At 39.1% G+C, this 261,162-nt stretch overlaps 2 protein-coding genes across 2 annotated transcripts; one reads left to right on the top strand and one right to left on the bottom strand.

Moving 5' to 3' along the window:
* The first annotated feature begins 22,322 nt into the window (after positions 1-22,322).
* SMARCA5 (SNF2 related chromatin remodeling ATPase 5) lies at positions 22,323-70,042 on the top strand. The gene is made up of 24 exons (XM_020989839.2): positions 22,323-22,769; positions 27,281-27,355; positions 33,966-34,132; positions 36,536-36,636; positions 37,105-37,205; positions 39,297-39,476; positions 41,119-41,274; positions 41,354-41,485; positions 45,324-45,392; positions 51,136-51,245; positions 52,529-52,755; positions 54,100-54,218; positions 54,302-54,454; positions 55,090-55,222; positions 58,437-58,585; positions 58,781-58,900; positions 59,124-59,234; positions 61,657-61,770; positions 62,063-62,185; positions 63,180-63,312; positions 64,636-64,754; positions 65,235-65,447; positions 67,899-68,006; positions 68,763-70,042. The coding sequence occupies exons 1-24, from the start codon at positions 22,605-22,607 to the stop codon at positions 68,826-68,828; spliced, it is 3,144 nt and encodes a 1,047-aa protein (XP_020845498.1). The 5' UTR covers positions 22,323-22,604; the 3' UTR covers positions 68,829-70,042.
* A 1,158-nt stretch (positions 70,043-71,200) lies between these two features.
* Positions 71,201-197,526, bottom strand: FREM3 (FRAS1 related extracellular matrix 3). The gene is made up of 24 exons (XM_020989941.2): positions 192,242-197,526; positions 190,315-190,404; positions 141,093-141,239; positions 137,117-137,347; positions 135,038-135,163; positions 130,961-131,212; positions 111,525-111,674; positions 108,818-109,027; positions 106,235-106,432; positions 102,259-102,423; positions 101,246-101,428; positions 99,531-99,661; positions 95,444-95,602; positions 93,401-93,704; positions 90,720-90,851; positions 90,050-90,381; positions 83,249-83,444; positions 81,014-81,118; positions 79,585-79,712; positions 77,663-77,797; positions 75,615-75,741; positions 74,631-74,818; positions 73,998-74,144; positions 71,201-73,889 (listed from the first exon to the last, which is right to left on the bottom strand). Exons 1-24 carry the CDS (start codon positions 197,451-197,453, stop codon positions 73,377-73,379), a joined length of 9,561 nt encoding a protein of 3,186 aa, XP_020845600.1. The 5' UTR covers positions 197,454-197,526; the 3' UTR covers positions 71,201-73,376.
* Positions 197,527-261,162: the final 63,636 nt, after the last annotated feature.

The following is a 261,162-nucleotide window of genomic DNA, read 5'->3' as shown; positions in this document are numbered from 1 at the left end:
CATTTCCCCTTCATATTCAGGCCAGCTCAGGGTGACTGAGGCCTGATGCCTCCCCTATGAGGGCTAGTGGGGGAGAAGTACATAGCAGCTCTTCCTCTTTCTCCAATACCAGCCTGTCCACTAAGAGCCAGAGCCAAGAGACTTGCCTTGACTGACTCCATTCAACAGTCTGCTTCTTCATCACATGGTTAGTGGGTGCAAACCAGCTACCCCCTGTCTACTCATGCTCCCGATTGGGAAGCAGGTCGCTTTTATTACATGTCATTGTAGCTTCCCAGCCTCTTCCGCATGAGGGATTGAATCCATGACTCGGCACCCTCTCTACGTTACGCTTATTTCCAAATCCCCATTGTTTTGTTGCTTTACACTTAGTTGGTTGCTTATTAAACATTTCTTTGTCATTCAATGGTATCACAATAATCAATCTGTGGATATTTCATAATGTCCTGGAATCATAGATTTAGAGCAAGGTAGTGCTAGACTGGGAGTCAGGAATATGTGAGTTCCAGTCCAGCCTCAGAGACTTTCCAGCTATGGGACCCTGGGCAAGCTGCTTACCCTTTTCTCCCTTAGTTTCCTCATCTGTAATGTGATAATAATGGCACCTGTCCTTCGGGGTCGTGAGGATCAAATGAGAGCACATACATAAAGTGCTTTGCAAACCTTAAAGCTATAAATATAAGCTATTAAGTAACTTAACCAGGACCACCCAGACAGAGTCAGGATCCAAACCTAGTTCTTCTGATGTCAAGGCTTGTGCTCTGTTCATTGTATTGTACTTAAGTACCTCCTTCATTCCAGACAACGAAATTCTGGGGATCTGAGTTTCAAAACCTCTAATATTCTAATTATGCCTCTCCTAGCTCCACTTTCTTTCAATCAGCTGTACTAAGTGCTAAGGATACAAAGAAAAAGTGAGACGATATCTGTACTCAAGGGACCTACATTCTATCATGGGAGTGTGAGAGTGTGTGTGTGTGTGTGTGTGTTTATGTATGTGTAATCACTAAAGGGAGAAGTCCTTTTCCCCAGCTTGCTTACACTAGAGACTTCAGGGAACTTCAGGGAATTTCCCTTGGGTGAGATCTAGCTCTCTCTCTTTCTCTTTCTCTCTCTCTCTCTCTCTCTCTCTCTCTCTCTCTCTCTCTCTCTCTCTCTCTCTCTGTCTGTCTCTGTCTGTCTGTCTGTCTGTCTGTCTGTCTCTCTCTCTCTCTCTCTCTCTCTCTCTCTCTCTCTTTCTCTCTCTCTCTCTGTCTCTCTCTGTCTCTCTCTCTCTCTCACTGAGTTACCTTGCTCCCAAAGGGAGAGATCCTTCATTATGTATTGTCTGATATATACATATATATGTTTTTTTCTGTATATTCTTTCTGTGATATCTATTTTTCTATTGCCTTGAATATATGAATTTATTTTCTTTTTTCTATTGTTTTATTGTGGAACTGGCATCTTGCATAAAAAGGGCTCAAGCTTTGGATATAGAGCTTGGGATCTTCCTTTCCCCATTATGTCATAATGATCAGGAGTTTAGTTTGAACCTAAAATGTATATTCCCTAGACTAATAATATTTAAGGGAACAGATATATACAATCTAGCCTGGTACTCCCTCTCTCTTAGGAGAACAGAATAGCCAGCATCTGCTTCCAACTTCTGGCAGCAATCAAAGTCTCCCTTGGAGAAGGGGGAAGAAATGTAAGATATACCTATTCTTGCCTCTCTACAAGCTAAATGCGTCAAAATAGTCACAGCTTTGTACAATGGGTACTCTTCTATAAGGTACTCTATTGATCCCTTTTGAGATACACTAGTCTCAAGCCAAATTTAAGCTTTAAATTATTTTCCTCTGGACTCTCTGGTGGGAATAAAAAGAGTCAGAGGCAATATGAAAAACAGCCTCATGTCCCTCTTTCGAGGCCAGCCTCCTCCATGGCGAAACCTGGGGCATCTTGGTGAGAGAGTTCTCCTGGGCCTGCAGGTCCTTCTGCATTCCTTCTTTTTTGGTTGGCTTTTTCACTATCCTGATGTCATAGTAGGTACTTTGAATAGGATGGTAACATAAAGGTAACAGAAGGTGCTAATAGCTAAAAGAACTTTTAAGTAATTGTGGTAATACTAAATTCTGACTATACCAAGAGTTAAAAACAAAGAATTTGCATTAAAATAAATATTTGCAAGATGATCTGGTCATAATCTGTGCATACTTACATCTTTTTATGTTTTTTAAGTAATTTTTCTTTTGCAAATGAATAAAATTGAATCATATATTTTTGATGGCAAAACTTTAAAAATGAACTAGTTATGATTTGTTAAAAGAGGAAAAAAAGATCAAGTTATGTACTGAATTTCTGGAATGTAGCACCTCAAATTTACAATTACCCTATACATCTGAGATGATAAAATGATCATCACATCACGATGATCAAATAGTAGTTGAGAGCTGTTCCATTTCTACAGCTAGAGAGTAGGAAGAAACCTCAGAGGCTGTAGTCCAACCCCTTCATTTCACAGATGGGGAAACTGAGGCCTCTGGAAGTCCAGTGACTTGCCCACAGGCATGCAGGTGGAATTTGGTCCCGTGTCCTCTAGCTCCAGAGTTCATGCTCTTTCCATTCATACCACACTGGTTCCCCCATGCCTGCCTTTGTAGAAGGAAGTATCTTGGTAAAGGCTTTCTTTTTCTCCTTAGGGTTGATCTTTCACTCCTGATGGAGATAGCCAAGGACCTTGGACACATGAGCTTTAGGAATAGCAATGCTTCCATCCCAGGGTCCTCAATAAACATCCTGGAAGGAAACCAGGAGATGCAGCCTGGGAACTGCTCCTTCGAGCTCTATGTCCACAACTACAGAAGACCCAGAAAAGAAAATTTGTGCCACCAAAGTTCGTGACACTATAAATCATTCAACATCAATAATTGGTATGATTTTATCAGTGGAAATGACACTAAAGAAATGGCATTACCATCAGCTTGTTGTTGTACACTAAGGAACATGTGGGACCTTTCCAACTGACCTGCAGCTGAAACTTCTCCTCTATGTTGTTTCTCACATTAGAATGTGAGCTATGAGAGCAAGGATTGTTTTACTTTTTTATTTATGTCACCAGCACTTAGCACAGTGCTTTGCTTAATCATTCATCCATCCATCCTTTCATTCATTCACTCTTTCATCATATGTTTATTTTCTTGTTTTCCTTCATGTTTTTCACATACACTCTTTTGAAATGCTTCTGTCTCGTTGCCCCTATTTATTCCAGATATTTAATGAACAGTTTTTGAATTGATGCAGCCAGGGGGACTTAAGCCTGGCATTTGCATAAGACTCTTGTCCCTGGTGGAGAGAATGGTAATTCCTCCAGAAGTCAGCTTCTACGAAGTCTTTCTCTCCCTCCAGGGTCCTCTCCCTGAAGAATCTAGAAGCCCCTGTGTCCTCTCTCCAAGCTGGAAGCCAAAAGGATAGGATCTTTCTTCCCCAAGCTTCAGCAACTCTTCCCTTCATGCAGGCTATTAAAAATGAATCATGGATAGATCCACTAATGAGAACAGTTTATACAAATACAAGGCTTGGGTCTGGGATTATGTTAAAATGGAATTGAAAAGTATTTACAACCTAGTAGAATTGAGATCTTCAAAAACCAAGGTCCCCTTTTTGCTGCTATAATATTAATTCTCCTGAGGAACAGTAGATGTTTGGGTTATCATTCCCCCCAGACCCTTCATTGTTTTGTTACAGAGCAAACCTTAGTGTTACAACAGGAAGTATACAGTGCATAAGACTTTTCAGTGAATGATTATTTTAATTGTTCATGATTGTTAAGTAAAGGTATTGGACTAAATGATCTCTAAGTCTGGCTCTAACCTTTGTGAATTTACGAACTTCATTATAATGATATAGTAACATCTCAAAGAAATATATAGTAAACTTAATTTCACCATATATCCTGTATTGCCTGCCTTCTGTAACCTGATTGTTGAATCCATTGTTATAAGTGAAACTGTGCTTCCTCAGTGACAGGCCAGTTTTTTGGATAGGAGATCTTGAACTGGATATAGATAGGAAAAATTTATCCTATTGCTGCTGATTCCAAGAGACTAGAGTGGAGTGGGGTAGGTGGGTGGGAGAGGAGTAGAAAGAAAAATAAGGTTAGAATCAAATAGTATGAAAGGAATGGAAAGAAAAAATTTTGAAAATGGATACATTAAAAAGAGTTTAAATCTAGTATTAGGTGACTTTTTTTTCAAACCAGCTTAAAAAAACCCAACTAAATGGAATTGGGATTTTTGTTTTGTATTTTGTCTTCCTAGCTGATAACGTGTTTGCTTGGCTATTCTTTATAATACAGTTCAGCATAATGTTTCTAGACACTGAACACATTCTAATCTCACTTAGTTTATCTAATCTCATATCTAATCTCACTCACTGATTAAATTTACAAATATTTACCAAAATATATGCCCATTTCTAAAGTTTTAAGTTATCTCTAATCAAAGTCCTTCCTACTTTGTCCTTGTATCTGTCCTCCTCTTCATATTCTAGTTCCCCTTTCACAAATTTCATTATAATCTAATATTTGTGAACACTATTTCTGCTATTTTGACATAACCAAAGTTTTAAATTATACAGGGGGTAGATTCTTGAATCTAAATTTAGTCTTCTTATGGGACCTGAATTAGTGATGCCACCAATCCAGATCCTTTCTCTGCTTTTCTATCAGAGTCTTTTCTTGAGTTAGAAAAGAATTAACTTAGCTGAGAAGAAAATTGAGGCTACATTTTGAAATAATTTTTTATATTGAGGATATAACTATTTTATAATATGTGTATATGTGCTTTAAACTAACAACATATGTTTTGTACCACATAGAAGCTGAAATCCTGAATAAGTATCTTAGCCCCTAAGAGGAGATGAAACACCTCTCTCCTATCTGTTGAGAGGTTAGCAACCACAGGTACAGAATGTCACACACTGTGAGGTGTAATCACAATGAGATTTAATTTTACTTTACTGTTTTTCTTTGTTATGAGAAAGGTTCATTGAGATAGAGGATATGGAGAAGAGGTACAGAGGTACAAAGGTATCAATAAAAATTTTTAAAAGTCATATATTCTTATAGCTTAGATTTATAGCCCCCCTGGGCAGTCCTGGGGTGAGGAGGAGCGCTGGCATGGTAGAGCTTGTAGTGGTGGTGGAGAGAAAACCCTCCTCACAGTTCCAAGAGAGAAAAGACTGCTTGTGTCCGGTCACTCAAAGACCAGAGCACAGTCCAGGAAAAGAGTAAACACCTCGACCCTTATCATACCACCTTGGAAGAACTGAAAATTTACAGGTACCTAGAAGTACCTCTGAAAACAGCTGTATAAACCCCTGAAGCTTGGGACAGTACATTCTCCACACTGGAAGCAGAATCTTACCTTAACAAAGAGTTTAAGACTCAAGTAGTTGGCTGGGATCGTGAGCAAACCTCACACAAAGAGTCAGACTATATTATCTTACTTTGGTAACAAAGAAGATCAAAACATGCAACCAGAAGAAGACAACAAAGTCAAAGCTCCCACATCCAAAGCCTCTAAGAAAAACATGAATCTGTCCCAGGCCTTGGAAGAGCTCAAAAGGGATTTTGAGCAGAAAGTAAGAGAAGTAGAGGAAAAACTGGGAAGAGAATTGAAAGTGATGCAAGAAAATCATGAAAAACAACTCAACAGCTTGCTAAAGGAGAACTCAAAAAAATACTGAAGAAAATAACACCTTAAAAAATAGCCTAACCCAAATAGCAAAAGAGGCCCAAAAAGCCAATGAGGAGAAGAATGCCCTAAAAAGAAAAATTGGCCAAATGGAAAAGGAAGTCCAAAAGCTTACTGAAGAAAATGCTTCCTTAAAAATTAGAATAGAGCAATTGGAAGATAGTGACTTTATGAGAAATCATGACACAGTAGAACAAATCCAAAAGAATGAAAAATTAGAAAACAATGTGAAATATCTCATTGGAAAAACAACTGACCTGGAAAATAGATCCAGGAGAGAGAATTTAAAAATTATTGGACTATCTGAAAGCCATGATCAAAAAAAGAGCCTAGACATCATCTTTCAAGAAGTTATCAAGGAAAACTGCCTTGATATTTTAGAGCCAGAGGGCAAAATAGAAATGGAAAGAATCCACCGATCTCCCCCTGAAAGAGATCCCCAAAGGAAAACTCCTAGGAATATTGTAGCCAAATTCCAGAGTTCCCAGGTCAAGGAAAAAATATTATAAGCTGCCAGAAAGAAACAATTCAAGTATGGTGGAAACACAATCAGGATAACACAAGATTTAGCAGCTTCTACATTAAAGGACCGCAAGGCATGGAATATAATATTCTGGAGGGCAAAGGAGATAGAATTACAACCAAGAATTACCTACCCAGCAAAACTGAGTATAATCCTTCAGGGGAAAAAATGGTCATTCAGTGAAATAGAGGACTTTCAAGCATTCCTGATGAAAAGACCAGAGCTGAATAGAAAATTTGACTTTCAAATACAAGACTCAAGTGGAACATGAAGAGGTAAACAGGAAAGAGAAATCATAAGAGACTTATTAAGGCTGAACTGTTTACATTCCTGCATGGAAAGATGATATTTATAACTCATGAGACCTTTGTCAGTATTAGGGTAGTGGGAGGGGAAAAATTATATGTATAGATAGATAGATAAATAGAGAGAGAGAGAGAAGAGAGAGAGAGAGAGAGAGAGAGAGAGAGAGAGAGAGAGAAGAGAGAGAGAGAGAGAGAGAGAGGGCACAGGGTGAGTTGAAGATGAAAGAATGATATCTGGAGAATAAAATTAAGGGGTGAGAGAGGATTATACTAGGAGAAAGAAAAGGGAGAGGTAGAACAGGATACATTATCTTGCACAAAACAGACAAGAAAAGGTTCTTACAGTGGAGGGGAAACAGGGGAAGGTGAGAGGAAATGAGGGAATCTTATTCTCACAGGATTTGGCTTAAGGAGGAAATAACATACACACTGAATTGGTTATGGAAATCTGTCTTATCCTACAGGAAAATAGGGGAGGAAGGGGACAAGAGAGCAGGGGGATGATAGAGAGAAGGGCAGATTGGGAAAGGGGTTATCAGAAGGAAGTACTTCTGAGGAGGGACAGGGTCAAAAGAAAGAATAGAATAAATGGGGGGGCAGGATAGGATTAAGGGAACTAGAGTTAGTTTTTTACAACATGTCTACTATGGAAGTGTTTTGCATAACTGCACATGTATGGCCTGTATTGACTTGCTTGCCTTTTCAATGAGGGTGGGTAGGGTGGGAGGAAGGGAGAAAATTTGGAACCCAAAGTTTTAAAAATACGTGTTTAAAAAAAAAGTTTCCACATGCAACTGGGAAATAAGAAATACAGGAAATGAGGTACAGAAATCTATCCTGCTCTACAGAAAAAATAGAAGGGAAAGGAGATAAGAGAAGAGGGGAAGAGATAGAAGGGAGGGCAGACTAGGGGAAGGGGTATTCAGAATGCATGCCATCTTGGGGTGGGGGGAGGGGCAAGATGGGGTGAAAATATGGAATTTAAAATCTTGTGGAAGTAAATGTTGAAAACTAAAAATAAATAAATTCATTTATTAAAAAAAGATTTATAGCCACCCTGGATGACAGCATGTTCTTTGCATCCAAAACTGTGCTCTGGGAGACAATGTAGAATTCATCAAATCCAATGCCTGCCAAAAGTCAGTCCATGAAAGCTGCAGGGGAGATACTCAACATTAAATTAAACAGATATTTATTAAGTGCCTTCTCTGTTCAAGGAATTTTACAAGGGTTTATAGTTATAAAGTGAGAAAATATTCTCTTCCTTAAGGAGCTTGCAATCTATGTTCATAGAGCTTGGTACAGGCACTCAAATGTTGGATGAGTGAATGATTAAATTAATCTAATAGGAGATAGTATTTAATGAATAATCTTGAGTTATTTAAAGAACCAAGCTCTTCACAAAACAGGATGCTGCTTCATTCAATTAGCTTCAAGTTTCTTGCTACAGCAAAGCAGTTTTGAAGTCAGACTCTTCTGCTCTGCTTTCTCCTCTTCACTCAGAGGGCAATGGACAGCAACCAGACGCTTCAGGGAGATTTCACTGTTCTGAAGCTCCAGATGGCGCTGTGGGGCAAGAGCTGAAACCCCAGCAGAGTTCAGCTGTTTTTCAAGCAGCAGGCTCCTGGCCTTTTCTTCGTACAGTTTGCAAAGCAAGTCAGCAAGCATCACTCTGTCCACAAGAATTTATTAGGACCCTACTCTGTGATAGGCACTGTGCTAGTGCTAGAAATACAAAGAAAGAGCAGAGTCCATCCCAGCTGTCAAGGAACCCACAGCCAAACGGGGAAGGCAACTGGAAAATAACCATGTACAAACAAGATACACTGGAGATAATTGGAGATAATCAGCAGAGGGAAGGTATTAGCATTAAAGAGGATCAGGGAAGGCTTCTTGTAGAAGATGAGGTTTTGGCTAAGAGCCAAAGGAAGGAAGCCAGGGAAGCCAGAGGTGGAAATGAGGAGGGAGAGAACTCCAGACATGGAGGACAACCAAAGAAAGCACCCAGAGCTGATAGATGGAGTGTCTTGTTCACGGGAAAGCAAGGAGGGCAGTATCACTTTAATGCAGAACATATAGAATGGAGTAAGGTGTGAGAAAGCTGGAAAGGTGTGAGAAGGGGGCCAAGTTATGAAAGGCTTTGAGTTCCAAGCAGAACATTTTGTATTTGCTCCCGGAGGTGATGGGGAGACACTAGAGTATATTGAAAGGGGAGAAAGTGACATGGTTACCTCTATACTTTATGAAGATTATTTTGGCAGCTGAATGGAGGATGGACAGAAATGTGGGGAGATTTGAGGCAGGCAGACCCACTATCAGGCTATTGCAGAAGCCCAGGGATGAGGTGATGAGGACCTGGTGGCAGAGTCAGAGGAAAGAAGAGGGCCTATTGGAGAGATGCCAAGGTGAAATTGACAAGCCTTGGCAACAGATTGCATTTGGGGATTGACAGTGAGGGGTAAAAGTTGGGAGCCTGAGTGACTGGGAGGATAGCTGTGTCCTTGACAGTAATAGAGAAGTATGGAAAAGGGGGAGGTTTTTTTGGGGGGGAAGATAATAAGTTCTGGATATATTTTTGATATATTGTTTAAGATGTCTATAGGACATCCAGTTCAAAATGTCTACCAGGTAGTTGGAGATGTGAGACTAGAGGTCAGCAGAGAGGTTAGGGAAGTATAAGTAGATTTTGATAATCATCAGTATTAAAATGATAATTGAACCCATGGGAGTTGAGATCACAAAGCTCTGAGCCATTGGTGGTCGATTTCCTGGTGCTGGATTAAGGCCCCATCTAGTAGGGGCAGGCCTAGGAATAGAATAATGTTAACTACTGATCACTAGGGAGTGAGAAAGATAGAAACAGAGATAGAGAAAGAGAGGGTGTTGGGGCCTAGTGTTGACATAAACCTTATCGATGTTTCTTAACTCTGCCTGACTTCCTATTTTCCTCTCTTCTGACAGCCGTCCACAGATTGGCTTCCCATTCCACAGATGCAAACTCTTGCTTCCGAGCACAATTTCTCTCTTTTCTTGACAAACTAAAGAATGAAACACTCAGTCACAAATTCTCCCTTACCTTCTTGTCCTGAAAACAAGTATATAGCACCTTTAAATTTTTCTGAAGCCTTTTACTGCTAGTAGCACAGAGAACAGGTGGTTTAAAAAAAAAGCTCTTTGCTCTGTAGGTAAAAGAAAAGGTGCTCATAGAATGCTTATTATGGTGTTAGTGAATTAGAAAATATCAAAGTACAAGTCATCGTCTTTTTAAAATACCCAGAACAGTAAGTTTCTCGGGTATTTATCACAGGAACATTAAGAAGTTGATAGACGCACAAAATATTAGAAATAGAAGGAACATTAGGGATAATATAATCAATTCCTTCATTTTAAAGATGAGGAATCTGAGACCCAAGGATTTGAAATGATTTACCCAAGATCACAAAACAAGGTAGTGACAGGGCAAAATTTGACTATAGCTGACATGTATAGCTTACAAAACATTCCCCTCAAAATTCTGTGAAGTAGCATCAGATTAGCAAAACTGACAAAGAAAAAGTGAATATGCCAAATGTTGGAGGGGCTGTTGGCAAATAGGCATATTAATGCACAGTTGACAGATTTGTGATTTGGCGTACCAATTGTTATTCTGCAAAGCAATTTGGAATTATGCCCATGGTTGCTAAACCATGCATGCACTTTGACCTACTGATACTACTTCTAGGCCTATACCCCAAAGAGACCAAAGGAAGAGGGTAAAGACATAGAAATATTGATCATGGCTCTTTTTGTGGTGGCAAAAGACATAGAGATTAAGGGGGAATGACTGAATAAATGGAAGGTACATGAATATAATAGAATACCGCTGTGCTGCAAGAAATGACAAATAAGACCACTTCAGAAAAATTGAGGGGCACATATAGGTTGAGCTAGGAGAACAATTTATAGAATACCAACAACACTAAAGACAAACAACTTTAAAAGGCTTGATAACTGATAAATGCAATAACTCTCCCTTCTTCCAGAGGACTCATGATGAATTACACAGAACTCTGTACCATGCCCCAGCTCAAGTACCTTCATTTTCCTCTTCTTTTCCCTGCTCTTTAAAAGAACTCCCTGGGGTGGGCTGTCCTCTTTCCCTGTTAGAATGTGGAAGCTCCCTGAGGGTAGAGATCGTATTTGCATCCCATGATGCCTGGCACATAGTACTTAATTAATAAATGCTTGTTGCTCATTTTACCTCCTGACAAGAACTCAAGGTGCAGAATGGGACATACATTTTTTGCATATAGCCAATATGGGATTTTTTGGGGGTTGCTGTTGCTTGACTATCCATCTTTGTTTTGTGTCTTTTGTTTTGGTGTTTTTGTTTTGTTTTGTTTTGCTTTATTTTTCCCCCACACTGGTGGGAGGGTGTGTGTGAAGAGAAAATAAACAAACAAAAAAAATTTTAAGTTAAAGGGAAAAACCCCACAAGTATCTAGACACAAATAAGGGAGTTTATTTACAAATGAAAGAGTCCTGAAAAGACGAAGTTCAAGGCTTTCAAGAGTTAAGACTCTCCAGCATACCACTGTCCCCCAAAGTCCTCTTCAGATCTGGCCCCAAGTAGGGCAACAGCAAGGGAGCCAGTCAGTGCTCCTTTCCTTTGTTTGCTTTTCAATTTTAGATTTTCAAAAGTATCTGTTTTGTCTTTTGTGATCCTTTCTAACAGTTATTTGACATATAAAATAGAAAAGGATTTGTATTATGGCGTAACTCTTTATCTCCAGGGCCACTGATCTGTGAACATTGCCATGGAGACATCAGACTTAGGAAGTAACTAAGGAAACTGTCCCAGAATTCACCAGTTTGATGAAGTGGAACTTTTTGTTGTGAGAGAGATTTCTGGGAAAGAGAAGCAGCATGAGAATTCACTTGTGCACCATGCCAGAGGTCAGCTGCGGTCCTGGGCTTTGGTCCCATGGGTACTTCTCTACTCTACCCCCACCCCACGCCCCTAAACAATAACAAAAACCACTTTGAGTTTCTGATACAGATGCTAGTGAAAGGAAGGTAGAAATCAAACCCCCTTGCCAGGATTGCTGGAGAGTAGAAAGAATAGCAGACAAATAGGAAAACTTTGAAAATTACGTATTGACCTGAGATTTCACTTCACACCCTGTAACTGTGTGTGATAAATACTGAGAAACGTGGAAAAATCTACATGAACTGATGCAGAGTGACGTGAGCAGAGCCAAGAAAACAGTACACACAGTAACTACAACCGTGTGAATGGAAAGAATGACCACATACAAAAAATCTAAATTAAACATAACAAAATTATGAAGATCAAGTGGGACTCAAATGAAAAGATAGAAGATATCTCCAACCTACCTCTTCATGGAGGTGAGAGGTCAAAGGTATTATACATGTTTTCAGGATTTTTTGATGTATCAATCAGTTGTGCTGGTTTTTTTCCCCCTCCCTATAAAAAAAATACTATTTGCCATATGGGATAGCGCTTAAGGAGGTAGTGGGGGAGGGAGAGAAATACATGGAAAATTATGGTCATGTAAATATCAATAAAATATCAATTAAAACATCAATAAAAACTTATTTTTTAAGAAAGTTACGTGTTGCATTTATATTATTGGAACAGCTAGGCGGTACAATGGATAGAGTATCAGGCCTGGAGTCAGGCCTGAGTTCAAATGTGTCCTCAGACACTTACTAACTGTATGACCCTGGGCCAGTCACTTAATTTGTTTGTCTCAGTCTCCTCATTTGTAAAATGGGAATAACAGCCCCTACTGTACAGGGTTGTCGTGAGGCTCAAATGAGATAATTTTAAAGTGCTTAGCACAGTGCCTGGCACATGGTAAGTGCCACAGAGATGTTAGTTATTATTCTATACTTATAATTTTTTAAAAGGCAAGGTATACCTAAGAGAGACCCATAGTCTAATGTACAATCTATATGGAAATACTTATTTTCTTTGGTGTTTAAGTTCAGAATTTTATAACATATTTTAAATTAGATTGGCCAAGAATGGGGATAAAAAGGCTGGTGGGTAAGACTATTGCACCACAGATGGCAGCCTGTTCTTTTGGCCCTGCTTCCTTCTCAGTTTGGAACAAAGAGGCTGAGGTAGAGAGGATCTGTCGCTCTGGCTGGTGAGCCAAAAGCAGTCAGGGTTTATGTCTTTTATTTCTTGCCTGTACTTGTTTGTACTCCTTTGTCTGTTCGTGTGTTTGATAACAAATGTATGGTACCTGGCAAACAGTAGGCTCTTAATAAATGCTAGTCGACTAACAAAAGAAAAGTTAGTGACCACCTACAGCCTTGTTTGTGTAATTTATGCCTGGAGCAAATAGAGGTTTGGAAAGACTTTTTCTTGTTTTAAGGAGATGGGAGACATACACTGTCCCTTTTTCAGCACTAATTATTCAGCCCATTTGGATTTCCACAAGCAAGACAGCATATAAATCTAAACAATTGCATCTTGGACCAAGAATTTTTAATCTTTTCATGTGTGTGTCATGGCCCCATTTGGCAGTCTTGTGATACATAAGGATCCCTTCTCAGAATAACTTTTTTTATGCTTAAAATCAAATACGTAGGGTTACAAAGGAAAATCAATTATATTGAAATGAAGATGTAAATTTTTTTCCCATCCACATTTGCAGATTCCCTGGTCCCAGGTTCTTGACTCCTGTCCTAACTATGCCCAAAGGGCAATCAAACTTTGACCCAGCAATACCACTTCTAGGGCTGTATCCCGAAGAGATCATAAAAAAGAAAAAAAGACCCACATGTACAAAAATATTTATAGTAGCTCTTTTTGTGGTGACAAAGAATTGGAAGTCAAGAGGATGCCCATCAACTGGGGAATAGCTGAGCAAATTGTGGTATATGAATGTAATGGAATACTATTGTGCTATAAGAAATGATGAACAGGTGGCTTTCAGAAAAACCTGGAAAGACTTAAACATGAACTAATGCAAAGTGAAGTCAGCAGAACCAGGAGAACATTGTACACAGTAACAGTAACACTGTGCAATGGTCAACTATCATTGACTTAGCTCTTCTCAGCAACACAGTGAATGATCCAAGACAATTCCAAAAGAATCATGACAAAAAATTCTATCCACATCCAGAGAAAGAAGTATGGATTCTGAATGCAGATTGAAGCATATTATTTTAACTTGTTTTGTTTCTTGTTTTTTGTGGCTTTTCTCTTTTGCTCTGTTTCTTCTTTCACAACATGACTGATGAGGAAATATATTTCCATGGTTGCACATGTATAACCTATATCAGATTGCTTGTCATCTTGGAGGGGGGGAGGGAAGGCAGGGAGGGAGAAAAATTTGGAACTCAAAATTTTATAAAAATGAGTGTTAAAAACTATCTTTACATGTAATTGGAAAAAAACCCCCAAAATACTCTTTGCAAAAAAAAAAAAAGAAAGAAAGAAAAGAAAAAAGAAAATCCTTTGAGATGCAGGTCGATTTTTTATTGATATACTGCACTAAGCAAAATCCAAGACATTCAGGCAGAAAATTGATTCTCCTGTAATGCTTTTTATCGAGCTTTGTTTCTTTTCATCACTGTGACTTACAATATTCCATCTGTGAAGGTAAACATGTACTCAGCTACTTTTCTCTTAATAAAAGCTACCCCAAATACCGCCCTCCCCCTCCCCAAAAAGAACTCTGTCCTAGACTAATGCAAGTTGTCAAGGAAATAAAAGTCTCAGGCAGGGAGAGGACTGGGGAACAGGTGTTGTATGTTGCTGAGGCAGAGAGCTGCTTTAAGCTGGAAGGATTTCTAGTATCTAAATAAACCCAGTTCCCCATAAGACGTCTCCTGTGAGGCTATATCCATATTATTATTAGTCCTCAGGACCCCTTACTCATGTTACAAGTGGGAATTCATGATAATGTTACACTTAGGGATTCTCTTCCTGCCTCAAGTTACCTGTGGGGAACAACTTACCATTATTATTGTTATAACAGTTCATACTATAGGGAGGCAGCAAGGTACAGTGAAAAAAAACCCCATTGTCTCAGGATGCAGAGGACCTGGCTTTAAATCCCACCCCTGATCTTCCTATCCTGTGACCTTGGACAAATTACTTAAGCTCCCTGGGTCTCAGTTTCATGTGTAAAATGAAGGGGTTGGACTACACAGTCTCTGAGGTCTCTTCCCAGTTTTAAATCTCCAAGCCTATGAGATTCACCCTAGATTAGAGCAATATAGAACATGTAAAGGCCTATTTATGAGGCTTTTGAAAACCATATCATTTCACAACCCCAATTCAAAGGAAACTTTCAACAAAGTAGTTGAAAAATTTATAAACAGACATGTGGTTTCATTGCATTCTTTTGAAAGTTAGATTTTTGTTTATTCTGGCTTTTATAAGGAGAACATCTAGAAATAGAAGCTTGCTCCCCAGTTATCAGTTAGCCAGCTTTGTAGTATTTATTTGAGATTTGGATGATGCAAATTTATTTTGGGATTATGATATACTGAATTCTAAGAATATCTTTCTTGCAGCAAATAGCAGCAAAAAACATCAATGATTTTATTTAAAAGCAAAAGAAAACACCCCAGGGAAATCTTTCATATTATTATAAACAGCATAGTAAGATGATTTAAAATACATCCAAATCAAAAATGGATAAAGAAATATAGAAGAGAAAATATTTAAACTACATTTTATTAAAAGTTACATCGAAGGGCATAAGCTGTTAATTCTTCTTGTTAACTGAAAATCCTTTTACAGTTGCTGTTCAATTTTCCTTTCAAGAGAAAAAGAATGAAAATTAATTGCAAAAATTGCTGCCTGGTGCAGAAAGCTTTTAACAGTACACAATATTTTTAGAGCCCACAATGTTTTCAGATACTGTACTGCATTTTCCTATCCAAATCCCATAATGTATTACAATATTAATCAGGTTGAACCATAATCTCTAAGGTCCTTTCTAGCTCTAAAATTCTACGCATCTATGAATGTTTCTAATCTTCCACAGGGTTAGCTGAGCACATGTTAAGTGGGGCATGGAACCTTCATCCTTTCCCAGTAATTCTCAGGTTTATTCTTTTTTAAAAAGAAATTTTTATTGTTATCTTTTATTTTTCATTGCCGTTATTTCTCCCTCTAGTCCTCTCCTTTCTCCTCCCAGAGAGCCATCTCTTATTCACTCTTTTTAAAAAAATAATTAATTTATTACTTTTAATTTTCAGCATTCACTTCTATAAGATTTTGAGTTTTAAATTTTCTCATCCTTCCTCTCCTCCCCTCACCCCAGGATGGTGTGCAATCTGATACAGGCTGTACTTATGCATTCATATTAAACACATTTTCACAATAGTCATGATGTAAAGAAGAATTAGAAATAATGGGAAGAACCACAAGAAAGAAGAAACAAAACAATAAAAGAAAAGGAGAACAAATAGTATGCTTCCATCTGCATTCAGATTCCAAAGTTCTTTCTCTGGATATGTATAGTCTTATTCACTCTTGATTACCACCCACTAAGGGAAATTTTTTTCTGTGAAAAATCAGGCTCCTGGTATCAAGGCTTTCTCAACCTTTTTTTATGTTCTCCATTTGTAGTACTTTCTCTCACTTGGATCACTTCAGTCTAGAATATAGTTAAAGGGAGCAGCCAGGCTGTATTATAAAGTGAGAGAATGAGTCTTACAAACTATATACAGCTGAGATAGAGCATACTTCTTAGTACCTTGGCACAAGTTTAAAGCACTAAACCAAGGTTTCTCAAACTAATGTAGCCATGGAAGACTTTGGATGTTCTGAAAAGCATTGAGAAAACACATAACGATTAGTTGGGAAGGGTTTAAAATACTCCTAAGAAAACATAAGTTGGGAAAATTTTAATTCAAAACAGAAGAAAAGATGTTGTCATAACAAAAACTTGCCAGACATGAGTATTTCTGATACGTACTTTGATATTTATTTTCTTAAAGGCATGATATTGCTAACGTCAACTTTTTGTTATAGAATATATATTCACATTGTATGGAACATAGTTTGGGAAGTAGAGCACTATAGGATTGACCTCAGTCTTGTCCCAAGCCCTAGGCCCACCTCCAGTCCTTTTCTCTTGCTTCTTTGAGACTATAGGTCTTGACCTTTCTGATATGATTGTTCGGGATAGTCCTTTCTTCAAAAGCACACTGTCCAGGAAATATACTTTCTCTAGGACAGAGGTTTGTAATCTTGGGTATATGAACTTAAAACTTTTTTTTATAACTGTATTTCAATATAATTGGTTTCCTTTGTAATCTTATTATTCTAAGGAGTCCATAGGCATTACCAGATTGCCAAAGTGGGTCTATAGCACAAAAAAGTTAAGAACCTCTGCTCTGGAAGGTCTGATCCTGAAACTTTCAAACTTGGAGCCACTGCCCTAAAGGCTAGCACTGCCCAGCAAATCTCTCTTCTCTGGCTAGAAGGTTAGACTCTCATTTTACACACAAGAAAATAAAAAATTTTGTCTCCTCTACATAAAAAATTTGTGGTTCAGAAACATTGCCCATGAACTCCCCTTTCAAGTTGAGTAGGCAAGCGTGTCTACTTTCGTGGAAACTGAATCTTTGATCCCCTTGCTGCCACCTTTTGGGTTGGGAAAGCCTTTTTGTCTTCTGACCTGTGCAGAGAAAGTTATAGGCAAACATATAAGTAACACCCAAGCCAACTTCCAAACACTCTTCCATGTAGCCACTCTGCTAGGCTTTGTTCTGTATCCTAAATAAGGAAAAGACCAAAAAAAAAAAAAAAAAGGAAAAGAGTGGCTTGTCTTCTTTGTTTTACAGGCTTCATTTCTATGTGCATATCTTGGGCAGTTTTCTAACTCATTTTTTAGGAAGAATGTTTCACGTTCTGAAGTTGTCAGCTAATTGAACATTAACGCTCTTGGTTTAGCTATAAGAATACAGATATGTAACACCAGCTTATACGAATAAGAGCTGGCTTATCATGTCCTTGGCTCCAAGAACTACTCTATCCAAAAGTCAATCTTTTTCTCTGTCTTTCTCACTCTCTCTCCCTCCCTCTGCACCCACCCCACCCATTTTCTCCCTGTCTCCTTCTTGGACTTTCTCTAAGTGAACCTGAAGTAAGTCCCGTACGTAGGTATTCAGTACTTATTTAGAACAGAAATGGCAAACACAGCCAGCAAGCTGCATTGTGGTTAGAACACTCCTGAGCTGGGTCTGAACCAGATTAAAATATAATTGGGAAATATTTAGCAAAGTAAATAAAAACACAACAGAATATAGATAAGGTTAATATGTGTTTTTCTAAGTCAATATGCAGGCTGCCGGGATCCTTATGTATGGCTTACTGGTCTTGTTTCTATTTGAGTTTGACATCTCTGGTTTAGATCTCTCTTAGACACTCTCAGGAGTGACAGCTCTTTCCTATACAGCAAGAAGGAAGCAGCACAAAGCTGTCTTTTAGGGCACTGTCCACGAGGGTGTTGGATTCTCTAAAATCTAGATCCTTGGATGGAACTATTTTTGTTCATTCCAAACTGGAGGATATACCCAGGTAAGTTTCAAGGGGGGAAAAAGAAATCTAATGCGATGGCAGAAATACTTTCTGTAATGGCAGATGCAAATACTGACTTCAGTTATTATCCTAAAAAAACAAACCAATACAGACAAGACAATATTATATAGTAATATATTAGAACATTTATTTACTCTTTTTTTTTTCAGTGTAGGAAGAATTATACAATGTTAGAGCTTGAAGGCATATTTGATATAATCTAGGTCAATAGCATCAAACTCCAATAGAAACAGGGGCCACTAAACCATACATAAGGCTCCCTGCTGGCTACATATTGACTTAGAGAATCACATATTAACATTATCCATGTTCTATCCTATTTTTACTTATTTTGTTAAATATTTCCCAATTACATTTTCATCTGATGCCTATAGAACTTGGGAGTGTGGCAGGTGGGGGAGGGGCAAAACTACTTGTTTGATATTTCTGGTCTAGCTCAGTCACTTCATTTTATGAATGAGGCCCAAAGATTTGGTGGGTGACTTGCTCAGGGTCACACCTAGTTAATGGTAGAGCTAAAGGGCTGGGGGTTGGGGTCCTGAAGAAGAAAAGAAGCATTTATTTAGTGCCTACTATGTGCTGGCTGCTTTGCTAAGCACTTCACAAATATCTCATTTGATCTTCACAACCACCCTGCTATTCTGTTACCCCGCTATTACAGCCAAGGAAACTGAGGCAGACAGAGGCTAAGTGATTTGCCCAAGCTCACACAGCTAGTGTTTGAGGTCAAATTGGAACTCCGATCTTCCTGTACTGAGCCTGCACTCTAACCACTGTGCCTCTCGCTGCCTCAACTAGCTAACCCTAGAACCCGGATATTCCTAATCCAGTGCCCTTTCTACTGCATCATCTTACTTCCCCTTGACTCCACTTCCTCTCACACCTCCTTATGGATACTGCTGCCAAGTTTTGTTGATTTTATACCCCTAACCTCTCTATTATCTTTGTCTTTCTCCAACTTACATGGTGGCCACCTAAGTTTGGCTCTCATTGAGTCTCACTGGTACCAAGACAATAGATTCCTACTTGTCCTCCCTGCCTTGAGGCTCTCACCTTTCCTCTTCATTGTCTACTCAATTGATATACCTGACACATCGGTAAAAAGGTGTCACTCCTGGGCTAAAGAGGATCCAATGGTTCCCTGTTACCGCTAGAATGAATAAAAACTCCTCTGATCAGCTTTACTGAAACCTACCAACCTGTCTCCCCCCTATCTTCCCAGGCTTATTACATACTATTATTTCCATTCTTGTACTCTACAAGCCAATTAAGTGGATCTATTCACTGTCTCTCATATACAACATTTGATTTCCTGTTGGTCTTTGAACAGGCTTGCCTTCATTCCTGGAATGCATTTCTTCCTCAACTCCACCTTTAGAGCCCCTTGCTTCCTTCAAGGCTCAGCTAAGTGCTGACTTGTGGCCTTTCCTGATCCCTCTACCCACAATTACCTCTTTCCCCTCCCAAATTACCTTGTGTTTACTTTGAATATATTCTGTTGTCTACTTACTCATGCACATATTTGTTATTTTCCTAATTAGCTGCAGTGTGAAATAGTGGAAAGAACACAGAACTCAGAATCAGACACTCAAGTTTGAATCCTCACTCTGCCTTTTACTGCCTGTGTGACCTTTGGCATAGAACCTCTTAGGTAATACAGTGGGGTAGAGTGAGGAGTTTGGAGTCAGGAAGACCTGGGTTCAAACAAGGCCACAGGCAAGTCTCTTAATCTCTCTTTGCCTCAGTTTCTTCAACTGTAAAATGGGAATATTAAAAGTACCTACTTCCCAGGGTTATTGTGAGGATCAAATGAGACAATATTTATAAAGCACTTAGCACAGTATCTGGCACTTGGTAAATGCTATATAAATGTTGGCTATTATTATTGTTTGGGGCAGTTAAATGATACAATGGATAGAGCACCAGGCCTCAGGTTAGGAAGACCTGAGTTCAAATGTAGCCTCAGACATTTAGTAGCTGTGTGACCCTGGGCAAGTTATTTAACCCTGTTTGCCTCAGTTCCTCATCTGTAAAATAAGCTGGAGACAGAAAAGGCAAACCATTCCAGTATTTTTGCCAAGGAAATCCCAAAAATAGGGTCACGAAGTCAGACTGAAATGACTGAACAAAAACAATTATTTAACATGCAGTACCTGGAGTTGTGGGTTACCTTTGTCATACCTGTATCCTAGGGGAGGCAGTGTGATGTAGTATGAGAGTGCTAGACTGTGTCAAGAAGACCTGGGCTTGAATCTTGCCTCAGATACTTCCTACCTGTGTTACTTTAGGTATCTCATTTAATGTCTCTGCCCCTCAGTTTCTTCATCTGTAAAATAAAGTCAGACTTGATGGCATTTAGGGTCCTTTCTAGCTCTAAAAAATTTATGATCCTTGAAGGGCTGTGTATATTATGGAGTTGATGCTTCTTTGAATTCACATTATCTTATCTCATAGTAATATTGCATTCAGATACTATAATTTAACTTTACCCCTAGTGAAGGGTAAATTTGTAAAAGTCTTTGCCACTATAAAAAGTGATACTATGAATATTTGCATAGGATTATTATGTTTTTTAATCTCCTTGGGGTACATGCAGAGAAATGGCATCTTTAAGTCAAAGAGAGTGCTCATTTTACTCAATAATTCCAAGTTGCTTTCCAGACTAGTTGGATCAGTTCAGTCTCTATCAGAATGCCTGTCCTCCTACTGCCCCTTGTTGTCTGTTTACTATAAGCTTTTTGATAGAAGATCCTGTTTGTCTGCACCAGCACCTACGCTCTTTTTCTACATGCAATAATGGTTGCATTTTATTTGGGGGTCTCAGCTGAGGCTACAGGGAGGAGAGGAAGAAGGTAGTAGGGTTAGTCTAGGATAAGCATTCCAGGGAGCCAGCCAGCCCAAACAAAGGGCTTTAGGGATATGGAGGATGCCAGATGTTCTTCATCTTTGGAAGTGATACTAGCCCAGTGCCGGAGGTGAGGTCAGGTGAGAAGCAGCAGTGAAGTACAGTGGAAAGGATGCTGGATTTGGACTCCTAAGGCCCTGGATTCAGATTTGAGGTCTGTTAAATTTGTAATCCTGAGCCACATCTGCAAAATGAAGCAAATGTTTGTACAGCTGAAAGTGCCCTGGCTCTGAAGTCTAAGGATCTGGGTTAAAATCCAGCCTGTGCCACTTAGTACCTGCGCAGCCTTGGGTCCATCTAGGAACTTTAGGTTGGACTAGATAACATTTAAGGTCCCTTGAAACTATGCTTCTAAGAACTGTGAGAAACCTATCTGCTAACTTTGTTTAGATATTCAAACAGAAGGGTGATTTTCAAGCCCTGCAGTACCAGGAGTTGCTAGTTACTTTGGTCACACTTGTTTTCCTAGGAGAGAGGGAGTGTGATATATAGTAATTCTTGAAAAGTGTGGTATAATGAATAGAGAGCTTGGAACAAGAGAGTGTTGGGTTCGAATTCCATTTCTTGTCCTACAGGGTCCCTGGCCAAGTCACTTAATCTCATGGCTCCAGACTCTTGTTAAGTTGCAGAGAAGGGTCTTGCCTCCTTGCACTGGGAGACAGTTTCCCAATCCGTTTAAATCATCAGCTTCAATCGCCACCTCTCCCCGTGTCATGAAAAGGTCGCGGGAAGGCCACAGGGACAGCTCTCGAGGTCCCCCGGGAGGAGAGGGGCAGGTGGCATTGCCTCGGACGACGTCTCAAGCTCACGACGGCAGGAGGCTGCCCCGAGTGACCCGGGCCTAACTCCTCCAGGATCTGGCATTAGGGATTCTCGTTCAGCGCCATGGGCCGGCAGAGGAATGGGCCGCTCCGATCCCCCGGGCCAGCTAAAAGCGACCTGGGGAAAGAAGTGCCAGAGGGTGACCAGTAGCAGGAGGCCGTTACGGGGGTCGTTGTCGGGACCGCGCGAGTGCGCTCCTCGCGCCGACGGGCGGGCGCCCATTGGCTCGCCCCGTCTCCACGCGCAGCTCAGGCCCCGCCCCCTTCGCCCCTCTAGCGCCCCGCATGCCGCGGAGGGAGGGGGTGGGGAAAGTGCCATCGCGCGCGCGCGCTAGGAAGCGAGTTGGCCCAGCCAGCCAATCAGCAGACCAGCCGGCGAGCCCGCATTCTCGCGAGAACTGGAAGCCGGCGGTGGCAGCGTCTGTGTTGGGGACGGCATTGGTTCCTGGTTGGTGGCGAGGAGGGTGAGAAGCGGCTGCAAAGAAGAGAGGACGCAGAGGGAAAGCAGCCAGTTATCCCTCGCGCGCGCTCTCTTCTCCCTCCCCTCCCAGGCTTTCTTCCCCTTCCCTTCCCCCGATTCCTCAGCCCGGCCGTCCGCTCTTGACGACAGGCATCCATCCGAGAGGTGAGCGGCCGGCCCGGCGGGCCCCGTGAGGAGAAGGAGGAAGAGAAGGAGGAAGAGAGCTTAGTCCCGGCGTCTTCTCGCCCCGACTGTGCCGGGCCGCGCCGCAGGCATGTCGTCCGCGGCCGAGCCGCCGCCGCCACCCCCGCCGCCGCTGCCGACAGCGGAGACCGTGCCCCTCGCCCCGGCCGTGCCCGCCACCGGCGGCGGCAACCACAACAAAAGCGGCGTGGAGAGCGCCCCGGCCGCCCCCCCTGCGGGCGACGCGGAGATGGAGGTGAGCGGGGCAGCCCGGGGAGGGAGGGAAGGCGCCCGAGCGCCCGCGGGGACGCCGGGCCAACGCACCCCAGCAGGTTCCGCGGCCGCTCCACGCGCCGCCCGGAACACGCGCGCCCCTTTCCCAACTTTGGAGCCCGGCGCGTTCCCTGCTCGGAGGTTATTTGGAGCCAAGTTCTGGCTTTTTCGAAACCGGGGCGAGCGGCCGCCGCGCGCGGGTCCGGCCGGGCCGAGACAATGGAGAGCAAGCCGGCCAGGCCCCGGGGCCCCCGCCGCGGGGAGCAGCTGCGCGGGGCGGCCCCTCCGGGAGGAGCAGCCGCGCCTGCCCCCCCCCCAGCCTCGGGGGCACGGACGCGCAGGGCCCGGGCCCCCCGCCTCCTCCGCCCTCCTATTGTGCGCTGCGCCAGCGCCGGGCCGGCTGCCGAGCCCGCGGGCGGGTAGGCCCGGCCCGAAGCCCCGAGCCGCGGCGGGCGGGGGCGGAGCAGCTGCGGGGAGAGAGAACAAAGTGAGCCGGCCGGGGCGGGCGGGCTGGCCGGCTCTCCTGGACCGTGGGAGGGCCGGTGGGTTCCCAGGGTCGACTCCTTGGGAGTTGTCAGCGCGTTCGCCCGAACGAATCGTGGCGTTGGGAGCGGCCGGAGCGCCGGGGAAATGGCAGCGGCGCTTCTCTTCCCGGGCTGGGGTCGTCCGCTTCACCCCTGACTGTTAGAGAGTCGGAGCGGGTCCTCTGTGCGGAGGGGGGCTGCCCGGGGTCGGTCAGGCGTCGGTGACAGCTCCGGGCCGGAACCCGCATCCCCGGACTGACAGTGCATTCCTCCTCCTCCTGGCGCCCCGCGTGTGCCCGGCACCGTGCTAAGTGAGCACTGTATGGGGATTATCGTCTCCTTTGAGCCTCACGACCACCCTGGAAAGTGTCATTTTACAGACGAGGAAACTGAGGCAAGCGGCTGCCGAGACTGGTCCAGGGTCACACAGCTAAATGTCTGAGGTTAGGTTTGAACTCGGGTCGCAGTACAGCGTTTCTATTTTGGTCAGCAAGTGACCTAAGGTGAAGGGAAGGAAGACCAGTTGTCAGAACGGTGGTTTTTGAGAAATTAGTGAGATAGGTGGAATAGAATGAAATCTGGACCGATTTTGAAAGGATTGCTTTCCTGTGTCATATTTATAGATACTGCCCTTGGGTTATTGGCCGTCATCTATTTTCGAACTAACTTTAATGCTAACTTTTAAAAGTTTTAAATGGTATTTCACATTAGACTTTTTTGATTTTTAAAAACTTAAATTCGTACAAATTTCAGGCTGAAGCAGATTACAGACCCTCTACATGTACTTCTCATTTTTTTTTTGTGATTCTTGTTCATAAATTCTTCGAACTGCTTCCTGGTGGAAGCTTTCCTCTGGTTCTTGAACTAACTGGGCAGTGGGGGTAGGAAAGTATTACTCAAATTGTCCATTTATTGTTTCTCTTGGAACATGACCAGCCTATCCTCCTCTTCTGATTATGGATGTCCTTGATGTTGATACCTTTTATTTCTCTTCTCACTCAAGTTTTTCTTTGTAGTTATCTTGAAGTTGTTTTGTTCTGCATTTTTTCTATTACTTGGGTTACTTAACATTTTATTCAAAAGTTTATTCCTTTGAGATTGTAGTTGGTATTTGATAATTAATTTCCCAAATCCATCCAGTCCAGTCTCCTTACAACTTAATAATAATAGCTCAGATTTATATAGTGCTTTAAAGCTTGCAAAGTGCTTTTGCCCTATCTTATTTAGACATATGCTTCTGAATTTCACATGATCTCATCTTGCATCTTTTCCTTAGTTGAAAACATGAGAAGGGAACAGGCATGCTACTACATCTTTACAGTTATATTAGTGATTGAGAGGTATAGAAGGTATAAAAAGACTTGCATTTGGCTTACTGGTTTTTAAAAATCATGTTTGACTGTGGAGACAAAATTGATATTCCAATTATTGACGTTCTGAAACAGACATCAGTTTTAATGTGTTTGCTTTTATCATAGAATGTGAAGTCTAGAGAATACAGCCCAAACAAAGTAAGATTTCTTGACCGAAGAAAAGGTTTTCTAAATTTTCATATTCACTGATGGATTAATCACTTCAAATCCAGAACTAACAAAGATCCTTTTATTGGAATCTACAGGATAGGAAAGCGATCTATTGAACATTCATACTGGAAATCAAAGCGGATGACAAATGCATAATACCCAGACTGCATCAGTGGTGGACTGTGAGCCAATAAGTTTTTGAGACTGGGTAGTTGTAATGATTATTAGGGCAGACCGGAAGGTTTCTTTAAATCCCAACAAAGAAATGTAATGAAAACTGCAGGGCAGAAATAATTAAATTAAAATTAAGTTTGGTTTAAGTGTATGAATAAAAATTTAAATAGTTCATGTTAATATAATGATATTTTTGTAAAAAGGTCTGTTTCATAATTTCACGAGCTCAAGAATTATTTTGTCTTATATCCATAGACATTATTAATTTTGACATTTCTTACAAGACTTGTGGTATACATTTTCCTTTGAAAGTCATTGTTTTTCTTTACTTCCAGATGGTATTTTAAAGGGTCACAGGGGCAGTTGTCCCTAGTTTAAACTGGTTCTTTTTCTCCAGCTTTATACTTGTGTATTATTTTCTCCTTTAGACTGGAAAGTGTTGTGCTTGAGCAGCAGTACTGTCCTTTGTGAGGCACATGCTGTGTAATAACCTAAATCTGCAGAATTGAATCTATTTCAGTCGGTTAAAAGAAAGAATGCTCTTTCTTATTCCTTTTGAAGGACTTAATGTGACTTTTTCTGAACCCTGGAATTTCCTGAAACAACCTTAACAGATTTTTTGGACAAACTTTCCTGTGTCTCCTGCCATAGTTCCTGTACTAGCTCACTGATGTGCACTGGAATTTGTAGTCCAGTGGATCGGTATTATTTTTGTTCAGCAGTTGCTTTTACCAGTGTGAATAGTGTAATGTGTTGCCATTCTTTACAGCAGGTATTGTTCTGCCCTTGTCTTTCCAGTATACCTTAGCATCCTTTTTGTTTTCCTGTATCGGCTAATACTGATTTTACTACAAAGGGTATGTAGACTTTAACCCAGTTTTAGTTTAATTACAATCATGATGATTATTGAAACAGTACATTTTATTTTCATAGGACTTTTATTGTGAGCATACTCAAAGGCATATTCTCTCCTATGGTAAAAACTGAAGCACAGATGTTAATGTTAACGTGTGTAGGATTATACAGGTAGTGAAATTGAAATTCGGACCTGGTTTCTTTGATCCACCTAATCTAGTGTTCTTTCTGCTTACATCATGTTGCCCTTTTTTTCATAGCTGTATACTGAGTGTAAAAGGAGAGACATTGTATATGTTTAATGACAGGTGTTATTTTTTGCTATTTATTTTAAGAGGGAAATTTTGCATGGGAGATTTAGGGTTTTAAATGGTGATGCAGAAAAGTTAAAACTACATTTTATTGTTTAGATTTTCAAAGTCAAGATTGTTACGTTGGCAAGTGGAAAGTGTCATTGTTGCCACTGAAATGAAAGTTTCTAGTTCAGGTATTGGAAATGTGAATTTTAACTGCTTACAGATATTTTGTAGATGAAGTTTCAGTTTTGTACAGTGGAAAAAGTACTTGGATTTGGAGTCAAAAGACCTGGGATCAATTATTTTTTTCTAAAGCATAATAGCTGTGTGACCTTGGACAAGTCATTTAACATCATTAGGCTTAAGTTCTCTCATCTGTTAAGAGAGGGAGTGTTGGATAAGACAGCCTCTAAGGTCCTGTCCAAATCTAAACCTGTGCTCTTGTAAATAAAAATTTTGTTTTAATTGAGGGGTTTTATGTTGATGAGTAAACTCTTCTTACACAAGAAAAATCATAATGGCTTTAAAATTTTATGAAGAAAATGATATAATAAACTACTTTTTCAGTGACCAGTTGATTTTGCTTTTTGTTTCAAAATGTTTAACATTGAGAAGAGAAACGAATTTCATTGCCTATAATAGTGCTATCACTTCAATGAATAGCAATTTTCTTTTAGCTAATAGCTTTGTACTGCTAAAAAGATAACATTACTGTTTTAAAGGAGATTTTTCTAGATATTTTCTAATGAAGTATATTGGTAACTTAACATTTCCTCATTTTTAAACTAAAGGGCCACAAAATTTTGAACCTTTTTCAAGTATGAGGGCATGAGCGCATACCAACAAAAGTTAGCAAATATTTAAAGGAAATTTGCTCTAGAGAGATAAAAGTGCTTTCTACTTTTATGCTAGCAACTATGCAGGTTTCAAGTTTTGGTCAGGTAGATTGAGGTTTCTGAGGTACATTGTATTTCATCTGATTATGTGACAGCCATTTTAAATTCTGTCTTTGTAATTAGAATGTGTAATTTAGATTATTGAAACATTATATAGGTATGTCAGTTGAAGTAGTAGGTCTAATTACTCTTAAAGAACAATTATTTCACTTTTTTTTCCTTCTAGGATGTATTTGATGATGCATCACCAGGGAAACAAAAAGAAATCCAAGAACCAGATCCTACCTATGAAGAAAAAATGGTATGTTGTTGTAGGCCTATGAGTATTGTCAGTATATGTTATGAAAACTCTTTAAGTGGTTTGTTGTAGTTTAAACATTTTACCAGGAGGGCCTGCCTGAAAGCCCTGGTGGTTGAGCTTTAAAATAGGAGTAGATGGTATATTTTCTAAATCACGTTACACTCGAATAAAATTCCCCTGTAATGTGTACCTTTTACTAGTTATCTCACCAGTATGTTAATGTAGTTTGTATGAAAGTAAATGTGAACAGATGTTTGATTTTAGGAAATTTAGAGTAGTGCCAGAAACCACCAGTTATAGGATGCAACTGAACATGCGTCCTGGCCCTGACACTGTTCTGTGACCTTGGGCCAATCACTTAACATCTGAGCCTTGGTTTCTTTATCTGTGAAATGAGGATGATTTTAATATTTATTCCAAGTACTTTGTAGGATTGTTATGAGGAAAAGACTTTATAAACCTTAAAGCAGTGTATAAATATTGAGTGATTCTTGGTTCCCTTAGGACCTATGGGAGATAAGAGTATAAGACTTGATTCTTTCCTACAAGGAGCTCAGCCTTGTTGGGAGACAAAAGACAGTAAAATAACTGTAATAGAGGTGAACTGTAAGACTGCCCACCCTTTGCTGCCCATTGCAAATCCTGCTTCTGTCTGTAGTACTCTTCTTTCCTTCCTCTGAATTCCTGAAAAATTTGTTGTTTGTACCGAATTTATTATGCTGATATTATCTCCCACCCTTGAGCCCACTCCCAGTTTTGCTTATAGAAGACTTCTCCAATTTAAATGCTCTCGGGATGGCAGTGATACAGTGGAAATGAGCATTTGATCTGGAGTCAGATGATATGACTTTGAATCTTGCCCCTGCTACTTAATAACTTTCTTACCTTGAGCACCTCGTTTAATTACTTTGGGCATCATTTTCTTCATCTGTACAATTCGAGATGGGAGTTTGGACTAGATAGCTTAGTTCACTTCTATTTCTAACTATAATCCTATGACAATTTGACACCTCAGTTCCCTAAGCTCAAAGTGATCTTTGTATCCCTACATTTTTTTCTTAGCACTTTGCTTTGATCTGTCCCATGTGCTTATTATATTCTCCCTTGTACCAATTATTTTTGTACAGATCTTTTTCTGCTTTTAAATGGTAAGCTTCCCAAGTGCAGAGACTTCGTCTAGCACAGCATCTTATTCAGTTTTTTTTTAATTTGTATGTTGTGTCCCCATTTTGTGTGTGTGTATATAGTACTTGCAAAATAGTAAGTACATAATAGATTTTTATTGCTAGATTAAATTGATCAGGTGCCAAGCAAATTATACAATATGTGCCATAAGAAATTAGAAGAGAAAAGGTCATTGTGAGCTGGAACAATAGAAGAAACTTCTTGGAAGAGAACCTAACTGTAGAACTTGAGGGTACCTTTGCGATCATCTATTTAGTCCTTGTCACCTGGCTTCTGGGGCATAGAAGGATTTAGATCTGTGTAGTGGTGGGAAGAAGCTTACTAGAAGCGGGCCACCAAGCAAAGTCACAAGTGGAAATTTTCTTCATTGATCTATGCCTTGTTCCCCATTCCCCATAGGAACTGTTCCAAACCTTCTCTTCATTTCTCCAGCCTCCTATGCTTCATTGCTCCACTTTTTTGGCTAATGACCTGGTCTCTATTAAGAAAATTGAGATTTTTTTGTCATGGGGTTTCCTCTTTCTTCTCTCCATCTCCCACTCTTACCTCCCTTCTGACAGAATTTGATTATGGAGGCTATCCTTTTCTTTTCCAGGTCAAATCCCCTAACATGTCCCCTGGATTCCATTCTCTTCCTTTGCTGGCAGATAGCCCCCTCAAAAAAATTTTCCTTTCCCCCTTTAATCTTCACTCTCTTCTGTCTCCTATTTCCTTCCTTCTTGCCTTTCATCATGCATATTTCCCTTGTTCTTAACAAACCTTCCTAGATCATGCCGTCCCTTCAAGCTGTTGTCTTATAGCAATCCTCCTTTTTCTCAGTCAAATTCCTGGAAAAACTTGTCTATATTTATCCTTTTCTCAGTCAAATTCCTGGAAAAACTTGTCTATACTTAATACCTTCAGTTCTCTCACTCCTCAACATTGTTCAGTTTGGCTTTTGATCTCATTGCTTAACTCAAACTGCTCTCTCCAAAGTTGCTAGTGATCTCTTAATTGCTAAGCCTCTTCTCAGTCCTCATGCTTCTTGACCTTTTTGCTGCATTTGATATTGTTACCCACGCTCTGTTACTTGATACTCTCCCCTCTACAGGTTTTCATAACGCTATTCACTCCTTGTTTTCCTCCTACTTGTCTCACTTTTCTTTCTCAGTCTTTGTTGGCTTGTCATACTGATGCCTGTAAACTGTGGGTGTTCCCCCTGCCTCTCTCCAGGGCCCTCTTCCCTACCCTCTTTTTCTTGGTCAGCTTCCATGGGTTCAATTATCTCTTTGCAGATGATTTACAGGTTTATATAATCTAGCCCAAGTCTTTTTCTTGAGCTCCAGTTCCATATTACCAACTGCTTATGGGACATATCATACTGGATAACATATCCTTAACAGAACTTTTCCTTCCCCCTGAACCCTCCCCTCTACCATGCTTCTCTGATTCTCTCTGGGCTATTACAATTCTTCTGATCTCCAAAGTTTTGTAACCTTGGCATTATCCTTGACTCCTCACTCTTCCTCACTTCACATGTTCAGTCAGTTTTCAAATCTTGTGTCTAACTTCGCAACAGGTCTGTCTTCTATCTATCGACATCTTTTCAATTGTACAACTGCCACCTTGGTTCATTCTCTCATTACTGGCCCCTCTCCTGTACTCAAGCAGTAGCATCTAAGTTGATCTCCCTGACTTAAGTCATTGCCCCCTCGATTCTCCCAACCATCCTGCACACTGCCAGAGTGATTTTTCTTAAGTGTGTCTGTGCATGTCACTCCTCACTAAGTTTCATGGCTTCCTGTAATGCAAATCCCTCTGTTTAGCTTTTAAAGTCCCTTACAGCTTGGCCCCAACCTGTCTTTCTAGCTTCATTCTATATGACTCTCCTTCCCCTAATCTGTATAATAGAGTGGAACTGGTATTGCCTTTTCTTCTAATGCATGGCACTCCATTTCACATCTGGGTGCCTTTGCACTGGCCATTCTCTGCTTCAGCAGGCCCCTCACTTCTTTCAAGATGTGGCTCAGTTACCACCTTCTCTATGTGAGGAGGCCTTTCCTGATTCCCCACTGCTAATGCCCTTCTTCCCTTCTTAACTACCATATATTCTTGCTCTAATGTGTATTTTCATGTACTCATTTGATCAAATGTTAGCTCCTTGAGAGTAGGGATTTTTTCCATTTCTTTGTGTATCCCCAGTATCTGGCATACAGTAAGCACTTAATAAATGCTTGTTGATTGATGGGAAATAGTGAGGAAATAGTCCTTAGAGCCTTTGATAATTGCAGTGAGCCTTTATAGAGTTGTTTTTTGTGTTGAATATACAGCTAGAATTGACCTTGACTATGGTTGTCTCTGAAAGTTAGAATTTCTGTTAGGGAATGTATATATCTGAATTCATTGATAAATAAGACTTTTCTCTGCACAGTGTTTTTAGTCATTTATTTGAGATTTTATATATTTATATCTTTGAAAAGTTTATCCAATAGTAAATATTGATGTTTTTGTATACCTTCACTACATTTTTAAGAAGACCAAAACTCTAGAACCAATACAGAATTTATCGTCTAGATTTAGAATATAGCCATATTTAGAGAAGGCATGATCCTTATCTTTTGGGTGCTTTCGAAGTATTTAGCAATGAGAGTAAGACTATTATATTTATATAAACGTGCTATGCTTAATTTCAATAGGAATTTTTTTACTTGAGAAATGGTCTGTTGGAGGATTAAGGGAAGGAAGATTTGAGCAAGTTGGGAAGGAAGGGGTTCTAAAGTAAACTAAAAAAGGGTGCAGGACAAAAGAAAAGGGAGGGCAAATTAATCAAAATGGAGAAGTGAGTAAATAAAAAGAAGCAGTTGAAGAAAAAGACTAATGACATTCTTTGTTCCATTGGGTTTCCTTTGGTGGAGCTATATTTCTCTCTTTTTTAAAAAAAAATTAAAAAATTAAAATTTTTTTTATTTTTTAATTTTATGAATTTATTTTGATTTCTCCATAATCATTTCCATATGCTTTTGAGTTGAAAATTTTTCTCTCCCTTCCTCCCCCCCACCCTTCCCAAGACAGTGTACAATCTGATGTAGGCTTTACATTTACATTCCTATTAAACATATTTTCATATTAGTGAAGTTGTAAGTAAAAATTAAAACCAATAGGAGGAACCATCAGAAAGATGAAACAAAACTCAACAGAAGGTAAAAATAAGTGATAGCGATTCGACTTCCATAGTTCTTTCTTTGTATGTGGACAGCATTTTCCATCCCGAGGCCTCTGGAGATGTCTTAGATCCTCGTAATGCTGAGAAGGGTTCAGTTTAACAACATTAGTCATCACATAATGTGGCTGTTATTGTGTACAAAGTTCTCTTGGTTCTGCTCACTTCACTCAGCATCAGACCATCTAAGTCTTTCCAGGTTTTTCTGAAGTCAGCCTGTTCATCATTTCTTATAGCACAATAGTATTCCATTACATTCATATACCACAACTTGCTCAGCCATTCTCCAATTGATGGGCATCCTCTCAATTTCTAATTCTTTGCCACTACAGAAAGAGCTGCTATGAATATTTTTGTACATGTGGGTCCTTTTCCCATTTGTTTGATCTCTTTGGGTATATTTCTCCATTAACTGGTGCTGTACTTGATGTTCTGTGTGTCAGAAGCAGTGAATAATACGTTGAATTCCATAGTTTTTCAGCTCATGCCTTTAAAAATCCGTTTCTATGTTTAGCATGCAACTAATACTGGGCTTCAATGGCAATGTATTCAACGTCTACAAGATGGGCATATTTCTTAAGGAGAACTGGCGCTTTTTTCGAAGAACCATATTCTCTAGTCTGAAGATAAATTAATATTTTTCCATGGAAAAATAATGGGTAAAATAAGTTTTCAGTCTGTACTTAAAACTATTTTGAGACATGAAAATACCTTTTAAAATTATGACATTTGTTTACCCATCTTTTATCAAATGTTGTAATTTGTATCTTTTTTCTAAAAGGAGCAGAATTAGTTCTTTGTTCTCAGGTTTCTGAAAGTATAGGAAGAAAAAAATAACTGTCTAAACCATACACCCATCTCCCCAATGTGTGGTATGATTTGCTTAAAGTGAAATGGTAAATTTGCCTGTGGCCCTTTAAGAATAAATTGTGCAAAGTATGGTTTGCAGAAATCTGGTTTTTACACTTATAATGAAGATTGCATTTAAGGATGCTGTTTTCCCTTTTGGTAGGTATTATGTTCTAAGCTTATACCTAATTCCTGTTAGTAGTGTATCAAAAACCTTCCAAATCCTTTTGCAGCTTTTTTTCATTTCTTTGTATGAGGGTTTTGTATAAGTTGCAGAGATTTGAGTGTATAGCCAGGGGTGGGGAACCTGCGGCCTCAAGGTCAGAAGGGGGCCCGCTAGGTCCTGAAATGCGGCCCTTTGACTGAATCCAAACTTCACAGAACAAATCCCCTTAATAAAGGGATTTGTATGTAAAACTTGGGACTGAGGGCCACATGTGGCCTCGAGGCTGCAGATTCCCCACCCCTGATATAGGCAGTTTCAAGTGTGACCTTTTCTTGCTATGATTGAAATGTGGGGACTAGTAGTCAAGGGGAGCCTGTCAGCCTCAGGATAATTATGTAGGGTTAGCTCCAACATGGAATTAAACAAGTATGTATGTAAAAGTGCTTGGAATCATTCAGCAAATATTTATTAATTTATTGAACTTCTATGATGTGAGGCACATGTTGAGGCTTATGAGGCCTACAAAAAATTATCAGGCAGCTCCCGTGTCTCTATGTGGTTTGGGGAGAAAAATATATAAAAATGGGAAAAATCAAATAATAATACAAGAGTGAAATAATATTAGAGAACAATATGAAAAGGCACAGAGTAGTATATAATTATTTCCTAAGTAAGTTGTTAAGAAGATCTGAGTTCAAATTCTACCTCTAATATAAACAAGCAACCCTGGGCAAGTCACTTAACACTCCACTGCTCTAGACAACTTTCTAAGACTAAGATACAGAAAAGTTACAAATCTAGATCTTCATCAGTAGAGGAAGTTTTCACACTAGGAGTTCAGTACATCATTGAAATCATACGTTTGGGACAAAAATAAAATGTAATACATGACTTCAGAAAAAAGTAAGATTTTCTCTGATCTTGATGTAGTTTTGGCCTGAATCAGTGAAGGAGGGTTTTGTAGAGGAAGGGAGGTAAGACTTCACCTGGGTATTGAAGGGTGTTAGTTTTCTAAAATCATTCATCTTATAAATCTGTGGGTGGTATGCTTAGCCTTTTATTTGTGGACATAGGAATGTACATGTTCTGATTATATGGTATAGTGTTCTTCCTGAAAAAGCTAATGTTGTTGTGGTTGGTGTGTTAAAACAGTTTTCAGAGCTTTTGGTATTGACTATTTGGGTTAAACATTTAAAAAATTCTGTCTACAGCAAACTGACCGAGCAAACAGATTTGAGTATTTGTTAAAGCAGACAGAGCTGTTTGCACATTTCATCCAGCCTGCTGCTCAGAAGACTCCAACTTCACCACTGAAGATGAAACCAGGACGTCCAAGAATAAAGAAAGATGAAAAGCAGAATTTGCTGTCAGTTGGCGAGTAAGTAATGACTGTTATATCCCTTGGTAAAGATTACAATGAATACTATTTCATTTTCTTAATTCTTTCTGGAAAGCTAAGAACAGCTAACCTTTTAAGTGTTGTCTACTGGTCTGCATATTAAATTTGAAGTTTTACTCCCTGTTAACAAGGTACATTTTTTAAAAGTATGTATATAATTGCCAAGTATAATGATTAAGAGGAAGGAAAGTCTTATTGGCTGTTTATAGAAGTTGTGGAAGTTGGAGAGACAAAAGGCACACAGAAAGGGGAAAAGGCAGTATAGATTAGAATTGCTTGTCAGGGCAGCTTGGAAATAGAAGAAACACAAACTAAAACAGCACAGGCATTGATTAAAAGGGTGAGTGGCTCTGTAAACATCAGTATCCCCTATAGGTATAAGTTCATACAGTGTGTATTTTGGAGGTGCTAAAACAAAATGATCCTTACCCCTCAAGGAAATTATGTACATAAGTAAGTTAAATTGAGGACTGGAAATTCAGAGAGCATCAGGACATGTTTCTGTTCTGAGCCTACAAAGAAGGGAGGATAAGTATTCTGAGAGTCACAGAGAAGAAGAGGCAATGCTGCCCTTCTCTGGATTATTAGCTTTAGTTGAGTTTGGGACACTATTCTTGGAGGGAATGATTAGTATCAAATAAGGCCAGAAACATAGATTTTGGTGGGTGTAAAATGCCAAATTGGAGAGTTTTCCTTGCCCTAAAAAAATCAAGAAAAGATTAAATTGTATTGTCTGTGCTCTTATTTATTTAGGAAGATACATAAGCATTTTTTTTATTAATTTATTTTGATTTGACAGCAATCACTTCCGCAGACTTTTGAGTTTTAAATTTTTCTTCCCTTCCCTCCTCACTTCCCTCCCCAAGATGGCGCACAATCTGACACAGGCTATACATATACATTCCTGTTAAAACATATTTTCACACTAGTGGTATAAGGAAGAATTAGAACCAATAGGAAGAACCACAAGAAAGAGAACAAAACAGAAGGAAAAAAATAGCAAATAGTATGCTTCGATCTGCATTCAAATTCCATAGTTCTTTGGATGTGGATAGCATTTTCCATCATGAGACCTTTGGAGATGTTTTAGATGCTTGTACTGCTGAGAAGGGCTAAGTCTGTCAATGTTAGTTATCACCCAACATCATGGCTATTACTGTGTACAACATTCTCCTGGTTCTGCTCACTTCACTCAGCATCAGACCATATGAGTCTTTCCAGGTTTTTCTGAAGTCAGCCTGTTCATCATTTCTTACAGCACAATAGTATTCCATTACATTCATATACCACAACTTGTTCAACCATTCCCCAATTGATGGGCATCCTCTCAATTTCCAATTCTTTGCCACCACAAAAAGCTGCTGTAAATATTTTTGTACGTGTGAGTCCTTTTCCCATTTGTGTGATCTCTTTGCATAAACATTTTTTTAAATGTTAGAATGAAGTCATCGCCTTGGTGAACCTGAGTTATTTAAAAAAAGCCCGAGTCATTTAGAACTTTTCATTTCCTGTAAAATAATTGCCACTACATTACTATTTAGGCACTATCTTAAAAGCTAGAGCATTCTGATACAATATAGATATACTTAAATTGTTTCAAGGTTATAAAGTATTTTCCACTTAAATATCTTTATAAAGTACAGTAAGTGCAGTATACTGAGTCATGTAGGGGAGATCAGTAAGATGTACTACGCCTGAATGCTCAGATGTTAGCTTGTCTTAAGACCAATGAGGAGAAGGCTAATGGATACTGTTACGTGGCATTAAATTTGTGATGAATGTAAAGCTTTTTTTTTTAACTTAAATTTTGTTTGGACATTGCATAGCTTACATTCTGATTCCTTGTTTTATGGTTTTGGTGGTTGTGATTTTAGCATGGAAAGGCCAAGTGGTGACCTCTTTTTCTTTTATCTGAAAGATGACTGATATTCTTCTGGGCTTGAGTTGCCTAGGTATTGGTTAACTCTGAGGCATTATTACACATTAAGTATTACTGTATAACATTTCTCACTTTAATAAACTTTTTGGAAATGAAAAGCAAACGTCTTTAGTCAGTGACAGATTGTTACTTTAATTCTGATTTTTAAAAAGTCTTAATTGGATTGATATATATAATATATATATATATCAATATATTTTTAGATTGGGCTTCAGTGACACATTTTTGGGGGTGGAGGGGGGAGGAATTGGTGAGATATTGAGTAATAGTTACATGTAGAAGTCTAACCAATCTTTGGTATTCAGATTTCTGGTTCATCTGTTTTGAATACCTAAAATGTGCATGTTATAAGAGTAGCTTTTCTGTTGGAATAAACAAATAAAATACAAAGTTTTTCTTATGAGTTAGTTTTACTTTAAAACTTACATTTTTTTCTTTTGTAGCTATAGACATCGTCGAACAGAACAGGAGGAAGATGAGGAGTTGTTAACCGAAAGCTCCAAGGCCACCAACGTGTGCACTCGGTTTGAGGACTCCCCATCATGTGCGTGGGGATGGAGGAGGGACCAACATCTCAGGAAACATGTTTTAGTTCTAAATTTTTATCTGTAGAAAAATGACTCTTAGTCCCTATATGTTCTTGGAAGCATCGCTTAGTTTTTAGGAAGTATGTGAACTCTTTGACTTTCGGTTTTAGGTTAAGTGGCAATGTCTTTACCTCAGTTTTGGTGTATTTAGTTTTATTTGGGACTGCTAAATTTCAGCATATTTAGTGTTAGTTGTGTTTATATACAGTCGGAAACAATCTTGCCTTTTACATCAAGATAAAAGAATACTCTGCATGAAAGCCAGCCCAGGTGGGCCTTTGATTAATTAATCTCAGGGTGCTGTTTTCAATGTAGATATTTTCCCACCTGGAATTAATTTGTTATAATTAGTACCTCTCCAGACTAGAATAGCTTTTTTTTCCTTTAAGCTTTATAATTTCTTTCCTTTTGTGTGTCCCTCTTAGATGTAAAGTGGGGTAAACTAAGAGATTATCAGGTCCGAGGATTAAATTGGTTAATATCTTTGTATGAAAATGGAATCAATGGAATCCTTGCAGATGAAATGGTATGTTTTTTGATAATTTTAAAAGAAAGCCTTAATTTGATGTAAATGTTTCTAAAAATTTAAGATTGTCATAAAGTTTTTATTATTCATTGTAATCCAAAATGATAGCAAACAAACTTTAATCAATTTGGAATGTGGTTCAAAATTGAATGTATTTTAAGTTATATAGGTTCTGTGTCTGAATAAGCTGACTATGAAGCAATTATTTGATAATAACTTTGTGATCCTTTGAGGAAATTCAGATGAAAAAAAATTCATTTTTTTCCAATAAACTTAGGATGTTCTGATACTGAATTTGTACCATTTCTTACCTGTTATAGACTGAGCTAGGATGTAGCTCATTTAATTTGTTAATTATAAATCATGGCTTATCTAATTCTGCCTTATTGGTAGGGTGCCACCTTTATGCTTTTAAGCTACTTTTTGATTCTTCTGTTAAGCCAATCATATTGTGATAAGAAATGCATTTTTGAGATATACTAAGTAAAGTTGACCCAAGTACTTCAACATTATTGAAGATTACTTTGATGTGATCAGATTACCGTGATCAATAGTGTTGTTACATCTAATTTTAAGAAAGATTTGGAGTGTTGGCTTTTGTTGAAAATACTGTGAAGAGGAATTTCAAAATTAACTAACCTGGTACTATCTTAAACTTTCTGAGGGACAAGCTCTGGACAGGTGTCTGATTCTGAGAGGTACAGGAACTTATGCAGATTTTGAAGATGCATAGGAGTAAGATATGATGGCCAAGTATGTGCTAGACTAATGAATGTGCCATAGTTGGTGTGTCACCTTATTTATGGATATTGGAATTCTGTGGTATTGTGTCTTTTTGCCCTAGGATTAAAATATGATGTACCAGGTTTTACAGCAGGATAAAGAAAACCTGCTTTTAAATCCTAATTACGTGCACTTAATATTTGGAATTTTGGGTTATGCAAGTATTTGCTAACTATAAAAGTAAAGTTACTACTCTTCAAATTTCTTTAAAAATGATAGTTTTTGGGGAGAAAAGTTAAGGTCACTAATGTTTTGAACATTGTGAGTGGCTAGATGAGTTTTTTAGAAGAAATTTTAAAAATTACAAACTTTGAGTTAGGGACATTTATCTGCATTTTTCCGTATCCACTTAATGTACCTTCTATTAGAGATTACTTTATTTAAAAATATGTGTTTCTGATTATGGGAAGTAACTAGACAAGAGAAGGTGGTAGAACAATTACCGAAATTTGATAGACCTCTCAGAAAAATAACTTAGAGCCTTGTTGATAGTAGCTCAATAGTACATGTGAAAGATAACATTTTTCATTGGATGTAAATTTATTTTATTTCATGATTTTCCCTTTTGCCTACTCCTTTTAATGTTCTTTATCATTTCAGTTCCCTGTTAAAACATGGTCTTAATTATATAGTTTTGAAAAAAAAGTTGTTTCTGACTTGCCTTAAAAACAAGTAAATTAAAAATATTTATATATTCAAGTCATTGGGGCCTTTGATAATTGGAATGATTGCTTAATTTAAACTAAATGAAGAGGTTGGTACTGTGAGCCACAGTTTAATGATTCTTTTGGGAAGTAAATTTATCTCAGGTTACTGAATAAACTCTAATTAGGAATTACTTCACTAGGAAGTCATGGTTGCATGGTAGTCAAGGTCTAAAACCAGTTTTTGAGGTTTGAGTATCAGGATGTATTTGGTATAAGTAAATTTAGCTGTATTAAAGTTTTAGGTTTGAGGAACTTGGGGAATTCTAGGGGAATACAAAGGGCAGTACAGCCAAATATCAGTTATTCTTTCTAAGCAGGAAAGAGAATATATAAGAACAAATTATATGAATATTTACTAAATTTCCCTTTAATCCTTAGTTTTCATCTCTACATCTAATGATTATGTTTAACAAAGAATAAAGTTGAGATGAGTTTCATTTTTTTCTTTATTATCTGTGGAGCTTATAACTTATTGGCTTAGTTACATTTCATTTGTAAGATACCAAAGAGGAAACCAGGGTTCTAGATAGTCAGGTATGTACTGGTGAGTAGTACTATTTATGGTTTTAGATGTTTTGTGCTTAATCGTGGATATTTTCAGGGCCTGGGAAAGACACTTCAAACAATTTCTCTTCTTGGATATATGAAACACTATAGAAATATTCCTGGTCCTCATATGGTATTGGTTCCAAAGTCTACTTTACATAACTGGATGAATGAATTCAAGAGATGGGTACCAACGCTTAGATCAGTTTGTTTGATAGGTGATAAAGAACAAAGAGTAAGTATCGAGCATTGTATTTAATTTTTGTTATCAGACAACTGTATAATTCTATTTCTAGCAAGAGAAAAAAATTCAAACTTTTAATCTAAGAGCATTAGTGGGCCTAAAAGCGATAATCCAACTCTGGAAAAGGTGGTGTTGGAGATTGTAGAGCAGTAGTCTTGGGTAATAACTGCATGGGGACAGCATTAGCCTGGTTCCAGAATTGAGCATGCATAGTCACTAGAAACTTCTGTGACACAATGTAGTCTTTTCTTCCCCGTATGTTTACAAGAAGAAGTTTCAGATGATCAAGATTTATTGCATGATGTCTATATTCTTCACAGAATCAAAATCTTTACTGTGACTGCTGAAGTTATTTCCTCCTAAATAGGCCTTTGTCTTCTGAAAAATGAAAGACTGATGTAGATCTGTTTTAGACCTGGTAGCTCAGGATATGGTCTAGTAGTGGATAGGCTGCTGGAGTCGGGAAGATCTGGGCTCAGTTTTGTTTCGGGCACTGAGATGTTTGACCCTGAGAAAGTCACAACTGCAGCAGTGTGCCATAGTGTTTAGAGTGCTGACACAGTCAGGAAGATCTGGATTTGAATGCTGCCTCAGATGTTTAATAGATGTAAGACTCTTGGCAGGTCATGTGATCTCTGTCTAATTCTACTTTCCTCATCTATAAAGGGAGAGAACTGTACTTAATGTACTTTAGCTCCTTTCCAAGTTCCAAATCTATGATCTCATCCATCGTCCTATGGTTTCCTTTCTGTGCATTTCATTTAAAATTTATACAGTTCATGTTTAACTTAGAACTTTTTTATTGGAAAGTCTATATGTACATTATCCTCTCCTGATGAGTAAATAACATTATAATATTTTAACTTCTTATTCCAAAAGTTTTTTCTCTTGCATATATAATGTCAATTTAATTTTTCTTTTTCTCTCTCCTTTATTTATTGCTGTGATTTGGAGAAGAAAATAAAGAGAAAGTTTTGTGCTGAATTGCACCTGTCCTATTTTTTTTTTCTTTGAAAACATAACTTCATTTCTAGCAGGGGCTTCTGTTGAGTGAAATGTGCCAGACCAGAGCATACAGAGGGTGAAGAAAAGAGCAGCGTTTTGTCACTTACAGGGAGGAGTAGAAAGTAACACTCATTTATCCATCCCACCTTCTTCCTTATATGAGACTCTTCTTTTTTTCCTGAATAAAGGACATGGGGTTTATGTTTTCAATATTGTATAGTAAGGCTTAGAAGTTGTTTTTTCTTTAGATTACAGGTGCCTTAATTCTAAAGATAAAATTTGAAAGAAAAAGAAATATTAATTATGAAATTACAATTTGCAAATTCAGTTTTCCTATCTTTTTCTCAAGTACATGACATCCCTCACAGCCTTGCTTAGAGATTGCTGTAGTACTTTTTAGGAATAGGAAGTTTTTCTGTAGGGGGTGGAGCCTTAGATATGGTTCTTTAGTAAATTGAATGAGAATCTCAAAAGATTAGTAAAGATACTTAAAGTAACAGAGGCATAGGACCTAAATAATTCTCTTCTGTTATCCAAGCAATACCCAAACTTCGTTTTAGAAATGAAAATAATGGAGAAAATGTGGCTGTAAATATAGTGTTTAACTTTCATCTCTCTTGTTGCATAGGCTGCCTTTGTCAGAGATGTGTTATTACCAGGAGAATGGGATGTATGTGTAACGTCTTATGAGATGCTCATTAAAGAGAAGTCTGTTTTCAAAAAGTTTAATTGGAGGTACTTAGTCATTGATGAAGCTCACAGAATCAAAAACGAAAAATCCAAGGTAATTTAGTCTTTAGAAAATCATTTGTTTTAATAAAGGAGTTTGTGTGTACAAAATAATATTTTTTTTTCTTTTCTAGTTGTCAGAAATAGTAAGAGAATTCAAGACTACAAATCGACTACTGCTAACAGGAACACCTCTTCAGAATAACTTGCATGAACTCTGGGCGCTTCTCAACTTTTTGTTGCCGGATGTTTTCAACTCAGCTGATGTAAATATTTCTAGTAATTAACATTTGGGATGAGAGGCAGCATTGTATAGTGGTTAGAGGACGAGCCTTGTGTCAGGAAGATCTGGGTTCAAGTCCTTCCTCTGACACATACTGTGAGATCATGAGCAAATCACTTTTGGTAATTCTCTTAAGATTAAAAGATATAGGAGTTGCTTCTTTGCAGAGAGTTTCCACAGTGGGAATTCCCTCCTCACACCAATACACACATAAGTCCAGACTGGACCACAAACATTTTGGTATCTCTAGAGTCAGAAGGTACTTCGGTGTCCTTTAATCCAAACCATGCCTGGCCCCTTCATAGCATATAGATGTGTTAACCCTTCAGTTAAAAGGAAACGTTACGTCATGTATAGTCCATTCCACGTCTGGATGGCTGCTATGAGTAGGAAGTTTTTCCTTGCACGAAGCCTAAATCTGCTTGCTTTGCAACTTGTGAGCATTGTTCTTTGAGGCCAAGCAGACAAGTCTAATTCTTACTCTTCTGCTTGACAGTACTTGAGTTCTTGAAGACAGCTATATCTTCTATTCTAATTTTCAAGCTCAGTAGCCCCAGTTTTTTCAGTAGATTCTCATGTAGGTTGATCTTAAGACCTTTCACAATCTTGTTCACCTTTCTCTGGATACTCTAGAGCTTATAATAGTTTTCCTAAAATATGACACCTAGGACTGACCTGTGAGCGGTTTGGATCCTAGAATTTTGTTAGGAGTCAAAATTCAAACTTCCTGGCCTACAATTTATATGTTCCATTTTCTTCCCTTTTCTGACATTGGGGCATTTGCCTTAGTGAGTGCAGTGGTAATCTACCTTTTCTTTTAGCACCTGAAGATATAGTTCATCTGGGCATAGTGACCTGAACTTGTTGGAGTAGCTGTTACTATCTCCCTACTGATTTAGGTCTCAACTCACCATTAGCTGTTTTTCTTTTGTCATTTCTAGTCTAAAAATCATTCTTTTTGACAGATAATACAAGCAAAATAGGAATTGACTATTTCTGCCTTTAGTATATTTTCATTAATTCCATCTATTTCTGGTACCCACTGAATGTATAAAGAGGCCTAGAGGTAGCCTTTCAGCATTTGAGAGGATCTTTAGGGGAACAAAGGCAAGACTCAATATAGGATAAGAGGGCATGGATGGGCTTTAGTCTTAAGTGAAGGAATACTGATTTCGGTGCACAAATACTTTGAAATACTTTTTATTAATTATTGTTTTAGAGGTTTATCTAATTTTTATTCTTGAAGAATTTTATATTTTTTCTTCTTTGGGTCATCAGAACTTCATTCTTGACTGCTTCCTGTCTGATTAGGTGACTGACTTACTCTCTTTGGGCCTTTGGAAACCTGCTTTTCTAAAACTTAGGGTGTACTGTTTCTATGTTTCTTCTTTCTATCACAGATTATTAGTTGAAAGATGGACTGGGCACTTCTTGCTAAGTACAGAAATTATTAGTTGCTGTGCTTTGGGAAGAAAGAGCTCCAGTAGGTGTTCAGATAAGCAAAATCTTTCATTATTATATTTCTGTTCCAGGAAGTGATCTGTTTGTGAAATGCTTTATCTTTTTTCCCTTTTCTGTCCAGGTGAAATACAGTGTAGTTTGATGAGAATATCATGTAAGTTTCTACTTATATCAATCTTCTCAGATGCTGTCTCCTATATTTCTTCTTATGAATATTGTAAATCCTCATGTGGTATATCTTCTTTCTTAGCGTACAGTTCTCTCTGCCTTTATTTAATCCATACCTTTCCAGAGTTAAATCTAGTCATACTATCAAATTTCAAGTAATACCTCTGTGCCTGTGTTTGCTTCCTTGCTTTAGAATTTCTAATTTACATGTAAACCTTGTTTATTGTTCATACTTTGTATTTGTTTATAAATATCTGAGGTTATTTATAGTTTTGTCTCCTTGAATTTCTGGGCAGCTGTGCTGCTATTCTCCTTGCATTGTAGCTTCTTTCTGTTGGCAGTTGTCTTGTTTTCCTTTTCAGTTTAATGCCTTTTTGATTCTATTTGTAAAAAGGTAGATACATTCTTTCCAGCAGTTGTTAGGTATATTGCAGTCTTTCCAAGGGTCTATCATGTCTGTATTTTAACCTGTAAACAATTAATCCAAAAACCATTCTAACATACCACTTTCTTAACTGGTTGTCTGCTTTCCATAGTTGTCTTTTAGATAGCCTTTGACTTTCATTTACAGTGAGGATGGAAAATAACAACTGTTCCCCTTAAAGTCTTCAGGCACTTGCCCCAGGACATCGTAATTTGCTCAGTCTTTTCTTAGAGCCCTTTTGGCTTTATCATTTGGCTCTAATGCGAGGCATCAGAAATGAGTAGTAGCCCTCTGGTTTGACAGATCTTAGGAAGTTCTCTCTGTGTCATGTCTTAGGTAATTGCCTGAGGAGACAGCAGATATTATTATCAAGTTGGTTTAAAAAACTACCTCAGTACCCTAGTTAGGGGAGTTGCCAAATACCACTGCTCATTTTCCTCTGACAAGTATTGGATGCCATTTTTCTTGATGGCACTTGTTGGATCCACATCATTATTCTTTGGAGGATAAGCTGCTATTTCCTTCTTGGAAAGTTCAACTCTCTCCTCTTCAGGAAGAGCCTCAACATTGGTCTCCTTTGCTCTGATAGAATGTAAGCTCTTTTAGAGAGGGGATTGTTTCATTTTTGTCTTTGTTTCCCCAGTTAATGGTATTGCAATTTTTGCTAGGGCAGCAGTTTGAGACTTTGTTACCATGACCAGGCATGTAATCAGTCTTTTTTTAAAAAAAACTATTATTTTGTGCATGGGTTTATTGCATATTCTAAGTTTCTTTTTCTTTTTTCCCATGAATCTCGGATTACTAATTTTATTGTGGTTTGGCTTAGTGATGAACTTTAAAAGAATATAGTAGCTGGATGTGAAATAATATTTTCTTAGTAACTATGATGTTTAGTTTTTTACTTGGATTTTGTTTTTTATTATGTTTTTCCTTTGCACATTGAAGTTTTTGTCAGGAGTTTACATAGCGTTTAATGAGACATTTATTTTGTTGCTATATTCAGGGCTTTTGCTTAGATCTTTGCTTTAAAACATATATTACTTGAAAAGTTCTTTTTATTGTTCAAATCCAGCAGAAGTACTGATCTTAAAAACCGTGCTTATGATGTGAGATAAAAATTGGTAGTCTTAATTTCACTTTTAATGACTTGGTTTAAATCTGACTAGCAGTCTTCTGCCTAAGGTAGACTAGGTTGGTTTTAAGAATGAGATAGAGAGGGACATCTAGGTGGCACAGTGGATAGAGTACCGGCCCTGTCAGGAGTCAGGAGGACCTGAATTCAAATCCTGCTACAGATACATAACACTTACTAGCTATGTGACTCTGGGCAAGTCACTTAACCCCAATGCCTCACCAGAAAAAAATTTAAAAAAAAAAGGGATATGTTTTCCCTTGCCCCCTCTTGTGAAGCTGAGGAAGAAATTAGAGTATTGCTTTTCTAATACTGTTTAGTTTTGATTTACAGTGTTTCTTGAAATATTCATTGGGGAACTTGTCACCAACACATTTGTGACAGAATATTTGATAGGGTAGTAGCGTATCTCCTATTGAACTTACAAATGTTCTTTTAGTATAGGTGTTTTTTAAGAATTAGATATTACTGTATAAAATGAGAGGTTTGGATTAAATGATTTCTGAGTTGCTTTCTAACCCTAACATTCCATGAGTCTAAATTATTGGGCTATCCATTTTGGGGGAGAGGTCAAGAAGCTACTTTTTTTTGGTTTCCTGTTTATGTTGTTTTTCTGACTTTGTTTTGTCAAAATAGGACTTTGATTCGTGGTTTGATACAAATAATTGCCTTGGGGATCAAAAGCTAGTTGAACGACTCCATATGGTAAGTAGAGGATTATTGTTTTATAATAGTTCTGTAAATATTTAACTGAAATAAAAAATGAAACAGAGAAGGCCTGATGTAATGGATGATGTGCTGGGCTTGAAGTCCTAGGTTCAAATTCTACCTCTGATGCTGAGTGATCCTGGGCAGTTTACTTAATGTTTGTGTGCTTTTCAGCACTGTGAAGCTGTTGTAGAGTTCACAATCAAAGCTAATCTAGTCAGCTAGGTTGTATCCTCCCAAAAGGAGTGAATGACAGGCTCATGAGAATGTAATTCCCACTTGCAGGAAAATGCCAAGCTACCATCATCAGTGTGTGCGCTCTCATCACGACAAACACTAATGAGGTCAAAGAAAAATTTTATGAAAACCTGGAGATCCTCATTGTCAGTGTGTCAAAAGAGGACAAGCTGGTAATTCTGGTTTGCTTTAATGCCAGAGTAGGCATAGACTGTCAGATGTGGCAGGGAGTCCTTGGGAGGAATGGAGTTGGAAACAGCAACAGTAGCAGTCACTTAACTATGGAATACTTGTGCAACTCATGACCTCATCACCTACACTGTCTTCCGTTTACCTAAATGTAATAAAACTTTGTGGGTACACCCTTGTAGCAAATGCTGGCATTTAGTAGTCTATATCATTGTAAGGAGAACAGACAAACAGGATGTAACAAAGGCAATGTGTGGCACAGAGTGCTGGACTGATCATAGACTTATCCTTTCCAAGCTAAATATTCACATTCAACAAAAGCAGCGGCCTCATGCTAAGACAACTAACAGAAGACTTAATTGTCAACAGAATAGAGTACTTCTCCTTGCATGAACCAACTCACCAAGTTAGGAGAGAAAGCTGGGCCAACATGTGGTTGGCAAGAATAGAGTGAAAAAGGAGTGGGCAGCTTTCAGAGATTTGGTGTCTAGCACTGCATTTGCTTATCTGGGTCAGAACACATTCAAGATTGGTTTGTGAAAATGATAGGGAAGTTCAGAAACTGCTAAATGGAAAAACTAGAACTCCACAGTGTTTACCAGCAGGATAGTTTGGCTACCTCTAAGAAGGCAGTGTTTAATTACATCAAAAGTAAAGTGCAAGTGAAGTTGCAAGTGAACCCTGAGAGATGCAGGGTTCTTGCATCAATAAGAAGGCAGATGAAATTCGACTTTACTCTCATAGTAACAATCCAAAATGCTTTTATAATGCCCAGAAGGCTATTTATGGGCCAGACACCTATGGTATATCTCAGTTACTCAGCACTGATGGAGCCACACTGATTAGTGATAAGGACATAATCCCGGAGAAATGGACTGAATGCTTTCATGGTGTTCTCAACAGATCTTCATCAACCAATGCTGAAGTCATTGACTGTATACCTCAGGTTTTAAGTCAGTCTGTCGGTAGATGAACTTCCAACTGAAGAAGAGGTTTTAGAATATATTAGGCTCCTCTTATGTGGCAAAGCACCTGGTGCTGGTTCTATTCCAGCTGTGATTTAGAAGGCAGGAGGTCCATTGCTCGTACAAAAGTTGAATGAAATCTTCCTGGTTATATGGCAAGAAGAGATTTTCCCTCAGGAGTTCAAGAATGTCTCCATTGTCCATCTCTATAAAAGAAAAGGAAATAGGTTGTCCTGTGACAATCATTTGGGGGGGGGGGGCGTGTTTTTTCTGTCTGTCTCTCTCTGTCATTGTGATCATGGCAAAATTTGGTTACCTGGAGAAGTTCATCAGTATTTTTCATCAGTTTCTTTCTTTTTTTGTTTTATCTTTATTATAGCTACTTTTCTATATAAGAATGGCTAATTTTCTTTATATACTTTTTTTTGCTATAAAATAAAAGGTTATGTTCTAGTGTTGGGAAGGTCATGGTTTCTTCCTTTTCTTTTTTTAAAATTTATTTCTTTTTAGTTTTCAACATTCACTTCCGTAAAATTTTGAATTCCAAAATTTCTCCCCATTTCTCCCCTCCTCCCACCCTAAGATGGCATGCAGTTTGATATAGGCTCTACATATACATTCATATTAAACCTATTTTCACTTTAGTCGTGTTGTAAAGAAGAATTAGAGCCAATGGGAGAAACCATGAGAAAGAAGAAACAAACCAAAAAAAAGAAAAAAAAGAGCACAAATAATATGCTTTGATCTATATTCAGACTCCATTGTTGTTTTTTTTTTCTGGATATGGGCAGCATTTTACATCATGAGTCTTTTGGTGTTGTCTTAGATCCTTGCATTGCTGAAAAGAGATGATTCTATCAAAGTTAGTCATTGCACAATGCGACTGTTAACTGTGTTCAGTGTTCTCCTGGTTCATCTTTCCAGGTTTTTCTGAAATCTGTCTGCTCATTATGTCTTATAGCACAATAATATTCCTTTGCATTCATATACCACAACTTGTTCAGCCATTCCCCAGCTGATGGGCTCAGTTTCCAATTCTTAGCCACCACAGAAAGAGCTGCTATAAATATTTTTGTACATATAGGTCCTTTTTCTGTTTTGATGATCTCTTTGGGATACAGACCTAGAAGTGCTATTGCTGGGATATGCACATTTTTATAGTTCTTTGGGCACAGTTCCAAATTGCTTTCCAGAATGGTTGGATCAGTTGACAACTCCACCAACAATGTATTGATATTCCAATTTCCCACATCTTCCCTAGCATTTATCATTTTCCTGTTTTGTCATGTTGGTGAATCTGATAAGTGTGATGTGGTACCTTGGAGTTGTTTTGATTTGCATTTCTCTAATCAATAGTAATTTAGAGCATATTTTCATATGACTATAGATAGCTTTAATTTCTTCATCTGAAAACTGCCTGTTCATATCCTTTGACCATTTATCAATTGGGGGTTGTACATCAGTTTCTTCACAGTATGCTTTCCTGGGTTCTGGTTAATGAGCTCTCAAGCTTTTCAGTCATCATTGGAGTGAAGCAGGGCTGTGTTTGCTTCCATGCTTTTTAGCATTTTTTTTTTTAGTGATATCATATGCCTTCAATGAGAATGAAAATAGCATCAAGGCCAGCTTTCCCACTGATGCTAAATTATTTAACTTGAAAAGGCTACCAGCCAAGACTAAAATGGAGGGAGAGTTGGTATGTGACTTTTGTTGCCAGATGATTGTGTACTTTGTATATTCTGAAGCTCAGATGCAAGAGAGTATGAATAGATTCTCTGCCACTTTTGTGATAATTTTTGCCTAATGATTAACACCAAGAAAACAGATTTTCCACCAGCTAGTACCACACCATCCATATGTGGAGCCATGGGTTACAGAGATTTTGAATGCCGTGGATAAATTCACTTACGTTGGCAGTATACTTTCCAGGGATATATGCATAGATGAGATTGATGCATGCATTGCCAGAGTGGGAGGCTCTGAAGTAAAGAGTGAGAGAAGATTTATAGAATCATTGTGATGACCTTATTGTATGCATATGAAACCTGGATAGTTTAACACCACCATGCCAGGAAACTGAAATGCTTCCGTTTGAATTGTCTTAGGAAGATTCTGAAGATCACCTGACAAAATAAGGTACTGGACACAGTTCCTTTCCTGGGCTGAACCGCCAAGCATTCAAACTCTGCGTCGGAGAGCGCAACTCTGATGGGTGGCCACATTGTTTGAATGCCAAGTGTATGTTTGCTTAAAAGACTGTTTTATGGAGACCTCACACAAGGCAAACGTTCTTAGGGAGGTCAGCAGAAGCAATACAAGGGCACTCTCAAAGTCTCTCTGAAGAACTTTGGAATTGATTGTGTGACATGGGAGATATTGGCACGGGACTGCCCAGCATGGCATAGCTGCATCAAAGAAGGCACCGTACTCTGTGAGCGAAGCAGAATTGTGAGCAGCCACTCAAAAGAAACTGAGGTGTACAAATTTAGAGACATCTCACCTCCAAATGTTCATGTTGGACTTGTTATACCCAACCTGTGGTAGAGCTTTCTGAGCTTGTTTGGTCTGATCAGTCACAGTCAGACACATTGTACCTTGACCTCAACATTGGTCTTCAGACATGAAGGACAGCAACCGATTAACATCAAGCAATTCCCTAAGGCTTAGGAAAGCCATAGTTTAGTTCTGGGTATCACTCCCATGTTGATAAACTCCCAGGTCTTTTGTATATTTGCATGCGGAGAATGAAAAGAAGTATATGGTAGCTGGTGTGTTGATTTAGAAATCAGGAAGAGACTAAGTGCTTCTTTTTAATCTTAAAACTTCAAGGTAATTGTGTATCCTATAGTTTCTTTATCTTGAGAAAGGAAAGGGAACAGTACTATGAGGTAGTCTTCCTAAAAGACTTGACCATAAGCTAGATGTGACTGATCATCAAGAGTGTTTATTGTGGCATGGCTACCAGAAAAGCTGATGTGATGTTAGATGGCATTAGGAGCACTAACCAATGTGACCTTTTGGCAGCAGGTTTGTTTGACTTTATACTGGTCAAGCCATGCTTGAAGTTTTGGGTACGGTTCTGAACGTCACACTAGGAAGACATCTAGGAGCTAGCTCTATGGTGTGTTTAAAGGACTGGGAATCAGTATGGAGAAGTCTGCTTCACTCTCTGAGGCCTGCGGTATGAGGCGTCTTAGAATTCATGATTACCTTAAAAGCCTAGTTCCACCTCCTCTGACATAAATTGTTTGTGGATTCCCTCAGTGCTTGTTTTTCCCTCTTATGAAATTATCTGGTATTTGCTTTGTGTATGGTTGTGTGTTCACTTAAAGTGTTGAGGTTGTTTCCACAGAGAACATATAAATTTCTTGAGGGCAGCAGAAATGATTTTGTTTTTTTCTGTGTCCCCAGAGCCTAGCTCAGTGTCTGGCGCATTGGAGGGGCTAGAGACATGTTTGTTGAATTGATGATTGCGGGCATTTGAAGTTACTGTGGAAGTTGGGTGAAAGAGTTACCAATGTATAACCTGGAGAAAAAAGCACTTGTGGGGGAGATGTACTTTTTGGGGAATATTTGAAATTCTGTCATGTGAAAGAGGAATTAGTTTATTAGAAAATTAGGAGGTTAGAAAATAAATTAGGAAAAATAAAAGGGTTAGAAGAGTGAATGGGTTACCTTAATGAAGTAGTGGTTTACAAATGAAATTTTTGAAACATGATTTCTAAGTTAGTCTACTTATTCTGTGGGTAGCTAGGTGGTACAGGGATAGAGCTCCGGGCCTGAGTTCAAATCCGGCCTCAGACACTTACTAGCTATGTGACCCTGGGTTAGTCACTTAAACCCTGTTTGCTTCAGTTTCCTTATCTGTCAAATGAGCTGGAGAAGGAAATGGCAAAACACTTCAGAATCTCTGCCAAGAAAACCCCAGATGGGGTCATGGAGAGTCGGATGCAACTGAAAATATTGAGTAACAGTTTATCCTGTATAGTTGGTTGTGTGTATAAAAACATTTTAAATGAAACTTGTTAAGAGATTTTTGTGTAGTACCTTTCACAGAGTGGGTGCTACTTTTCATTACTAAAATTTGTGTCAGATTATTCTAAAATCATTTCTCCTCACCTTTTTTCTTTGTTGTTTCATTAGGGTTCTTAGGAGAATTTTACCAAATACTTCCTCATATTTAGATGATATTCATCACTTCACGTAAGACAAAAAATGACTAAAGCCTAAATAGAAACCCCCCTCCCCAATGATTTTTTTCCAGTTCAAAATTAATGTCTCGAATAGGCTTGTATTTGGACAAACAAATTGTCAGGAAGACATTTTATTATTAATTTTTTTTTCTCTAGGTTTTGCGCCCATTCCTCCTTCGTCGAATTAAGGCTGATGTTGAGAAAAGTTTACCTCCTAAAAAAGAAGTTAAAATTTATGTAGGTCTCAGCAAAATGCAAAGGGAATGGTAAGTGATTTGAGATAATGTTGTTATTACATAAGGTCCTTCACAGATTTCTATTTGTGTTTTTCTTCCTAAGTAGTGTTGTGTTGGTTTATTGTAGCAGGTACTGTGTATATTTTTAGAAAAGGAGGAGCCTAATCTGTTTGCAAAGCAGTCATTCTATTAGTGTTATTAAATAGAAAACGGATATAACTGTCACCTAAATACAATTTCTGTTATGTCTTATTCATTTGATGACCATGTATCTATATATACCTAAATGTTTTTGCAGTAATCTTTGAAAGGTCACATATGAGAGATTCATTTGATTAACAGATAAAGCAAGTTTTAGATTAGTAAATTTAAATGAAAAAATTACTTTTAATTATCTTTTCCACATTACTTTCATTACTGTTGTATAGATCTTCTTACCCTGTATACTCAGAGAGCTGTCTCTTGTAATAATAATGGGGGGGGGGAGAAAGCATTTCAGCAAAAACCTAATCAATCAGCTGGGTTTAACAGTTAATTATGGTGAATTCCATACTCAAAATATTTCTTTTTGCCATCACATGGGAGGATGGAATGTGTATTTTCTAATTTCCTAGGGCATGAACTTGGTCATAATTTCACAGCATTTAGCATCATATGGTTTTTTTGAGTTGTTTTCATTTACATTGTGGTCATTATGTTATCTTTTCTTGATTCTACTTAAACTTTGCATTAGTATGTATTTCTAACTGTGATTTTCCTAATTCTTAATATTTGTGTTGGATTAATTTCCAAAAACAAAAACTGCTTGCTTTGTTAATTTTTTTATGTTTCTATAATGTTCCATCTCAACTTATTTTGCCTTTTTTTTCCCCAAAATTATTTAGAAAGTATTTATTGATCATGAGCATTTAATGAGTATCTGTTGTGTGTCAGGCACTTGATGCATAATGTGAAAATTAAGTTTAAATAATATAGTTGGTATATGTTTAAGTTGGTATAAGTTTAAAGAATATAGTTGGTATATGAAGGAACAAGGAGATAAAAATTAGATTGATATTAATGGTTTAGTTAAATTATCATGAAGATGTTTGAGATTCTGGCAGTCAAATGTTCATTGTGCCAGCATATTTTGGTAGAATATAATTTAACTGATTTCATTCCACTGGTAATAAATTACTAAGTTTGGCCCTGACAATGGCTAATAATAATGGCTAGAAATAAAAGATTAATCATGAATAATTGTAATGGAAATAGATGATTAACATTGAAGTATTAGGGAGAACTGAACTTACTGAAAAGTATTTTTTCCTTAGGTATACAAGGATACTAATGAAGGATATAGACATATTGAACTCTGCAGGAAAAATGGACAAAATGAGATTGTTGAATATCCTAATGCAATTGAGGAAATGTTGCAATCATCCATATCTCTTTGATGGAGCTGAACCTGGACCACCTTACACAACAGATATGCATCTGGTTACCAATAGTGGCAAAATGGTTGTACTAGACAAACTTCTCCCTAAGTTAAAAGAGCAAGGTATAAACACTGTGGACAATTGTTTTAAAGTTCAAAAGTTAAAATAAAAACTGTGTGAAGTTTTCTGAATAGTATAATAGTAGATAGATATTTGAACTGGTATCTCCATTTAAGTGAGTCTTTTGGTCATCTGTATAGTTATCATATCACTCAGTTACCTAGTACACTTTATAGAATTATGGTAAATTATTAAATGTATATGTTCTGAAAGTACTTCTTTGAAGGTGTGTAGCATTTAGTGAATGATTATTACTGGGAAAATTGGAGTGAGGTCGGAGTTTCTCCAATGCTAGTCCTATGATTTTTGTCCTCCCAGGCTCTTTTTTTGATGGCAAATGAAACTTCATAATGACTTTATAAGATTCATTTTGTAGAGACATCTCTGGATAGGTTTTCTTTTTGGCTTCTGTTCAGCTTTCATTTTTCTTTGGCAAGTGTCTTTAGAAGTATTTCACATCACATGTTACCTCTATATTGTACCGTCTGTAATGCTTGGAAGTTGGTATGCATATGACTCCATTTAAATCTTGGAAGAAAATGTTATAAGTATGTAGGGATCTGTTTTCTTTTTATGATAATCAGCTTTTCAGTCTCTTTGTCCTTACCTTTGGGACTGACTCCAGTCATTCACACATACAACTTGAGATTGCTTTTCCCTGCTACCTGTACTGCTTGAATGTGGATGAGCTGTCCATATGTGAGAAACACTGGAATAGGGTATTTCCTATATTGTATAGTTGGGTCAGCCATTAACCTTGGGAAGAAGTATATGGCCTTTTTGATATTTGGCATTAAATAGGTGAGTGTGAGATAGGCTGAATACAAGTTTGGATGTGAAATACTTGCTGGACTCATGAATCAACCCAACGAAACATTGAGGGCACCTGAGCTTTTATGTGTTGAGTAAAAGCTATTCAATGGATGAGAAAAGGTCTCACATGTCTAGCAAGAGACATTCAAGTTGTATGGATTTAAAAAAAACAACATTCTTTTTTTGGGTGGGGAGGAGGGGGGATCCAGACCTGTAATTTACTCCCTTTAGTATTGGAGATCAGCAAAAGCTCTCTAACATAAAATTTTAGAGTTGCCTGGTGCACTTAGCAGTTAAGTGACTTGCCAGAGTCACACAGATAGTGTGTGTCAGAGGCAGGGTTTACTAATTTGTAATATGAATTCATAGTTAAGGATGTAATGGATTTTATGCATTTGTTTAGTTGCTACATGGTTATTATTAGTCTTATATTTTGAATAGTATGTTATATATTGTATATTACTGCATATATTATATTTGAACATTTTGCCGCTTTTAAGAGGTCTTGATTGAAATATTGTAATCCTCAACAGATTCGAGAGTACTAATCTTCAGTCAAATGACAAGAGTATTAGACATTTTGGAAGATTACTGCATGTGGAGAAATTATGAATACTGCAGATTGGATCAAACCCCTCATGATGAGAGACAAGTGAGTTAAATTTGATGGGGAAAAGGACGGAGAGTATATTACATGCCACAATTATTATTTGACATTTATTCTATTTTACACAGGATTCCATCAATGCATACAATGAACCAAACAGCTCCAAGTTTGTTTTTATGTTAAGTACACGTGCTGGTGGTCTTGGAATAAATCTTGCTACTGCTGATGTCGTGATCTTATATGATTCAGACTGGAATCCACAAGTTGATCTTCAGGCTATGGTAAAGACTCAAGCATATCCACTTCCCCAAAACTAAGTGTGAAAATACTCTTCACAATATTATATACTTACAAGTGCTTAAATTCTGTTTTGGTTGGGAAGTGCCTGGTTATAATGGAGACACTTATTTGATAGGTCTCCCTGGCATCATTTAAATTTGTGAATAAAAGTATTGGGAGCTTGTGTGTTTCTGGTTACCTTTGAATTTTTAACTTCTCTTTAGTAGTAGAGATAATTTAGTATTTGTTAAATAGGGGTAACATGGGATGGAGCTTATATTTAAAGCAGTTTTTTGTTAGAGTTTTAAAAAATAAGGGAGTCTGATTCTTAATTGATCTGTAATAAAATTATTGTAAATAATTTTGGGGAGTCAGAATTTTTATAGTATGTTATCTCAAGATTTATTCTTTCCAGTGAAGACTCTTGGAACATTTATTTTAAGGAATCAGCTAGTAATGAGCTAGCTTTTTCTTTTTTTCTTTTTTTTTTTGAGAGAAAGAAATATGAAAATATCCTTTACAGATTTTATAAAGGAAATTTTTATCACATAAGAAGAGGCTTATAACTACTCATTTAAACATTAACTACATATATCACGGTATGCTGTATGACATGTATATTCATTTATTTGTTTAGGATCGAGCACATAGAATTGGACAAACCAAGACTGTTCGAGTATTCAGGTTTATCACCGACAATACCGTGGAGGAAAGAATAGTGGAACGTGCAGAGATGAAACTCAGGTTGGATTCAATAGTCATTCAGCAAGGTGTGTATTATAAAATTAATTCTAGGACTGCTTATTTGATGGTTTAGCAAGAAAGAAAGATATGTGTTTTCCTGAATTTATTAGGATTGTTTCATTTTAACCATTCATTTAACTTGTTAAGCTACCTTGCCATTATTAGTTAATGTTTTAAGTATTCCCTGTCTGCTGATTATTAGAGACAGATAATAACAAAACAAACTAGGATGTGGTCTGTGCTCTCATGGAACGTAAGCATACAGTGGGGGAGATGGAAGTACATGTTGTGTTGATATCTTTCCTGTCCCAACTCCTTTTGTCTTTATCTCTGTGTCTTACAACATCAGCTCCCAGCACATGATGCTGTGCTGTGATGCTGTCCTGCACGTCCAGTTAGAGTGAAAGCTCCATACAGACAGAGCCAGACCTTGAAGTCCAGTGCTAGGCTTCAGGACATTCAATAAGACAGTGAATGCAAAATGAAGGAGTTTATAAGTGCTGAGGTGATGGAGAGGGGAGTGGGGTCAGTCAAGCACTAATTAATTACCTGCTGTGTGCTAGGTACTGGAGATACAAATAAAAAAGGCAAGTTGCTGCTTTCCAGGAGCTTACATTCTGGTGGGCTGATAGATGTTCATAGATAAATATGGAATGGATAAAACCTACACTGGTGGTGGACTTAGGGGCCGTGATACCAACTGGTGCAGAAGAGCATGTCCAAGGACAGGATGAAAAAGTGTTTTGTATGAGGAGTAGAGTGGAGGCCAATTTGGTTAGCTCATAGAGTAAGAAGGGGAAGTGAGGTTGGAAAGGTTAAGTTGGGACCAGATTTTATGGAGCTTAAATAAAAGCTAAATGGGCAGGTTTTTATTTTATCCTAGAAGCATTAGGAAGCTTGGTTGAATCAGGCAGTGATATGGTCTTTGGCATCATTGTGTTCAATGGACTGGAGCAGTGACAATTTGGAGACTCTTGGAGGAGTCTAGATAAGAGGTGGCGGGGGCTGGCACTAAGGTGGTGGCTATGAGTGGAGAGAAGGAGGTCAGATTTGACAGGTGAATGTAGAAATAAGATTTGGTAACCAATTGTATGTTTGTAGTGAGGGAGAGTAAGGATTCAAGTATAATGAATTTGGGGATTGGATGAATGATGATTCTTTTGACAGAAATGGGGAAGTATAGAAGAGGGGAGCATTTGGACTACAAAGATAAAGAGTTTAGTTTTGAACATGTTGAGGTGGAAATGTCTCTTAGACTCTATTTTGAAATGTCTAATAGGCAGTTGGTAATAGGAGATTAAAGCTCAGGGAGAAGACAGTGGGACTGGATCCTAATGCAGGAGATGGTGAGGAGGTGGAATTGACAAGAATTTGCATCAGATTGAATATGTGGATGGGGCCTAGTCAGAGTGAGGGATTTGGGATAAATCCCAGATTGTAAATGGGTAACTTGAATGATGCCCTTGATTAAAATCTGAAATTAGGAGGAAGAGTGGGCTCTTAGGAGAAAAGATAATGGAGTTCTGTTTTAGACATGTTGATAGTATAGGCATGGATGTGTTGAGAGGAATGGGAAAGTTTTCCTCAAAGTTTCCGAAGTGGTTATATGCAAGCTTTTTTCTTGTAGAAGACATACTTTGTGAATGAATTGTGCTCAGTGGGTGGACAGAGCTAATAAAAATGTGGTGGGCTGTCAGATCCTGTTGTTGAGGGGTTTCTTGAGGCAGGGAAGATGTTGGGGCATTTGCACATGCCTTGAAAAAAAGCATGTATGCCATATGACTCTTTAAAAAAACCCTTTTGGAATTAAGGACTGTGTTTGTACATATGTGTGTGGAGTGGGGAAAGGTAATAAGGGAGTTTGGGGGCTCCATGAGGCAAGAAGTTTTGTGGGGTAGGGTTGAGGTAGATTTCTTTTCCTTTATTATTACCTAGAATGAAGTCTGACCTTGGCTTCCTCTGCTATAGGTAGAGGAGAGGTAAGACCTCCCATTCCTGAGGTCAGAGAAAGACTTAGCTTAGAGTCCCTTTTAACTAAGCATCCTCAGAGGCTCTGGATTGAAATCCTAGCTCTGACACTTAGTAGATCTGTGACATTGGTCAAGGCACTTAATATTTCAGGTGTCAGATTCTTCTTTTAGGACAGGGGTTCTCAATCTTTAGCAGTCTGGTGAAGCCTATATATCCTTAGAATGTTTTTTAGGTTCATAAAATAAAATGCATAGGATTGCAAAGGAAATGATGAGATACAAAATATCAAAATATTAAAAACCGTTTCACTGCCTTAAGAACCTCTGATCTAGAAAATGAGAGGGTTAGACTAGGTGACTTTTTAAGTACTGAGTTGAAGAAAAGTGGGGAATTAGATTCAGTAGGGCCAAGATTATTAAAGAACAGACTTTAGACTATATGTGGTAGACAACTGGCAATTATTGTAGATTCTTGGGCAAGGGAATGGCACAATGAACCTGCTGTTTTAAGAGGAATGGCATGGTTGCAGGAAATTGGAGCAAGGAAGGAGGAATGGTGAAACTGATTGTTTTTGGTGCCTTTTGAACCTGTACTTCACATTGAGTTTTTGGTTTGAAATACTCATTTAATCAGTCAAATATTAAGCCACCTATTTTTGTTAAAGGCAGTATGCCAGGTATTCTGTGAGATAAAAGGAAGTGCAAGATAGCAACCCAGAGGAGAGCTTTCAAATCTGATTGGGTGATAAGGCATCAATAATTGGAGTGTTTAATTGTATTGTAAAATGACAGAAGCTTTGTCAAATTAGTGGTATAGACAGTAGGTTCTGTGAATTCAGAGGAAGGAGAGGTCAGTGGACTATGAAAGTTGCTCTCTTAAGGAAAAGATTTGGACTGGACTGGGATGGGTAAGATTAGAGCTTTGTAGGTGAGGTGAGCAAAGACACTTAGAGGGGGGAAGGCAGGTATATAGGAAGCCAGGCCTTTGAATATTAGATTTGCTTATATTTAAAAACATTTTTTAAGGCTTTATTTCCTTTTTATCTTCAAGTCATATTTAAAATAAAGTTTAGATTTGGTTATTTGGAAAATAATTTGATTTGGTACTGAAATGTGTATGACTTTTCAGTCAGAAGGTAGTTAAATATCTTTATAAGATAAGGTGGCCCCTGTGCTTCGTGAAAATAATAGAATGCTAATTTTTGTTTAACTTCTTAGTTTTTTTTCTTTTCTGTTTTCTTAAAACCATACCACATGCTGTTTTCTTTAGGAAGGCTTGTAGATCAAAATCTGAACAAAATTGGGAAAGATGAAATGCTACAGATGATTCGGCATGGTGCAACACATGTATTCGCCTCAAAGGAGAGTGAAATTACTGATGAAGATATTGATGGTATTTTGGAAAGAGGTGCAAAGAAGGTGAGTCATGGGTTGAATAATGTGCTTTCAGTATCAAATGAATGCTAAAAATTTCAGAATGAAATATTTAATACTGGAATATTTGTTGTAAATGTATTTTATAAGTAGACTTTTCATATAAGAGACACTCAGATCTTAAGATTTGATGTTTTCATGTTCTCAATCTGTTGTGAAGTTGGTTTTGTTTCCCCACAGACTGCAGAAATGAATGAAAAGCTCTCCAAGATGGGTGAAAGTTCACTGAGAAATTTCACAATGGATACAGAGTCTAGTGTGTATAACTTTGAAGGTGAAGACTACAGAGAAAAACAAAAGGTAACTTGAATTATATTTAACTAAATGAAGAACATGACTCATTTTATAGACATTTTAGGATGCTTACTGTCACGTGTTGTGTTAATATGTAATCCATAATATGTACTTACATGTATTTTTATTAGAAGTTAAAGATCAGCTTAATAGAATTTGTTATAATTTAGAAAAAGTTATAAAACTTCATGTTTAAAATGTGCCATTAAACTTTTCTTTTCTCTGTTAGATGGCATTCACAGAGTGGATTGAACCTCCCAAGCGAGAAAGAAAAGCCAACTATGCTGTTGATGCGTACTTCAGGGAAGCCCTCCGAGTCAGTGAGCCCAAAGCGCCCAAGGTGAGCCTGCTGAATTGGGACATACCTGAATCCGGACAGAATACTAGTGGAGTACACCAAGGAACTACACTTGGCCATGTGCTGTTGTAACATTTTTAATGAGTGAATTAGATAAAAATGTAGATGAGATGCTTATCAAATTTTCAGATGACACAAAGCTGAGAGGGGTAGCTAACACATGGGATGACAAAAATTAAGATCCAGAAGGATCTTGATAGGTTATCCTAGAGTATTGGGTTGAAACTAATAAGCTAAAATTCAGTATGGATAAAATTATAACATAGATAGCTGTATAGACATAGTCCTTTTAAAAAGGGTCTGATGGTGGGCTACATCAGGAATGGCCTAGCTTCTAGGAAAAGAAAGTGTTCATCTCAATGTACAGTACCCTGGTCAGGCCCCATTTGGAGTATTGTGTTCATTTCTGGCTATCATGGTTTAAAAAGGACTTAGATAGCCTGGTTAGTGCCCAGAGGAGGACAGCTAGCTTGGTGAAGGCCTTTGTGCTCATGACATAAGAGGAACTTGGGCCTGGAAAAACAGAACACACAGGACCTGATGGTTGTGTTCATGTCTCTGAAGTGGTGGTATGTAGAAGAAATGGTGTAGTGGTGGTGATTCCTCTGTATATGAGTTAGACCAGATGGCCGGTGAAGTCCCTTCCAACTCTCACATCTTAGGATCTTTCCATGTATGTGCACATATATGCACATAATTTTAAGTAATTATTTTTATTCTTTTTAATTATACAGCTGACAAATCCAGGTTTCATAGAAGCATATTTCTAGGTTTTTAATTAAAAATCTTATATCTTGCTTTTTATATTGCCTTAATTTCCAGTATATTCTCCCTGCCTCCACCACCGTAACAAAGTGTAAACAAGAAAAAAGTTCAGAAAAACTGATCAAAACTTTAGAAAAACTGATCAGAACTTCAACCATGTATGACAGTACATGGGCTGTCTCCTTTGCAAAGAAGGGAAGAAGACACATTTATCTCTTATTTGGGGCCAAGCTTTGTCAACAGAATTGCTAGTCTTAGTTTCCTTTTTGTTGTTTTCTTTTCATTTACATTGATATTGTGTATACTTTCCTAGTTCTCCTTCCTTCACTTAACATCAGTTCATGTGAGTCTTCCCAAGCTTCTTTCTATTCATATTTGTCTTATGGTGCAGCATGACAGTCTATTAAATTCATTTATTATTATTATTATTTTTAGCTATTTCTCCAGTAAATGAGCATTGACTTTATTTCTAGTTCATTTCTTAAAAAATATACATGGAATAAACCTCAGCCTATCAATATAGAATTTTTTGGGAAGACGATTGGTATTATTTTAGAGAATCTAAAGTCCTCCAGTCCTCTCATTTTACATGTAAAGAAATGGAGGCCCTGGGAGTTGAAGTAACCTACCCAAGGTCATATATCAATCATCAAGTATTTATTAAGCACCTACTATGTGCCAGGTGCTGGGGATGTACATATAATAAATGAAACAGTTTCCCTTTACAAGAAGCTTACATGCTAATGGGGGAGACAAGTACACATAAAAATGTGTGTTTTTGTGTGTGTGTGTGTACACACACACACACACACACACACACACACATAATGACTTTCAGCAATGAATGGGATGTACTAGAGTGATGAGAGACTTGAGTCAGGCAAACCAGTTAGGAGACTCTTAGAATAATCTAAGCAGGAGGTATTTGGACACCAAAGAAGTGGTCTGAACTAAGTGGAGAGAAGGGTTGGAGTGATGAAACTGTGATAGCAGGAGGACAGTAATTCCTCTGACAGGAAGAAGGGGAGGGTTTGAGGAGGAAAGGAGTTTCCAATTCAAGTTGTCTCTGGGATTTTGAGTTTGAAATGTCTAGAAGACAGCTAGTGACATAGGACTAAAATACAGGGGAGACACTGGCTAAATATACATCTGAGTTATTTGCATAGGACCTGATGAAGTCCCAAGAGAGGGTGTAGATGAGGGCTTAGGGGACCTTGGGGAAGACCCACTTTTAGGGAGGCGTGATGGAGACGGTAAGACAGCAAAGAAGACTGAGAAGGAGAGGAGAAGACTGAGAAGGAGAGGTTATACCAGGAGAGAAGAGTGTCAGGAAGACACAGGTAAAAGTTGTGACTCAGCCCCTGCAGGTCTTAACTATGAGGGCATTTCTTTTGTTTTAAACAATGAAGACAATAAATATGAATTTGCCATTCTCCCCAATTCTGTCCCCTAATTTATAGGACATGTCAGATATTTAGGTTAATGACTACTTACTTAATTTTGCTGAAGGGAGGTATTATTTGGAGGGAGAAAGGTGCATGTATTTTTAATCTTAGTCAATTTAAGAGTGAAGTAAGACCATAAAATAGGCTTTGGGAGTAAAATTTTTAAATGGTTCTGATTTTTTTCCCCATCTTAGGCTCCTCGACCTCCAAAACAACCCAATGTTCAGGATTTCCAATTCTTTCCTCCACGTTTATTTGAATTATTGGAAAAAGAAATTTTGTATTACAGAAAAACAATTGGGTATAAGGTAAATAGACATTTACAGTTATTTTTGATTCTGTGTTCTATTTACATTCAGAAAACGTCTTGCAAATAATTACTCATTCAGTGTAAGACATTGTGTAAAGAAAAATACAAATTTTGTAGCTAACTCTTTTTTAGCTTGGTACTTTTTTTTAACTTTTTGTTTAAGTTGGATAGATTTTATATTGAATAAGCAAACTCAGTACAATGTTATCTTCTCAAACTTAAGAAGTTAATTCATCACATGAAAACTAAAATATCACCTGATGGACTAGCAAAACCTGGACCTTTTTTAGGTGCCCCGTAATCCTGACCTACCGAATGCAGCTCAGGCACAAAAAGAAGAACAGCTAAAAATTGATGAAGCAGAACCCCTCAATGACGAAGAGCTGGAAGAAAAAGAGAAGCTTCTGACCCAGGTGGGTGTGTGAGTTGGAGGTCACCTCTGGGTATTACAAGGCATGGATGACAATCTCAAATCATGGTCCACTGGGAGCCTTCTTTGATTGGGCATGGTTTGGGGAGAGGAGAGACAAAAACACAGACAAATGAAATAGTATTTATTGATTTAAAAAAAAACCCAAGTGCTTGCCAGCATATGATAACAAGTACTCAAAGAACTTGGAGGGAGGGGAGGGCACATTATGCTGGGTGACCCAGTAAAGCTCAGGAATATGCAGGATTTGAGTTGATGTTTGGTAGGATTGAGAGAGGTCAAGCACATTCTAGGCAGAGTATGTGAAGATGCTCAGTCTTTAGGAAAGGCCAGTATGGGAATTTGTTTGGTTTGGTTATGTATGTTTGTTACAAGTTTTTTTTGGGGGGGCGGGGAGGGCAAAATGGGAAAGCAAATGAAAAGCTTGTTAATTAAGAACACAAAATAAACCACCGTAAGGAATTGACTTGAAAGCGCATATTATTTTTTATATTATAATGCATGACATTGTCAGTGACATTAAACAAGAATATATCTGTATATGTATATAGCTTTAAATGTGATGTTTTATCTATAAATATAAAAATGAAGGTATTGCAGCACTGTGAAGTGCTATTAAGTTCTGCTCTTTAGCTTACACTAAACAGCCAATGAATGATGCATACTTTGTGCTTTTCCTTACAAATAGTTTGCACAGGTATTTCATGGTCTGCAAATTTATTTTAATACTGCAATTAATATCTTAATTTCAGTAGTGTTAAGTATACGATCATTTGAAAAATGGCTCTTCTGAAACTCGTTGGCTAAAGATAAGAATACACTGACAAAAAGATACTTTCTGCAGTGATTATTCTAATATACTTTGTACTTAAGCAAGTATAACAGAAATTCTTTACCTATAAGATAATATTGTAAATTCCATGTGGAAGTTACATTTAGTTAATATTAAAAATTATGTTTCTTGAATTGAATTTAAGGGGTTTACCAACTGGAACAAGAGAGACTTTAACCAGTTCATCAAAGCTAATGAGAAGTGGGGCCGTGATGATATTGAGAACATAGCTAGAGAAGTAGAAGGGAAAACGCCAGAAGAAGTTATTGAGTATTCAGGTAATTGTGTATAGGTGTTTCAGTTGAATCTGTTGTGATGCTTTCACATTTTCCTGTCCCCACAGTTGGGGCATTTTGTTTATCATCTGAGTGATTGTAGTTATAATTAACATTCAAAAACATAACGGAATAAGGTTTGCTCCTATTTATAGATTACAACATTCAAAGCATTTTTCTCAAAAGCCTGTATGTTCGTTAGTGCGGTTGTTTGCCTATTTTACAGGTGACATTAGTGAGGGTTAGTTTTTAAACCCTAAGATTTAAAGCAACTCATTCACGGTCTCAGAGTGATGTGTTGGAGGAAGGCCTCCATCTCAGGTGTAGCTGAACAAAGATGGGAAGTAGTGGCTTCGGTTACTGGCTGAACCTACTGCAAGTATAACTTCGGGCAAGTTACTGGATGGACCCCTCTGGGCCTTAGTTTCCTTCTTTATGAAATGAGAAGGCTGACCTGAGTGGAACACTAAAATGCTTTCCAATTTTAGAACTCCATGATTTTATCATCTCATATTTCCACATTCACCACTAAATTGACCCTTGGAGAAATGTTCCCTCTTTGTAACCACCTACTCAGTTGTATGTAAAAAAGTAAAATCTTTTCATTTGCCACATAAGTATTATGGATCGGAGTTACGGTGAATCTGCCTAGAATCATGGACTCAAAGAATTTTACAGTTGTAAGAGCCACCTCTTGTTTTTATCTAGATGAAGAAATTGAGGTCTGTAGGTTATGATTTGCCAGTGCTGACTGAGACTACAACCTAGATCTTCTGATTTCCCACTGTAGTGCTCTTTACACCAGTGGTGTCAGGGGCCACTGACTATTACAAGAAGATCTCTGCAGGCTGCATGCTGACTTTGCTTTAAAATGTATTATTGTCTTATGTTTTATTTATTTACCTGTTTTGCTAAATATTTCCCAATTACATTTTAATCCGGTTTGTGTTGCACTTGGAACTGTGGTCTGGCCACATGTTTGACAGATCTGTTTTATGCCAGACTGGTTAATTACAGCATATTTGGGAAGGCAGCTAGCTGTTCCTTTCTCGAAATTTAAATGTTTACATAATTAAAATGTTTACACTTGACCTGTCAGAATGAAGGGTAAAGGCAGAATTTGAATGAAATAATATTGTGGAACACTTGTAGCTATAATTAATTAGGGGTTGTTAATAGTGTTGTATCCAGTTCTGGTATTGGGCAAAAGAAAAAAAGGAAACAACATTAATTAAGAAATATCAACAGTGAATAAAACTTTTGTGAGCAAAAGTTTTAATTAAGCTTATAATTTCACACCTGCAGTTTCTTTTTTTCCTCTTTAAGCTGTATTCTGGGAACGATGCAATGAACTTCAGGACATAGAAAAGATCATGGCCCAGATTGAAAGGGGAGAAGCAAGAATACAGAGAAGAATTAGTATCAAAAAAGCACTTGATACAAAGGTACTACCTAACAATTATTTAAGCAAGAATAGCGTTTGATATGAGTAAGTAATGTTATGCATGAACAGGAAATGTCTATTGTAGCTGAATTTTAGGAATCTGATAACCTGTAATGAATACATGTATATCATCTTGATTATAGACTATAATTCTAGCTGAATTCAGCTTGGACTTATTTATTTATTTATTTAGGTTGGTTATCTAAGGGAATTAGTTTCAAAGATTTGAAGCAGGATTTTCTATTGAAAATTTATTGCTTCAAATACCTGGTCAGCAAGTTTGCAGAGTAAAGCTTCCGCTGTTATTTGGAATCAGAATTTTATAGCAAGTTCTAAATGCTGTTGAGAAGACTTGGGACAGAAAGTTCCCATTTGACGTGCAAGGACATCATTGATTTGACGAACATTGAGGTTTTGAAATTGTTATTTTGTGTCTTGGCTTTTATTTAATGAAAATACTTGTGAAATCTCCCTGGAATAGATTGGGCGATACAAAGCTCCTTTTCACCAACTGAGAATATCGTATGGTACTAACAAAGGAAAGAACTACACTGAGGAAGAGGATCGATTTCTCATTTGTATGCTTCACAAACTCGGATTTGACAAGGAAAATGTATATGATGAATTGCGACAGTGTATTCGAAACTCTCCTCAGTTCCGATTTGACTGGTTCCTCAAGTCTAGGACAGCTATGGTGAGTGTTTGGGACCTTTCTCAGCTAAACAGCTCATCATCAGGTAGCACATGTTTATTGAGCACTTGTGTGCCAGGAACTGTCCATAAATAATGGGAATGATTTTACTCGTAGGTGCTCCTGACAGGTAGGCATAAAGGATATAATTTTATTTAAACTCTTTAAGAGAAGATAATGTGTCTTTTGAGAACAATCTTTTCAACAGAGCCTTGTGATGGTTTTTGCTTATACAGTAAATAATAGTCCTAGAATGTAATAACTGGTATGAGAGAGGTGTCACCTGTGTTACCATATCCCGCGTTACTGAGTTCTAAAATAATCTGCATGCTTCTTTTACAGTCTTTGTTTCTGAGGCTTTGGTCTTTAGAGAGATAGTGCAGCAGGCTGGGCTTGGTGTAAGGAAAATTGGTTTCAAATCTTTACTGTGACACTTATTTCATATGGGCAAATTATTTAGGCATTTTAAGCCTCAATCAACTCTCTTAAGATTTTAATACTAAGTCTAGATGGTTCTGTAACCAAATAAATCAAGTATCTTTGGTGTCTTGAATCAGGACAAGAGAGGAAAATGCTTTAAGTTTCCATTTTAAATGTTGTTGTCAATGATAATAATTGTAGTTAGCTGTTATATAGTACTTTATACTGTTTTCTCTTCTTATCCTCACAACAACACTGATAGGTAGGTATTATTATCATCCTCATTTTATAGATGAACTTGAGACAAATAGGTTAAGTGACTTGGCTCAGGATTACACAGCTACTAAATGTCCGACTCCAAGCCCGGGGCCCTGAGCGCTACGGTGCCCGCTAGATGCCTCTAAAAGTAACATGCTTTGTGGAAGGAGGGCTCACCAAAGTTCAAGCATATCCCTGTGGGCCAGAATTCTGCAGCAGGTCCCAGGCTCAGAGGGGTTCTTAACAATGCCTTATTCATAACCTAAATTTAAAAATAGGTTTTTTGTTGTTGTTGTTCTTTTTATCAAAGATCAGTGACTGTGGATGTTGTTCTTGATCATTGATAGGCTTTCTTCTGCCTTTAATTGCCTGAAATTGAAATTAGGGAAGGGAGAGCCACAGTTGAATGCCCCTCCCTTTGTGTGTCCTCCTTCACACTGCAATCTTTAAAATAACCTATGCCCAGGCTACATAGGACTGACAGGCAGTGCATGAGGAAGCTGAAAAGGCTCTGCAAGACAAATAGGGGGTTTCTGTAGCTCTTTTAAGTTGTGGTGAGCTTTATCATGTGTCAGCATGGTGTAATGGAAGGACTTACAACAACCTGTGATATTGGACAAGTTCCTTCACCTCCTAAAACCTCAGTTTCCTCATCTGTAAAATGAAGGGGTTGTATTGGGTAGCCTCTGAGGTCTTTTCTAGATCTAGTTCAATGATCCTGTGTCTCTGAAATGGATTAATTTTAGTGAGTAAATAGACAAGGTACTGGGGCTGAGGCATAAGCAGTGTTGCTTATGAGACATGAGGGAGAGGAACTTAATAACTTAAGGCCCAAATTGAAAAGGAATCTGCCAGAATTTGGGTACTTCCCTTTAATTTTTTAATACATGTTTATTCTCAATATTTCTCATCTTATATAGATGAGAGGTTTTTCTGTTCCTTTCAGAACTGTTTTTATCACCATACATTATCAGTAAGACAACCACAGTTGTTGTATAGTACAAACAAATTTTGAAGCCTTGGTTGTTGTCTATGGTCAAATAATACAATATAATATAGCAGAGGGTTTTTTCCAGTCTTTGTTCACATAACAGTTCTATGTTAAAAGAAAACTACAGAAGTGAATATGTAGCATAGTTCATGCACAAGGACATTAGTAATGAAAATAGCCTTCTTAAAGTTTATTTTTCAGTCTGTCCTGATAGTGTTCATTTTTCTCTCTAGTGTGTGAAAGGGGCAGAACTGAGTGCTCTGGCCGAAGGGAGCTCTCACATGCCTTAGCTGCTGTTCCCCATATCCAGATTGGAAAAGTTACTTTATTAATAAGTGTCCACAAGTCCCCTGCCACTAATGACATTTGTAATATAAAAGTGAAATTGGGCATACTTTTAAATTTGTTGCGTGGGATCTTGTCCCCAGTCTGTTCAGACTCCTGGCACCTATTATGTTCTTGGTGAGGTAACGATTAGCATAGGTGACATATTCCTTACATAGGGCCACTGTGTGGCACTATTGTATCAAAAACGTCTTTGAATGGCCTCCAGTGGGGCAGTTATTGTTGATAATAATGAAATACTTTTTGCTTTTATTTTTAACAAATCATCTCCTAGGGTTATGTTAAACATAGTTTAATCTACAGAATTTTGGAAGCAAATAATTGAACCTATGTAAGCTGAATTGTTGAACGGTTTTCTAAAATAAAAAAAGTTAGGAATTTTTTTTTTGATATATTGGAAACTGTGAAATTTACCAGATGAATATTTATCTATAACTCAGGAGCTTCAGAGGAGGTGTAACACATTAATTACCCTGATTGAAAGAGAAAACATGGAGTTAGAAGAAAAAGAAAAGGCAGAGAAAAAGAAACGAGGACCAAAGCCTTCGGTACGTGTGTGTGAATAGTTTGTCCCTCCCCATCTTCCCTCACTCCCCTTGTATTTAAGGAATAGAGTAGGAGAAAATTATTGAGTATGGCTGACTAGCTGCAGCTAATGGCAGCACTGTATTTTTCAAGAATACAGTGTTTGGCATTATAAGTTATTATTTGAGTAGATGGTTGATTAAATAATAAATGAGTAAACCTGTGTTATACCTGGCATTTATATATAGATAGCATTTTTGTTTTTTTAATTCCCAAAGCATAGCAGTTTTGCAAGGATAATAATGAAAATTTTAAGTAAATTGTTCTATTAGTAAGTGTCAGGCTCTTTCCATCACCATCAAGTCTTTAAATTCTACTAATTAACTCTCCATAGTAGGAACTTTATGTGTATCTGATTTTTTTTTCTTTTCTTGGCCTGTTTTTGAGTGCTCTGTATTGTTTGGCATAGTAGTTAAATTCAGAAAATTATCAGTGTTAGATATTCTTTGAAATAGTAATATTATCACTAAAATAGAATTTTGTTGTGTAAGTTTAAAGAATGAGCACAACTTTCTCTAGAGAATTCACAACTTCTGGAAGTAGGAAATGTGATCTAGAATTTTTTGTTATTTGAGATAATTTCTTCTATATATCTCATTTTATAAAAGTACTATAGTACTGGTTTTAAGTGCTAGATTTAAAATTGTCTTAGTATGCTGGTAATTGTAAAAATAAGCTTTTCATGGTAAAAAAAAATAAATTCTTCTACTTGTTTTTAGGCACAGAAGCGTAAAATGGATGGAGCGCCTGATGGTCGAGGAAGAAAAAAGAAGCTAAAGCTATGAATGCTTAATTGTTTTGTAATCACTAAATTTTAAAAAGTAGTTCTTTAATTTACGGGTCTTCATAAGATGTACTGTACAATGCTCAACTATTATGTCATTAAGGACATCGGGTTCATCTGTTTACTGAACTAGACACATAGTATGTAGCTACACTTTTTTAAATGCAACAGCTGTGCTGAAATTTTTTTTACCATTAACACTTGAAGTAATAAAATAGGCTTCATTTATTAATAAATGCTTCATTCGATTTATTTTTCTACTTTAGCTTTAGTTGAGAAGATTGTGAATGTTTTGTTTTTCAGCTATAGGTTTCTAAACTAAGACTTTTTTATAAAACTAGACTTGCTAAGCTAGAAGAGACTATTACAAAGAATATAATTTGTATCTTCAGTCTCTACTTAGTTGTCAAGTTATTTTAATTGACCTTGAAATTTGGTATCTTCCTACACTGAGTCTTATTTCGGGACTAATACATAATACATTATCCTTACTCACCATGTGGGTAGGATGAAACAAAACTTTAGACATGCTAGTTAATTCTATGCACATTTTATATGTTGTGTGTCTGCTTCCCAGAGTTGCTTATTTCTAAAAACTGAAATGTGCCCTGCTGTTGGAAAGATGACCTATTTTTAGTTCTGTAGCCAAAGACAGGTTTTGTCTGGTTCACCTTAAACTGTTGTAGCATTTTGTAAAAGAAAATTTCAATTAAAAACAGACTTGTATTGGGTAAACGTTTTAAAAATGACATGCTATGACTACCATGATTGGAAGGTTGATGTCTTGGTGCCCAGTATTAGAAATTTATTAGAACCAATCAGAATAGGGCACAGACTAGTCATTCAGGCTGTCAAACTTTGGTAAATTTAGTAGTACAAAATAATGCAGACTTTCCAAATTTCTAGTACTTCATTCCCAGAGTAATTGAGAAATGTTTCATTGACACATAATATTCCCCATTTTAAAATATCCAGAAGAAAATGTGTGAGAAACAAGATTGAATACAAGTCTATCTCCTGTTTTTTCATAGACTAGAAAAAGCTAAAGCAGGAGTACCCACAATATGGTGTTAGGATATTAGGCCCAGAAGCTTTTGTGCTATATATAATTTGTATGTTTTATATGTGCAAATTGGGTACATACACAGTTCTCCATTTTTCTAGGAGAATGCAATAAATGTAGCAACATGAATAAATATAATTTTTATAATCTTAGAGTTGTCTTTTCTTTCCACTTCTTTAGTTACTTCTTGGTTTAATTTTTATTCCTGTTTTCTCAAATGTTTCTTGCTTCCCTTTGGCTCACTGCTTTTTGTTCCCTTTCTTCCCCGCTTCCCCCCCCCCCCCGTTTTCTCGACCTCATGCCTTCCTTATCCCCAAGGTTTTAAGACTTATGTTCCAAGTGATGTGGATGTTCCTCTCCAGTGCTGATTGCAACTTCTCCCTACCATGGGTCCCGACCATGACTGCCCATAGATCCTCACAGAGGTGGATAGGATATAGATTTAGAGTTGGAAGGGTTTTAGAAGCCATTGAGTGGCACCTCCTCGTTTTGTAATTGAAGATTTTGAAGTAATGCCCCCAGATCACACAGCTAGTATCTAAGGCTGGATTTGAACCCAGGTCTTATTCCAGTACCAGTTCCCTACCCATTATATCATACTGCCTCTGAATGGAGGCCTTCTCTTTAGCTCTTACTATAATCTTTTGGGTATTGCTGTATCACTCGGGCTACATCTGTTTTCCCTCACTCTACATGACTTAACACTAGCTTTTTTTCAAATCATATTTTTCCTTTTACATTTAGTGTCTTGCGATCGTTGGAAATATGCTACATTTTTCCGGCGCTTAGCACAATGTGCCTGTCACGTGCTTGTTGACTTGACCTTTGATGAATATTTAAAGTTTTAAGACTACTCATAAAAGCAAGCACTTTAATATTTTTATGTTTGGGAAGCTCAATTCTAATTCAACTAAGTGACTATTGAATCTTATAATGAGCATTTTCCATGCTTTGTAAAATATGATGTGTTGGATTCAGTTACCACTATTTCCTTTTGAAAGTTTGACGTGATCATCTTTTAAAAGAGTGTTTTCACTCTTGGAAAACAAAATACTTGCATTCCTTGATTTTAGGAAATTAAGTCTGTCTACCTAAGTCCTGATGTGTGTGTGTGTGTATACCCACACATACACACATATATATAAACAGATACATGTATCTGTATGTATATATCAATGAATAAAAGCTATTCTACCATTTGGAAGAAAATTCTAGAGATCCTTCCAATTTTTCAAATCTGTCCTAAATTCTGCTACCATGTACTTGCAGATAAGTACTTTTTCTTCCCATAAAAAGACCTCCTTTGTAGGTTTCAGGTACTATGATTCTTTATTTCTTTTTTAGAAAAATCCAAATTGTAAAGAGAGTTGTTCAGCTCTCTTTTTCCCATCTCTTTCCCTCCCTCCCATAACATGATTGTACCTCAGGATCACTGACAACACCGATCAAATAAATGCAAAGGGATCACATTCTTAATATTTTATAATACCTACTTATGAGTTGCTTACACAAACAGTTATTTTAAACACTTCTGTTCCAAATTTGTAGATATATAAATGAAATTCGTTGTGCAAGGCTATAAAAAAATGACAAAAGCCAGGGATAGTAGAAGCTAGATGTTTTAACTCCTAGACCTATTTCAAAGTATGGAGAAGGCTTCTGAAGTTTGAATGAATGTAGTGAATATGTGGTAATCGAATCCAGGGACAGACCAACTAACCAGTGTAACAGGGACATTCAAGGCAATTGTTGGTGGCACTCATCTTTTTATTCCCTTTCCCTTTTGCCTTCTTACCTGCCCAAACTTTAGGCTTGCTAGGCGATGCTCAAACCTCATGTCGCTTTTTAGGACAAAAAAAGATCTTTGGCTTCCATACATCGAATATATATTTCTAAGGTATATCCCACTAATCTCTCTGCAGTCAGGTTTTGGAGAACTGTAGCCTATGTACACTGGTGAGGTCACATGAATGAATGTCCTTTAAAACAATAGAATTTTACTTGCCCATAACAGTTGGTTGTCTATGTAAAACTAAGGAAATCCTGGTGGTAGATCATAACCCTGCTCTCCAGATTAGCACAAGGGAACGTTTTGCACTGGTGCATCCCTGCTTCCAAAAGAGGGATTTCTTTTTGCATAGGAGAATGAAATGTTAGAGTGTATTGAACCGATTTAATAACCAGTTTCTCTAATACTAAAATAATGGAGGCTGATGAAAACAGGCTGCTCTGGATTTTCAAGTCTCTGTAGTATTATTGGGCAGTTCCTTGCTGTTGATTAGTTTTCCTTTTTCTTTCCTACCACATGAAACCAACAGATTGCCAGTTTCACCCTTAATCTGGTATTTAAAGCCTGTTTCCAGCCTGTCTTTCCAACCATATGTTTCTCTTCCTCAGGCACCCTGCATCCCAGCCTAACTGGCCTACTTAACTACTTTGCCCATGATGATATTCAGTCTACTATCTCCATGTCTTTGCACATGCCATCCCTCCATCTCTGAGGTGATGTCTTTCCTCACCTCTCTGCCTTGTAGAATTCCTGGCTTCCTTCATAGCATAGCTCCGATGCCAGTCCCTACGTGAGTGAGGGCTTCCTTAATTAATGTCCTCTCTTCCACCTGTTTAGTGACCCTCTCCTGCCTTGATTTTGCTGCAGATTTACTCACTACTTTTTGTGTGTACTTATCTACTCATCAGTGTCTCTCCCTCCCCAAACCCCTCCCAGCAGAAGGGACGTGAGCTCCTTTTCAAGGAAGTTGCTTGAAGGCTACCACTGTTTGGTTTTTGTCTTTTAAGCACCTAGAATTTAAGAGGCACTCAATGAATGCTTCTTGAATTCCTCCCAAACGTATAAAATGCCTACCTATATAACCAGGCAAGTTGAACAGCCACCCCCAAGTAATTTTTTTTTTATATCAGCACCTTGTAATAATAATCACTAGCACTTACACAGGACTTAGAAGTTTGCAAAGGCTTTTATGTGTTATTGAATATTTCATATTCATCTTCACAACTGCCCTATGAAGTAGGTGCTACTATCTCTATTACAGATGAGGGGACTAAGGCTGAGAAAGATTAACTTGTTAGTTACTGAGGCAAGATTTGAAGTCAGGTCTTGGGGACCCCAAGTCCAGCACTGTCCCCTGCCACCTACCTACTTACCCTAGGACAGCAGTTTTTAGCAGTGTAAAATTTCATAGGCAATCTAGCACACCTTGTCCTCTGGCTATATACACATGTACATGCACATGTATGTATACACGTGCACTCACATGTATAGGTAGGCAATGTGTACATGTGCATATACACATGTATGTGTAGGTGTACATACATGCATATATATGCATATTTTGTGGGATGTGGGGAGTAATGACTAATCTGGCATTGAGCCGGGAGCCCAGAATTGTGTGTTTATACTAGTTGCTGCTGCTAGGCACGAACAGCCACTAAAGAGAAGGAAAACCTGTTTGGATGCTGAAGCCGACGCTAGACCTCTGAGAAGTCGTCACTGCTGCGCTGTGTGGTTCTAGTTTTTCTGCTGCCTGGGATGGCCTTGCCTGAAGCCTGTCTCCTGAGTCTCAAGAGAAATGTAGTTACTAACACAGCGCAGCTCAGCAGCAACAGGCTGATGGCTCCCCCTAAAACAGGTCCGGTGCTCCTTGGCGTCTTCATGCCCGCCATTTCTAACCCTGGCTGCTGGTCCTGTGTTCCTGTTGGCAAAAATCCCTTGTGGCTGAAGACAACCTTGGTAGAATGGACCAGGGCCACACGCTGAATGTTGGTGCCCCTGTTTGGATCTGCACTGATGTCTTGAATCAGGGTAGGGGCATCTGAGTTAGCTCTTCTACTGCGTTTTAAGGAAAGGGCTCCTGCCAGGCTATTGGCAGGGATAGGCATGTGTTGGTACTCTACGCTCCTCTTCCCGATGCCTTTGTTTGCATTTTCTCTTGAGCGGACAGTATAAACTGCATGGACATACCACTCTCTCCCAGCAGCCACCTTTGAGGATAAAAAGAAATTGGTTTCAAGCAGTATAAAACATGAGTGAATGTACTGAAAGAGGAAGTTAACTGAATCTGGGGGGACATCTGGCAGGACTGTTCCTACCTGGAAGAGGGCTGCCGAGGACAGGCTGAAACCATCAGATCCTGGCTGTTTCGCTAAAGGAAGTGCTTCTACATGGTCAGTGGCTAAATGAGCATTGAATGACACATTTTGAAATCTCCTGGCCTGTGTCTCTGGCTGAGCTCTATCCTAGGAAGGCAGGAAGAATTTTATGCTTTACTTATCAATCAAGGAAAGGTCAGCCTATCAGTTTATTTCTCATATTAAATTACTTTTGGAACACAGAGTTTTTCAGGAGGCCCTGGTAGGGTAATAGAACCCTTGATTTTAAGTCAGGAGCCTTAGGTTGTAATCCTGACTACTCCCTTTACTAGTTATGGGATCAAGGCAAGTTGCAACATTTCTGGGGCTCAGTTTCTTCAGTAGCAAAATGAAGATAATCATAGTTTATTACTTACCTAATAATCTTAGCAGCTAACAATTATATAGAGCTTTAAGGCTGCAAAGTGCTTCACATGTTATCTCTTTTCCTAATAGTAACTCTGGAAAGTAGGTGCTATTATCTCCATTTAACAATCATCATTATTTATTTTGTGTCTCACCCATTTTTACCTTATGTTGTTATGAGCACACAGCAGATGGTCTTGTTGGATAAAGAGGTGAATGATTACATACCAGTATCTTGAATCTGTACAGGAGAGAGGGTGAATCAGCCAGGCATCCATAATCTTTACTTTCTGGGTTGTACTTGGGTACATACCCATCAACACCTGCGCAGAGGAAGACTTTTTCAATGGTACAAGTGAAAGTGTCACCAAGATTCTGGACAGGGTCCACCATAACCCGGCCATAGATCATGGAACCTAAGGGAGAGAAAACAAGACCAGTTTTATAACATAGCAAATAGCTTATCATCTCATTCTGATGGCATGCTGTTGGTTCTGAATGTGACATTTATTTTAGAAGACACATTCAAAAAGAGACAGCTTCTCTTTGTTACATGAAAACTTGTTTGTGCTTTGGATGTTACAAACAGAATTTCCTGGGACTTTCTGAGGGCTGCTGCAAGAATGGGTTTCTGAGATTGGGGTAGAATCTTTATTCCAGGTATTAAAAGTAGAATAAATTCTCATTTACTTAACTTGAAATAAATTAGGATCCTGTCAGAAGGAAAAGTAGACTAAGTGGCCTTTGAAAGGTCATTCTAGTTCTTGGTTAGGATTTTTCATCATTAAAGGCTTCAATTTCCTTTAGCTTGCAGTGATCTTATCTGAGATGGATGATCTTTGAGACTAGTGATACCTTATTTCTTATTAACAAGCTAGGCAGCACAGGGGATAGAGTGTGTACTTAAACCCCCAAGTTAAATCCACGCTTATTAGCTGTGTGAGCCTGGGCAAGTCACTTAGCCTCTGTTTGCCTCAGTTTCCTGAACTATAAAATAGGCATAACAATATCACCTACCTGTCAGGATTGTTATGAGGATTAAGTGAGAGAGTATTGTAAAAAGTGCGTATAGCACAATGCTTAGCACATAGTAGGTGCTTTAAAAAAAAAAGGCTTATTTCCTTCCTTCCCTCATTCCTTGATAAATAATGGCATTAAAATATCCAAACACAATAATACAATGCTTAATTATAGCCCTGGAAGAGTCTTTACCTTCAGAAAAGGCTACATCAGATCCTTCCCCAAAGCCCATGGAGTCATCAGATATCCAGAGCTCCTTTTTGGAGAAGAGAAACATTCGAGTGTTTAGACTGAACTCAGCTGCTACTGGGTCACTGACCTTGAGAGTGGGTGGGAAAAAAAAATGTGTTTACTGAAAATTAGAGAATTATTTCCAAAATGAAAGTATAATCTTCTACACAAAAAGAGCCAGAAAACAGTACAGAAGAGATTGTTTATGTCTAAATGACCCAAGTCATTCTACGGCAGTATGGTGAACAAGATTCCATCCAATTACACAATGGTAGAACTCGTGCTTAATTTCCACCATGCAGTGGCCTGATTATGTCTTTTGCATCTTTGTATTCCCCACAGTGCCTGCAGATCACGTAATATGTGATCAGTGAATGTTTATTGAATGAATATCCTTCATATTCTTATCACTGCCAATATAACTTGGTTAGTAGAGATTAGGAATGCATAATGATTGTCTTCCTTGGAGAGCAAAATGTGGTTTTATAGAGAAATATGAATTCTACTTCCCCTAGAGTGAATAAGCAATAGATCAACACTGGGGACTTGTGATGTGCAAAGCATCGCAGGGAATATAGAAATATGTGAAATAAGGAACAACCCAGTGGAAAGGGCATTGGATGAGAAGGAAGGAGATGAGGGTTGTAATCCTGGCTTTGCCAACTTTCTAGTTTGTGTGACCTTGGAAAAATAATGTAAATGCTCTAAGACCACTTCTTGTCAAACACTATACAAATATAGTGCACTGAGCAATATAATACAATTTCTGTCCTGAAGGGGCTTAGATTCTACTTGTTGAAATAAGATATAAAAGTACAAAATGTTAAATAGCAATGAAGGGTATTAACTTCAAGACAAAATGATAGAAGAGGTGTTAAAAGAAAAAAGTAAAGAACAAAAAAAAATTTGTGTAATCTTGGCAGTTTCGTGTATTTGTAAGTGAGGCAGTATGGTATAGTCTTTTCAGACCCATGTTCAAATATTTCCTCTGACACATACTGCCAATGTAACTGTGGACCCATCACTTCTGACCTCATCAGAAACTGCTCTTCCCAGAGTTACCAATGATCTCTTAACTGTGAAATCCAATGGTCTTTTCTCAGTCCTTATTTTGTCATCTCTGTAGCATTTAACACTGTTGACCACTATCTCTTTCTCGTATTCTCTCCTGTCTGGGTTTTTGTGTCACTGCTCTCTCATTTCTTTTGACTTGACTGGACACACCTCAGTCTTCTTTGCCAGACCATCCTCCCACTCACTCACTGTAGGTGTACCCTTGGTCTCTGTCCTGGACTCTCCTCTCTATTGATGATCTCATCACATTGATGATGACCGCAGCAGCCTAATTGGTCTCTATGCCTCAAATCTCTTCCTATTCCAATCCATTGTCCACATAACTGATACCTTCTTAATACACCAGCTTCTAGTGTCTTCTCATTCCTCAAGTTACCTTATATTTTCTCTCTCTCTCCTTCTTTCTCACTCTCTTCCTTTCTCTTTTTCTCTCTCTCATCCCCTTCTCTCCATCTTTCTTTCCCTCTTTCCATGTGTATGTATATTTGTACTTACTGAAGTGTGTATGTATTATTTTTTCCTGATACAACATAAACCCTTTGAGGGGGTAAGGACTATGTCATTTTTGTATTTCTTTATATTCCCATTGCCTAGCATAGTGCTTGGCACGCAGTAAGTGATTAATATAGTCTTGTTGATTGATTTGATCTCAGTGCTCCTGGACAATTCTCTAAGGCTAAGTTACAGGTGAGGTGCCATTCTGCATTGGTGAAGGGAGTTTTCACATTGGGTGTCCCCACTTTTATGAAATTACAGTTCTAGACATAAAACATATCTTCTCCTGCATCTGATGGCACATTTTTTTTTTTAATGAGGCAGAGTTGCAGAGTAAAGACAAGGCTTGGATAAATCTCAGTAAATGTGGCGCCCCGAGGATTGCAGTAGCCAAATGGAAAACTTGAAAGATCAGTCCTCTCCCAAGGCATATTTCTTACCTGTTGGAACCTGATGTCAAGGTCAAAAGTGATCAGCTCCCGGGGGTGACATATCATAGGAAGAAGATACTCCTGTTGTGGGGCAGCCACACATGGGATAAGCTTGATGATGTAGGTCCCAGAGTAGTCCCGAATCTGTCCAAACACACTGAATTAGAATGAGGAGGCAAACAGGCCTTCCTTCTACTGTAGCTGAGACCGAAGCCTGTGAAAACCGTGTTGGCAATGAGAGAAAGGAAGTGAGGTGGTTTCTCCATTGGCACAGAGAAAATGGGCAAGCCTAATGTTGATGATGATAAATATTTAGGGTTTTTAAAGCACTTTATGTATGTTATTTTATTTGATCTTTACAACAGTCGAATGGGGTGTGCAGTCTCAGACACTAGCTGTGTGGTCCTGGGCAAGTCACTTAGCCTCTATTTGCCTTATTTGTAATGTAAGGACAAGAATACCATTTACCTATTGGGTTGTTGTGAGGTTAAATGAGATATTTGTAAAGTGCTTTGCAAACCAGAATCTTGCCTCGTTCCAGTCAACTACTCAAGCCTCTTGTATGCATGCATATCTGGGCATCCTCATGGTTAAGGATAGATACCACTTGTGACGACCATATCCTATTTTTGGAAATCAGGATTATAAGAGGAACTGAGCAGTGCTCCCACTTTGCAAATGCTCCTTCCTTTCTGAGATCAGAGATTCTGCCTGCTTATATCGCTAGTATCTATGATATATAGGGAGACAGCGAGGTGGTTCAGTGGATAGAGTGCTGGGCCTGGAGACAGGAAGACCTGAGTATGTGACCCTGGGCAAATCACTTAACCTCTGATTGTCTTAATCCACTGGAGAAGAAAATGGCAAACCACTCCAGTGTCTTTGCTGAGAAAACTCCATGGACAGTGTAGTCCACGGGATCACAAAGAGTTGGACATGACTGAACAACATCTATGATAATTGTGTCCTATACTTCTATACTTAAAGGACCCACAATTTTCTTCTTGTGGATTCTCCTTTTTATTAATGAAAATTGCAACCTATTAAAGTCTTATTATTCATGAGTTGCCTTGGCTGAAGAAAAACCATTACCTTTTGGCAGTGAGCCTCTCTGAATTAAGCATTGGTTGTTCTCCAGATGAAAGCTATATAATCCTTCATGGGCTACTGTTCAAAGCCTTTGCAGCTTGAGACCTCCCAGAGCATGCATCTGGATGGCACTGCCTTTTGAAAACCCACGAGCACATCCATGTCATAATAAGGACTGTCTTAGAGGAATGTGTTCAATATTTTCTATTTAATAATAAAGAGTATGGGACCACAAAGGCCACAAAGGCTACTCCCTACATTTTACATGAGGAAACAGGCACAGAGAGTGACTTGTCCAAGGTCATGATGAAGAAAGTGTCTGAGGCAGGATTTGAACTTAGGTCTTTCTGACTCCAAGTTCAGTAGTCTATCCCTTGTGCTACCTGGTGTTTTCCATCTCATGAATGTCTAAAGTTGATTTGGTTAATTTTGCGGGAGGTTTTAACAGTGCTCGTAAGAAATAAAGGGATAAATGAACAACTGACAATCAAGCTGTGTCCCTGAATTTTGAGCAATTATATCAACTTTGTATATATTTTTCATTTACAGAGTCCTGTAATGGCCTCTCTTATCAGATGCACATGTTCTGCAGTTTTTCTCTATAATTTTGACGCTACAAATAATCAGAGGGAAAACTAATGTTATCTCCATTACCTGACACGTTCTGATCTCTCTTCCTCCAATCTACCCAAGTAGAATCTGACCCATTGTATAAGCTCTTCTTTCCCACCATTTTTAAGTGACCAAAGCAGAAGTCTGAACACAAAACTGGAGGATTAATAACAGACATTCCTTTCTTTTTAGATCTCCACTCATACCCTGATTTTTAAATGTAAACTCACAGCAAAGTCAGAGACAAAACTCCACTGCTGCCTTGGCTGGGGGAAGGCTGGCTCGCTCCTCAGGAGGCTTAGGGTGAAGGTGAGACCAGGATGATCCATAGACATCACCGCTGATGTCAGAGACATTCCTGGGCAGAGAGAATGAGGGCTGGGTCACAGGCAATAGCGATGCTATTAGGTAATAACAACTCATGCATGGTACCAACAAAAGAATGGAGACCTGTGGGTAGTGGCTACTAAAAATAGCCATAGCTTCATAGGATTTGGAGATAGAGGAGAACTCAGGGATCAAGTAGTCTAGCCGTCTTGTTTTATAATGAAGTCACTGAGACTCACAAGGATGAAGTACTCTCTCCAAGGTTACAATGAGTGAGCAACAGAACTGGGATTCAAACCCAGCAGCTTTGTCTCCAAATCCAGTGTTGTTTCTACAACACCACAGGGGAGGAGCCATATTCCAAGTTCTTCCGTTTTCTCTTCTTCAAAAAGGTCTAGGAAAGTAGAAGACTTTATCTATCCAGATTGCTGTGATCCTTCCACTCATGTCTGGAGTCCTACCCAGGTCTTTTATCATTTCATTACCAGTTGGCACTCCTTTGTATGGTGTATCATAACTCAAACTGGATGGCCCTCTTACCATAACTGGACCTGGATGGCCCTCTTACCATAACGAACTGGATGGCTCTCTTACCGTAACTGGAACTGGATGGCCCTCTTACCGTAACTGGAACTGGATGGCCCTCTTACCGTAACTCAAACTGGATGGCCCTCTTACCATAGCTGGAACTGGATGGCCCTCTTACCATAACGAACTGGATGGCCCTCTTACCATAACTGGAACTGGATGGCCCTCTTACCATAACTGGAACTGGATGGCCTTCTTACCGTAATGAACTGGATGGCCCTCTTACCATAGCTGGAACTGGATGGCCCTCTTACCATAACGAACTGGATGGCCCTTTTACCATAACTGGGACTGGATGGCCCTCTTACCGTAACTGGAACTGGATGGCCCTCTTACCGTAACTCAAACTGGATGGCCCTCTTACCATAGCTGGAACTGGATGGCCCTCTTACCATAACGAACTGGATGGCCCTCTTACCATAACTGGAACTGGATGGCCCTCTTACCGTAACTGGAACTGGATGGCCTTCTTACCGTAATGAACTGGATGGCCCTCTTACCATAGCTGGAACTGGATGGCCCTCTTACCATAACGAACTGGATGGCCCTTTTACCATAACTGGGACTGGATGGCCCTCTTACCGTAACTGGAACTGGATGGCCTTCTTACCGTAACGAACTGGATGGCCCTCTTACCATAACTGGAACTGGATGGCCCTCTTACCATAACGAACTGGATGGCCCTCTTACCATAACGAATTGGATGGCCCTCTTACCATAGCTGGAACTAGATGGCCCTCTTACCTGGGTGAGACATTACAAATTGTCCTTGGAACCGGATCTCTGTCTGGAAGTTAACCACCAGCCGTCCTTCTTCATTGATTCGCATACTGGTTGGGTGAAGAGTTCCTAAGCAGAGGAAGAAGTCAAAACAACAAACATTTATTAAGCATCTACTATGTATCAGGCACTGTGCTGTGTTTGGGATACAAAGAAAGGCAAAAACAGTCCTTGCCCTTGATCTGACATTTTAATGGGGGAGAAAACATGCAAACAATTATGTACACTACACTATACTACATATTATATGTATATGTATAGTATACGTATATACAAATTTGTTGTCGTTTAGTTGTTTTTCAGTCACGTCTGACTCTTTGTGGCCTCATTTGGGGTTTTCTTGGCAAAGATACTGGAGTGGTTTGCCATTTCCTTCTCCAGCTCATTTGACAGATGAGAAAACTGAGGCCAACAGAGTTAAGTGACTTGCCCAGGGTCACATAGTTAGTAAGTATCTGAGGCCAGATTTGAACTCACAAAGAAAAATCTTTCTGACTCCAGGCCTGACATTCTCTCCACTGCACTACCTAGCTGCCCATACACATCTATAAACACATATACACATCTGCATACAAGCATGTATATGTGTGCCTGTAACACACACATATATATGTGCCTATACACACATACATATACACAAATATACATACACATTAGGATTGAAATCAGGTCTTCCTGACTCCAGGCCCAGTGCTTTATCTTCTGGGTTCACCAGCTACCTCAAACTGGATTTTATATTTTATCCTGGAGGTAATGATAGGGAACTAACAGAATTTGTGGAGTAGGGGGTTGTGTGGTTGGACTGCACCACCAGAAGGTCATTCATGGCTGGGTGAAGGAGAACTAGAATGAAGGGAGACTTGAGGCAGGGAGGGAAACCAGAAAGCTATTGCCATTGTCCAGAGATGAGGTGATGAGAAATCCTCCACTTAGCACTAGGATGGGGAAGAGGAAATCCTGATGAATATTTGTTTATTATGAAAAGGTAAGTTCCTGCTGATTTTTCTTTAGAAGCAGATTATCTACTCGTGTCTCAGTGCATTCGTTATTCTCCTGGCTTTGCATGGAACAGCTTTAGCTGGATTGGGCCCACTGATCTTGGGTTCTTTCTATTCTTGGAAATTCTATTTCTTTTCTATTGGTTTTCCTGCATACTTTCTTAGAACTGGATATAGCTTAGTTCTATATGCCTCTATTCTTTGTAGTGTTTTTTTTTTGTAATGCTATTGGGGTTAAGTGACTTGCCTAGGGTCACACAGCTATTAAGTGTCTGAGATCAGATTTGAACTCAGGTCCTCCTGACTCCAGGGCTGGTACTCTATCCACTGAGCTACCAGCTGTGCCTTTGTAGTGTTTCATGATGTCACTCTTGGCTGTCTTTGCTCAGTTATGGCATCAGTTAATGTCTAAAACATGTTGTCCCTCTCCACCACCGACTCTGCTTACCAGAGGAATAACCTAGACAACGTAGCCAGGACTTTGCCCTAGGGTCCAAGATTAAGAGGGTCATGACAACATTGGAAGACCTTAAACAACTGGGCTTAGCATTTACTGAGCCTGAATCGGGGTTTAGTGACTAGATTTGTGATTTTGCAGGCCTATAGGGAGCTCCTTTACCAATGCAGGCTGGGATCTTCTCCTCAACCTGAGTCCCAGAGAGTAGTCTAGAGCATGAAGATCTTACAGTCCCCGGCCAGGGTCACCTGGAACAGTGATACAGTGTCCAACACAGGGTCAGAGGTAGGACTTGAACCCAGATTTCCCTGGCTCCAAAGCCAACTCTCTATCCATGAAGTCACACAACCTCAGTCAGCAAGAATAATTAACTAAATTAGTCCATTAATTAAATCAATCAGTTAACTAAAGTAAGATTTGACTCCAAATCCAGCATTTGAATTTCCATTGTACCACACTCTCTCCCAAAAGTGAAGTTACTGGGGCAGCTAGGTGGCGCAGTGGATAGAGCATTGGCCTTGGATTCAGGAGGACCTGAGTTCATATCTGGCCTTAGACACATAACACTTATTAGCTGTGTGACCCTGGGCAAGTCACTTAACCCCATTGCCTAGCCAAAAAAAAACCCCAAACAAGCCCCAAACCGAAAAACAAAAGTGAAGTTACAGTTTCCCATAGGAGAAGCACTATATAAATATGGTTTTTTTCCTTCTTCTTCCCTGGAGTAGTCCTATACACACTTACCCTGAAGCTCTGATCCTGGGGGACTGCCAATGCCTTCCTTCCACAGTATGGCGGTGTCATACACAAAGGTAAGCCTCAGCTCAGATTGCAAGTCGAAATGCATCCAGTGCCCCCCAACTGCTGCTGGGGAATGAAAGACATAGGAGACAAAGAGGGGCACACGCAGGGTGACATAGGACTGCACCAGGTTTAATACCTGAAAAAATGAAGAATGGAGCAGGTTAAGACCCGTACACATGGGGATGTGGGAAACCCCACAGACCTCACCTCCAGAGCTTTAAGTGTCAAGTGAAAACCATCAAACATCACTTGTTTTTTTCAGATCCTCCTATTCTGATGAATAAGATATAAGCCTCTTGAGGTGAGGCACTATTCATTTTTGTCTTTGCCAGGTAGTGCAGTGGATAGAGCACTGGGCCCAAAGTCAGGAAGAGTCATCTCCCTGAGTTCAAATCTGGCCTCGGATACTTACTAGCTAGGTGACCCTGGGTAAGTCATTTAACCCCATTTACTTCAATTTCCTCCTCTGTAAAATGAGTTGGAGGAGGAAATGGCAAACCACTCCAGTATCTCTGCCAGGAAAACTCCAAATGGGGTCATGAAGAGTCCTACACAACTGAAATGACTGAACAACAACAACATTTCCAGCACCTAGTACATTGAGTCAGGCATAGTAGCTCCCTAGTAGATGCATGTTGAATGAATGAGCATTAGTTGTTTTCATTTTCCTTTTGGGTGTGTCTGTCATTTATTATATTTATAGGGAAATGTTGGGATAACAGACACACACATATACTTTTCCCCTGGAATGCCAATTCTCTAGTTGGGTCTGATTTTTAATAGATTCTCTCTACCCTGGATATTCTACTACCGAGACACTTTAAAGGTCTACCCAAAAAGGTATCATTCTCCCAGTTGGTGACTTTCTTCTCGGGTTTCAAACAACACTTAATTTTAAAACTCTCTACTGCACTTTTCATGTAATGTTATGGAGATCCAGTGTCCTCTCCTATAGAAGAGGGTAAGCCCCTTAGGGGTGTTTATAAAGAAGCAGCATGGCATTGTGGGTAGACTGCTGGACCTGGAGATAGGCAGATGATGTTTGGAATCCACCTATGCACTTACTTGACTTACTCTGTGACCATGAGCAAGTCACATAATTATTGTTATAGCTTATGTTTATATAGTGGTGTAAGGTTTGCAAAATGCTTTACATATGCCACTTCTCACTTGACCCTCATAACAATCCTGTGAGGTAGGTGTTATTATTATCATCTCCATTTTACACATGAGGAAACTGAGGTGACTTTCTCAATGTCACATAGCTAGTAAGCGTCTGAGGCAGGATTTGATCCAGTTCTTCATGACTCCAAACCTAACATTATCCGCTTTTCTACCTCGCTGACATTAGCTGACCGTTCCAATCCTCAGTTTCTTCACCTATAAAATGGGGGAATCTCTTCTTGATAGAGCCAGAATGGCATAATCGGTAGTGTGCCAGACCTGTGGGCAGGAAAACCCATTGGTATCAATCTTGCCTGCAGCCTCTGTTAACCGTGCATCTGAAAGCAAATCACTTTATCTTTCTAGACCTCAGTTTTCTCACCTATCAAAGTGTGAAAATATCTGTTAACCCATCAGAGTTGTTACAAAACCCAAACCCGCTCAACATTTGCAAAGCCCTTTGCAAACTTGAAAGTAATAGATACAAATCAGCTATTATAATTTTAACTTTGTAACTCCCTCAGTACCTTGCATGCAGTAAGCACTTAATAAATGCTTCCTGTATTACAATGTGCTGTACTGTATCATACTGAGACACTAAGTCCCAGAAGCAGTTTGTTTTAAGGTAGAGAACAGGATTGGGAGCTCCAAACCTCCCACTGGATTCTTTATTTTTCTTTTACAATGTCCAAACATGTGATTGCTCATCTGGGATATTCAACATCTCTGGGGAACAGAATGAAATATCCCTTGCTTTTCTAGTCTTCCAACACCTTCTTCTGCTCCTTTAGCCTACTTGAAATTCCTCAAACATAAGATTCCATCTCCCAGCTTTGTAGTATACTCTGTCTTTTCACTCCATTTGTTGGTTTCCCTGACTCTCTTATTTTTTTTTTAAATTTTAAAAATTAATTTATTTTGAGTTATCAACAATAGCTTCCATAAGCTTTTGAGTTTTAAATTTTTCTCCACCTCCCTCCCCAAGATGGCACACAATCTGATATAGGCTAAACATATACATTCCTATTAAATATATTTTCACATTAGTGATGTTGTAAGAATTAGAACCAATAGGAGGAACTACCAGAAAGAGGAAACAAAACACAACAGAAGAAAAAAAATTGCAAATAATATGCTTCGATCTGCATTCAAACTCCGTAAGTTCTTTCTTTGGATGTGGAGAGCATTTTCCAACATGAGGCCTTTGGATTGCTGAGAAGGGTTAAGCCTGACTCTCTTATTACTCAGCTCAAATCCTTTCCTCTTCCTTCCAGTTGCTAATAGGGTGCTATTAGTAGGAAGTGAGGAAGACCCTGAGTTCAAATCTGACCTCAGACCCTCAGTTCCCTCAGCTGTACTGACCTCAGACACACACTAGCTGTGTGACCCTGGGCAAGTCACTTAACTTCTGTCTGCCTCAGTTCTCTTAGCTGTACTGACCACAGACACTTACTAGCTGTGTGACCCTGGGCAAGTCATTTAATTTCTGTCTGCCTCAATTGTAAAATAGGGATAACAGCAGCACCTACCTCTCAGGGTTGTTACAAGGATTGAATGAGATCATTGTAAAGTGCTTAGCAGATAGCCTGGAACATAATAAGTGCTTAAGAGATACTTGTTTTCTTCCCCCACCCCATCTGCACTGTATATATCTTGTATGATCGAGATTTTGCATGTTGTCTATCCCATCAAAATATAAGCTCCTTGAGGGCTGGGCGATAATTTTGCTTTTCTTTGTATCCTGAGTACCTGGCCCATAGTAAATGTTTAATAAATGCTTGTTCATTGAAATCAGGATAATGCCACAGTCAAGACAGAGGCTCTAAATATTAAATATGAAAGCCTGTGTTAAGAGAAAATGTGAGTATAGAGAACACATAGAGGTGCAGATGTAGAGGCCAGCCATGCCCTCCATTTTCTTTCCATCAGTCTGAGAGCAGGCATAATGATAATAACATACATTATTGTACACCATTCCCTGGCTGCTTCTGCTTTGAGATGGCATTTAGAATTCAAAGAACTTTCCAAAGAAAGTGTTGACCAGAGGTCAGGAGAGGGAGATCTCTGTCTTGTAGCTGGGGAACTGAATGCATGTGGACACCACAGGCACGTGTGCAGATATGCAACTTCCCAGCAACTTATCCCTTCAATTTCCTAAAAAATTAGTTTCCTGCCTTAGGTCCAGGCTGATTTTTATTTTTAATCATTTCTCAGCTTCTAAAAATAATTCTACTTCTATTTTAAATTTACATAGTATTGTGAAGTTGGTCAAGCACTTTTCTATACATTGCTTCTTCCCTTTTTTTTTTTTTTTTGGTGAGGCAATGTCACTTGCCCAGGGTCACATAGATAGTAAATGTCAAGCGTCTTCTTTTGAGTCCTCACCAGGCTCACAGAATTTTACTGTTCCAGCAGCCATCTAATCCAGTCTATCCCTGAAAAGAATCCCTTTGACCACTTCCTCAACAAGGAGTTATCTTCACAACCCTGTGAGACAGGTCCTATAGGTGTTATCAGTCCCATTTTACAGATGAGAAAACTGAGGCTCAAAGGTTTCAGCTGTGTGTCACAGAGAGAGTCACGCATAAAATGCAGAAATGGAACCAGACTCCAGGTCCAGCATCCTATCTGTCTCCCCATGTTATGCTGCCTGTCTGGCTTGGTTATTCTTGCCCATTTACAGATCCTTTGAAAGTTCAAAGTTCCCTAAAAAGAGCGGCTAAAGAAGCCTGATTTGCTTTTTTGTCACCCAAAAAGTATAGAACAGACTAAGTGTGTAGGGCACTTTTTCCCTGGGCGCTATGCTCTATACTATATATAGTATATGTATTTGTATACACACACACACACACACACACACACACACACACACACACGCACACACTTTATGCTACATATACACTATATATATAGTGAGAGATGGCGTCTCATGACTGAACTTCTAGAAAGAAGCAAGCCAGCCAGCCTAGTCTCATCAGCAGAGACTTCTCCCATTCATCTGAATGAAGGAAGCTGGTTTCCTCTAGCCACACACAGAGGGAGACAGACAAACAGGGCCTAGGTTTCAAACCCTGACTCTCTTGGGAAACACAAAGATGAGAGAGATACTGCCCTCCAGACCCAGATCTGAATGGACAGGTCTTAGGGATGATACATGACTGACTCAGATGAGCAGACAGCAGGCAAAGGACCCCCAACGCTGTGGGTGTGGAGGTCCTTGGTTTAACCAATTTTGCAAGCCTTCTTGCTGAGGAACCCCTACGTTTCTTGGTGATCACTTGCTTAACATGAGATAAGGAGAGACAAGGTTAGATGGCCCATGCCAGACCTTAACTGCTGTGTATCTTTATAACCTATTCTGGTGCTTGAGGAGGAGGGAGCTGGCAAATGACGAGGGCCTTTCTCAGCAGCATCTCTCCCACTGGTGCCTGAGCATCCACAATTTCTCTGTTTTCATAGCTCCCTCCCACTTGCATGATGGAGAGATTTTTTTTTTCCTTTTGTGGGGGATGGAAGTCTTGCTTCTGCCAACATCCACCAGCTGTCAACTTCTCAGGTATCTCTACGGGGGTGTAAAAGTAAGGGCAGGGAATCTGGGATGCAGGGTTGACAGTGGAAAGTTAAAAAACCTTTCAAGAGAAATCTTTTTGTTTATTTTTTTTTATTAGTCCACCTTTACGTAGCCCCCTTTAAAGGGTTTGTTAAAAGATGCTTGTAAATCATTTTACATTATCTCATTTGATGTTTACAACAGTGCTATGAGGTAGGCACCATTATTATCCTTTTTTAATTTATTTCAGATGAAGAAGCTGAAGATCTGAGACATGGGGTGATTTTATCCACAGTCACATAGCTAATGAGTGTCTGCAATGATATTTGAATCTAGATCTTCCTAAATCAAGTCCAGCACTCTATTCACCGCACCATATTGCCTCCCTGAAATCCTTTTATTTCTAAGAATTCTAATTTTTCAGGAGAGGTAGTGGGACGTAATGAAAAGAACATTGAGCTAGGAATTAAAACATGTGAGTTCTAGCTCTAGCTGCATGGCCTTGGACTTCCCCAAGGAAGCCCAACCTCTTGGGACCTCACTTTCTTCATTGACCAAGCAATCGACATCCATTTACCAAATACCTCCAATGTCCCAGACATTGTGGTAGGTGACAAAAGAGGAAACAGGCCTTGCTGTCAAGTAGGGCTCACCTATGAGGGAAACAGCATGTACATATGTAAGCATGTACAGAAAAAAGTACAAATAAACACAAGGGAGATAAAAGCAAGGTAATTAAAGAGGGAGGGAGGTCACTCTGAGCTGGGGAGATGAGGAAAGGCTTCATATAGAAGCTGGCACTCGAGCACGGTCCTGAAGAAAGTGAGGAAGTATCTTCCAAGTCTGGGGGATGGCTGCTACAAAGGGATGGAGATGGGAGATGAGGTGTTATGTGTGAAGAACAGAGAGAAGTCCAATTTGGCTGGATTGTAGGATGTGGGAAGAGGGGCAAGGAGAGAAATGTACGATGAAGCTAGATTAGAAGATCAGGGCTGGGTTGTTAAGGGCATTAAATGCCAGATACAATAGACAGCCATGGAATTTATTGAGTAGGCAAGTGACACAGTCAGACCTACACTTAAGGCAAATACTTTGGTAGATGTGCGGTGAACTCGAGCTGAGAGAGATTTAAGGCTGTGACACCATTTAGGAGGTCACTGTAATAGTTCAGGTGGGAAGTGATGAGAATGTGTGCTGGAGGGATGACTGGGTAAGTCATAAGAAGGGATGGATGTGGGATTCTGTAAAGGTAACAGTTACAAAATTTCATAGCTGATTAGATGCAGTGAGTAAAGGAGAAGGCTTAATGGTATGTAATATTCTGTTTGATTATCATTATATTTATGTTTCTTGATATAATACCAGACTTTTGAAGATTAAAAAAAACTTTTCTAACTGATTAACTAGGGAGGTTGGAGATTATCTACACTTAGAACCTCATAAAGTCAATTCTACATATTAGATGAAATACCTCTGTATGTAAATTACTGTGCTTATGTTGGCATCTCAGATCCTCAGTGCTTGTGTGACTCATGGATAGAGCATTGGGCTAAGAGTTGGGAAGACCTGAGTTTGAATCCTTCTCTGATACCTGCATGTTATATTAACCTATCTGAGATTCGGTTTCCGTATCTAAACAACAGGGATGAAAGGCAATATGGGATGGAGGCTGTGATATTAACCTTGGAGTCAGGAAGACCTAGGTTAAGTCTCTACCTCTGACACATACTGTCAAGTGAACACAGGAAAGAAGTCATGTTGCCTCTCAGTTCCTCTGCATAACTCTCTGAGACTATAAACTATAGACAAGTGGCCTAACTTGTACCAGTGAAGGGAGTTTCCACTCTTGGAGTTCCCTATATTGATGAATTATAGGTCTAAAAAAAATGTGTATTATAATAATAGCAAGTGTAGTGCTTACCCTATATAACTCTTTGTAGCATGAGGGATGTGAGATGTTATTATGATGCTGCTTCTGTGGTTCTCCCACCCCAGGGTTCAACAAATACCTTCTCTATGAAACATACCTGGCCATCAGTGCTAACAGAGCCACCGCAGGCTGTTAGGAGTTCTGACATGTCATAGTAGTTGTTGAATTCCCAGAGGCAAGCATCAAGATTAAGGTTGTGGTAAAAGCGGAGGGTCTGGGCAGACCTCAAAGAAGTGTTATACTGGTAGGGTAATGTCTCGCCGATTATATCTGTGCTCCTTGTATATTCTGTGATGAAACCATGCCTGGTCTGGATCTCACTGTAATCTAGGAGGTTGGAACACTTGTGGTTGCCCACCCGAGTCCCATCAGGGCTCAGCGTCAGCTCAAAGTTGGACAGAGGTCGGGTGGAGATGACTGGCAGCATTCCTGAAACATGATACAACGTGGTAAGCTTGGCAGCATCAAATGGGAAAGCAGACGGAGAGGGGGAGGGAGAATCAGGGTTTTAGGAGAGAGATGTCTTAAGTAGGAAGGAATTAGGTAACCTGAGTTTGTGACTTCCTGTTTTGCCACTGAGTTGGTATTTTTGGTCATTTTCTCTTTGTGACCCCATTTGGGGTTTTCTTGGCAAAGATACTGGAGTGGTTTGCCATTTCCTTCTACTGACTTGGTACATGACTCCTAATAATTCATTTGTCCTCCTGGTGAATAGAAATTCTTGCCTGTAAAGTGGGTGCTCTGTTGCACACTAGTATGGACCTTACCATCCAGGTGAGGCATCCTCACAGTGAGCTTGATCAAGTTGGCATAATCAGGTTCATCTGGCCCAGTATAGCAGATCCTGGCTGAGAAGGGTTCGGCTCCTACTGCTCCAGGTATACGTGGCTGACAGAGGCCTAGGGAAACATAAACTCATGAGAATGTAAAGGGGATTGGGAATTCTGGGAAGATGAAGACAGAAAATAATGCATGCAGATTTATGCAACCCAGTGACTTCTATCTACATTCGACTCTTGAGGATTCCTGGTTTAGTTTGGGAATTATCTAGGCCTTCTACTTCTACTTCTATTTGCTTCTTGTCCAAGCTATCATTCATTAGCACCTCTGCCAGAACAGAAATGCAGGTAAAGGAGAAATATTGTCCCTGTAGTTCCACTTCCAGCTGTGATGAAAGGTTGAGAGAGGGAAGAGTTGGAAGCTTTGTTTAAAATGAAAACTGGAGCTAATAATGGTGGTGCTAATTCTTCAATACAGAATTGGCTCAATCAGTCCTTTAAGAGGAAATGGAAAGATGAATTTAAATCAATTTGCTCTCTTTCATTAGTTGTTTGGTGCTTTGTGCATGGTAGATATTCAAAGCAAGTTTGTTGGATAGAATTGGTGTCTTTGGACCACTTTGCCAGCTTCTCCTTTACCTTCTGAAGTTCTCCTATTGACTACAAAGGAATCTGTTAATACAAAGGGAAAAATCATGATGGGAGACCATAGACAAATACAATTACCCATGCTCTGAAGTTCAGGCCAGAACATCAGAGTAGCTCTAATAAGATGAAATTCAATAGGGATAAATGTAAAGTTAGGTTGAAAAAAATCACCTTCACATGTATAAGATGAAGGCAGTATGGCTAGATAGCAGCTTGTCTGAAAAAAGATTGGAGGGTGGGGTAGGTTTAGTGCACTTTTGAGCTCAATATCAGCCAACAGTGTGATATGGCAGCTAAGAATATTGGTGACTCCAAGTTCAGCACAAAAGGTCATCCCTGGACATGTTACTCAATAATATCCTGAAGTTCCTTTCAATCCTGCGACTTCATGAAATCACATATATATATATATATGTATACACACACACACACATATATATATATTCATACCTATACACACACACACACACACACACACACACACACACACATATATATATATATATATGTAGGTACCTATCTATCTATATCTATCTACCTACATATATATATATATATATATATATATATATATGTATACACACACACACACATATATATATATTCATACCTATACACACACACACACACACACACACACACACACACACATATATATATATATGTAGGTAGATAGATATAGATAGATAGGTATTCAAATGATTGACTAGGTTGTTCATTTATCTAAAGTGATTGGAGAACAGGGGTGTTCTATTCAATCAACAATTCTGGTAAAAAATGAGTGTGTATACCACACCTATGCTACCCATTTTCAAAGAAATGAAACAGGCACAAGGTCATCTTTGACAATTTCAAGGGTATTTCAGGGTCTTGAAGATCTTATGGCCACCATTACGAAAATGAGTTATTGTACATCAGAAGGCATAGGTGAATTGATACAGAGTGAAATATAGAGAACTAGAAGAATCTGCACTAGCACTACAACAATATAAACAAATGAACAAAAAACTGAAAGGAAGTTGAACTCTGAGTAACTGTAATGACCAATGATGGTCCCAGAGAAGAGATGATGAAACATGTTTTTCACTTCAGTAGAGAAGTGTGGGAATAAGAATGTAGAATGCTGTCTACACTGCCAAATGTAGCCACTCTATCAGCTGGGTTTGCTTAACTGGTTGTGTGTATTTTTTTCCTTTTCTTTTTGTATAAGCGAAGGTTCAGTGGTGGTGATAGAGAGGTATCCAGAAATGATTGTGATGTAAAAATAAAAAAATTAAAGTTATGGAGTGGTACTGTAGATACAGAAGATGCAAGATTGGTTTGGACCTGTGTCTATCCACTATTGCTTTGATGAGTAAATGCCTGACATCTTGTTTATTAGTCATTTGTTTCTTTTTCAGCATAGAGGAGGCAAAATGGACAAATGCACAAAAACAAAAATCTGAGTTATTGGACCTTTTTCTGGATGCTTGAAGTTTAGATAAATGGCAGGTTACAATTATCTTCTACATGTAGAATCCATTTGACACATACAAGCTCTCAGAGAGTTCAAGGATTATAATTTCCATAATTCCCTCTTCTTAACAGGGAGTCCTGGGATCTCCTATTGTACTACGGATTACTTATTATTATTATTATTATTATTATCATAATCATCATCATCATCATCATCATCATCATTAGTTTTGGTGAGGCAATGGGGTAAAGTGACTTGCCCATGGTCACACAGCTAGTAAGTGTCAAGTGTCTGAGGCCAGATTTGAACTCAGGAATTCCTGAATCCAGGACTGGTGCTCTATCCATTGCACCATCTAGGTGCCCCATAAAATGATATGCACTTTTTTTTTTGGCTTTTTGGTGAGGCAGTAGGGGTTAAGTGGCTTGCCCAAGGTCACACACCTAGTCAGTGTCAAGCGTCTGAGTCTGGATTTGAACTCAGGTCCTCCTGACTCCAAGGCCAGTGCTCTATCTACTGCACCACCTAGCTGCTCTGGATTACTCTTTAGGAGCTTACCACTCACCATCTTCTTTGCTGACAGTGACGACTGAACTCAGAAGTTCCAGCCCCACATCGCCACTCGTACTAACCGCCTGTGCGGCACACTGTACCCTCGACCCAGCTCGGAAGTAGATGGAGTCAAGGGTAATAGATTTGGTGTTGGTGAAGAAAGTGCTGGCATCTATTTCTTGCATGGGACTGGTGACTCCATTGCTGCTGGCTGGAGCACCGACCATCCATCGATACAGAGTCAGGGTGTCATTAATGTTTTCCACTGTGCAAATGGACCCTGTCTTGTCATAGTCTGAATATTTGGAGTTGCATGCCTAGAATGACAAAGAGAAAAAGTGGAGAGAGAGAGATGCAGTATATCTTGAATTTATAAACTGTTGTGTATGATTTGTATACTCATTTATTTATAAACTAGAACTTATTGCCAAGTTCGGAGCATACAAAGAAAAAAAAACCACACACAGTCCCTATTTTCTAGGAGGGGCAACTAGGTGATGCAGTGGATAGAGTGCCAGGTCTGGAGTCAGGAAGAACCCTCTTGCTGAGTTCAAATCCAGCCTCAAACACTTACTAGGTATGTGACCCTGGGAAAGTCACATAACCCTGTTTGCCTCAGTTTCCTCATCTGTAAAATGAGCTGGAGAGGGAAATAGAAAACCACTTCAGTATCTTTACCAAGAAAACCCCAAATGGGGTCATAAACAGTCAGACATGAATGAAATGAGATTATGAGATTATGTTCTATTGGAGGAAAATAAATAAAAAAATATATAATGTTAATACAAAGTAATTGGGGTGGAGAAGGCATTAGGGAGGGCCTCATGGGTAATAACATTTGAGATTAGCATGTATGTGCGTATAACATAAGCTAGTCTACATTGCAGACATTCAAAAATATCAAGTCACTTAAGCAACATAGAACTCAGGCATTAGAGTAATCATACAAATTAGCACGTGCCAATAAACTGAAGGCTGAAATTAACTAGGACGGGCCTAATGGAAATCAGGTTATGGGTGAGTAGGAGTTTTAATAAAACAGAAAATTCAACTGAGAACTTTTTCTTTAAGCAACTGATGCTTAGCCTATTGCAATGGCATCCTAATTAGTCCCTTCCCCTTCCAATCCATCTCTGGCAGCAGCTGCCAAAATTCTGTCTTTTTAAGTGCAGGTCTGACCATGTCACTTCCCTATCCAATAAACTCCAGTGGTTCTGTACCGCCTCAGGGATAAAACAAACACTCCTCTGTTTGGTTCTTAAAGCCCTTTACAACTTGGCCCCATCCGAGGTTTCTAGCCTCATTAGACATTCCTCACTCAAGGCCCAGCCAAACTGTCCTTTTCTCTGTTTCTCCTGGGGGCACTGTATCCCTGTTTTCATGCCTTTACATTACCCGTTTCCCAGGTGTGGAACGTTCTCCTTCTTCACCCCCACCTCAGATTCTCTGTCTTCCTTCAAAGTACAGCTTAAACAAGTCAAGTCAACAAGCAATTCTAAAGTGCCTGTCATTTGCCAGGCACTGTGCTAAGCACTGCAGGTACAAAGGCAAAACCAACAACAACATACCAATCTCTGCTTTCATAGACCCTAATATGAAGCCTTTCCTGATCCCCTCAACCGCCCTCTCTCCTTTATTACCTTCACATTTAACCTTCTTGTATTTACTGCATATACTTATGCATGTACATGTCATCTTCCCAACAGGATGTAAGCCTTGAGAGAGGGATTTTTTTCATACTTTGTATTTGTATCTCAAGTGCCCAATACAGGGCCTGGCACATAGTAGGTGCTTAATAAATGCTGGCCTGTTTAACTGATTGACGCTTCTTACTTTCAGGTACATCATACCTCTGGCACTGATCAGTATGGGAAGCAAAATAAATAATAATAATAATAAGTAATAGTAACAATTATGATAGCTGACATTTATATAGTGCTATAAAGTTTGCAAAGCACTACATATTAATGACCGCATTTGATTATTTCAAAAGACCCTTTGGGTGGACCAATAGATTTTTCTAGCACAGGGCAGGGCTCAGGGTAACAGGTCGTACCGTCACACACACAACAGGGTAGCCAGCTGGGGGGCTGGGTTTCTCTTTTGTTGAAGATGTGTCATCGTACAAGAGGAGTGAGACCACTTGGGGAATGGCTGGAAAGGTGACATCTGCAGCACTGTCCATTTCTTCGATGTACACAATGGCTTTATTCATCTGAAATATAGGATAAGAAGGACTGTTAAAGGAAAGACTTTTCCAGAAGAGCAGAGTTGGCAAAACTAGAATCACAGGAATGATTCTCCTTAGTTTTTCATTCTAATTTTCCATTGCTCGTCTGCCTGTTTTGTTTGCTCACATTCTGATTTGAGTGGGCTACATGGGGCCACACTTGGTGGCTCCAAGTGTTAAGAGCCTGGATGCCCAGAATTTCACTGGAGTCATCAGTATATACAATTTATTTCTTCTTGCTTATCAGGGACAGGTGCAAGAAAACCACCCAAAGATGACCATAACTGGGACTTTCATTTTTGTGTCCTCTAGTCAGGAAAGAACCATAGGACTGTGAAATTTCTCCTAGGAATTACCTTTATTACTTCTCTCCAGAAAAAGATCATACCTAAAGCACCTATATAGTAAATAAGCTCTCTTCCTTATTCTACTGATCTTCATGGATATTAATTCTTCAAGCTCCCTCAGTCACCTGTCTGAGTGATTAATAATACTCTTGGTAAAGAATTCTGGTTATGATGTGGAGTTGTCCTGTGGAACAGTGATGGGCACATAGTAAACACTGAATAAATGCTTGTTGTTTAATTGATTGATGGTTGAGAGATTAGACTTGTTCTGCTTGGCCCCAGTGGGCAGAAATGAGAGGAAAGAGTGAAAGTGACAAGGAGGCTAATTTAGATTTGACAGCAGAAGAAAGTTTCTAAGAATGAGAAATAACCAAAAGTGGATTGGGCCATCTTAGGAGGAAGTAGGTTTCTCTATTCTAATGTGTAGAATGAGTTTATTTTTGGAAATGACTAGTATAAGATTATATTTTCCTTTTCCTTTCTTTCTGTATCTCTGCCTCTTTATCTCTCCCTCTGTCTCTTTCTTTCTTTTTCTCTCTTTCTTTCCTTCTTCCTTTCTTTGTTCCTTTGTTCCTTCCTTCATTCATTTGTTCATTCTTTTTCCTCCCTCCCTCCCTCCCTCCCTTCCTTCTTTCCTTCCTCCCTCCCTCCCTTCCTTCCTCCCTCCCTTCCTTCCTTCCTTCCTTCCTTCCTTCCTTCCTTCCTTCCTTCCTTCCTTCCTTCCTTCCTTCCTTCCTTCCTTCCTTCCTTCCTCCCTTCCTTCCTTCCTTCCTTCCTTCCTTCCTTCCTTCCTTCCTTCCTTCCTTCCTTCTTTCCTTCCTCCCTTCCTCTCTTCCTTCCTTCTTCCCTCCCTTCCTTCCTTCCTTCTTTCCTTCCTCCCTTCCTCTCTTCCTTCCTTCTTCCCTCCCTTCCTTCCTTCCTTCCTTCCTTCCTTCCTTCCTTCCTTCCTTCCTTCCTTCCTTCCTTCCTTCCTTCCTTCCTCTCTTCCTCTCTTCCTTCTTTCCTTCCTTCTCCTCTTCTTTCCTTCTAGGGATGTGGGAAGAAAATACAATTGATTCAATATTAATTCAATTTATAATTTAAAAAAAATAACACTTTAAAAAAGAATAAAAAAGAAAAAATTCAATAGAAGTCTTTAAACAAATGTTAGATAACCAGCTATCAGGGAAGTTCAGGAGAGGTAAGCCATCTTGTTTTGGAGGGGGAAGTTTGGAGATAGATATAATATACAGATTGAAGCAGCAAAAGGTATCTGTCAGTCAATCTAGCTGGATCTATGGGGCAGCTAGGTGGCATAATGGATGGAGAGCCTGTCCTGTAGTCCTAGAAGACTCATCTTTCTGAATTCAAATCTGGTCTCATACACTTATTAGCTGAGTGATCCTGAACAAGTCACATAACCATTTCCCTCAGTTTGCTTGTCTGTAAAATGAGCCAGAGAAGGAAATGGCAAATCACTCCAGTATCTTTGTCAAGAAAACCCTGAATGGGTTAGGCATGTCTGAACAACAACAGCTGGATTCATATTAATTTCCTTTCCCCTAGTCTGGATCAAAGGGCCTGATCCAGCTGGCCTGCACCTCTTGTAGAAGGGCTCTTGTTCAGGTGTGCTGAGGTCTCTTATGTTCTGTGATTCTCTGAAGAACATAGAGAATAAACTGTTACATTCACAGTTTTTATTTCTCATATGACTAAAACTATTCTCCTTTTATATATACCTCCAGAGCATGCTGACGTTCAGTATAAAAGTAAGCTTCATGTTACCCCAAACTACTGGTGAATGAGATTTCCTCATTACCTGGACATTCAGGTTAACAGATTGGTCAATCAACCAACCCACTGAGCAATCAATCAGAAATATTTGGATAAATGTGCCAGGCACTGTGCTAAATGCTGGGGTTACAAGGGAAGGCAAAAATAGTTTTCTGCCTTCAAGGAGGTTATATTCTAATGGGAGAGACAAGATGTATAGAAATAGGTGCATGAGGAAGCCAAGATGGCGGAATAAAAGCAGCCACTTGCTTGAGCTCTCCCCCAAACCCCTCCAAATACCTGTAAAAACTGGCTCTAAACAAATTCTAAAACAGCAGAACCCACAAAAAACAGAGTGAAACAGAAATAGGCACGTAAAGATATGGAGAAGATAGAAGGTCATCTTTTTTTGGGGTCCCTGAAGAAAGATAATCTTAAAGGGGAAGACTGTAGCAGCCAGAAGTATCAGCAAATGTTTCCTATAGAAGGTGGCATTTGGATTGAGTTTGGAAGGAAGCTAGGGAAGCTAAGGTGTAGAAGTGAGGAGAGAGAACATTCCAGGGATGGGAGACAGCCAGAGTGCAAAGGTATGGAAATGCAAGATAGACCATCATATGTGAGGAACAGTATGTAGGCCAGCATGGCTAGACCACAGAGTGTGTGGGAGTAAAATAGTAGACTAGAATGAAAGGCAGGGATGAGGTTGTCAAGAGAGTTTTAAATGATTTTAAAAAATTTTTAAAATTAAAAAATTAAAAAATTAAAAAAATGTTTTGTAAATGACTTTTTTTAGAGGCTTTTATTGACTAGAGGTAATAGGGAGCCATTGCTTTCTCTATACCAAGCTATCCATCATCTCTATCTCCTTCAACACCTAAAACTTGGACTTTACCCGTGGAACCACCATAGGCTCTGACTGGTGAGCTTTCATTTTATTCTGCCCAGGTTAGTCCTCCAATTCACTTTCAGGTCATTACCCTCCCCATTCCCAGCTCCCCTTTATGTGCTGGTTTTTTTTTCTCTGAACATAAGCTTCATGAGGGCAGGAACTATTTTACTCACTTGTAGTTCTATCCTCAGCATTAAAAACATAGTAAGAACTTAAAAAATGCTGTCTACATAGAGTACAGGTGGTAGTGATATGATCAGACCTATGCTTTAGGAAAATCACTTTGGCAGCTGAATGGACTGTGAATTGGCATGGGGACAGACCACCAATTAGAAGGCTGTTGCAATTGTCTAGTTGAGAGATGATGAGGGCCTGAACTAGCGTGGTGGCTCTGAGCTTTGAGAGAAGGAATTTCTAGAAGGGATTTTGTGGTGGCAGAAATGATAACATTTAGTAACTGATTGGATGTCTGGGATGAGTGAGAGTGAGGAGTTTAGGGTGACATCAAAGCTGTGAACCTCAGTGACCATATATACCATGTAGGGATCCCATCTTATCAAAGAATTAAAAGATGTCTCTCTCTCCCAGTCTCTCTCTCTCTCTCTCTCTCTCTCTCTCTCTCTCTCTCTCTCTCTCTCTCTCTCTCTCTCTCTCTCTCTCTCCATATATAGTCAACAGTAAAATTTTGCTAGTCACAACACACTCATTTTTTCTTTCATATAATCATTCTCTCACAATCTTAATTACATTATAATGACAGTAATTAAGGCATGAGCTGCTGTTTCTCTTGTAGGATGCAGAGATGAATGGATCAATTTGATTGGTATTGGGGAAGCCAGATTCAGTATTTTAATGACTAAAGGGTTAGTGTGATTTGCCAAACTAGGGTTTTAGAAGGTGTCTTTGGGCAGCAAATGGCAGTGACCTGTATCTCCGCCACCATATTTTCATCTGGTTTCAGGTGCACTGTCAATGCTTCTCTCATTTCTCTTATGCCATCATGTAAGACTTCAATTTCTACAAAGTGTTCAGTTTCTCCTTCCTTGAACTCGATATCTGAAGAGAACAAAAAGAAAACAAAATTAATCTTTATTCCAAGCTCCCTCTCTTTCGATAAGCCTGGTCTATTCATAACATATATGAATTTATTTAAAACATTTGGGAAACTGAGGCCCAGAAAGATGAAGCAGTCTGTTGAGTTCATACAGCTCGGCAGTGGTAGACTTGGGACTAAAACTTAGATCTTTAAACTCCCAGACCAGACCCAGTACCGATCCTCATTCCATTTAAGGTCCATTATTTCCTCCTCCTTTTTTTCTTGTTGCCCAACTCCTTTTGGAAATTCATTGCTCCTTAGCAATGGTGGAGAAACTAAGGTCAGTGACAGGAATCAGGCATGAAGGGCATGCATAAGTTATCTGCCTGATGTCTTAGAAAGAGCAGTGAACTGTAAGTCAGAACATCTCACTGGCTGTGAAATTGTGGGCAAGTCACTTAACAGCTCTCAATTTACCATCTGTCAAAAGGGGGACAGAAGGGCAGCATGGTGTAAAGGATAGAGACCCGACCTCTGAATGAGGAAGATTTGCATTTAAATCCAGCCTCACAAACTTCCTAGCTTGTGTGACCCTGCGCCAGTCACTTAACTGCCACCTGCCTCAGTTTCCTCATCTGTAAAATAGGGATAACAGCACATACCTAAGGGCCCTTCTGAGGATAAAATGAAACAATATTTGTAATCTGCTTTGCAAACCTTAAAGTACTATATAAATATTGTTGTTACTATTATTATTAATATCATTATCAGCTATGTAACCTTGGGCAAATCACTCAATCTCTCAGAGCCTCAGATGCCTCTATAATTACTAAAAGAGATTCTGAGCAGGTGCTAATTTGTATTTGGAGAGGGAGGGAGCATCCTATGCCATTGAAAGCGTACATAGAATTAAAAAAAACAAAAATGGGATGATACCTGTGTTACCTATTTCATAGTGTTGTTGTAAGCCTGAAAGTATTCTAGAATTTGCGTTATTATTAATTGTTGCCAGCTCTAGGGCCAAAACTCACTGTATAAAATGGAATCTTGGCATGACTTGTGGATTTGATTTAATTAACCACCTCTTTTTGAAAACTTGCTTGACCTCTCTGGGTTCAGTTTCCTCATTGATAAAACAGAGGTTGACCTAGATGACCTTTAAGGTCCTTATGTTCTAAATTTTTGAGCCAATGATCTTATTATGATCGTTATTATATTATATCATTAATAATAAATTAATTAGTATTATTATATCATTACATATATGATTAGATATAATATTCTATATTCATTATTGTATTATTACATACCATTTATCATTAATGACAAATCAATATCATTATATTACTGTATATTTATATATCATTATGATGATATCATTCTTCTTGAAGGAAGTCAAGGAATCGAAGGGGCAGAGAAGTGAGGAGGAAGAGTATGCCAGTTGTGAGGAGAGCCAGTGTAAAGGCATGGCGATGGAGGGGGAGTGCCCTTATGTGGGGAATCACAAGGCAGGCCAGTGTAGCTGAACTTTTGAGGAGGGGCATCCTTGCGTTATTAATGATGCAAGCATGCATGTTTGGCTTGCTCACGACTTGTTTTCTCACCTTTAGACACAGGGTTATAGTCTTCCCCAGAGGTTGCTGAGCCATCCCTCGTGTGGGTCCTCACCACAGACACTTTGGAAGTGTCCCCCAGGCGCACCACTGGGATTCTGAGCACAGCCGTGTCCCCAGGGTGCTGAGGCTCCTGGACACTGTACTTGGCTTTGGAGAGCTTGATCACTGGCTCTGCAAAGGCAATGAAAAGACAATACCACTTGTAGAGTCTCGCCTTAGGACATGAGGTTGATCCAAAAGCTAGGCACCAGAAATGGAAAGAGGATATAAAAATAGAAGCATAGCCTATCTGTCTTTAAATTCCCATCATAGTTTTCAGGCCTAGGGATTTTGCAAAGTACTTGCAGATATTTTCCATTAGATTCAAGGCTTCCAATTTCTAACCCTTGAACTGACTTCTGGGTGAAGTTAAGGGCCATTATTTTCTTGACTAATGCAGCACATTTAGAAAATGCTACCATGATGACTCTGCTCTCCTCCTGGTTGTAAGTGATAGCCTAGCTAAGTTACCCATTTATTACTAGATCATTCTACCACTTATGCAGTGGTGGTGTGTTGATTCCAGGAATTAGGTGTCTAATACCCAGGCCAGCCCATTTCAAGCAGCCTCACTGAGGCTGTTTGCGATTACAAACAGATCATTCTGTGGTAACTGTGACAAAATCATTTGGATTGTCACTGGTAAATGTATTTGTGTATATATTTGGTTCCACTTGGTTCACCCAGCTTCAAACATCATTGGGGTCCTCTTCTACACAAATGAGCTTGCTAGGTACAATTGGGAGAAATTTCAGGGGGAAAATCTATAGAAATCCTGGCTCCTTTGAATGAACTGAAATAATTTCCCCAACAAAAATGGAAATAATGTCCATTTTGGATTATATTTTTGGATTTAGGAAAGCCTCTGACCAAATACTTATCACTTGGCAGTACCCTAATGCCCAGGGCTGATAAAGATTTAGTTCATGATCCACAAAAATTGTAAGAGGCTAAAAACTCACTGTCTTCTTCATCCTTGACCATGATCAGCATTTCTTTTTGCTCTCCAACTAAGGCACCAAAGGCAGAGCTGCTTTTTGGGGTGCCAAGTATGAGCCTGAACTCTTCCTCTTCTTCATAAATGGAATCATCTTCTAAGGTCACCACACAGGCCTTCTCTGTCTCTCCTGCACAAAGCCAGAACAGAAACAGCTGCATAAAATGCCATGGAAGGTATCCAATAGAAGTAATTGAGAGCTACCCATGATAACACGCAAATAAATTTGGAGCACAAGAATAGACCTTTGAAAGTCATGGATGTGAGTCCTACTACCTTAGCTATCTCATCAGCTTGTGGGTACATTTTTAAACTATTGCTCAAGTAATTTCTTAATGATAATGATAATAATAATAATAGAATTTTACTGATAGGGAAACTGAGGCAGAGATTTTTTTTTTATAAGTGACTTGCTCAGGGTCACACAACTAGCAAGTATCTTAGGCAGGATTTGAACTCAGTTTCTTCCATACTCCAGGTCCAGCTGTACCACCTAGTAGCCTCTGTTATAAGAATTAGATTACTGGACTCAGACATAGGGTTCAAACCCAGGTCCTCTTTCTCCAGATGCAATGCCTTTCTGTTCTTTCCATTAGACTCTGCCATTTGGCTTTCTCTTTTATGCTGACTTTTGCCATAATTGAACATAAAATGTCCAAGCTGGAAGGGACTATAACAATCATTCAACCTCTTTATTTTATACATGAGGAAACCGAGGCCCAGAGGAGAGAGGTAACTTTATAGGATCATAGACTTTGAGCTGGAAGCATCCTTATTTCTATTTAATTCAACTCTGTAATTCTACAGATGAGGAAACTGAGGCCCCTTAGGTGAAGTGATTTGCCCAAGGTCACACAGGAAGTTAGGTAACAGGGCTGAGATTCAAACCTAGGTAATCTGATTCCAAGACTGGCACTGTTTCTGTTGTGCTGTGTTTTTTTGTTCCTCTCTCCCTTAGTCTCCTTTTTCTTTTTAATTCCTTGTACTCACCCCTATTTCCTTTAAACCCAAGAGAGGGGTGCCTACATTCTCCTCAGTAGTTCCTCCATCCTTTTCTATTGTGCCTGCTCAAGGTCCTCCACCTTCTATCACTGTCTTCTCAATACCACTTAGCACCCCAGGAGGATCCCAACTCCCATCCTTTCAGAATGCCCCATATTCACCTTCCCTCATCTTCTCAACATTTTACCATGGTTCTACTTGTACCTATTAGAATGCCTCAGAATCCCTGTCTCCCAACCCCTTAGCATTTTCCATTTTACTTTCCTACTCTTCCCCTCCCTTGATCTGAATGAGAACATTTTTATCGAGTTATATGCATCATATAACACTTTAATTATCCACATGTCCATGGGGCAATTGGGTGGCTTTAGGTTACCTCCCACTTTTAACATGGAAAAATTATCCCAACATGGAAATAAAATGTTGACCAAAAAATGCCGCTCTCCCAACCCAGAATTATATGGGTATATCTTCACTGGAGCCGAAAGCCCTTTTAAATACATTTTTTTTTGTTCATTCTCATTGTATCCCTATAAGATAAGAAGCAGCTGGTTTGGTGAGTTTTTCTTCCTTGAATTCCAGTTCCATGCAACTACATTATATGGTCCTGGGATAAGCTGCAATGTTGAGAAACTAGAAACAAGTCCTATAATTTATTCTTGATGAGAGTTATGAGGAGAAAAGAAATCAAAGAAGCAATAGCCTTGTTCAGCTTTAGCTGCCCTGGAACCTCATCACATACATGACGTCTGCCCCACTTCAAAGATATCCTTAAGATTGGCTGGTTTGTGTTTGCCTTTGATTAGCATATGTGCCTCCGCAAACTCTTTTCTGGCTAAAGTAATTACTTTTTCTACTATTCTCTCTCCAATATCATTTTTGCTAACTGGGGCAGTAAATATAGCATGTAATTCTCTAGATCAGAGGTCTCCAAAGTAGGGGCCCCTACTGTCTGAGGGGCATGGCATGGACCCTAGTGGGGCACTTGATTAACTAACTGGAAGGTGGAAAGATGGGTCACGTCCCATTCTTCCTGCAGTAAATCATGACTGTCTTGTTTCTAGCCACACCTCCTCTTTACCCTTTATTTATTGACATGACTTGTGATGTCACTGATCCTCTTCAAGAATGAAGGATGAACACCAATTGACATCACTCTACTCTTCTTCCCAGGGCTACGCAATCTATCAACTTCTCCTTTTTTTGCTCTGGAATGGTCCCTTCGGGCATTTATAACTTAACCATAGTGTAAGCATTCACATCATTAGCTATGCGATATCAACCTTCTCTTTGACCCCTCATTTTTTCCTCACTTCATCTCACCAGCTGCCGAAATCCATGTCCACAACATCTTGGATACGATCCCTTCTCTCTACTCATATGACCACCACTTCAGTTCAGGCCCTCATTTCAATCCAGCCCTTTTCTGAACTATTGCAATACGTTTTTGGTCTCCATTTTTCAAGTCTCTCCCATCTCAAATCCATCCTTCACACAGATGCCAAAGTGATATCCTTAAATATCAGGTCTGACTGTTACCCTTCCTACTCCATAAACTTCAGTGACTCTCTGTTACCTCTGGGGTAACATTTCAAGTTCTCTGTTTGGAATTTAGAACTTCTGGAACTAGCCCCTTCCTACCTTTCCAATCTTCTTTCTTTCTACTCCCCTCTATGCATTCTGGGATTCAGACATATTAGCCTACTTGCTTTTTTGGTCACACAACACTCCCATCTCTATGCCTTTGCACCAGCCATTTCCTAGGTATGGAATGCTCTCCCTCTCAACCTCTGACTCTTAGAATCCGTGGTTTCCTTTAAGACTCAGCTTAAGCAATACCTCTGCTGGGAGATTTTTCTTGGTACTCCCAGATGCTAGTGTCATTGCCTCTCAGGTTACTTTCCATCTACTCTGTATTTATCTTGCATATTATAATCTATATATGTTCTCTCTTCTATTAGAATGTAAGCTCCTTGAGGTCAGGGGCTGTTTTTGCTTTTTCTTTGTGGTTCCAATACATAGCACAGTGCCTGATACATAGTAACTGCTTAATAAATGTTTTTGAATGATTGATCTTTATCTCATCTTTTTAAATTTCCATTTTTTTGTTTTGTAATACAAAATTGTGTTTTATTTATTTATATTGCAAATAAGCATAAGTACAGTGGTATGTGTATATAACATAAATAAATAAACATGTATTTACTGGTGGTGAATACTCAAAAATTTTTTTACTGAAAGAGGTACACAATTTAAAAAGTTTGGAGACCACCTTTATAACCTTCCAACAACATTTATATGTATGTACATGAAAGATATTAAACCTGCATTTATGTATAATTTATTTGATTATACAGAATATTTATTATGTTGATGATTTTATTTATTATCCATATTTATTATGTATATTATATATATGCATTTGGACAGCTAGGTGGCGAAGTGAATAGAGTGCCAGACTTGGATTCATGAAGACTCTGTGAACTTTGTGAGTTCAAATCTGGCCTTAGACACTTAGTAGCTATGTGACCCTGAGCAAGTCACTTAACTCTGTTTGCCTCAGTTTCCTCATCTGTAAAATGAGGTAGAGAAGGAAATGGCAGACTGCACTAATATCTTTGCCAAGAAAACCCCAAACAAGTTCATGAAGAGTTGGACATGACTGAAACAATCGAACAACAACAATATATATGTTTATTTGCATATGTATATACACACAAACACATATACACACATATAAATATGTATATGTGTATATATTTATATATACACATAAGTACACACACACACACACACACATATATATATATATATATATATGTAAATATGTATTTCTCTCCTCTCTCTTCCCTTTACTTTGGTATTCAATATTCAATACTTTAGTATTGAGCAGCTACTCTGTGCTCCCTCTCGGATCAAAGTGAACCCAGAGTTCTTACGTGGAAGAAAAATGACAGTGGAGTCATCTGTGTTGGGCCTTTCCTTGTAGTCCTCTGTCACCTGCGCAGAGCCCTGGCGAGTATAGCAGCGTACTGTGGAGCTGTGGCTAATGTCTCCATTGCGGTAGATGATGGCTCTGACCTGCCCATCTCTTTCATTTCCCCTGTAGAAGGACTTCTTGAATTGGACTTTGGGTACTGGAAGAGAATAGCCCAAATATTTTCATTCGGAGGCTACATAGTAAAATGGTTGATCTCCTGCCACCAATCTTTTCAAGTCACTAAGAAAACCTCAATGTTTCATAAGCTTTTTATGCCTTAAAAATATAAGAATGCCAGTACAGTGTAAGCCCTTGGAAGGAAGGCATATTTTATTTTTGGCTTTATATTTCTAGTACCTAACATTATGTCTGGCACACAACACAGACTTAATAAATGTTTGCTGAATTGAAACAATTTTATGAAATGACATTTAAAAAAATGAATTCAGTCATCTCCCTGCCATCCCTGGTACAGGGGGAAAGGGTTGAATTTGGAGTCAGAGTACCTGGGTTCAAATCTAGCTCGGCTGTCACTCAGCCTCTCTGGGCCTCATCTATTCTACACATGACATTCCCTCTTTCCTTTCTGTGTCTCTGATAATAATCATATAATATAATATTTATATTATATAATCATATATAATATAATATAATATAATATAATATAATATAATATAATATAATATAATATAATATAATATAATATAATATAATATGATATAATATGATATAATATGATATAATATGATATAATATGATATAATATAATATAAAAAATCCCCTTCATCTGGAATGTACTCCCTCCATCCCCCCCCCCCAAACTCTTAGGTTCTTTTAGGTTCCAGCTCAAATGCTGCCTCATTTCCTCACAGCCCCTCCCTCAGAATCAAATTACCTTGGGTTTAGTTTGTTTATATATTGCATTTATCTATCCATGAACACGTTGTTTCCTCCAAATAGAATGTAAATTCATTGAAGGCTAGGACTCCATCATTTTTGTTTTTGTATCTAGTACCTAGGACAGTGCTTGGCACTCAGTCAATGCTTGTTGATTAATTTATTGATCTATAAAATGAAGGAGTTGGACCAGATTTTCTAAAGTCTCTTCCAGATCTAGATCTATCATCCTCTGGCCATGGTTTCCCAGCAGGAGATAAGGCACATTTTGGAGAACTATCTTTTATCTCACCTTTTATAGGAAACCTTTCCCAGCCCCTCTTAATTCTGGTGTCTTCCCTTTTTAAATTTTTTTCCTGTGTATAGATTGTTTGTGTATATTTGTTTGAATGTTCTCTCCCTCTTAGATTGTGAACTTCTTGAGGATAGGGGATATCTTTTGCCTCCTTTTGTAACCCCAGTGCTTAGCACAGTGCCTGGCAGATAGTTAGATGCTTAATAAATATCAACTGATTGATTGGAGAGGCATTTTTCCTCCTCCAGACCATGATAAATATGATAAATAATAACAACAAAATAGAAATAGCTGAATTTTTGAAATTATATATTTATGCTTTCTAGTTTCCTAAGCATTCCACATAATTTTGTAAACTGTGACTTCTTTGAGGATGGAAATGTCCACCAGTATGGTCTCTCTATATAAGTGAATATGTGTGGAGTCTGTGATATTATCAGCATTGGGTAACTTTGGGAAAGGGAATGTCCATTACCATGGAAGACCCCAGACTGTACAGTATGATCCCATACTGTAGCCTATGATTTAAAGTGCTTGGGGAATTATCTGAGTCCCATAGAGGTGAATTGATTTGCTCAGGGTCAAATGGCTAGTCAATGTCAGAGGACAAGTCTTCTGACCACCAGTGTAGCACTAGACACCTTCAAGGATCTGCAATTTTATCAGTGTGAGTGCTTCCTCCAATGAGGCAGATTAGAAGCCTTATGAGACAAAAAGGATTCAGCATAAAGTTAAAGTAACTGATTCAAAGTCAGGAAGACCCGGGTTCAAATCCCACCTCAGACCCTTTCCAGCTGTGTGACCACAGATGGGCCACTTAATGTCTCTGTGTCTCAGTTTCTTCCTCTGTAAAATGGGAGGGCAGGACTCAATGGCCTCTAAGGTCCTTCTGACTCTAAAACTATGCTCCTACAATCCCATGGTTTTTGAGAGCTGTGGTCAAAAAGTTTGCTATCCTGGGCTGCCCTGCTGATGAGCTTCTCCAGATTTTGGAAGTAAGATTCTCAGATGGAATATGTATTCTATCATTGGGCCCATGCCCAAAGTTAGCATGGTAGGACCTGCCAGAGCTTGTGATATGCCAACATAGCTTTTCAGAACCTAGGGTTACCTCCATGCCACAATGAGGTATGGAGGTACAACTTCTGTGGAACATACCTATAGATACACACATACTCACTCGTACATATACATACCCACATTAGCATATTGTAACATATATGCATAATACAAAAAAATCCATCCGTTAGCCAGAAATATCTTATTTTAACTCCAGGTGATATCTCTGTTACTTTTGGATGAATTGTTAAAAAAACAAAATAAACCACAATGACAATGTTTTCTGCTTACAGTCTGTGATGGTGTCATTGATGATAATGGTAGTTTTGCTAGGTTCCCCAAGCACTGAGTCCGTGGGCATGCGCAGAACCAATTCAAACTTCTCTGGACCCTCCAAGACAGGTCGCCCCAGATCGTCCAGAATAGTCACGCGGAAAGCCTTCACGTCCGCTCCAGGAGCAAAGTTGAGGTTTTGGCTCACACCAACATAATCCAAGCCAGCTACCAGTAAAGCAAAAATCATGAGTGAGGTTGCAAGTATTTATTGAAATTAATGTTCTTTTTGAGCCTCCCAATGCCTACCATTCTTTTCTGCATCCAGATCTCTTGGAATAATATTTCATTGGCCTGATCTTCTGGGGGAGGTGACTCACCAGGCTCTGTGAGATTCTCAAAGATTGCACAATGACATTTTCATCATCAGTGTGGTTAAGTCCTATCATGTTACACGTATCACTACAAAACTCTTGTTGATGGGAGCAGAAGCTCTGCAGGCAACTTTCGCTTGAAATTAAAAGCTTTTCCTTTGATATATTGTAGCCCTTCGATGACCTGTTCTGTATTTTATTTGATAGAATTTGAATCACTCACCTTTATCAGGATTCTGGCTTAATATTTCAAAATTCAACTCATTTTGATTCCACCTCTGAAGTCTGGACTATCCCTCAGCCAAGTTCTCATTAACCATTATGTAATTTGATCCACCTGATCTAGGGAGCTTTTCTACTAGTAATTAAAATAGGTACCAAATCATTACATCAAGGAAAAAACAGATAATAACAAAACAAAACCAAAAGCTAGTGATGGGGCAATCAGCTACAGAAACATCATTCATCAAAGTATTTCCAAACTCAAACCCATAGGAGCCCAGCTGTTCACCTAAGGCTGTGTGGACAGAATATCAGACTTGGAGTCTCAAGGTGTGGGTTCAAGTCTTGGCTCTACTACTTACTAGCTTTGTGACTGTAAATCGTTTGACCCCTTCTAGACTTAGTTTCCTCATCTGTAGAATGGAGATACTAATACTAGGATAGCTGACCTTTCAGTGTTGCTGTGAGTCTCAATGAATAGTTGAGAACTATTAATCTCCGCTACTTCTCTTAATTCACACAGCTTTAGAGCCAGAAGGGATCTTAGAGGCCATCAAATCTAGCCCTCTCATTTTACAGAGGAGGAAACTGAGGCACACAGACATTACGTGGTCCATCTGTGGTCACACAGCTAGAAAGTGTCTGAGGTGGGATTGGAATTCAGGTCTTCCTGACTTTAAATCAGTTACTTTAACTTTATCCATGGAAGCTCTTGCTATGGGACAACCAATACTAACAGACTTTCTCCTCTCCTATCTCATTATTTGTATTCAGGTTTTCAAGCGAACTACCAATTGAAATTCATCCCTAGAGGAGCCAACAGGGTTGCTGATTAATTATAGGATTCAGGAACTGAAGGTTTTATTTGAATGACTGTGGATCCTGCTTAAATTCAATCACATTCACAACAGTCCTATGGGGTACTTTTCCTTAATTCACATTTTGTGTTTCCCCCTGTAATAGGTTAACTTCCTCCCACCACCAAAAAAAACCTAGAACGCTTATCCCCCTTAGCTTCACCTTCCGACTTTCCTGTCTGTCTTCAAAATTCAGGTAAAATCTCATCTTCTCTAAGAAGCCTTTTCCAGTTTTCCTTAATCTTAGTTCCTTCTTTCTGAAATAACTTCCAGTATATCCTGAATATATCAAAGCTCAGCCCAGGGACCATCTTTAATCCTAGGTCTTTCCTGATCTTCCCTGTGTTAGTGTGCTTTCCCTCCTGCTCTTACATGATAAGTACTTGGTATTTACTTTGGCTGTGTCTTGTATTTACTAATCTGTGTAAATGTTGTGTACCACCCCCTCTCCCCTAGTAGGATTTAGCCTTAAGTTAAGGAGCTCTTCTATTTTTTTGTCTTTGCATTCCTAGGACTTACCATAGTGGTTTACATATTTTAGGTGCTCAATAAATGCTCATTGAATTAATGAATCCTCACTGTGGAACAAGCAGTTGATAAGCCCTGGAAAGGGTATTCCTGTACAAGTTGGCAGGTGTAGCTGATTCAGGACCATTTCATGACCATTACCAGCATGTTGGTATAGGGATAGGGAGAGTGGAGAATGCTAGTAGCCATCACAAAAAAGACAAATACTTTGGGAAAATAAGTTGAGTCAAACAAATGGTCAATTCCAAAGCACTCACTGGATTTGCTTTTTGCTTTCTCTTTGCTGGTCTGGTCTGAATATTTGGTCCTGTGCTTGATTTTCATACTTGTTTTAGCTCCATAGATGCTTTGTTACCAATCTGACTTCATTCATTCATCCATTTATTCATTCATTCATTTACTTATTTATTCATTCATTTATTTGGTTTATGCTGGTTTATCTCCCAATTTGACCTTCCCTTCTATACCACAAACCAGAACTTACCCTTTCTTGCCCAGTGTTTGCCTTATCCCTATATGAAGCTCAGAGGATAGGTACACTTACCCATACCCGTACAGCTGGTAAGTGTCAGAGGCTGGGAGTCCTTAGTTCTTTCCACTTTACTTTGCCCTGTCCATGAAGATTGGGAATGCTATCTCTGGCCAAGTTGTTGAACCCATGCAAAAGGCTAGATCTTTAATTATTTTTCCACTTTCTTTTCTTTTCGCACTAGACCCTTGTTCTGTTTTGACTCTTTCTCTCACCTTCTGCTGACACTGGCTCCGTCTTCCTCGACTGAATGGTGACTGTGGCTGGTTTGGAAAGGTCTGTACCCTTTCTCCATATATAAACTTCCACAAAACCAGCACTTTCATCAACATGATATTCAGCATTCCCAAAATACAGGGCAGGTTCTGGAGAGACAGGGGAGGAAAAAAGGACAGGTTTCAATCCTGCAAATTTACTCTGAACTAGATCTTTCAGTTGGTGATTCTGAGTGTTCATCCCAACAGCAGGCTTACAGTAGGTGTCCCAGGTTCTGTTTTATATACTGTGATTATTAGATGGAATTTAAAAAAATGGATAAAATATCACTTGCTATTGTTGTATTTCTATAAGACACCAGGTGATGAAACCAAGATAACATGTCGTTTCTGTTTGGTTTTAATGAGCTTGTCCTTTTAAGGAAAAAAAATAGTTTTCTCTGTACTAGAAAGGTCCCTGTGGGAAATTGCTAAAATGGCTATAAATCTGTAAACCTAGCAATTCTTTGTAGAATAATAGGAGGGAGAATATATAGAGATATCTAAGAGGAAAATCTCTCCTCCTTATTGGGAAAATCCATATATGGGGTTGAAATGTAGTTCTTTGAAGTAAAGGGTCTTCCTACATGCTTTATTTTTCAAAGAAGGAAGAAGCAGAATTGTATTATTTAATCTGATTAAACAAATTTTTGTTAAGTAGAGCTTTGTGTTGCTCATTATCAGATACTGGGGAAGTGGAGGAAGGGGAATAGAGGCTCTATGTTTGGAGCTTTGCAGTTAAGTGGGCCGTAGTTAAACCAACAGTTCCTTTATTGGAGATACATGTAAGAGTAAGAAAGGAAGAGAAGAGAACAATGTCAAATGGCTTCCTTTGTGATCTATCCATTGTACCTAGCTGCCCCAGTCAGGAAGACTTGAGTTCAAATACTGCCTCACATATTTACTGGGTGTTTGACCCAGGGCAAGTCACAGCCAGTATATATATCAGAGTCAGAACTTTGAACACAGGTCTTTCTGACTATTCACTACAACAGGGTATCTCTCATACAGAGATCCTAGTTTGGCAAGCAAATACTCTGTTCTGAGCTTCTCAATGGCCAGTCCTCTCTCCCCACCCCCTAAGCCTCAGCTTCCTCATCTGTGAAAAGGATACTTAGAGCACCAATTTCACAGTATTGTTATGAGCTCAACTGAGGAAATGAATGTAAATCACTTTGCAAACTTTAAAGCACGATGGAAAGGTCAATTAGTTATTTAATAATCAAGTCTGAGAAGTGAAAGTGATTGTAATGCCACAAATGTCCACACCAGTAAATGTCTTCTGTCTGAGCCCTCTAATGTTGATAGAAGCCTTTAGTCCATAGGCTGTGAAACGGCTTGTGAGCAACAGCACAAGATAGGCCTTGGTTATATCCCCAAATGCTTATCTGAAGCCTAATTCATTTTTTAAGGTGCAAACTAGAGAAATACGGCTGGGCCACATGGTAGAGCCAAGCTTGTGAGGAACAGAAGACTAATATCCCTGTTCTGGACTCTCTTGTTGATGAGCAGTCAATACACCGGAAGCTAAGTTCTTGGGAGAAGCAAGACACTCTAAGACACAAAGACGTTCTTACAGGCAATTTGGTGTAATGGAAAGAGCATTGGAATTATAATCTGGGAGCCTGTGTTCAAATCTCACTTCTTCCGTTTGCTATTTATGTGATCTTGGGAAAATAATTTCTCTTCTATAGCTCTATAAAATGGGGTAGCTAGGTGGTGCTATCCACTGATAGAGTGCTGGGCCTGAAGTTAGGAAGACCTGAGTTCAAATCTAGCTTCAGACATTTACTAGCTGTGTGACCCTGGGCAAGTCACTTAACCTTGTTCGCCTCAGTTTCCTCAGCTGTGAAACGAGCTGGAGAAGGAAATGGCAAACCACTCCAATATCTTTGCCAAAAAAACTCCAATTGGGGTCACGAAAAGTCAGACATAACTGAACAACAATAACAGCTCTATAAAATAAGGGAATTGGACCAGGTGACCTTTAAGATCCCTTCCAGCTCCATCTTTATGATCATTTGTTCTGGGTGATATTATTAGCTTCCTGGGCATGGACAAGTACTCCAGTTTAGAGATTTTTCTTACTTTTGGGCCCAAACTGTGATTTCTTTGGTATAGCTCCAGTGAGGAAATTCCTTCCATGGATGCAGTTTGGCACCTGTTTTGCAATTTGCAGTCTTTCACATTTATCTGGAGGACTGAGAGATTAAGAACCTCTTGCCCAGAGTCTCACAGCCAATATATGTCTTAGGACTTGAACCCAGGTCTTTTTGACTATCCACTGTATAACATGGTACTCCTCATACAGAGATCATAGAATTTTGGCAAACAAATGCTCTCACCTCTGGGCTCCTCATTGGCCAGTCCTTCCCCTATGTTCTTCCTTCTTCCTTCTTCCCCCTCCTTCCCCCCTGTTACTAATGATCACGAAACATCTAGTTCAACCTCTTCTTTATCAATGTATCAATGAAGAAACTAAGGGAAGTAACTTGCCTGAAGTATCACAAGTAGCAACAGTAGAGTTGAAATTTTGACTCAATGTCTTCTGACTCCAGGGTCAATGTCTGTTTTACTCCACCATAATGAAAGTAGGACTAATGCTTTATCATCAGAATTGCACTGTCTGTGAATTTTCTATTCTGCCACATTCACAACCCTGAAGTCATTAGTGCCCCAAGAAAATCAAAAATAAGAGTGATCAAGAAAGGCCAAGTAGTTTAGGTGTCAACATGCATGAAGCCCGACATACTCCTGAATGTTGCCCGAACTAGATGAAAATATAACTGGGAAATACTTAACAAAATAAATAGAAATACAATAAAACATAGATAATATTAATATGTGGTTTTCTAAGTCACTACATGGCCTAAAGGGATCCATATATGTAGTTTGGTGACCTCATTTCTGTTTGAGTTTGACACCCCAGATCTAGTTTGTACTAAACTCTTTCAGCACTGCATAAAACCTCTTAGCAGGACAGAAATCTGTCTTTTTCTTAAAAATTTCCAGAATATACATAGCTAGCAGAAGAGATCCTTTGGTTTTTTGTCATTCAGTGGTTATAGTCATGTCCAACTCTTAATGACCCTGTTTGGGTTTTTCTTGGCAAAGATACTGGAGTGGTTTGCCATTTCCTTCTCCAGCTCATTTTACAGATGAGAAAACTGAGGCCTACAGAGTTAAGTGACTTGCCCTGGGTCACACAGCTAGGAAGTGCCTGAGGCCAGATTTGAACTCAAGAAGCTGAGTCTTCCTGACTCCAGGCCCAGCACTGTCCCCACTGTGCTATCTAGCTGCCCCCACGAAACTTAAACTTCTGTAATTCCCTTCTTTTGCTACCTAGGTTTCTATATTTGACATTTTTGAATATTTTTTCCCTCTTGACACTCTTCTTCCTACCTCACATGAAACTTCATCCCTTCTCCCACCTCCTCCATCCTTATCATTCTGATTCACCTTTTTGGGTGCAAACCTTGTGATTTTATTTGTATGAGGAACTCTCCTTGTCTAAACTCTCTCCACTCATGAAGATCAGACCTGAGATTAAGTCTTATCTTTGAGACACACTAACTATGTGAACATGGACAAATCACTTAACTTTCCAGTACCCTGGACACTCGACTCTCTCTGATAGCTTCAACAGATTAATTCCAACTCATTTCCCCAAAGCCCAGACCATCATACTTCTTTGGACAGAGGCCTAGGATAAGATTATAATTTCCTGATTTATACCTGGTCCCTGGGCCAAAGCAAACCATTTTCTGTCAGGCCCTGAAAGCTCATCTCTTATATCCCTCTCCTCCATTAATGGGATGTGGTAAATGTCATGATTGAAATTTGCCCCGTAATGACTATCTTAGTAGCCATCACGATCTACTGAGGTAACGTTATTATTTGGAATCTATACGTGGAGCCAAAGTAGGGATAGGGTCGGGGGAGAAATGCAATGGAAGTAGTCTGTCTGGAAATGCACCAGATTAATAAAGAGAACAGTGATCACAGAGGAAGCCATTTGACATTGTTCTCTTCCTTCCTTAGCCTTTCATGTATTGCCAATAAAGGAACTATCGGTTTAATTACGGCCCACTGAACTACAAAGCTCCAAACACAGAGCCTCTGTTCCCCTTCCTCCACTTCCCCAGCATCTGATAATCTTTACTGAAGGACTTGGTATTCTATCAACACCTCACTAAATTAAATCCTGCTCAATTTTTTTGTTGGGTAGGCTTTTCCTATTTGAGAGTGTTTACTTAGATTCCTTATGCCCTTTTGCTTTTTGGGCTTCTTATTTATTTATTTATAAATAAAAATAGAATAAAATAAATATCATGCTTATTTATTTTATTTTATTAGTTATTGTTTGGGACTCTGTCATGGCACAGACAGTGATCTCCTTTCTTTGAGAATTTAGCTAGACAGTGAAGCAGCAGGATGCTTGCATCTCCATCTTCAAAGTTCACTCATGAACAACCAGATTCTTTGTTCTATCCCATACACCCAGAGACCATGCTCCCACGAAGAACAGGACAATGATACGGAACCCACAGTCCTTCAAAGAGGATTGAGGATCCATTTTACAAAACCTTCATTGTTTGAATGTCTAGAAAGAGCCTATATCAAAGGCTTGGCACTTTCTTCAGCCTTTTAGCTTATGTGCATAAACACGTATTCTGCAAGAGATTTTCTTGCTTAAATAGTATTACTACTTTGTGGAATTACAGTGTTGCCTTAAAAATTCTTGAAAAGACTTTCGCTTCTTTAATAGTAACTAAAAATAATAATAGCTAACAGTTATACAGTGTTTACTGTGTACTCAAAACTCAACGTTGGTGGGGTTGTGGAGAAACAGGTACACTCAATCATTAGTCATGGAATTGTAATTCTAGAATGGTTTTTGACAATAGTCACACGGTATGCAGTAAAAGTCACAAAAACAATCATGGCCTTTGGCCCAGTAATTATATTTTTGGAAATTATACTCTGATAGTTTAATAAAAACAAACAAACAAAAAGAACTCCCTATTCAAAGATTTTGTAGTAGCATCAAATGTAACTACAAAAAACTCGAAGAAGCCCAAATGTCAAATAGTGAAACTGAACTATGGCATAGTTGCATAATGGAATACTATGGCAGCTAGGTGGTATAGTGGATAGAGTGCTGGGCTTGGAGTCAGGAAGACCCATCTTGCTGAGTTCAGATCTGGCCTCAGACACTTCCTAGCTGTGCGAACCTGGGTAAGTCACTTAACCCTGTTTGCCTCAGTTTCCTCATCTGTAAAATGAGCTGGAGAAGTAAATGGCAAACCACTCCAGTATCTTTGCAAAGAAAACCCCAAATGGGGTCACAAATAATTGGATACGAACAAGTTGTGGTATATGAATGTAATGCAAATGTGCTATAAGAAATGATGAGCAGTCAGACATCAGAAATAACCTGGAAAGATTTGTATGGACTGATGCTGAGTGAAGTGAGCAGAACCAGGAGAACGTTGTACACAGCAACAGCCACATTGCACGATGACTAATTTTGATTCTTCTCAGCAATGTAAGGATCCAAGACAACTCCAAAATTCTCATGATGGAAAATGCTATCCCCATCCAGAAAAAGAACCATGGAATCTAAATGCAGATTGAAGCACATTATTTGCTATCTTTCTTTCTTTTTTTTTGTTTGTTCTTTCTTGTGGTTTCTCCCATTTGTTCTAATTCTTCTTTACAACATGACTAATGTGAAAATAGTTTCGATATGAATGTATATGTAGAGACCATATCAGATTGTGTGCCATCTTCAAGTGGAAGGAAGGGAGAGATGGAAGAAAATTTGGAACTCAAAATCTTATGCAAGTGAATGTTGAAAACTAAAAATAAATAAATAAATTTAAAAAACCAAATAGTTGGATGTGGCTGGAAAGACTGAACAAGAACAAATGTACAAATAAGATAGACAAATGGGATGAATGGAAAGAAATCTATAAAAAAAAACCTTTATGAAATGATGAAAAGTGAAAAAAGAGAAGGACCAGAATGAAGTACACACTCACGGTATCCGTAAGAGAGGCCCCAAATCCCAATGATAGAAAAGAGAATGGTCAAAGTGTGGCATATGAACGGAATGGAATATGATGGATGCTAAAGAATGATGAGTGTGATAAATTCAAAGAAACATGGGAAGATTTATATGAACACAGGATTAAATAGGAACAGAAGGACAACATGCACAATGACTAAAGTAATGTAAATGAAAATCTTTCTGAAAGGAAGCTGAACTCTGAGTACCTGAAATAACAGTAATGATTCTGGAGAACAGATAATGGGTTACTCCTTTCTCATCTCAATAGAAAAGTAGTGTATTGCTAGGGCAGAATGCTATAAAGACTGTGAATCAGGTATTTTCTTTTCTTTTTTTTCATTCTTTCTTTCTTTCTCTTTTTCTTTCTTTCTTTCTTTCTTTCTTTCTTTCTTTTTTCTTGCTTTCTCTCTTTCTCTCTTTCTCTCTTTCCTTCTTTCTTCTTTCTTCTTTCTTTTTCTTTCTTTCTTTCTTTCTTTCTTTCTTTCTTTCTTCTTCTTTCTTCTTTCTTTCTTTCTTTCTTTCTTTCTTCTTCTCTCTTTCTTTTTTTTTGGCAATTGGGGTTAAGTAACTTGCCCAGGGTCACACAGCTAGTAAGTGTCAAGTGTTTGGTCTGAGGTCACATTTGAACTCAGGTCCTCCTGATTTCAGGGCCAGTGCTCTATCTACTGTGCCACCTAGCTGCCCCCAAATTGGGTATTTTTTGATGAACTCTTTTCTTCTTTTCTAAGAGATAAGGGCCATGGTGGCAAGAAGGGAAGGGTATTTTCAGAAATTATTGTGATGTAAAAACAAAAGGTACCAATAAAGCTAATTTAAAAAAACCCCAGCAACTCTTGTAGGAACTTAGAGGGAATAAATGAAACATTGTTATAATATTTGTGCTGAAATGAATCTAAATGTAAATAGCTGAAAAGCAGTTTTAGTTTTCGCATTTAAGTTTTTAATAAAATATTTAATTAACAAGACTTACAGCCCTTTTACCTAAGGATGAGGTCAAACACAAGTGGATGGTAGCTTCTTTTGAATTCTGAGAAGGAAAAGTTTATCCAGTTATGAGAAACGGACAGTTTTTGTATGTCAGAGCCTAGAGCTATTTTAAAAGAAGAACTAAAGTCCTCGCTGATATTAAATACATTCCAGAAACATATTAGCTCTATCACCAACTGTGTGACCTTTGTGAAAAAGTATAAGCTTTTTGGACCTCAGTTTCCATAATTATAGAAATGAAAAAGCTTAAATAGAATGTAATTAAATTACCCCAGAGATATCTATTTTTTGTACACTATTCTTAAAAATCTTCTGAGATTATAACCTTCTTTAGCAATGCATTCAAACATAGCAAAATTCTGCCCACTAGCAAGTTCTTATTGTCCCATCTAGATTATTTCAGCTACAATATAATTCAAGTCCTGCCTTTGCACACACATCAATAAGCCACTTAACCTCTCGGCAGCTCTCTGAGACTCCAAGTGGCAGAGAAGATATCTGCATTAACAGAGGGAGCTTCTTCAGCTGGGAGTTCCCTATACCAGTGAAATTTCAGGTCCAGTTCTTATTCCTATCTCTCTCCTGTTATTTTGCACATAAAGGATATCAAACTTGAATGGATCTTAGAAATAATTAAATATAAGCCCCTCATTTTATGGATGAGAAAACCAGAGAGTATCCAAGGTAGTAAGAAGTATGTGGCTGGAGAACCATGTCTGACACATAGGGCTAAAAGAAAACGAAACTGTCCTTGAGGCTTAATTGGTCTAAAGCTTGGATGATGAATTCTAACTAGGAATTTTTTATACTTGAGTTAAATGTTGTAAACCAAGGCCAAGGCAAATGTGTCCTCAGTTTGGGGGAGAGGTGAGCCAGGACAAAAACCCTGGAACACAGGAATGAGGCTGCTGCTGGTGAGGTCACTTCTAAGAGAAGGGAAAAAAATTCATCCTAGCTTACCATCTGGTAGCTATTTCATTTTAGGGATAGGAGTAGGTACTGGACTTGTGATTTCATAGGTGTAGAGAACTGCTGGTTGGGTAAAACCCCCTATCAATGCAAGTCAGCACCTTCTCCATAATCTATAGCATGACAGCATGAAACAGTTGAGTAATAGGGTTACATAGTTAGTATCTGTTAGAAGCAAGATTTGAACTCAGCTTTTCCTGGCTCCAAGGTCAGCTTTCTATCTGCTATACCATTGCTGGCTCTCTTTTTTGTATTTTATTTTATTTTTATTTATACCCTCTACTTGTGTGACCATGGTCAAGTGATTTAATTGCTCTAAACCTCAATTACTGTATATGCAAAATGGGGATGACAATAATCCCATTAGATTGTAAGCTCTTTGAGGATAGGGACTGTCTTTTGTTTCTTTCATATCTCCAAGGCTTTAGCACATTGCATGGCATGTAGTAGGCACTGGATAAATGCTTATTGATTAATTCATTGATCCCTGTTGGATGATTCCTATTTGAAATAATTATTCGGTCTAGCTAGATAGTAAGCTCTGTTGTTTCCATGTTTCTGGAGGATTACAGTTGCTGTTAACACCTTCTAAATTTGGCATCCTCAAAATTCAGCATCTAGAGACCAAGTTCCAGGTGCTCAGGCCTAGTTATGGCTCCCATGGGGGGTGAATGCCTGATAAACTGTTCTTGTGGTCCTGTTGTGCTTCTATGAGCCTCTAGCAGAACAGCTTCTCACTACTGGCTTTGCATGGAGGGATGGAGAGGCTGTGTTCCAGGGAAGCAAGCCTGATTTGAAAGTAAGCTCAGTCAAAAAAGGATTTAGAAAGAATCTTGAGGGTTGTTGTATTGTTCATTCTTCATTTTTGAAGACGACCCATCACGGGTGATGTCTTGACTCATGCATGAACTGGATATAATTGAGGTACAGTTGCACAAAGTTGTCTGCCTCCCTGTCCTTGTCATCGAAGTCCAGTGCCTGGGCAAAAGTCAAGATGACTGGTGATGGCCTGGGATTCAGTGGTGACCTTGGCATCTTTGATGTCTGACCAAGCCCTAAGCCATCCTCATAACTATTGGAACTAATTGTTCTCATCTCCTCATTCTATCAGGGAAAGGCTTCACATGCTTGGGGTAAACACCCACCTAACTCACCAGTGGGCTTGAGGTCTTTTGGTTACCCTCAATTTGGTTTAGCCCTTCTGCCAAGATGGTATTATGGGGGTATGGCTGCTGCGTATGCTGTAGCTTCTTGGAGTTTCAGGTGAGAGTTAGGGGACAGGTGGATGCCAAAGGTGGATTTCAGCCCTGAAAAGGGCAAGTCCTCACACGAGAGGTTCTAGTCGTCCTGAATGACCTATTAACCCCCTCCCCCAGTTTTTTAAGACCGGGTCTCTATATCTCACTTTGGCTGTAAGTGTAGTGCTGCTTATGGGGCTGATCACAGATGATGGACAGAAAATCTCTGGCCCACACTATTTCCAGCCAAAGCTGGTTTGTGTCTCCTTTGGCAGCCCAGCTGTGCCCGCTGGGCAGAGGTAGAGAACTTTGTGCGAACACTTGATCGGCTTCAGCCCCACGGCGGCTCAGAGCTCCCAAACTCAAGCAGTCCGCCAGCCTCACTCTCTTTCAGTAGCAGGGGTCGCAGGCGTGCGCTACCAGGCCTGGCTTTGTCCTACTAACCCTCTCTTTTCAGATTCCGCGCTATCTACTTGCCCCCCGCCCCAATCTGCCTCCGAGCCAGACCTCCTGATGTTCCCCATGCATGACAGGCCATCCTCTGTCCCAACACCTTTGCGCGCTGTCACCCCCCTGTCCCTGGATTTTTCCCCTTCTTCACGCCCCCCTTTTGGAATCCTTATCTTTTTTCACAGCTCAGCTCAAACACCAACTCTTGTACTACACCTTACCTGATAGCGCTGGCCCTGGAGCCATGAGAACCTGAGTTCAAGTCTGGCCTCAGACACTTACTGTGTGACCCTGTACAAGTCACTTAACTCTGCTTGCCTCAGTTTCCTCATCTGTAAAATGATCTGGAGAAGGAAATGGCAAACCACTCTGGTATCTCTTTGCCAATAAGACCCCATACGGGGTCATGAAGAGTTGGACATGGCTGAAAAAACACAACCATAGCCCCTAGCTGTTAGTGTTCTCCAACCCCCCAACTACTTATACTTTATTTTATATATATTTCAGTTTACGTAACTCTGTACCTCCCTACCCACACCTCCATTTCAGCAACATGAATACTCTTTGATGGTAGGGGCTGTGTGGTTTTTATTTTTGTGTCCCAGAAATTAGCACGTTGCCTGGGACACAGCAAGGATGTAAAATTTACTTGCATAGTACATAAACCAGCATGACAAATGCTGATTGATTGATTGATTGAGACTTTCGTTTAACCCTTTTATTTTATAGATGAGAAAACTGAGGTCCAGGGAAGGAAGTGACTTGTCCAAGGTCACATATGAGTTAAGTTTCAGAGGCAGATTTTGATTTCAGGTTTGCTGACTCCAGAGTATTTTTTGCTCTTTACCACATACTGCTTCTCTCTATATTAAGGGGGGACAGAGATTAATGCTTTTGAATTGAACCACAAAAGGAAGACTGGAAAACATGGATCCTGATTACAGAGGCTCCTTCAGACTTCTTTTCTCCAGTATAAATCAAGGCTGTTCTAACCCGGCTAAGATCTTGACTCTGTCCCCTGAAGTGTTGATGTGTGAATTTCTGTTAGTCAAACCTTTTTTTTCCTTTCTGCTCAGTAATGTTTCAAAACCACAATATAGTTGAGACTCTCTCCCAGGGGGCAGGAACTTTTTTGGTCCCAAGGACAACCAGAGGGATTAGACAAGACAACCTGGTAGACCTATGACACAAAGCAATACAAAAGGGAATAGGCCAGGAGCAAAGGGGAGACAGAGGCACGCAGACAGCTAAGAGACAGGGAGATGGAGATGGAGAGAGACAGAGAGACAGAAACAGGCAGGGGGGAGGGAAAAGAGGAGGAGAAAGAGGAAGAGAGAAGGGGTAAAGAGAAAGGGGGGGGAAAGAGAGAGGATGAAGAAAGAGGAGGGGGAAGAAAGAGGAGAGAGAGGAAGAGAGAGGAGAGAGGAAGAGAGGAGAGAAATAGAGATAGATAGAGACAGAGTGGGGAGGAAAATGAAGGAAGAAAGAGGGAGAGAGAAAGGGAAAGGAGAGAGAGGAGAGAGGAAAAGGGGAGAAAGAGAGGAGGGAAGAGAGGGGGGAAAGAGAGAAAAGAGGGAAGAAAGAGAGAGGGGAAAGAGAAGGAGAGAGGGAGAGAGAAGCCCAGAGAAGTAGGTGTGTGTGTGTGTGTGTGTGTGTGTGTGTGTGTGTGTGTGTGTGCGCGTGTGTGTGTGTGTGTGTTGAGAATAAGAAAAAAACAAGAGAGACAGAGAAAAGTGAAAGGTCTATAAGCTGCTGTGGAATTCCACCAGAAACTGTCTTTAGTACCACTTGCCTCCCCTTGCGTACTCCACTCAGCCTTTGTTCTGTGCCTCTCTCAAATCATAACTGACATTTACACGACATTTTGAGGTGAGCAAGAAGCCCTCTACATGCATTATCTCATTTGATCCCTGCAACAACCCTGTGAGTTGAGTGCTGCAGTGATTTTTATCCCCATTTTATAGATGAGGACCTTGAGGCTGAGAGACTTGTCCAAGGCATCTTTCTGCACCTCAGTTCCCTCATTTGAAAAATAAGAAGGTTGCACTTGATGTTTTTTGGTCTCTAAATCTAAATCCTCTGGTTCTCATCTTTGACTTGTGATATTGGACTTGCAGCCAGGTTCCTTGGAATCCCCACCCGTTTCTGTCCTTACAGGAGGAAAGCATTCCCAGTGCAGGTATTGAGAGTATTAAATTGCTACCCACTGCTGTAAACTATTCATAAAACACTGGGCTTAGTTATCCCAAAGTTAATCTTGTCTGCAATTTTTGGATTGGCCCAAGAATTGTCTTTCATTTGTCATTGTCAAGCTCCCCACTTCCCGTCTCCCTCCTTGTTTAATCTTCCTGGATTACCTTGGTCTTCTAGATATATTATGGCCTGGATGATTAATGAGCCCTTGGCACAGTATTTAATCAATACTGTCTTGTCTGTTACAATCTATGACAGTTGGAAGTGGATGCCCATTCTTTGAGGAAAGGTCTTTCCCAGGCTAATAATCCCCATTAGAGCCCCTGGAGTTACCTACTTGCCTTTGCTCTGTGTCCACGGGACAGCTTGTGGCTGCTTCTGTAATTTTCTGGGAATCTTTTGGCTCCTGAATCAACTCTGCATTTGGGCTGCATTGAATCAAAGAATGTCGAGAAAAGTCTTGGAAAGACTTCACTGGGGAAGACGCTCAGGACTCTTTGCAACCCAGAAAAATTTAACTTCTTGCTTTGGTTGCTCTTTTCAATACTTTTGTGAGGCAGTCTTGAGAACTGCTTCCTCCAGTTATCTTAAGGTTTATGGCAGGATATATTATAATGTGGTTTAATTAAAAAAAAAGGTTTAGGAAGGCATCTCATTAGCAGCACACAATGCTTGGCCCTGGGGACAAACAAAGATGGATATGGTACAGTCCTTTGTCTCAGGAAGCTTTGATTTAATCAGGGGTAGGGAGAGGAGGGATAAACGTACACAAATAACAATGATTCAGGGGAAATTAGGACTCACGTAAGAGAGCAATCTAGACATAGCTAAGCAGTTCAGTGGACTGAGTGCTAAGTTGAAATCAGGAAGACCTGAGTTCAAATCTGGTCTCAGACAATTACTAGCTGTGTGACCGTGGGTAAGTCACTTAATCTCTGTTTGCCTCAGTTTTTTCAACTGTAAAATGGGGTTAATAAGAACACTTCTTTCCCAGAGGTTGTTATGAGGCCCACATGAGATAATATTTGTAAAGTGCTTCTCACAGTACTTGGCGCTTTGTAAGTGTCAGCTGTGATGTTGAAGATGATGATGATGGCAAAGTGCTATGAGAAATGAGAAGAGATCGCTTTCAATTGGGGTGGAAAGTGTAGAGCAGACCTTTCCTCAAAGCATGGCCAGGGAAGGAAGGAGTTGACCCATGTTAATTAGTCATGAAGGGAGGGAGAGGGGAGGAATAAAGGGCGACAAAGTTAGTTTGTACTGATTGGGAGGTGGCTAAACAAATTGTGGTACATAAATATAATGGAAAATGACTGAGACTGTAGGAAATGGGCACTATGAAGAATTCAGAGGAGCATGGAAAGGCTTCCGGCGTGGGGAATCTGCAGCCTTGAGGCCACATGTGGCCTTCTAGGTCCTCAGGTGCAGCCTTTTGACTGAGTCCAAGTTTTATCAACAAATCCCTTTATTAAGGGGATTTGTTCTGTGAAGTTTGCAGTCAGTCAAAGGACTGCACTTGAGGACCTAGAAGGCCACATGAGGCCTTGAGGCTGCAGGTTCCCCACCCTGGCTTATATGAACCGATGCCAGATGGAGTAAGTAGAATCAGGAAGACCATGACGATAAGAAAACAAAGAATAAACTGGACATTGTGTCGTTGCAATCACCAAGCGTGGCCCCAGGGAAGCATTGAGAAAATGCAACTCTTCCCTCTCTTCAGTGCAGAAGTGGGAGTCTATAGGTAAGGCGTATCAACTGGCAGACATGGTAGATGGGTTGGTTTTGCTGAAGCGCTATTTCTGGTTTTGTTTTCTTTTTCTATTTATTTTTATTTTCTATTCTCCCTTGCTACAAGGGAGGCTGCCCTGGTTTTCCAGCAACATCACAATGGTAATGATAAAGTATGTTATCTGTGTATGTGTTTCTACTCCCCCTCCCCCGCCCATTAGATGGACAGGTCTCTGAGAGAAAGGACTGTGCCGTATCTATCTTTGGGCCCCTAGCACCAAGCATGGTGTCCTGCTAATGAGATGTTTCCTAAACCTTTTAAAAATTAAACCATATTATAATAGCTCTACCATAACCTTAGGATATTTGGAGGAAGGGTGGGTGGTGGCAGTGATCAGACAGGACCCCTCCCCGACAGGTTCAGGGGTTCTAGGGTCCCTCACATTTTGTCCTGAGACACCAGAAAGGGTGTTGAAAGTCCAGTACTCTTAACCTCCTAATTTTTTTTTTTTTGGTGAGGCAGTCGGGGTTAAGTGACTTGCCCAGGATCACAGAGCTTGTAAGTGTCTGGATTTTGAACTCAGGTCCTCCTGACTTCAAGGCTGGAGCTCCATCCATTATGCCACCTAGCTGTCCCTGAACCTCCTCATTTTACAGATGAGGAAATGGAAGCCCAGAAAAATGAAGTGATTGTCCAAAGTCCCACAGGAAGAAGCAGCAGAGCAAGGATCTGAGCAAGGACTCCAAATCCACTGCTATTTTTGGTATACCACATTGTTTTTCTGCCTAGATGAATGAGACAGAGTTTGAAATGAGACAAGTACAGAAGGATAAATAATTTGAAAGAGGATGGAAGTATATGAGGGATACACACAAAGCACTATTAGGAGTTACTAGAAGGAGAGACCATTCCTGGGTAGGCGGATCTGGGAAGTTCTATACTGGACAAGTATAGCATGTGCTATTAGCAAAGCTGAAACTAGGGTGGTGTGACTGGGGCTCTTAGCCAGAAGGAAAAAATTTAGAGGGTCCTAGGGACACTATTCCAGTGTATTCTTCCTTTCTTTTCCCCCCAACTTGGATCCCAGGTGAGCTCCTTCCTTTGACTTGTCCTGTCTGGGTCTTTTACGAGCATAGCAACCTGGGGGATGCTTCTTCCTTCAGCATCTATGCCTTTCCCTTTGAATTCCTCTGCTTGTCCCAGACACAAAAGTAGCTAGTTACAGCTCTAATCATTAGTGATGTCCTTTTGCTTTGATGCTATTAGGATTAGGGCAAGCCTTGAGCATTCAAAGCAGTTAATGTCTAGTTGAGTCTATCTTAATACAAGGATTTTTTCCCTTCTTATGGCAAAGTGCTTAACTTTACAATACGATAACATTACAACACCCTTCTTCCATTCTGGCTTTCCCAAAGGTAGATGTAGCTAGGTGGTGCAGTGGAAAAAAGTGCTGGGACAAAAGTTAAGAAGGGATGAGTTCAAATCTGGTCACTGACACTTATTAGCTATGTGACCCTGGACGAGTCATTTACTCTTTGCCTCAGTTTCCTCATCTATAAAATGTGGATAATAATAGCACTTACTGCCCATGAGCATGAAATGATATAGTAATGTAAAGAGCTTGGTGTAGAGCTTGGCACAAGTAACTGCTATATAAACGTTAGCTATTATTATTATTATGAAGGCTTGAGTTCAAATCTGCTTCCAGTCACGTACTAGCTGTGTGACTTTAGGCAAGTCACTTAACTTCTGTTTGCCTCAGTTTCTTCAACTGTAAAATGCAGATTATAACAGCACCTTCTTCCCAGAGTTTTTCAGAGGATAAAATGGAATAATAATTGTAAAGAGCTTAGCGCAGTGCCTGGTGCACAGTAGGTGCTTAATGATACTTATTTCTTTCCTTTGAAAATTCTTCTGTTAGTCCCCTTTCTACTGAGCAAAGAAGGAAGGCCTTGGAGGTAACCACAGAATGACATCCCTACAACTCTCCGCGAGCTAATCGTCAATACATTTCAGTGTATTCCATTCAGATTCCCCTTTTAGACTCTAGAGGAAACAAAACATAATTTTAATAGATTACCTTGAAAAGCAGTGTGAGCAGTGTTTCTAATCACGGGCAAGTAACCCATAAATTCAGCGAATGTTAGATTTTTCAGTCACCTTAAAGATCTCCCAGTTCTAACCTCATTCACTTCACAGAGGTGAAAATAGAGCCCTAGACTGGTCAAGTGAATTGCCCAAGAGCACAAAAGCAGCAAATGATAGAGTGGCCACTGAGCCAACTCCACATCCTCTTGACAAGACAAAATTCTTTTTCCTTTTATATGATTTTTTTTGCTCTAAAGCAGGAGATTTTTAACCCGGCGTCAGTGAACCTATTCTAAAAACATTTTGATAACTCTATATAGGTGGTTTCACTGCCATTCTATACTATTTTTTGCAGTTATAAATATTATTCTAAGAAGGGATCTATAGGCTTCACCAGATGGGTGAAAAAAGGGTTCATGTAAGGATGTGCTGGAGCCAGCTTGGACTGGCTCTTGTGATAGGTGATTGTTAAATTTTCAGTGTGAGCATTTACAACTTGGAAATCACAACTGCCACGAATCAGGGCTTGACTCTGTTTTTTTTTATTGTCTAGACTTAAGAAAATGGTGGAGAAAATGTTAATGATTTAGGTTAAAATTAAATGTGTGCTGTGCATTTTCTTTTGAGGGCTGGGGGTTAAACATTTTCCAGCACACCACTGAGTTCAGGACACACAAAAAATGCTTTAGTGGGCATGGAAACTCAAAGCAAAATGCTTAATAAAGACTGTCTAGGTCTTTGTTTGATATGATGAGGGATAATAAATTCCAACCATGTCACATCTGTGGGCCTTAGTTTTCTCATCCATAAAATGAAAGGGTTGGACTGAGTGTCCTCTCATGTGCCTTTCAGCGCTTACATTCTACCATCCTATTACCTCATTGATATTCATAGTAAGTATGCTTCAAGGGTAAGGGGAATCTCACCAAAAACTGATATGAGCTTTCTTTCAGCAGAAAATCCATCTCTGTTTTAATTATGAAGGAAGGCATTTGAGAGACTCCACTTTGTGAATATTTTGGATGGATGTTTTCCATGAAGCGAAACTGCTCTAACCAATTTTGTAAAATGATGGCTTTATATCATGAAGGTTATAGTTCTCTATTACCAAGGGCAATGAAGTCAAGATAAGTCAGCAGCCTAGAAGGTCAAGCTTGGATATATGGCTGATTTACACAAGACCCTGGAAAGGGAGGAAGGGAGAGAGAAAAAGAGGGAAATAGAGGGGGGTAATGATGAAGAGAAAGAAAGGGGAGAAGGAGAAGGAAGAGAAAGGGAAAGAATGAGAGGAGGAGGGCAGGAAGTAGAATAAGGGGGGGAAGGAGAAAGAGAGAAAGTGAGAGAGAGAGAGAGAGAGAGAGAGAAGAGAGAGAGAGAGAGAGAGAGAGAGAGAGAGAAATGGAAACATTTAATCTGCCGCTTTCCCTTCAGCCATTACAATAATTTTTCCAGAGACAGGATATTATATAGAACAGCCTAGCTTGTGATAAATTAGCCAAGCCCAGCTGGGGAATGTCACCTTCTCAACTTCTACTTGATTTACTAATATGGCAAAGTCACAGCATGGCTTCATACTTTATTGGTATGATGCTTAGCTTAATTAAAGTTAGGTGTTACATTCTACTCCAGTGCCTCACAGGAAAGTGAGAGATGACTGTAGGTTCTTGAAGGCTTATGCCAGAAAGGGCCAAGCTCTGGTAGGTCTTACCAAGCTGGAAAGACTTGGTACAAGCCTGGGAATAGACTATGTGTCTGTCATCTCAGGACCTACCTAGATAAACTTAGAGAGGTTCAACACTAGGTTTTGTGTGTGTGTGTGTGTGTGTGTGTGTGTGTGTGTGTGTGTGTGTGTGTGCATATGAGCTCTTAAAGACCATCCACTAAATCAGAGGGTTTACACTCTGCATTGGTAGAAGGAGTATCCGCTCTCACAAATTTAAGGGTCTCCAAAGCTGTGAAGCACCACAATCATATTCATTGTAGACCCCAACTAATTGGAAATCTTTGCCCACATAACAGAATGACCCTTCTAGTTCTGGGAGGGACTACAAGTTACCCACTTTAGCCTCAGTTTCCTCATCTGTAAAATGAGGACAATACCAGCCCCTACCTTGTAGAGTTGTTGTGAAGATAAAATGAAATAATGAATTTAAATTGCCATGTGCATGTCAATTACCATCATTATCACATGGAATGGTGGATAGAGTGCTGGATTTGGAGTCAGGAAGACCTGGGTTGAAATCCTGTCATCTTGTTATTTAATCATTTTCAGTCACGTCTAATTCTTTGTGACCCCGTTTGGGGTTTTCTTGATAAAGATATGGGAATGAGTTGCCATTTCCTTCTCCAGTTCATTTTTTTCCAAAAAAATTATTTATTTATTTGCTAAGGCAATTGGGGTTAAATGACTTGCCCAGAGTCACACAGTTAGTGAGTGCTACGGGTGTGAGGCTGTATTTGAACTCAGGACCTCCTGACTCCAGAGCCAGTGCTCTATCCACTGCACCACCTAGCTGCCCCATCTCCAGCTCATTTTACAGATGAGAAAACTAAAGCAAACAGGGTTAGGTGACTTACCCAGGGTCACATAGCTAGGAAGTGTCTGAGGCTGGATTTGAACTCAGGTCTTCCTGACTTCAGGCACAGTTCTCTGTCACCTTGGACACTTGTTAATTGTTTGACCTTGGGCAAATCATGGAATCTCTTAGGGCCTCAGTTTTGTCTTCTGAATGAGTTGGATTTCATGGCTTCTAAGACTCCTTTCACCTCTCAATTTTGAATCCTGTGATTTCCGTGACCTTATGATCTGTGTAGGTGACTCTTTCCATGAGTTCAATCCAAAGACCTTTCTGCCTTGGAGAATTCAGTGAGTTCCTAGCCCTTCCTGAGCCCAATTCATTTGCTCAGGGCTAATCTCCTGGTAATAATCCTCCCATATTCATCCAGGCTGGTTCCTGAATGGCAGAGATACACAGCCCATTGCTAGACCCCTACTCAAGATCTCGCCAGCTTGGCAGGACCTGCCAGACCTTCTAACATGTTGGCATAGCCTCTGAGAGTCTGGCATCGCCCTCACATCCTGATGAGGCATAGAAGTGTGGCCTCAGTGGAGATACAAAATAGTATCTCAACATAAGAAGCAGGCTAGATGGTGCAGTGCTCATAGAGACCTGGCCTGGAGTCAGGAAGACTCAACTTCATGTGTTCAAATCTGGCCTCAGACACCTTCTATCTGTGTGACCCTGGGCAAGTCACTTAACCCTGTTTGCCTTAGTTTCCTCATGTGGAAAATGAGCTGGAGAAGGAAATGACACACCACTCCAGTATCTTCGCCAAGAAAACCATAAATGAGGTCATGAAGAGTTGGGCATGACTGAAAAATTACTGAACAATGATAAAGAGCTGGATTTGGAGTCAGAAAGACCTGAATTCAAATCCTGCCTCAGATACTTACTTGCTGTGTAATTCCGAACAAGTAAGTCATTTAACTTCTGTTTGCCCCACTTTTCCTCGTTGTACTATAAATGGGATGACCTCTAATGTCCCTTCTAGTTCTATATCTAGGCTGAAAACCCAAGCTCAGTTTTCCTTTAACCAATTGGGTTAATATAACAGGGAAGCCAGTCAATGCAAGGGAATTTGATAAAGTGACACACACCAATAAACCTACCATCATCAGCATCCTTCAGGATAACAACTTTGGTGCTGGGATATCTGTTACCAACTTGCCCTCCCATTGGCATGCTCAGTGTGACATTGAAGGTCTCCTCCTCTTCATAAAGGGAGTCGTCAATGATGAGAACTCGGCATCTTTTCTCAGTTTCATCCTTATCAAAATGGAGGATGCTGGTGTGGTCTTCTGGGCGGGAGATGTAGTCAGAGTAAGATAAGACAGAGGAAGGAATTGTACCTGAAGCAGCTCCTTTATGAGGAAGAAAGACCTCAGGTAAGCATGGGTAAGATGTGGAATTCCAAACTGTTGACTTTTTGTATATTATGTTTTCCAGCAGTGGCAGTTCTGGAGAGAGCAAACACACCTGAAGGTTGTTTGTTTGTGACCTGAAAGTCTATGTACTCCAGGTAAGAGGGTTCTAGAACTAATCCTGATGGATGGCGCGAGTCTTCAAAGCTAGGTTTCCACCAACATCATGATGGTAATGATAAAAGTACATATTCACCTAGCACCTTACAGTTTACACTGTGTTTTCCTTAAAACAACTCTCTAACTATACAGGATGGACTCTGATTCAGTTGGGAGCCCACATTTAACATAACTTTATAAAGAAGGAAAAAAAGAAGGAAATAAAACTTTATTAAGCACATACTATATGGCAGGTGGGGCACCTCAGTTGTGCAGTGGATAAAGTGCTGGGCCTGGAGTCAGAAGGACCTGAGTTCAAATCCAGTCTCAGATACTTATTAGCTGTGTGACCTGGGGCAAGTCACTTAACCTTATTTTCCCTCAATTTCTTCAACTGTAAAATGGGAGCCCCGGACAAGGAAATAGCAAACGCCACTAGTATCTTTGCCAAGAAAACCTCTTAAGTGGTGTCATGAAGAGTTGGGCACGAGTAGACAACTTAACAACATGTGCCAGGCACTGTGCCAAGTACTTTCCAAATATTATCTCATTTGATCCTTATAATACCCCTGGAAGGGAGGTGGTAGTGTTATACCAATTTTACAGTTGAGGAAACCGAGATAGAAGTTAAATGACTTGTCCAGGGTCACACAGCTAGTAAGTAACTGAGGATGAATTTGAACTCATGTCTTCCTGACTCTAGGCCCAGTTTCTTGCTGCCCCCATTTGCTATTTTTGTTGAAGAGCAAATAGTGGTTTTTACTTTAGAGTCGATACGTATTTCAGGCATTGAATGGGGTCTGTTCAAACATAAGAGTCAACAAAAATGAAGTCCTTCTGATTGAAGTGTTTGCCCCTTAAGAGACTGAGATAATCATAGGATCATAGTTTCAGCATTGGTGTAATAGGTATAATAGCTATTACACCACTCCTATAAGAGACCAGATGAGACCAAAGAAGAAAATGTAGTGTACAATGTACTAGTTTCAGAGTCAGAAGACCTGGGTTCAAATCCCAGCTCTGCCATTTATAAGCTGTGTGCCTTTGGGCAACTCCCTTTACCTCTCTGGGTCTCAGGTTCTTCTGTATCAATCAATCAATCAATCAATCAGCAAACATTTATTAAGTGCCTACTATGTGTCAAACACTATACCAGTGACTGGGAATACAAAAAGAAAAGTGAAATTGTCCCTGTCCTCAAGAAACATATTCTAACAGGGGAAATGACTTGTACTTTTACAGAGATGTTTATATCTATCTCTACCTATGTTTACATCTATATTTATAGACATACCTATATACACATGCATAAATGTATTTTTAAATCTGCTTGCCTGTATTCAGAGATGACATTGCTTATGGTAGTCCTGGCATTCATGTATGTCAGTAAGATGGCAAAGGTCTTTATCAGATCAGAAAATGCCAGAGTAAGACTTGGTGATTAAGGATGTGTCATCAACTTAGTCTAGTCTGGCCCACAAATATGCTTTTTTTTTTATAACAGAATCATGGAATGTTAAAGCTGGAAGTGACCCCAGGAATTACTGGCTAATAGGCTTTCAAACTGGAGAAGACCTTAAAAATAATCTCAGCAAACCCCCCTCATTTTAGAAATTATCTTTTCCCTCAAACCTACTCCTTTTCTAAACTTCCCTTCACCAAACTTGAGAAATTCCCCTGGGTCGGTCTATTCTTTGAAACCCTCTTCTATCATGGCATTCCCTTTCCAAAAGAACTCTCTCTATAGGGAAGTTTTCTGGGCTGAAGGTAGTAGTGAAAGTCTGGTCGTTGGGATTGAAGTAACAGGACTGATCATTTTATTGGTACCCTTGGACACAGACACAACCAGGCTAAGTTGCTGAAAGGGTAGGTAACTGGCTAGAGAGAAAATGTCCAGAGAGGGTGACTAAGTGACATGCTCCAGAGAGGCAAAGCTGGGTTACTCTGTAAGATTTTCCATGTCTCAGTATACAAGAAAAGAAAGAAGAGGGGAGAAGGAGCTTTAAGCTTTGACAGCCTCCTGATTAAGGAACAAAGGATCTCTGCAACCCTGAGCTTTAAATTATTCCTGCCAGGCACTCAGGTTTTTTGATGGCACCATAAAGAACCTGAGAGCAATAGAAGACTTGAAAGGACTTTCAGAACTGGGGGTGGGGGCGGGATATGGGGAGGAAGGCTATAAAATGGAGAATAAACTTTCCTATTTTCCTTGCTCACAGAGCATGTAGAATATTGGAATCAAAGGCTCTGATTAGCTGATAGAGGGCTTCCACACACAAAAAAAGATCCCCATCAAACATGATACTGCTCCAGGCCAAGTGCCAAAGCAAATTCCAAATTAGGTTCCCTTTATAGTAACTAATAGCTATCTTCAGTAAATCTATTTCTCAGTACATTTAACCCATGATTATCATCCAATCAGTCTTTAATATGTTTGTTCATGTAATAGGAATTAAAATTTCCCCTCTTCTCTGTTATCTTCTTTGTTTATTTTTTAAAATAATAACAACTAGCACCAGTTAGGTGATGCAGTGGATAGAGTGCCAGGAAGACCCATATTCCTGAGCTCAAATCCAGCCTCAGACACTTACTAGCTGATTCTGGGCAAGTCACTTAACCTTGTTTGCTTCACTTTCCCCATCTGTAAAATGAGTTGGAGAAGGAAATGGTAAACCACTCCATTATCTTTGCTAAGAAAACCTCAAATGGGGCCACAAAGAGTAGAACACTACTGAAAATGACTGAACAGCTACAAGAACAGCACCAGTATGTTAATTAACTGTTGGAGAATGGCTGAAGCTAGCTGGTGTAGCCTGCATAATGGAATCTTTATTTCAGAAGCAGGGAGTCTCAGAATTGAAAGGTAATCAGAATAATGTATACCTGAAAAAAGAACCTTTTTTTACAATATGGCCAACAGGTGACCTTTGCCTGAAGACCTCTACTGAGTGAATGCTCTTGACATGCAAAGGAAGTCTCCTCCATTTTAGGATAGCTCTAATTATTGGAAAGCTTCTCCTTCTATTAGTCCTAAATTTACAGTAATACTTATACAACTAACCCCACAGTGTTGTAAGAAAATACTATGTAAGTTTTAAAGTGGGGTACACATGTGGACCACAAAAAAAGAGAATGGTAAAATACATAATCTGGAAAAATAAGGAGAGCTAAATTTCTCTCACTGACACATTAACATTTATTAACACTCATTTAGTCAAATTAGTAGCATGGTATAATTGAAAGACTTTTCAACCTGAAGTCTCAAGATCTAAGTCACAGGATCTGGTTCTTCTACTTACCATGAGTGTAACCTTAGTCAGGCCTCTTCCCCTCTCTATGACTTGGTTTCCTCAGCTATAAAATAAGGGATTAGACTAATAACTCCTAAACGTATCTCAAACTTTAGATCTATGATCCTATGATTACTTGTCAGCTTGGTGGCAGAGCGCTAAAGGGACAACACACAGAAAAAATACATTTGGACTATAATTATGAGGACAGGTTGGGAGTAGGAGGCATAGCCCAGAAAAGAGAGACCCACAGTGTGGAGAGCGGGGTCACTGAAGATAAATTATTTTCCAATTTTATTCAGGGCTAGTATTGATTAAAAATTGCAAAATCTCTCTATGAAGACAATAACAAGCCTGAACAACACAAGTAGCCTACCTTGGTGTGTAGAGCAAAGTACCATCAGTTCTTGGCTTACATCTCCAGATCGCTTGATAGGAATCAAGAGTTCACCAATGTCTTCCTCTATTCTGTATTCTGACTCTGGAATGTAAACTGTTGACTCTAAAAAAAGAGGAGAATTTTTAACAGATTATTTCAGTTTGATAGGCTATTTTCGAGTGTGGAAGGTTATATAAACCCATTAGTGATCATACTGTTCAAAGTGATTACACTTAACACGATACTTTACAGATCCATGATTTTGTCAGTATGAAACATTTCTCTATGGAATCAAATAAAGCTCTCCTATACCTCTTGTGTAGCTATAGACAAAAAACTTCATCACCTGGTAGCCACCTGGATGAGGAATCTCAACTTAGCGAGGCTGGTCCTTGGCATATTAAATATAGCTTAATATAACACACCCACACCACATAGCCACACCCACGCACCCACACCCACACCAAACACTATCTGAATGTCCCACCATTGAAATCAAACTTTGGAAAGTTAATCAAGTGCAAACCCTGGCAGATCATACTAAGCTGGAAAGGCTTTGGATATTGACTCCCCAACAGACTCTCTTAACATCAACTTTGACTCTATGATCATTTAAAAGAAGTCAATGTAGCAATCCACACACGAAAATTCAGGAGGATGAGGAAGAAGTATTGCCCAGATTATGACATGCAGTTGTTGGAAAGGCAGCCTACTGAGTTAGTCCATTAACACATATATCTTGGACAAACACTGCAGATGGACAATGAGGTGGATCCAGAATTAAACAGGAGGAAGAGACCAGAGTGGATCATGTATGGCACATGTAACACTTTCACTGACCTGGATCTGCTCAATGCCACAAATGCTCGCCTTATTAACATCAATATTCTTGACTCTGAAGAGAGGCACGGTGGATAGAATGCTGGACTTAGAGTCAAGAAGACTAACCATGTGATTTAGGGCAGCCAAGTCACTTAGCAACCCCAAGTCCCAGGAGAGTCTGAGACTAAAACTCTCTAAGACCCTAATTTATAGATGGATTATGATGTGCATGGATAGAAGGGGCTCTCATCCTGAGGAAGTCATAGGTTTTAAGTTGCTGTTTTCTTGACGACATTATATGGGCCATGAATCATGGCACACCATGATTTCTGAAGAATCAAAGTTGCAGATGACCCAGTGGCAATGTCAATGTTAACGGTGATGGCAATAGCAATGGCAATGGAGAGATGCATAGTGGGAATGCATATTACCTTCCGTACAATGATTTTTGAGTGAGAAGTGACATAAAAAGAATCACCAAAAGACAGGCATGACCAAGAAAATTACAAGGGCTAGACATTTTGTTAGAGTGAGGCTCATCTATGTAGAACATGGAAAAAAAGTTATGCAGGTTAAGAGGACCTGGATGAATGGAGCTCTGAACTAGTGGATGGACTAAGCACACTGATGAGCTCAAAGATCCTTTGAAGCACATCCCTTACCCCCAAATACCACAATGATCATACAAAATAGAAGCCTGGAAATGTCTACTTGAATTAGAGACTGGAAGCATGATATAGTGGATAAAGTGCTGGACTCAGTCAGGATGACTTAAGTTTGAATCTTGATTTAGGCACTTGCTTCTTGTTGTGAAGTCATTTTTCAGTCATGTCTGATTCTCCTTGGCCCCATTTTGGGGTTTTCTTAGAAAAGGTACTACAGCACTTTGCCATTTCCTTCTCCAGCTCATTTTATAGATGAGGAACTGAGGCAAACAGGGTTTAGTGACTTTCCCAAGGTCACACAGCTAGTATGTGTCTGAGATCACAATTGAATTCAGGAAGATGTGTCTTCCTGACTTACTCAATGCTCTCTAGACACTTGCTAGCTGCATGACACCGTATAAGTCACTTAGGCTCTCTTAGCCCCTGGCTTCTCATCTGTAAAAAAAGGATGTTAGACTAGATGACTGCTGACATCCTTTTCAGCTCTAAATCTGTGATTCTTGGACAGTCACAGAGCTACATGGGAATTACAGATGCTGGAGGTAGACACAGTAAAGACTATTACAACCCATTGGTTAACATTACATACCATCACTGGGATCAACAATTTCAACAGTTGCCGTCTTTGGGAACTCCAGGGCAGCCATGACAGGGTCAGAAAGAATGATCTGGAAGGTCTCTGAGGCTTCATATTTGCCATCAGATACAATCCTCACTCTCCACGCGGCTGTAGACTGGCCAGGATTGAACTGAACCTGCTTTTGGGGCTTTCCTTTGAAATCTTTGTCCTTTTGTGCTGTCCCATCTTTGGTTCCAATGCCTGAATAAAAAATGGAAGCATAAGCCAATGTTAAATGAGAGTGTTGTACTAACTGGCTTCTAAGGTCCCTTCTAGGTCTAGAAATAGGATTCTATGAACACCTGATTGAGGGGTAAAGGATTTTTTCTTTCAACATGGTCTCCATTACTGGAGAGTTAACTTTTCTGCTAATTGGATAAAATAGAAGTGGCCATAGAAAGGCTGATTCCTTCAAGAGATGCATCTCATTCTCCCTTTTTTTAATCAGCTAGGCAATGGGGTTAAATGGCTTGTCCAGGGTCACACAGCTAGTATGTGTCAAGTGTCTGAGGCCGCATTTGAACTCAGGTCCTCCTGATGCCAGCGCTGGTGCTCTATCCACTGTGCCACATAGCTGCCCTGATGCATCTCATTCTAACAGATTTATTTTTTGTAACATTTATAGAGTGCTTTCTGTATGACAATCCTATGTTATTCACATTTCCCAGATGAGGAAACTGAGCCTCTAAGACATTAGGTGACCTGCCCAAGATCACCGAGCTAGTCAATGTCCACGCTGGTACTCGAACCTGGCTCTTCTGACATTAAGGCCATGATGTCTCCCCGTTCTAACTTCATTGGCTGAGGAATACAGGTAAGTGAAGGGGTTTAATTTGCTGATCTGTAAGGCCCCTTCCAGTTCTAGTTTCTGCAAGGCTATGACCCTGAAAAGGAAGTGGCAATGACAGTAATGACTCATTTTTACATAGCACTTTTGGGCTTTCAGATTTCTTTCCTCCTGTTTCTCCCTTCTCCATCATCATCATCATCATCATCATCATCATCATCATCAATAGCAACAACAACATTTATATAGTGCTTTAAATTTTGCAAAACACTTTGCAAATATTATTTAACTTTATCCTCATAACAGCCCTGGGATGTATGTGTTCTTATTATCTCTGTTTTATAGATGAGGAATCTGAGACAATCAAGGTTAAGTGATACCCGGGTCATGGGGCTAGTATCTGAAGCAGGCTTTGAACTCAGGTTTTTCTTTCTCCAGGTCCAGCACTGTATCCATTGTGCTGCCTGCCTGCCTATGGTATTAGTAATCTCATTTTAAAGGTGAGGAAACTGAGGTTCCAAAAGATAAGGCAAACTCCCCAAGGTCTCCAGGTTAATAAGCAGCAAGTACAGGATTTGAACTCAGGTCTCCTAACTCCAAGGAAGAGTTGGGGAAGACCTGAGTTCAAATTCAGACACAGACACCTATTCTCTGTGTGATCTTGGAGAAGACATCTGTCTCTATCAGCCTCAGTTTTCTCATCTGTAAAATGAGGATAATAGCATCTAACTCCCAGGGTTATTGTGAAGATAAATTGAGAAAATGTTTGTAAAACATTTTGCAAACATTGAAGAGATATATAAATTCTAGCTGTTAAAAAAGAGAAAGACTGAGGAGAGGAAAAGATGGCTTTTTTTGGCCTCACTTTTTTCCTAACCTTCAGAGAAGAGGACTCCGGAGATGTGGATAAGAATCACTGGGTAGTCCACAATTTTTAGAACAATTGGTACAAGAAAAGGACTAAGACAATGGGTTTTATTCTCCTTTCAGTGCAAGAAAGTGCTGAAGAGGACGTTCTGTGAGGTCCTAAGTGGGGAAGGGGGGACCAGAGCTTAGTGCAATTTGCTCCATGTGCTCAAATCAGGTTCCTTAGGCATTTTCCACTGATTGTTTTTCCTTTTAACTTCTCGCTGTGGGATTAATGAAGCAAAGAATCCCACCTCACCATTTCATACTTCATTACTGCCTGACACCAGCTATTATCAGATGCTTTGCTGGAATGAGATTAATGGACGCTTGTCATGTCAAATCCTTTGCCTTCTAGAGAATTTGATACCCTGGAAAAAGGCTCCTGAGAGCCATGCAGTGTGAAATGATTTCCAAGTTGATTGTTTTTCAAAACTGTATTTGAATACTTGGGTTGTGGCCTGGTGTGGAATGAGCAGGCTTTTGTCCCATGTGGCAGTTAGAGGGCACAGTGGATGGAGAGTGTGGGGCTTGGAGCAAGGTAGATCTCAGTTCAAAACCTTCCTTATACATGGGTTGTGCAACCCTGGAGAAGTCACTTAATCTCTCTCAGACTTAGTTTCCTCATCTGTAAAATGATGAGGTTGGATTCGATAGCTCCAAATTCAGCGCTCTTTCCATCGTACTAATGGAAAATGCTCAAATAAGGGAGATCAAGCACCAAGGTGTTCATTAAGTTGGTAGATGAGAGCATACACATGATATTGAGCTGTGGTGAAGAGGGGGAGTGATTTGCAGAACATGGTATACAGGAGGTAAATGGTCTATGTTGCTAGAAAATATGGCATTGAGCTGTGGTTTAACAGGAGAGGAGTAGAGTCTCCCAGAAAGAGGAGAAAAAGGGCATAACTAGATGATATAAACACTATTTGGCACATGTGAGCCAGTCATTGTCAAGGAGGAAAAAACCCATCATGAGTCTGTGAACAACTCACATATTCCTAAAGCAAAGACTAGCCGTGTCACTCCTCTGCTCAAGTAGCTTCTGTGGTTCCCTATCACCTCTAGAATCAAATACGTACTCCTCTGTTTGATATCTGAAACCCATTATAATCTGACTACAAGCTATCCTTGGATAGCTTTTATATTACTGCTTTTATGTTACTCTCATTACTATTGTATATTACTGCCTTTATATTACTCTTTCTCATGTATTCAATAGTCTAATCAAAACTGCTGGTGACCTTCATACATGACATTCCATCTATGTCTTCGTGTAGGCTCTCTTTCATGTTTGGGTGGTTAGCTGGTGCAATGGACACAGTGCCGAGCCTGCAGTCAGGAAGACGCATCTTCCTGAGTTCAAATCTGGCCTCAGACACGTCCTAGCTGTGTGACCCTGGGCAAGTCACTTAACCTGTTTGCCTCAGTTTCCTCATCTGTAAAATGAGCTGGAGAAGGAAATGGCAAGCCACTCCAGTATCTCTGCCAAGAGAACCCCAAACAGGGTCACAAAGAGCTGGACATGACTGAAACAATTGAACAACAACAAAATCTTTCATGGCTGGAAGGCTCTCCCTCCTTACCTCTTCCTTTGGGGACCCAAGTTCTTTTCAAAGCCCAGTTCAAGTGTTATCTCCTACAAGAGACCTTTCCCGATTCATTCTAATTGTTACTATTCTTGTGCAAGTTATCTTGTATTTATTTTGCACGTGTATTTTGCACATTGTATATCTTTGTACATAGTTTATACATAGTTTCCCCTTCTTTTCTCCGCTAGGCCTTTTCAGTAGGAAGTAAAAAAATACACACCTGAGTTTAGTTCCAACTGCAGACACTTCCTACCTGCGAGAGCCTGGGCAAGTCACTTAATCTTTGTCTTCCTCAACAATAAAGTGGGGATAATAAAAACACCTACCTCACGGGATGGTTACAAGGGTCACATGAGATAATATTCGTAAAAAGTGCTTAGCACAGTGCCTGGCATATAGTGGGCATTCTATAAATGCTTATTCCCTTCCCTTTACCTTTACTACCTGAAACATAATAGGTGCATAATAAATGTTCACTAAAGGGGATTGAATTAATTTGGGAACTTCAGCTTTTTCCCCCACTCTTTAAGACTGTGTGGTCAATGGTAATCCAAACCAGCCATTAGTCAACTTTAAAAGCAAGACTTTTTTCTTGTAACTTTGGAAGTGAGGATTTCCAGGTTCCTACCACATCACAATCAAGCAATCAGAAGTCACATACTGACGAAGGACGTCTCTCTCAGGTATCCTCTGCGCTTGAGGGTTACTTCTAAGAACTGGGAGTCTTCATCGATGACGTAGCACTCTTTCTCTAAGGAAATCCAAGCCCAGTTTAGATGGAAGGATTGACTCGTTAGCTTATTTCCTCCTGTAATTAAAAACAATAAAAAACCTAAATTCCTAATTAAAAAGAGGAAAATAGTGAGATCATTTCAGATTTTTGAAAGGAAGGTTTTAAAGAGCTGGACTTGCTTCACTCTTTTGAGACAGTAAGACAAGGGACTGATAATACCACTAAACCTAGCCCCTCGACACACCCCAATAGGCAACAGTCTCACATGCAGCAGTCACTAAATAACTGTTCATTGAACTGAACTGAACTGTCAAACTTGTGGCTTTGCAAAATCTACAATTTCTACATTAAGACACTATGCTACAGTCGACATCATAGGACATATCGCAATCATAAGGATATTTTGATTAATGGCAAATAGAAGTGGGGCTTCAGTGTTATGTGACTGCTAGTATCACTGGGGTACTGCATATATAGAGCTCATAATCAGAAAAAAAAATAGTTTTTCCCCTACCTTGGGCTACATAAATCCTTTTTCAAGAAGAAAGATGTCTGTTCCAGTACTACATAAACTGTTTGAAAAAAATAGGTAAAACAGGAATCCTACCAAATTCTTCCTATGACACAAATACGGTATTGATACTTAAACCAGAGAGAGCTAAAATGTAGAAAGAAACCTATAGACCAATTTCCCTAATAAATATTCATGCAAAATTTTTAAATAAAATATTAGTAAGAAAATTTTGACAATATATCACATAGACCATTCACTATGACCAAACTGGATTTCTAATAGGAATGCAAGGCTGGCTCAATATTAAGAAAAGTATAAGCATAATTGAGTGTATTAATAACAAAAATTAAAAAGTCATGTGTCTGTTCTCAATAGAGGCAGAAAAAGCTTTCTGACAGGACGCAACATCCATTCCTGTTAAAAACACAAGAAAGCATAGGAGCAAATGAAGCTTTCCTTAAATGATAATAAGTATCTATCTAAAATCAATAGCAAGTATAATCTGTAACGGGGATAAGCTACAAGTCTTTTCAATAAAATGAAAGGTGAAGCAAGGATGTCCATTACCATTACTATTCAATACTGTACTAGAAAATGCTAGCTATAGCAATAAGATAAGAAAAAAAAATGGAAGAAATAAGTATAGGCAATGAGGAAACAATACTACTATTTTTTTTTTTTGCAGATGATAGAATAGTTTTGCAGATGATAGGATGGTCAACTAAATAATCAAAATAATTAACAACTTTAGCAAAGCTGTGGAATATAAAATAAACCTGCACAATGAGCATTTGTATGTATTTCTAACAAAATCTAGCAGGAAGAAATGGAAAGAGAAATTCCATTTGAAATTACTGTGGACGGTATGAAATATTTGGGAGTCTACTGGCCAAGACACACATTGGAATTATATGAATGCAATTACAAAACACTTTCATAGAAATAAAGACAGATCTAAATAATAGGAGAAATATTAATTGCTCATGGATAGGCCAACCAATATAATAAAACTGACAATTCTACCTAAATTAATTTACTTATTCATTATCATACCAAATCAAACTACCAAAGCATTACTTTATAGAGCTAGAAAAAAATTCATCTGGAGAAATGTCAAGGGATTTAATGAAGGTGGGAAGGAAAAGGGCCTAGCAGTACCAGATCTCAAAGTACACTATGAAGTTGTAATCATCAGAACAATTTTGGTACTGGCTAAGAAACAGAGAGGCTGATCAGTGGAACAGATTAGCTACACGATATACAGAAGCATATGAGCATGATAACACAGTGTTTGAAAAACTCCCCAAACCTAGTTATGGGGGCAAGACCTCACAATTTGAGAAAAACTTTTGGGGAAACTGGAAAGTGGTATGGCAGAAACTAGGCACCCACCAACACCTCACACCATATGCCAAGATAAGAACACAGTAAGTACATGATTTAGACACAAAGGGTGATATAATAAGCAAATTAGAGGAGAGAGAAGAAATTGCCTGTCTGACTTATAGATAGAGGAAGAGTTTTTGACCAAACAGAAGATAGGAAGGATCACAGGAGGTAAAAATGAATAATGTTGATTACATAACATTAAAAAAACCCTTTTTATACAAACAAAAACAATGCAGTTAAAATTAGAAGAAAATTCAAAAAACTGGGAAAATTGGTTGTCCCAAATTTCTCTGAAAAAAATCTTGTTTCTAGAATATATAGGAAATTGAATCAAATTTATAAGATTGAGATATTCTGTAATGGATAAATGGTCAAAGGTTATGAATAGTCAGATGAAGAAATCAAAGCTATCAGTAGTCATATTAAAATGCTCTAAATCATTAATAATTAGAGAAAAATGTGAATAAAAACAACCTTGAGGTTCCACCTCACATTGATCAGATTGCCTAGGTTGTCCAAAAAGGAAAATGACAAGTGCTGGAGGGGATGTGGGAAAACAGGTACATTAATAGTACATTGGTGTACTATAGTTGGTAGAGCTGCGAATTAGTCCAAATAATCTGGAAAGCAATGTGGAACTATGCCGCCAAAACTATTAAACTGTGTATACCCTTTGCCCCAGCAATATTACTACCATGTTTATTTCCCAAAGAGATTAAAGAAAGAGAAAAAAGACCCATGAATAAAAATATTTATAACAGCTCTGTGTGTGTGTGTGTGTGTGTGTGGTGACAAAGAATTGGAAACTGAATGGAGAATGGCTGAAAAAGTTATAGTATATGAATGTGATGGAATACAATTGTGCTATAAGAAATGATGAGGGGGATGGTTTCAGAAAAACTTGGGAAGACTTATGTGAACTGATGCAAAGTGAAGTGAGCAAAACTAGGAGAACTATTTATATGGTAAGAACAACATTACAATTATCACTATATCATTACAATTAATAATAATGAACTTTGAAGACTTAGTAACTCTAATTATCGCAATGACCAACCAAAATTCCAAAGGACTCAAGATGAAAGATTCTGTCCCCTTCCAGATAGAGAGGTGATGGATTCAGAGTGCAGATTGAAACATTTCTTCTTCTTTCTTTGTTTCTTCCTTCCTTCCTTCCTTCCTTCCTTCCTTCCTCCTTCCTTCCTTCCTTCCTTCCTTCCTCCCTCCCTCCCTCCCTCCCTCCCTCTCTCTCTCTCTCTTCTCTCTTCTTTCTTTCTTCTTTCTTCTTTCTTCTTTCTTTCTTTCTTTCTTTCTCTCTCTCTTTCTTTCTCTCTTTCTTTCTTTTCTCTCTCTCTCTCTTTCTTTCTTTCTTTCTTTCTTTCTTTCTTTCTTTCTTTCTTTCTTTTCTCTCTCTCTTTCTTTCTTTCTTTTCTTCTTTCTTTCTTTCTTTCTTTCTTTCTTTCTTCTCTCTCTCTCTCTCTCTTTCTTTCTTTCTTTCATACCTTGGCATACATAATGGGGAAATGTGTTTTATATGACTATATATGTTTGAAATGGGTTTTGTTTTCTTGCCTTTTCAGTTGGGGATGGGGAATGACAAGGGGAAGGGAGAGATTTGGAACTGAAAATAGCATAAAATTGAATTCACACACATAGACAAAGAAGGCAGTCCTTGACAACTCTTCTCATAGTTCCACCAGGTTTTGCAGCCACTATTTGGCCAGAAAAATACAATGAAGGGAGAGGCACAGCTGATGAACCTCATGATCCTCCTCTGATTTACAGATGAGAAAAATAAAAATCCATTCTTTCGTTTATCCAACAAATATTTGCTTGATGTTTACTGCCAGTGCTGTGCTATGGGATATACAAAGATGAAGAAGGCAATGAAGTTTATAATCTAGTAGTTTGAATCTCTCCCCAGTATATTTTCTTTTAATTAATACATTTTTCTATAAGCTGTCTTATGAGTCTACTGCCAACTTCCTTTATGAAAATGTCTGTTTCATTATATAGATAAGAGTGCATATCAAGAACTCCCAAAGTACATTTATGACACAAGAGAACATTTTAAGTATAGCTGAAGCATCTATTGGATCCAGAAGATCAAATAAAAAACCTACATACTGAACTCTAATTCATGATCTATTCATCCCAGTATTATGGCTTAGGCACAGTAGAAAAATTAAAATGGGAATTCTGAAATTGGCCTCTTTGTGCTTTCTAATCTTCTACAAAGAAAGCAAAAAGAAATTAAAAAAAGAAAACAGGCATTCTTTGGTTTGTATAGTTTTATAACTTGGAGACACTTCACATGACTACATACTCCTTTACTTGGACTTAATTTAATGCGGTAGAAGTGAGTTGCTCTGATACTGGGCCAGAGGACCTTGTACTTATTGAAGACTGCAACCATGGATCATAAAGCTGATTGAAATGCCAACTCAAACCACTCATTGGTTGTTGATAGATGGGTAATTGTTTATGTATTGTTCCCTGATAATGTCTATGTTTTGGTGCAGTAGCATAGGTAGCGTAGGAGATGGTGGAGGAAAAAGGAGAGAGAGGGAGAGAGGGAGGAAGAAAGGAGAAAGGAAGAGAATAAGGGGGGGAAAAGGGAGAGGGGAAGAAAGGAAGAGGAGAGAGGTAGGTAGAGAGGGGAAGAGGGGATGGAGGGAAGAAGAGAAGGTGAAAGGGAAAAGAAGAGAGAGGGAGAAAGAGAAGAGAAGGATGGAGGGAGACAGTGAGGGAGAAAGAAAGAAGATGAGAAGAAGGAAGGGAGGAAGAGAAAGATGGAGAAAGGAAGAGTTGGGAGAAAAAGAGAGAAGGAGGGAAGAGAAGATGGAGTGAGAGAGTGAAGGGTGAATATAAAGACGGAGATAGGGAAAGGGCCATAGAGATGAGAAGAATGCGTATGTTGTAAAGATACAGTGCTAGAAGACATATCCTTCTGATCTCAGCATCTTTTGGGTTATTTTGACATTTCACAAACATTCAATTCTATTTTATTCTCTCAATATAAGCACCCAAGAGCTTCTGGCTTGTAGTGTTTTTAGGCCAAAACTTTGGAGAATGGCTTCTCAAAGGCTATTTGTCCTTCTTGATTCAGGAGGCTAATTTTATTTTGCAGCATGACTCTTTCAAGTCTAAAATGACACACAGGTTGACATGTTTCATGTTCTTGGGTACCTCCAGAACTAAAAACACAACTCCCCTATTTCCCCCTACCCTGTGGTATCTCTGGTTCTATCTGCTACATGAGTTTAAGTTTAGATTTCAGCTTAGGGGTTTTAGTTCTGCCCATAAGGGCAGCTAGATGGCATAGTGAATAGAGCACTGGGCCTGGAGTCAGAAAGACTCATCTTTCTCAGTTCAAATCTGGTCTCAGACACTTCCTAGCTGTGTGACCCTGGGAAAGTCACTTCACCCTGTGGGCCTCAGTTTCTTCATCTGTCAAATGAGCCAGAGAAGGAAATGGCCAACCCCTCCAGTATCTTTGCCAAGAAAACACCAAATGGGGGTCATGAAGAGTCGCACACGACTGAAAATGACTGCATAAGTTCTGCCCATACATCATGACTCTAAAAGAGAGCTTCAAGTTTCCTAGATTTGCTACACAATAAAAAAACATGGTGATTGTCGATCATTCAAAATAAATTAATTAAAAATTAAAAAAAACCTATGGATTTACTATAAAGCATGGAGTTATCCAAATACAACAGAACTCTCATCTGCCTCGGACACAGCAATAGATGAAGTGATCTCAGAAACACACACTATTCACATTCCCTGATTCTTCTACTTGACCACAGGATTTGGAGTTGGTTTTAAGCACCCAAGTTTAAATCCTAGCTCTGCTATTTATTACCTGATGTGAACTAAGGCAAGACGTTGAATTCCCCTGGTCCTTAGTTTTTTACTTCTATAAGAGGAATGGCTAGTCTAGGTTACCTCTCAGGTCTTTCCCAGGGCTAAATCTATGACCCTTTGATCCTACTTTCATTCTATTCTTCCCTGTTCACATACAAGAGATGTGAACATGGTGGTACAACAAAAAGCTAGCTGAAACACAGTGGCAAGTAAGGGCCCAATGGGGCAAGGGTTTGCACACAAATGAGAAACTGCTTTGAAAGTCACAGTATCACAGAAGATAAGTTGGAAGGGACCTTCGAGGCTATCTAGTTCCACCTGTTACAGCTGATGGAAAATTCTCTTTATAGCATCTTCACCAACATCTTTTCTCCACTTAATGAATTCCAGCCAAATGTTATCACAGTTCTGAGATTCCCAACAAAACCTGTGTTTATATGGTGTTAAGGGCAAAGGCGAAGAAAAAAAAGTCATTCAGATGTTCATATTATGAAGACAAAGTCATAGAAATGAATGGTTATAACCTGCATGTGAGTTGAGTTGTGATTAGTACCACCGATTAAAATGATATAAAAAGCACAGGTCATTTAAATTAGCGCTTTCCAAGCCCTGATCTATGCGAAAATTTTACTGGTACATAAAATGTTTATTACCTAAGATCCTTACTTTTTAAGACCTACATACTTAAAAAACAGACCCTTCCTGTATACATTATTCTGTTCTTTCCACTCCTACCTCCTTTGGGAAAGGCTGATTGACCATGTGAACAACATCACTTCTCTCTGGGTGTTTGTACGTCTGATTTCACTCTCTTTAGTCTTCAAGTGACATTGAATTTTCATTTGAATTCTTTGGTTAAAAGAACCCATAACTTTCATGAGATGCAGTGCTATCTTGTGGAAAGATACCTAAAAGACTAGGGGGTGGTAAGATCTGGCTTCTTCTTGTGCGACTTTGGGCAGGTCACCTAGCTACTCTCTGCTGCATTATGTCATCCATCCAATGAGGGGTAATGACTCTTTCCCTGCTAATGAAGCAAGGATGTTGTTATGGACGAGACAACATATGTGAGTAAGAGAATGTGTGCCGTGTCTTTTTCAGAGAGGAACACCATAACAATTATTAGTATGGCTTTGTAATGGACCAAATGCCATGAGTACTTCATAGATATGAACCATAAATCTGCTGATGAAGCAAATGCTTCCACACTTCAAAGATCTATTATAGCACCAGTCTGGTTAGTCTTTCCATTAATAAATACAGACCAAAACTTTGCTAAGAATATGCCTTAGCCAATGGCCTTTGTGAGCTTTAGATGTGTGATTAGAAACAAAACAAAACTGTTTTTGTGTGTTTGGGGGGAGTTTTGTTTTATTTTGGCTGGATCTATGATTTTTTCTGTGTAGGGAGCTCCCAGTGAGAGACTGGGTGCCTTCCCCCCATATTTATTCAGAGCAACACCTTGCTTGGTAAGTTATTGTCATAGAGATTTGCCTAGGGCACTGAAAGGTTATGGAACTCACCCAGGATCATATAGCCAGGATATTTCAGAGACAAGACCTGAATAGAGGCTTTCCTGACTCTGAAGTCAGATCTCTATCCAATAGGTTGCACTGCATCTTGTTTTTAAAAAAATCTCAAGGGGCAGCTAGGTGGCGCAGTGGATAGAGCACCGGCCCTGAAGTCAGGAGGACCTAAGATCAAGTCTGGCCTCAGACCAAACACTTGACACTTACTAGCTGTGTGACCCTGGGCAAGTCACTTAACCCCAATTGCTCCCCCCCAAAAAAAAATCTCAAGCAAAAATCCTAATTACCTGGTGGCCCCCCTCATGGTAATGAGCCTCTTTAAACTTAGCTAGACTGGTCCATGAATGACAGACACAGAAAATTTGTCATCTGTCTATACTCAAAGCTTTTTCAACTTGACCGGATCTACCAGAACTTGTACTGGCTTCAATGTCACCGCAGTCAGGAAAGTTGGTAAAGGGAGAGGCACATTGGATCCTTGGGGAAGGAAGGAAGTAGAAATTACTAATAACACTAGTGAGAGCATCAGCCTTTCTCCCATATTGTAGGTAACTAAAAACTTGGGACAGCTCAATCCTCTGGGTTGGAATGTCTTAAGCTTGTTTTAAACTGTATTGAAGAGTACCTGACGAGGACAATATGGGAGAGGTAGGTGAGAGCTCCTTGGGACGGAGCAGAGTGGCTCTGGGGAATCTGATTACCTGGGTAGTTTTCCCTGTTTGTCAGCATTGGTGTTATGTGGATCTGTCTGTGTCCTTGAGGAAAGTCTCATTATTTGGGCTGTGCTATAAACTGTCAGTGGTCTCAGGTATAAAGGTATGGTAGAGGTACAAAGGACTGGGCAAGCTGGATCCCCAGTTAAGTGACAATTGTAGCCTTGAGAACACCTTCCAAGGTTTTCCATGTTCCCTCGGGTGTGTCTGTTTCAGAAGTCATGGGATCATGACTCCTAGGATGTTTAGTATACTACCTGGCACATAATAGGCGCTTAATAAATGTTGATTAATTGATCGGATGTTGACAGGAGATCAGAGTAGGACTTACTGGAAGCAAAGAGTATAGGAAAAAATCAAATTCTTATTACTTTATGTTTCCTTTGTCAAGCAGTTTTCAATACTTTCTGCCTAGAATAATTCAATTATAATCTTGGTATCTACAAGTCACTCTAGAGGCCACTAGGTGGTGCATCACCACAGCTGTTCTATGATGAAAGAACTTGGTGCACAGCTGCAGGTTAAGGGCATGATCTATGAGGAGAAATGACAAAAGGAGTTTGCAAACAATGGGAAAACTGCTTTGAAAGTCACGCATAGGAATAACGCAGTCATCTCTGGTGTCAGGCAGACCTGAGTTCAAATCCAGCCTCAGACACTGATTTGCCTCTGGGCAAATCACTTAGCCTCTGCCTGCCTCAGTTTCTATACCTGTAAAATGGGGATAATAGTAGCATCAACCTCCCAAGGTTGTTGTGAGGATCAAATAAGATAATGTTTATAAAGGGCTTAGCTCAGTACCTAGCACACAGTAAGTGCTTAATAAATGTTTATTCTCTTACCTTCTCCACCCTCAAGTTATCCTAGAACATGGTCATTTGCTTTATTAATGTGAGTGTTGTAGAAAATTATGGCAATTACAACTCAACAAATACAAAATAGAACTCATGATTCCCCCCTCCTCCCACCCTCAACCCATCCTTTTCCCAACTTTTCCATTCAGGGCACCACTATCAGGTTCACAACCTAAGATTCCACTCTTTCCCCCCTCCACCCCCATCCTAACTCTGGCCAAGGTCCCATTGGTTCTGGCTTGACAGCATCCTTTGCATCCATTTCCTTCTCTCCATTCACATAGTCCCTTCTATAGTACAATCCCCCTTTACTTCTCATCTCAACCACCAGTACAGCCGCCTAATAGGTCTCCCTGTATCTAGTCTCTCCAACCCATCCTCTGCCCAGCTGCCAAATGGAGAATCCCAAAGTGCAGCTCTGGCCATGCCACTTTCCTGCTCAAGGAGCTTCCCTGGCTTCCTATCGCCTTTAGGCTAAAACACAAACTCCTCTGTCCGGTATTAAAGCCTTTTTCATGTTTGGCTCCATCCTAGATGATTTCCCTCTCAAACATTCAACATCCTAGCCACACTGGCCTCCTTGTTTCCTGTTTCCAAAATCTTATTTCCTGCTACTTTGCCTTTGCCTTAGCTGTTCCCTCTGCCAAGAAAGCCATCCCTCCAAAACCTCTGGCTCTTGAAGTCTCTTCCTTTCTTTAAGACTTGGTTCCAGTCCCACTTCCTACAAGAAGCCTTTCTTGATGTGGTCAGTCTACAGATCCCTCCACAAGCCCAACCCTGAAAATTACGTGATAGCATAGAATTCACATTCATTTCCTTGCCTCTACGTTGACCACCTGGACCCCATCCTTCCCATAGAAAGTAAGCTCCTTGAGGTCAGGGGCTCCTTCCTTTCTCTTTGTATCCTCAGTGCCTGGCACACAGCAAGTGCTTAACAAATGCTCCCTGAAATGAATTATTAAACCGCTTCAAGATAAAGTCCACAAACCTACAACGACCATCCAAGACTGACAGATGTAAATCCTTGTTCACAGACCTGCATCAATCGTTACAGAAAAAGTTGCCACTTTTTTTTTCTCCCCAGAGCTTCCCCCCCCCCATGAATAACAATCTATATTCCTCAATGATACTGTTGACATTTCACATGCAGATTATTCCCTTCTCTTCTAATTTATGAGCAGATGGGAATCTTAGACTTGGTGCATCTCACACAGTAGCCTGTGAAACCACTCATCATGCCTCATCACTGATTGGCTGGCATCCCTAATGAGATAAATAGGTTGAGCCTTTCCTTCCTTACCACTAACAAGCAAGACTTTTACTTTGGAACTCTGTTCCCTCAGAAACACTGATGAGATAACCCATTCAGACCAGTGACTGATGTCCCTATGCCCAGGTGTGACACCCGCATTCATAAGCTAGTGGTATGACAGAATACTAGGAAGTGTCCAGATATGGGCATTCATAGTTAAGTCTTGTTCTAGGCAGGCTCAATTTCAATGTAGGTAAGTAGTTGACATTAAGTTTGCAGCTGAATTTTAAAGGGCTATTATACCTATTTATTTATGTAGTTGACTTGCCTCCATGACACTTGGTATCAGGTAGAGGATGTGCCACATAAAGCAGTTTAATTTAATAATTTATTTTTTCCCAATTATATGTAAAAACAGTTTTTACCATTTTTTTAATTTTGAGTTTCAAATTCTCTCTCTTTCCCCCCTCTCTCCCTCATTGAGAAGGCAAGCAATACATAGAGCAGTTTAGAGAATTGGTTCCTAGTAAGAAATGTTGAAGGGGTTGTGGGAAAAATGAAACATTAATGATGGAGTTGTGAACTAATTCAATCATTCTGCAGAGCAATTTTGAACTATGCCCAAAGGTCTATAAAACCATGCATACCCTTCAACCTAGTAATACCACTATTAGGTTTGTAACCCAAAAGAGATAAAAAATAAAAAGGAAAAGGACCTATATGTAGAAAAATATTTATAACAGCTCTTTGCTGGTGGCAAAGAATTGGAAATTGAGGGGTTGCCCATCAATTAGGGAATGGCTGAACAAATTGTGATATGTGATTGTGTTGGAATACTATTGTGCTATAAGGAATGATGAGCAGGATGCTCTCAGAAAAATCTGGAAAGACTTACATGAGCTGATGCAAAGTGAAATGTACTGTGCATAAAGTGACAGCAATACTGTAAGATAATCAGCTGTGAATGACTTAGCTCTTCTCAGCAATACAATGATCCAAGACAACTCTGAAGGACTTATGATGAAAAATGCTCTCCACCCCCAGAGAAAGAACTGATGGTGTCTGAATACAGATTGAAGCATACTTTTTCACTTTATTTATCCTGAGGTTTTTTTTGGGGGGGGGTCTATGTTTTCTTTCACAACATGACTAATATGGAAATATGTTTTGCATGACTGCACATGTATAACCTATATCAAAATGTTTGCCTTCTCAATGGGTGGGGGGAGAGGGAGGAAGGGAGAGAATTCGCAACTCAAAGTTTTAATAATGCATGTTGGAAATTGTTTTTACATGTAACTGGGGAAAAATAAAATGCTAAATAAAATTGAATAAAAATTCTCTTCTTCCTTTAAAAAAAAGAAAATTATTTCCTATGGCTATTAACATATGATTTCCTTAAACTCCACAGGAATTCCCTATGCTGGTTATAACTCAGAAAGTGAAACAATGAACAGACACTGAAATGTGACATTTCTTGCACCTGGGGAAAGAAAGTGAGTTCCTCAGGTGTGGCCTTTAGGGAAGTTTCCCAGAAGAGGAAGGAAGCACTCCCAGGCTGAGGATGTTGCCTCCACTGTGGCGACAGGCAATCCCTACCACAACGCTATTCACTCTCCCTTGCTGCCCTGGAATAAAGCTCTGACTACCTCGCCCTAGTTACACCTCTTGGTATAACTAGAAGTTTACCCAGTCATCTTGGAAAATACAGAGGTACTCTTTTCATTGACATAAAATACGATATGCTAATCTGTCACCTGGGGTGAACAGGTACCTGTAAACTTCCCCAGTGTCGTGCTGTAGTTGTAATTTTTTCCAATAAGGCCATAAATTCACTAAAAGAAATGTGCCTTGAGACCAAAGAACTGGCATGTACAGAGTAAGGCAGAAAGCCAAAATGTCCATCAGGCCATCTCCCCTTGTTGTTCCCTGGGGCGTCTCTTCTGTTATTCAGGTTCCGGATTACAAAAGCTGCAAACTCCTTCAACAACTTACTTAACTGATGGAAATGCACCATACTTCCTTCCTGCCCAAGGATACAATTTCATTCAAGACTACACTCCCATTACTCAGGCTTTTTGCTTTATTCTCTTGGCCTGAACACTTTCTGGGGTTAACTACATGACATACATGCACACACACACACACATATATGTGATATAAAATATATAAATACATATATGTAATAAAAATATATAATGTACGCATATAACATTGTGTGTGTATATGTACACATACATTATTTGGTAGTTAGGATCATTTTGACAGAACCTTTATTAGGAACACTGACTTTGCTTCTACTTAGTGACAGAAATTGAAGAAGAATTCAGGTCTCCTGTGTCATATTCCAGTGCTTTTCCCACTAAATTATGTTTTCTTTCCCGTATGTTGTAGGACCAGAGGCTTAGAGCTGAAGAGGTTTTTGGGGTTATCTAGTCAAAGCCTCTCATTTCAAAGGACCTGGGGCCCATAGCAGGGAAGTATTTGCATAACTTTTTTTTCCTTTTTTTGGGGCAATCAGGGTTAAGTGACTTGCCCAGGGTCACACAGCTAGTAAAGATATGAGTTTGAATTTGAGCTCAGGTCCTCCTGACTCTAGCACAGGTGATCTATCCACTGGGTCACCTTCCTGCCCCGTTTGCATAACTTTGTAAATGTAATGCTATCTAATATTTAGTTTCTACAAATTTTCTAATGGATCTGACATACGATGCAACCGCATGCCCCTTCAATGTTATCACTAAGAGTTTTCAACAGACTGCTTGGGGATCGAAAGGCAATGCTCCAGAGTCAACTCATTCATTCTCCCAGAAGGAAAGAGTTAAATGTCACATGTCCCTTCCTATCTCAGCATATGATCTTTTTTTTGAGGCAATAGGGGTTAAGTGACTTGCCTAGGGTCACACAGCTAATAAGTGTCTGAGGCAGGATTTGAAATCAGGTCCTCTTGACTCAGGGCCTGTGCTCTATCCACAGTGCCCCCTAGCTGCCGCCTAGCATATGGTATTCTTAATGGAGACAATAGATAAACTCTAAGAGAAATAATGCATAGACCTTCGCAACTAGAGAAGAATCACATGAAATCCAGTAGGAGAAGAAAGTATAAAAGTGGGACCTTGTGAAGGACTATTTTATAAACCAACCACTGTCATTGTTTAGACTAACTGCATATGGAATTAGGCAGCCCTGTCCATGCCTCTGACCTTTAGAATAATCTCTATTTGTCTTAATAAATGCTTTTCCTCTGGGTGCTGTAGCTTAGGATTTGAAAGTAATAAAAGTTAGAAGGAAAAAGTTTGGAAACTGAAGTGAGCCACAGCCTAGCTCCTCAGTTAATAACAATCCTTATGATTACTCTTATTATTACTAAAAGGGCAAGCCAAAGATTAGACAGATTGTCATTCCTGAAAACCTTGGCGAGCACTTATCAGGCTGAGTTATTGGAAGGAAAAGTAGGATTGTCCTTTTTCCTGTGGGCCTTTTTCATCATCTAGGAATTCTTTCCTGCCAGACAGCAAATTTGTATGAGATAATTACTAGCTAAATGAAATGGCTACACAGAACATCCTGGCTTTCAGGAAGAACATGTATATGTATATGTATATGTATATGTATATGTATATGTATATGTATATGTATATGTATATGTATATGTATATGTATATGTATATGTATATGTATATGTATATGTATATGTATATGTATATGTTATGTGTATGTGTATATGTATATGTATGTGTATATGTATATGTATATGTATATGTATATGTATATGTATATGTATATGTATATGTATATGTATATGTATATGTATATGTATATGTATATGTATATGTATGTGTATATGTATGTGCATGTGTATGTGTATATGTATGTGTATATGTATATGTATGTGTACATGTATATGTATATGTACATGTATATGTATATGTATATGAATTTGTATGTTTGCATAAACGTATACCTATATGCACATACATATATACACAAATATATATGTATATCTGTATATATATAAAAAATAATAAATATAGGTGACCCAAAAGGCAATGGAAAGATGCATTGTGGGTGGATGCTATAAAAATATCATAGAGGACTTGGGTTCAAGATGTGACTCAGAAGAAACAGACTCATAGGATTTCAAATGATACTTAAGACATTACCTAGAGCAGTTGTGTCAAAGTCAAGTAGAAAGGGGCGTATATATGGATCCCTGCTGGAAGCAAGTTGACTTAGAAAACCACATATTAACATTATCTATGTTTTATTGTATTTTTATCTATTTTGTTAAATATTTCTTGATCACATTTTAATCTGGTTTAAGCTGGTACACTTCATAATGTATGTCATACTAGTCTTGTGGGAAAGATGGAGAGATGTGGATTAGACCATAGTACGGTTAGAGGGATGCAGAACTGATTGAGAAGTTATTCCTATGGTAATGTCAGCTTGAACTTTCTGATCTAATCTAAGCTCCTCATTGGTGAGTGTAATGACATTCAGAGAAGTTAAGTGACTAGTTCGTGGTCACAGAGATGGTGAGACCAGGAATCAAACCCAAGTTCTGTGACTCAAAATCTAGTGTTCTTTCTGCCATACCATGTCATACTATACCTCACCACACCAGACCACACCACACCACACCATACCACACCACATCATACCATACCATACCATACCTTACCATACCATACCTTACCATACCATGCCATATCACACCTTACCATACCATACCACACCATACCACACCATGCCTCACCACAACATACCATACCATACCATACCATACCATACCATACCACACCATACCATACCATATCATACCATACCATACCATGCCAAGCCATGCCACACCATGCCATGTCATACCATACCATACCATACCATACCATACCATACCATACCATACCATACCATACCATACCATACCATACCATACCATACCATACCATACCACTTCTTAGAGTACATATGTCAGCAAACGGAGGTAGGCTGCTTGTGTACCAAGAGCTCACATTGATGCTTTTGTCCGTATCATTGATAAACATCCTCAGAATACCAGGGTCATGCATGCATGCCTGGAGCATTCCACTGGAGACCTCCTGCCAAGCTGACATTACCACAGGAACAACGTCTCAATCAGTTCTGCATCCCTCTAACTGTACTATGGTCTAATCCACATCTTTCCATCTTTTCCACAAGATTAGCATGACATACGCTATCAAACGCTTTGCTAAAATCAAGATAAACTCTATCGGCCACATTCTCCTCTGATAGTTTAGTAACTTTGTGAAAAAGTGCCATCAAGTTATCTTGGCATGACTTGATGTTGATAAAGCTATGTAATCATTTTGGATTTTTCCAGAGGTCCACTGACAGTGTCTTTAGTGGTCTGTTTTGAAGTTAAGATGGCTGGCCTATAGTTTACACACTATGTAGCTTAGTGTATAAGTCCTAGGTTGTTTTTTGAGGCTCACAGAGGACAGAACCATCTGGAGCCCATCATCTGTCTGCTGAGAGATGGGAAATATTCACGAGTACTTTCCCTTATTTCATCTCACTTCTAAATGAAGCCTGACATATAAGAACAATGTCTCATTGGTAACCTACACAGGCAACAGCTGAAGCCGGAAAGATAGAAATTTATTCAGGAAAAACCTGGACAGCTGGTGGCTCAGTGGATAGAGTTCTGGGCCTGGAGTCAGAAAGACTCACCTTCCTGAGCTCAAATCTGGCCTCAGACACTTACTAGCTGTGTGACCCTGAGTGAGTCACTTAACCCTGTTTGCCTTAGTTTCCTCATCTGCAAAATGAGCCAGAAAAGCAAATGGAAACCACTCTAGTATCTTTGTCAAGAAAACCCCAAGTGGGGTCACGAAGAGTCGGACACGATTGAGTAATGACTAAACACGAAAAACTTCTGAACAATTAGAACTATTCTAAAGTACAGTGGACTGTCTGGAGAGGTGATAGGTGCAATCATTCAAACATAGAGTTAGGAAGGGGAGAAAAAACAGAAGAACAAAATTCATCAAAGTCTGGGGCCATTCAGGGTAGGATTCTCCAATCTTCCATAGCCTAGCAGCTCCTAAAGGCGTCACTATTTCACAACCCAGAAGCATAACATCAACCACAGCTGACATTTTTATAGCATTTTATGGCTACAAGGCACTTTGAAAACACTACTACTGTGGATCATCTCCCCAGTCCTAATGATGAAGTGGAGGGATTACAGAAAAACTAAATTTTGTTTAGTATACTCTGTTTAAGGAGGCAGGGAAGGGTGTAATACATTTTGTTTTATTTTTATTCTGTGAAAGTTTTATTGATGCTTTTTGCTTTTTATATCACAATCATTTCCAGATATAACACCCATAGTTCACCGCCTCTCCAAGGAAAGGAGGAAGATGATATTTCTTCAGTTCTTCTCTGGCGCCAAGAATTACAACATTACATCCAACAGCTCATCTTGTAAGAATGCTGGATAAAGTTTCCTCATTTATAAAATTGGGGTATTGAGTTACATGACTTCTGGGGTCCCTCAAGCTCTAAACCCCGAAGAGCCTATAAATGAATTTCCACTCCCTAACACTATAACTATTTGAAATTAGTTCATATTTTCTCATTTATTGTCTTCAAATTATCCTCAAATTTCTTCATGAATTTCTCATTGACTTTAATGAACTAAAAAGAGAGGTGAGCTGGTAAATGTTCTCTGAAAAAAAAGTACACAGGACACACTTTTAAGTTCCATCTGTTATTATTAGCATTTTCTCCATCGCCTTAGTCTACCAGGGGTGGGGAATCTGCTACCTTAAGGCCACATGTGGCCCTCTAGGTCACAGGTTCCTTACCCCTGAAACAATCAAGAAAATCATAAATCCAGCCCTGAGTTTTAGCATTTGCCAGTTTCCCAGGTATGAATGCTCACACTGAAAATTTAACAAGTGGTTCCAGAGCCAGTCCAGGCTAGCTCTAGGATAGCCCTGACTACAAGCTGTCTCTCTTTAACATCTTTTACAGGAGGCACTAAATATATGTTTATTGAATGAATGAATACTTGTGTGAATGAATAGTACATCCATTAACGTTCGAGGCCTGGAAATAATGGGCACTTTGCTGCCTATATGTGTGTGCACATTGTTTGGGATTGACCCTGTGATTTTGTTTTCAATGATGTATGTGCCATGCTGCTTTTGTTTTTTTTTCTCCCTTTCCATCTCCGCTTTTTAAAAATATCGTAATAATTTCTTGATACACCCCACTCTTTTTTTAAATGCCCTTTTGTAACAAAAAATTCATTAAACAAAACTAACCCACAAAATGAGAGGAATATCCTGGATCTGTATTCCCTCACTGCTCTTTCAAGAAGAGGGAAGTGTGTTTAATTGGTTCTTTCTGAGAACCAAGATGAATTAAATGCAGTGAATTTGAGTTTGATTGCCTTCTGGTAGTGTTGTTTTCATTTATATCACTCTAGTCACTTCCTACATTATTCTCCTGGTTTTGCTTCCTTGACTCGGAATCATCAATTCATACAAATCTTTCCATGTTTCTCTGAATTCCTCATATTGATCATTTCTTATGGCACACTGAATAAATGAATGAATGAATGAATAAAGCATTTACTAAATGCTTACTGTGTGCAAAGAAGCACTGTCTTTAGATTGTTCTTACTGTCTTATGGATTGCCTGCTACTCAGTAAAAACTTCTCAAAAAAAAGTCTTGCTGGTATTCTTTAAAAAAAAATGCTGCTGTCCCTTTCCAGTGATTCCTCCTTAGAAAAGGAATCTTCTGTTTCAAAAAAAGGAGTGAAATTAAGCAAAACAAAGCATCATGGTGGAATGGTGGCCTTGAAACCAGGAATACCTAAGGTCAAGTCCTAATACACTAGCCTGGGCAAGTCATTTAATGTCTTGGTTTTTTCTAAGCAGGGCTTTGAGACTCTCTGTTTCAGAGGAGGTGCTGACTTGCATTCTGATGGTCACTCTACCAATGAAGCCCCAGGTCTGATCCCTAGCCCTGTCCTAAAGTAAACTAACATGGCTCCTGTGTAGGATGCTGGTTAAATTTTTTTTGCCCTTCTGTTCTGCCCCCTTTCCTCTTGCTTCTCCTCACTTCTACATGAAACAGGGCATAAAAGCGTAGACGGCCCTCACATAGTGCAGATGATACAGAATTTGGGAACAGCAGTATCCCCTTGTCCCCTGAAAAAGGTAGTTTCCTTCTCCTTTGGTGGCTGTTAGGAGTGAATTGTAATGATGCTCTTGTGAGGATGCTCTGGAGGACGAACATTGTAGAGATGACAGAGCTGCCACGGAAGGAGAGGACGTGTGACTTGCTCAAGGTCACACATTCCTGCTGGAGGAACTGGTTTTTTTTAGAGATTTTCTTACTCTTCAGGTCCCAGTTTTTAATCTCTTGGGCTCAGGGTCAGGATATTTTTTTTCAAGTGGAAAGTTTTGTCTCTGGAGCAATATTTCCAATTGATTCTTACATTTTCCTAATTTTTCAGGGCATGATAGAACTATTCACTCATTTAACAGGAGTTTGTTGTCTGTCAATCAATCAGCCAACAAATATTTGAATGCCTTCAACCGATCAGCAAGCATTTAATAATTGCTTAAAATATTCCTAGTGCTATACTAAGTTACATAAATTCAAAGACAAAAGCAAGTCTGTCTCTGTCCTTCTGGGGCTTATGTTCTGCTTCCATGCCATATTTGTTATCACATATATGGCACTTGACTCCATCACCTGGTTCATGTTATTAATAACTTGGCATTGGGCTAGGCACTGGCGATAACAAAAGCAAAAATGAAGTGGGCTGTGCCCTCAGGAGCTTTTATTCTATTGTGAGGGGAGGGGAGTGAAGGGAAGGGAAGGGAAGGGAAGAGCAATATATTTGTAGATGAGTCAGTCCAAAATAGATATTCTATACTATTCTTTGGCTTGGAACTGGGATGGGGAGAGAGAAGGAGAGAGAGAGAGAGACAGAGAGAGAGAGAGAGAGACAGAGAGAGAGAGAGAGAGAGAGAGAGAGAGAGAGAGAGAGAGACAGAGACAGAGACAGAGAGACAGAGAAGTGTGAAGTGGTTGCCCCGAGGCCTCCTTTATTATATGACCTCTCCCACCTCAGAGGCAGCACAGTTGCTCAGTGGTGTATCCACTGGAGTTCAAATCCAACCTCAGACACATACCATTTCCCTAATCAAGAAGCTCTAGGAGATCCCTATTGCCCATCAGAATAAATTATAAACTTGGACATTTAAGCTCTTCACAATCTTTCCAGACACATTTCTCATGGCCCTTCCTCCCACACTCTATGTTTTAGCCAAACCGACCTGTTTAATGCCCACTGCATCCCTGTCTCCTTGTACTTTTTTGCACAGGTTGCTACTCTACATGCCTGGCTCTCTCTCCTCCCTTCTGGCACTTAAAAATCCTCAGCAATCAGGAAAGGCTCTCTGGAGGGGGTGATTTGAAATGAGTTTTGAAACTACGTAGGACTGAAGTATTAAGAGAGGAAAGGCAAAGGAGGCAGTGTAGTACAGTGGGAAGAGAATAGATCTGGTGTGAGAGGATCTGGGTTCAAATTTCAACTCTAACACCAAAGTGATGTCAGGGAAGTCATTTTTCACTTCTGTGGGCCTCAGTTTCCTTATCTGTAAAATGAAGAGTCAGACTAGATGACCTCTAAGGTCCCTTCCAACTCTAGGTCTCTGATGCTGGGCTTGCTTTCTCCTTTGGCATTCCAGGCAGAACGGGTCATGAGACATTGTGAATATAAAAGTAGGTAAAGAGGAAAGTAATGAAAGGAAAAGTGGGAAACTTAGGGTGGAGAGGGAGACTGGAGAAAGACTGTGAGATCTTTGAATGCTAGGCTAAGAAGTGGGATTCTTACTGGAAGAATTTGTCTTTTTCTTTTTCAGGCATGAGTAATTTCTGTAAGAAAGTCATATCTTGAATGATAACACTAAACATGGCCATATAAAAAAAGGTATTTATTAAATGTGTGGTGGACATTTTTATGATCATCAATTTGCGTACATGTTTGAAAAGGTTTTGTGGCAATATGTGTGTTTTAACTAAACCAGATGGATTTCCCTGATGTTAATCAGTCAGTCAGCAAACATTTATTAAGCACCTACTGTGTGCTACAGTTGCCAGGGGGCGGCTAGCTGACACAGTAGAGCTCGGAGTTGGGAAATTGTTGTCGTTTAATCATTTCAGTCACGTCTGACTCTTTGCGACTCCATTTGCGGTCTTCTTGGCAGAGATACTGGAGTGGTTTGCCGTTTCCTCTGTAGCTCATTTTACAGATTAGGAAATTGAGGCAAACAGGGTTAAGTGACTTGCCCAGGGTCACACAGCTAGTATCTGAGACTGGGTTTGAATTCCAGTCCTTCTGACTTCAGGGCTGGTGCTATATCCGCTGTACCACCTAGCTGCCCCAGTCAGCACCCTTTCTCAAAGATCTCACAGTCTAATAAGGGAGACAATATGCAAATAACTAAGTACAAATGAACTATTTACAGGATAAATTGGAAATAATCTACAGAGGGAAGGTGCTAGAATTAAGAAGGAGAAGGCCTCCTGTAGAAGGTAGGACTGTAGTTGGGACTTGAAGGAAGCCAGGAAGCAGAAATGAAGAGGAATAGCATTCCAGGCAGGCAGACAGTCAGAGAAAATGCCCACAGCCAAAAGATGGAGTATCTTGTTCATGGCACAGCCAAGAGGACAGCATTTCTAGATTGAAGAGCATGTGGTAGTGAATAAGGTATAAGAAGTCTGGAAAGAGGAGGACCTGAATTCAAATCAAGCCTCAGACACTTAATAGCTGTGTAACCTTGATTACCTCACCAAAAAAAAAAAAAGAAAAAGAAAAAGAAGGCATCTGGAAAGGTAGTAGGTGGCTAGGTTATGAAGGACTTTGAATACCAGAGGATTTTGTATTTGATGTGGAGGTAATAGGGAGCCATGGGAGTTTATTGAGTGTGTGTGTGTGTGTGTGTGTGTGTGTGTGTGTGTCGGGGGTGACAAGGGAAGACTGGTGCTTCAAGAAAATCACTTTGGTGGCTGAATGGAGGATGGATTGGAGTGGCAGACCCACCAAAAAGGCCTTGAGGGCTCTTTCTACTGTAAAATTCTGCCACTCAGCTTGATTTTTCACATGCATCTTTGTACCTTTCTTGACTGGGTATCAGTGAAACAATTCTCTTCTGAAACCTGAAGTTCTAATAGGTCTTCATGTTGTTCTTTGCCTATCCTATCTAGAACTACAAACCTGCTTCTGGAATAAAAGTGGCTTGTTTGCTGCAGAGGGTTAACTAGGAGATTCTGGCTGCATCATTAACCAAGCCTGAGAGGACCTCACCAGCCGAACTAGTTAGTCAATAACCAAAAAAACCCCCCTCCAAAACCCAGCTCCCCAAAAACAAACAAAACAAAACAAAACAAAAACAACAAATGAGGACCATGTGGTCATCACATTGCACACACCCAACAGTTATACACGTATTTCCCTTCCTAACATCTTACTGTTGGCTGTTTGTTTTCATGAACCATGAGGTCATGGATCTAGAGACAGAAGAGATCTTTGAGGCTGTTCTGTGGAACAGCCAAGACTACAACCCGTGATCTCTTGATATCCAGTCCAGGGCCTTTTCTAGCATTCCTCTTTCCTTTCCTTCAAGGATCTGTGATTTTTGTCAGTATGGAGACTCCTCTCATGATGCAGACTTCCACCCTTAACAACTTACCCAATGGTTTGTCCATGAGAGCTCCTGTGGCTGGAAAAATCCATAGCTCAAATCCTCCCTTCCATTTTACAAGTGAGGAAACTGAGGCAGCAAACAAGCAGCATGTATCTGAGCTGGGATTGGCACCTAGATCTTTTAATTAAAAACCTAGATCTCTTTCCAGTATGCCACAGTGCTCTTGCTCCTGCAAGCTGTAAAATTTGATTCAGCAAGGCAATTTATACGGTCACTTATGATATGCCTGTGAACACGATGGAACAGTGTTGGCTAGATGCTAGTACAATTAGCTTAATTTACAGCTGATAGAACAAGCATCTCAAAGGGTATTGATTCGTGTATCTAAGTCAACTTGGTGGGTGACACCTAGGACTGTGGTAAAGAACACTGTCCTTGGCTCTGTCCTATTGTATATTTTGATCAAGGACTTGGATGACATCATAGATGGCTTGTACATCAAATCTGCTGATGACACAAGGTCAGTACCAATAGCCAGCACACTGGATGACAGGACCGGAACATGAAAAAAAGTTTTGGAAGGCTAGAGTGTCGGATCAAAGCTAACAATGAGTAATTGAATTGGGATAAAGGTAAAGTCCTGCCTCTAAGTTAAAAATACTGCAAGGATACAGAATGTGGGAGGAGCAGCCAGGGAGGTGTTTATATGAATAAGACTGTCCAGGGGTGGTTAATGAACTGCAATTCCTTATGAATTAAAAATATGACATAGCTGCTATTAATAAAGCTAATACAATCTTGGACTGTATGAATAAAAGTATAATGCCCAGATCAAGACAAATAATAGTCCTTTTACATTCTGTGCTGATCAGATCATATCTAGTGAGTTGTATTCAACTCTCAATGACTGTCATATTTTAGGAGGGACATGGGTAAGTGAGAGTACATCCAGAGTTTTAGAATTTGGGAACATTAACTTCAAAAAGAGGGTACTTGGGGTGAGATGAGAGTGAGGGAGGGAACACGATAGCAATCTTCAAACATTTTATAGGGCTAGCATAGATTTGTAGAAGGAACATGAGTCTGGAAGGGACTTAAGAGATCATTTTATATATAAGATGAATATTCTGATACTGTAGTGATGAAGTAACTGATTTAAGGTCATATCAGTAGTAAGTAAATGATAGAGTTAAGACTAGAATTTGGAATTTCTAACTCCCAGACCTGTCCTCTTTCCCATACATTACACTATAGATTTGGCTCAACAATATTCTGACAATTAGAACTTGAACAGACTACCTTGTGAAGTGACGAGCCCACAATTAGTGGAAATATTCAAGGAGAGGCTGGAGATGTCTGAGGGGATTGGTTAGGAGTGTAACTGACCTCTAAGGTCACATCTAACTTTATGATTCTTTGTTTTGTGGAATACCCAGAATGTTCCTTAGTTTTGTAGAATATTAGAGTTAGAAGAAATCTTAGAGGTCATTTGATCCAAACTTCTCATCTGAAACTGAGACTTAGAAAGATGAAACTGAGACTCAGATCATACAGAGAATTCTGTGGAACAGCCAAGACTACAACCTGTGATCTCTTGATATCCAGTTCAGGACCTTTTCTAGCATTCCTCTCCCCTTTCCTTCAAGGATCTGTGATTTTTGTCAGTATGGAGACTCCTCTCATGATGCAGACTTCCACCCTTAACAACTTACCCAGTGGTTTGTCCATGAGAGCTCCTGTGGCTGGAAAAATCCATTGTTTCACAGCCAACTTGGTACGAGCCTTTTCCGTGGTACGAAATGAAATATAAAAGCCTATGGCAAAGTTAACTTCTTTTAGTTTTAATGAACAAGTATTTATTAAATGTTTACTGTGTGTCAGGGCCCATACTAGGAACTGGGAATGCAAAAACAAAAAATAAAACTACCTCACTCTAAAAGGAGTATATATTCTGCTGAGGTCCTACATTGGGAAGTCCTTATTACAGTCATGAAATCCCACATCTAAATAAAAAAAAAAGTTGCACCCCCTAAAGTGATGATGACCTTTATTTGGAGAGTAAATAAGGGCTCTTGTAACAAAGCTGCATTAAAAAAATCTTTTAATTAACAAGTTTTTATTTTCTCTCTCTCCACCTCTCTTGCCTTTCCACTGGGGAAAAAAAAAAGAAAAACAAAACACTTGGGATAAATTGTATGCTATACTTTTGCCACAAACTTAGAAAAGCAATATACTGATACATTTGAAGATGAAGAGTTTGGGACAAAGTTTTCCTTTGCGTAGGACATGTTACAAAACAAAACAAAATGAAAATCCCTTTTAACAGCTTCCTAAAGGTTAGGAGTCCAATGACTACAGACACTTAGGGGTCCATAATCTTTATCTATTAAGTGAATATTCTTCATTTGTTTTCTCTAAGGAAGTGCTATCTAATGTGGATGGGTATAAGGCCCTGAAGAAGGGCCTGCCAATAGTTCTTGACCTAAAATCTGTGGATTAAAATTTATTTTTGATAATTACATGAATATAATTGGTTTTCTTTGTAATCTGATGTATTTTATTTTTTGCATTTAAAAACATGATTCTGAAAGGTATCCGTAGGCCTCACCAGACTGCTAAATGGATCCATGACACGAAAAAGATTAGAGATCCCTGCCCTAGACATTTAAAAGGAGGTTAGAGGGATGGAGAAAGAGGCATTACAGGTGAGCTGAACACCTTACTTCCAAAGAGAAAATGTCATTAGGTGACTAGAGAAGGACAAGTCCTTCTTCTTCCCCCTCCATGACACAACCCTCTTGCCTCTCTGACCACAAGGGACAAAAGTACAAAGACACAGAATTTAAGAGCTATGAGCGACCTCAGTAGACAGGTCTTTTTATAGTTTTTTTCCCCACAGAATAATTTTCCCATTGGCCCTCAGATATTTGTTAGTACAACAAGGCAGCTACAGAGCTGTTTCTTTTCCTAATTAATTCTTATTCTCAAGAGAAAAAATTTCTACTTTTAAAGACCCATTTAAGCCTCATTTATATTTACATTTTTATCTTATTGGTCCTGTCCTTAAATGGGCTCTTAGATAATACTCTTCCACATTAATAAGAGTTGTATATGCACAGCAAGGGCATTAGAAAGCTCTTTGAGAACAAGATGAAAGATAAGTGCACAAGAGAAAAGAAAAAGAAACTAGGGAGAACTTGCAAATGATAGAGTATTTTTTTTTTACAATTTTGTTGAATTTAATATCTGTTTTTTGTTGTTCTTCAGTCATTTTTTTCAGTCATGCCTGACTCTTCATGACCCCATTTGGAGTTTTCTTGGCAAAGATATGGGAGTGATTCGGCATTTCCTTCTCCAGCTCATTTTACAGATGAGGAAACAGAGGCAAACAGGGTTAAGTGACTTGTCCAGGGCCACACAGTTAATATCTCTTGAAGATGAGTCTTCTTGACTCCAGGCCCCACATTCTATCCACTGCAGCTGTCCTTGAATTAATACATATTTAAATAAATCTATTTACATAACAAAACCCCAATTTCACATCTTGCCTGAGACTAGCTGTATGACCTTGGGCAAGGCAATTAAATGTTGCCTGTCTCAGTTTCCTCATCTGTACAATGAGGAAATGGTTTAAATCTGATGACCTCTTCCCTTCCAACTCTAAATCTATGATCTTATAAGTTCCCAGTTTCATATATCATCTGTCCTTTGTATATTGGAATGTGTTTATTGATTATTAAGTTCATGTTAAAAAAAATGAAGAAAACTGTTGGACTGTAGGAAAGTGATACAAAGCAAATAATTATCAGATTCCAGCCTCATCATGGTTCCTGTCCCCTCTTCTTGATCGTCTAACTACTTGAAACAAAAATAGTATTCTTATTAGAACAAAATAGAGTTATAACTTGTACTTTGTTTTTTTGTTTTGCTTTGTTTTGTTTTTGCACCTGGGGCAGCAAAAATGTACCTGAGTGTAAGGAGCAAAAGCTGGCCAATACATTTTTAATTCAAGAAGGATCCCAGCATGCTCCTTGAGCATGGTCTTTTCTGAGGAGGCTCAAGGGTAGGTGAAGTAGGCCAGGGTAGGCCAAGGTAGAGAGGGAGTGAGAGAAAAGAAGAGAGGGAAATGAGAAAGAAGCTGGTAATCTGATAAATTCCTAATTTAATTTTTCTTGTCAACTAGGTGTTAAAAGCTCTGTTGTTTCTAGTTACTGAAAGACTTTAAGAGCCCTGGGACAAAGACCTGCTCACTCTATCCTAGTTACAGCTCTCACATAAAAGGTAGCATTTTAACGTAAGGGAAAATATGATTTAGCTAGCCTTTATGCTTATCTGAAGTTAGTTCAATTGAATACTATTATTAATTAGTTTCAATGGCCAAGCTCTTTGAAATACTTTCCCAAGAGTTAACATATTTCTGGTGTTTTGTCTTTTGAATTTCTGGTCTAGTACCCATTTGGGCAGAGAGAGCCATCCATGATGGTGGTAGTGGGAAGATTAGATTACATTCTGTTGACCTCTGGCCTATTGGTTGTTTGGCTTCCACAGTTATTTTTCCATAAGACATAATTTTTAAATGAGTGAGGCTTTGCATTCAGATGGAGTTCCCTCTGTCTTTGAAAGTTTGGTCACTGACAGCACAGTAATAAATATGATGCTTTTAAAACTATTGAGCCTTAAAATGAAACTGACAAGTGAAATGGAACAGAGGAGCATGATTCACTCAATCTCTGTGACACTGGACATTGGTCTGGAATCAGGTGCAGAGCAGTGAGGTCAAAGCAAGCTTACTGTCAATGGAAAACTGGGGGCAAACTGAACCAGGGGCTTAATACCACCTTCTTATAAATGCTATAAGCCCTCTAAAAAGGAGGAAGGTGTATGTTGTTGTTCTTTAAAGATCCTGATGTACAAATAAGCCTGTAATAACCATTAGTTGGGCAACAACTACTGTGAAAAGCAGCAGGATACAGTATGCAGTTTTGTAGGCAAAGTTCTTTTAATAACTAGAATGGTTGGGACTTGAAATATTAAAAAAAATTGTATTTCATCAGATCAGATGCTCAGAATTTAAAATGGGAATTCTTACATAAAGAAAAAAAATCTCGTATGGTAGCAGGTGAACAAATATAGGAGAGGCAGCTTAGAATAGTATAAAGAGCATTGGATTGGATTCAGAAGAGCTGGGTTTGAATCTTGGGCTCTGACACGACCTACAGGGCTGTGGACAAAACTTCATTAGGCCTCAGTTGCCTTACTGGTAAAAAAAAATACACACACACATATGGAATTGGATTAAATCATTTCAAATGTCCCTTCTGGCTTGAAGAAATTCTATAATCTAGGAAGGCCATTTTGGAGATTTAACTCAAGACAAGCTGATTTATTGAGGAACTTGGGAGAAAGACACTATGAAGGAAGGACACAGATTTTTTTAAAAGGACAAAATACTAAGAGGGAGAGAAGCAAGAATATTACTTCAGTGCCTATAAGGATGGACGATCTCCCCCTTGCCCATCCCATTGAACTCTAGTGCCTCCCTATTACTTCCAGGATCAAATATAAAAAGTTCCCTTTTGTGTTTTTAAAGCCCTTCTTACCTTTCCAGTCTTATACTTTACTCCCTTACACAAACTCTGTGATTGTTATAATGGCCTTTTTGCTGTTCCTTGAACACAATGCTCTATCTGCCCCGATTCTGTTCCTTCATATTGGCTGCCCCCCACACCTGGAAAGCTCTCCCTTTTAAGCTCCAGCTCCTGGCTTTTTTGGATTCCTCCAAGACTCAGCCTAAATTCCACCTTCTGTAGGAGGCCTTCCCCAGTTGTTCCCTCTTCTATGATTTCTCTGTTTCTCTCTGTCTCTGTGTCTCTATCTCTGTACCTCTGTCTCTGTCTCTGTTTCTCTGTCTTTCCATCTCTCTGTCTCTCTCTCCCCTGCCAGTGGATAGAACACAGGACTTGGAGTCAGGAAGATCTGAGTTCAAATGTGGCCTCAGACACTTACTAGCTGTGTGACCATGGGCAAGTCACTTAATCCCTATTTACCTCAGTTCCTCATCTGCAAAATGTGGACACATTGGAGAAGGAAATGGCAAACCACTCTAGTATCTTGGCTAAGAAAACCCCATGGACAAATCTGTGGCAACATGTAAACTCAGATGTGACTGAGTGGCTGAACAACAAATATATGAGTGTGTGTGTGTGTGTGTGTGTGTGCACGTGCACTCATGCAATTTAATGTGTGTATACATATATATATATATATATAATTATATAAAATATTATTTGTATATTGCCTCACCACTTTAGAATGTACATTCCTTAAGGGCAGGGACCCTGTTTTTGCCATTCTTTCTATCCCTAGGGCTTAACACATAGTGAGTGCTTAATAAATGCTTTTTAACTGACTTTCTGAGTAAGTAGATAGAGATAGCCTACACACATACACATACATACATACATATGTATATATATATATATGTATATATATATATATATATATATATATACACACATCCATACACACACACACACACACACACACACACATACATACATATAAAATGGCAGAAAAAAGGACAAAGATTGCGAGGCAGATAGGAGAGATACTAGGACAAAGCAAATTTCTTTGGGTTTTATTTTTCATTAATAAGAAAAAACAGGGTTGTCCTAAATATGTTTGAGGGAGCAAAGGAACAAGCTAATGAAGAAGAAGCTATTCAAGACAGTAAAGAGGGCAGGGGATGATCATGAGAATTAGTTCCTTGAAGACAAGTATATTTCATGCTGGGTTGGATACAATCTCTTTGAGTAGAAACACAGAACCTCTCCATTCTTTTCTTGAAGGACCTCTAGAAAGTCATTCTGAATTTAGAAGTGCAAAATGATTATAGAGGTTATCTATTCCAAACCCTCATTTGACAGATGACAATAACGGAACCTAAGCTCAAGTTAAGTTAACCTTGTCGAAGGTCACACAGGCAAGAAGTGATAGTAAGTAAGTGGTAAAGCTGGAATATAAACATGATTCCTCTGACTTATTTCTTTTGAATACATTTTCTTCATTTTCCTCTTTTTTTTTCAGAAAGAACAATACTTTTAGTTTTTAATAGATCGGCACGGTGTAGGAGAAAACAATACAGGACGGTCCAGAACACCGGGTTTAGGGGCAAGAGAACATAAGCTTATGAGAATTCAAAGGGACATTGAGGTTCCCCACCCCTGAGCCAACCCCCTCATTTTATATAGGAGTAAACTGATGCTCAGAAATGTGAAAGTGGCATCTGTCATCACCCAGGAGACGTGGCTTCATTCAGCTCCTGGCTAATACCGTGTAACCTCGAACAAGTCAGTTTCCCATCCTTGAATCTCACTTTGGTCATCTGCAAATTGGGAGATTACCCTTCTTGTCCTACCTTCCACACAAGGTAAAGAGGAAAAAGTATTGTAAGCCTTAAACCCTTCTAGAGGTGAGTTATTATCATGGCCGATAAGTTGCTGACATTAATAATGCCCTGACATAATTTGAATGCACACTTTAACCCCAGTAGAATCTAAGTTAGTTGAAGGCAGGGACAGTTTAATTTTTGTCTGTTTCCTTCTTGCCTTAATGCTATGCCTGTCTGTGGTAGAAGCTTAAGAAACACCTATTGAATTGCATTGTACATAACAAATCCAATACAGTGTGAAATGAAATAATCAGTGTTACCTAGAATAACAGATACTGAGCTTATTTTTTTTTTAAAAGAAAGCCTAGATCACCTTCATGGAACTAAGCCTCTTTGGTAGACTGTACTAAAGTTTCTCCTGCCTGGAAGCAACTGTATACTTGAAAAGAAGCAATAAATGCAGGCTTTGGAGAAAGGCTACCGCTCTTTTTTTCCCCTGGTGGCTGACAGTCATTATTCTTTCTGCTGCAGTAAAGAGCCTCCTGGGCAGCTGAGAGAGCAAGATGTCAAAAGGCCAAGAGCTCTACAAACTGAGAGAGGAGGTGAAGCCACCAGGGGTGGGGAGTTATTTCTATCTAACCCCAGAGAACACCAGTAATGCGTCGGGGCATTGCTTTGGGCTCAGCAGCTCTACTTCTGTTCTCACTTAAGAGGGCCAGGAAAGATAATGACTTCCTCATGTAGCTACGTAAACAGAACGCAGTTCAACAATGGAACCTTCTAGGAGGCTTTCCAATCACTCCTGAGTCTTCATTCCAACACATGGAGTCCATTACTCCACTCCTTAATCACACTTAAGAGTCTGTCTCTCTCAAACACTCACATTTATTAAGTGGAGGATTGATTGCTCCTAATAAGATCACACAAAGATGTATCCCTGCCTCTCTAATCATCAGTTCACAGGAAATTACCCATAAAGAAGGCTTTCTAATGCTTCAAGAATTATTTCTTTATACCTAAGGGAAGATATTTAATATTAAAATTTGTCATCAGAATTGTTTTTTTTCCTTTTTCACTGTGTGCCATAGCGGATAGTGCTGGGGCTGGTGTCAGGAGGACCTGGATTCAAATCTCCCATTTGGCACTTATTAACTGTAGAATCCTAGGCAAGTCATGCACCTCAGGCACCTAACTGAGACTTTTTCGAGGGAGAAAGTTGGGTACGGTAGAAAGAGCTCTGGAGTCAGAAAACATGGGCTTAAATTCTGTCTCTGTGTGATCACAGGCAAGTCACTCCCTGGGTCTCTGTTCCTGGCTCTTCAGGATTTTCTGGTTCTCTGTTCCTTCATCTGTAAAAGGAAGGGGTTGGACCACATGGCCTCTGAGGCCTCTTCCATCTCCAGGGCTATAAACCTGTGATCTTACACTAAGTCCTTCATCTGTGTTGATGGAGGGGTTCCCATGGTGGAGAAGTTCTCCCTGATGAAATCAAACCTTTTCTATTTGCACATCTCCTTAATCAGACTGAGGTGGACTCAGGTACTCTGCAAATGGGTCTCTTTCTGTTCCCTACTATTTTCCTTTAATGTTTGCCCATTTAAGCAGCTCTCTACCCCCGCCCCCCTCCCCCGGCAACACCTAAAATTTCTGACACTATGATATTTCTTTTTCCCCCCGGCCTTATGGGACCTCTCACTCCTGGCCACCTCTAGCAAGTTTTATACTTCACATACCCTATTGAGAATTGGCATCAATATCTCAATCAACAAGCACTTATGAAATGCCTGTGCACCCACTGAGCTTTCGAGATGACATGAATGAAAATTGCATAGGATATAGCCAATTATGGCTGGGTGATTGACTGATGATAGAAGGAGCTCCTGACTGATGATAGAAGGAGCTCCTGACTGATGATAGAAGGAGCTCCTGACTGATGATAGAAGGAGCTCCTGACTGATTGATGATAGAAGGAGCTCCTGAACTGATGAAATCATAGATCCATTTGAATATTTGGATTTATGCCAGGCAGGAGGCATGCAAAGTGAATAATAATAGCTAATAATAAGAATAAGTTCATAACAATAGCTAGCATTTATGTAGTATCTTCAACCTTGCAAAGTGCTTTACAGATGTTATTGTATCCTTAAAGCAACTTGGTAATGTAGGTGCTTAAATGAAACACATATCTCCTGCCCTTAGGGAGCTCTAATTATTGCAATACTTACAGCACCTGTGATTTCATCAAATACACCATTATTGATTGTTAAGCATCTACACACTAATGGATGCTTCCCCATAGTAAAAAGTCACTAAGAATAAAACATTCAAAAGGTCACCAGCCTTTGGGGCTTTTCTACACTGATGGGTGGTGTTGTTCATCCTTTGTTTTTGAAGAGGACCAATGACCTCATAAGCGGTGTCCTGACTTGCCCATGAATTGGATTTAAGTGAGACAGAGTTGTATGAAGTTGTCTGCCTCACTCTCTCTTCCTGAGTCTAGACTGGAAAGGTTGTTGAGTGATGCTAGAGGAGCAAAGGTATGGAAATGGCATTGGCGAATGGGGTAGATGCCTACTCTACCTCAAAGCCCTATGAAGCTAGAGAGTGAAAAAAAGAAGGGGTGAGCACTGAAGGGGACTACTCCAGTGATGCGGAGTATTCAGGGGAAAGTTAAATTTCAAATGTTAGGAGGACTCAGTGATATAAGAAGAGATGGAGAATAAGAGAGAATTTGTTAACTGGGTTTATCAAAGGGGAACGATAGGGGAGGTACCAAGGAAGGAAAATGACTAAGGGGATGGTCCAGCTGGGCTAAATAGGTATAACAGTATGGGAGGAGGTTGCAGTGGAATGCAATCTCTGCCTAGTATGGCACATTGGAATGACTGGGGGTAGGGTAATAATGATAACAACAAACATCATAACAATAATGACACATCAATATAATGCTTTAAGTTTTGTGAATAACTTTCCTCATGACAACTCTGTGAGTTAGGTAGGATCGACATGATCCCCCTTGTTACAGAAAAGGAAAGTGAAACTCAGAGCTTCAATGACTTCCCCTCAGTCACACATTCACTAAGTGATGAGGGTGGGATTTCATCTTAGTCCTCCTGACTCTGAGTTTAGCACTTTTCCCCCCTTGGTCACCCATCAGGAACTTGGAGAGAAGCCAGAGGAGTATGTTAGCCATAAGGAAGTAGGACTATTGAGCAGGCAGAGGTGATTTGTGGAAAATCTTGTAATCCCATTAGGAATATTGCTGTGATAGCTTCTCCTCTGTCTAGGTCCCCCCAGCACTTTCATTTCCTGAGTTATCTCCACAGGTTAAAATCATGGACAGACTAAGATATTTCAAAAACATATACCACTTCCTGCACCCCCTTAACAGCAAGATGGAACTTGTATTATGATCCTGACCAATTTATAGATTAGAAATCAACCAAGTTATTGAAGATCAAACCCATTCCCAAGTCTTACAGATGACTTGGACAGGCATAACTTCCCTTTTGTTTTTTTAAAACCAAGAGTTAGAGAATTAACAGAATGTTGTGTCATAAGATAGTCTTCTCTTCCTCTGAATGGAAACTGTATGCTACAATTATTGTCTAAGTCAGTCAATAAACATCTACTGTGTTAGACATCGCTAAGTGCTGGTTTGAACAAAGCATGAAGGCAGTTATAAGACCGTTAAAGGCTCTAGATAGACATTTCCCAGGGGGCAAATGACCTGCATATTTGGAATCTCTGAGCATGGAAAAGTGAAGATGTGCAGCTGGAGTAAGGTTGGTGTGCAAGGTTTAAATGTGCCCCAAAGGCACAAGTCTACCTGGCTTTCTGTGCTTGGAGGGACTAGCTACATAGAAAATAATTACAGATCTTTGCAGTATTATTATCATTTTTGTTCTCTGTCCATCTTCTCACCCCATTCAATCTTACGTGTATTTATTAAATGTTGACTATTTATAAAGCACTTATGTGAGATAAAGATAGAAATAAAACAGCCCCTGCCTTCAAAAAGCTTACATTTGAATATGTTCTTAGAGCTTCGCTGCTGGTTCCTAAAGATCCAGAACCTTTGTGGACACTTCTTTTTTGAACACCTCTTTACAAATCAGTGTCTTGCACATGGAGTGAATATTCCAGAAATGTTTGTTGTTGTTATTGAGGATGATGACAGAGGAAAACTTGGGCCTGAGATAATCTCCCAGTTATTATTTTAGAGATAATAGTAGTTAAGTTGTAATTTCCTGGTTTAATGTGAAATTATGACTCGTCCCTTTCCCCAATATCTGGCCTTTGCTAGAATATCAGTGTTTTCACTTTGTCTTTTCTTAGGCAAATGAAGACCTAGAGAGTTGTAGACTAGTGAAAACAAATTCAGTATCTGGGAGAAGTGTCTGTTGGCAACAGATTGTTCGCTATTTGAGGACCACTCTGACTAAATAGGAGGAGGATCATCACAGGAAGGCTGATCACCTGGTGAATGAATTCTTTGAGAGTAGAGATGAGTGAAAAAGATAAACATTAAAAAAACCCTCTGACTCTGAGTCTTGGGTAGCTTCCTTCCAATTTCACAGTGACAGCTATAAAATAGGGGAAAAGAAGTAGGGGGTACAAAGTATCACACTTTTAAAATTGCTTGCAAACATTAGTTTAACTGCAGGCAATCAACAAGCAATTTTTGTCTGAGATACTCTACTAGTATAACTGTATGTCCATGCTCAGCATGGACCCTCACAGTGTAATCCCTTGCATGAGGCATGGGTCACTAAATCTCTTGCTCTGGTTTGATCACTTCAACCTATCCTCCCATCAGGAGGTCTGAGTTCCCAAAGAAGGACCACCACATTACACAGTTACAACTCAAACTCCCTCAAGATCCTAAGGGTAACACAAGATACATTTGCCACTGTAGCTCATGAGCCCCCACCAGCATGCTTCCTATTTACATGAAATTAATCATCACAACACTATTAATTTTAAAACACAAAACATTTACTTAACAATAGGGCAAATCAAGAATAATAACTATATTACAGTTAACCCATGAATCTAGGCCACATTCTTCTACTAATGTACACAGGTATAGTACTTTATATATTTCACAAGTTGATTTAATTCTTTTTCGTCATATAATAGCTCATTTTCTACCCTAACCAAACTGCTCAAATGTGAAAGAATAGTACCTTATTCTACGAAGAGATTCAGAATAGGAAGGGACATTATGACTGATCTAGTCCAATACTCCCACTACACAGTTGCAGAAAGTGAGCCTCAAAGAGATGCAGTGATTTGTTAACATTACATGAGTAATAAATAGCAGAACCAGAATTTGAACCCATGACCTCTAACTTCAAACCCTCTGCTCTTATACCATGCTATCAGGGGTTGAAGTGAACCACAGCTACATGAATATTTATTTTACTCCCATATAAGTGAAACCAGACAACAGAGTTCTACAGATATGTGAATTATCATTAACTTGGGAAAAAAAGGAAATGTTTACTATGTACAATATGTGGGGTAAGTGAGATTCAGGACATATATGTGTTCCAAAAGTCTTAGTTCAGTTTTATGTTATTAAAGTTTACTGCACTGAGGCTTTTGGGACATCCTGAATTACCTATCTCCCCTCACATAAATGCAGTAGTCATTTAACATGTAACTGAATCAGTTGCATCAATTTACAAAAAAAAAAGAAAGCCTGAAAATATTTATCTCCAGAAATCTCTTCTCTTCTCCATCTATTCCTTGCCATCTGGCTCATATTCAATTTCCCTTTCATCACAGGAAGCCTGGACCAAAGGCCATTTGCAGTCTGTCATAACTTTTCCAATGGATAACTCTATTGGCTCTGAAGAGGGAGCATGCTTCCAGCTGTAATATGGCCCTGAAATTCAAAGTGCCTGTTCTGAGATGTAGCTTAACACATTCTTTGATTATTAAACAGTGGACCTTTCCATTTCTTGAAACTTAATGTGAACTAGAGCTGAAGGAGACAATTTACTCAGCCAATCTGGCAAGGAAATTGGTCTGCTATGTTCAGTGGATGCTTAAGTATTCTAAAGCAGCTGCCGGCATTCTTGTTTGGCTTGTAAACATGACAAGAAGTCATTCTGCTGTAAAGGAGTTTTATTTCCAAAAATAATAAATGATGCAATACCCTTCCACCCTCTCCACATTTATCTAAGGTGTCTAAGCTCCAAATTAACCCAGGCTGTCCATGACAAAGCTTTTAGAGACTATACAACAATAATTTCCTTGAACATTGATAAAACTCTTCTTTGCATAGCTCAAAAGACTTCACGTGCTCTCATTATATATTTTTAAATGTTTGAATATCTGTATTTCAAGCGCAAATAGTTTCCGTATCTATTAAAAGGAGTATGCAGTGCTTTCAGGTCCTGTCTGGCTCTAAATTTATGATCCTAACAAATGTTATAATTATGTGTGATTAATATATTCTATTAGAAGGCCAATATGTTACTTGAATAATTTGGTGATTTGTTAGACTTTAATAAGAGGAAGTTCCTAATATTTCTTCTTACCCTTTAAGTCTATATTTATAGACCCTCCCTCCCTGCCCTCCCCTCAGGTTGTACATTTGACTCTACTGAACAACTGGTAAGTTACAGAAATACTTTCATCTAAATGACAGTTGTAAGACAGGGAATGATTGACTTGTAATCCTCTTTCCCCTTCATTGCTGGTTGTTGTTCAATAATTTTTCAGTTGTGTTTGACTCTTTGTGACCCCATTTGGGGTTTTCTTGGCAAAGATAATTGGAGTAGTTTGCCGTTTCCTTTTCTAGCTCATTTTTACAGATGAGGAAACTGAGGCAAACAGGGTTAAATGACTCGCCAGGGTCACATAGCTAGTAAGTGTCTGGGGCCAGATTTGAGCTTGGGAAGATGAATCTTCCTTGACTCCAGGCCTGGCACTCTATCCACTGTGCCACTTGAAGGTAAATACTAGAAGGACATAAGTGTGGTCAATGGAAAGATCCCAGGATGAGGAATTTGAGGATCTGGATTCAAATATTGCATTTCTGCCTGCTTGCTGCTCACCTATGTGACTGTACAAATTACTCTACTCTCTGAACCTCAATCTCCTGTACTGTAAAATGTTCAACTAGGTGACCCCTAAGGCCATTTCCAGTCTCAAATCTGTGAATTTATGATCCTAGAGCTCTTCCATTCTTCACCTCTATCTGCTGTATTTTAGGGAAAATTCTCCTCCTGTGTGTATGAATCAATTTGTTTGGAAGTGTTTTTGTCTTGGATCAAAGTTTTCTTAGACTGTTATATGCTTCTGGCTGCTTTCAGTTTTTAGATTACGTAAACATTTTCATTCAGAATTCATACTGCATTCAGAAGCACATGGACTTTTTTGAATGACAGTGAGACAATGACAGGCACTTGTTCATAGGGAAGATGCCAAACAGAAATGCTTTCATGCAAATGCCAGATAACAAAGCATTCGGTGAAGCTGATTTTTCTTTAAGGATCAACATCATGGTACAGATGAGAAAATCCTGGGTTTGGAGCTAGGGGCTGGAGGAGCCTCTTTTGGTTGTGTCAGTTACTATCTGCATCACCTTAGACAAGCCACTTCGTCACTATGGGCCTCAGTTTCCCCATTTATAAAATGAGGGGTTTGGACTGTATGACCTCTAATATTCTTCTCAGATCTAAATCTATGCTTCTATGATATTTAAGCAGGAACACAAGCTCCACAATGAATTTGTTTCCACTTAAAAGAAATCAGTATCTAAATCTTCTACATACAACCATAACTATGTTTATACAATCAATAAACAAATAAATAAATAACACTAGTGTCAGAGCCCTCATATTACTTCTATGTAGCCCAAGGTGAAGGTCTGGGCATTTGTTTGGTTAATCTGGATCAATGCTTTTCAGGGCCCAATGAACATTGTGAATGGAATATTGATTAAATTGATTATTCATTAAATAGGGCAGTATGGAGATTCACTCTTCAAAATCTTCAAAAGCTTTTCCCTCAGAGCAAAAACCACAACCCACAAAAATTTTGTGATTTAAACCTCAAACATAAAGAGGGGACTACTAGGGATTGAATTCAATTCAACAAATACTTATTAATTACCTGCAAAGTATAAGGCATGTGTTGGATGCTAGGGATACAAAGAAAAATGTGAAAACAACTCCTGCCTTGAGGAGCTTACATTCTAATGGGGGGGGGGCGCAACGTGCAATTATGTACATACAAGATACATATACACACTGTATTTCTATATATATACATATACATATACATACATACATACATACATACATACACACACACACACATATACATATAGACAGACACAGAGAGACAGACAGAGAGAGGGAAGGAGGCCAGAGAGAGATAGAGAAACTAGAAGGTGATCTCAGAGTAAGGGTACTAGCTGTTGGGGAGAGGGGCCAGACAAGGCCTTCTGTATAGAATAGGAGATCTCTCGATGTTGAAATGCCCTCCAATGATGCAGACATAATTTACAGATTTAGAGAGCTGCTTAGGGACATTGAAAGGTTAAGCAACTTACCCGCCATCACACAATTAAAATGTATCATTGGGAGGATCTGAACTTCCATTCTTCCCGACTCTAACACTTGCCTTCTGTCCAGGTTGTCTCTCCCAAGACACAAGGGTCAGAATTTGTATGTCAAATGTCTTGACTTTTTTTTTGTCTTCTAGAACCCAGAAGAACTGGCCCCGAAAAATTACTGGCAGATCATTCTCCTCTCTAACATTCTGCCCTGGGAACTCTCCCCTATTCTGTGTGCCCCCAGCCATCCCTTTCAACCCCATAGACCTGACACACACAGTTCTTCTCATCCCATGGTATCACAGAAGTTAAATCTTGACCTTTTTCTCAAACTTTGTGTGTCTGTAAGAATATTTACAAACCATCTTGATTTTCTGTGAAAGGGACTTGTAATTCCCGAGAGTTAAAGCTTCTGTAAAGGAAGCACATAGCAAAATGCAAACCAATCAGCAAGCCAATAGTATTTGATAATGGTTCATAAAGAGCATGGCATTGTCTAAGGTGCCTGCTGGGCATGGGCACAGCTGGCAGACAGTGCTCCATGGTACAAAAAGAGAGAAAAGGCTCTGGATGCCAAGGACTCCATTCAAATCTACCCTCTGATTCTTGCTTCCTGTGTGACTTTGGGAAAGTCACAACTTCCCTGGGTCTCAGTTTTTTCATCTGTAATGAAAATGTAATTTTCATTGTAATGAGTGGATTGGACTAGATCATCTCTGAGGTCCCATCTGGCTCTAAATCTATAATGTTTTTTGTGAAAAGACTAAATATGTGATTTTATCAGTATAGGGAGTTCCTAGAGAGAAATTTCCTCAATCAATGCAGAATGATATCTTTTTTGCCAAATTAAAAAAAAACTTGCTGATTGCTTAATTGACATGTATATGTATGTATGTATACATGCATATATCTGTGTGTATGTGTATCTATATCTATATCTATATCTATATCTATATCTATATCTATATCTATATCTATATCTATATCTATATCTATATCTATATCTATATCTATATCTATATAGACACATATATTTTAAAGTGAGATAGAAACAGGCAAACATGTCCAGTACAGTTTTTATAACAAAAATTTCTGTTTGACATTTAGGCCCTTCACAACTTGGCTCCAACCTGTGGGAAAGTTCAGCCTTACTGCCCATTACTTCCTTCTATATGCACTGAGGTCCAGCCAAACTGACTTTCTTGCTGTTCCTTGCACATGGCACTCTCTCTTCTGCCCTTGCTTTTCCCCCCATGCTTAGAATGCACTCCCTCTGAATCTCCAATCTCAGAATCCCTAGTTTTCTATAAGGCACAACTCCATCAGTCACCTTTTACTTGAAACCTTTCCTGAACTTCCCAGCAGCTAGTGCCTTCCTCCCCACAAATCACCTAGTATCTATTTTGTATATATCCATCTACTACGTAGATGTTGTTTCTTAGCTATCTGGCTAGGCTAGACTATAAGCTCCTTGAAGGCAGCGACTGTTTTCATATTTATTTTCATATTGACAGTGCTCAGTATAGTGCCAAAACACATAACAGGTACTTAGTAAATGCTTATTGAATGAGTGATGATTTCCCACTCCATTCTACAAAATAGCTAAGATAAGCTACCCTTCTCTTATTTCACCCTTTGTTTTCCTGGGGAAATCCTGTGCCCTTCACACTCTCCTGATTTTGGGGTAGGCTCTGGCCAGATCTGTTCTGACATGTAAGCACAAAAGTCTTTCAGTTAATTAATTAAGAAGAGAACTTCTGAGGGTATCCCCTGTAATTACAGAACATGTTACAAAGGGAGTTCTCTAGAAGTTTTGCAAGACACACACACACGCACACACACACACACACACACACACACACACACACACACACACACACACATACACAAAGGTAGTGATGGATGGGGGAAACTCAGCCACCTGCTAAGTAAACCATATTAACATGAACTCCCATCACACGTGGTCCCAGACTACAGGAATTCTCTGGAACAACTGATGACCAGAGCAGTTAGGCTTCATTTTTAGGGTTTTCTTTCTTCCTCCATCCCTCCCTCTGTCCCTCCTTCCTTCCTTCCTTTTCTTTCCTCCTTCCTTCCTTCCTTTTCTTTCCTCCTTCCTTCCTTCCTTTTCTTCCTTCCTTCCTTCCTTCCTTCCTTCCTTCCTTCCTTCCTTCCTTCCTTCCTTCCTTCCTTCCTTCCTTCCTTCCTTCCTTCCTTCTTCCCTCCTTTCTTTCTTTCTTTCTTTCTTTCTTTCTTTCTTTCTTTCTTTCTTTCTTTCTTTCTTTCTTTCTTTCTTTCTTTCTTTCTTTCTTTCTTTCTTTCTTTCTTTCTTTCTTTCTTTCTTTCTCTCTTTTCTTCCTTCCTTCTTATTGAGCTATGGAACAAACTGCTTGACTTGAGGGTAATATTTTCTTCCTAATAAACCAGAGAAGTAGTTGATTTTCTAAAGCATCTGCCTCCATTCTACTTGCCTCCATTCTACTTGCTACTTTTGGAATTCTAATATGTATAAATATGTCTGAAGATACAATATTGGGAAAATGTTATGCACAATAAAATCCTACTTGTTTTAGTATGAATCTAGACTACAAACTAAGTTTAAAGTTATTCATAATCCCATCCCATTTGAGAATCAGCTAAAGGAGTTGGGGCTATTTAGTCTGGAGAATAGAAGACTCAGGGGGTGCTGGATAGATGTCGCCAAGCTAAGAGTCAGCGAGGCAGAGGAATGCACCAGGAGTCCAGAAGACTTGAGTTCAAACTTGGTTCAAACACTTACAAGCTGTGTGACTCTGAGCAAGTCATTTACCTTCTGTCTGCCTTAGTTTCCTCAACTGTAAAATGGAGATTAATAATAGCATTTACCTCCCTGGGTTGTTGTGAGGATAAAAGGAGATACTTGTAAAATACTTTGCAAACCTTAAAGTGCTATATAAATGCCAGCTGTTATTATTTGAAGGGTTGTTTTTTGGAAGAGGGAGAAGACTTCTGCCTGGTCCCAGAGGGCAGAATTAGGAACATGGGGTGGAAATTGCAGAGGAAAAACTTCCTAAAATTTTAAGTAGAGATTCTTAACCTGGAATCCAGGAACTTGGTTTAAAAAAAATTTAATTATTATTTCATTAGAATTGATTCCCTTGCAATCCTAGCATTTTCTTTTACATAGTTAAAAACATTATTCTGAGTAGGGGTCCATAGCCTTCATTTGGCTGTCATGGGGTCCATGACAAAAAAATTAAGAAGCCTTGACTTAAAGCTATCTCAGAGTGGAACTGGGCTGCTCCAGGAGGTAATGGTTTCCTCCTTATTGGGTGTCTTTAAGAGAATACAATTATACAGAGAAACGAATCAAGCCTGGGACTTGTGCAATCCCATGTGACTCTAGCCCTCACTAAAAGTCATCTTCTTGGTAAGAAATATCTGCACTAAAATCAACACTCAAATTTAAGTCTTCCTAGAACAAGTAAGTAAAAGGCTCTTTTCCTGATAATTAGAGAAACAGGATCATTTGGAAACCCAAGGAAGTAATTAAGCCTAAATTACTTGGGTTTCTCTGAATGATCTTATTTTTTCCCCCCACATCTATTCCTATTTCCAAGTTTCATTTTTATATCCTGGTGATTAGACACCTTGGCTCCTGGAACCCCTTCCTCTGATCTGTGTGTCTATATACTCTTTCTACTCTAAAATGTTATTTACCCTGAAGTGAGTTATTCTTTTTCTATCCTGTATTTTGACCATTGATGACATCCATGGAAGCCCATCTTCTTCTGGACCACATATAGACTTCTTACCATGACATTTAAAATTCACCACTGTCTACCTTACCCTATGCATCTGCTGGGTCCCTCCCTTACCCCATCACTTAGCAGTCTGCACCTTCCATTCTAATCAGGCTGCTATTTCCTCCTTTAAGTATTTTGTGATTTTTCCACCTCTAGTTCTTAACAACAATTTAAACTGACACACATACTAGGATTTCTTAGCTTTTTTGATTCCATTTCCCTAGCAGAAAAAAATTTTTGAGCATGAACACTTAATACGTGTATGTCTAATAAATAACACAATATACTATTGAAATTATGTAACATGCCATTGAACCAACCTGTACATGTATCATAAAATTAAAACATAGATTAAAAAGCATAAGATAAAGATGAAGCAAACAGTAATTTTATTTGTCAATGGTGCAAAATCCCATCTGATTTCAGATTGAGAGCAATGTGATTAAATCTGCTTCACTATTTTAAAAGCCTTGGCTTAATACTTTGTGGTTCAGAGATTTGAAGGTTAGGTTCTAAGTTCTGTTTATTTTGGTGTTTCATTTTCATAGCTGTCCTAGCTGAAAAAGATGCCTGATAAAGACAGCTTCAAAAGCATTATGAGGCTCTCCTCCTGATAATAATTTTCTAATTCTGTCCAACAAATATGTAAATATAAAACATTTTGGCTAATAAAGTTTTCTCTTCCCCGAGGTCTATCAGTTGCTTTTTCAAACTAATCTAATAAGGTGTTGCATTTCTCTATTGTTAACAAATGGATTCAAAACTCACTGAAAAATCTTATTTGCAAGATTTTTAAGCATGTTAGAAAATTCTGTTTCCAAGTCTTTAATATGCCCAGGTATGAATTTTTACAGGTGATACATATTATTTTTGGCAACAAAAGCTTAGTTTGTAAACATCTTAATAATAATGACAATGGTTTCATACTGTCATGAGCTAATATCTCAAGGCACAACAATATGTATAAAGAGAGGTTTATTGTTAACAACAGTGGATGTATATGCAAATTTCAAGTAATCTTCTTGATAATCAAAAACTTTTTTGGGGGCTAACTTCTCAGATCTGATTAGGTTCTCATTGTTTTCACCTCATAATATGGCTGATGAAGAACTCAGATAAGAAGTCTATAAGGATACAAGAAGACACTTCTGACATTTTCCATTTTGCAGGAGCTTTGTTAAAACTCCATAATGTAATCTGTAAGCTTACTTAACTGGTCACAGGCAATAATAAGTTGCAATTTGTTAAAAATGAATGAGGAAGCCCCTATCAATGCTCCATGTTGTATAAATCACACTCTTCTTTCAGAATATTTTGTGTATTGTGAATGACACATGGTCATTCTGACATAGAGATTGAATGAGGGCCTCAGTGCCTATCCACATATTAAATATTAGCAAAACTTAATTGCTGTTTTAAGATTATAAATAGTCTTAATATTTTCTTCTTGTACCCTAATAGACTATCTTATGTTCTGGGGAAGGTTCCCTCTTATTCACATTACCTCCTCAGTAAATCTCCCTCACATAAAGGTCTCTTGAGGAATTTACCAAGTATCCCCAAGTAACCATACCTATTCTCCATCATCAAAATCCTTTTATCTTCAATACTTTTTGTAACTGCAAAGGCATGTGGTTGGCTGCAACACATTACAGGCAAGGCATTAACAAGGAGAAGCAGAGAAAAGGGTGTCAAGAAATGTGCAAGTCAGAACGAAGATGGTTTGGTTCAATAACGAGATCGAGGTGTAATGAGAGGATGGCACAGGTGCAGACCTTAGCAGTTTGCTAAGACATGTCTCATATGTGTATATATATATACACGCATACATACACACACACATATATACACACATATGCACATACACACATATATATACACATATATATGTGTATATATATACATATATATGTATGTGTGTGTGTATATATATACATATATATGTATGTGTGTGTGTATATATATGTGTATATATGTATGTATATATATATATGTGTATATATATATATATATATATATGGACAAGCTCTTTTCTGTTCTAGGTTCAGGGAGTAGAATCATCAGACTGGGCCAGGAGCTCTAGCTGCAGAGATCCAGATGTTGAGGAGTCCAGGCTGGATGTTGAGGTCAGCCTAGCACTGAGGCCTGGAAACATAGCCTGGAAGAATCTGTCAGGAGCTGTTTTTGAATGTGAACTTGGTGTGACAAAGGCTAGGTAGGAACAGAGCTAAATTGAGACCAAGATGGTGTAAGGAAGATTATGTCTTCGAGGTTTTGTTTAACTAATTTATTTAGAAATTAATCTTTACCAAAATTTAATGTATGGGTAGGCACTGAGGCTCTCATTCATTCTAAATGTTAGATGTTTGTTGTTTCTATATCTGTAATATAGAAAAATACTTATCCCTTTGTAAAAGCCAATTGATGTTTAGTGGTTAAACGGAACTGAAATACTAGTCACTGGCCCCCTAAATTGTTGGGGGAACACAGCCAGTGGGTACTTATGCTGATGGCAGAAGAAAGACATCCCACTTCTTTCAGGGTACCCTGGAATCCTGAAAGGCCATGTATGAGGCCCGGCCCTAGGAGACTGGGACCAGAGCATACATTTTACAGAGGAATAACCATTGTATGGAGATTAATATCCTTATGATGTTAAGAGAAAGTCAGAAAGCCTCCCTATTGTGTTAAGTGGATTATAGGTGGAGATGTTGACCACGAGTCACTTAGGATAGGCGGGCATGGATAAGTGGGGACCTGCCTCATTGGAGGAAACATGCTTACTGGTGAGAGATCACAGACAATTGGTGCAGTGGACAGAGTGCTGGACCTGGAGTCAGAAGAATCCGAGTTTGGATCCTAACTCAGACACTAGCTTGTGTGATCCTGGGGAAGTCATAGCCCCAGCATTTTCTCATCTGTGCAACAGGGTTAACTAGAGCACCTACACCATTGGGTTGTTGTGAAGATCAAAGATGGTAACACGTAAAGTACTTTGCAAACTTAGCATTATTATATTTATAAATTTCAGTTGCTTTAATCTCTATTGTGTATTGATTTCATTTCTGTTGTTATTGGATGGCCCCTCAAGAACTGGGTCTATAGGTCTTACTGGAAAGAAGTGGCTGGGGTGGAGAGGGAAACATCAACCAACCAGAGCAACTAGTTTATTAGTTTGGGCAGTTTTTAAGATGATAATGTCTGAAAAGATCAAAGCTGTGTATTTTCAAATACTCTGTCATAGTTTTGATAAGATGTTCCCAAGTGTTCCATGTATTTTTTCCAATTATGCATCTTAGCTACTATTTTCTTCTATACCTGCTCCTTTTTAATAGGGTTCTAGGTATTGTGTTACATCTATAAGTAGTTAGTAATATGTGGACTAAACTGTCATATATATGTGTGTGTGTATATACCAGCTACCATATATATACACATATACACACATCATATATATACACGTACATGCATATATGTGTACACACACACACACACACACACACACACACACACACAACCACTCTAGTATCTTTGCCAAGAAAACCCTATGGACATTATTGGCATTCTATGGTCTATGGGATCAGAAAGAATAGCACATGACTGAATGACTGAACAAACACACACACACACACACACACATACACCATATATACCATTAATATCTCTATTACTAGCATCTCCTTCTATCTGCTCATGATGAGCTTTGGCCAAATATTTCTTGTTAATCAACATGGGTTGATTAACAACCCTTCATTTATATTTAGAGCTCTAAGGTTTAGACTATGCTTTCCTCATAGCAACCTTTGGAAGTAGGGATACCAATATTGTGATCCTCATTTTATAGACGAGGAAACTGTTTCAGAGACGTTAAAATGACTTCAACGTTATCACAAAGGTAGTAATGGGGCAGAGTCTAGATTTGAACTCAGATTCTCTAACCCTCAGTTTCTTCATCTGTAAAATAGAGATTAATAAAACCTGTCTACTTTACAGGGTTGGTGTAAAAATTAAAGGAAGTAGTTAAATTAATTTAAATTAATTAAAGCAGGTATATTGAAGGGAAATATTGCTCTGGAAATTAAAGCTCTACATAGCTATAAAGAATTATTGTAGATGGTCACATTTAAGTGAAAGTTCTTGCTCTTAAGATGAAGAGAACATATTATTTCCTTTTATAGAATGGAAGAAATGTCCTCTACTTAAAGTCTACCATTAAATTAAATTACAAACCAGGGGCAAGAAAATTTCCTGCAAGCTTGGGCTGCTTTTTTAAAAATTTCTTCACATAGAATGCTCAGGGAGCCTCCATTTTTAAGGCCATTGATCCTCAGCACAGCCAAATATACCAGGCTCAAGCTGTCTCTTGCATAACCTGAGAACAAAAAAAATTCTCATCTGTCAGGACTTTAATTTAAAAAAAAAGATATTCGATCTGTTCTCTCCAGCACCAAAGAGAGGGCATATTTCCTGTTCTAAGTCAATATGCAACCTTTAGAGATCCTTATGAACAGTTTGGTGATGTCCATTTCTATTAGAGTTTGACATCAATGAGCCTCTTGAGTGCTTGATAAACAGTCATTGAATTGAATTGGATTATAGGGTGCTAGATCGAGAACCAAGAGGAAATTCATAGGCTGTTTAGTGCAAGTTTTTCATTTATCGATAAGAAAACTGAAGCTGAGAAGCTCTTAAGTGACTCCTAGATAGAATCAGAAATGGGATTTGAATTCAAGTCCTCTGAACCATCATCCATCCCCTAAAGCAGTGCTGATTTTGTAAAAGACAATGGAGGGGAAACTGGAGGAAACTGGAAAAAAATTTTTATAGCCAATTTCTCTGATAAAGGCCTTATTTCTTGAATATATAGAGAATGGAGTCAAATTTAGAAGAATATGAGTCATTCTCCAATTGCTAAATGGTCAAAGAATATAAACAGTCAATTTTCAGAGGAAGTCAAAGCTATCTATAGTCATATGAAGAAATTTTCTATTGATTAGAGAAATGCAAATTACAACAGCTCTGAGGTAGCACCTCATACCTATCAGATTGGCTAATATGACAGAAAAGGAAAATGATACATGTTGGAGGGGATGTGGGAAAATTGGGACTCTAATTCTCTTCACATAGTGCTTCCCTTTTAAAAATTCAATTTGGTTGTATTTTTAGAGTACCTGTTAGAGACAAAGGAATGCTTAAGGTGCAAGCGCTGTGCTAAGCACTTTACAAATATTATCTCATTTGATCCTCATAACAACCCTGTGAGGTAGGCATTGCTATCCCCATTTTACAGTTGCAGAAATTGAGGCAAATGGAGGTTCAGGGACTTGCTCAGGGTCATGCAGCTTGTAGGTATCTGAGGCCATATTTGAACCCAGGTCTTCCTGACTCTAGGACCAATTCTTTATCTATCGTGCAGCCTACCTGTCTCCAGCAGCTAAAGCAGCAAGACTTGGCAGCAGATTGAATGTGTGTGTGTGTGTGTGTGGGAGGTGGGCGTTGATGGAGAAGAAAGAGACAAGGATGATACTGAAGCTGTGAACCTGCAGAAGAGGAAGGATAATAGGGCCCTTGACAGAAAAAGAAGAATTTGGAGGAGCAGCGAGTTTGGGAGGAAATATAAGAAATTTTTGCAAGGGAGAAAATGATAAATTTTATTTTGGACATGTTGAATTTTAGATACCAGTGGATATCTAAATGCATCTGTCTAGTGGGCAGTTGGTAATGTGGGATGGGAATTAAGGAGAGATGTTAGAGCTAGACATATAGATTTGAGAGCTATTTGCACAAAAATGATGATGGAACTCATAGTGGCTGCTGATATTCCTAAGAGACGGTGGAAAGAAGAAGAGCTGTCAGAGGAGACAGGAGGAGAAGTCAGAGAAATAGGATGGAAACCATGAGCATGCCATGTGACCGAGTTCAAGGAAGGAGAGCAGATCAAGACAAGTTTGAGTTCACAATGCCCTTGTACCCTACAAATTGTACGTGCTTTGTATATACTTATTTATGTACATGGTGTTTTTCCCAACTGAATGTAAGCTCTCTGCTTCATTTTTGTCTTTGCATCTCCATTGCTGAGCACAGTGCCTGGCACATGGGAGATGCTTAATAAATGCTTGGTGAGTAACTGAACTATCTACAAGATGGTAGAGAGTCCAAGGAGAATGAAGATAGAAAAGGGGCCATGAAGTTTACCAGTTAGGAAGTCATTAATGATGTCCAGGAGAGCTGTTTCAGCAGACAGGGTTGAAAAGTAGATTATGCAGGATTTGAGGAATTATGAGGCTGTTAGGAAGTGGAAGCCGTGAATGTAAAATAATTTTTTTTTTAGAAATTTGTTAGTGAAAATGAAGAGAATGAATGAATGAAGCATATAAGTGATATCACATTTCTTGCCTTTACAGTGGATGGGGGAGGAGTGGGAGGGAGGGAATTGGAAACCCAAAATTAAAAAAAAAATTCCCCAAATAAATAAATAATAATAATTTAAAAATGAAGGGTAATTGACATACGAGAACATCAAGTTCAAAGGAAAAGGGGATGCTTGTAAGAGGTGGGAAAGGGTGCAGTAGAAGAGTGATTGCCAAAGCATGATGGAAGGGATGACTAATTGAAAAAGGCCATAGGAGGGAAGGAAGAGAATGTCAGCTCTTTGAAGACAGGCACTGCTTTGTTGTCACATTTGTGTCTCTAGCACCTAACACATTGCTTGGCACGTGCTTGGTGCTTAATAAATGCCTGTCAATCAATAGAAGAGAGTAGTCAGGGAAATTTTAGGGTTCAGTAGACATTTAGCAAACGTTTGTTGAGCTGGAATGAATGACTTGAACAAAAAGTTTATAGAAAGATGCCATTGAAATGTCATAAAGAAAATGGACAACAGACATTTATCACTGAATTGTGATTTTCTTATAGTCCCATGAAATGATCATTACTATTGTTTAAACAATGACACTTCACTCAGCATGTTAGCTTATAACATGATGCATCTAGAATTTAGAAGAGCTTGGATGAGTGGAAGTTCTCGGACTGACTCATGGGAACAAGGGGTACTGCATAGGATGAACAATGTTCCTGTGAGTGGGTCTCCCTCCCCAGCCTCTTTGATATATTTTCAGATACGACTGGAAGGATTATAGCCCTTAGATTTCAAGATTCACTTCAATTCAATTCTTGATCTTATGATAAGGACTACCAACTATTATATCAAGACCCCATGGTGGCTTTCTTGATTTGCGTCAAAGGGACAGAAATTTCCAACTAATTTCTCAAAAGGTTCATTTGTCTATAGACTGTAGGCAAGATGAAAAATGAGTGAAATACTCCATGTGAAGACTGATAAAATCTTTGAACACTAGTTCTCATTCCCAATAAAGTGGGCATCCACTATCATCAATGATTAGAACACATTAATTCCATACAGAACTCTAATGAATGCCAATAAAGTCAGGTATTATTGTGGTGACATAATTGAAAGTGATCACTGTAGAAAACATTTTAGAAACTGATATGGTGATTTTGTTTATCAGTGGCATTTTTGTAAAGGCTGATACTGACTTACCAGTGTCTTCAACAGAGAAGTAAAAAATATCACTGGTTGCATTGCTACCCTCTTTCAAGACATAGCAGAGCTTCATTTCATCAATATCAGCTGAAAACAAAAGAATATCTCTTGGTCATTTTTGTCCAATGAAACATTGTGATAATATAAACTTTGAAATACTTTAATATAACAATTGTTTCATAAAATTAATACTCATTTGTTAACTAAAGCAATAGCTATATATTTTTTTTAAGTATTCCAAAATAGCCCAATTCAAACATTATTGCACAGTGCATGCAAATTGCACACTACATGCAATGTATTAAACATATAGTGACACCTAGTAAGTAACTATAAATTCCACAATGTTTTGGTACTCCTCAAAGGGCCAGATCTATTCAGTTTTTATTCTTCTTCACAAAGTTTAACACAAGCCTTTCAAGGTCAAATTAAAGTAACGATGCTTGTTGAAAGAAGGAAGAACAAAAAGGGAATGAAAGAAAAAAGTGAAAGAGAAGAAAGAACGAAAGGAAAGAAAAGAGAGAAATAGAGAGAAGTAAAATAAATCGTTTTTTTTCTGAATGTCTATTCTATTAGAATTTTAAGAATTTATCACGTAGGTTGGGAATTCTGATTTTTTTATATGTTGCTTCTTGAGTAGTTAGAAAAAGAGTGATTTGGTTAAAGGAGCTATACTGCTTACTGCTTTACATATTTATTTATACTCACACGAATTTTACAAAGAGAATCATGAATATGCATGGGTGTTTTCCTTTACTGCAGTTATAAAAAATGCATCTGAACATGCTTGGGAAAACAGTCATGAAGGGTTACTATTTTCCCTTTTATTAAATCAACCTTTTTGTTATTCAGCTTTACCCATGATGTCTCCTGCCTACCCCCAACACAATACATACACACCTGCACATGCATACCTGAATATACATACAAATGCACATATGGAGTTACAGATAGAACTAAAATACAAAGCATATCCTTGAGAGACATGGAAAATGGAAAGGAATATTACATATCCCCCTCATCTCTGGGTCATCATCCATATGAGATACAGATGTAACACACACAGCATGTTCTTAGTTCATTCTCTGTGTATTTTTTTTTCATGTTTGCAGAAACTACATTTAGACCAAGAATCCAACAGATTGAAAAAATCCAGAACATATATACAGATAACAAAACACTATTTCTATAGGCACCTGTTTAAGTTACTAGCAGACCAGCTAACTGGCATGCCATTTTTTTTTTTGGAAAGGAAAATAATAAAGGGAGTCAGATTTGGATTGGTCCAAACACTGCCGCTGTTTGGTGTGAACAGAACAATGTGTTTCCATTAGAGTGTTCAGACTGGAAAGGATTTCTTGTGTGTGTGGGGGTTGTATAGCAAAGAATTGTACAGAGTGCCTTTCATCAGCAACACAAAGCATGGGTAAGAAGCTCCCAATTTAGGGAGCTGTCCACTCTACCTGGCAATTACTAATAACTTGCGCTTAATACATTGTGGTAGTTATATTGGTTTCCTCCCTGCCTGAGCATTGTATATTCTTATTAAATGATCATTTTATTGAAATAGGATTGTTGCCTTTAATATGAGCCAAAGGAATTTTACATTACAACATATGAAAGAAGGTTAGATTTATGTAGATCAGAGCACCTGAATTCAAATCCTGACTCTACTACTTATACACCAAGGTCTATGTGACCTTGGGCAAGCTATTTAACCTCTCTGTGTGTCAATTTCCTCACCTGTAAAATGAGATAATTGGATTAGATGATCCCTAGAGTTTCTTTTAGTTCTAAAGCTATGATCTTATGATTCTACAATCCTCTCTTAGGGCAACTTTCCTTGGAGCTAAGGAAGCTAAGCAACCGAAGAGGAGAAATGAAGGGTGTGTAGTTGAGGCCAATAGACACAATCTATACTAACCTTGTGAAAACATCCTAATGTTGCCATTTCCAAGGCCAAGATGAGTGAGGTTGCCATATTCTGGTCCACTGGTGATTGCATACTTTAGATGTTTATGTGGACTGTCTTGATCCTTTGCTTTAAGAGATTTGCTGGTGATCAGGAAGCCCAAGTGGCCCGTCCGAAGAATACTCAAAGCTGGGGCCCCTTTGTTGACCACAATCTGGGGCACTCCATTATCTAAGGAGCTGATCCGGATCTTCATCGTCTGGGGCTTGTGTGTCGCCAGGACAGTGTCTGGGAAGATGTAGAAATTTGTATGTGTGCCATCTGTCACAATGAAAGAGAAACTGTCCTCAGTGTTATCCGTGCCATCATGCCAGTAGCTGATCAAATTCTCATTCAGGTCTTGTTTGGTGAAACTGGTAATGGGTTGGCTGCCATTATATAGAATTTGTCCATGGGTGGGGTTATGGGTGATTGTGAAGCATAGATGACCATCTGGGCTGTCCTGGTCCTCAACTGACAGTTCAAATGGAGTAATCAGCTTTCTTTCCCCTTCCTGTACCAATAAATGGTGAATGGTCAAGACAGGCTTCTTGTTGTCCACATCAATGATAGAGATATGGAAGGTCTGGAATATAGTATTGTGGCCATCAGTCACTTCAAACTCAAAACTGTCCATCTTTAGCTCATCTTCTGCAGTATGGACATAGGAGATTTTGTTGCCAGCCAGTTGAAGCTGGGTAAAAGAATCAATAGGCTTCCCAGGAAAGTCAGAACTTTCCAAGTGCCCTCGACTTGGGGCCCGGGTGATGCTGAAGCGTAACTGTTCATCAGGGCTATTGATGTCACTAGTACTGAGATGAGCAGTGGTGAGGGTCACTCTGCCACCTTCCTTCAAGGTTACCCCTTTATTGATCACTGCAGGAAAAACCTTGTCTGTACCACTGATGGTGACATAGAAATACCTATCTATCAAGGGGTTAATTCCATCAGTCACATCAAATTTGATTAGGTCCTGGACCCCTTCTAGGCCTTTGTGGGTATAACAAATTAAGCCCTGGTCAATTTCAGACTGTGTGAAGTTCATACCCAGAGTAAGGTTGCTCCACACCTTTCCTCCAGGCTCAAGGAGCTTCTGTAGAAGTCCTTGTTCAGGCCCTGATCGAAGAATGTAAGCCAGGTCCTTGTCATATGAGTCAAGGTCTGTGGCCTTGAGGACCTGGTTGGTGATGACTTTGGTCTGTCCAATGTCCACTTCCAATCCATCATTGATGGTCAGCCGTGGGGTCTCATCATCCACCAAGATTACCATGATTGGTATTTTCCTATGGATCATATGCTTCCCATCAGTCACCCAAATCTCAAAACTGTCCTCTGTGGTCTCTGAGTCATCATGTTCATATACAATGGTGGAAGCCTCTTGAATCTCCTCCAGGGTGAAACTGTGGACAGGTCGGCTTCCAGTGGCCAACTGCTGCACAATTCGTCCATTCTGGGGGAGTACCGTGATCTGAAATTGTAGCTCATCTGGTGGCAGGTCTGCATCGGCACTATTGAGTAGAGGAGTGTCTATAACTAGACTCATCCCTTCCAACACCACAAATTCATGGGTGAAAAGTTCTGGCTGCTCATCATTGGTGGGCAGGATGATAATGGGAAAAATGTAGTTGGGGGAGAAGTTGACACCATCAGAACAATAAAGAGTGATCTGATCCTCCTGTGGTTCTACCCCTTTGTGGATACTTTGGACATAATTGATGTGCCCCAGGCATATGTCCTTGATGGTGAAGGCACTGATGGGGTTGCCAGCCTGGGACTTTTCTGAGCCAGGGGCTGGAGAGATATTTTCCATGTAGCCAAATGAGGGCTGACCAATGATAGTACACAAGACATCATCGTGGGGGGTATCCACATCCTTAGTGTCTAAATGTCTCATGTTCAAGGTGCCCTTCCCACCCTCAGGGACACTGAATAGCTCCCCCACTTTCACTTCAGGAGGCACACTATCTATGGGTAACACAGTCACCTGTATTTGCACACCCTCCACTGTTTTGCCCCCTACCACCCAGACATCAGAGTGGTCAGATATTGTAAGGTTGAAAACATCATGTTGCTTCTGCATGCCAATTTCACCCCCAGTGTGGGCATAGGCTACTGCCCCATTGATGAGATCTCCTTGGGTGAACTGTGCTGTGGGCAACCCATTCACCAGGATGATGCCCAGCTTTGGGGGTTTCTCTACCATGAAGGTCAACATTAGGCCATCTTTGTCCCTATCTGTGCCCTGGATGATACCTGTGGTCATCTCTGTGGCCCCATTCTCTAGAACATCAATGGAAGTACCCACCCAGCCACCTCCAGGGATGGTGATCCCATCATCAATAGTCTTTACAGTAATTCGGACAGTAATGGGTACTTGGTGGACCCTGTCACTCACAATCAACCGGAAGGCATCATTGGTGGTCTCACTACCACCATGTTGGTAGGAGACACGTCCATTAACAATATCATCCCTCATAAAGTAAGTACCTGGGGCCATGACTCCTTCTAAGTAAAGAAGATGACCATGTTGGGGGCCCTGTGCTAAAGTGAACACAATCTTGTCAGCATCTGTATCTGGGTCTGTAACATCTAGTTCCCTACTGGTCAGAATAAAGCTCTTCCCCTCTTGCACGATGAAGCCACTGTTGGTAACCTCTGGGGGTTGGTTGTCCACAGGCTGCAGGAACAAGCTGAAGGTGCCTGGCACAGAGTTACCTGCAGCATCCTCCACACGGTATGTGAACTGGACAACTCGAGGAGCAATGCCAGCTTCTTGCTGGGGAGGCTGGTAGGCCACCTTGTGATGATTCACCTGGGCCTGGGTGAACTGCGTGACAGGTGTTGTTGGGTCATCAGCAAGCACAATTTCCCCCGCTGGGACAGGGTGGTTATTATCTATGTCTGTGGGGGGTGTCAGGAGCACATATCGCAAGTGCCAGTCATCGGAATCCACATCAGTATAGCAGAGAAATTTCTTTTGGAAAGGAGTGAGCTGGTATTCTTTCACAGTCATCTCTAAGCTCACTCCTGGATGCAACTCTGGGCTCAGAACATCCACTGGCTGTACCTTTATGGTGAAGAAGTGTTGACCTGATTGGTTGGGTGGGTCATGGTCATCCTGCACAAGGAACACCAGTTGATCTGTCATGGAGCTAGGGTGATGGGGTCCAAGATGGCGGTAAAAGAGCCTCCCTTCCAGAATGTCTTGCTGTAGCCATTCAGTCACCACCTTTTCATAGAGTCCCTCTTTTTCTACATAGGCCCAGCCTTGCCCTCCTTCATCCATCAGGGATGGTGGGGGTTCACTTTGGCGCAACAGGACCTCCCCCAGGTTCTTCATTGGGAGGGAGGGACTGGAGGCCAGGTCCCACCCTCTTTCTTCCTCCTTCCTCTCCAGGGCTGGCCTCTTCAGTACAAAACGAATGGTCGAGTCTTCAGAGTCAATGTCTGTGGCACTAAGTACAAAGTGGGAAATCTGGACCACTTCACCCTCAGTTAAAGAGAGCCCAGTATTTGTATTGACAACTGGGGGCTCATCATCCTCAGGGACAATAGTGATGGAAAAGAGGAACTCTACATCATGGTGCCCATCACTCATGTGGAAAATGATGTTGTCACTATAGGTGTCACTGCCGTCATGCTGGTAAATCAGTCGCTCTGCAGTCAGGTCTGCTGATGTGAAATATTTGCGCTCTGTAGGTGCTCCAAGAACCACCAGCAGCCCATGCTGCAGACCCTTTGCTATGGTTACCCTTACCTCTTCCAGGTTGTCTTCATCACTGATCTCCAAGCTCTGGGCACTGGTCAGAGGCCGGGACTGACCTTCAAACAGCAATAGTCCCAGGTTCCGTGAAGCCACAGGGGCCAGTGTATTCATGGGTTTCACTACAACCATAAAAGCAAATGGGTCAGAGGCAGCACCATCCACATCCATTACCTCCAACTCCAGCTGGAAAAGGCGCTCTTGGTTGGAGTCACCAGTAGGGGGCTGGTAGGCAATCTTCAGCTCCCTCAGGTCCTGCTGAGTAAATGAGGTGACTGGCTGGCCTAAGGGGTCATCAGTATTGATCAAGTAGCCTTGCTGCCTATGGGACTCAGGAAGTGCAGTGGGGGAGTTGAGTATATTAAAGACCAAGTCATCTGAATTGGATTCCAAGTCCTCAGCTGCTAGTGACTCCAGAGTCAGAGCTGTCAGTACAAACTGGTCCACCTCCATCATCATCATGGCTCCGAAGCTAGGCCTGGGTGGAGTGTTCTCTGTACCTTCTTGAATTCTCACCAGCATCTGAAAGTGCTCCTGGGCCAGGATCCTAGGTGGTTTCATGTCTCCCTCCTTTTCTGGTCCTAAGATCTCCACCAGGAAGGGTATGTAGTCCCGATTGGGTGACCGGGTGCTGGCCGTGTGTTGGTAGTGCACCCCTGCCATCAGGAAAGCCTGACAGTCCATTTCCCTCCCTGGGGTCAGTGGGTCACCTGAGTGGCCTACTAACCTTCCATACCTGGGCAAAGTGCCACTTTCCCGAGGAAGTGGGGTGAGGCGGCATGTCAGAGGGACCCCGTTTGGAGAGGAAGCAGTGAGAGACACAGTGAAGTTCAGCACCCTGTGGTCAATGGCGTTGCTGAAGCCCCGTAGCTTTTCCACGGTCAAGGGCAGGTTGTGAGTGACCACTTCGAACTGCGTGAAATCCACGTCTACGGGCATCGTGAAGGGCAGCACGAGGGTCCGGCTCGGGGAATCGTAGCGCAGCTGCAGTCGGAGCCGCTGGTGTGCAGGGCTGCGGGCGCCAAAGTGAGTGTAGCGAACTTGCTCTGGGCCGAAGGCGCACGGGAAGCTGGCTGGGGAGAGCGCGCCTTGGGGTGGGGAGCCTGCAGCCATTCTGCCTCCGTCCTTGCCCAGTACCGTTACCATACACAGGTCGCCGGCCTGCGCACGGATCACCAGGTCCCGGGCCGGGTCCAGCCACACGGAGCGGCCCAGGGGTACACGGAGACCCGGCGGGGCGGCTAGGATGCCTGCGCCCTCAGAGCTGCGACTCCAGCTGCGGGTGGCAAGTATCGGTCCTGGCACCGAGAGCTCAGTTTCGGTTGTTTGTGCCCGTAGGGCCGGGCAACACAGCAGGAGTGCAGCGAGCACCGTCAGAAGCTGGTGGGGAGTGCCCGGGGGGCGATGCCAGGCACCGGTCATGTCTCTCGGAGGCTAGGATCCGCAGCTGCTCAGATGGTTAGGTTGGCAGCTGAGGCTCTGGCTCTTCAGTCCGAGCTAGCACTTGGACCAGAGCTGGCGTGAGTGGCTGAGCCTCCACGGCTGCAGGTAGCTGCCAAGAAAAGGAAAGGAGGGGTCCTAGACTAGTCCCCGGCCCCGCCCCCAACCCCTCCTTGCTCCTAGCCCCAGTGGCGCGCAGACGCCCCGCAGCTAGCTGGACTGGAGCCGGGAGATAGAGACTGGGATGTAGAGAGAGACCTCCCATTTCTACCCCCCCCTCCCGCCAACCACTCCAGTCAACAGCTGTCTCCCCGACAGGAACACGAGCGCCTAGATCCACCTCCTTTCTAAAACGCTGCACTTGGTAGCACTAGCACTTAAGAGGGGGTGGAATAACTCACCTTTTACTCAAGGACCCTAAGTAGACTTTCGGATAGAGCCCCGGCCTGGCAAATCCCTGAGCATTTTCTGATGTTCAGTTCCGGAGAGACCGAGACAGAGATTTCTAGCACCCAGGGCAGCGATCTCCAGTTATATCTGCTGATTTTCCGAGCCTCTCGACCTTGGAATACCACTGTCAGTGCTATTATGTTCTGTAGGTTTATTTGTTTTAATCGTTTGTGGTTCTAAAAAGGGAGCCAAAGCTGTTTACGTTCTACTCAAAAGGTGTTTATGTTTCTACCCCAGCTGATAAAATTGGGGTTTATATACAACTGAGTGATGAGGTAAGGTTATCAGGGGAAGAGAAGTCAAGAAGTAAAGAAAATGTGACTCCCAGAGATATATTTCTATGTGGTGAATGGTGTAAATCAAAGGAACAACTTGTGTATGAAGACTCTTCCTAGTACTTAAACGATTTACCATGTCAGGTGTTGAGGGAACCACATTCAGTAGGGCATGCTAGGCACTTAATGAATATATATGTATATGTGTGTATTTTTATATATTTGTGTGTCTATACACACACACACACACACACACACACACACACATCCTGAGTTCTAATGTGGCTCCAGACATTTACTAGTTGTGTGACTAGGGCCAGTCACTTAACCCTGTTTCCCTCAGTTTCCTCATCTGAAAAATGAGCTGGAGAAGGAAATGGCAAACCACTCCAGTATCTTTGCCGAGAAAACCCCAAATGGCATCATGAAGAATCAGACACAAGTGAATAACAACACACACACTCTCTCTACATACATACATACATACATACATACATATGTAACTAAGGGACAAACACTGAGCCCACAGTCCTGATACTTTACTTTAATTGCCTCTTGATCTATGAGAAGCAGGCTGGTGTAATGCATGGAGGTCTGGCCTTGGAGTCATCACCTACCTGAATTCAAATCCTGTCTCCTACACCTACTGTGTGACTATGGGCTGATCTGCTTATCTCCATGGAGTTTTCACTCTGGTGCAATCAGTTTCTTTTGAATTCAAAAATACTATTATTAGCAAAAAGTTTCAAAGACAAAATAAATCCCTAGTGCCCCCCCCCCACATATGAACCTGTGAATTTACTGATATTAAGGATCTCTGGGTGAGAAACTTCTACCAGTGTGAACTGGTACCTTCTCTGCAATTTTGAGTCTGATAGAGCTGCTTAGGGGTATCAAGACTTTAAGTGCCTTGCTCAGATTTAGGAGGCCACTTGATGTCAGAGATGGTCTTCCTGACTCCAAGGCCAGCTCTCTATGCACTATACTTTCCTCTTCTCTTATCTCTAGACTATTTCCCTTAAGTCATTCCTTTGCATAGTGTATGATAGTGTGCTAATTATTTTTTTTTGAAGTGTACCTGACTGGAGGCTGTTTGATTCTGGACATGATCTCTGAGATCCCTAGGTTGTAAAGTTGATAGAATGCTGGACTTGGTGTCAGGAAGACCCCAGTTCAAAATCCAACATCAGACATTTAACTATTTGTGTGACTATGGGCAAGTCACTTAACTCCTGTCCACTTCAGTTTTTTTTCCAAATGGAAAATGGGAGTAATAATAGCACCCCAGAGATGCTGTGAAGATAAAATGAGATAATATTTGTAAAGCACTTAGCTCAGTGCCTAATGCATAATAAGTACTTCATAAATCCTTGTTGCTTTTCTTCCTTCCACTTCTCATGGGCTGTGAATCTATGTATAGGAGTCCTTTGGAGCTGCATTAACTGAAAGAGTTAACATGACTTTCCAGAGGGTGACTCTACTACTTCCACATCTAGAGGACTTGTATAGCAATCATACAATACCTTGTTGGTATCTAGAGTTGCTGATACCATTAACACCTGCAAAGTGAAGTCTGATATAACAGGGTTAGCCAATAACCTGAGCATCAGTCCTATCTCCCAATAGCAGCATTGGAATAGGATTCCACTATGTCTGGAAAAAAAAAACAAACCAAACCCCACACCATTTTACTGATACATGTATCAGATCCTTTTACAACTAATACCACTACAAATGACTCCATTGGATAGATCAGTTTTCCTTGCCTAATGGACAGTCCCGAGAAACAGTATTTTTATTGATCTGGTTACAACATATTGGACAAAATGAAGGATCTTGTGTACCTGGTGCTCTCTCTGGTCCCTTGACAATGCAGTTATCATTCTGTATAAGTAAACAACTTTTTGGAACTGTGCATTGTAAATTAAGAGCAGGGGGCTGAGTTGAACTCTATCTGTGAGTAGTGTGTTGCAGATGTGGGAGTGGAGGGAAGAGGATATTGCTAGGGATGTTTTTAGCTGGTAGGCTTGCTAAGGAGTGGATCTTCAGACATCTCCATTCATTCACTCAGTTCAGTACTCGAAGAGTCTGATTTTTGTATGAATGTGTACTCCTTTGGAAGGTCTAAAGAACTCCTACAATACTTTTGTAAACAGATTTCATGAGTTGCCATGACCAAGATATTGCGTGATCTAGGCCAGCTCTGGTGAGGAAGATTTCCATGTCCACTCACACATTCCACAAAGATTTAGGAGGTGCCTGCTGGTATTCCACATACAGTGTACTGTCTGGGTCAGCGATGGATACCAGAATGAATAAGAAGTGATCCTCAATTGCAAGAAGCCTAAAATAATAAGAGCTCACATTTCTATAGTGCTCTGATAGTTCAAAAGCACTTTCACCACAACAACCTTGTAAAGTAGATAATGCAAATATATTACCCCCACTTTACAGATGAGGAAAAGGAGACCCTGAGGGATTTGCCAATATAGGAAAAAAGTTGAGGAGGAATGCTAATCTAGGTTTATTGATTCCAAATCCAGCGCTCTTTCTACTCTGACCTGTCACCTAGAAGAAAAGGTATGTATACAAATAAAAATAATACAATTAAAGCACAGTTGGTGTTGGAGAAAAGCACAAAATAAAAGAGCTATGACAGAGAGTTCAAATTCACCTTAAACTCTTCTCACAATTGTTACTCTCAGGAAGATAGGCAACTAAGAGAAGAAAAGATTGTGTGTATAATGTTCTTTCTAACCCACTACAGCTTCCTTTATATTGGCTAATTCCTTATTCAGTAGGGAGGGATGATCAGCTCTGCTACTCCAGTTCCTTTAGCTTGGTTATACCCACCCTACCACCTTTTGCAGGCTGTGGTATATTTAGTTGTGTGACCTTGGGCAAGTCCCTGAAACACTTCAAGCCTCAGTTTTCTCCTTTGTAAAATAATTGAGTAATAAGATTGGCACCCCTCACCTCACAGTGTTACTGTGAGGGTCAAATGAGATAATGTCTTTCGATCGCTCTGTAGAATACTAAATAACTGTCTACCATTATTATAATGTGATTTCTGGCCACATTTTCACTTTCACAAAATTTAATTATAACTGAAGAGTTTCCCTACACATATTAAACTATTTTTGCCCTTCCCTGTCCCCATTTCATTATTTGGTCCCACCTGAAACTGGCAGACACAGAATACCCAGCTTCCATGCTATACTTGGGGTCAGCATTCTGATCACAGGAGATGCAGTGGAGAAGGGGACAACACCTGAATTGTTAGGGAACTTCTACTTCCAGCTTATCCTTCTTTGCCCCTAGGTCAATGGTCCCCAAGCATTTTTTTTCCCCTGTGAGAAACCATGGCGCACTTAATGTCCATGGTGGTAATGATACAGGAATGTAGGGAGGTTCAAACATACCCAGTGTTCTTTTAATAAGAACAATCATTTTGGAAGTTCTTTCTAGATTTAAAGTCTGATGGGATTTTGAGATTAGTATTTATCTGTAATAGTCAAATTTTGTTTTATTTTGAGAATGCTATACTTTCCATAATGTGTTCTGGATAAATAAAAAAAATTAAGCAAAATGACTTATACATTTTTTTTTTCCTGAAATAACCTAACATCCAATATTTCATGATATAGCTTTGAACCTTAAGGCACACCCTTGGAGAACCACATTGCTTTAGGCAGAGCCTTCTTTCTGCCTGGGGAAATCCAAGCTACCACATATCAGGAAGAACTGAACAGTTATTTCCTGTGTATGCACACATCAATGGAAATTTATACAGGCTTGCACCTCACACCCAGATTGTAGAGAACAGAAATAGCGATAATTATTTTGTTTGAATGCAAGCCCCTTTCTATAAAGAAAGCTGGTAGGGAACGTAGAAACCGCTGAGTGAAACCCCTTCCTTTGTATGGGTGAGGAAACTGAGGGTCAAAGAGATCAATCAACTTTTCTAAGATGATTCATGGCCAGATTTAGAACCCAAGTGCTTTGATCATAAATGCTGTGCTTTTTTTTGGTTACTCTGGCTGCAAATGCCCTGGACCTTTAAATTAATGGAACATGGAGAGACTTAGTTTTTATTCTAGTGAATTTAATTTTGCGTATTTCATTGTGTTATTTGTTTAAAAAAATTATCTGCTTTGCTCTTGTGCAGAGTTGGGAATGGGTGACTCCATTGACATTACCAGCACTTTCATTGGGAGATGGGAGGAGGAAAACATTTACCTGTTTTTAAAATTTTTTATTTTAAATCTCTAATGTTTCTTCCAGCTTTGGATATCTAAGACTTTGGCTCTAAGTGAAAGGCAGAATGTGAAAGAAAGGGCAGAGAAGCCTCTTTTCTACTCTGCATCAGGTACAAAGAAATTAGTCAAAGTTAATGATTACTATTACATCTTAAAAATAAACCTTCTCAGCAAGATTTGGGGCACTTAGTGGCACAAGGGAAAGAGAGCTGGATTTAGAGTCGGAAGACTTAGATTTAAGTCCTGGCTTGGCCACTTATTAGACACGTGATCTTGACCAAGTCACTTCCCTGGGACTCAGTTTCCTCATCTGTAAAATGAAAGAGTTGGATTAAATGACCTCTAAGTTTCCTTCTAGCTCTAAATATGTTGTCCTGTGACTTTTGAGTCTTTGAAGAACAAAGGGGTCTTATTAAGTCCTCATTTCTCAAATATATAGGGAACTGAATCAAACTTATAAAAATAAAAGCCATCAAATTTATCAATTATTATATGAAAAAATGCTCTAAAACACTCTGAGGTACCATCCCACACCTATCAGATTGGCTAAGATGACACAAAAGGAAAATGATGAATGCTGGAGGGGATGTGGGAAAATAGGTACATTAATGCAGTGTTGGTACAGCTCTAAACTAGTCCAACCATTCTGGGAAACAATTTGGTACCATACCCAAAAGGCTATAAAATTGTATATGCCCTTTGACCCAGTGATACAGCTACAAGGTCTACACCCTGAGGATATCAAAGAAAAAAGAAAGGGAATCATGTGTAGAAAACTATGTATAGTGGCTCTTTTTGTGATGGCAAAGAATTGGAAACATCAGTTGGGGAATGGCTGAACAACTGGCACATGAATATGTTAGAATATTATTGTGCTATAAGAAATGATGAATGGAGTGGTTTCAGAAAAACCTGGGAAGATGTATATGAACTGATTCAAAGTAAAGTGAGCAGAACCAGGAGAATAATGTACACAACAGCAGCACTATTATAAAATGATCAACCGTGAAAGGCTTAGTACCTCTGATCAGTACAATGATTTACTACAACTCCAAAGGACTCATGATGAAACATGCTATTCACCTCCAGAGGGAGAAATGATGGGCTCAGAGTGTAGACTGAAGCATATTCTTTTCCTTTCTTTATTTTTCTTGCTTTTTAAAAACAAAACAAAACCAAAACATGGCTAATGTGAAAATGGGACAGCTAGGTGGTGTAGTAGACAGAGTGCCAGGCCTGAGTTCAAATTTGACCTCAGACACTTGCTAGCTGTTTGACCCTGGGAAAGTCACTTCAGCTTGTTTGCCTCAATTTCCTCATGTGTAAAATGAACTGGAGAAGGAAATGGCAAATCACTCTAGTATTTTTGCCAAGAAAACAACAAATGGGGTCACAAAGAGTCAGAAATGACTGAAAAACAACCGAACAACAAACAATAACGTGAAAATATGTTTTGCATGACTTCATATATATAATGGATCTCATATTTCTTGCTTTCTCAATGGGTGGGGAGAGTGAATGGAGGGAGAGAATTTGAAACTAAAAATAAAATTAAAATTAAAAAGTAAAAAAGAACAAAAGGGATTATTTAAAACTGTTTTAACGATTGTTAATTGCAAGGCACCTCTGTTGTAGTGGAAAGATTCTGGATTTGGAATCAGTGTATTTGTGTTTGAATCCCACTACTATCAATTAGTAGCTATGTGACCATGGGGGAGTTACAACCTCTCTGGTCCTCAAACTCATCCTCCGTATAATGAAGGAATTAGACTTGATGGGCTGTATAGTCCCTTGGGCTCTATATCTGTGAATCTATAAATGAATGAAAAAACATTTATTTAGCACCTACTAGTTCCAAGTACAGGTGCTTAGCACTGGGGATACAAACACAAAATTGATAACATTAACCACCACGAAGTAGCCTACATCCTAGGAGGAGACAACACACAGAGAGCAGTGATGACTAGGGCAGAGGGTATTTTGGTTTGAAAAGTTTATAGAGATGGCTGGTGGAACCTTATGGGAATAAGTTTCTCCTTTCCAAGAACAATGGTGGCATTGATTTGATGATGGTTCCAGAACTGGAAGGGGGAGGGATTAGTGAAGTTCAGAAGAGGAGGGTACAAAAAGTTCATGTTGTTAATAACAAAAAGGGAGCTGGGTTAAGTCAACTTGGTTAGCTAGGGGTGAGAGACTCTCTGATAGGGACAGCATGGTGGAAAGGAGTGGGCAGCAGCAGCAAGAGGGAGGTCCAGGGCAGGAATTTTGGAGCTAACAGGGCTAAGTTCTTAAAGGCATCTTCTTTGTTCTAGGTTGCAAGGCAGCTGATAAGAAGATGGCTGGAGAGTTAAACAGTTTTACTTCCCTGCCATGAGTATGATCATCTAACTTCAAGCAACATAATAAATAAGTAGTTACTTTTCATTTGGAAGGAATGCATTTGGGAATAGCTGTAAAATATGAGTCATGTGTATTGGTTATAGATTGCTTTGCTTTTGTGTACATTTTGTTCTTTCCTGTATTTATAATACACCTAGGTGCATTACTCTTCTTTACTACTAGAATCAATTTTTAAAAAATGGTTTCAAATATTGCAGTCAAAACCCTTATTGATCAAGAATGTGGGTATTAATTTATAATGACTCTGAGAAAGATCTCGATGGAATTGGCTCACTATAACACAAAGACAATATTAATTTACTAGGTTTTCCATTAACCCACTTTTAATTAGTTAATTAGAAGTCTGGCTTCTAAATATAGTTTTGTCAGATGTTTCTCTATTCCCTTCCCCCACCCTTCCCCCTATTTAAAAAGTAATCTGATGGGGAATTGTGTTTCCCTCATGCCTTTTTTTTTTTTAAAGTGAATTAGCTTTCTTCCTTTTTAAGAATTTTTTTGGGTCACATATGACCAACATCATGATATCACTAAGATTAAAAATTCACTCAAATTCAGAAAACTGCTTTCTGACAGTTACAGAAATTGGTAAAAGTCATATAATTACCAAGAATTTCTCTCTCTCTCTCTCAAACCCTTTGGGAATACAAATTTAAAATACATCTAGATTTAATAATAGATGCCTATAATATGAACGCTGAACATAGGATTGATGAAAAAATGGAGCTCTTTTAAATGAGATCATTTGTTAAGGGAATGAATGAAGATGCTAGCATTTTCATATTATGAAATATGAGTAATATTTGTGTAAAAGACAGGAACCATATTCTATACTTTCAGGTGTACCTGGTTAAAGTAGTAGTGAACCTGGAGGGAATTATTAACATGGCCAGAAATCATTTTCTAGGTAAATATATTACAAAATTATTTGTTGTTCTATCACACAGAATCTACTCTGTTAACAAAAGAGACTGATGTTTGTTTTTCTTTGAGTGATTCGTTTTTTTTCCCTTAAGTGTCAGGCAATGGTGAGTGTGAGCAGGATGTAGGGTATTATAGATGAGAATTGATGCAGGTGAAGCAGTGTAAAGTATTTAATCTGAGAAATACATGACTGGAGAAAAAGATGGGTTGGTCATGAGAGGAGAGTAAGGGATGGATAGAGCCTTGATATCCATACAAAAGACAATCTGTCTCACTATGAATGATGTGGACCAGGAAGAAAGGGATTGTCCAATGAACTGAGGTCAGCTTAATGTGGATTGAGTAGTAGTAGTGGTATTGGCATTTTTGGGCATGCAGATAGGTCACATCGCGATGCCTCATCATGGCAAAGAGATGACCCTGGGTTCTCTGAGGGTTGTGCTAATGGAGCACAGCTCCCGAAGGCCATAGCAGACTGGAAAGGCTTCAAGTAGGGTCCTGGCAATGGACTCCATAGGTTATCTAAGGACCACTATCTATAGGCTATCTAAGGATCACCCCTACTAAGTTTAGTTCAGCTCTTTACCTTGATGAGGTCAACTTAATGAGGTAATAATAATGGTAAGTGGTTAGCCACTTCTTTGAGACTTTGATAGTGATGATTTTTCTTTTTAGTCGTAGTGACCTAAGCAAAAATGCAAAATGGCTCTCAGTTCTGTGCTGTAGCCTTCATCAGTGATGATGGTGGAAATGGTGGCAGAAGGTGCTGAGAATCACCCAGATTTTAAACCATCAACAAAGATTAGCTTGGGTTGTTACATTAAATATGGGTTCCTTGTCTGACAGCCAACAAGAAGATGCATTAATGGAGCAACTGAATCATAGGCTTGAGTTATTAAAAGGAACAGAGGAAGGCCTCTAGTTCATTGGTACTACATGGAATATTTCTAGGAAGATAGACAAAGATTACATAGGTTGAGAATGGGCTGCATGAATGGAGGGAATAGCCAGGCTAATGAGATCACAGAAGTTTTAAAGTGAAGTATATGGATGACTTCTAGGTAAATTACAGACAAATGTGCTCTTAGTGGTCCAGTCTGGTGATTGCCTGAAAGAAAATGGACTATATACCTAGTGATTTTATTGGTATAGGATGTTCCCAGATGAGGAAACCCCTTCCACCAATTCAACTCAGCACCTTTTATAACTCATAGTCTTAGAGAGTTGTATGCACTGAGAATTTAAGGGACTTACCTAGAGGCACACAGCTGGTATATGTCAGAGGTGGGATTTGAAAACATGCTAGCTCTCTATCCACTACTTCACCCTGATTCTCTCTCCTATAGAGACAACGTTGTTATGGTAAAACCTCATTCAAGATTCACTTTGGGACCTTGGCACATCCTTTAACTTCTCTGGACCTTTATTTCATCATATATACAGGATGTCCCAAAAGTCTTGGTGCAGTTTTAGGCCCAAAACTTCACCAAGACTTTTGGGACACCCTGTAAAACGATGAAGACTAGATGATCTAAAAAATTCTATGAGTCTATGGGGGGTTGGGTCAGATCAATTGAGGGTAAATCCAGTATGAACCAACAAAATCTCTGACTCCCAGAAATATTTTCAAAGAAATTAATTTTTATTATTTCAAGTAAAAGTCATGAATGTATTATTGAAAGTATGATGAACTAGGTTAGTGAAATATTGACGGGTAGAGATCTATAGGGATGATGAGACATAAATCATTTATAGTTGACATTAATTTTGTATAAACGGTGATTCAAAAAATCTTGGAAACAGTTCATTCTTCAAATTACTAACGAGTCTCTAAGTAACATAGATATGGCCAGAAATCAGTAAACACGTAGGTAAAAGGGGTACTAATTAATGAGACTCCTCTTAGTTAATGGGAGGCTACATGGAACAGTGAATTCACATACAGTTTCTTCCACATATGTACCACCGACTTCAGACAGACTTACAGACATGTGCTGATGGCCACAAGGGGGAGCAGTTGAGAGCTTGCACCAACACTTACTGGAAAAAAACATTCTATAGACATTTCTAGTTGAACCTATTTATTTTGTAGATGAGGGAGTTGAGACCCATGAGACAAAGTGATTTGCCCGAGGTCCAAGAACTACTTAGAGGGAAGATCCAGGACCAGAACTCAGGTCTTCTGACTCCTTGCCTCTCCGCAGTTTCCAAACCATCTTAGAACAGAGACCAAAAATGAGGATAATAAAATCTATTTCTTTCAAATTTTGTCCCTTAAAGTTATTGAAAAAATATAATAATCTTACATATTGCTAATTTTTACCCCTTGGGGTCATTTAAAAAAGATAACAACTTTAAAAAAATAAAGTAAACAGCTACAACAACAACAATAAATAAGTACCACTTATATAGAGCTTACTATACACCAGGCACTGTGCTAAGCACTTTACAGTTAGAATCTCATTTGATCCTCACAGCAATCCTGGGAGGTAGTTGCTATTTTTATCCCCATTTTACAGATGAAGAAACTGAGGCAAACAGAGGTAAAGTGACTTGCCCAGGGTAATACAGCTATTGAGTATCTAAAGCTAAATTTGAACTCAGGTCTTCCTGACACCTGGTCCAACTCTCTAAACCCTGTGCTACCTAGCTGTCAAAAAGTTGCATACAATAAAAACTACATACAAATAAACATCAATAGCAACCTAATGCTATAATAAACTTGTGTGTGTGTGTGTGTGTGTGTGTGTGTGTGTGTGTGTGTGTAAGCCTTATACCTATTTCCCAGTGGTAGCTAGGTAATGCAGCAGATAGAAGTCTGAGCCTGCACTCAGGAAGATCTGAGTTCATATATGCACTCAGACACTCACTAGCTGTGTGACCATGGGCTAGTCATTTAACTTGTCTGCTTCAGTTTCCTCAACTGTAAAATGGGCATAACAGCAGCACCTACTTCGAAAGGTTTTTGCAGGGTCAAATGAGATAATGTTTGTGAAGCATTTAACCCAGTGCCAAGCACATAGTGCATGATATACAAATACTTATTCCCTCCCCTTCCTCCTAGGGTCTATATAGTTAAAGAATTTCAGAACTGGAAGGGATCTCAGTGACCACCTAGACCAACCCATTCATGAAAAGGCATTCCCATTACAATATACCAGACACCATTCAGCCTCTGCTTGAAAACGTCCAATGCCTCTCAAGGCAGCCTTTCTGCTTAGATTTAGCTCTAATTATTAGCAAGTTTTGACTGGCATCAAACTTAATCTGTCTCTGCAACTTCTACCCATTTCTTGTGGTTCTTCCCCCTGGTGTCAAACAGATCAAGCACAGTTTCCCTCCTGTATGGCAGCCTTCGCAATACTAGAAGATCACTGTCCTATGTCCTGAGTCTTTTCTTCTTCAGGGCAAATATCTTTGGTTCCTTGAATTGACCTTCATATGGTGTGGATTTATATTTGGATTGTATTGAATCGAATTTTGCTTTGCTGGGAATTCTTTTTCAGTTTCCGAATATTAGATTCAGCTTTCACTGCTGCTGTTGTTCTGTCGTTTTCAGTCATGTCTGACTCTTTGTGACCCTATTTTGGGTTTTCTTGGCAAAGATACCGGAGTGGTTGGCCATTGCCTTGTCCATATTAAGCTGAACTATTCCTTACTTTGAAAAAAAATATGTAAATTATAGCCCTCAGAATAGCTTGAAGAACGATTTTCTCACTTGGGACACTTACCCCATACAATTCTTATCTCATAGGATCATAGGTTGAGAGCTGAAAGGCACGTTGGAGGTCCTCTAGGCCAACAGCCTCATTTTGTAGATGAGAGAGGTGACATGCTTGAAGTCACACAGACAGTAAGTGGAGGAAGATTTGAACCCCGATTCTCTGACACCAAATCCAGCACTCTTTCCACTGTGCCAATTACATGTGCCTAAATTTCTGGAAGAAACAATTTGTTCATTGCATTTCATTTCATTTCTTTTCTTCCTTCCTTCCCTTTTTCCTTTCTTTCCTTTTTCCTTCCTTTCTTTCCTCCCTCCCTCTCTCTCTCTTTCTTTCTTTCTCTCTCTCTCCTCTCTCTCTCTCTCTCTCTCTCTCTCTCTCTCTCTCTCTCTCTCTCTCTCGGAAATGTGATGATCTTCTGTTCCTTCCAGTATGGCATTTCTTTTTAAAATGGTTGAATTACCTTCCACAAGTCAACTCTGAAATGTCAAAATCCAAACAACAACCCAGAACAGCTGCATCCACAGCAGAGAATGCGGCACCAGCTGCAATGTCTTCTTGCTGAAGGAGTATTATTTTTAGCCATTGATATATTTATCATTCTATTAATATGTTTGTAAATGCAAATGATGGGTAGATTCTCTGAGCACACATAGGAGTAAATCCTTTAAACACTCCCATTGCTGGCATGATCTGAAGTTCAGTATTTATGGGTCTGTTTCTCTGTTACCAAGTGGAGATCCATGTCATTGCTATTATTTCTAGCCTTTTAAAATAATAAGGGTTGAATTAAGAAGCAGCTGATGATTGCAGAGTTATTTGAATTTGTGGATTAGGTTTATGAACTAATCTTTGCTAAGAAGAGGCTGGGTAATGGCTTTAGTATTAGAGAAAGCAAAGAGCTTCCTTTTTGTATTTACAAACTATCAAAGGCATGAATAAGCACAACAGATCTGAGAAGAGACAAAAACCTCTGTGGTTGGGGAAAAATCTTAATCTCTATTTAGATGACCTAGAACAGGAGCTCTTAACCTTGTTTGTGCATGAACCACTTTGGCAGTCTGGCAAAACCTGTAGACTTCTCAGAATAAGGTTTTTAAATAATTGAAGGAAATGCCAAATTGCAATTAATGGAAATTAACTATGAAAATAAATAATGAAATTTATATATCTTTTTTTCCCATCTAAGTTCATTGTCCCCTGAAATTCTAGCTATGGACCTTTTCTGAGGACTCCAGGTTAAGAACCCCTGGATTAGGTGGTCTGTCTGTTTGACTGGTAGTTAGTTACTGGGTAATTGTTTTAGCTTCCCATTTACCCAGCTTGTGACAGATCCCACGGCAGACTATGTATGGTAGCATTTCATGTGGCCGCTATCAGACTTCTGTAGGACTGTTGCCAATGTCAGTCAATTTCTTAAGACATTGACCGTGAAGGGGCAGCCCCCATCCTTATCAAACATGCCTAGTGCTAAGGCCAGTCCACATATGAGAAACCCAGTGATTTGTACAGGATTAATGAATCCAGACTCCCTGTGGAGAAATGACCCCTCCTTTGCCGTCACCAGTTCAATTTGAGACACATTTATTAAGTGCCTACTATGTATAAAACACTGTACTAAGTGCTGGGGACACCAGTGTGTGTGTGTGTGTGTGTGGTGTGTGTGTGTGTGTGTGTGCGCGCGCGCGCAGTATCTATACAGAAAGAAAGGCATACACAGTGATTTCAAGAGTAGGAAAGCACTAACCACTAAGACGGGGTTGGAGATCAGGAGAGGTCTTAAGCAGGAGACAGCTGAATGAAAGAAATAAGACTGGAACGGTAGGTGGGAGGAATTGTGGAGGGTTTTAAATGGTAGACTGAGGAGCTTGCTGGTGGAAATTACATGTCTATTGTTCTGTGCATTTTAAGTCGTAAATGCATGGGTCCCACTGAGTGTGTGAACATGCCTGACTATCCAGTGTAAAACTAGATAGGAAAGCCTGAGGCAGCAGCTCTTTGTATGCCTTAGGTTTAACCTTTGCAGAGCTCTATATACCTTGACTCCCTTACCAAGCCTGGCTCTTGTTGACTTTGAGCATCTGTTACCTTCTTTAAGCATCCCTGACTTGGAATTCACTGATTGGCTTCCTGCCTTACCTCTATTGCCTTCTTTATGACCTGAGACTATCTTATAAACTTCGATTGTGGCTTTCCTTCAATAGACCCGAGGATAAACACGAATGTTTTTCTTTAATGTTGTAGGCAAAGGGCACTGTGGGGCATCCATCACTCTACAATTGTAGGGAGAGATTGGCTAACGTGGCAAAATCTAGTGTGCTGAAGATGTGACTTAGGAAACTGAGGTATGAAACCAGGCTGTTGGAAAGCAGAATGAAGTCAAATATTAATTAGGAAGTGAATGAAGACCAGTTAAGATAGTGGCTCTTTGTGGAGGCCAGTCCAGATACCAATAAATGGCAGTGGTCAAGTGTAACTAGGAGGTATGAGTTTATCGTTCCATGGCTAGAACAGAGGACTCATCACAATTTTTGGACTCTCTGACTTATTTATCCTATGCTCTCTCCAATATCTCAAGGATCTGGGATTTCCATCAGTTGGATACTTGCATCATCAATGAACTGTGACTTGGTGGATAGTCTTGGATAGTTTGAAGAATTCATCATCATGTGACCAAGAAAATAATGTGCCTTTCTAAACTTAGCTGAGTTGGTCCTCACACAGAAAACGTACAGTGCATCACCAGACTTGTACCAGAGCCCTTCCAACTTGGAAGGCAGGACCTGCCATAACGGAGCCTCCACTTGCACAGCCCTTCAGCAGAACCGTGTCATTCCACACTAAGATGAGGCATCAGAGTAGCACATATCCTGATGTTATCTTCCCTAAGTTTGGCATATTATTGTAAACCAATCAATCAACAAACATTTATTAAAGGTGTAATGTTTGCTAGATAATGTGCTAAATTCTGGGGATAGAGAGAAAAAACAAAACAGTTCCTTCCCTTTAGGAACTTACATTCTAATGGGAGAAACAAAACAAACATAAATAAATAGGCACATACAAAATACATGTAGCTTATTTCTACATTAATCTTAGAGTGTTAGCAAGGAGCTTTAATAACAATCACAACCACCACCGCCATGGAAACAAAACAATCTAACTTTGTTTTTGGGGGCCATCAAGAGGAGGAAGGGTGATATATATTTGTAAGCCAAGAGAGTCCAGGAGGAATTGGAATGTCTTAGCTTGAGTGGATGACTTTGGTAGAGGGTTTAGAGCGTGTATGTGTGTGTGTGCGCGCGCGTGCATGCGCATATGTGTGATTGAATTGATTCATTAAAAATAATATACCAGACTTAAAGAAAATAATAAGATCTGATGTTTAACACAGTGTAGAAGTGACCCTGGTTTTCAAAAGTCTACTATGAGTGAAGGTGGAGGGAGGCAGAGCTCAATTACAGTATCATAGAAAAGAAGAAATGGAATCAAAGCTGGATGAGTGGGATTCTAACCTGGTGACACAGGACCAGAGTTTTCCTCCCCACTGGTGACCTAGGCTTCCCTGTTGCAGCTTCCTGGTCTGAGGGCTTAAAAGTTTCTGGCCATGTATAGTCAGGGCCTTTCAGACTTGGCGGGTGCGTGAGGCCACTCAAGTCATAGTAACCTGATTACTTACTGACCAGACAGTTTCCAGATGGAGACAAGGGGGTCTATGTCCATAAAAGTTAATTGTCCCCATATCACTTATTGCATAGGCTTTCTAGGTCAGGACAAAGTAAACCTCCTTTTTTGTTAAGTATGCAATGACTTGTGAATGCTTCATTTTGTTCCAACATTGACCTGAACTAAGAAGGTGCTGGTGTTCGAGCTCGGCCTCCAACACCTGGCAGGATCCGATCTTGTCTCCTCACGTTGCCTGAATAAATATTAGCTGATATTGAGAAGAAAGGCAATGAGGCTGAAGGCACTGAGGGAAAGGATCAGGGGAACTGGAGTTTATAAGAAAACTATGAAGCCCGATTGATCTCTATTTTGTTAAGTGAAGAAGGCACGGTTCACTTCAGATTTTTCGTGGTAATGGAGAACAAAGGTAGTACAGATGATTGAAATCCACAAATGATCCCCAAATCTCATTTTAGTCATCAGTTTCAACTTTTCCTTTGACCAAATTCTACCAAACACAGCAAAAGGACAAACAACCCAGAAGTAGAAATGTGTCTAAACTGATTCAATATCCACTTTCTCTCTCTAATCTCTAATGCTATGGTTTGTAAGCTTTGAAATGCTCTCAAAGCAACTGCTAAGAAGGAGGAAAGGAATAAGAGGGGTTCTGGACAATTTGCAAAGTAAATGGGTTTCATACTAATCAAGAGTAAAAATGAAAGAGCATTTACATTTCCATTATTTTCAACTTGAGTTGAGTAAAGAGTAGAGTTAAAACAGAGATTGGTCTGTGTGTTTCTGTTCCTGAGAGAATTCCTCACCAGTCAGTCAGTCAGTCAACAAACATTTATTAAGCTCTTACAGTGTGCTAGGCATCGTTCTAAGAAAGACCAAAAAACTTAAACCCAAACCAAAATAAAAATAAATAAATAAACTAAACTGCCCTCGAAGAGCTTTCCTTTTAATGGGGATAAATAGGTATACATAAAATACATAAAGAGTATATGAAGGTAATTTGAAAGGGGAAGGCATTAACAGCAGCCAGACCTGGGAGAAGCTTCCTGTAGAAGGGGAGATTTGATTTTGAAACTAATAGGTATAGAGATGATGGGAAAGAGCATTCTTGGAGTGGAGGACAGCTGATAAAACAGCCAAGGAACTGGAAGTAAGCCAATGTAGCTAGATCAGAGTTCATGGAGGAGTAAGGTGCAAGAAGGCTTTCCAGATAGGAGCGGTCTAGGTTAGGAAGAGCTTTAAATAGTGAACAGAGGAAAGCAATGCAGTTCCTTCATCAGAAGGGCGACAGGGTCAGACTTATGCTTTAGGAAAATTGCATTAGCAATAGAGTGAAGGATAGATTGGAGTGGGGAGAGACTCAAGTCAGGGTGACTAGTTAAAAGTTTTTACCATAGTCCAGGTGGTAGGTGATAAAGGTCCAAACTATAGTGGTGGTTACTGAAGTGGAGAGAAGGCAACGTATATGGTGTGAAGGTAGAAAAGACAAGACTTGATAATGAATTAGTTATGTAGAGTGAGTGAGAGTAGGGAGGTGAGAAGGACACCAAGGTTCTGGGTCTGGGTGCCTGGGAAGATGGCGATTTTCTCAATATAATAAGGAAATTTGGAAGGGAGGGAGGGTTTTTGGAGAAAGGTAGTTGGGAAATGTTGAGTTTGACACGGCTATAGGACATCCAGCTTGAGATGTCCAAGAGGCAATTGGAAATATGTAGCTCAGTAGAGAGAGTAGAGCTGAATGTATAGATCTGCATAGAGATCATAACTGAACATATGGGGGATGATGGAAATAAAGAGAAAAAAGATAAAAGTGCCCAGGACAAAGAAAGCCTTAGCAGACACCCACAGTGGGTATGACTGGATGTAGAGCAAACAAAGGAAAATGAGAAAAAACAGCCTGAGCCAGGAAGAGAATCAGGAGTGTGTAGTGTTACAAAAACCTAGAGAGGACAGAATATTCAAAAGGAGGTGATGTTCAACATTGTTGAATGCTGCAGAAAGGTCAAGGAAGATCAGAATGAGAAAAGGCCATTATATTTGGCCATTAAAAGCTAGGACATCCAAGTGAATTGGAATTTAAGTGAGGAAGGGCTGTGCAAAGTCACCAGCCTCATTTTCTCCTCCAGAGCCACGTCTAAGAAGAATATAGCTTTAGGGAGCACTTCCTATGCAACAACCAGGACATGGACCTCTTGAGCTCACAAAGTATCTATCTATCAATGCTAAAACATCCATCTCAAGATTGCTTTTTGGTTAGGGAAAGAAGCATAAAGCAGAAGAAGCAGCTGGAACTTGAGATCCAATTTCAGGCAAGTAAATGTACTCACTGCCGTATGTGTGCTTCTGGGGAAATAAATCCCCAATCCATAGCTAACTCTCCTTCTCTGCAAGAAGACCCAAGAAAAGCTGTTGGTGTTCTAAGCTATAAATTTGGAAGATGTAAAGAAAAAGAAGTTTTTCCCTTTATTTTAATAGATTGAATGGGTGACTAGTCCTTTATGGCACAGCACCCCTTTTCTTCATGGGGACTAAGGAACCAACCAGGTGCCTCTCATCAGCCTTTTGAGAGAGACCCAAATACAGGTCACCAAAAATGGATCTGATGCATGGTCTGCTTTATGACAGCCTATCCCAACCCCATCACGGGGCTTAAGGTACTAACTGGGAGGCTATGGTCATTCACTCCCTTTAGCATGAAGAAAGACCATGTGTCCTCCCCCATAAAGCCAGAATGCATGCTGTATTAGATCCTCTTGCTACATTTTTATGTTATCTCTGTGCAAGCTGAGGGCAAAATGCCAGTCCTTCTCTACTCTCCTGGTTTCCCCGATCTCCCCTTTCAGGAGTTCCTCCTTCCTATCTTTTTTCTGGGATTCCTTCAGTCATCAGCCCCACCACGATCACCCTGCACATCTCTTGGAGCTAAGATTCTAGAACTCTGTACATCAGCAGAGCTTACATCCTCCTAAGAAGTGGTCAGAAGTCTCATGTGATTTAGACCTAACTTGATTCACAAATGATTTAGACTTAATTTTCCTCCAGATTCATTAGTGTAATAGCTAAAAAGAGAATCACATTTAATTTTACCAAGCCAAAGTAAATGCTGATGCTCAAACATTATGCTCATATACATATGTATGGAAATATGTCAAAAACCCTCAACATTCCTTCATGCATTTAACGTCCATTTTTGTGCACCTGTTGCAAGCACTGTTCTAAGCACTATGGGTGACACTCTGGAAAAGAATTCCAGTTCTTGTCTTCATGGAGCTTGTAGTGTGGCAGAAGAAGTAAGGCTTCTCTACAAATAAGGACAGAATCTGCGATTTCCTTGGCAGATGAGGACCCTCCCTTTACCAAGGCCGATCCACACCTTCCTGGCAAATCACAGTCTTGCAGAGTTGCCGGAGGACACTGAGAAGTTAAGTTACTTGCCCAGGGTCTCCCAGCTGGTATATGTCAATATATGTGTCTGGGACAAACAGCACAGATAATCAAGTTGTACCCAGAAGTTGAATAGGATGTGAATGGGCTGGGAAATTTGGGAAATTGCAAAGCTCTTCTACTGATTCCAAGCTTTCCATGGAGTCAAAAGTCTCTCTTTCTAATATTAACATTTTCTTAGTGTTTCTATATGGCAACAAGTCAGAGAATACAACTTTCTCTGAAAATGAGTATCCTACTGTTTGAGGGGCATATGGTGGAGGTGAGGAGACTGCAACATATAACCTTTGAATATTTTTGAAGAATGGGAGTAAAAGATACCATCAAGGAATTATATAATAGGAAGAAAAGATGAGTTGGTGGAGGGCAAGTGGATAACCAGAGAGTGCCACTGGTACCCTTGTGATGACAGAAGAAAGCCTCCAGTATGTAGGGTGGACCCTCTGTGTCAGCCAGGATAGGACGGGAAGGCATCAATGGGCTGTCATCTGCATTGTCAGAAGGAATTTAGGGATTGATGAGATACCACAGCCATTTCCATATTGAAATGTATTTTGTGACTTTTAAAATCTGAATTCCAATTTTGCTGGGTGAGTCTTGAGTGCTGTTGAATCTTAGTTTGTTGACAACTTATAAGAAAGGAAGCATTAAGCTCCTGACCAGCATCCCTCCTCCATTTTCTTATATTAAGAGTATTGCATTTTGCTCTTCCCCCAGGCTTTAGCTCCTAGGACCCAGAAGCAGGAAGGAAAGAAAATGGAGGCACGTGGAATGTTTCCATGTATCTTGTTTATTCGTGAGTCTCTTATTTCCCAATTTATAAGGTTACTTTGGCAGCTAACTTCCAGATCACTCCTTCCTTCCTCCCTGTTGCCCTTTGAAACTCTCAGGTATAGGAAAAGGTCCAACTCTGCACAGAACTGCTCAAGACGATGAGTTAACCAGCACAGCATCTCCCAGAGGCTTCTGTCTGTATCTTACAGCAAGCCTTCTTCCCACTCTGTTTTAAATTGGTCAAAATGCATCAGAATGGTTTTTTAGAAAACAAAGCCACACAGCAGTTCCTTCACAACTTGCAATAATCACCAGCCTTTTAGCTTTTGATGTACAAATCATGAATGAGGAGCCTATAGTTCATGTATGCATGATTTCAAGGGGATATTAGATTACATCATTTTATTCTGCTGTTAAAATATTTTATTCTGAAGCACAGAAAGATGCCTCCTCCATCCTTTACTATCAGAATGATAAATGAAAAGTTGTTGTTGTTTTTTTAAATAGCAAGCTGTCATTCTTTCTTTCCTCTGTCTCAGACTGCTACAGTGCTTGGTCTTCAGTAGCATGGCACATGTTGTTGGCAGAAGATGTGGTATGTAGCTGCAATGGCATGTCTGGTAAGGATCTGTGAAACTAGACGCTATCTTTATGCTCCATTTGCCTTGCTACAGATGCTGGAGGATGCATTGAACACAGTAGCTGCTACATATTAAATCTAGGGGGGATTTATTTGGCTCCAGGTTGCCAGGGATATGTGACTGCAATGCTGGCTAGCTCCAGGAAGTCTGCCGGCAGCACCCTGGCTTTGGTGATATTCAAATGCAGAAGCACATTCTTCTGGTTCTTTACAACTTCATGGTCCTAACCACAGCTAAGAGATCTGGGATAATGATATTGGTGAGGCTTAGGAAGGGAAGGGAAGGAAAAACATCATCTCTGTTGCTGTTTCCTTAGTTTAATTAAAAATAGGAATAATTAGAGAGATGCTCCCCAGTATTTTGAGAATACTTGTGTTCCTTAGAGGTGCCAGATGCCTGAAGCAAGTTGAAAAAAAATCATTTAAGTTCTTCTGGAAGCTTAACTTGTGTATTTGTACCTAATTCTTAACTCCTGCTCCAGAATTAGGAGTGAGAGGCACAGATAAGATACACAATTAGGAAAAAGAAAAGATCATCTACAGAGTATAGCTTGTTCATGTACTGTATCAATCCTTTGGAATTTGTCCAGGTATCTAGGATACTTTTGGGCTGAGAGAAACCATGTGCTTTTTCTTCAGTAATTTCATTGATGACTCTGTTGGAGTAGGCTGTGACCCATCCATGCCTTCTAATCCTCTACAATTCTTGCCAATGTTTTCCCACAGATTCTTCAAGGACAACCTACCCAACTTGCTGAAGACCTTCTTATAGGGGGGAATTAATATATTTTTACATTATCAGTGCATAGCTCAGGTCTTCTTTTTATCTTTTATACTGTACTCTAACCGAAAATTTCTTATATTACTATTTGTATGTGGGCCATTCAACATTGGAAATAGATTGCCACCTACTACTCTCTCTCTCTTTTCTATGCGCTCTCCTTTCACCATTGCATTATGTGAAACTTTTTCAGAGATTGTGACATTACAAGACTTGTGAACATTTATGTAAAGAGAGAGATTATTTTTATGCCAGGGAGCAGTTCAAGATCTTCAAAAATACTGCACATTTTCCCCAAAGCAATCTACCCTGCTCTCTTCCTTTTATTCTATTTTGGTCCCAGTTCATTATCTATGTATGGTACTTGACACAGATAGATGTTCTTCCATACTAACTTACTGGAATTTTTTCTACCTGTACATCACAGGCAAGATGTAGCCATTTTTCATCTGTTTAGTTTTTCTCCTATAGATTGGTAGGATGACCATTTCTGGACAATAATGGATCTCATTGAGGAGGTCTATCATGTTCTAGGGCTTGATACAATCTGCACAATAAAAACCAGAACAAAAACTAGAAAGTCTAACCCAAAGAAAATCTGGTACCTGAAAATTCAAGTTCCTAAAAATGAAGTAGATGACATGTTTTAGTAATTGTGTAGTCCATGTTTGAAACATTTAAGTTTGTGAGGTCCAAAAGAATACTCAGATCGTAGAGATTTTGTTTTAGGGTAAATGACTGAAATCCAATGATAAGGAGAATCTGAGACTTGTAACTTAAAAACTATGCTTTTTGTGGAAAAAAAGGAGAGCATTACAACTTGTTTGATCACATTTTTATCATTCCATACTGTATGTCTGTTAATAGTAATAATAATAATAATAATAGTTTGTAGAGGTATCATGGATTTAGAGCTAAAAGTGAACTTTAAGGTCATCTAGGAGGCCATCGTGGTCCTAATGGCAGAACCAAAATCTCAAATAAGGGTCCAAATATCATGCTCATCATGAATAGAGAAGAGTATATTTACATATGTATTCAGATACATAGTCAGGCATTAGCAATAGCAGTTAACAAATAAACCCATTTATACCTTTATATGTCTCTGTCTTCTATTGTTTTTTGCTTGCGTGTATGTGTGTATGTGCATGTGTGTGTGTGTGTGTGTGTGTATGTAGGTGCTCGTGCTTTGTGTTTCTGTCTATTGTGAATGTAATTCTCAGAAATCAGGAGGTGCAGAGACATGAAACAATTGCTCAAAGTCACATAGATAGCTAAGGGCCATATGTGGTACCCCATTATAGTTTTAATGAACTATAATCTATAATACTATAATCTATATAATAATATAATATATATAACACATATTATATAATATATATAATTATATATAACATATATACTAATATAATATATTATATATATTATATATAATATAATATATACTAATATAATATATACATATAATATATGTATGTCTTGCAATGTGGGACTTGGATTCAGTACACACCTGAGTTCAAATCCTGCCTCTGACACTTACTAGCTGTGTGACCTTGGGCAAGTCACTTAACTTCTGTCAGGCTCATTTTCCTCATCTGTAAAATGGGGATGATAATTGCAGCACCCACCCCACAGGGTTGCTGTGAGGATCCAATGAAATAACAAAGGTAAACTGCTTTGGAAATCTTAAAGATTTATTATTATTTAAAAAGCAGAGACTTTCCAAAGCACTTCAAATGCTGCTGCAGTCCAAACAGCACCTGGGGCAAGGGTTCTTGACTTTCTTTGTGTTATTCTGGTAAAACTTGTGGAGCCCTACCAGAATATTTTTTAAATATGTAAAATATCTTAAAGTACGTAAAACACACAGGATTACAAAGGCAACACATTATCTTGAAATTGGGTTCTAAAATATTTTTTTAAAAACTCGATTTTACATATCCCAGATCAAGAGCTCCTGATATAGAGAATTCCATATTTTTGGATTTTTGTTTTTACAATGGGTGATAGCAGATCAAGCTAAAGAGCTGTTCACGTGCGTTAAGCAGAAAGAGTAAATTTTACATTAATACTTCATTCCATCACGTTGTGCTGGTATGATTCAATGGAAAGAACTTTCAGAGCACCTGGATTCAAATCCTGGCTCTCCCGCTGCCTGTGTGACCTAGGGCGAGTCTCTTATCCTTTCTAGGCCTCAGTTTACATTCTGTAAAACAAGAACGGATGATATGTTTCTAAAGTGCCTTGTGTATCTGGAAGCCTATGAATCTATTTCATTTATTTTACTTTTAAAGAAGAAGCTCACTAATCATGAGTCTTCTTTTAAGGTTGGGATGGCAAATAGATGGACTATCCTATCATATGATTATTTCTCTAGAGAAGGAGAAGTCAATAAGAAATAAGACTTTTAATAAACATTTATAAATAATGTATGAATACTTCTTACCCTCATTATAATGTCTGCATATGTAGTAGTCATAATTTCCTCAACAGAAAGTAGGCAACAGTTTGGTTTGTGTTTTGGAGATGAAATAATTTAAAGCTATTCTTAGATTTATATTAGTTATTGACTCCCCCTCAAACATATTCTTGGAAAGACCTCATGTTAAAAAGCTGAAAGAATAAAGCCATGTATCTTGCGGTAGGGTGGGGGGAGCCCTTGATTTGAAGGTATGGAACATGGATAGATTCTAGATCTGTCATTTTTTTTTTTTAGCCATGTGGCCTTACACAAGTAACTCATTATTTCTGCCCTGAGTTTTCTCATCTGCAAAATTGATGACCGTGATGCTTGGACTGGGTGGCAGTCATCATATTGCATGGACAGAGAACTGCCCTTAGACTCAGAAAAGCCTGGGTTCAAATGATACCTTGATACATACTGATTGGGTATCTGTGGCTAAGTCATTTAATCCTTTTTGTTTGCTTGTTTTTTTGGCTTTTTTTTTTTTGAGGCAATCAGGGTTAAGTGACTTGCCCAGGGTCACACAGCTAGTAAGTGTCAAGTGTCTGAGGCCAGATTTGAACTCAGGTCCTCCTGACTCCAAGGCCGGAGCTCTATCCACTGTGCCACCTCCCTGCCCTAAGTCATTTAATCTTGCAGGGTCCTCAGGCATCTCTCTAAGATGCCCTCAGATTTCTCTGATATCTCTCTAAAACATCTCTTAATATTTCCAATAGCTCAGTGCCCTCAGCCATCATCCTGGGAAACAGCTCTTGTGGCTATTCAGCCTACCAGCTATTCCTGCTGATGTTATAGCCACAGCTTTGTGTGAGTTCTCCATAAAATAGTCTTTTGTTAATGTGTGTTTGGCATTCAAACAATGTGGCCAGCCCATCAGAGCTGTGCTCTCTGTAGTTCAAATGTTTGGCAATTCAGTTAGAGAAAGGATCTCAGTGTCCAGTACCTTTTCTTGCCAGATGATCTCCAGAATCTTCCTAAGACAATTAAAATGGAAGCAATTCAGTTTCCTGGCAAGGCGCTGGTATATTGTCCAGGTTTCACAGGCATACAGCAATGAGGTAGGCGCAACAAGTCGATAGACCTTCAGTTTGGTAAGCAGTCTAATACATCTTCTCTCCCACACTTTCCTTTAGAGCCTCCGAAACACTGAGCTAACTCTGGCAATATGTGCATCAGCTTCATCATCTTTGTGTATATCCTTGGAAAGTATACTGTCAAGGTAAGTGAACTTATTCACAGCATTCAAAATTTCTCCATTTGCTGTCACAGATGTTTCCATACATGGATGATGCAGTACTGGCTGATGGAGAACCTCTGTTTTCTTGGTGTTCATTGTCAGGCCAAAATTAGCATAATGGTAGAGAATTGATTCTTACTTTGTTGTATCTCAGACTCAGACACCGCATTGAGTGCACAATCATCTGCAAACAAATGATCATGGACCAGCTCTCCCTCCACTTTAGTCTTGGCTTGTAGCCATTTCAAGGTAAATAATTCACCATTAGTGCAATAGTTGACCTGGATGCCATTTTTGTTCTTGAACAAAACATGACAACATCATGGAAAACATCATGCTAAAAAGCATGGAAGCAAGCACGCAGCCCTGATTCACTCCATTGGTGACTGGGAAAACATGAGAGCATTATCTTTTATCTAGACCTATGCAAGCATGCTGTCATGAAACTGGCATACAATACTGATGAACTTCTCTGGGCAATCAGATTTTGTCATGATCTTCTACCTAAAAGATTATTTTACAAAGAACTTGCACAAGGTAAGTGGTCACATGGAGATCAGAAGAAGCAATACAAGGACACTCACCAGGTCTCTGAAGCATGGTAGTAGAGATTGTGGGACATGGGACCCTGGCACAGGACTGCCTGGCATTGGTGGGCCCTTGATGTGTTCTATGAGCAAAGCAGAATCACAGTAGAACGAAGGAAACATGAGATGTGCAAATCTAGAAGCATCTCCATCCCAAATGTTCAAATGGACTATTTGTGCCTGACCTGGCCTCCAGAGCTCAAATTGGATGTATTAGCCTCAGTCAAACACACTGTACCTTGACCCCAACCTCATGATGTCGTTGGTCCTCTTTGAGCACAGAGAATGAACATCAGCATTAACAGCTACAGCTACTAAAGCCCCAGAAAGGAAAGTTCTGGCCACCAAAGTCCTTGACCCTATCAAATGATTCAACACCAGAAATCCAGATTTTATCAGTGGAGATGGCACTAAAAAAGAGGCATTCCCCTCTGCTTTGCTACTGCTTCATTTGGACCCTGGGACTTTTCCATCTGATTTGGAGCTGAAACCTTTCCTATGCTGTCTCCCCCTTATCATGCGAGTCCCATTAGAGCCCCTTGTTGACTCATACTTTTCAATTTGTATCTCCAGGGCTTAGCACAGTGCTTTGCTGATAGTAAGTGTGTAATAAGTGTTTTTTCATTCATTCATTCATTCATAGACTATGGTTTGCAAAGAAGGTACTCATCTGCATTGGTAAAGGGAATTCCCTAACAGGGAGTTTCCTATAGCTATTAAATCACAGGTCTGGCAAAACCACCCCCAACCCTACCATCACCTCTATTAATCCTTGAGCTACCATCTTCTCAGCTTGTTGTGATGATCTAATGAAGCAAGGAATCCAAACTTCTTTGGAATACAAAGCAGTGTAGAACTCTCCGGTATTATTATTATTATATTATTATTATTATTAATTATTACCATCATTATTTGTAAACCTTGAAATATGTATAGGGCAAATATGCTATCTTATTAAGAGCTCATAAAACTAAGGCTTCTATTTTAGAAACTTCCTCAGTGCTTTAAGTATTTTTGTAAGTGAATCAATTTTGTAATGGAAGGAAGGTAATGAACATTTATAACAAATGCTTGTTATAAATAAAAGCTTGTTATAAATAAAGCTTCTTACAAATTCATGTAATAAATAGAAGGCACTACGCTATTGCCCTTTGAAATATTATCTCGTTTGAGCCTCTCAATAACCTTGAAGGTAGGTTCTATTATCATCTCCTTTTTACATTTGAGGAAATTGAGGCAAACAGAAGTTAAGTGACTTGCCAAGGGTCACACAACTAGGAAGTTTCTGAGGCTAGACTTAAATGCAGATCTTCCTGACTCCAGGTCCGGCGCTCTATCTGCTATGCCACCTAGCTTCCTCATGATCTAGCTATAGATAGCTAAGAGTATTGGATTTGGAATCAGGGTCCACAGATTTGAATTCCAGCACTGCACCACCTCCCCTTTTTATCATTGTGAACACGGACAAGTCAAATTTATCTCTCTGGGCCTCAGCTTCCTTTCCTGAAAAAAGAGGGGGTTGGGCTACATTGTCTCTGAGGTCCTTTCTAGCTTTTACTCTTATCTTCCTGTGACAGAGTTATTTCAGTATATAATTAAGAATCTCTTTCTTTTCTGGCATTCCTAAGAAAAGCATATAGCTGATACTGATGCTAACATTTTTCAAATCCTTCATTTATCCTTCTATGCAACCAATGTTTTTGCAGTTCCTTTTGAATGTATTCAATTCAGCTGCTGAAATTCCGGAAAGCATCTTTGTCATCATCCAGGTTTTCCTTTCTGCACATATTTCTAAAAAATTGTCTTTAAACATCTTTTGATGGTTAATAACTGGAATAATCACCAGCAGGTGCCTGGTGCCAGAAAGGAAACTGTTGGTATTTGGCAAAAAATCTGCCAAGTTTCTAAATACACAAATGTAGATATAGGTAGTCACCTGTCTTAGTCTTTCATGTTTCTTGCTTTCCTGGAGCAGAACTGAACAATGTATAGACTATACAATGTATAGTAGCATAGACTCCTAAGGGCATTGTGGGATTGTTTCATGAGTTTCAAAGAATTGTTTAGGAAAAATGACTCCTAGCATGCCAACAGAGAGATGAATGACCAGAAAAAAAGAGATGAAAGTGTGAGACAACTATTGGAAAGCTCACGTGTTCCATTGACATCTATATAATGTGAGAAAATCTAGAGAAAATCCTCAAGTATGTTGAGTAGACCCCCCCCAGGAAGGTTTTCATGAAACCACAAGCAAAAGTCTGAGAATGAGAAGACAAGGATGTAAGAGTGTGCTGGTAAATGTTTAAAAACTTGTTCTATGGGAGAAAAAAGGACTCATGACCCACTTTTAGGTTTAATCTGCATTATTAATATTTTCTTCATTATTTTCTTAAGTTTAGAAATCAACAAAGCAATAGCTCAAGCCCTGATTCATAGCATTTGACAGCTTCCAAGTATAAATGCTCATGCTGGACATTTAACAACATGTCTTGTTAGCTGCTATAGCTAGTTCCAGCACACACTCCTTCACGAATGGATTGTAATCTAATCCTTGGAGGGAATACCCATGTAGGTAAAATCATAGATCCATCAGAGTGTTGAAATAATGACATTGATAAAGAAATCAAATGAGTGGGTTCAATTCCTAATTCCTTCTGTGAGATCTCTTCATTATTATAATAATTATTTTTAATGTATTTTGCTGACATCTGGCTTTCATAGAAGAGATCCACAGATATCAGCTTATCTTTATGTTTATCATCTTATTATTTATCTTATGTCTATTAAAGAGTTTACTCAAGTTTTACTCATTTTAAGTAATGGACATCATTAAGGATGGATCATGGTATCAAGCCATCACTAGGATCTTGTTTGAAGTAATAGTCCTTGTGGTTCTCAGTGTTCTTGTAGCAGTGGAACTCTTTCCATTAAATCTTTTAGAATGACTTCTTTAAATGTTGAGAATCATAGGTTTATACATTTAGAATTGGAAGGAACCAAAGATGTTGTCTAGTCCAACACCCTTATTTTACAGATGAGGAAGTGGAAGGCCAGAAGAGTTAAATGACTTGACCAAAGTTATAATAAATGGTTGAATATGGTAGTTGTGAAGGCAGGAGGATGGAGTATGACTGGAAAGGAAGAATAGAAAATCAATCAAATCTCAGCATTGAGTGTGGGAAAATTGTCAGAATCTCAACAAAAGTAGGGATGTTGGGAGGAGGAGGATGAGTTCAGTTTTGGACAGGCTGAATTTGAGATGCCATTGGAGCATCGAGGTGAAGATATATGTAGGCAATTGGTAATGTATGTCTGGAGCTCAGGGAAGACACTAGGATTAGGCTTCAGATTGTTTTGGGGGGAGGCAGCTGCAGAAAGGTAGTATTTGAAGCCATGGGTGTATATTAGATCACCAGAGAGGGAGTGGAAGAGGACTTAGGACAAAAACATGGTGATAGACCCAAGGAGAAGGAAGATCAGCCATTGAAGTGGTTCAACAAGGGTTTATTAAGTGCTTACTATATTCAAGCACTGTGAAGGAAAAAGAGAAGAAAGAACTAGGAGAGAGCAGTTTCAGAAACCAAAAGAGAGCATCTCCAAAAGGAGAGGGAATGGTGACAGTGTGAATGCTATAGAAAAGTCAAGGAGAATGAGAAATGAGAAAAAGCCATCTGACTTGGTAATTAATAGGTCACTAATGAAAGAATTTCAATTTGTTGTTCAGCATTTCAAACTCTTTGTGACCCTATTTGGGGTTTTCTTGGCAAAGATGCTGAAGTGGTTTGCCATTTCCTTCTCCAGCTCATTTTACAGATGAGGAAACCAAAGCAAATAGGGTTAAGTGACTTGCCCAGGGTCACACAGATAATAAGTGTTTGAGACCAACTATGAACTCAGGGAGATGAGTCTTCCAGGCTCCAGGCCTGTCACTCTATCCACTGTGCCACCTAGTTGCCCTCAAAAGTTAATTAGTAAGAAGTAAATTCATGAGAAAGTGGAGGAAACAGATGTAGACTTCTTGGAGTTTAGTAGGTAGGAAATCCATAAAGTGATATCTTAGATGTGTAAGGTGAATGTGGAAGTAGAGATGGCAGGGTCAATAAAATGATTTTTTTAAAGGATGGAGGAGGTATGATAATTGGATCACAGATGTAGAACTAGAAGGGATTTTAGAGATAATTAAGTCCACTTCTCCCTCTGTTTTACAGATGGGATGAGTAAGGCACAGAGAGGTTAAGTGACATGGGCACACAGCTAATAAGTTTCTAAGGATTGGATTTGGACCTAGATCTTTCTGACTCCAAGACCAGTCCCTTATCCCCTACACAAAGGTGCTTTTCAATGCAGAAGAATCTAGGAGATAGGAAAAGACTAAAGATGAGAGAAAGGGGGACGTGATTGATGGGGAAAGCTTCAGGTGGAAATAGGAGGGAATGAGATCAAGGGCGCAAAGTGTTGGTGAGTTTCATTTATTCAAATTCAAATGGACAAAATTATTATGAAATGGTAAGCTCTTACGTATCACCTATTAAGAAAACTGATATAATGAAGAGAGTTCTCTCAATATCAAGATGTGACCACTAAAAAGTCTTCAAGAATTTAGCTATTGTGATACTTCATATGTAAGTAATCTTTGAATGAAACAGACAAAAAGTATGTGCAACAACAAAAAATTAAGTGTAAGAAAATGAAAACAGTTTGGGAAAAGTATGTCAAATACGATGGATAAGGGCATCTAAAATATAAGAGAAACTGTTAAAATTGATATAAGTAAGTTCCACTCTATTATGGATAAACAAAGGATATGAGCAATTTCTAGGAAAGAAGGCACAAATTGCTAGCAATTACTTGGAAAAATGCTGAACCTCACTACTAACCAAAGAGATGAAAATTAAAACAATTTTGAGGTACCACCTTGCATCCATCAAATTGGCAAAAATAATTACGAAACAGTGAAATTTTGTGCTAGCAGTGCTGAGGAGAAGCAGGCACACTCATTTACGGATTTTAGAATTGCAAACTAGTAGAACCTCTTTGGAAAGTAATCTCTCACCATGCAATAAAAGTTACAATAACAATCATACCTCTTGACCTGATAGCTCTATTGCTGGGCACATATGCTGACAATGTTATTAAAAATAAAAAGGAACTCTCTGTCCAAAGATTTTCATAGCAGCATTATTTGTAATTGGAAAACAAACAAACAAACTGGAAGCAATCTAAATGTCGAACAATAGGGGAATGGTTAAATACATTATGGTCCATTAGTGTAATGGAATACCATAATGCAATTAAGATTGACATATATGAGGAGTAAAAAGAGATGTGGAAAGACTTTTATGAAATATTACAAAATGGGAAAAAAGCCCCAGAACCAGAAGAAATTATACTAACGAATATCATGTAAGAGGAAAAGGGAATAGGAGCAAATGAACAAACTAAGAATCCTGATGGAAACTTAGAAGGATTAATCAAATAGTTATGAAATTTTATGGGTTGAAATCTATTTGTTTAAATGTAAATAAAGACAAAGGAGGTTTAATTGGTTGTATTTGTGTTAAAAGTTTATAATAAATCATTTGAGTAGAAACTTTGAATATTGGGAAGCTGTTGCACCTACTTTGTGTCTCTGGAAAGGAAAGGGACCTTGGAAATAAAAAGATCATAAATTTCAGGTCGGGAGAGATCCCTAGTGCCCACTGAATGCTGCCCCCTCTCATTTTACAGATAAGGAAGCTGAAGTCTAGAGAGCTTTTGAATGAAAACCAAACCAAACCAAACCAGTGCTCTTTTCTCTTGTACCACATTGTGATCTCTATCAGAAGCATGTTTTGATTAGGGTTTAATGCATTGTCAATGCTCAGTAGCTGTTAAATGCTATTTCGTATATTCAATCCACATATCTTTTAGCTCAAGTATTCAATACGGTAATATTTCAGCTCTAAGCCTCTATTGTCACATCTCTTATAAGTAAGATTTTCATTAATAAAGCTGCATTTCCAATTTTAATTTAATTCAAGAAACATTAAATCTCTACTATGGCAGGATGCTGTGCCAGGTACTGGGGGGAACACAGACATAACAAAGACATTGCTCTCAAGGAGCTTACAATCTAATGAGAGGAACAGATCTATACAAAATAATTAGGATAGATGAGAGGATGTGATAAATGAAGTGGAGCCATCCAGTCAGCGGGCTCTGACACATCTGAAAGCATCCTGATTTTTATAAGCCCATTTTATTGTTGAGGAACGAAGCCCTTTCTCTCTTTCTCTTTTTTTTCAAGCTCCCTTTTAGATGTTGATGTCCTCCATTGTAATAAACACTACTTTGAGGGCAGGGACTCGCTTGCTCGTTTCTATTTGCAGCCCCAGCACTTAGCACAGTGTCCATCAACTACTCTCCTAACACAACTGGATGAATGCCAAGTATTCAACAAACATTCGTTAGGTTCCCGTGTGCAGGGCACTCTTGGAGAGATGGAAAGTTTAGAAATTTATCATGGCACAGTGGAAACAATGCTGAATTTGAAGTCAGAAGACCTGGGTTCTAATCCAAGCTTTGCCACTTCATATCTAGGTGACCTTGGACAAGTAGCTTGATTTTTCTTGGATAAGGTAAAGAAGCTCATCAGTGGGCAGACCTTTCCAGCCACATGGTGGCTCTCTTAAGTTTAGGAGTTCTGAGCTGTAGTGGCTTAAGCTGATTGGGTGTCTGCAGTAAGTCTAACATCAATATGGTGAGCTCCTGAGGTGGGAGAGTGGGGTACCAGGTTGTCTAAGAATGGACAGATTAGATCAGGTTGGAAATGCAGCATGTTAAAGCTCCCATGTTGATCAGCAGTATGGTGGAGTCCAGGAGTGCCTACCGGACTTCCAGCCTGGTCAAGATAGAGAGACCAAGTGAAGAAACAGGCAGACAGACAGACAGACAGACAGACACACACACACACACACACACACACAGAATCAGAGAGACACATATTCATAGAGCAGAGACAGAGAAATTTCCAGACAATAACTGTCAAAGACATTCTACTCAGCTACTCAGAGTTATAATCTTTGTCTGTACCCACCTTAATCAAGTCACAGATTTTTTGAATTTCTGAGATATTAAAGTAATTCAAAGGATCAAAATATGGACAAAATATGATAAAAGATGTTCTGTATATCATCACTGTTATTATTATAAAGGCTCTTTTTTTTTAACTGAAAACTAAGGTGATGGCCATAAATTGAGGGAATGGCTGAACGAATTATGGCATATGAATGAAAATAGAATATTATTGTATTGAAAGAAATGATGAAGGGGATGGTTTCAGAGAAACCTGGAAAGACTTATATGAACTCATATACAGTGAAGTAATCAGAATCAGGAGAACAATTTAGATAATAACAACAACATTGTAAAGACAAAAAAATGGCTTAAGATCTTTGATCAATGGAATGACCAACCACAATTTTGGAGGACTCATGATGTCATCCACTTTCTGACAGACAAGTGATGGACTCTGGGCACAGATTGAAACGTATTTTTTGGACATGACCAATATGGAAATTGGTTTTTGACTAACCGTTACCTGCTACAAAGTTCTTTTTTTTCTTTTTTTATTCAATGTGAGAGTAGGATGGAAGGGAGAAAAATAGATTTTGTGATAAAAATACAGCCTCTCTTTTTCCTCCCTCCTTCTTCTATCGCTTCCTTTCCTACCTGAACCCCTCAACATTGACTCCCATTTCCAAATCTCTTTCACAAGAACAGAGAAGAATGAGGACATTATAACCTTTATTCTTCCTAATATCTCATTAACCTACTGGTAGCAAATTAAACAGAGACGTTCATTCTTCCAGAGACTATTATTGCATGAAATGAACCCCAGCACTCTGTAAGAATGAAAGTGACTCCTCCAGCCTCTATTTACTACCAAGAAGTGACCAATGCATTGCTGAGACTCCATCTATAAACTTTTGTGGGTGATGGAGATATTCATTAGCTGATTATTACTTAAAGACAAAAATAAAATAAAAAACACTGGTTTGAATATTAGGAGCAAAGAAGATGGCAGACAAGAGAGGAATGCAGAAGTATGCTTTTTAGTGAACCAAAAGAAAAATGGCTTCTGTAGAATGAAACAGTGGGCTTAGCTCTTTCATGGCCAGGATATTATTATGGTAATTCGGTGCCTTTGGCAAATCTATAATAGGTGCATATAGTCTGCAGCATCCCAAGAGTTTTCAAAGATAATTGTGAAAAATCAGAGAATAAGCATGATGGTGGCTATTGTGGGAGCTGAAATTGTCATTGTGAAATGAGATTTTGGAGAAGACATTGATGTTAACGGCTCCCTTCCTCTGAGTTCTCTTATTGAATGAGCCTAAAGAATGACTTTAATTTTAGCTTTTGGTCCAAAGATGACACTTCTTTTACAACAAGAAATCTGAGAGGATTAATGAAAAAGAAATCTGAAAGAAATCAAGTAAGAAGATCCTTCATTATCATAGGCATCAAATGGCACCCATTTACTAATCAGAAACACCAAGTGTGGGAATGGAAGTGAAAGTGAAGTGAAGTGAAAGTCGAGGACATCTTGCCTGCAGCCTTCTCTAATGACCAGCTCTCCTGCCTCATTGCTGAAATCAAATCTGCTCTGGTGAGATTCTTTGACCATATTACAAATATATCTTTTCTACTTAATATTAATCAGAGTTGAGAGAAAACATAGGTTTATAGAATTTAGTTTTAGAAGGGAAACTGAGCCAGCTGTAGGAATTTCTCCCAATAACAACACTGGTGTAAACTTTTAGAATGACAGATTCACAACATAAAGAAAGGTAATGCAGCAGCCATAGCACAGATTAAATGAGTGAAATGTATATTTATGTTGTATCCAAAAGACAATAGCACCTAACACTTCTTCTCAAGGTGATATAGTCAATTCAACCCTTCTGGACCTCAGCTTCATCAACTGTAAAATTAGGACTAGGTGACCTCAAAGCTCCTTCCTATTCTAGGATCTTAATTCTGTGCTCTAATTCTGTGATCTTATTCCTATGATCTTAAGAAAAACTTTAATTCTATTATCTTAAGGAAAAATCCTTTAAAATCTAGGTGCGTCCTGAGGAAAATATGCTGATATAAGTTAATCTAAAAGAAGTGAACCCACTTCTGCACCAACAGTCTAAACTGGTTTAGTTAGTCTTAAGAACCTTCTTTCATAAATGTTAATAAATTCCTTTCTTATCCCAGAGCTCAATGACTAAATTGGGGCTTTGGACAAACTCATCCAGTGAAGAGTGAACTATGGACATAACAAACCTTGGAACTGGATCCTCTGACAAATGTTTTGAAAAGGGAATTTCCTAGGAGGATGGTACTGAGCTGATTCGCCTTCAAAACTGCCTATCAGGAATCTTCACAGGGTGAATAGAAACAACCTAACTACTTTGGTGCTGTAAAATCATAGATTTAGACCAGAGTCCCATCCCCCTGTTTTACATTTGAGAAAACTGAGACCAACAGAGGCAAAGTGACTTCAGAGCCCCCCGAATCACATGGCTAGGACATGCATGAAGCAAGTGGACCAAGTCCAGTACTGTTTCCACTTTTTCACCTAGCAGCTATCCTCTTTCTGGGAAAGAATTTGAGGTCTCAGCAAATTACCTGGGTGGTCATGATTTTCATAAGCAACCTAAATTGGCAGATGATACCCAGCTTCATAGCATAATATACATGCATAAACCTACTACGTGATATATACTTTAGAACTGCACTGAAATGGTTGTGGTGCCGTGAGCATAATACAAAGCTTATACTCAATATTGTCATCCATGACAACATGGCAAAGCCTCAACCAAACCCCTAAATTTTCACATTCAGTAACCAAGAACAGAGATTACATGTAAAATCAAACAACATATTTCACAGCAGTAAGGAGTACTGTTAAATCAGGGGAACTCGTCTGGTGGGGGCAAGATAGAGAGGAAGACAGATCATCTAATAGCCTTGTATTCTAATTATTATTGTTGCTAAGTAGATGCCAAGCTCAGTTATTTCTGAGCCTCTGAAGCAGTGCAAGCATATTCTAAATTTTGGTGCCCTGGGACAGGCATTAATTACCCCAATTAATTCAGCTCTGGTCTTGTCAACAATGGGAATAAAGCCCAAACTGCCAATCCAAGAAGGCAAATTCTTATTAGACTCTTACCTTCTGAATGCTATCATGCCAAACTCTTTTTCAGCTTCTGAGGTCAATCTCTAGTTCCCAAGGTGCTAAGGACATGGGAAGATTGAGGTTCTCATGTAGTCTGGGAAAAAAAAAAGGCAATTTGTTGGGTGAGGAAATGGAGTTAGTGGTGCAGAAAATCAATAACCTAGTTGTGCATTGGCTTAATGAAAAGCCTGTTGGAAAAGTGCCTTACTAACAATGTAAGCCAAAGTATAAGAGTATAACATGGCTAATAAGATTGAAAAACAGTGAAATACTGTACTTGTAAGAAACACACAGAAACACATGTTTCAGGCTACTTAAAGTGCTCTAACAAATCAGCTAGATTCTTACCTGTTTGGTTGATTTTGGGGTCTATTGGGGTTTATCCCTAGGCAATAAACTAAATGATATCTCAAGATGTTTTTCTGCTATATCATCTAACATCCTAATAAGACAACATTTAGAATTCCAGGTCTTCTTCTGAATGGCATTTGGTTTAATGCTTCCTACTGTTGTTGGAGTGAGATTCAAATTCCTGTACTTGATATTCAAGACCCTTCATAATCTGATGTCACCCTACCTTTCCAGTATTATCTCCTGACACTCTTCTCTAGTTTTGCCCTCTTATACTCCATGTGTGGGCAAAACTAGAATATCCATTCTTATTTTCCTTCCTATCCCTGCCCCTACCCCCTAACATGAGTTCTTATGTTTTTCTTTATGCCTGGAATCCCTATTCCTTCCTTCCTTCCTTCCTTCCTTCCTTCCTTCCTTCCTTCCTTCCTTCCTTCCTTCCTTCCTTCCTCCTTCCTTCCTTCCTTCCTTCCTTCCTTTCTTTCTTCTTTCTTTCTTTCTTTCTTTCTTCTTTCTTTCTTCTTCCTTCCTTCCTTCCTTCCTTCCTTCCTTCTTCCTTCCTTCCTTCCTTCCTTCCTTCCTCCTTCCTTTCTTTCTTCTTCTTTCTTTCTTTCTTTCTTTTTTCTTTCTTCTCTTTCTTTTCTTCTTCTTCTTCCTTCCTTCCTTCCTTTCCTTTTTTTCCTTCCTCCTCCTTCCTTCCTTCCTTCCTCTTCCTTCCTCCTTCCTTTCTTCTTCTTCTTTCTTTCTTTCTTCTTCTTTCTTTTCTTTCTTTCTTTCTTTCTTTCTTTCTTTCTTCTTCTTTCTTTCTTTCTTTCTTTCTTTCTTTCTTTCTTTCTTTCTTCCCTATTGAATTTCTACATAGCCTTTAAAGTAACCTAGCTGTCATTTCCTCCGCAAACTGTTCTTTTATTCTTGATTGTCCTGGTCAGTAATGATCTTTGCTTTCAGCTTTCATATAGCACTTTGTCTTATAAGTCATGACTTTTTGCCAACCCCACTCCCCAAAATAGTATGGTTTCATTTTAGTTATTAATAATGATTGTAACCAGTTATGTACCTCTAAGTTCTTGTTAGTTTTGAATGTTGGGGGCAATCTTGCTGCATTTCAACCGTCTGAACAACTGTTTATTTTTACAGTGGAAATTCCTTGATGAGATGATGTGTACTAGAGCTTTAAGGTTTATAATTAAATCTTGCAATGTGCTTTATAGAGATTATCTCATTCAATCCTCACAACAGCCTTGTAAAGTAGGTGCTACTGTCATCCCCTAGAGAGGTAAGGGTCCTTGCCCAAAAGAAGGGATTTAAACTTTGTTCTTCTGACTCTTTCTAAAGCACATTGAGAAAATCACAATGATTAATTTGAAATTTAATTCAACAGCCTTTTATGAAGAGCTTCCCATGTGCAAGGACCTGCTGGATACAGGGAATATATACAGACAAAAATAAACAATCTCTGCACTTGAGGGAGTATAGAAAGCACAGGAAGGTGTCTCCTCACAGATGTCACTGTGGGTTTGTCAAGCTGCTATGATACTCCAATGGATCTGGAATCTCAGTGATTTAGAAGTTCTTGCCAATGATTAAGATTGCAACCCGTTCATTTCCAGGGATGTGATGGAGCCGGCTCAAACCAGTTCTGGAAAGCCGATTGTTAAATTTTCAGTGTGAGCATTTATATTTCTATTGTTCACACTCTATCTGTCTCAGTTTCCTCACCTGTAAAATGGAGATAAGTAATAGCACCTACCTCCCAGGGTTGTTGTGTGGATCAAATGAGATAATATTTGTAAAATGCTTTACAAACCTTAAAGCATTATGGAAGTGCTATTTGTTATTATTAGTATTATTAGCTAATAATGCAGGTAAAACCTAAAATCACGCATTCTAATTTTTTTCAGGAAAGTTATTAAACATTTATCAACATATCCCTGTTTGTGTCACCCCATCTTCTGTTGTCCTTTTCCATGTCCATCCAATGTCCGAAGCCGTCTTTGTTTTCTCCCAATATTGCAAGGGAACCCATGAAGCCCTCTGGCTGCTCACCTTGGCTATCCTTTGTTCTGGCCAATAAACACCCATCTTCTCTCATCCTCATACAATTTCCTGATAGATGATGTCCTTCACTCCTACTCTTTACAGTTTCTCCTTGCTTGCTTGTTTTAACCTGTACACATGCACCATGTATCTTTCCATTGCCCTCTATGGGATAGTCATTTCTAGTTCTTTGAAAGTATTTGTGTTCCATGTCTAGCTGCAATATAGCAACACTGGTAAAACATCATTTTTAAAAAGATGGGCTTTGCTTTCATGGGACACAAAGGGCTGGACGTAGGCGTGTTATGGCATATGTTGAGGGACTAATTGCACTAGATGAGTGATGCCCTGGAGCACAAGTAAAGCAGCATCAGGAAATAACCTTCACATAGTGCCACTGAATTGTGTGCCAAAGCCCTGCCGAGCCTTCATTAGACATTTGATATTTAAAAAAAAAAAAAAAGTAGTTTGATATTGGGGCAGCTAGGTGGCACAGTGGATAGAGCACCGGCTCTGGATTTAGGAAGACCTGAGTTCAAATGTGACCTCAGACACATAACACTTACTAGCTGTATGACCCTGGGGAATTCACTTAACCCCAGAAAAGGAAAAAAAGAAGTTTGATATTATTTTAAAGCAGACATTATTAATTTGCTAAATGATTTTGTTTAACATAATTAAGGACGGTTATACTATTTTCCTATGATGAAAATGGAAAGGGAAGCAGTCCAGGACCACCTATAATCACTTCAACCCATATATATGCACATTTTCATAGGTTTTTTCCCTTTACCATAACTGAGTGTTGGGGAGTGGAGGGAGAAGTATTGGATGCCTGAGAAAATTGTTGAGTTCTATTCTCCTCTGATTCTGAAGGCATAGGAAAGGATCTTTCAGTTGCCTTAGGGAAAGTAAAATAAATTAAGTGGAACAAAGTGGCAAACTTTAATGCAATAGTGTAGATTGGAATTTAACATTTAAAATATGGGAGAATTGGTCTCAATAGCATAAAAAGCAGTTCAGCAAAGTTAACACTTTAGTGGAACCTTACATCACAGACCATGTTCCATACTGGGGGAGCAATTCAAAATGTGCATTTATTAGAAAGATGATAGTAGATATGGATAGATAGATTGTACATAGTTCAATAGATAATAACTAGCTAGCTAGCTAGAACATTTAATTAGCTAGGTGGTACAGTGGATAGAGCACCAGCTCTAGAGTCAGAAAGACTCATCTTCCTGTGTTCAAATCTGGCCTCAGACACTTAATACCCTGGTCAAGTCACTTAACCTTCTTTGCCTCAGTTTCCTCATCTGTAAAATGAGCTGTCAAAGGAAATGGCAAGCCACACTCCAGTATCTTTGCCAAGAAAATCCTAAATGGGGTCACAAAAGGTCAGACATGACTAAAAATGATTGAACACCACAAGCTATATGGTAGGAACTATACTATGTTCTGGGAATACAGTACACACCAAGACAGTCCCTTACTTCAAGGAGCTACATTGTAATGAGAGGTGGGAAGGAGAGACAACAATGTCAAAAGGGGAGCTTGAAAGAGGGTGAAAAATGGCATGGAGATGTTTAGGAAGTGGCATGAGGGCCTGGTTATGGGCAATACCAGATAAAAGCTCACTCAGAGTTGGCAACCCAAGGGCAGGGTATAAAGTTATAGTAGGGGTTGGGGGAAGGCTGGACAAGAATGGCTGGAATGTAAGCATTATGGTGGGGAGATGGCTGGAAAGTAATTGAAATCTATGACTAGTATAAACTAATGAAGCAACAAAAACATTTGAGAAGGAAACAAAATTGCAGAGATCCAGGTAAACCTGACCATCCTGAGAGAATTGACAGATGATAAGAGCAGGAGCACAGTAACAAATGCAAAATGGAGCAGCATATCAATCAACCCTACGGTGATCTATTTTCCTTTGGACTCTGTTATCTCAGTTGCTTTCTGTTGAAGGTAACGACAGGAAGAAAGGCTAGACCTGAGCACGAGCAGTAGAAATTGATGTTAGAAAGGAGCTCAATTTTAAAGGCACCTAAGGATTGACCGTCATGATATCTGAAAGAGAGAGTTCTAAAGGAATGGAAAGCATGGCTCTTTTCAAAACACCCAAACAAGATGACATCAGCAACTGTGAATCCATATGCCTACTTTCTCATCTTTATAACTTCTTTTATGAGAATGGCCAATGCACACATCCAAGTTATTCCTAATGAAAACATGGAAAGGGAGTCCCACAAACTCTGCGATCCAGTGATACTGACTTGCTTGCCGTTCCTCAGACAAGACATCCCATGTCTCAGCCATGAGCATTTTCACTGGCCATCCCCTGGGCCTGGAATGCTCTCCCTCCTCATCTCCTCCCCTTGGCTAAAATTCTACCTTTCACAAGACTCTTAGACTGTGAGCTCTTTGAGGGCAGGGACTATCTTTTGCATCTGTAGATTTTATCTCTAGAATTTAGCATAGTACCTGGCACAATAGGCATTTAATAAATGTTTATTGACTGATTGGCTGTCATAGACCCCTTTGGCAATCTTATGAAGCCTATAGACTCCTCAGAATAACATTTTTAAATGCATAAAATAAAATACATAGGATTGCAAAGGAAATCAATTGCATTGAGATACAGCTATCAAAATATTTAATAAACAAATTTATAGACACCAGGTTACAAAACCCCAGTCTAAGCCATAATATAACCAGACAGATAATCCATTGAATTGAATTAAGTATGTAGCACATAGTAAAAATTAGCATGTAGTAACACATACACACATGTGCATACATATGTGATTACTTGTACACATATGTGTTGTGCTATTCAGTCATTTTAGTTGGGTCTGACTCTTTGTGACCCCACTTGGGGTTTTCTTGCCACAGATAATGGAGTGGTTTTCCATTTCCATCTCAGCTCATTTTATACATGAGGAACTCAGGCAAACAGGGTTGAGTGACTTGCTCAGGGTCACACAGCTAGTAAGTACCTAAGGCCAGGTTTGAACTCAAGAAGATGAGTCTTTCTGACTTCAGACCTGGCATTCTATCTACTCTACCATCTAGATGCCCCATAACTACATCTATATCTATATCTATATCTATATCTATATCTATATCTATATCTATATCTATATCTATATCTATATCTATATCTATATCTATATCTATATCTATATCTACATCTACATCTACATCTACATCTACATCTACATCTACATCTATATCTATATCTATATCTATATCTATATCTATATCTATATCTATATCTATATCTATATCTATATCTATATCTATATCTATATCTATATCTATATCTATATCTATCTGTATCTGTATCTGTATCTATATCTATATCTATATCTATATCTATATCTATATCTATATCTATATCTATATCTATATCTATATCTGTATCTACATCTGTATCTATATCTGTATCTATATCTGTATCTATATCCGTATCTATATCCATATCATATCTATATCCATATCCATATCTATATCTATATCTTCTATATCTATATCATCTATATCTATATCATCTATATCTATATCTATATCTATATCTATATCTATATCTATATCTATATCTATATCTATATCTATATCTATATCTATATCTATATCTATATCTATATCTATAGCTATATCTATATCTATATCTATATCTATATCTATATCTATAGCTATAGCTATATCTATATCTATATCTATATCTATATCTATATCTATATCTATATCTATATCTATATCTATATCTATATCTATATCTATATCTATATCTGTCTATGTCTATGTCTATATCTATATTTATATGTATTCTACAGACACACACATAAACACATACACACGCATATATATGTACACACAGGCATATATACATGTAGTGAGGGTGTCCTACACATATAGAATGGGGGGTGTCATTGTGTGCTTCAAAGGGAGTCAAAATAGACATCTTTAGCTTTTTTTTTTTTAGGCAATTGGGGTTAAGTGACTTGTCCAGGGTCACACAGGTAGTAAGTGTCAAGTGTTTGGTCTGAGGCCAGATTTGAACTCATGTCCGCCTGACTTCAGGACTGGTGCTCTATCTACTGTGCCACCTAGTTGCCCCCTATAGCTATTTCTTCCCCTACCCTTCTCCAAGGGAGATTTTATTTCCTGCCAGGAGGTTGGAACCACATCATGACCACTCTGCTTTTCTCAGAGAGAAAGGGTACTAGGCAACCCTAATTCTGAACTCCCTTAAATTAGTCTAAGGGGATGTGGTTTTTCAGGTTCAATCTAATTGTCTGATTGCTGTTTCTTAATGGGGGAAGGAAAACCCAGTCTTTATATCCAAGGTTTGACCCCTTTCCCACCAAATACCAGTTCCACAGTGATCACACATAGCAAGTAGCAAAGAAAGCCATTAAAATACAAGTCAGCAGCCAAAGAGAAATCAGAGAAAGTATGTATAGGAGAATATATACAATAACAACAGCAACATACCAGAAAACACAGTGAAGGAGCTCTTCCACTGGGAGTGACGTAACTCTGCTCAGCCAAGAGAGAGAGTCTGAGATCTCCCCCAAAGGTTAAATTCCTTGAAGTCTTTAGTATAGTAAGTGGGGGATGGGGACATGATGGAGACTGCCAACTCCTGTCATGCTGACTTACTCCCAGAATCTCATCCTATCCTCATCAGCAACCTGAAGCAGGGTTGGTATCATCTATCTTCTCTCTTCAACATGGAAGCCAGACGTACCTGAAGGGACTTAAGAGACCCCCAGAAATTGAAGGGACTGTCCTCTTTCCCATTCTTTCCAACTTCATCCCACCCCACCCCTCATACAGGTGCAGGGCATTGATCTCCACCAATGAAGAGAGAGTCCCATACCAATTGGCTTTGGACTTGGGTTCCATATATAAAGTAATTTATGTGAAGAGGCCCTAGGAACCGTGGGAATCAGGATAGGCCTCATGTAGGAGAAAACTCTTGAGTAGGATCTTGAAGGAAGATAAGGATTCTCAGAGGATGCTAATGAAGAGTGATTCTCATTCAACACCCCCAATAAGTGAGGATTTTGCCTAAAGATTTCCAGCAAGAAAGAATCCACTATATTCCCAAGAAGTCCTGAGGATAGCTCTAATTATTGGAAATTTTTTCTTGCTGTAAGCCTAATTTTAACTTTCTGCAGCTCCTCATTGCCTTTACTTCTGCTTATTCTGGGAACATATTTCAGCCCTACCTTCCAACCCCAGATTGACAGTATGGTGTATTGAATAGCCCAGCCAGGAAGTAAGGAAGACCTGAGTTCCAGTCCAGCCTTTACACACTCTGGGCTAATCACTTAACTTCCCAGTGCTGCAGGATACTCTCTAAGACTATAAGTTTCAAGATAATTGTGAACCTTGATTTTTATCAGTATAGAGAAATCCCAATGAAGAAACTCCTTCTACCAATAAAGATCTAGATTATATCCCTATTTCTCCTCCTCTTCCTTCTTCTTCTTCTTCTTCTTCTTCTTCTTCTTCTTCTTCTTCTTCTTCTTCTTCTTTCTTCTTCCATTTGTCTAGTTTCTCTTATAGATATGAAATAGTTCTATAGATGTGAAATACATAGCTTTAAGTTTCAAAAGTAGGGGATAGAAGATAGTGCTGCCTATTGGACAACCGGGTGTGAAAAAAAGTTAAATGTAACAAAATCAGTGTAAAAACATTTTTACATTATTTTAAAGGTCTTTATAGATTTAGAACTAAAAGCCATCATACAGCTGAAAAGACAGATTTTAAATATGGTTTCTTTTGGTGTGATGACAAAGAGTTAGAGACAAAGGGATCTTCCATGAAAAACGCCAGTTCTTAGAAGTTAGAATTCAGAAACTAATAAAAGGCTGAGAGCTTTCTCTTGAGGTAAACCCTTAAGAAATTTGGATCCAAAGGCAGCCCATTGACTTATTCTTAGAAGCAAATAAAGAAGATATTTTGAAATATTCAGATTATGAAATAGTCTGAAGTTCCAAAGTTTTGCACTGGAAAAGAATATTTTCTTTCAAAAACAGAACATTAGTTTTATTATTGAGCTACTAGAGATCTGAATACATACTTCTGAGATTCAGGTGGAACTCCATGTTTCCTGGGGTCAGATTCATAACTAGGGAAGGGCACCCAGAGCTTTGCTTCAGGACACCAAAATTTAGAAAATGCAAAATTTTCACATATTCACTCTAATAATGTAAAATGATTGAGTCTCTTACCTAGTTAGCAAAAAAAAAGAGAGAGAAATACAGCAAGTAATTTCTTTTTCTCAACTGAATTTTTCTTAATTACTTACATTACTTTCATGTCATGAATTACAAAGTTCATTTTAGAGTATCTTTTTGTTTCCTGCCTCAGAATGACACTGGTCATTCAAAGGCAGGTTTCTTCAGAGACCAGACATTCGGGGAATCTCTACCTAATATAAATAGAATTAATCCAAAAACTTCTGCAACAAAATAGATGAATTTTTTAAAAAACCATACTTTGCTTCTATCCACGTCTTTGACAAAGAAACAAGTGTGGAAACAAAGTGTGAGAGAGGGTGTAGGAATAAAGGCAAACATATAATTTGTTCTGAACAGAAATGTCTCCCCTTCCCCTTCCCAGTCTGCCAGGGGGAGAAGAGTCCATAACTGAGTGATTTAAAGAAAGTTTTACTCAGTGAACTGTGGCCTTCAATGAAATTTGAGTGGCAAATTCTACAGATAGGTTTAAGGCACATAGATAAAGGACTGCAATTTATTCTGAAATAGTCCCTCCCCCCAAGTGTGGCAGCCTGCATACATAACTTTAATAAGTCCAGTGACTCATGCCTGTTTTGACCTTTACTCTCTGTAGCAAAGTAGGAAGATCTCTGCTTGCTGATATTAGACTTAGCAGATGGGGGTTCAAATTCTCACCTTGATGCTTACTATGTGACCTTGGTACAGTGGAAAGAATATAGACCCTGTAATTAGAAGGTCGAAGTCTGTGTCCTGCCTCAGACCTGTCTCTTCAGTGATCCTGGGAAAATCACTGTACCTCAGTTTCCTCATTTACAAAATGAAGGCATTGGGCTAGATAAACTTTGAGGTCTCTTCCAGTGTTATATCTGTTACCCTATAAACCACCATTCTGAGTCTTAATTTCCCCATTTACAAAATGGAAAGAAAATATTTATATTCCCAGCCTTATGGGATAGTTGTGAGCAAAGAGCTTTCTAAAGGGTTATTTAAATATATATTTTTTTAAAAGTCTAAGGGTTAATTGAGAGATATAAATTAAAGAATGTAATTTTAAACTACATGTTCTTAAAATCTCCATTTGTGGGATTCCTAACTGCACAGCAATGGCTTTCACAAAACCTCTGTAAAGACTCCCTAGCACCTTATCTACTATATTTTTAGTTGTTAATTACTGTTACAGAATGCACCTGGTCTCAGAGTTTGGGGGGCGAAGAGAAGTCACTGGAGACTCAGCACTCTCTCTCTCTCTGCCATTTCTGGACAGGTAATCCAAGACAAGGACTTTTTTCCTTCTGCTCAGTAACCATCTGGCTCTTCTAAGGAGCAAAGTAACTGCTGCGACCACCTCATTGACTGGCTTCCTGTGATCAATTTCAAAGCTAGAAGGGCCCCAGCTTTCATCTGGTCCTCCCATTAATGAAACTACAGACAGACATTGCCTCCTTCCCAGGGCTCTGAATAGGTGTGCGTTATGCAAAATCACTGAGAAGAATAGTGATTACCTAATAATGCTTGGAAATTGGTTTTACCTCATGGTATCTTATAGATATAGGGCTACAAGAAAACTTACAGGTCAAGGAGTCCAACATCCATATTCTACAGAAAGGGAATCTGGGGCTCAGACAGAAGCCATTTGTTCAAGGCCATATAGATTCCAAGTGACAGAACCAAAATTTGAATCCTACTAATTCCAAACTCAATACTCCTTCTACTATACCAGGTCCAGTTATACCAAAAAGTCACTGCGAATTTTAGCAAAATTTCTTCAAGCCAGTAGTGGTATTGTATATGTACCAACCAATTAATCAAACATATTTTTAATATTCCTGCTATATGCCTGACATTATATTTAACAGCAATAAGGTGATGAAAAGAGGAAGACTGAATTCAAGGAACTAGTAATTTTTGATTTAGAAGAGACTTGGGAGGAAGTATGCAATAATTTAAGGTTTTGTCATATTTTAAGGCTCATAACATGGAAGAAGAATTAGACTGATTCAATTTGGGTCCTGTGGACAGGATTAGAACCAAAGAACAGAATTTACAGGGAAGTAGACTTTTACTCAAATTAAGAAGGACCATTTTTTTTTCTTGGCAAGGTACCATTATATAAAGGAAATAGCTCTGTACTTGAAGTTAGTAGAGGCCTGGATTTGGATTCTTCTCTGACACTTTTTAAAAAAAATTTATTAATTTATTTTGATTTATCAACAATCACTTCCATATGCTTTTGAGTTTAAAATTTTTCTCCCCCTTCCTCCCCACCACCCTCCCCAAGATGGTGCACAATCTGATATAGGCTACATATTTACATTCCTATTAAATATATTTTCACATTAGTGAAGTTGTAAGTAAAAATTAAAACCAATAGAAGGAACCATCAGAAAGAGGAAACAAAACTCAACAGAAGAGGAAAAAAAAGATAGTGATTCAACTTTCACAGTTATAATTACTAGCTATGTCTTTTTCTCCATATTTTTCCCCCCCAGTTTATGCTTTTCTTTCTCCTCTCTCCCTTCCCCCCCTCACCAGTACTTTGCTTTTGACCACTCCCTCCTTCAGTCTCTCCTCCCTTCTATTATCTCCCTCCCTCCTCTTTCCCTTCCTCCCCACTGCTTCTTCCCTCCCTTCCATCCCCCCTCCCTTTTCTTTCCCCTTTCCCCTCCTACTGCCCATAGGGCAAGTTAGATTTCCATACCTAACTGATTATGTTATTCCCTTCTTGAGTCAAATCTGATGAGAGCAAGGTTCGAACAATGCTGACCCCCCTCCCTTCTTTCTCTCTGCTGTAATAGGATTCTCTGTCTTTTCCTGTAATGTAATTTACCCTTGTCTGCCTCCTTCTTTCTCAGTACATTTTCTAAAATCAGACTAATCTGCTTACTTGGATCCATTTAACCCACTTCATTAGATTTTTTTTTATCATTACATCAAAGTCAACTAATATCCCCCCCCTTTATGTATACTCCTTTAACATGGTGTAATAACAATACAGTTCTCAAGAGTTGCAAGTGTCATCTTCACTTGGTAGGGATGTAAACAGTCCACCCTTATTAACAACATTTTGTATCTTTCTGTCCCATTTACCTTTTTATGTCTTTCTTGAATCTTGTACTGGAAGATCAAATTTTTTGTTGAGCTCTGGTCTTTTTATGAGGAAGTTTTGGAAGTCCCCTATTTCGTTGAATATCCATCTCCTCCCTTGAAAAATCATGCTCATTTTTGCAGGGTAGTTGATCCTTGGCTGCAATCCAAGCTCCTTTGCCTCACAGAATATCATGTTCCATGCCCGGCAGCCTTTAAATGTAGAAGCTGCAAGGTCCTGTGTAATACTGCCCAGGCTCTTTTTTTTCATCATGATTTTCAGGTAGTCCAATGATTTTTAAATTGTCTGTCCTGGATTGATTTTCTAGGTCGGCGGTTCTACCGATGAGGTATTTTATGTTTTCATCCATTTTTTCATTTTTTTGTTTCTGTTTGACTGATTCTTGCTCTCTCATAGAGTCATTAGTTTCCAATTGTCCAATTCTAGTTTTTTAACAGATTGTTTTCTTCTGTTAGTTTTTGTACTTCCTTCTTCAATAGGCCAATTATATTTTTAAAGTATTTGTTTTCTTCAGGGTACTTTTTTCCCAGTTTGCCAATTGCGTTTTTTAGGGACTTGCTTTCTTCAGTGTACTTTTTTTCCAATTGGCCAATTGTATTTTTTAAGGACTCTTCTACCTCTCTCATTTGACTGTTAAAATCCTTCTTGAGCTCTTCTAAGAAGGCTTTTTGGGCTTCTGACCAGTTTATATTCCCTTTTGATGTCTCAGATGTGGGTTTGTTGACAATGTTGTCCTCTTCAGAATTTGTGTCTTGATTTCCACTCTTCTCATAATATTAATCTATGGTACGTTTCTTTTTATTCATGGTTTCTTTATTCCCTGGCCTTTAAAGAGATTGAGCTCTCCTGCTGGGGAACAGAGGGCACTGACCCAAGCTTCTTGTGTCGGGAGCCTAGGTCTTGATCACTGGCTTTGTGTGCTGGGGCCTCTTGTGCTAGCAATGGAGGTTGTAGGGTTCAGGCAGTTTACCTTGTGTTGGGCTGGAATCAGCAAGGCTGTAACTTTCAGGCAATTCTAGGTTGCCTATTTTTCCTTTCCTTTAGCTTTCTTCAGCTCCTATTAGATGGGTGCTGCAGGGTGTTTATCTGTCTGGGTCCCCTTGCAATGCTGCCTCCCTCGTTTCTGCTAATGCACTGGGAGATTCCTTTGATGTATAGTGCTGAGGCACCTGGTGGTTTTCTGAGCTGGTTTCTACTGGTTCCCCTCCCCTCATTGAGGCACTCAGAGGTCTGGGTGTTGGTGCTTGCCTGCTCTACCACCTGGGCTTCAGGATCGCTTCCTGGTTGACAGTTGGAGGCTGTAGGGTTCTGAAAGCTTACCTGGTGTTGGGTTGGAATCAGCAAGGCTGGGACTTTAGGAAGACTGTAGGTTGCTCTCAGATGAATGCTTCAGGGTGCTTATCCACCTGGGGCACTTTGTAGTGCTGCTTCCCTTTTTTTTGCTGAGGCACTGGGAGACCCATTTGCTGGGCTCTTGCACTGTTGTTCCCTGTCTTTCTTCTACTTCAGCTGTTTCAGGTTTTTTTTTTTCCCTAGGGTGATATTTTCTGGGTTTTCAGAGGTTGATACGAGAGGGTGAGAATGACTACCTTTTTACTCCACCATCTTCGCTCCCCCTGACACTTTCTACATATGTATGTAGGCATAACCTCTTTGTGCCTCAGTAACATCATCTGTAGAATGAAGATAATACCTGTGCTACCAAGCAAACATGACAGTTATGAGCAAAAAGTTTTAAGTAAAGGTGAATGATTACTAACCTCTAGAATTTCCCAAAAGGTAAACAGGCTATAAGGGAGGAGTTTCCCATTGCTGGAGGACCTGAAATATGTTCAATGACCATTTGTTAGAATTGTTGAGAGGGAATTCATATTTTAGACTGGGGATTGAACTAGATGACCTTTACCTGAGATTCTATGATTGTTTAGTTAACTCCTCCTTCCTTAATTGCTATTATTGTATCTTTAATCCTTAAAGCATTACTAGTATGTGATTATCATCCCATTTTATAGTTGAGGAAACTGAGGTAAAGAAGTAAAGGAATTGATTAAAGACAGGTTCTTAACCTTTTTTGTGTCATTCTGTGTCATTTTGTATTATTTTGTGACTTCTTTGGTAGGCTGGTGAAGTCTTTCTAAGTGTGTTTTGTAGCTGCACAAAATAAAATATATGGAATTACCAAGGAAAACAATTATAGTGAAATAAAATTATCAAAATATATTAAAAAACTCACAAACCTCAGGTAAAACATCTCTATACTAAAGTAAAGCAGGTATAGGTCTCTATATAGCAAGGATTTTCAAAATCTCATTGCACATTTATCTCCCTGCAGTCACATAGCTAGATGGGGTGAAGATAGACAATTATCTTTTCCAACCCACTTAGATCAGTTCAATTCAATTTTAAAAAGAATTCTAAAGCATCTCTAGGTACAAAGCACAAAGCTGGGTCCTGAGGGAGATGCAAAGTTAAATGAGAGGTGGTCCTACCCTTAAGGAGAGTATACATAAGAGGAGAATTAAGACCTGTATTCAGATAATAATAAAATGAAATAGTCTGTAACAAATGCATAAGAAAGAACCAACTAATACCAAAGAGTTTATAGGCAGGAGAGATTAGACCACTTACAATCAGGAAAATCCGTATTCATAAAATAGGCAGCAGAGTATTCTGGGAGATTGGTGAAAAGACCATACCTCTGGGTGGTGTTCCAGCTTGAGTGAAGTGCACATACCTTGGGGCAGATACCACTCAGATACCACAGAATCCACAAACAGCAAACCCTGGGGGCAGCTGCGAGGCAGCAGAGTCAACTTTGGGAACTTTTGGTCAGTGTGGGGGTCAGACAGCTGATCAGGGGAAGATTTCAGGGCCTTCCACTGGTGCTGGATGTGAGGCCTGCATGTGTTGATGAGACACAGTCTCAGCTTGTGGCTGGGAATGAGAGGAGCAAGCACATGCTGGTAAGTGTGGTTGGGCAGGGGCCCTGCTGCCTGTGGGGACTCACAGGAGAGTAACTGATTTTGTTCCAGGGCAGAGGGCTGAGCTGAAGCTTGCAGCTTCAGGGAGTAAGGGCATGTATGGTGACAGCCATTGCTAGGGGCCTTGCTCCCCATGCTCATAAGCAGAGAGAAGTACCTGAGGTCAGGGCCCCCCAGATACAGCTCAGAAAACAATAGATAGAAAAACCTGAAGCCTGAGATACTATCCACACACCTCAGGACAAGAGCCTGACTCTAACACACAATTAACAGACAAAAAAAAAAAGCTGCTTAAAAAAAATAAAAGTAAACAAAAGAGAAAGAATCTGACCATAGACAGCTACTTTGGTGATAGAAAAGATCTGATTCAAACTCAGAAGAAGATAGTGAAGTTAAAACAGCTACTTGTACTTCAAAGAAAATGTACTATTTTCACAAGCCCGAAAAGAGGTCTTGGAAGAGTTAAAAAAAAAAAAACTTTAAAAATCAAATAAGACAGGTTGAGGAAAAACCAGGAAAAAATATAAGAGTAATGCAAGAAAATCAAGAAAATTATGAAAAGAAAGTCAACTAAAAACTTATGGAAGAAAATAACTTTTTGAAAGTCAAAATTGGGCAAGAAGAAGCTAATGACTCCATAAGATACCAAGAAATAATAAAACAAAATCAAAAGAATGAAAAAGAAGAAAATGTGAAACATCTTATTAGAAAAACAACTGATCTGGAAAATGGATCAAGAAGAGACAATATAAAAATTGTTGGATTACCTGAAAGTTATGATAAAAAAAAGAGTCTAGATACTACACTTGAAATTATTAAGGAAAATTGCCTTGAAATTTTAGAACTAGAGCGTAAAATAAAAATTGAAAAACTCCAGTAATTACCACCTGAAAGAGTTCCCAAGATGAAAACTCATAGGGACATTATAACTAAGTTTTGAAGCCTCCAGATCAAGGAGAAAATAAAACAAGCAACCAGAAAGAAACAATTTAAATACTGTGGAGTTACAGTCAGGATATTACAAGATTTAGCAGCGTCTACATGAAAGGACTGAAGGGCATAGAACATTCTGAAGAGCAAAGGAGCTGATTTGCAATCAAGAATAACTTACGCAGCAAAACTGAGTGTAATCCTATATGGAAAAAAATGTATATTTAATGACTTCAAGAATTTTCAGGTATTTGCAAGGAAAAGACCAGAGCTGAACAAAATAATTTGACCTACAAGAATCAGGAAAACATCAAAAGGTAAACATTAAGGGCCAATTATGAAGGATTTAATAAGGTCAAATTGCTTACTTCTGTCCATTTTAAAAAAATTAATTTACTTTGATTTATCAACAATCACTTCCATAAGCTTTTGAGTTTTAAATTTTTCTCCCCCCTCCCTCCCTGCCTCCTTCCCCAAGATGGCACACAATCTGATACAGGCTGTACATATACATTGCTATTAAACATATTTTCACATTAGTGATGTGGTAAGGAAGAATTAGAACCAATAGGAGGAACCACAAGAAAAAGAAAACAAAACAAAAAAGAAAAAAATAACAAAGAGTATGCTTCGATCCGCATTCAAATTCCATTGTTCTTTCTTCATATGTGGAAAGCATTTTCCATCATGAGGCTTTTGGAGATATCTTAGATCCTTGAATTGCTGAGAAGGGCTAAATCTATCAATGTTAGCCATCACACAACGTGGCTGTTACTGTGTACAACATTCTCCTGGTTCTGCTCACTTCACTCAGCATCAAATCATACAAGTCTTTCCAGGTTTTTCTGAAGTCAGCCTGTTCATTATTTCTTATACCATAATACTATTCCATTACATTCATATACCATAACTTGTTCAGCCATTCCCCAGTTGATGGGCATCCTCTCAATTTCCAATTCTTTGCCACCACAAAAAGAGCTGCTATGAATATTTTTGTACATGTGGGTCCCTTTCCCATTTGTATGATCTCTTTGGAATACAGCCCTAGAAGTGCTGTTTCTGGGTCAAAGGGTATGCACATTTTTATAGCCCTTTGGGCACAGTTCCAAATTGCTCTCCAAAATCGTTGGATCATTTCTCAACTCCACCAACAATGCATTAGTATTCCAATTTTCCCACATCTTCTCCAACATTTATCACTTTCCTGTTTTGTCATGTTGGCCAGTCTGATGGGTGTGATGTGGTACCTCAGAGTTGTTTTGATTTGCATTTCTCTAATCAACAGTGATTTAAAGCATTTTTTTGTTATGACTATAGATGGCTTCAATTTCTTCATCTGAAAACGGTCTGTTCATATCCTTTGACCATTTATCAATTGGGGAATGACTTGTATTAAGTTGTTTACTTCTTACACAGGAAAATGTTATCTAGAAGGGTATAAAAGTCTTTTTAACTTACAGAGAATTATAAGTGTAAAGATATGAGCTAAGGGAGGGACCCTTAGGAGGGTGTGTGGATTAAGAAATAGGAGAGCAAGAGGAGAAGATAAGGGATGGATTCTTAGCAGGGGAGCAGACTAGGGAGGCAGTGGTCAGAAGTAAATTAGACAGTTGAGGAGGGGTAGGGTAAAAAGAGAGGGAGAGAAGGATAAACAGTGAAGAAAAATAGGATGGAGGGAAATATATAACTCATAATGTTAACTTTGAATGTGAAAGGGATCAACTCACCCAAAAAATGGAAATGGACAGAATAGATTGAAAACCAGAATCAGACAATACGTTGTTTACAAGAAACATTTTTAAAAATGAGAGATACACATAGAGTAGAAATAAAAGACTGGAGTAGAATTTATTATGTTTCAGCTGATGTAAAAAAGAAAAGTAGGGGTAGCAATCATGATCTCAGACATCTCAGCTAAAATGGATTTAATTAAAAGAGATAAACAGAGAAACTACATTATGTTAAATGGTACCATAAATACTGAAGTAATATCAATACTAAACCTATATACACCAGCATCCAGAATTTTAAAGGAAAAGCTAAATGAATTACAGGTAGAAATAGATGACAAAACTATAACCTTTTCTTCTCAGAACCAGATAAATCTAACCAAAAATTAAATAAGAAAGAAGTTAAAGATATGAATAAAATCTTAGATAAACCAGATATGATAGATACATGGATAGAATTGAATGGGAATAGAAAAGAATTTTCTGAGTGGTACATGGGACCTTTACAAAAATTGACCGTATTTTAGGACATAAAAACTTTGTAGTTAAATACAGAAAAGCAGAAATATTAAATGCATCCTATTCAGATCATAAAGCAATAAAATTATTATTAGTTAACATAGATACATAGATTAAACATTTATTGGAAACTAAATAACCTAATTTTAAAGAATGAATGGGTTAAAGAACAAGTCATAGAAACAACAAATGATTTTTATTAAAGAGAATGATAATAATGACACAATATACTAAAATTTATGGGATGCAGCAGTAATCAGAGGAAAGTGTATATACTTAATTCTTACATCAATAAAATAGAGAAAGAGCAGATCAATGAATTGAGTATGCAATTAAAACAACCAGAAAAAGAACAAATTAAAAATCCCCAATTTAACACCAAATTGGAAATCCTAAGAACTAAATGTGAGATTAATAAAATTGAATCTAAGAAAACCATTGAATCAATAAATAAAACTAAGAGTTGGCTTTATGAAAAAAACAAAAAAAGATAAACCATTTGTTAATATGATTTAAAAAAGAGAAAAGAAAGCCAAATCACTACAGTTAAAAATAAAAATAGTAAGAATACCACTAAAGAATATGAAATCAAAGCAATTATTAGGAGCTATTTTGCCCAATTATATGCCAATAAATTTAACAATCTAAATGAAATGGAAGAATATTTACAGAAATATAAATGGCCTAGATTAGCAGAAAAGGAAATAGAATATCTAAATAAACATATTTCAGAAAAAAGAAATTGAATAGGCCATAAATGAATTCCTTAAGAAAAAAGCATCAGGGCCAGAAGGATTTACAAGTAAATTCTACCAAACATTCAAAGACCAACTAATTACTATTTAAATAAATTATTTGGAATAATAGGAGAAGAAAAAGTCCTGCAAAACTCCTTTTATGAAACAAATATGGTGCTGATAACTAAACCAGAAAGAGCAGAAACAGAGAAAGAAAATTATAAACCAATTTCATGAATTAATATGGGTGCAAAAATCCTAAATAAAGTACTAACTAGGGACTACAACAATATATCACAGAGATTACACATTATGACCAAGTGGGATTTATGCCAGGAATGCAGGGATGATTTGACATAAGGAAAACTATTGACATAATTGATTATATCAATAACAAAAGTATCAAAAATCTTGATTATATCAATAGATGCAGAAAAAACTTTTGACAAAATACAACACTAATTCCTATTAAAAGACACTTGGAAGCATAGGTAGAAATGGATTCTTTCATAAAATGATAAGAATCATCTACCTAAAACATCAGCAACCATAATTTGTAACTGGGATAAGCTAGAAGCCTTCCCAGTAAGATCAGGAGTGAAAAACAGATGCCCATTATCACCAATATTATTCAATATTTTATTAAAAATGCTAGCAATAGCAATAGTAGAAGAAATTGAAGGAATTAGAAAGGGCAATGAGGTAATAAAACTATCTCTTTTTGCAGACAATATGATGATACACTTGGAAAATCCTAGAGATTCAACCAAAAAGCTAGTTGAAACAATAATTTTAGCAAAGTAGCAGGATATAAAATAAACTCACATAAATCATCAGCATTTTTATATATCACCAACCAAACCTTGCAAGAAGAGATAGTTAAGAGATAACCCATTTAAAATAATTGTAGACAGCATAAAATGCTTGGAAGTATACCTGCCAAGACAAATCCAGGAACTACGTGAACCTAATTATAAGACATTTTTTATACAAATAAAGCCAGATTTAAATAATTGGAGAAATATTAATCATTTATGGGTAGGGAGAACCAATATAATTAAAATGACAGTTCTATGTAAACAAACCTACTTATTCAATGCCATTCTAATTAATTACCAAAAAATTATTTTATTGAGCTAGAAAAAAATAATAACAAAATTAATTTGGAAAAACAAAAGGTTAAGCATATCAAAGGAAGTAATAAAAAAAAAAGGAAAAGAAGGCGGCCTAGTAATATCAGATCTTAAACTAGATTATGTGGAGGTAATTATCAAAACTATCTGGTACTGGTTATGAAATAGAAAAGTGGATCAGTGGATATAGAAAAATTGGGACACTAATGCACCGTTGGTGGAATATGAACTGATCCAACCATTTTGGAGAGCAATTTCGAATTATGTCCAATGGGTTTTAAAACTATGTATTCTCTTTGACCCAGCAATACCACTATTAAGGCTGTTTCCCAAGGTGATCAGGGAAAAAGGAAAAGAGCCTATATGTTCTAAAATATTTGTAGCAGCTCTCTTCATGGTAGCGAAGAACTGGAATTGAATGGATGCCCATCACTTGGGGAATGGCTAAACAAACTGTGGCACATGATTGTGATGGAACACTACTGTGCTATAAGAAATGATAAGCCAGTTGATTTTAGAAAAATATATGTACATTTATATCTTTTATGTATCTCTATGTACATTTCAAATGATGGCTTTCTCTAGTACAGGGTAGGGAGGAAGGGAGACAGTTCAGAACTTAAAATGTAACAAAAACATAAATGAAATTTTTAAAAAAAATAGGTGATATTTGAAGTGGACAAAGGGAGAGGAGCCATACACTTGGCTTGGTTGTAGCATACATGAAAAAAAATTTACTTTGAGATGAGGCAGAATGGTAGTTTGGAGCCAGATTGTGGAGGACTTTGAATGTCAGGGTAGCCTTTGATATTCGTTACAATAGAAAGTTGCTGAGATTTCTATTTTTTTCTAACATTTATTTATTTATTTTTAGTTTTTAACATGCACTTTTATAAGATTTTGAGTTTTAAATTTTCTCCCCCTTTCCCTCCCCTTTCCCCATGATGGCATACAATCTGATATAGGCCATAAATGTACAATCATAATAAGCATATTTCCACATTAGTCATGTTATAAAGAAGAATTAGAACCAAAGGGAAAAACCATGAGAAAGAAAAAACCAAAAAAAGAAAAAAAAAGGAAAAATAGTATGCTTCAATCTACATTCAGACTCTATAGTTCTTTCTCTGGATGTGGATAGTATTTTCCATTATGTGTCTTTTGGAATTGTCTTGGATAATTGCATTGCTGAGAAGAGCTAAATCTGTCAAAGTCAGTTATCATACAATGTTGCTATTACTATGTATAATGTTTTCCTGGTTCTGCTTATTTCACTCAGCATCAGACCATGCAAGTCTTTCCAGGTTTTTCTGAAGTCTACCTGCTCCTTATGAAACAATAGTATTCCATTATATTAATATACCACAACTTGTTCAGCCATTCCCCAATTGATGGGCAGCCTCTCAAATTCCAATTCTTTACCACCACAAAAAGAGCTGCTATAAATATTTTTGTATATGTAGGTCCTTTTCCCATTTTTATGACCTCTTTGGGATATAGACCTAGAAGTGGTATTGCTGGATCAAAGGGTATGCACAGTTTTATAGCCTGCTGGGCATAGTTCCAAATTGCTCTCTAGAATGGTTGGATCAGTTCACAACTCCACCAATAAAGCATTCCACTCAGTGGAGCAAGTGGAGCAAGATGATCAGATCTGTTCAACATGAAGATGACTCTGGTATCATTGCGTAGAGTGGTCATGTGAGGGGTGGAGGAAAGGATAACCTTGTGAAAGTGAGTGATTAGGAGGCTATTTTAATAGTATACACTAGAAATCATATACTAGGTTATGGGAACAAAAAAGAAGCGTAGATCTGAGGGATATCGTTGGGGTAGAATCACAGAGATTAGGTAAGAGATTGGTTGGGATGAAATACATATCAATTCTTAGTACAGTGCAGTGCCCTACCTTAAATGGAGCCAAAGAAGAAATCAGTGACTATTCTCTGTTGTCCTACTGTATGATTGGGTTAATATTCTTCCTGTTGTAGAGAGAGAGTGTGTTATTGTTTGGACTGAGAGGTTGGACTAACTGCCCTCTGGGTTCTTAGCCCTAAGACAAAATGAGTTTTCCATTACAATTCTTATTCTGCCTTTATAGGTCATTGTTTCAATTTAAGAAGCATTTATTGAAAAAAAGACTTAAAACTACATTTTATTTTTACATTATAAGCACTTCTTAAAGCGCTCCCCTCTTTTTCCCACTCTGAGCTTTCCCCAAAACAATTAAGCAAAACCATCCATTGATAAGAGTGGGTAATGTTCCATAACTTACCATTTAACAGAGAGGAAATAAGAATGTTTTGAACATCAGCCTTTTAGAACCAACATTGGTCACTGAAGGGAACCTGAATTCCATTGTCTTTTTTCTTCAGCCACTTTTATTGAGTGCTTCCTACGTGCAGGGCCTTGTACTTGGTGGTATTGGGTTTCCCTATAGTGCTGCTTGTTTACCATAATAGAGTAAATCTTCCAGGGAACTCCATTTTGAGAACTTTGACATGTTATGAGTTGACTCCGCCCTTCAATGACTGGTTAGTATCTTTTTGCTTGGATGGTATCCAGAATATAAAGGTAGAGTAACATGGATCAGTCAATTGACAGAAATGTTTAACAAAATAAATAAAAATACAACACAATGTTAATTTGTGGTTTCCTGAGTCAATATGCAGCCCACAGAAATCCATTCCTCTTTGAAGTTGACACCACTAACTTATTGAATAGAGATTCAGACTCAGAGTCTAGCAGACCTGGGTTCAAATCCTGACTGAGTGACCCCTTAATCTCTCAGTGTCCCAGGCAACTCTCTTACTACTAGTCATAAAGTGGTCCTTGATCTGACTTGAAGGGGGAGTTTCCTGCAGTGATGAAGCCACAAGCCTAGATCCAAAAAATGAGAGCCACATTGGGTTCCCAAACCCAAGAATTAATTTTGAGCCCTCTTTGGTACAGTTTAAGAAGACTAATGTGTTTTAAAAGGTTCAATGGAATGGTACTCTCTGAGAATAGGACATTTCTGTAATTGATGTGGGTGTTAATGGGATTCATAAAGCCCCCTTAAGACTCAACAGAACATGAATGACATTTGGAATGCTAAATCCCATTGATCTGTGGTTATCTCATAACTTCCAAGTTTCTTAAGCTATGGGTCCATAGGGATAGTGCTTTATATTCTCTTCTGACACCTGGCTTTGAAGAGAAATGGCCTTGACCTTGTAAATTACACTTCGACATCAAAGATTTGGTCTTTTGACTATTCAGAAAGTAAGCTAGGATTAGCAACATCCCAATCTCTGCCTTTGATTGTCCTTGGATTTCTTTGTCACTTGAATGGTGAATCAGAAAGGAATAGTTTGCTTGGGAAATGGAAAGAGTGACCCTCTGGTTAGAATAGGTGGGAAGCAGAAAGGGATCATGGGGGATGTGGAAAGAAAGACTAGTCAAGTGTGATTTATGTAGAGGTCTCGAGAAACCAATGGGATCGAGTTATTGTGGGTTAGGACAAGAAGCATGGGATTAAGAGAGGCACTGGAAGATGAGGTTATCTCCTTCTTCCCAGGGCTGTTGTGAGGATCAAATGAAATAATATTTGTAAAGTGCTTAGCTGAGTGCCTGGCACATAGTAGGTGCTCAATAAATGTCTGTTTTCTCCCTTATCTGAATACACTTCTGCTCTTCAGGTAGGTATAGAAACAATCAGGTGAAATGACAGGGAATTAGGGGTGGAAGTATGATCTTGGCTCTTTTAATGAGTATGACAGTCAGGTGGTGCAGTGGATAGATCACTGAGACTGGCGTCTGGAAGACCAGAGTTCAAATCCAGCTCAGACACTTAATAGCTGTGTGACCTTGAATAACTCACTTACCCTCTGTCTACTTCAGTTACCTCCTCTGTAAAATGGGGATAATAACAGTACCTGCCTCCCCTGATTATTGCGAAGATCAAATGAGATAATATCTGTAAAATGAACCCATGGGGCATCAAACTCTAATTTGCTTCAATGTTTACCTCCTTCAATTATTTATTCCAGGCTACTAGGCTCAGGCAACTTTGCTCAGAAACAGAAATGTTAGAAGAGGCGGTCTTAGCATGAATATCTTCATTGGCTAGGTTGAATTAAACTTTCTGGGAAAGGTATGCAAAGCTGAGAAAACAGCAATCCTGTTTTCTCAAGAGAGAGAACAGGCTGTTTGTTGGAAACCCATGGAGGGAAACACTCTAGAATTTCACACAGTGAAGAAGATTGCTTTCCGCCATGCTGAGGCACTCTATTATATATCTCGGTTCCAAATCAAACCCACTAAATGACTCTGATGTGGTGTGAGGCTTGGACACGGTACCAACAGCAAACTCAGCTAGAAATGCTCTCAAATGAGCTAAGTTACGGGCTCCTACACTCTTGATTGGGAAACAGGTAAGGAAACAAGCATTTATTAAGCACCTCCTACGTGCCAGACACTATATCATGTGCTTTACAAATATCTCATTTGATCCTCACAACAATTCTGGGAAGGAGGTGCTCTTTTAGTTTCCATTTTACAGTTGAGGAAACTGAGGTAGATGGAGGTTAGGTAACTTGCCTATGATCATATAGCTAGCTGTTGAGGCAGGATTTGAACTCAAGCCTTCTTGATTGCCGGCCCAGTGCTTTTCTTACCACCTCACTTGTTCCGCATGCTATGTTACTGGTAGTTATAAAAGTTTAGGGGAATGATTTACTCAGGGCTGGGTGATTCAGTAGTTCTGCATTTAGAAGACTTGGGTTTGAAGCCCAGATCTTCCACATGAACTACCAGCAGGACCCTGTTGTTCATTTGTTTCAGTTGTGCCTGACTCTTTGTGACCCCAGTTGGGGTTTTCTTGGCAAAGATACTGGAGTGGTTTGTCATTTCCTTTTCTAGCTCATTTTATAGATGAGGAAACTGAGGCAAATGGGGTTGAGTGACTTGCCCAGGGTCACACAGTAAGTCTCTGAGGCTGGTTTTGAACTCATGAAGATGAGTCTTCCTGACTCCAGGCCTGGTGCTCTATCCACTGTCCCACTTAGCATGCATGTATTGTTGTCTTCTCCATTTGCTCACTGGCTCATTGCTGATAGGGATTTTCTTGTATTTGTAACCCCAAGGCCTAGCACAGTTGCCTGACACATAGCAGGGACTTAATAAATGCTTGATGACAGATCAATTGACCATGAGCAAGTCATCTTACCTTTATTTCCCCATCTGCAAAATGAGGGAATTAGATTTGTTTGACTGTACTTGTATTCGTGGTGCCTGGCACACAGTATGCCGTTAATAAACGCTTTTTAATTGATTGATTGATAGATAATTTCCGTTCCAGCTTTAAGGCTATGATACTGTGATTCCTCTCCTTTTACAGGAGATGTGCAAAGAAGGGACCACAGAGCGGGTTTTCAGAGGACAGAGACAGACAGAGAGAGAAACAGAAAGAGACAAGGAGAAAGAAAGAAAAAGAGAGAGGCTGAGAATGAGAGATAGAGAGAGACAGAGAGACACAGAGAGAAGAGAGAGAGAAAGAGAAAAAGAGAGACTGAGAATGAGAGACAGAGAGACAAAGAAACAGAGACAGAGACAGAAACACAGGAACACAGAGACAGAGACAGTGAGAGACAGAGAGAGAAAGAGAAAAAGAGACTGAGAATGAGAGACAGAGAGAGACAGAGACAGAGAATGAGAGAGAAACAGAGAAAGAGAAAGAGATTGAGAATGAGAGAGAGACAGAGACAAAGATAGATAGAGAGAGAGAGAGAGAGAGAGAGAGAGAGAGAGAGAGAGAGAGAGAGAGAGAGAGAGTGCACACTCTGGCTTTGGAGTCAGAAGACCTCAGTAATTTCTTTAGCAATAAATAACTAGCTGGGTACCCTGGGCAAATCACTTAGAATCTCTGGGCTTCATCAGCCTCACCTGAAAAACAGGGAGAATATTTGCTTTGCCCATTGCATAGGTCTGTAATGAGGTGAATGTTTTGCCAACTTTAAAGCACAAGTGACTAATACAGATGAGGCATTGTTATTTTCTGCTCCTTTGTGCCCCGGAGGGTAGATGCTTTGCACCCACCATACTTCAGGGGAGAAATTGAGTCTGAGATACTTTCCATTTTCTACTTTTCTCAGTTAGCCAGTTTATGTGGAAAAAAAGAGCCCAGTGAGCTGACTTGGGAAACAAATGTCTAGTAGAGCATTGGTGGGTGGGTGGGTGGGGCAACAAATTGTTATAACTTTTTGCCTTTAGGCAAGTGTTGTGACTTTGTAAGCTTTTGTTTAAGGGGAAACCCAGTGAGGTAGAAAACTAATATGTTTTATATCAGGCAGGTTGGGAATAAATGGACCATTTCTTTAGTCCATTCCAAAGCACCTGCCCTTGCATTCACTCAAAAAAGACTCATTTTACCACGCCTCACCTGGCCTCTCACTCTCCCCAACAACTACCTCCCTGTAACTTTTTTAAAAAAAGGATATTTAAAAACATCAGCTAAGAAAAAAGATCTTTTCTCTCTTTTCAAAGAATTTTTCTTTTTTTTTTTCCCAAAGAATTTTTCTTTATGTATTCTGGGAAATAAATTTAATCTCAAGAGATGAGTACTTCTTGTAAGTCCTTAGAACTAGGAAAAGCTGATTCATTAATTAGCATGTGCTAATTAATTAATTTCCCCTCTAAAGTTCACCTAGGCAGCCAACACTTTCTTATCATAGTGAGAGTACTCATTTTCCTTTATTTTTTATTTATTTTTTGTTTAAAATTTTATTGATGCTTTCTATTTTGATACGGATGGCTCGCTGATGTGTCTTCCCCTCATTCAGTCCTCCTTGGCAACAAATCAAAACAGGAAGGCAAAATAACACAGAAACCTCTTCTGACAGGTAGACAACATTCTATACCTGTAGTCTCCCACCTCTCAGTCAAGTGGAGACAGTTCAGTTAGGTTTTGATAGCTTAAAACTGCATTCTAACTTAGGGGACACTTTGTGTTATAGTCACCCAACTTGCTTCAATTTTCAGATTGAAAAGAGAAAGTAATTAGGATAATAGGATCCTAAATTTATATATGGAAAAGATTTCAAAGATCATCCAATCCAACTTCCTTGATACTCCCCATTAAATCTGTGTGCTATGGACGGCTAAGAAAATCTACTATTATTAAAAACAACAACAACAATCCTCTCCATTAATGAACTGAGTTATTTTAACCATACCTAGAATGCTCACCTCCTTCCCCTCCCCTCAACTTTCTTCTCTATCTATTGAATATATATTATAATTATTATATATTATCATGCTTATTATATATTGTTATATTTAATATTTTATTATATATATATATATATAATGTTATTGCCCAGAATATATACTTTCTCCTCCTCATGGAATTTAGAGTGGGAAGGGGTCTTAGCCATCATCTAATCCAATTCTTTCATTTTACGGATAAAAAAACTGAGGCTTGGAGAATGAAGAGACTTGTCCAAGGTCACACAAGCTGTAAGGAGAAAAGCAGAATTTGAAGCCAGTTCCTCTGATTCCACACATTATTCTTTTTGCCACACTTTTTCTTTTCTGATGTTCCTAGTTGGAAATGATCTTTCCTTCTTACAGCCTGGCATAACACTTTGTACTTTTTTTATGTCCTTATTATACTGTCTCCAATTGTCCTGAACTATATCTGGCCACTGGACCCAGATGCTTCCAGAGGAGAAAGTGAGGCTGGTGACTTTGCACAGCCCTCTCTCACTTCAATCCAATTCATTTGCAAGTCATGGCATCATCTTCCTGATGTCATGGTCTTCTTCTAGAATGAAGGACAAACCACACAACATAATATTTTATAGTGGGCAGTAGAGTGCAGAATTATACGTATATTTACTGTTTAGTAATAATCATAGTGATAGCTAGAATTTATGCAGCACTTACTATGTGCCAGGCTTTGTAATTATTATCTCATTTAATCTTTAATATCCTGGGATGTAGGTTTTATTATTATCCTCATTTTACAGATGAGGAAACTGAGGTTAAGTGACTTGCCCAAAGTCGTATAGCTAATAAGTGTCTG

Source organism: Phascolarctos cinereus, unplaced genomic scaffold (assembly GCF_003287225.1).
Source record: "Phascolarctos cinereus isolate Bilbo 61053 unplaced genomic scaffold, phaCin_HiC Scaffold_9;HRSCAF=440, whole genome shotgun sequence".
Lineage (NCBI taxonomy): Eukaryota > Metazoa > Chordata > Mammalia > Diprotodontia > Phascolarctidae > Phascolarctos > Phascolarctos cinereus.
This window is presented reverse-complemented; position numbering and strand designations above follow the sequence as displayed.

Bases quoted from the DNA above. Each gene is read 5' to 3' on its own strand.
- FREM3 (XM_020989941.2), bottom strand. From the start codon at position 197,453: ATGACCGGTGCCTGGCATCGCCCCCCGGGCACTCCCCACCAGCTTCTG. The intron at 190,405-192,241 runs GTTAGTATAGAT...TTTTGTTTTCAG, and splicing joins CATTAGGATGTTTTCACAAG to CTGATATTGATGAAATGAAG. The intron at 73,890-73,997 runs GTAGGAACAGTC...TTATCCTCAAAG, and splicing joins CCTCGGCAGCCCTCTTCCAG to GTGGCTGCTGGGAGAGAGTG.
- SMARCA5 (XM_020989839.2), top strand. From the start codon at position 22,605: ATGTCGTCCGCGGCCGAGCCGCCGCCGCCACCCCCGCCGCCGCTGCCG. The intron at 54,455-55,089 runs GTAAAGACTCAA...TTATTTGTTTAG, and splicing joins AAGTTGATCTTCAGGCTATG to GATCGAGCACATAGAATTGG. The intron at 63,313-64,635 runs GTAATTGTGTAT...TTCCTCTTTAAG, and splicing joins AGAAGTTATTGAGTATTCAG to CTGTATTCTGGGAACGATGC.